General features: G+C 41.3%; 4 protein-coding genes across 7 annotated transcripts; 3 read left to right on the top strand and 1 right to left on the bottom strand.

Moving 5' to 3' along the window:
• Positions 1-18,185: 18,185 nt before the first annotated feature.
• On the top strand, positions 18,186-18,524 carry LOC308264406 (large ribosomal subunit protein P1-like; the record flags this gene model as incomplete). Its single annotated transcript, XM_080697632.1, has 1 exon — positions 18,186-18,524. The coding sequence occupies one exon, from the start codon at positions 18,186-18,188 to the stop codon at positions 18,522-18,524; it is 339 nt and encodes a 112-aa protein (XP_080553758.1).
• Positions 18,525-24,733: 6,209 nt separating this feature from the next.
• Positions 24,734-46,497, top strand: CYP2U1 (cytochrome P450 family 2 subfamily U member 1; the record flags this gene model as incomplete). Its single annotated transcript, XM_080697177.1, has 5 exons — positions 24,734-25,181; positions 40,776-41,411; positions 42,326-42,487; positions 45,417-45,584; positions 46,319-46,497. The coding sequence occupies 5 exons, from the start codon at positions 24,734-24,736 to the stop codon at positions 46,495-46,497; spliced, it is 1,593 nt and encodes a 530-aa protein (XP_080553303.1).
• Positions 46,498-78,959: 32,462 nt separating this feature from the next.
• HADH (hydroxyacyl-CoA dehydrogenase) lies at positions 78,960-133,405 on the top strand (the record flags this gene model as incomplete). The annotated part of the gene is made up of 8 exons (XM_080697176.1): positions 78,960-79,091; positions 106,863-106,991; positions 112,359-112,516; positions 116,519-116,645; positions 119,194-119,283; positions 123,241-123,313; positions 130,360-130,476; positions 133,287-133,405. 8 exons carry the CDS (start codon positions 78,960-78,962, stop codon positions 133,403-133,405), a joined length of 945 nt encoding a protein of 314 aa, XP_080553302.1.
• Positions 133,406-144,601: 11,196 nt separating this feature from the next.
• On the bottom strand, positions 144,602-274,743 carry LEF1 (lymphoid enhancer binding factor 1; the record flags this gene model as incomplete). Of its 4 annotated transcripts, none has more annotated exons than XM_080697981.1 (11): positions 144,602-144,681; positions 161,868-161,916; positions 168,391-168,498; positions 173,337-173,499; positions 174,727-174,849; positions 177,355-177,438; positions 179,605-179,695; positions 187,212-187,344; positions 270,873-271,006; positions 272,328-272,394; positions 274,540-274,743. In XM_080697981.1, 11 exons carry the CDS (start codon positions 274,741-274,743, stop codon positions 144,602-144,604), a joined length of 1,236 nt encoding a protein of 411 aa, XP_080554107.1. The 4 variants fall into 4 exon arrangements, with proteins under 4 accessions (XP_080554107.1, XP_080554109.1, XP_080554108.1 ...); XM_080697982.1 differs by lacking the exon at positions 144,602-144,681 and adding an exon at positions 161,178-161,212; XM_080697983.1 differs by lacking the exon at positions 177,355-177,438.
• Positions 274,744-287,928: the final 13,185 nt, after the last annotated feature.

Genomic DNA, 287,928 nt, shown 5'->3' with positions numbered 1-287,928 from the left:
ACTTCAGTGTTCTTTCAGGATTTTTTTTCCTCCCAAGGTCAGAAGAAATTGTTAATGTTTTGAATAAAATATCTGAATATGTACAGTCACTGTGTACATAGAATAGCCTGGGAAGTGGGCTTTAGTATCCGGCCTCATGAAGGGGTGACCCATGCTATATACGTCAAGTTGAGGTACACTTTGTTTCTGTCCTGTCATAAGGTTGGAGTCAGGTTTGGAAGTGTGCTCTGCTGCTACCACCCAATGCACTATGTATCACTTTGACTCTTTTGTTTTTTTAACTGATTATTTTGTTTTATTATTGGAAATATGAAGGTATTTGACACACCTATGGATTTTATGTGTGTGTAAATATTTTACTTTAAAATATGTATGACAGATACACAGGAAGCGTGGGGCTGTTTCTGCTTAGAGGACCGTCTCCTGTATATACTCATATACTTCTTGCCTGGCCCATCTGCTTCTGGGTCGCCAGGAATATCACCTGCGCCAGCCCAGTCTGAAAACAGGTGCAGGTGAACTGGTGCTCATACCCCACGGGAAACAAGCGTGTGTTTCCCTTGTAGCTTGGGTCCTGATGTCAGGTCTGCTTTAGGGTTCCTAGTTGGAATTCAGACATTTGGGTACATTTTATTTGAAATTATTTCTTTCTACTTTCATTGTGCTTTATGGAGAGAGCAAGATGGAGCCTAAAGGTTTAAGCTACCCTTACCTTCCTTTGAAAGACTCAGCTGCCCAGAAGCTGTTCCTAAGGACATGGGCTGCCACTGAGAAGTTTGACTTTTACCCAGTGAAAACTAGCACCTGGTGCTGCACTTTACTAGGCTGTCAGAATCTGCCATTTAGGCAGGCATAGCTACCCAGGAAAGCAGGGTAATTGTTTCCAAATTCATTTGAGGTGATGCCAAAGAGTTGGATTTTTAAAATCCAGTCATGCTGGGCATGGTGGTGTGCACCTATAATCCCAGCACTTTCAGTGTCTAGACAGAAGGATCACAGGCTCAAGGCCAGCCTCAGCAAATTAGTGAGACTCGCATCAACCTAGCAAGAATCTGTTTCAAAACAAAAATTAAAAAAAGGGCTGGGGGTGTATCTCGGAGGGAGAATGCACCTGGGTTCAATCCCTAGTACCATCAAAAATTTGATCAGCATTAATACTGTCAGACTTAGTGCTATTGATTTTTTTGGATAATTTTTGTCTTAATTTCTTACCTAAAGGTTAATTTGTAAAGTTTCTAGCAACCTTAGAAAAATTCTGCGCTTAAAATTGTCAATAGGACAAAGGGTACAAAGGCCACTGGGGGAGAGAGGAGGCAGTTAAATTTGTATTGAATGTGAAATTTCCTCTTCACTTAGTATGGGAAGTATGTGTAAATTTATCATGAGAAATTAGCCTTGATTATGCAAAATTGACCATTAAATTACTTGAGAAAAGCACAATACAGATCTGTTCAGAAATGTCATCATCCTTTGGTGCTAAAATTCTTTGTTTTCAGAGTGGCTTTTTCTCTGTATAATAGAAGACTCACTGAAGGAGAGGCAGTTGAATTCAAAAGGCAGGATAAAAAGACTTTCTAATCTGGTTATTTTAAACAAGAATTAAAACCCTGAACTTCTTTGGCAGACTTTGAAATGCAAGAATGCTCCTGGTATTTGGGGAGGGGTGGAACCCAGGGGCATTCGAACTCCGAGCTATATCCCCTACCCTATTTTTTATTCTTTATTTTGAAACAGCATCTCACTATGTTATGGAGGGCCTCACTAAGAAGCTGAGACTCAGCCTTCCAAATGCTGGGATTACAAGGGTGCGCCACCACGCCCGGCTTCCCGGTATTTTTTATAAATAAAACAATAGACATGTTTAGATATAATTGTAATTTTGCTTATGTCCATCTATTAATATTGGCACTGATTTTAAATTTCCTGGTTACGAGAAAAATTACCTGACACAGGAAGCCTTGGTTTGTTGCCTGAGCCTCTGATTCAAATAAAACAATCCAGTATACCTGAGAGCCTTATTCAGCTGTGTCCTAGATAAATACACTTTTCTTTAATTAAATAAGAAAAAGTGCTTAAGCTTTAAAAATCATTATGTATCTATTATTGGACACTTTTGAAATAGTAAGCCTTGCATTTTAGTCGTTACCCAATTGTTTTCACCTTCTAAAGGACTTTAAAAACACCTATGACCCCAAGTGTGGACACTACTACTCTCATGTCCTTTATGCATGGTAACATAGCTCTCTGATAGATGCTGAGGCAGTATGGGGCTTGGGAATACGGCAGATTGTGTGTGGTGGTGGGAGGAAGAGTCAAGATGAGAAGAGAAATGTTGAAACTCATTTCCTAAATATGTAGGAAAGCCATCTTGTCCAACATGCTACTTTGGGTTATAAAAAATTATGATGTTGCCTTTGAAAGAGAAAATTTTTGCAGTGCCTTTTTTTTTTGGCCTATTAAGATACAGATCTTACCCATTGTCTATGTGTTTTATCCATATTTAAGCCCATGCTCCAGTTTGAAGTTTTTCTTGTAATTTAGCCCTTCTGTAAAATACCTAAAGTATATAATGCCTATACATGATGCCACATTTTTTCTTGAATTCTTTCCAAAAAGAAGTGAGGTTCTCTCAGAATCTAGTTTTTGAGATCCTCTACTAGATCTGATAAAAAAACATTCTTATCCCAGTTCCAACTGAACTAATTATGAATTTGTCATTTATTTACTGCCATCTTGGAAAATAAGTTTTGTCAGGGAAGGCAGGCTATTCTGAGAGCAAGCTTGAAGTCTGGTTTGTAGAGGAAGTAGCATTAGGGTTCTTTCCTCTATTACCAGCGATCCCTTGTGGTAATATATGGTAATACATCTTGGAACTCAAACACCACTCTATAGTTTTCAAGTTTTTAAAAGGCATTCATTTTTCTGTTTTTGCCAATATCTAAAAGTATAATGGGAAAGGAATTATTTTAAAGAAATTTAAAACCTTTTCTTAAGGTTAAATGTGCTCAGTCTATAGCAAGTTTCAATTCACATATTCCATCTGTTTGATCAATAAAAATTTACAGACATTTTTTACCTCTCACTATCACAATCATTAATGTCTCCCTTTATAACTATCTACTCTTTGCTTACTTTGAAACTCCAAGTTATGTCATTCTTATTTTTTAATTTACTTGCTAGAACTCATACAGTTTCTTTTTAAATTAAGAGTTTGCATCATATTCCTTGAATATTTTAAACACTTTTTTCCTCCCTTTTTTTTATTTTTGTACTGTAAAACTGATCAAAAATTTAAGCCGGTCTTAACTAACACACTCTCTATAGTGTGAGAAAGTGTGAGAAGGAATTTCTTAATGAGTTTACATGTTTAAATCAAGCATGTTATAAGTTATATGTAATGTGCTTTTTTTACTTGTGTGTATAAAGGTTCCTGGTATTTTTGTTCTTAATGCCATTGTGTTGTAATAATATAATTTCTTTAACTCAGTTGCTAAAAATATTTCATACAAAAATCATGTCAAAGGTACCCAAAGATAAGTTTTTATACAGATAGATACCTTATAAGTTCTGTTTTATTACTCATTAACTATACTATGTTCTAAATGAATCATGAATGAGAAGAGTTCTATATTTTGGAATTATTTAAAACTATTCGTTAAAATAAAAAAAGAAATTATAAACATGAGCTAATCTAGTTGCCAAGTTGGAATTCATTATTTTACCTCCTATGCAATGATTAATGCTGCAAAATGTATGGTTTTGTTACAGTATGTTCAAAATAGAAATATTATAAGTTTTGACAGATAGCCAATTGTATGCTTTTGGAAATTTACTGTACTGTTTCAATGTGTTAAGTGCCTTGCTGTAAAGTAAAATTTCAAGTATAGAATTTGTTATTTTTTGGACATGTTTTTCATTATATTTATCATTATGCTATTATAATAGTTTATTAAATGCTTACATTTTAATCACATAGGTGAATCTCAAAAAAACTATTTTCTCTTACCCATCAGTACCTTAATCATTGGTCTGTCATATGGGATTTGAATTCAGTTTTTTTTTTTTTTTTAAGGAGAAATATTCTTTCGAAATGTTTTCCATCCTTGTGCTTTTGTGTTTGAAAAAACATTCAGGAAGAATTTAGGAGTATAACTGTAGATTATACTTCTAGGATACCATCTTATTATGTTTTAAGTGCCTAATTGTTGGTTTAAACTAATTTATGTTTCTGTTCAAAAGAGGATTACAATATGTGTATTTGGTTTTTAATCTCTGGTTTTGCTTTAAAGAGCCTATACTTTGTATTTACCCAATAAACCACAGTGACAACAACAGTCTTTTCAAAGTTAGTATTACTGTTTCTTTCAGCTTAAAAAATGTGTTCTTATATTCAATTAGTATTATAGTACTTATAAAAAAATAAGGCAGGTCAGGCATAGTGGCATATGCTTGTAATCCTAGTACATAGGAGGCTAAGACAAGAGGATTGCAGGTTTGCCACCAGCCTCAGCTATTTAGTGAGGTCCTCTGCAACTTAGTGAGACCCTGTTTCAAAATAAAGAATAAAAAATAGGGCTGGGGTTATAGCTCAGAGGTAGAATGCCCCTGGGTTCACTCCCCAGGACCAAAGGGGGGCAAAAAAAAAAAAAAAAAAAAAGCTAGGCATGGTAATCAGGCCTATAATCCTAGTACTTAGGAGGCTGAGATAGGAGGATCACAGGTTCAAGGCCAGCCTCAGCAACTTAGCAATAACCTGTCTCAAAATAAAAATTTAAAAGGTCAGGGCTGTAGCTAAGTAGTAAAATAACCCTGGGTTCACTTCCCAGTATCAAACCAAACAACAAAAAACATCAAAAGTTTATATTTTTTCAAGCACTATTTTTTTATTTATATTTTAGAAACTCAGTAATTTTATTGATTTGATGACCTTTACTGATATCATGAACTGGACAAAGTAGGATCCTATATCCAGTTCATAAGAATAACATAGTCCAATATCAATTCAACATTAGGCCTTTATAATGCCTTATCAATTCAGCTATTACAGTCACTATAATAATTCAAATCCCATAATGAGTTGACACTATCCTAATGTAATACAAATGGAGCAAGCTCTGGGTGTTGGTCTACAATGCTTAGTAACATATTGGTAAAGTTTAAATCAGTGCTTAATTATCACTTGCAACTATCTCAAACAGAGAATCTTAAAATCCTGGTGATAGAAAATACACTAAATACTGCATCAATACACTAAATATTAGGTAAGCACCAGCAAAACATAAAATCTAAAGGATAAAATTATCACAGGATGTTACAGTACAATAAATATATGTATACTGGATAAGAATACAGCCTAGGTCCACTTGCTTTTGTTTCAGGTACAGTGGACTGCATTTCCTGTTTTGCAGACATAACAGGTTATAGTGTTCCAGTGCATAACCTCACAAGTGTCATGTTTAATTTCTCTGAATGTTCAAAGGAGTCTGAACATCCATGGCAAGATGCTTTGAAAAATGTTGAATTCATATCTCTCATTTTAGTTTCCACAGTAAATTTTTTCTGGGTTCACAAGCCTTGAATGAAAAGGTGTGCCTAATTTATCATTTTCTTGTTACCTGTGCACTATTTTAAAAATAAGGTGACAACCTTCAATTAATGGAACTGTGAGTAAACTGGAGCCTCTTATTTTTTTCTGCCCTTGAATTTCACAAATTCAGGGTGAAAGATCATGTACAACAATATGATTATTCATGAAAAAATCAATTATACACCCTATGATTCTGATTATCATTGATCACAAAGGGATAAAACCCATTAATTCTACAAAGTCATCTTTTAAAAATTCATTTGAATAAAATACGGTGTCTTGGGTTTGCAAGGTTAAGAAAATGCTGAGGAGGGCTTTGAAAGCTAAGCAACTAGGAATTTGGGGCAATGGGAGCTGATTACTTTTCTCAATGTATTGTCACTTAATTTTACCACTGTCCTCTAATTTTTTAGTAGAACTGTAGTCAGACCTCAGATTTTGTTTCACTTAAATGCTGGGAGAGGTATTCCACTGTGGGCTCTGAACGTCCATACCAGCGCATTTCTTTCTTCCTTTCTTTCTTTCTTTCTTTTTTTTTTTTTTTTTTTTTGCGGGTCTGGGGGTGGAACCCAGGGGCATTCGACCTCCGAGCTACACCCCCTGCCCTATTTTTTATTCTTTATTTTGAAACCGGTCTCACTGAGTTGCAGAGGGCCTCACTAGGTAGCTGAGGCTGTCCGCGAACCGTGATCCTCCGGTCTCAGCCTCCAGAATGCTGGGATTACAAGCATGCGCCACCACGCCTGGCTTCATACCAGCACATTTCTGAGAAGCATGCCAGGAGCACCAGGCCCTGGCTACTCTCACCTGGGCCACTTCCCAAGGCTGGGTTTGCATTGATCCACCTTGGGGGTGAGGTAGCAGATTGCCCCAATAAAGAGAAGTCTCATTTCTGCTTACTTTCACTCACTAAAAACCCAAGCTTGGTGACCTTGGCTGAGATGCAAACCTGCTATGTGTGGCATCCATCTTGACCCTCCACATGCCCCCTCCATGAGTTGGGGGACGAGGGAACCCAAAGCAACCACACTCACTGCTCGCTATGAGTTCCAAATCCTCTGTGTCTGACCCAGGAATCCCATGAAAGAGAAACAGGCTAACTTTTGTTGTCTTGTAAATAAAGTCACAGAAGCTTCATACACCTACAAATCTAACATTTCTTTTTCTTTTAATAAAATATATAAGACTATCAGAAGGGTAAAACTGGATTGCTCACGAAGGTAAGTTAGAAAGATAATGGATTGTGTACTACTGCTGTATGTTTATAGTACACATTTGATTTATATGTGGCATGTTTAGTAAGGCTTAGCATTTTACAGTTTATGCTTGACATACATTCTTTAATCTTCACCAAACCCCCTGAAGCAAGCAAGGCAAGGAGGGTGACCCTATTTTATGAGATGAAACAGTTTGTAACTTGAGTTTTGTTTTTCCCCAACTGTGGTTTTTTGTTTCTCATAGTTACTGTGGTCACCTTCACACTTTGTTTCTTGAAGTTGCAAATTCTTGTATTTCAAAAGGGAGAAACTTGGCTCCTACTGCAAAATGGCCTCGAACACAAAAGAATCCCTGCGTTTCTGAGCTTGCAAACTTGTTTGAATAAAGCTAGCTCACTCTGTGTGTGTGTGTGTGTGTGTGTGTGTGTGTGTGTGTGTGTGTGTGTGTGTTGGTGGTACTGGGGTTCCTGGAAGCCCTTCTACCTCCGGGCTACACTCCCAGACCCATTTTATACATTTTTTATTTGGAAACAGGGTCTCTTAAGCCAGTGCGGCTGGCTTCAAACCTGCACAATTCCCCGTCTCCCCCTCCCAAGGAAGGGGATTAAAGCGTGCGCCACCACGCCCAGCTTCAATGAATCGTGATGTCACAACTCAAGCTTATATTTCCAGAGGCCCTACTCTGCCCACCTTTTCCATTATTTGCACGCTAATCAGATACACAAAATGAAGCTGGGTGTGGTGGTGCACACTTGTAATCCCAGTACTTGAGAGGCTGAGACAGGAGGGCCTCAGGTTTGTGGCCAGTCTCAGCTCCTTAGTGAGTCCCTGTTTCAAAATAAAGAATAAAATAATAAGGCTGGGGGTGTAGCTTGGAGGTAGAATGCCCCTGGGTTCCAACCCCAGTACTGAAAAAATAAATAAATAAAATGTTTTGCTATACCTCTCCAGAAACTTTCAGAAGAGTGAGTAATGAATTCTGGGTATGGAAATTATTTCTTCTAATAAAAAGAGAACAGTTCGTTCAATAAGATAATCTGTGGCTCACCCTAGCCCTGCTGCCCTAGACCAGGGGAGACTGGTCATTTTATCCTAGCCTCAGTTACTGTAGTTGGCCCAGGCAGGGGAGCCACACGCCTGGAGCCAGACTGTACTAGCAACAGTAACCGACCAATAAGCTGTAACTAATCAATAAGTGGACATCTGAGTGACTACTATATACCTGGGAGAATACCAGTGCTTGGGCAGTCCCCACAGCTTCTTGAGATTAAATTATTTCAAAGAGAGTAAAATGCAAAAGCAAAAATATATGTCAAAGGTTATATTGCTATGCAACAGCCATCCCAGGGGAAATGATGGGAAACCCGCAGCGGGAACTGTTTCAATCGAAGTCGTGCTGGGCATGATGGTGTTGGCTTGTAATCCCAATTCTTGGGAGGCTGAGACAGGGTCGCAGGTTTGCGGCCAACCTCAGTAACTTGTGAGGCCCTCCATAACTAAGTGAGACCCTGTTTCAAAATAAAGAACAAACTGGGCGTGGTGGCACTTGCTTGTAATCCCATGGGAGGCTGAGACAGGAGGATCTCAGTTTGTGGACAGCCTTAGCTACTTAGTGAGACCCTTTACAACTCATTGAGACTGTTTCAAAATAAAGAATAACCCTGCGCTTGGGAGGCTGAGACAGGAGGATCACACGGGTTCGAAGCCAGCCTCAGCTACTTAGTGAGGCTCTCAGCAACTTAGTGAGACCCTGTTTCCAAATAAAGTATAAAATGGGTCTGGGAGTATAGCCCGGAAGTAGAAACCCTCTGGGTTCCACCCCCAGTACCACCCAAAAAAAATAATATGTAAATATATATATGGCTGGGGGTTTAGCTTGGAGGTAGAATGCCCCTGGGTTCCATCCCCAGTACCACAAAAAAAAAAAAAAAAAAAAAAAAGGGCTGGAAGTGTTGCTTGGAGGTAGAATGCCCCCGGGTTCAATCCACAGTACCACAATAAATAAATAAAATGAAGTTGCTCAGGCCCAAGACATAGCTCAGTGGCAGAGCACTTACCTCACATGCACAAAGCCCTGGGTTCTACCCCAGCACCAACAAAAAGAAAAGACAAATTGCCTAAACTGGAGACATAAATATGGAAATTGTCCTGCACATTCTTAACCAATGGATTAAAAAATCACAAGGTAAATTTGAAAATACCTTGGGAAAGTAACAATGAAAACACAGCATACAAAAACACTGGATGCAACAAGAATAAATAACATTGAAAGTTATAGCCGTAAATACACATTAGAGGAAGGATGGAAGTCATAATGGCACATGCCTATTGTAATCCCAGTACATGGGAAGCTGAGACAGGAGGATTGCAGATTTGAGGCCAGCACACAGTAATTTAGTTAGAACTTATTCCAAAGTAAATGAGAGCTGGGTGTAGCTCAGAGGTAGAACACCTTTGGGTTCAATCTCCAGTACCCCTCAACACACACACACACACACACACACACACACACACACACACACAATGAAGCTGAAACTTTCCTATCACTGAGTGATGCAGCCCATGTAAGATCGGGGTAATGTATTAATCAGGTGTCTGGTGGTGCAGATGTAACCTACCACATGCCAGTGGGGTGTATAATCACTAGCAATACAATTATGCGCAGTACTTAATATTTGATCATTAGAATAAGTGACTGTTGTGGTTTATGTGATTACTGTATTTTTATCATCTTTAAGGTGTTCTCCTACTTATTAAGAAAACTGAAGCCCAGAGTGGTGGTGCACGCTTGTAATCCCAGCATTCGGGAGGCTGAGACCGGAGGATGGCTGTTTGCGGACAGCCTCAGCTACTTAGTGTGAGACCCTCTGCAACTCAGTGAGACCCGGTTTCAAAATAAAGAATAAAAAATAGGGTAGGGGGTGTAGCTTGGAGGTCGTAATGCCCCTGTGTTCTATCCCCAGACCCACAAAAAAAAAAAAAAAACTGATATAAAAAGTATGCTCATCCAGGCATGGTGGTCCACACCTGTAATCCCAGTACCTGGGAAGCTTGCAGGTTCACGAGCAGACTCAGCAATTTAGCAAGATTTTTAGCAACTCAGTGAGACAGACCCTCTTTCAAAACAAAAAGTAAAAAAGGGCTGGAGATGTCACTTGGGGGTGGAATGCCTCTGGATTTAGCCTCGAGTGCAAAAAAAAAAAAAAAAAAAAAAAAAAAAAAAAAAGCCCATGTACTGGAAACAGCCCTTATATATCTTATGTGCATACATTTCTTGAATGCATCCTCTTTCTAGGCTTGGTTTAATCTCATTTTATTTTGTTCATCGTGGTCCTGGGAGCAATATGCTACATTGTGCATATAAACCATATAATTTAGGTATCAGTAGGCTATGCCATAGAGGTTTCTATAAGTCCACTCCACAATATCTACACAACAGTAAAATCATCCAGCAACACTTTTCTCACAGTGTATCTCCACTGTTTAGTGACACGACTGTAGACTAATGGAATTCAAAAGCGATCCCAGAAATGATCCCTCCTGTGAGGCCAACTGAGTTTTGACAAAGGTGCCAAGGCCCTTCAGTGGCAGAAAGGACAGTGTTTCCAACCAACAGCTCTGGGAAAACTGAATATCCACATATGAAATACAAAAGCTAGACTCTTGGTGTATTTCAGATACAAAAATTCAAAAGTTGATAAAATCTATAAGACTAAAACTATGAAACTCTTAGAAGAAACATAAATGAAAACCTTGACTTTGAACTTATGAAAATAAGAACAAGCAATGAAAGAAAACACAGACAAGTTGGACTTTATCCAAATTAAAAGGTCTCCATATCAAAGAACAAATGTATTTTCCACAGAATGGAAGAAAATATGTACGGAATATTTATATGATAAATAACATTCAAGATATTGAAAATGCTTCCACTCACCCACAATAAAACAACCCAATTCAAAAATGAGCAAAGAGCTGGGCATGGTGGCACACGCTTTTAATCCAAGCTATTGGGAGGCTGAGACAGGAGAATCCCAGTTCAAGGATAGCCTCAGCTAGTGAAGCCCTTTGCAACTCAGACCCTGTTTCAAAATAAAGAATAAAAATTAGGGTTGGGGGTGTAGCTTGGAGGTTCTTGTATGAGTGCTCCTGGGTTCCAACCCCAGTACCACACACACAAAAAAAAAGTTTGAGTAGCTATTAGCTATTTCTCTAAAGATCCATAAAAATGGCTGAAAATCAAATGAAAAGTTGTTTAGCATCAATAATCATTGCAAAAATGCAAATCAAACCACAATGAAATAACTTTACAGCCTTAAATATGGCTATTATTATTATTATTTTATTTATTTATTTATTTGGTGGTCCTGGGGTTCCTGGAAGCCCATCTACCTTCGGGCTACACTCCCAGGCCTATTTTATATTTTTATTTGGAAACAGGGTCTCCTAAACCAGCGCACGCAGCTGGCTTCGAACCTGCACGATCCTCCTGTCTCCGCCTCCCAAGCGCAGGGATTACAAGCGTGCGCCACCACGCCCAGCAAATATGGCTATTATTTTTAAAAAAAGATAAATGCTGGTGAAAATAGAAATTGGAACTTTTATTGCTGGTAGAAATGTAAAATGATTCAGCTGCTATGGAAAGCACATCGTGGTTCCTCAAAAAGTTAAACATAAGCCAGGTATGGCAGTGAGTGCTTATAATCCCAGTACTTGGGAGGCTGAGACAGGAGGATCACAGGTTGGAGGACAGCCTCAGCAAGTAATGAGACTCCATCAACCTAATGAGACCCTGTTTCAAAATTAAAAAAAAAAAAAAATAGAGCTGGGGAATAGCTCAGAGGTAGAATGCCCACAGTTCAGTCTCCATTAACACACACACACACACACACACACACACACACACACACACACAGTTAAACATAGAATCATCATATGTTCCAACAGTTCTGCTTCTAGGTATATACTTAAATGGATTGAAATCAGAAACTCGGATTCTGGCACATCAGTGTTCACAGCAGCAATATTTCCCATAGCCAAAAGGTAGAAACGACCCAAGTGTGAGTAGATGAATGAAACACACACACACACACACACACACACACACACACACACACACACACACTGGATGGAACATTCTTTAGCCATAAAGAAATAAAGTTCTGATACATGTTACAACATGAATAAACCTTGGAAACATGCTGAGAGAAACAGTTCGGACACAAAGCATAAATACATGATTCTCCTTGTATGAGGTACCTGGAGCAGGCACATACATAGAAAGTGCAAGAGAGGTAATCTGGGCTGGGGGAAGTGAAGGGAGCTGCGGTACTACTTAGTGGCCACAAAGTACCTTTTGGATGATGACGATGTTTTAGAAATAGTGACAGTGGTTATATAATATTGTGAAGCTACTTAATGCTGTTGAATTGTATACTCAACTTCGGAACTCCCTACGTTCTACCTCTGAGCTACACCCCCAGGCCTATTTTCTTTTTATTTGGAAACAGGGTCTTACTGAGTTGCTAAGGCTGGTGGAGAACCTGAGATCCTCCTGGCTCAGCCTCCCAAGTACTGAGATTATGGGCATGTGCCACCACATCCACCTGAATTGTACATTTAAGATAACTAAAATGATAAGCGTGGTGGCGCACGCTTGTAATCCCAGCATTCGGGAGGCTGAGACCGGAGGATCGCAGTTTGTGGACAGCCTCAGTCACTTAGTGAGGCCCTCTGCAACTCAGTGAGACCTGGTTTCAAAATAAGGAATAAAAAATAAAATAGGGCAGGGGGTGTATCTTGGAGGTCAAATGCCCCTGGGTTCCATCCCCAAACCTGCAAAAAAGCTAAAATAAATAAATAAATAATAGGGCTGGGGTGTAGTTCAGAGGTTGAATGCCTCTGGGTTCCATCCCAGCACTGCAATAAATAAATAAATAAATAAATGTGATAATTTGTTTGCTAATCTATAGTTTCTCCTTTCTCTAGAGTTCCTCCTATAACCATTTTCTCCCTAGCTTTCGTGTATTAGGGAGAGCAACTAATCTCACTTAGCATAATGTTCTCCAGTTCCGTCCATTTCCCTGTAAATGACATAATTGTGTTTTTCTTTATGGCAAAGTAAAATTCTATTGTGTACATATCCCGTAGTTTTGCAATCCTTTCATCTGTTGATGGACATCTTGGCTGGTTTCATAATTTGGCAATTGTGAATTGTGTGGCTATTAATATAGATACACATGCATTAGTGTAGTTTGTTTTCTATTTTTTGGGGTAGATAATCAGAAGTGGTAATGCTGGATCATATGATAGGTTCATTTCTATTCTGTTTTCCATAGGTTGCACTAATTTGCAGTCCCACCAACAATGTACTAAAGTTCCCACTTCTCCACATCCTCACCAGCATCTGTTGCTGTTTGTGTTTTGAATGATTGCCCTTCTAGTTGGATTTAGGTGAAATCTCAGGGTAGTTTTGATTTGCATCTCTCTGATTGCTAATGATGTTGAACGTTTTTTCATACATTTATTGGCCACTTGAATTTCTTCTTTTGTGAAATGTCTATTTAGTTCACATGCCCATTTTTTGATTGGGTTATTTTTTAGTGGCGAGTTTCTTGAGTTTTCTGTATATTCTAGACATTAGTCCTCTATTGGAGGAACAGTTGGTAAAATTTTTCTTTCATTCTGTTGGCTCTCTGTTGAGGTTCTTGATAGTTTCCTTTGCTTTACAGAAGCTCTTCGGTTTAATGCAATCCCACATATCGATATGCCTTTTAGTTTCTTGTGCCTTTAGGGTCTTGTTGAGAAAGTTTTTTTTTCCAGAAAATTTATTTTTTTTGCACATATATGATATATAAAACACTTTTCCGAGCTTTTAAACATAGCTGAAACTAATGCATATAAGAAACTAAACTAAATGTTTTATTCGTCCTAACGCTAACTGTAATCCTAAATCTAAATGTATGTGAAACTCTTACAGTACACTGAATTTGAACATAATTGCACATATATATGATATGTAAAAAACTTTTCCAAGCTTCTGAACATAGCTGAAACTAACGCATATATGAAACTAAACTAAATGTTATATTCGTCCTAACGCTAACTGTAATCCTAATTCTAAAACCAATGTGAAACTCTTACAATACACTGAAATTGTACATGATTTTGCATATATATGATATGTAAAAAACTTTTCCGAGCTTCTAAACATAGCTGAAACTAACACATATAAGAAGCTAAACTAAATGATATATTCGTCCTAACGCTAACTGTAGTCCTAAGTCTAAACGTATGTGAAAGTCTTACAATATACTGAAATTGAACATAATTGCACATATATATGACATGTAAAACACTTTTCCGAGCTTTTAAACATAGCTGAAACTAACGCATATGAGAAATTAAACTAAATGTTATATTTGCCCTAACGCTAACTGTAATCCTAGTTCTAAATGTATGTGAAACTCTTACAATACACTGAAATTGAACATAATTGCACATATATATAATATGAAAACACTTCTGAGCTTTTAAACATAGCTGAAATTAATGCATATAATAAATTAAACTAAATGTTATATTCGTTGTAACGCTAACTGTAATCCTAATTCTAAACAAATGTGACACTCTTACAATACAGTGAAATTGAACATGATTTCACATATATATGATATGAAAACCCTTTTCTGTGTTTTTAAACATAGCTAAATCTAATGCATATAAGAAACTAAATGTTTTATTCGTCCTAACACTAACTGTAATCCTAAATCTAAATGTATGTGAAACTCTTACAATACACTGAAATTGAACATAATTGCACATATATATGATATGTAAAAAACTTTTCCAAGCTTCTGAACATAGCTGAAACTAACGCATATATGAAACTAAACTAAATGTTATATTCGTCCTAACGCTAACTGTAATCCTAATTCTAAACCAATGTGAAACTCTTACAATACACTGAAATTGTACATGATTTTGCATATATATGATATGTAAAAAACTTTTCCGAGCTTCTAAACATAGCTGAAACTAACACATATAAGAAGCTAAACTAAATGTTATATTCGTCCTAACGCTAACTGTAGTCCTAAGTCTAAACGTATGTGAAAGTCTTACAATACACTGAAATTGAACATAATTGCACATATATATGACATGTAAAACACTTTTCTGAGCTTTTAAACATAGCTGAAACTAACGCATATAAGAAACTAAACTAAATGTTATATTCGTCCTAATGCTAACTGTAATCCTAATTCTAAATGTATGTGAAAGTCTTACAATACACTGAAATTGAACATAATTGAGAAAGTTTTTAACCTGTGCTTATTGTTGCAGTCTTGGATGTATACCTTCTTCAAGGAGCTGCAAGTACTCTGGTCTGATTTTCAAGTCTTTGATCCATCTTGAATTGACTCTTGTACGGGTTGGGAAAGTGGGGTTTATTTCCATTTTTTTACATATGGTTAACCAGTTTTGCCTACACCATTTGTTGAATAGGCCATCTTCTTTCCAGTGTAAGTTTTTGTCCCCTTTGTATGTATATTTCACCACAACTAAAAGCATCCCCGTTGTTTATTCAAACAGACATAATAAAAACTGGAAACTATACTATTAATAGAGCATTTATCTAATATATTGCTTAAATTGATCCCTAAATTATTTTTGTTTCACCTTTGCCCCTTTGGCAAAAAGCCAAAGTGATTAATAGAAGCCAGGTAACAGCATTCCTTGTCAAAAACTCTTTGATAAGTCACCATCATACTCAGAGCAAAAGCCAGTCTCCACAGTGCCCTGCCAGCTGCCTCTTGGATTCCACCTCTCACCACATCACCTTGCCCCCTCCGTTCAGCCACGTGGCATCCTTATTCCTGAAAACCATGCTTCAGTCTCTGTCCCTTGGTACTCACTGCTTCCTCTGTGGAATGGTCCTTCCCTGGTAGCTGCAAGCCTTCTGTGGATGACCAGCTGTCTATTCAAGAGAGGCTTGCTCTCAGCTATAAGATAGCAGCTGCCCCCAACACAGAGATAGCTAGTCCTACCATCCTTTTTTTGTGCTCTTTTTCCTCCATAGTTTTATTAATTTATTTAATTTTTTGGTGGTACTAGGGATGGAACCCAGAGGCTTTCTACCTCCAGGCTATACTTCCAGACCCATTTTATACTTTACTTGGAAACAGGGTCTCACTAAGTTGCTGAGAGCCTCAGTAAGTAGCTGAGGCTGGCTTCGAACCTGTGCGATCCTTTTGTCTCAGCCTCCCAAGAGCGGGGATTACAAGCGTGTGCCACCACGCCCGGCTCCTCCATAGTTTTAATCACTAAGTGATACATTACACATTCATTCCTCTTTATCTTCTAAAAGGAAGTTCCTTGAAGGAGCACTATTTTTTGTTTGTTTTGTTTATAGCACTGGGGCTCGAACTGAGGGGCATTCTACCTCCAAGCTATACCCTCAAGTCTCCTCCCTTTTTCTAAATTTTTGTATTGAAACAGGGTCTCACTAGATTGCTGAGAGACTCACTAAGTTGCTGAGACTGGCCTCAAACTTGTCATCTTCCTGTCTCAGCTTCCCAAGTATGGTAGAAAAGTTAATTTCCTGCATATGTATCACCTGTCTTCAGAACAAGTATTCACAGGATTTGACTATCTGAGGGACAGTCAGTCATTTTGAGGATGTGGTGGGAACCACATCTAATCAGTTATGGGGGCTGTCTACACCTGAAATCACTTGCAGGTGTTAAGCATGCAAATACCGTAAGCTCGCCTGCCTACTTCCACCCTTTGTTCTATAAAATGAGAACTCATGTGGAGCTTGGGCCAGAGTTTTTCAGGAGCTATCCTAACTCCGTGTTCACCGGTGCAATAAAACTTCCTCTTTTCCACCCTAGTTGGCATTGAGTCAATTATTCCAGAATATCTGCAACACAAGTACTGGAATTATAGCCATGCATCTCCAAGCACAGTAAGAATTTTGTTATGTTCACATAGTATCTATCCCCAGTACCAAGAACAGTTCATTATACCTGGGGATCAGTAACTGGTATTTATAGACAAATGAGTCTGTTCATTGAAATGTCAGACAGCAATTAAAGAGGATGCGACCTGGCAAGATTCTTAAAACACATTGGCTGGGTATGGTGGCACATGCTTGAAATATCCGTGCTTGGGAGGCTGAGGCAGGAGGATCACACAGATTCAAAGCCAGCCTCGGCTACTTAGCGAGGCTCTCAGCAATTTAGTGAGACCCTGTTTCCAAATAAAAATATAAAATAGGTCTGGGAATATAGACCAGAAGTAGAAGGCCCCTGGGTTCTATCCCCAGTAACACACACATACACACACACACACACACACATTGGTAAATGAAAAGAGCAGGTCTGTGAAGCAAAAACTGAGGAATCTGAAAGGGTACATCACACTTTTAATAGGTAACCTCTCCAGCAGCAGAAAAGTGTTTATGTGTGTATGCTTTGTTTTATATAGCAAGTTTTAGAAATGTACCAGTCTTGGTATTTATACTACTGAACTAATCAAAGATTTTTATATCCCAGTATTGCTCCTAATAGCAAAACGCCGGAAAATAGTATCAACAACTGGGTATTGGTCAGATAATTTTTTTTGTGTGGTACTGGGGATGGAACCCAGGGGCATTCTACCTCTGACAGACACCTCATCCCTAATTTTGTATTCTTTATTTTTGAAATGGTCTCACTGAGTTGCAAGGGGTCTCACTAAGTAGCTGAGGCTGTCCGTGAACTGCAATCCTCCGGTCTCCACCTCCCAAATGCTGGGATTACAAGCATGTGCCACCACACCCAGCATCAGATAAATTTTGAAGATTCTAAACAATAGTCTATATTTTTTTATACCTGTTCTTAGTCATAAATAAGGCCAAGGAATGATGGACTAGGTGGTTTACAATCCAGGGGTCAGAGCTGGGCATAGTGGTGCAAATTTATAATCCCAGTACTTAGGAGCTGAGACAGGAGGATCATAGGCTCCCAGTCAGGCTCAGCTTAGTGAGGCCCTCTGCAACTTGGTGAGACCATGTTTCAAATAAAGAATAAAAAAAAAAAAAATAGGGCTGGGGGTGTAGCTCAGCGGTAGAGCCAGGTGTGGTAGTAAATGCTTGTAATCCCAGTATTTAGGAGGCTGAGATGGTAGGATTGCAGGTTCATGGACAGCCTCAGCTACTTAGTGAGGCCCTACACAACTTAGTGAGACCCTATTTCAAAATAAAGAATAAAAATTAGGAATGGAGCTTTTTCCAGCTGTCGCCAAGGTGCTCCGTTCTTCCGAGGAAGCTAAGGCCTCATTGGGGTGAGGCCCTCACTTCATACAGTGACGAGCACCACGTCTGGCAGCCCCGCACCATGGCCTCCGTCTCGGAGCTCGCCTGCATCTACTCTGCCCTCATCCTGCAGGTTGACGAGGTGACCGTCGCAGAGGATAAAATCAATGCCCTCATTAAAGGTGTAAATGTTGAACCTTTTTGGCCTGGTTTGTTCGCAAAGGCCCTGGCCAACATTAACACTGGGAGCCTCATTTGCAGTGTAGGGGCTGGTGGACCTGCTCCTGCAGCTGATGCTGCACCTGCAGGAGGTCCTGCCCCCTCTACTGCTGCTCCTCCAGCTGAGGAGGAGAGAGTGGAAGCAAAGAAAGAAGAATCTGAGGAGTCTGATGATGACATGGGCTTTGGTCTCTTTGACTAAAGCTCCTGTAACATGTTCGCTAAAAAGCTGGATTTTGCAGATAGTTTGGGAATCTGCTCTGCATAAAAAAAAAAAATTAGGACTGGAGGTAAAATGCCTCTGAGTTTCATCCCCAGTTCTAAAACAACAATAACAACAGTAACAACAAAAAAACCCCAGGGTTCAGCAAATAAGAGCCTGAGGGCTAAGCCCAGCTGCCCCTCTTGTTATAAGGTTTTATTGTAACACAGCCATGCTCATTTGTTTTCTTCTTTAGTTCTTTCCTGCTCCCACTGCAGAACTGTGTGGTTATGACTGAGCCTATGGCCCACAAAAACTAAAATATTTTCTGTTTGGCCCTTTATAAGAAAAGGTCACTGAGCCCTGTACTACAATATAGTAATTTAAAAATGATTTGAAATGACTTATAGGAGAATAATGTGAAAAACAATCATATTTTTGTATGCATATGTTAGCAAATACATGAATATACTATATAGGAATATTTATAATGACTTTATATACAGTGACACTTAGAAATGAGGCTTCAGGATTAGGCACAGGGCCCAGTACAATCGCTTCCAATCAGGAAGTAACAGCCCTTTTAGTTTACTGAGTCAACTGGCTTATATTTTACCTTGTACACATACTTCATTCTTTTGGATTTGGTTGACTAAGCATGTTATTTTAATTTTTATTAAAAAAAAACTTTGTTGATATTGAGGAATGAACCAGTATCATTCTGACTTCAAGCTACATCCCCAGACCTTTTTATTTTTTTAATTTTGAAACAGTTTTGCTATGTTGTTGAGAGTTTCACTAAATTACCGAGGCTGGCCTTGATACCTATGATCCTCATGTCTCAGCCTCCCAAATACAGGGATCACAGGCACGTTCCATCACACCCAGCCTAAGCAAGTCACACTTTCTCCCTCTCCTGTCCCTCTTTTTTGTTATAGGATACCTAGACCATTTCCACTTTGACATTAAACAAAAATTTTGACTTCCGGGAAGATGGCGACAGAGAAAAGCGGGGCTTACGAGTCCTGCTAACAACCAATCTCTATTACTACAAAATCAGCGCCTTTCATAGTCTGAAAACACCATCAGCAGAAAAACAAAAAATGTAATTACAAGGGACAGAGAAAAAGAAGGCTGGAAAAACAAGACACAGAAAGAAACCAGATCGTAGTGCTGTGGCTGGAGCCGCAGTGCGGAGCGGCATGCGCCATCTTTCCTTGCAGCACCAGGCCCCAAAGAGGAGGGGGACTCAGAACGGAGCTCAGAGCCACAGAGGAGATACACTGGCCTCACGGCCGAGGACGAGGCAGCAGCGCCTTACTGCCAGTGGCAGCGGCGAATTCACCGGATGGCTCCAGACCAACACACTCAACAGCCCACCAGGCTCCAGAGAGGAATGGCGGACAGCGAGCCGAGGTGAGCCGCTGCAGATCAGCCAGGTGGGATTTGGCATATTTTTCGGCACAGGGAGCATCTAAAGCTCCCAGGGGCTGGGCTCAGCACACCCTGCAGGGACTCAGAGCGGAGCGCAAAACCAGAGAAGAAATATGCCAGCCTCATGGCCGAGGGCGTGGCAGCGGCGCCATATTGCCACTGGCAGCAGCAGCAGCGAATACACCGAGTCCACTACAGGCCATTGGCGCACTCAACAACAGTGAGTCAAATTGCGGCCCCTAGAGAAGAAATCCCAGTACAGCATTCCCAGGGACTTGACCCAGTGGGGGAGTGGCGGTGGCAGAGATATCACACCATAGGAGAACACCCAACCTGGCACCCCCCATGGTCTAAAGCAGCCTCATTTGACTCCCTGGGTCTGAGACTCTGCCATACAAGCTAGTAAAGGAGTAGTGGGGACTGAGATACCACAGACTTGAGATCCAGAGCACCTTAAGTGAAGTCTTAGTGACCCAAGGGAAGAACCCAGAGAAGGCACAAACTTCCAAAATCATGGGAAAGAGGAATAACACTGGAGCAATGAATGCCCACAACCCCACAACATCAGAACCCGATAAAACAGAAATTCAGAGATTTCTAGAAGATCAAATCAGGAAAATAACTGTAGAAATAATAGAGATGCTTCAAAAAGAACTCAGAGAGAGCCAAAAAGAGATAAAGGATGCAATTAATGAAGTAAAGGCCTCAATTCAAAGTACAAACAACTGATTAGACCACATGGAGAATAGAATCTCGCTCCTAAAAGATGAGCAATCCAAAAATGAATGCATAGTTTCTAATTTAGAAAAAAAAATTTGACAGCAGGAATCTGATATTGAAGAAATATGGGCCCGTTTTACGAGAGCTAACCTAAGAATAATTGGAATAGAGGAAGGAAAAGAAGGTGATACCAAAGGGATCAACAATCTCTTCGAGGAAGTAATAGCAGAAAATTTTCCAAACATAGAGCAAGAGGTTGATACACAGGTCCAGGAAACTTACAGAACTCCCTTTAGACAGGATCGGAGAAGAGGATCCCCACGCCACATAATTGTCAAAATGACCAATGTGGAAGCCAAGCAGAGAATCTTAAAGGCAACAAAAACAAAGGGCCAAATGACATTCAGAGGCAAACCAATTAGAATCACTCCAGACTTCCCAAACCAAGTCATGAGAGCCAGAAGGGCTTGGAGTAACATATTCCAAACTCTGAAAAAAAAAAAAAAAACAAACTTCCAGCCAAAAATTTCCTACCCAGCAAAACTTTCTATCAAATTAGATGGAGAAATAAGAAGCTTCCATGACAAACAGAAACTGAAGGAATTTTTGTCTTCAAAACCAGCGCTAGAGAAAATACTCAAAGAGATTAACTACAAAGAAGAATTAGGTCACACACACCAGAACCAGAGAAACAAGATTTTCCATCCAACAGACAAGTAAGATTGGTTATCTGTGGAGATTCATTATTTATGTTAGTCTTTTACCTATCTCTAAATTGTATTGTTTGCTTTTATTGTTGCTAATTTTTTGGATTTCTAGTTGGAATATTAATATACCTTCAGATATAGCATTTGGAAATACTTTATCCCATTCTATCAGTAACTTTTAACTCTGTTTACATTGTCTTTGGATATACAGTATTTTTTTTTAATTTTTAGGGAGTTTGTTTACCCTTCTGTTGCCTGTGCCATTGAAATCATATCCAAGAAATCACTGCCAATTTCAATGTTGTGAGGTTTAATGACCCAGATTTTCTTCTAAAAGTTTATAGTCTTAAGATATATATTTAGGTCTTTTATCTATTTTGAGTTAATATTTGTATATGGTGTTAGGTAAGGGTCCAATTTTATTCTTTTTCATGCAATTATTATTTTTCAACAATATTTAGTTAAAAGATTATTATATCTTACTCCACCAAATGTTTGTGGAATCCTTGTCAAAAATAACTTGACAATATATGGAAGAATTTATCTCTAGGCTTTTATTTAACTCCAATGGTTTATATATATGCCTCTATAACAGTACTACACTGTTTCAATTATTGTAGCTTTATATGGTTTGAAATCAGAAAATATACATCTTCTAGCTTTGTTCTTTTTCAAGATTGTTTTGGGTATCTAGAGTCCATATTCCATATTAGGATAGATTTTTTTCTGAAAAATAAATAAATAAATGTATGATAGTTTCACCAAAAAAAAAAGAAAAAATATTCTCTGGTAAGAAAGAAAGCAAAAAGAAATATTGAAATGTTATCTTTAAGTCATCAAAAGCTTGGTATCAGACAAATGAAACTGTTATGTGAGATTATCATTTTTAATTTTGGATAAATTTCTATAATACTAGATGTCAACCACTAAGCCAAGCATGGGAAGGAGGGATGGGGAGGGAACAGGGTGGGAATTGGGTAGGGGCTAATTGGGTGATGTGTGCATGTATGTCTACAAAAGTTTTTTTTTTATCCCATTATGATGTATGAATACAGTGCACCAATAAAAAAATAAATTAAAAAATTAAAAAAAAACAAAAAAAAAAACAAAAATTTTGTCCCAATCCTGGTATCACTTTGTACAAATACAAAAAAGTTTATGAGGACCAGGCGTGGTGGCGCACGCTTGTAATCCCAGGGCTTGGGAGGCTGAGACAGGAGAATCACACAGGTTCGAAGCCAGCCTCAGCTACTTAGTGAGGCTCTCAGCAACTTAGCAAGATCCTGTTTCCAAATAAAATATAAAATAGGTCTGGCAGTATAGCTCGGAGGTAGAAAGCCCCTGGGTTCCACCCTCAGTACAACAAACAACAACAAAAGTTAATGGGAACTGGATTCTGTTACTGTTGAGATTCTGCGTCCTGGACACTTTAGGGCTTCCCTCCCATCATCATCATCTCTCCAGCATCCAGGTATACCCATGCAACTAAGGGGAGAGGGAAGGACAAAATGGGTAATATTGACAATAGGCAACTTCATTTCTTCACCATGCAAGGCATCAAGGCTGAATATACGAAATGATATCCAGGCCAGTCTCACACTCTCATCTTGAGAAGGTCTTGGAAAGCCTCAAGTGGTGGAGAAAGCAGCACTAGCGCCAGCCTGCTGAGTAGTAAGGCATCAGATTTTACAAACCATTTTCTTTTTTAAGTAGTACTGGGGATTGAACCTTGAAGCTATCTCCTCAGCCCCTTTTTATTTTTTATTTGGAAACAGTCTCACTAAGTTATTGAGCACTGGCCTGGAACCTGTGATCTCCTGTCTCAGCCTCCCAAGTACAGGAGTTACAGGTGTGTGCCACCACACTGGGCTTACAAAATCCTCTTAACCCACAAGCGCTGGGCACTTACCACGCCCCCCACCCCCAACCTGCAGTTCATGTTCACTGACTTTGCATGACTTACACCTCCCAGGGAGTTACAAACCAGCCGAACAATTGTACTTTACAAATAGAGTAACTTAATACCTCTGTTGGTAAGAATAAGCACCTAGATACTTTAGTTATACAGTTACCAATAGTTCTGACCAAAATTTAAGTAAAGGCAGAGGGATTTCAATGGGAAAGTGACTGGTTTAAAATTACCTTCGTGTGTGTGTGTGTGTGTGTGTGTGTGTGTGTGTGTGTGTGTGTTACTGGGAATTTAACCCAGGAGCATTCTACGCTGAGCAAAGGCTCTAACCCTATTTTTAAGCCTATCTCCCAAGTACTGGGTTTACAGGCATGTGCCGCCACACACAGCTAAATTATCATTAAGGCCTCAATAATGATGTTTTCCCCTTAATGTTCCAGTACCCCCCCACCCACACACACACAGTATCAAAACGGTGGTCTTGAAATTTAACATATCGTACTGAAATTACTTGTATATAGAAAAAACGAGGTGTACCATGGAATGGATAAAGGCTTGGCTATGGTCCTGCCTTTCTAAATACAAATGTGGAGTTTGAACTTTTAGTGTGTGCAAGGGGTGGGGGGCCGAAGCCATTATCCAGGTAGATCAGTGAAGGACCTTTCAGCCTGGCAGTGGTACACGCCTATAACCCAGGGAATCGACTCGTGGGTTCCAGGACAGCCTAGGAATTGTAGCTAGACTTTCAGCAACCTAGTGAGATCCTGTTTCCAAACGAAAAACAAAAACAAAAAATTAAAAAGGGCTAAGGGTTTAGCCCTTGGGTTCAACCTCGATTTCACACACACACACACACACACACACACACACACACACACACACACACACACTTGCTACTTTGTTTCTACTCTGCAATTCAATATTGCAACCTATTTCAGGTGTGGTCTGATGTCAAGAACAGTATTGTCAATAATTGTATCCCCCACCCGATGACTTTTCTTTTCATACTAGTAGCTACTTAAGCAAATTCCTGTCTCTCTATTCCTGGATTAAGTATTCTGCTTCCCTCCGCCACACGAACACGTTACAGTCTTTGCATTCAACCCACAAACCAACGTCACGAGGAAATCCGTCCGTCAGGGCGCGGGGTTGTACTGCCACACCCTAGCTCAGGGGCAGTCGCCGCCAAGCCTGGCGCGGAAAACCCGCGCAACTTCGGGGGCAAACCCACCGGCTCCCGCGCGGGTGGCGGGGCGCGGCTCCGCGGCTGGAGGGGGCGGGAGCACCGCAGGCGCAGCCAATCCCGGCGCCCGGCGCCCGGCCCCGCCCCCGCCGGCCCCGCCCCGCCCCTGCGGCCGCGCATCCTGTCTGGAGGGCGCGGGCCGCGGGCGGCGTCTGCGCGCCTCCTCTGCCGCTCGGGCTCCGTGGCGCCGCCGAGCATGTCCGGGGCCGGGCCGCCGCCGCCGCCCCCCGCCTGCGGCCCGCCGTGGCCCGCGCCGCTCCCGCTGCTGCTGTGCGGCCTGGGCGCGCTGCTGGGCTGGCGCTGGCTGCGCCGCCGCCGCGCGCGCGGCCTGCCCCCCGGGCCCGCGCCCTGGCCGCTCGTCGGCAACCTGGGCCGCGCGCTGCTGCCGCCCTGCTTGCGGCGGCCCGGCTGGGCGGGCTGCGGGGCGCGCGCCGCGGGGGCCGGGCCCGCCGCCCCCGGCCCGCAGGTGTTCCTGACCAGGCTGGCCCGCGTGTACGGCAACGTCTTCAGCTTCTTCCTCGGCCACTACCTGGTGGTGGTCCTCAGCGACTTCCACAGCGTGCGCGAGGCGCTGGTGCAGCAGGCCGAGGTCTTCAGCGACCGCCCGAGGGTGCCGCTCATCTCCATGGTCACCAAGGAGAAGGGTGAGCGGCTGCGAGCGGAGGGCGCCCGGCAGGTGGGCTCCCGGCCCCGGCCACGCGCGCCGGCCTCGGCCCCCTTCAAGAATCCCCCGGGCGTTGTCGAAGGCGACTCGTTCCGATTCCACTATCAGAAGTAGGAAACCCACCGGGAAGTTACAGGGAAAGGGGGAGGACAACACGATATGAGATCGGGTTCCACCCCATTAGAGTAAGGTGTTCAGTTAACCTTCCTCTACCCTCTACCCTTTCTTTATCAGTCTTCCCCCTTTTTTTTTTCTCATTGGCTGGTAGGTCCCACAGGTCTTTGGATCACTCCCACCCACCAGTCGGGTAATTTAAATGCTTTTCCCAAGGGAAGCCTGTTCTCACTGCCTGTCCAAGTAAGTTGGGCTCCCTCGTGAAAACTAGTTGTATTGCACACGCGCTTTTCCTTCACTCACTTATTAAAACTGAGGCTGCACAAGTTTGGAACCTTGGGCACGGACGTAGGTCTTCACCATTGGACTGACATAAAACAGTCATCAGTGCTTAGCCCATAGAGAAGCTCAACAGGCTTTTTTTTTTTTTTTAAGTAATTGAACTGGCATTACCTGCCATTCAACATAGCATGAACAGAGCCTGTCTTTTTAGAATAGATAAAGTGAGGCAGAATTTGCATCAAGGTTTTAAATAGTGGTGATGATCATGACGCCTTAATCATGCCCTTGTAAAACCGGCAGCACAGCTTACACCCCTCCCTCTACCTGCTCCCTGCTTGGAATTCTCTTCTGCTCTGCCTAGAGAAAACCTATCTGCTTTTCATTTCTCTTTAAATAATGGTGGGATAAGCCTGTAATCCCAGTACTTGGAAGGCTGAGAAAGGAGAATAGCAGGTCCGAGCCCAGTCTCAGCAATTTAGTGAGACCCTGTTTCAAAATAAAAATAAAAAGGGCTAGGGGCTCAGAGGTAGAATATCTCTGGGTTCAATCCCCAGTACCAGAGCAAAACAAATAGTCCGTGGTGGTGTTGCAGGCTTGTAATCCCAGCATTTGAGAGGCTGAGACAGGATGCGTTTTTCCTATAGCCTCAGCAATTTAATGAAGCCCTTTGCAACTTAGTGAGACCTTGTTTCAAAATAAAGAGTTAAAAATAGGGCTAGGCTTATAGCTTGGAGGTAGAATGCCCCTGTGTTCCATCCACAGTACTGCATAAAATAAAATAAAAAATAGTGGCAAAATGCACTTAAAATTCACCATCCTAACCATTGTTAAGTGCATGATTCAGTGGTATTGACTATATCCACATTACTATGCAACCTGTACCACCATCCATCCACAGGATTTTTTTCATCTTGCAGAACTGAAAATCAGTGCCCATTAAACAATAATTCTTTATTGCCCTTCACCATTCCACTTCTGCCTCCACAAATTTTACTATTCTAGGTATCACGTGCAAATGAAATCATGCCACATCTGTCTTTTTGTGGCTGACATCTCACTTAGCATAATGTTTTTAAAGCTCATCCATGTAGTAACAAGCAAATCACCCTTTGAAGGCTTTGTACTATTCCATTGAATGCTGATGCTACACTTTGTCCATTCATCCTTCAATGCTTCTTTTGGCTATTGTGAATAATGCTGCTATCAACATGGGTGTAAAAAAAAAAAATACCTGCTTGAAGCCAGGCATGGTGGCGCACGCTTGTAATCCCAGCATTTGGGAGGCTAAGACCAGAGGGTGGCGGTTCATGGACAGCCTCAGCTACTTAGTGAGGCCCTCTGCAACTCAGTGAGACCCTGTTTCAAAATAAAGAATAAAAATAGGGCAGGGGCTGTACCTCAGAGGTCGAATGCCCCTGGGTTCCATCCCCAGACCTGCAAAAATAAATAAATAATGATAATAATAACCTGCTTGAGTCCCTGCCTTCTGTTTTTCAGGTTATACATCAGCAGAATTACCTATTATATAATTCAGTGGTTTCCATTCCCACAAGCAATATCTGAATGTTCCAGTTTCTCCATATAATCACTCATATTTACTTTAAAAAAATTTTTTTTGGTGGTACTGGGGGTGGAACCCAGAGGCTTTCTACCTCCAAGCTATGTTCCCAGACGTATTTTATATTTTATTTGGAAGCAGGGTCTCACTAAGTTTCTGAGAACCTCACTAAGTAGCTGACTGAGGCTGGCTTCAAAGGTGTGCAATCCTCCTGTCTCAGCCTCCCAAGCACAGGGATTACAAGTATGCGCCACCATGCCCAGCTCATACTTACTTTTTTTCATGCCTGTTTTTAAGATTGTGATTCAGTATCACCTCATTGAGAATGTGTTCTCTGACATGTTTCTTTATCCCCCAGGAGAGGGTGAGCTTCCCTTTCCTCTGTGATACTGGTATTTCACAGATTTTAAGGCCCATTCCGTCCCCTTCCAGTCAGTCCATAAGTCTTGTCAATTTCTGCCGCAGATGTGTCCTGCATCTATCCACTTTCCTCCCTCTCTACTGCCTGCATCCAAGATAGATCATTTCTCATCTGATACCTCAGAAGCCTCCTGCCTAGCCTATTTGCTTCTACTCCAGCCTTTTTTCCATACAGAAGCCAAAATTATCTCTTTAAAAAAAATCATGATCTAGCCAGGCATGGTGGCACACTCTGGTAATCCCAGCACTTGGGAGGCTGAGACAGGAGGATTGCACAGGTTCGAAGCCAGCCTCAGCTACTTAGTGAGGCTTTTAGCAACTTAGTGAGACCCTGCTTCCAAATAAAGTATAAATTAGGTCTGGGAGTATAACCCATGGAGGAGGTAGAAAACCCCTGGGTTCCACCCCCAGTACCACCAAAAAAAAAAAAAAAAAAAAAAAAAAATCATGATCCAGCTGAGCATGATGGCTCAAACTTGTAATCCTAGTACTTGGGAAGCTGAGATAGGATTACAGCTTCCAAGACAGCTTTGACAACTTAGTGAGGCCTTCTGCAACGTAATGAGACCGTTTCCAAATAAATAAAAGTTGAACTTTTATTTTAGGGGTTTAGCTCAGAGGTAGAAGCCTCTGAGTTCAATCCCCAGTGCCACAAACACACACACACACACATGCACGCGCGCACACACACACACACACACACACACATTTTCTTTTTTTTTTTTATACTGTATTTTATTTTATTTTTTTAACAATTTTTTTATTGAACATAAATAGTATACATTTACACTATATTTGGTGCCCTCTCCCCCCCCGCCCCCATTTTCCCTTCCCCCCTCCCTCCAATGGTTGTCCAGGTTAACCATATCTTATTCATAATTTTACACATGTTCAAGTGTAGACCCTTATTAATCAAGACCGGCCTTCCTCCTCTCCTATCTTACCATCTAAACTTAGCTAGTATTTCCCCTTCAATATCTGGAGGCCCACTGGTATTCTTTGTGTTTCCTAGTTTGGGCATATTAGAGGAAACATATGTATCTTCTTCTTCTGTGCTTGGCTGATCTCACTTAACATTATGTTCTCCAGGGCTTTCCATCTTCTTTCAAATGATATAATTTTGTTCTTCTTTATGGCTGAATAGAATTCCATTGTGTGTATTTCCCACAGTTTTGCTATCCATTCATCTGTTGATGGTGATCTGGGTTGGTTCCATATTTTGGCTATTACAAATTGTGCTGCTATGAACATAGGTATGCATATGTTGCTGTAGTTCTCTGAATTCAACCCCTTTGGAAAGATACCCAGGAGTGGTATAGCTGGGTCATATGGTGGATCTATTCCCACCTTTCTTAGGAATCTCCACACAGATCTCCATAGTGGTTGAACTAGTTTGCATTCCCACTAACAGTGTAAAAGAGTTCCTCTTTCCCCACATCCTCGCCAGCATTTGTTGTTATTTGATTTTTTTATGCTTGCTACTCTGACTGGGGTTAGATGGAATCTCAGTGTAGTTTTGATTTGCATCTCCCTGATGGCCAGTGATGAAGAACATCTTTTCATGTATCTATTAGCCCTTTGTATCTCTTCTTTTGTGAAGTGTCTATTTAGTTCATTTGCCCATTTCTTGATTGGGTTGTTTGTTTTGCTAGTGTAGAGTCTTTTGAGCTCTTTGTATACTCTGGATATTAGCCCCCTATCAGAATGGTGGCTGGTAAAGATCCTTTCCCATTCTGTAGGCTTCCTCTTTAGGTTATTGATAGTTTCCTTTGATGAGAAGAAACTTTTTAGTTTGATGTTATCCCACTTGTTTATTCTTGCTTTAATTTCCTGAGCTTTGGAGGTTTTGTTGAGAAAGTTACTGCCTGTGCCAATATGTTGTAGTGTTGAACCTATGCTCTCCTCTACTAGCTTCACAGTCTCAGGTCTAATTTCTAAGTCTTTGATCCATCTTGAGTTGATTCCTGTGTTTGGTGAGATATAGGGGTTTAGATTCATCTTTTTACAAATGGTTAGCCAGTTCTCCCAACACCACTTGTTGAAAAGGCTGTCTTTTCTCCAGCGTATGTGTTTGGCCCCTTTGTCAAAGATTAATTGACTAAAGATGACACACACACATTTTCAAAGCTTGGTTTCTACTGAATTGATACTGCTTTTGTACCATCTTAAGAGAGACGTCAGGTACCACTTCTATTCATGCATTTCAGCATGGCCTCCGTCCTGTAGACACACCAAGCACATTCCTATCAAGCTGGGGCCTGCCTCAGGCTCCTCTGTTTATCATCCTTGCATGTCAAATAACTTTTCACTTGACTGACTGCTTCTCTTCCATCAGGGGCTTCCCTCAAACCTCTGAGGCTAGGTGTCACTTTTCAGTCTTACTTTAGTCACTTCCTTTATTTATTAGTACCACATTTTATTTTTTCTTGTTCATATATCACTTATTAAACACTTTGAAAGTATTTAGTCTATTATTCCCACCCACTACTGGAATATGAGTTAAGAGGTAGAGGGCAGAGATTTTGTTCATCTTGGTAACTACTGTGACCCCACTGCTAGACACAGAAAGTAATAAAAATATGAAGTATACAAACATTTCTTGATGTGCTTATCACACAACATTGTAATTTGTCTTGTGCATCTGTGTCTTTGGATTTTATTTTGTTTTATTTTTGTAGTACTGGGATTAAACCCAGGAGCGTTCTAACTCTGAGCTATACCCTATGCCCTTTAATTTTTGTTTTGAAACAAGGTCTCAGGAAGTTGCTGAGGGTCTCACTAAGTTGATAAGGCTGGTTTTGAACCTGTTATCCTCTTGTTTCAGTCTCCCAAGTAGGATTACAGATGTGTGTCACCATGCCCAGCTGTCAGGCCATTTTTAAGCATTAGTTGACTCCCTGCTTATTATAAGATCTTTGTGTAGGGAAAGGGCTGGGAGCCTGTGGTAACTTAGTGCTCCAGTACTTCAACTGTAGCATTAGTTCCTCTGAGAGATAGAAGTATTTAGGCAGTGCTTGCTGCTCTGGTGGATAAGTATTGAGTGAACGTACTGGGAAAGATTTAATGATAAAAATTTGTGTGGTTGGTAAAGGTGTTTGATAATGTAAAGCAACAACTGGCGCAAAACTAGATGTGTTGGTGCTTATCTGTAGTCCTAGTACTTGGGAGGCTGAGACAGGAGGTTCGCAGGTTCAAGAACAGCATTGGCAAGTAATGAGACTCTCATCAACCTAGTGAAACCATTTCCAAATAAGAAATAAAATCAGGCTAGGGTTGTAGCTCAAAGGTAAAATGCCTCTGTGAGCTGGGCGTGGTGGCGCATGCTTATAATCCCCGCACTTGGGAGACGGAGACAGGAGGATCGCGCAGGTTCAAAGCCAGCCACGCTGGCTTAAGAGACCCTGTTTCCAAAAATAAAAAAGTATAAAATAGGTCTGGGAGTGTAGCCCGAAGGTAGAAGGGCTTCCAGGAACCCCAGTGCCACCAATAATAATAATAATAATAATAATAATAAATAATAATAATAATAATAATATGCCTCTGTGTTCAATCACCAGTACCACAAACAAAAGAAAACAAAACAAAAATCACTATGACACAGAGAAACTACTTGGGAAACTAATATGGAAAAGAGAACATAAATAATTTAAATAAAGTGTTGATTGTTGAGGATGTTTATGCTTTTATTGATGCATTATAATTATATATTATAGTGAGATTCAAAGCCATACATTCATACATGCACACAGTACTTGGTGTATTTCCTTCTGTATCCCACTCCACTTGAAGTTTTTTTCATCAATGGAATTTTTCAAGAGTCAAGAATAAAAAGGAGTGCTTGCTTCAGCAGCACATATACTAAAATTGGAATGATACAGAGAAGATTAGCATGGCCCCTGTGCAAGGATGACATGCAAATTTGTGAAGCGTTCTATATTTTTAAAATTTTACTAAAGTAATAAATGTTATTAAATTCATAAAAAGGATAAAAAGGAGAATATTCGCTTATTTCAAGATGCCCATAAAAGTATGAGAAACAAAGGGGTTATAAAGTAACCTTCAAGGTGAAGAGTTCAGCAAGACCAGCCTGAAGAAGCAAGGCACAGGAGCTACATGAGCTGCAAAGCTGGATGAACCTCAAGGACAGCTCTGGATGCCTTTGACTACTGTCTCCAGTCTGTGTGTCTGTCTGTCTGTCTGTCTGTCTGTCTGTCTGTCTGTCTGTCTGTCTGTCTCTCTCTCTCTCTCTCTCTCTCTCTTTCTCTCTCTCTCTCTCTCTCTCTCTCTCTCTCTCTCTCTCTCTCTCTCTCACACACACACACACACACACACACACGAAAAAAAGAAAAGAAAAATTGTCCAGAAACAAGATGTGTAGACCAAAAGAGGGAAAAAAGTGATGTTATAAATTAGAAGCCAGCCGGGCGTGGTGGCGCATGCTTGTAATCCCCGTGCTTGGGAGGTGGAGACTGGAGGATCGCGCAGGTTCAAAGCCAGCTGTGCTGGCTTAAGAGACCCTGTTTTCAAATAAAAATATAAAATAGGTCTGAGAGTGTAGCCCGGAGGTAGAAAGGTTTCCAGGAACCCCAGTACCACAAAAAAAAAAAGAAAAAAAAAAAGAAATTAGAAGCCAGTATAAGATTGCTCAATATATATAATACCAAATTTGAGAGAATTTTGCTTCTAAAGTTGGTGATATGTTAGCAGAAAAGGGGATGTTTCATAAACAGTGATATGCATGGAAAGGCTGTCAATAATTGACTTAGCACATTTGTAGGAAAGTTCTGGAATGCATGGTTTGACAGACTGGTATTCTTTTTTCTTTTTTTCTTTACTTTTTTTTTTTTTTTGTGGTACTGGGGATGGAACCCAGGGGTATTGTATTTTTGAGGTACATGCCCAGCCCAATTTTTTTAGTCTTTTTATTTTTTGAAACAGGGTCTCACTGAGTTGCAAAGAGCCTCACTAAGTAGCTGAGGCTGTCCATGAACTGCAATCCTCTGGTCTTAGCCTCCCAAATGCTGGGATGACAAGCATGCGCCACCCCGCCCAGCTGGTATTCTTTTTAAGCCCATAAAAACTACAGTGATCTAGACAATCCACAAAGATATTCTATATTGCTTCTGCCCCTCATTCTTATTAATCCACCTATTATTTTCCTGAGCAGGAAAGAAAGTTGAAAAATTAGAGCCAAGGTACTAAGGGAGTATGTTATTCTAAGTGTGGTCTGTTTCTTCTGAAAGAGGTGCATACATTACATATTTATTAAAAACTTGCAATATGAAATTCAGAGAGGAACATACACTTGTTTATCCACTGCTCAGATTCTTAACATGCAACTTTAGTTGAGTTACTTTTAATAAACCAGTATACTGTGAATACTTTTATGTGTGTGTGTGTGTCACTAGGGATTGAATCCAGAGGCATATTACCTCTGAGCTACTCCTCCAGCCCCATCTTATTTTTATTTGGAAACAGGGTCTCCCTAGGTTAGTAAGAGTCTCATTACTTGCTGAGACTGTTCTCTAATCTGTGATCTTCCTATCTTGCCTCTCAAGTACTTGGGATTTTAAGTGTGAGCCATCATACCTGGCTTTACAATAAATATTTAAAGTGTCTTTCTATCTCTAGCTTTTATTATTAAAATGTTATGCTGTATCCGTATTATGAAAACATTCCAGTAAATGGGATACATAAAATTATCACTTTCACTATTGATAGAAATTAGGCAATTTTAAATTTTTTAAGTTATGCTTTCACAAATGTTCTGAGACACTGACTGAAGGTAGAAAAGGAAATGCTGATTGGATGGTTGACACCTGTTAAAGCTCAGACAATATCATTGACAAAGACAGATGAAAAACGCACTTAAAATATCAGGAAATTGCTGGAAATTTGAAACAAAAGTCCAAGCAGTGGCAAAGCCATAAAAATGGAAGGCAAAAGGAAATTTTGAATAAGTTTAAAAGTAAGGAATAGAGCCTGGCATGATGGTGCATGCTTGTAATCCTAGTACTTGGGAAGATGAGACAGGAGGATCATAGGCTCACAGCCAACCGTAGCTATTTAGTGAAGTCCTCTACAACTTAGACCCTGTTTCAAAATTAAAAATAGGGCTGGGGAGGTAGCTCAGAGGTAGAATGCCCCTGTATTAATTTCCCAGTACTGAAAAAAAAAACCCACATACATACATACATGTAAGAGATAAGCTGGGTATGGCAGCATATACCTGCAATCCCAGTACTTGGGAGGCTGAGACAGGAGGATTGCAGGTTCTCAGCTAGCCTCAGCAACCTCAGGCTCTCTGCGACTTAGACCTGTTTCAAAATAAAATAGTAAAGCCAGGTGTGGTGGCACATGCTTGTAATCCCCACACATGGGAGGTGAGAAGCTAGCCTCGCTGGCTTAAGAGACACTGTTTCCAAATAAAATATAAAATAGGTCTGGGAGTGTAGCCCAGAGGGAGAAGGGTTTCCAGGAACCCCAGTACCACCAAAATGATTAATAATGATAATGATAATAATAATAATAATAATAAATAAAATAGTAAAGAGCCAAGAATAAATAAAAATTTTTTTGAAGAACAAAATTTTGGGAATGGAGAGAAGACTTCTTTATGAGACACTAATCCAGTATGTTAGTATAAGGTAATAGTAATTAAAATAATGTACTTTAACCACAGTGATGAACAGACTAATGTAGCTGACTAGAAAGCCTATAAACTGTTATATAGGAAACACACAACAGAGGTAGTGTTCCACATGCCATGGTCAAGTGTGTGGGAAGACCAGTGACTGGTGAATTATGCTTGAACAATAGGTTATCCATGTGGGATATAAACGTTTGGGTTCCTACCTTATGACAGGTAGGAATGCCTAACACAAATATGAATTCCTGGTAGGTTACAGAGAATAGAACATGGAAAAGGCAAGGTTTTAAATTTTTCTAAGAAAATAGTGTTATTTCTGAAGTCATGGTAGGAAGAGATTTCCGAAGTAAGACATACAGTACAAATCATAAAGACTGATAAATGCAGCTATCCTTACATTTAAAACTTCTGTTTAGCTCTGGGCGTGGTGGCGCATGCTTGTGATCCCCACGCTTGGGAGGCAGAGACAGGAGGATCGCGCAGTTTCAAAGCTAACTGCGCTGGCTTAAGAGACCCTGTTTCCAAATGAAAAATATTTTTTAAAAAAATAGGTGTCTGGGAGTGTATCCCAGAGGTAGAAGAGTTTCCAGGAACCCCAGTACCATTAAAAAATAAATAAATAGAAATAATAAGACTTCCGGGAAGATGGCGACCGAGAAAAGCGGGGACCGAGAAAAGCCCCGCTAACAACCAATCTCCATTACCACAAAATCAGCACCTTTCATAGCCAGAAAACACCATCACCAGAGAAACAAAAAAATCACCAGGCTCCAGAGAGAAAGCGGACTGAGAACAGAGCTCAGAGCCACAGAGGAGATAACCACCTCACGCCCGAGGACGCGGCAGCAGTGCCATACTGCCGGTGGCAGCGGCAAATTCACCGGACGGCTACAGCAAGCCGAGGTGAGCCGCTGCGGAACAGCCAGGCAGGATTTCTCGCCGCAGGTAAAATCTAAAGCTCCCAGTGGCTGAGCTCAGCACACGCCGCAGGGATTCAGAGTGGAAATCAAAACCAAGAAGAAATATGCCAGCCTCACGGCCGAGGGCGTAGCAGCGGCACCATATTGCCACCGGCGGCAGCAGCAGAGAATTCACCCGAATCCAGTACAGCTACATCTGCGTACTCAAGAACAGTGAGTCAAATTGCGGGCCACAGAGGAGAAATCCCAGTACTGTACTCCCTGGGACTTGACCCAGTGGGGGAGGGGCGGTGGCAGAGATATCACACCATAGGAGACCGTACAACCTGGCACCCCCCACAGTCTAAAGCAGCCTCTATCGACTCTCTGGGTTGGAGACTCTGTGATACAACCCAGTAAAGGAGTAGTGGGGTCTGAGATACTACTGACTCGAGATCCAGAACACCTTAAGTGAAGTCATAGTGACCCAAGGGAAGAACCCAGAGAAGGCACAAACTTCCGAAATCATGGGAAAGAGGAATAACACTGGAGCAATGAATGCCCACAACCCCACAACATCAGAACCCGATAAAACAGAAAATCAGAGATTTCTAGAAGATCAAATCAGGAAAATAACTGTAGAAATAATAGAGGTGCTTCGAAAAGAACTCAGAGAGAGCCAAAAAGAGATAAAGGATGCAATTAATGAAGTAAAGGCCTCAATTCAAAGCACAAACAACCGATTAGACCACATGGAGAACAGAATCTCGCTTTTAGAAGATGATCATTCCAAAAATGAATGCATAGTTTCTAATCTAGAAAAAAATATCCGACAGCAGGAATCTGATATTGAAGAAATATGGGCCCATTTTAAGAGAGCTAACCTAAGAATAATTGGAATAGAGGAGGGAAAAGAAAGTGAAACCAAAGGGATCAACAATCTCTTCAAGGAAGTAATAGCAGAAAATTTTCCAAATATAGAGCAAGAGGTTGATACACAGGTCCAGGAAACTTATAGAACTCCCTTTAGACAGGATCAGAGAAGAGGATCCCCACGCCACATAATTGTCAAAATGACCAATGTGGAAGCCAAGCAGAGAATCTTAAAGGCAACAAAAGCAAAGGGCCAAATGACATTCAGAGGCAAACCAATTAGAATCACTCCAGACTTCCCAAACCAAGTCATGAGAGCCAGAAGGGCTTGGAGTAACATATTCCAAACTCTGAAAGAAAACAACTTCCAGCCAAAAATTTCCTACCCAGCAAAACTTTCTATCAAATTAGATGGAGAAATAAGAAGCTTCCATGACAAACAGAAACTGAAGGAATTTTTGTCTTCAAAACCAGCACTAGAGAAAATACTCAAAGAGATGAACTACAAAGAAGAAATAGGTAACACATACCAGAACCAGAGAAACAAGATTTTCCATCCAACAGTCAACTAAGATTGGTTATCTGTGGAGATTCATTATTTATGTTAGTCTTTTACCTATCTCTAAATTATTGTTGTTAATTTTTAGGATTTCTAGTTGGAATATTAATATACCTTCAGATATAGCATTTGGAAATATTTTACCCCATTCTATTAGTAACTGTTAACTCTGTTTACATTGTCTTTGGATATACAATATTTTTTTTTATTTTTTAGGGAGTTTGTATACTCCTCTGTTGCCTGTGCCATTGAAATCATATCCAAGAAATCACTGCCAATTTCAATGTTGTGAGGCTTTATGACCCAGATTTTCTCCTAAAAGTTTATAGTCTTAAGATTTATATTTAGGTCTTTTATCTATTTTGAGTTAATATTTGTATATGGGATTAGGTAAGGGTCCAACTTTATTCTTTTTCATGTAATTATTATGTTTCAACAATATTTAGTTAAAATATTAATATTTTTACCACCAAATGTTCGTGGAAACCTTGTCAAAAATAACTTGACAATATAGGGAAGAATTTAGCTCTAGGCTTTTATTTAACTCCAATGGTTTATATATCTGCCTTTAGAACAGTACTACACTGTTTCAATTATTGTAGCTTTATATGGTTTGAAATCAGAAAATATACATCTTCTAGCTTTGTTCTTTTTCAAGATCGTTTTGGGTATCTAGAGTCCATATTCCATATTAGGATAGAGTTTTTTTCTGAAAAATAAATATATAAATATATGATAGTTTCACCTAAAAAAATAGAAAAAAAATATTCTCTGGTAAGAAAGAAAGTAAAAAGAAATATTGAAATGTTATCTTTAAGTCATCAAAAGCTTGGTATCAGACAAATGAAACTGTTATGTGAGATTATCATTTTTAATTTTGGATAAATTGCTATAATACTAGATGTCAACCACTAAGCCAAGCATGGGAGGGAGGGATGGGGAGAGAATGGGGTGGGGATCGGGTGGGGGCTGACTGGACAATGTGTGCATGTATGTCTACAAAAGATTGTATCCCAATATGATGTATGAATACAGTGCACCAATAAAAAAAATTAAAAAAAATAAATAATAAATAAATAAAAAGACTAAAAAATAGGGCTGGGGGTGTAGTTCAGAGGTACAATGCCCCTGGGTTCCATATCTGGTACCACAAAAATTAATAAATAAAAATAAAACTTCTTTTTATCAAAAAGCACCAGTAAAAGAGGAAACAGTTGTCTGTTGTGAAGTTTCATGCCTATAATCCCAGTACTTGAGAGGTTGAAACCAGAGGATATAAGATTCAAGGCCAACATGTACTAATTTAGCAAGACAAATCCCTGTTTCAAAATAAAAAGTAAAAAAAGGGCCAAGGTGTAGCTCATAGGTAGTACACACCTGGGTTCTATCCTCAGTCCACTCAACACACACACAAGGGAAAAAAATCACATGAAGATCTTCCTTTTATCCAAGCTTTTAACAAGGAAATGCACAGTAGGCCACTGATTACAATCTGAGAAGTGCAGATAGAAATCATAAGAGATAGGTTGTAGTCCTCTGACAAACATAAAAATGTTAACATTTTTATTTGGCAATGCCTGTAACCCCAGTATTTGGGAGGCTGAAACAGGAAGTTGAGGCTTCAGAAACTTAGGTCCTCAACAACTTAGTGAGCCTCTGATTCAAATTAAAAAAAAAAAAAATAGGTCTAAGAGTTTGGCTCAGAGGGAGAATGCCCCTGGGTTCAATTCCCAGTACCACACACACAAAAAAGAAACTGTTGCCAACTAGGTCACTATTTGAAGCAAAAGAGAACATTCAGACACTTCCAGTGTACACTTCTGGTATAATTTTCACTTTGGAGAGTACTTTGGCTTTCTATGTACATATTTTATGGTTTATCAGTATAGTCTTAGCAGTGTCTTCAAAATTTAGAGGAAGAGCCAGGTGTGGTGGTACACATTTATAATCCCAGTACTTAGGAGACTGAGACAGGAGGATCACAAGTTTGTTTGCCAGCCTCAGCTACTTAGGCCCTCTGCAACGTAGTAGGACCCTGATTCAAAATAAAGAATAAAAAATAGGGTTGGGGGTGTAGCTCAGAGGTTGAATGCCCCTGGGTTCCATCCCCAGCACTGAAAAAAAAAAATCAAAGGAAGTGCAATGCTAGAAGAAATACATTTCAGATATGCAAAATCTGTAAAAATTTGCCTTCCTTGCATCTTTTCTTGGAGACTAGAGGTTATGCTTTAGCAAACATAAGAAGTAAAACAAGAGAAGATGTGCAGGCCTGGAAATAGGTTTCATCACAGAAGAGTTTAAGAAAATTCCTAAATGACAGAGGCCTAACTAGCAAAGCCAGCAGTGCCACCGTGAGTGGGATGTGAAAGACTCCCTGGAGGAAGGGGACAGATAGATAGTTGATACACTTGACCACCTGCAGATTTGTATTGAAAGTCATTTCAGAGCACTTAACCCAGAGCAGGGGCTTTATTTCATTCACAGCTGTATCCTGCATCCCTAGCACATAGTATGCATTCAGAAATAACATGGGAAGGAAGGAGGACTGGCTGAAATCATAAGCACACCATGGGAAACAGGATAAATAGGTGACAGGAACCAAGGACTACTAGTGGATAATGTGATACATCTGGGAGCAATTTTGTTGGGCTTGGTGGTGGGTGAATCAAATAAGATGGAGTTTGACCAACTGAACACATTGAGATGTTTTCAAGGGAGGGATGCTGTCAACAACTGACATTTTGGGTTACTTGCCAGTTACTAGATTTCAAACTTTCATGGCCAATGGTTCAAATCCAGTTGGGCTATTCATTTATTCAGCTAACATTTAGCAAGCCCCTTCCATATACCCAGCACTAATGCCAAAAGCTGAGGTTTTAATGGTCTCAGCCCTCATGTCAATTGATCTTCTGTTTATGTTTATTTTTTTAAATTTATTTTTATTTTATTTATTTATTTTTATTATTATTATTATTATTTTTTTTGGTGGTACTGGGGGTGGAACTCAGAGGCTTTCTACCTCCAGGCTATACTCCCAGACCTTTTTTATATTTTTTTATTTGAAAACAGGGTCTCACTAAGTTGCTGAAAGCCTCACTAAGTACCTGAGGCTGGCTTCGAACCCGTGAGATCCTCCTGTCTCAGCCTCCCAAGGTCGGGATTACAAGCGTGCGCCACCACGCCCGGCTCTTCTGTTTATGTTTAGAACATAGTTATTTTGTTGTTATTTTTGTTTGTGGCACTGAAGATGGAACCCAGGGGTTTCTTCTTCTTCTTCTTCTTCTTCTTCTTCTTCTTCTTCTTCTTCTTCTTCTTCTTCTTCTTCTTCTTCTTCTTCTTCTCCTCTTCTTCTTCTTCTCCTCTTCTTCTTCTTCTTCTTCTTCTTCTTCTTCTTCTTCTTCTTCTTCTTCTTCTTCTTCTTTTTCTTCTTCTTCTTGTTCTTCTTCCTCTTTTTCAGTACTGGGAATTGAACCCAGGGGCATTCTACCTCCGAGCTACACCTCTAGCCCTATTTTTTATTCTTTATTTTGAAACAGGATCTCACTGAATTGCAAAGGGCCTCAGTAAGTAGCTGAGGCTGTCCTTGAACCTTGATCCTCCTGTCTCAGCCTCCCAAATGCTGGGATTACAAGCCTGCACCACCACTCCCAGCTCAGCTTTCTACTTCTGAATAATACTCCAGACCTATCTTATTTTGAAACAGGGTCTTGCTAAAGACTGGTCTTGAGTTTTTATCCTCCTGTCTCAGCTTCCCAAAGTACTGAGATTATAGGCATGCACCACCACACTCAGAGTATAGGTATTTTGAATACATGTATATTTGTCCTGATATATTTTCAAAGACTATAATCACTTTTATCAAATATAAAGATATTGAAATGCATATACTAATTTTGAACATTGGAACTCATTGCTCCTCATTTCCCAGATATTATCAATATTAATATTTTTGTAGTAAATTTTTCTAATTGAATTGGATATGCTTTTTGTTATTATTGGAAATATAACCTATCTTGATAACTAAATTTTTTCCAGCCATTCTTCTTGCCTTCTGGTCTTTATCCATATATATATATATATATATATATATATATATATATATATATATTTTTTTTTTTTTTAACATAGTGACTTAAAAATATAGAATATACTTTATGGTAAGTCCTATTCAGTATCTTCAGGTATCATTCTCCTCACCTTTCTTTCTTGGTGCCCTGCAGGAGTTGTGTTTGCACATTATGGCCCAATCTGGAGACAACAGAGGAAGTTCTCTCACTCAACCCTTCGTCATTTTGGCTTGGGAAAACTTAGCTTGGAGCCCAAGATTATTGAGGAGTTTAGATATGTGAAAGAGGAAATGCAAAAGCACCGAGAAGAGCCCTTTAGCCCCTTCCCCATCGTCAGTAATGCCGTCTCCAACATCATTTGTTCCTTGTGCTTTGGCCAACGCTTTGATTACACCAACAGTGAGTTTAAGAAGATGCTTGGTTTTATGTCACGAGGGTTAGAAATCTGTATGAACAGCCAGCTTCTTTTGGTTAACATATTCCCCTGGCTTTATTACCTTCCCTTTGGACCATTTAAGGAATTGAGACAAATCGAAAAGGATATAACCAGTTTCCTTAAACAAATCATCAAAGACCATCAAGAATCTCTGGATGGCGAGAACCCTCAGGACTTTATAGACATGTACCTCATCCACATGGAGGAGGAGAGGAAAAATAACAGCAACAGTAGTTTTAATGAAGATTACTTATTTTATATCATTGGGGACCTCTTCATTGCTGGGACTGATACCACCACCAACTCTCTGCTTTGGTGCCTGTTGTATATGTCACTGAACCCGGATGTTCAAGGTAATTAATAGACATGCTCTGTATTCATTGCAAAACCAGGCTACTTAAATCAAAATTAGCAACTTTAGTGGTTTGGCAGCTTCAGGCACTAACCGATGTCTTCATGCTAGAAAACAAAATAAATTTGTCTCATAGGGAGTTGGAAAGTGTCAGTGGTGAAACTCCAAGTTTCTAGATAGTAGGACTAGTAACTTGCTCAGCCCTCCTCTAATCTGTGCAGGTTTGACTTTCTATGAAGTCTTTGATGGTATAAGCCCTTGGAGGACACTCAGAGCTGAGGGGAATTGGAACAAACACTCTTCTGAACCCATTCTTGTTTTGAAAGTGAAGGACAGAGCCCAGACAAGTTACTAAGTCATGCAGCTAGTTCCACAGTATTGAGATATCTCTTGATACATCAGTATCAAGAAAGCGAACATCAGTAACAGTATATAGAAGAAGAATAGGGGAAGATAGTGCATTTGTTTTTACTGCTTCTGTAATAAATCACTAAAAACTTAGTGGCCTGAAACAACACAGATTTGTAATCCTACAAGTCTATATAGTAGAAGTCTAACATATGTCTCACTGGTCCTTTGGAGGATGTTCTGAATGCAAGCTAGAGTAAACCTCATGAGCAGGGGTCATTGGAGGCCATCTTGAACTATCACATATTGTCACAGTCAGAGAGTCAGTCCCATGTTCCCATGACTGTGTGAATCCAGGGTGCTTTCTCCTTTGCCTGTCTATCCTGCTGTCTTCCTTTAGAGGCCCCACATGGCATGCTGGATGAGTGTTTCACTTCCCCAGGCTGAATCAGGCCCATACTGTTGACCTGCTAGTTGTGTGTAAGTGGTAAAGGGAAGTGTGCACAGAAGTAGAAGCTCAACTCTCTTCAGGCTTATCTTTTGGCTTATCCCTTCCCTTTTTTACAGAAAAGGTTCATGAAGAAATTGAGAGGGTCATTGGTCCTGACCGAGCCCCCTCCCTCACAGACAAGGCCCAGATGCCCTACACCGAGGCTACCATCATGGAGGTGCAGAGGCTGACGGCGGTAGTGCCTCTCGGCATTCCTCACATGACCACAGAGGAAACAGGCAAGTCCAGGTCTTCCTTCTTCACAGCCCTTGTGGGGAGCACAGTCCTCAAAGCCAGTGGAGCTGAGTTGAGGGTGTAGTGGGCACTGGAATTTGCCCTGTGTCAGAGATAATGAAATGTCCAGGAAATGTTCCAGCCCTCAGTTGGCCTTTATTCCAATGACATTTCAGAACCTCTAAGTTTTATTAATAGCTCTGTAGCCTTCAGAGAGCTATTATTTATCCTGGCAAAACAAATAATGTCACAACTGAAACTAGCTGTGTTGGCAGAGAAACCTGCAGAATTAACAGAAGATTCCCTAGTCCTCTTCATGGAAGTCAGAAGAGCTGGTCTAAAAGTGGAATTAAGAATTTTAGCTGATGCCGGGCATGGTGGTGCATGCTTGTAATCCCAGCACTTGAGAGGTTGAGACAGGAGGATCGCACAGATTTTAAGCCAGCTTTAGCTACATAGTGAGGCTCTCGGCAACTTAGTGAGACCCTGTTTCCAAATAAAATATAAAATAGGTCTGGGAGTATAGCTCGGAGGTAGAAAGCATCTGGGTTCCACCTCCAGTACCACAAAAAAAAATAATAATAATAATAATTATAATTATTATTATTATTATTATTATAGCTGGAAACAGGTGGTGTGATGTACTTTTTTAATTCCCATACTTGGGAGGCTGAGGTAGGAGGAATAAAAAAAAAAAAAGGCTAGGTATGTAGTTCAGTGGTACAGTATTCCTGGGTTCAATCTCTAGTACCACAAAAAGAAAATAGAAAAGGAAGAAAAAGAGGATTTTAGCCAAAAATACCCTATTTCATTTTTTTAAAAATTCTGAAACCACAGTGTAAACATTAAAGAATTAGAAGGAGCATAGCATGGTAGAGCACACTTGTAATCCCAGTATTTGGGAGGCTGAGACAGGAGGATCAAAGGTTTGCTGCCAGCCTCAGCTACTTAGTGAGGCCCTTCACGGCTTGGTGAAATCCTATTTCAAAATAAAGAATAAAAAGTAGGTCTGTGGGTATAGCTCAGAGGTAGAATGCCTCTGGGTTCCATCTCCAGTACCACAAAGAAAAAAAAAATATTAGGAGACCATCTGATTCTGGGACCTCCCATTTCAATCTCTTACCCATAGTGAAACATGTCCAGTCATATCCATACTGCCTTTAAACATCTCTATTAAAAAATTTACCTCCTAGCCGGGCGTGGTGGTGCACGCTTGTAATCCTAGCATTTGGGAGGCTGAGACCAGAGGATCACAGTTCACAGACAGCCTTAGCTACTTAGTGAGGCCCTCTGCAACTCAGTGAGACCCGGTTTCAAAATAAGGAATAAAAAAGTAGGGCAGGAGGTGTAGCTCAGAGGTTGAATCCCCCTGGGTTCTACCCCCAGACCCGCAAAAAAAAAAAAAAAAAAAAAAAAAAAAAAAAATTACCTCCTTTGGGGATAGCCTTACAGTGTAATGGGCTTGAATGTGTTATAAAATGGTCGTAGGAACAGTTGCTTATAAATGACAGTGGATCACTTGACAGTTTTTTGGTACAAGTTAGATATATTACAGTGTGCACGGCATATTTAGGCATTGTTTAAAATGCATGTTAAGCCAGGCATGGTGGTACAAACCTATAATTCTAGTACTTGGGAGGCTGAGACAAGAGAAGTACAGATTCAAGGCTAGCTTCAGCAACTTGGTGAAACTCTGTTTCAAACTAAAAAATAAAATAGGGCTGGGAGTGTAGCTCGGAGGTAAAATGCCACTGGGTTCAATACCCAGTACCACCACCAAAGGAAAAAAAAATACAGCTAACCTGTCAGCTGGTAATAGCCAGTCTGAGTTCCTTCTACAGTCTTTATTTTGATTTACCTTCCTCATCATACTCTTTTGTAGACAAATACCAGGGTCTATACCAGCAGGGCGAGAGGACACGATGAAAAAAAAAAATGCTCTTGAGACTTTATTCATGGTCTCAAAGAGGTGAGAGGCGAGAAGGCAAGAGAGTCAAACTCCTCCAGCAAAACTCAGCTCTTCCTTTTATTACAGGTTTAAAGAGTTAGGGCTGGGTCATCAAATCATTAATTGTCTCTGGCTGAGGAGTAGAGCATTGAGTGAAGGACACTTTGGAAGATAAGTTGTTAACCGGCTGTGTTCAGCAACCTCTTTGAGACAGTCTTCCACCTTTAAGCAAAGCAAGTGAAAGGTGTGATAAAAACAGGAGGAAATAGCTTAGACAGAAAAGGGACATCGAGGGCACTTCTTCAGTTCCCTCCAGAGAGGCAGTCTTCTGCCAAAGCAAGCAAAGCTATCATCCTTAAACCAGTATTCTTTAGGCTTAGAACAGTTTCCCACAGATATAGAATACTCTAATTTTTTTCTTTTCTTTTCTTTTCTTTTTTTTTTTTTTTTTGGCGGTACTGGGGATGAAATCCAGGGGCATTCTACTTCCAAATGATTCCCCCAGCCCTGTTTTTTATTCTTTATTTTGAAACAGGGTCTCACTGAGTTGCAAAGAGCCTCTCTAAGTAGCTGAGTTTGGCCACAAACCTGGATCCTCCTGTCTCAGCCTCCTGAATTCTGGGATTACAAGTGTGCGCCACCACATCTGGCAAATTTTTAACATTTTTTACAAATCTTAGGAATCTTTAATTCTTAGGGAAAGTTTGCCTGCAATGTCCAATTATTTGTTTTAGTGTTTTCTCTTAATTGTAATGTTTTGTAGCTTGATTGAATTCATTAACTTAATATCTATGAGAGCACTTCCTAGTGTAGAGAGAATACCAGTTGGTAAAATCTTATCCCTGCCCTAAAGTACCTTAAAGTTCAGTTTCAGCCATTTAAGATGATAAGTATGTAAAACCAAACTTTCTTTTTTTCAGATGGTGATATATAGAAAGAGTTATTCATAAACGTATGTTCAGTGACGCTGTAATTTCTTGTTTTAGTGCTCCAAGGGTATACCATTCCTAAAGGTACAGTGGTCTTACCCAACTTGTGGTCAGTACACAGAGACCCAGCCATTTGGGAGAAACCAGATGACTTCTATCCCAATCGATTTCTGGATGACCAAGGACAACTTTTAAAAAAAGAAACCTTTATTCCTTTTGGTATAGGTCAGTTAAACTTTTATTTTTTTAATGGTATAATTGAAAAAATAAGAATGAACTGAGAGCTGAGGGTGTTACTCAGTGGTAGAGCACTTGCCTAGCATGCTCAAGTCCTGGCATTCAGTCCCCAGCACCCCCCCACACACACACATACAAACAAGTAGAACTAAGTATGCCTACAGTTCTTTTCTGGGCTGCCTAGACTTTTGTTTAGGTCCAAGGGAACTATTGGAGTTAAAAGCAAGTTCTGACCTTTAGCTAGGCTATGTAAGAGAGCTTCTCTAATCCTATCGGGTTCCTCTTTTAGGTTCCTAGATTAGGACACATGGGATTCTTTCTATGGAAAAGGAAGCCTCAGAGATTTTAATCTGACTCTCTCACCTTAATCCTCCAGGTGACAGCAAAGGAAAGAGATAAGTAGGCATTAAAAAGACTAGTAGATGCCTCATTGGATCTGTGCAGATGAGGATAGGATTTTATGAGTAGGAGTGAAAATGTGAGCTTGGTGTGTAAAAATTCTGATTAGCATATACTGTGGGAGAATATTTGGTATATGTGGCCATTTCATTTTAAAGCGCTGTTTCTGATGTGAGACTATAATGCATTTTAATAAAAGCATATTAAAACAAAATTCCATATCTGCATTTAAAATACTCAGTTGTTGCTCATAAATTTGTACTTTTTTGAAAGAGGACAGGGATGGCTTAATAACCTCCACCTTTCCTCTAATCTCATTTCAGGGAAGCGGGTGTGTATGGGAGAGCAACTTGCAAAGATGGAATTGTTCCTGATGTTTGTGAGCCTAATGCAGAGTTTTGTGTTTGCTCTACCTGAAGATTCTAAGAAGCCCATCTTGACTGGAAGATTTGGCCTAACTTTAGCCCCACATCCGTTTAATATAATCACTTCAAAGAGATGAGTGCTTCCAAAAGGAGAAGGCAAACACGCAGCTGTACAGGTGCTCTTCTAAATCTTCCTGCTGCAATTGACAGCGCCCCCAGCAACTCAGCCAGTCCAGATCCAGGTTAGGCTTGGATCAAAGAATGTAGAGCACAGGAGTTTTGTCCTGGAGAATCTCAGGAGGATTCTTCAGCCATTCGAGCAATGCGCGTGTCTCTAGTTTACCAGAGTCCTCAGTCGGAAAGCGAAAGCTCTGGATTTGGGTTGTGTTGGCTTCCACCAGTGAGCATATCTTCTCATCCCTCGGTGCCTTCACCATCCCATGTTAAGGAGGGTAACACAGCTTGCCTTCTCTTTACTTCTCAGCACCAAGGAAAGGCAAACTCATCTCTTTTTTGATATTACCAAAATGCCATTAAGCTCTAAAGAAGAAATTCAGGAGTAGCAGATCTACATGCTGGCTTTTTAAGATCCCTGACCACATGAAAGTGGTGTCTGAATACTTTTGCAGAAAGGGATGAGGGCTTAGGTTATATGCCTCTTGTTCACTCTGCTACCAGGCCCACTGTGTCTGATCCTGAGTGTTCTCAAAGACAGGAAGATACCTATTCTTTATTAATAGTCTATATTGTTTCTTAATTAAAAGACTCCCTCCAGAAGATCAGTTCTCAGCAGGTATATAGTGACCTCTTCAGGGGCTGTTTGGAAGTGTATGAGTACATTTTCCCCCCTTTGGTTATCATAAGAAAACCTTTTGTTGCCATGAGACAAGGATGTTAGATGGCAAAGAAATTCTATGCAGTGGAGACTAGGCATGCTGGCATCTCCCCAGTGGGCGCATTTCTCATTCTGGGAAGAGTGGCTGGCCCTTCCCTGATTCTCCGGTGGGCCTCCATATGTGGCGTAATTATGACAACATGAGCAACTCGATTTAGCATTGTCGCCTCTCTCACGACGGCGTGTTCTGAGCCAGGTCCAGCCAACCTGTGAAGGACTTTTTTTTGGTACTGGGGATTTAACTCAGGGGTAGTCTATCTCCAAGCTACACCTCCAGCCCTTTTTAGTTTTTATTTTGAGACAAGGTCTCACTAAGTTGGTAAGGCTGGCCTTGAACCTATAATTCTCCTGTCTTAGCCTCCCAAGTACTGAGATTACAGATATACACCACCATTCAAAGCTGTGAATGACTTTTAAGAAGGGTGCTTAACTTGAGGGGAAATTTTCAGCCTGTTCACATGCCTGCAGGTTGTATTTTTGTTGCTTAAAAGATAATTTTTAAAATCAGTGTTGTGTTATTTGTTAATGTCAATTTAAGCACATTTTAAAAAATTACTAGACTTTTGTGCATCATTTAAAAGAAGACTTTTAAGGTGGGCATGGTTTCACACGCTTGTAATCCCAGTACCTGGGAGGCTGAGATAAGAGGATTGCAGGTTCCCGGCCAGCCTCAGCTACTTAGTGAGGCCATCTCCAACTTAGTTTCAAAATAAAGAATACAAGAGCTGGGGTATAGCTCATAGGAAGAATGCCCCTGAGTTTTATCCCCAGGACTGCAAATAATAATAATAATAATAATAATAATAATAATAACAACAACAATAATAATAATAATAATATAAAAGAAGGCTTTTAGACTTAGAATGCTGCCTTGTTATATATAGCAGAGAATGCAAGCTCCCAGCAGCTGGAGACAGCCACAGCCCCGGCCTCTTCCTCACTTTGATAGAGGAGTGAAGCAGCTACTGCTGTCCTGATAAAAAGAGTGCAAAGAAACATCCAGTTGTTAATTGTTTGAGGACTGAACAAAAAGGAAAAGACAGAGTGCTGAACTTTATTGGTAAGAAAGCCCTCTTGTGACTTACCACCCTTCCTTGCTCTGTTTTTCAGACCAGTGGAGACACCAGATCTCCCCAGCCTCTGACTTCTTCACTTGTCATCAACCACTTAAATTAGATGTCCTTAGTCCACAAATAACATTCCAGGGCAAATCTGAATATAAACCCTGACTTTCCCTTTGCTTGAGCACATTCATAGGCAGACTCTTGCATGCTCAAGGAGTGAAAATAGTTCTGCTTAATATGAACCTAAGAAAAGATGAAATCTTATATAATCAAACCTTTATTTTTGACTCTACATTCTTTTTATTATCTACCACATCACTCTTCCTTTTTATAAAGAAATTGATAAATGAAATACAGGCTAATCTTTAGTGCCTTGAGAATTTTTGTCTTTTAAAAAAAAGTTCAAGCCGGGTGTGGTGTCGCACGCTTGTAATCCCAGCATTCAGGAGGCTGAGACAGGAGGATCGCGGTTCTTGGACAGCCTCAGCTACTTAGTGAGGCCCTCTGCAACTCAGTGAGACCCTGTTTCAAAATAAAGAATAAAAAATAGGACTAGAAGTGTAGTTTGGAGGTTGAATGCCCCTAGGTTCCATCCCCAGACCCACAAAAAAAAAAAAAAAAAAAAAGAGAGAGAGAGAGAGAGAAAAGTTCAGCTGAGTGTGGTGGCGCATGCTTGAAATCTCAGCATTTGGGAGGCTGAGACAGGAGGACTGCAGTTGAAGGATAGCCTCAGCTACTTAGTGAAACCCTTTGCAACTCAATGAGACCCTGTTTCAAAATAAAGAATAAAAACTAGGGATGGGGGTGTAGCTCAGAGGTAGAATGCCCCTGAGTTCCATCCCCAGTATCGTAAAAAAAAGAAAAAGAAAAAAATAAATAAATAAATAAATAAAGAAAGAAAGAAAGAAAGAAAGAAAGAAAGAAAGAAAGAAAAAAGTAAAGTTCATAGACTAAGTGCAGGGAAACTGAGTGAATGGAGAGGTGCAGGCATTTTGGTTGAGGTGGATTACCACTCCTGTGGATTATACCTTACCTCCAGCAGGACAGAGTGCTCCTGAAATGACATTCATGCTTTTGAATCACATTAGCAAGATTGTTACTCTTTAATTTATACATGGATTTGCAGTATTTCTAACCAAAGAGTTTACAGCTTACTTAAAACAGAACTTCTGTTTTTTATGAGATTGTGCCCAAATCAGAAGTTTCTTAGACTTTTAAATACAATGCGTCAAACTGTAGCAGTTTAAAAAAGTGTCTTTATATGGTACAGCACTGAAGGACTGTTGATACTTTTCTCATACAGAATGACATTTTACATTTTGATCTTTATGGATTACCTACAATGTAAAAATAATTGTACTAGGTCTAACAACTAATTTTCAGTCCTCATCTATACTGTAATTTTTGATGCTTTTATTAAACCTTTTACTTTAATGTAGACAGTGTCATGTCTGGGGTTTTTATTGTTTGTTTATTTCTTTCTTTGTTTTAATTACTAAACAAAATTTTGTTTTTATCAAAATGCCAAGTTAGGAAATTAACAAAGAAACAGACTTCAAAGATATATCCACAGTATAGTATAGGCATGGTCTTTCCACAAGAGAATAATTCTTTTTAAATATGTCATCAGAGCCAAGTTAGAGAACTAGATCACAAGATACAGAAAGACATAATCAGACATAATAAGTGTTCTTTTTTCTCATTTCATTGCACAGCACGATTTGAGAGAGGGATGAGTCTACCTATAAGTGATCACAGTAGCAGAGTGTTATATTGAGTGCTTGTCCAGAACCCAGGGGCATTCTACCTCCAAGCAGTATCCCTGGCCTTTTTATTTTGGAACAGGGTCTCACAACTTTGCTGGTCCTTCTGTCTCAGTCTTTCAAGCACTGGAATTACAGGCATGTGTCACCACACCTGGCTAATATTATGTATGCTAATTATTTTTAAATAATGGCACTTGGAGGTCAGCAAATGCTTCACAAAGCTTGCTCTGAAGTTTTCTGATTACTTAAAAGACTAGATCCACCAAAGAAGAACACAGTTGACATCAATCAATGTATATATGTATATGTTTGTATATATGTATGTATATACACTTATTCATTTATTTATTTACTTATTGTGGGGGTTACTGGGGATTGAACCCAGGGGCATTTAACCTTTAGCTACACTCCAAACCTGATTTATTTTTTTATATTGAAACAGGGTCTTGCTAAGTTGTTGAGGCTGACCTTAAACCTAAGGTCCTCCTATGTAAGCCTCTGGATTACAGGCATGTACCACCACCTGGGATCTTCAGTAATTTTGCTGAAATGTCATTAACCAGCCAAACTTGGTAGTGCACACCTGTAATCCAGTACTTGGGAGGCTGAGATAGGAGGATTGCAGGTTTGAGGATAGCCTCAGCAAATAGATACTCTCTAACCTAGTAGGACCCTATTTCAAAATAAAAATAAAATAGGGGTGGGGGTGTAGCTCATAAGTAGACTGCCCCTGGATTCAATCCCCAGTGCCAGAAAGAAAGAAAATGAAGAACAAAGAAAGAAAGTAAGTAACTCAGGGAGATAAAGCTCTAATCATAAAAGAAGACTGAAAATCACACACCATACTCAAAGCCCAGAGGAACTTTTTCTCAGGCCACTGTTTGTTCTTGAGGCCCATTCATCTTCCCTAAAAATCATGTACTACCAGTATGACACAGTGCTACACACCTGTAATCACAGTACTTGGGAGGCTGAGACCATCCTCAGCCATTTAGCAAGACCCTTGTTTCAAAATAAAAATAATAAAAAGGGCTAGGGTATAGCTCAAAGGTAGAATGCCACTGGGTTTGATACCCAGTACCAGAAAAAAAAAATTACTACCCCCACGAGACTGCCTATAGCTCAACTTCCCTCTCCTGGATAAAGAAGGAACATAAGCTTCTGAAACTCACTGGGTTATTGAGTGTTAAATCAGGAAAAATTATACTCAGAGCCCCAAAAATACCCTTGGTGCCATGACCCTCCCCAGCATACCCTCTTATTTCCTGAAGCTCAAATTGGCAGGTTTTTGAGTAGAAATCCCAGGCAGCTTTTTGAAGTATAAAGCATTGAGAGATTTAATATATGAGAACCATATTCAAGTTAATAGCCATTAAACTTGAGTGTCTGCCAGGCACGGTGGCACATGCTTGTAATCCCCGCACTTGGGAGGTGGAGACAGGAGGATTGCACAGGTTCGAAGTCAGCCTTGCTGGGTTGACAGACCCTATTTCCAAATAAAAAATATAAAAATAGGTCTGGGAGTGTAGCCTGGAGGTAGAAGAGTTTCATCCCCAGTACCACCAAACAAACAAACAAACAAAACCAAAAAATCTTGAGTTTCTGTTTCCAAGTTTAATAGCAGTAGCAAAATGTATAAAGATGATTTGGTATTTTCTCTACACAATCATCTAACTATTTTAACTTCATTTTGAAACTGCTGATTATGAATTATGATATCAGCCGGGCAGTCTCATTGTAGAAACACAACATTGTCATCTTTAAAATAATGAGCTGGGGACATAGTTCAGTGGAGAGCACTTGCCTAGCATGTGTTATGAAGCCCTGGGTTCAATTCTCAGAACTTCAAAGGGGAAAAACAGGAAGAAAAAGAAAAGATTATTTTTAAAATAATGAGCTGTAACCAGAGATGGTAGCCCTTAATTGTAGTCCCAGAACTTGGGAGGCTGAGACAGGAGGATCAAAGGTTCATGGCTAGCCTCAGGGACTTAGTGAGGCCCTATGTAACTTAGTGAGACCCTGTTCCAAAATAAAAGAATAAAATAGGGCTGGGAGTGTAACTTGGAGGTAGAATGCCCTGGGTTCAATCTCCAGTACCACACACAAAAAAATTAAAAATATATAAATGAGCCACTAAACAGTTTTATAATAAATCCAAAATATTCAATGAAACTATTAAACACTATAGCATAAACCCCATATGCCCTGAACTGTATGAGTGGCATGATACTACAGAGGAACAGGAAAGAATATGTATGTATAGTGTGTGTGTATTTGTGGTACCAGGAATTGAACCCAGGGGCATTCTACCTCTGAACTATTCCTCCAGCCCTACTTTTTATTCTTTATTTTGAAACAATCTCACTAAGTTGCAGAGGGCCTCAATATGTAGCTGAGGCTGGCCATGAACCCACAATCCTGTCTCAGCTTCCCAAGTACTGGGATTACAAACGTGCCACCACACCTGGCTTGGGAAGAATATATTTTAAACAGGGCTGGGACGATTGTTTAATTATTGTTTAATTATTTTAAAAATTAAAATAATGTTTTTTCCTTCTTTTCTATACTACAAAATTAATTCCAAGTAAAGAGTAAAAATCTGTGTGTATAATTATGAAACATTTAAATGAGATAGTGACTTCACATAAAAAGTAATGGAATTGACAGTGATTTATATCAGCAAGATGGCAGACCAAGAGGCCTCAGCCCTAATTATCACCTACCAAAACAAAAACAAAAGCAATGGTTTAACAACTGTCCATTGATGAAACAGCTCTGCAAGAGATTTGGTGTCCATTAGCAAGCTGAAGCAAACCAGGGGAGTGGAAAAGCCTAAGTGTGGCAGCCCAACCTTTATTTTACCTGTCACACCATTCCCTATGCTCACACAGGTTAGTGTCAAAAGAAATCCCCTCTGCCAGGAGTTTTCTTCCAGAAAATAAGAACACTTAAATAACCTTTGCTGCTAAGGACCCCCACAGTCTTCCCTGAAGCCAGCCTCAGAGGCTGGAGCTACTCAAAGCCCATGCTCTACTCCACCCTGTGGCTGAAAAGTATGGGCCAGTACTGATGAACAGACAAAACCTTCAATGAAATGCTGGCAAGCCAGACTGGACAGCATGTTCCAAAGATCACACACCATGGCCAAGCCCAATAAATGCAAATATAGGATAGGATATATACATGCATAAATGTAATATGATTCAACATATGCAAATCCATGGATATGATACATAAACAGAAGGAAAGATGAGAATCATGATAATCTTGATAGTTACAGAAAAATCTTTTGACAAAATTCAATATTGTGTGTGGGGGGGGGTACTGGGGATGGAACCTAGGGGCCTTCTACCTCAGAACTATACTACTTCAGCCTTCTTTTAATTCTTTATTTGGAAACAAGGTCTCACTAAGTTGTAGAGGGCTGTACAAGTTGCTGAGGCTGGCCTAGAATCTATGATCCTCCTATCTCAGCATCCCAATTACTAGCATTATAATCATGCACCACTGCAATCGTCATAAATTCAACATTATGGGTGATAAAACTCTCAAAACAATTGGTTTAGAAGAAACTTAACCTAAACACAATAAAGACTATGTGCATAAACCCTACAGCTTGCATAATCAACAGGGATAAACTGAAAGCTTTTCCTCTAAGATCCAGTGTTCACAAGGCAAAATGCTCACCCTCATCACCTTTATTTAACATAGTACTGGAAAACCTAGCCAAGCTCATTAAACAAAAAATAAAAGACATCCAAACTGGAAAGGAAGAGTAAATGATCTGTTTGTAAGTTACATGATTGTGTATGTAGGAAACCCTAAAGACTCAACAAAAAAGCTGTTAAATGCAGTAAAGTTGCAGGATACAAAATTAACATATGAAAATCAGTGTTAAGAAATGGAAAAAAGTAGACTCCAGAATCTCAACATTATGGGGAATGGGATAGCTACATTCATTCATGCATACAATAAGTATAAGGACAGTTCTTGCTGTAGGGACAGCACTGCTTCTCAAGTTTTCTCCATTGAACATATAGTTTTTTAAAGATAAACAAGGCCAGATGTGATGGCGCATGCTTGTAATCTTAGCATTTGGGAGGCTGAAACGAGGATTGCTCAGATTCGAAGCCAGCCTCAGCTACTTAGTCAGGCTCTTTGCAACTCAGTGAGACCCTGTTTCAAAATAAAAAATAGGGCTGGGAATTGATAAGTCAGGTCCTGCACTCATGTGACCTCTGCGCAGGCAGGGGGGGCCAAAACCCCCATGAGAATTGTGCATTCCCACATGTAAACCCCTCCCCCTGATATGCATAAAAAGAAGAGCCCACCTCTTCCAGCCGGGGACGGGCGCACGGGCCCCATGGAACTGCCTGGCCCCAATTGTGCTCCGATCCCAGGAGAGCTGTGCAATTAAAGTGAATGTCACGTGTACCGGACCTCTCTCGTGTTTTTCCCACTCTGCCAAACCCACATTTTTTTTTATTTTACTTAACATTTGGTGCCGAAACCCGGGAGTTTTGACCTTCTCCTTTTCTGACCTGGGGGTTTTGGATTTTTTTCCTTTTTTTTCCCTCTTTTTTTCTCTTTTTGAGCCCTGGACTCTCCGACCTGCCAGCAGCTCGAATGCAAGGTCCCACACCAGCGCTCTGCTTGCAGGCATTGCTCTCACCACCGCTATAGCCACCACCACCGGGGCATGCAGGCTCTGCTGGTCACCAGGCTGCCAGTTCCACCCGCCCCGAGCCAGGCTCCTTGGGGGGTGCTGGCGCCTGCTCTGCCTGACAACCATCTGCGCGGGTCAGGACCTGTCTCTTGGACCTCCTATAACCGCCCTTCTGCTCTGCTCTGGTCACCACCAGGACCTCTCGCCGCTCCATTCCGCCCACCTCGAGCCAGGCTCACTGGCGGTGCTCCTCAGGGCCCAGCTTCAGCATCTGCCACGCGCCTGGAAGCCATTTTGTTTCCACACCGCAGGCCCAGCAAACCATACCGCCTGCGCGCCACCGTTTGAGTCTGCCTGCATCAGCCGCCAGTGCTGCCCACACCAGGCACCGGCGCCACGCACCCCAGCTCCACTGCGCCCCAACAGCTTCTCAGTGCTTCCAACACAGCTGGCTCTGGCAGGCAACACTTCACTCTAGTAAGCTGCCTCCTTCCCTTGGTTAGCGGACTCCGGACGTGGGTCTTCTGGTCCACTGGGACCCCAAAATCCAAGCGCTTGGTGACCCATTGTCCCCTGGTCCACTGGGATCACCCTCTGAATGACCAGGTCATCCTCCAGTTTTTTGAGAAAGGGGTGGAGACGTTCTTCCCCGATCTCTTAACCTCCATTTCTGAATGATTGATCAAGAAGTGGGGACACCTGTTTCCTGTTCTTCGTTTCCACCCGCGAACTAATTATGGGAAGTCAAACCTTTAAACTAGCAGATGCCCTGAGCGCCTGTCTGGCCTTGATACGAATTGGGTAATTGGTTGCAATGGCCCAAAAACAGTTAAAAACTTTTGTAAGCGATCTGGTAAATGGTCAGAAGTCTTTATGTCTGGGTTTTTTTTCCCCTGCATTCCATCCCTCCAAATGCTCTCCTCCATCAGCTGCCATTTATTTTCCCACCAGCCGCCATTTTGTGATGGTGCATAGTCGCTGCCTGGTGACGTCACAGTCGCCATCTTGGCCACTATCAGGAGGCTTTTCAAAAAAAAACTAAGAAAAGTTTGAGGATGGTCCTCAAACTCCTATCTGAGATTGATTAACATGGCATTTAAAGTTTTAATTCTAGAGAGGAATAGGCAGAGATGGAATGTACACTCCTATTTGCCCTGTGGCTGGCGGTGGCAGCTCAGTCCTCTGGAGCGCCACCTATAGGTGGAGGACAGCAACGACAACTACCTCCAGGAACCTGCCTCAGGTGCAGCAAGGCCATGCCCATCAATCAGACTGTGCCCAGTGTGCAGCCAGAACAGCCACTAGAACAGTTCCTTTAGAAAAGCAGTGAGCCCCAGGTGCCTCAACACAGGGGGACCACCTTTCCAGACAAGGCCCTGCTGCTGGCTCTATGCAACCCCGCCGAAGACTGACAGCTCCTGGATCCCTCAACCTCCATCCTCATTGCCAGCCCAGGGTAACTCTCCAGCTAGCGGCTAAGCCAGTCTCCTTTTTGGTTGCCTGCTCAGTGCTTCCATCCTTTCAGGTTCTAGTTTTTCCTTTTCCAATCTCGGTACAGGGGATTGATGGCAAGCTCACATGACCACGCATTACAGGCCCTCTTTTACAGGACAAAATTGCTCTGCCTGAAGCTCAGGCACAGTCTACAAAAGGCTCCGCTACAACAGCCTCAGGACAAATTGTCTTGCACAGTTTTGGGGCCCACTAAGCTTTGTTTGTTCTCGGCATAATTCTCTTTGATGTTTTTATTTTAGCAGGTCCACTTGTTTACATACTATGGTGCTCTCCCTCTTCGGATGCCAAACTGCCATAAGTATTAAACCTCTGAAATCCGTTACTGATGACCTCATATTTTGAAGGGTTCCAAGGGCCAGCAGCTTCTGGGCTCCTTCCCTTCTGGGCAAGGGCCAATAGCTCTCACGATTTGTTTTTTTCTTTAATAGCCCCTCACCTGTTCAAGTCTACTCAAATGCACATCACTAAGCTGTCCAGGGTAACCTCCAATTCTCGCTGCAACTATGCTCCCACCTGCCCACTTCTGGCGGACTCGACCTTTCCCGGCCAAGGGGCCCCTTACGACGCCCCTTGACAGCAGGAAGTCGCTCGAGGGTTGAATCTTCACCCCTTATCACCAAAAAGGCCGGGATGATAAGTCGGGTCCTGCACTCATATGACCTCTGCATCACATGACCTCTGCGCGGGTGGGGAGGCAGAAACCCCCGCGAGAATTGTGCGTTCCCACATATAAACCCCTCCCCATGAGATGCATAAAAAGAAGAGCCCGCCTCTTCTAGCCAGGGACAGGTGCACGGGCCCCATGGAACTGCCCAGCCCCGATCATGCCCCAATCCCTGGGAGAGCTGTGCAATTAAAGTGAATAACACATGTACCGGGCCTCTTGTGTTTTTCACACTCCACTGAACCCACATATTTTTTATTTTACTTAATAGGAATGTCACTCAGAGGTAGAATGCCCCTGGGTTCCATCCCCAGTACTGCAAAATAAATAAATAAACAAACAAACAAACAAATAAATAAATAAAATAAATAAAGATAAATGAGTGATGTGCCATCATCTTGTGAATTGTTGGCCTGTAAGCAACTGATATGTGAATTCTGAGCATATAGCCTATTTGGCTGATATTTTAGTATTCATCTGTAAGTGAAATCCTTGATGGTGCTTAAAAAAAAACATGTTGAGTATTGTTAAAAAACCTCCTTAATCTAAGATGATGAAAGGCTAGGACTCTTTAATTACAGAATGTTAAAGCTAAAAGAAATTTAAACATCTAGTTTAGTCTCCTAACACTTGGGGCAATAGAGAAATCAGAAGTGGAATGAGCAGCATGAAGGGTCTTGGATCCAGAACTATAACCCATATGTTCTGACCCCGGGTCTAACTGCATTATATGAGCAGAGAAATTAAGAGCAAAGGGCCAGATTTCAAAGACTTCTCTATCTGGGTGCAGTAATGCATGCCTCTAAACCTATGATCTGGAGGCTAGACCAAAGGATTGGAGGTTTGAGGACAGCCCCTATTTCAAAATAAAAAGCACTGGGGGTGTAGCTTGGAGGTAGAATGTCTCTAGGTTCAAATACAGAAAACAAAAACAAACAAAACAGCTAAGTGTAGGGGTCCACACCTATAATCTCAGTATTTGGGAGGCTGAGACTGGAAGATTGCAGGTTAGAGAGTAGCCTTAGCAACCTACCAAGGCCTTCAGCAACTTAGTGAGATCCCATTTCAAAATAAAAAGGGCTGAGGGTGTAGTGTGGAGGTAAAATGATTCTGAGTGCAACCCTCAGCACCCCTCAAAAGTCTTTTTTAAAAAGGGAGAAAAGACTTGTCTAAAGCAATCATAGGTAAGGTTCGTACTTCCTATTGTCTCAAGCACCTAAGCTAAATGGTATTGTTTTTAAATATTCATCAGTATATTGAATTGCTAATTTATGGTAAGCAAGTCTATGTTGCAGCTCTTTTTCCAATGAAGATTTTCTGGATTTTTTTTCTTTTTCTTTCGAAAAACTCAAGGAAGCTTTTTTAAAATTTATAAAGCTGGAGATGCAGTAGAGCGGTAGAATGCTTGCCTAAAATGCATAAAACCCTGGGTTTGATGCTCTGGCACCAGAAAAAAAAGGGGGGGGGGAGTAAAAAGTGCCTTGAGCATTAGATTTTATTTTTCTTCAGTACTAAGGATTGAACCCAGGGGCACTCTACCTCCAAGCTACACCCCCAGTCCTGTTTTTAGTTCTTTATTTTGAAACAGGGTCTCACTAAGTTGCAGAGGACCCCACTAAGTAGCTGAGGCTGGCTGTGAACCTGCAATCCTCCTGTCTCAGCCTCCCAAGTACTGGGATTACAAGTATGCACCAACTGGCTAGCATTAGATTTTCTCTGTAAACTGTGTGTGTGTGTGTGTGTGTGTGTGTGTGTGTGTGTGTGTGTGTGTGTGTTACTGGAGATTGAACCCAGGAGCATACTACCTCAAACTACATCCCCAACATTGTAATTTTTTATTTTGAAATAGGGTCTTACTAAGTTCCTGAAGCCTTTAAAGCCAAGCATGGCACTTGCAATTCCAGTACTTGGGAGGTTGAAACAGTAGGCTCACAGGTTCCAGACCAGCCTCTGCAATTTAGTAATGCCCTTAGCAACTTAGCAAGATCTTATTGCAAAAGGCATGGCTAGAGGTGTAGCTCAGAGGTTGAACTTCTCTGAATTCCATCCCCAGTGCCACACAGAGAAAAATAAAATAAAATTAATTAAAAGCTCTTTTCTGCCCTCTTGTGGAGAAAAAATATCTTACCAAGACTCTTAAATGCAAAAGTTAAATTGGAAGTTAAAGAATTTTCTCTGTGTGCCTGGGATTCGTTTACTACCATTTAGCTGCATAAGATGTATGTTCTTTATGCTATGTTAATAAAATATGATTGTAAGAAAAACAATAAAGTCTTTCGGGCTGTGGTGAAGACTGCAGCTCCATACCAGGGAGACAGAGTGAGATGGTGAGGACTAGATTAGGGTACACAGCTGACTCAGCTCCCATCCCTGCTAGTAACTGGCCATCTCATCTCATCTTTGGGCCTCAGTTTCTTCATGTGTCAAAGACTGACCAATCATGTCTCTGATGGATTATGTAGCTTCATAGTCCATCAGTATACCTCTCACATACCTCCCACATGAGCAACCTGGCTTATGACGAGCCCTTCACACATGCACACATGTGTCTGCAACCTCCTCTGCAGCTCCCGAATGTAGGAAGTTGAGAAGTCTTTGGACATATCTCTCCTCCTTATTTTCTGCTGGACATCTGCAGTGGTCCTGGACTGTGGGAGGAGAACTGATCTGGAAAACAGGGCATGTGTTCGGTCGCTGCATCTGCAACCACCTCTCTAATTTTTGGTAAGTATTCAAACTCTTTGAGCCTTGATTTTCCCTAAAGCCACAGGCTGGTTCAACTAGATCAATGGCTTTCAACTCTGGCAGATTTCAGAATTTCTTGGGGTGTTTGACAAAAATATTGATGCCCACTTTCCAGAGGAATTGAAATCAGAATATCATAGCAATACTGGCATATCCATATTCATAGTAGCATAATTCACAACAGCCAATTATGGAACCAGTCTGGTGTCCATGAACAGATAAATGTATCACAAAACTGTGGTATATACACACAATGGAATTTTACTCAACCATAAAGAAGAACAAATTTATGTCATTTGCAGGTAAATGGATGGAATCGGAGAATATTATGTTAAATGAGATTAGCCATCTCAAAAAAACTGATATATGTTTTTTTTATATCTGGAAGCTAGAGAGAAATTTAGAGTAGGGTTAACATTATGTAGAGGAGAAGAGACTCCAATGGATTGATTAAGGGGGTGTAGGGAAGGGAGAAGCGGGATGGAGCATAACAGTTAAAACAATGCTATATGTATGAACACAAAACTACCAATTCCAATCTCAAAGACATGTACAGGACAGGAATCTGAGGGGAGTGCTGCAAGGCTTGTGTGTATTTATGTTTCTATCCCTCTATACCCTGATATGATATATAATTACAATGTGCCACACAAAGGTATAAGAAAATCCCCCCAAATTATGGATGCCCAAGCTCCACCCCAGACTAAATAAATCAGAATCTTCCTGGGTTCAGGCCCGCGTATCAGTAGGTACAAAAAGAAGCAAAGCTAAATAAGATGTATTTGTAAAAGCAAAGGGCCCAGAAGAGCCCAAATAATTGTGATATCAGATGTCAAGAATCCTCACACAGCCGGGCCTGGTGGTGCACGCTTGTAATCCCAGCATTTGGGAGGCTGAGACCGGAGGATCGCGGTTTGCAGACAGCCTCAGCTACTTAGTGAGGCCCTTCACAACTTAGTGAGATCCTGTTTCAAAATAAAAAATAAAAACAGAGCAGGTGTGTAGCTTGTAGGTCAAATGGCTCTGGGTTTCATTCCCAGACCCACAAGAAAAAAAAAAAAAATCCTCACACAGCTACAGAGCAAAACAGTGTGTTGTTAGCATAAAAGTAGATGAATATGCCACATATAAAGGCTTTTGATTTGTGATAAAAAAAAATGGCAGGGCATTATGATCAGAGAAAAAGTGGAATTCTTTTCTTTCTTTCTTTTTATTTTTTTTTGGTGGTACTGGGGGTGGAACTTAGAGGCTTTCTACCTCCAGGCTATACTCCCAGACCTTTTTCTATTTTATTTGGAAACAGGGTCTCACTAAGTTGCTGAGAGCCTCACTAAGTAGGTGAGGCTGGCTTTGAACCTGTGCGATCCTCCTGTCTCAGCCTCCCAAGCGCAGGGATTACAAGCATGCGCCACCATGCCCGGCACTAGAATTATTTTCAATAAATGGTGCTACATTGATTGGATAGCAGTATAGGAATAAGTAAATGAACTTCAATGCTCTGTCTTACACCATATATTCAAAGACAGTGCTAGGGGGGTAAACCTAAATGTGCAAAGTAAAGCACTGTCTTCTAAAAATAACATTTAAAATATGTTTATGGGCTGGGTGTGGTGGCACATGACTGTAATGCCAGTACTCGTTAGGCTGAGACAGGAGGATGGCAGGTTTGATGACAGCCTCAGTAACATAGCAACATCCTGTTTCAAAAAAGGCCAGGACGTAGCTCAGAGATAGAATGGTGTAGCTTGAAGGTAGAATATCTCTGGGTTTAATTCCCAGTACCAAAAAAATTCTCTTTATGATCTTGGGCTACAATGGTAGCTAAGTCCAAGATTCCCACTGAGGATCCTTCGTGTAGTTCCCTCTCACACTGAAAAGATTTAACTTTTGTAACCAGCAGGCCATTGTAGAAATAATGATTTGTAGTGATGGCTTGCAGTTTTTGAAGCTAGATCACAAGGAGCACTGAAAAACATGGTGATTTCTTCTGTGCTCTCTTTTGGGCTTGTTCTGCAAGGCAAACCAGCTGGCATGTTGTGAGGACTCATAGGCCGCACTGTGGAGATGCCCGTGTGGCCAGGCACTGGGGCCTCCTGCTAACAGCCAGCAGCCACATGACTGAACATTTTGGAAATGGTATACCTTTTGAAGTTAAGTTTTTCAGTCATAGCTTTAGACAACATCTTGAATACAATTTATGAGGAACTGTTAGCCAGAACCACCCAGCTAACCCTTCTATGATTCCTTGACCCAGGGACTCAGTGAGATCATCTTTTGGTGCTAAGTTTGTAACAATTTGTCACATGGTAATAGAGAACTAATATATTCTTGAAAAAACTGCCAGAGTACTCTATTTTTTCATATATTTTTATTTTTATTTTTTATTGGTGGTATTAGGGTTCCTGGAAACCCTTCTACCTCCAGGCTACCCTCCCAGACCTATTTTTATACTTTTATTTTTATTATTTGGAAACAGGGTCTCTTAAGCCAGCATGGCTGGCTTCGAACCTGCGCAATCTTCCTGTCTCCACCTCCCAAGCGCGGGGATTACAAGCGTGCACCACCACGCCCGGCCTTAAAGGCTAATTTTAAGGAATTATCTCTCCTCAAGTGGTGCATTGTAAATTTGGGGGCAGCTATATCCTTTTATCAGTTGTAACCAACCATCCTTGATTGTCCGTAGTACACCCCTGCTGTTTAGCTTTGGCACTCTTTTCGGGGAATACATCAATGACCCTTCCCACAAGATGTAACAAAGCGTTGCTGAGCACAGGCAGGCGGCAGCCTCTCAGGTTGCCTTATCAGCCAAATTATTGCCCTGAGTGACAAGTCTGTCCCTTTTTGATGTCTTCTACAGTGCATTATGGCCACTTGTTTGGGCCGTAAGATGGTCATTAATAAATCCAAGATCTATGACTTACGTCTACTAGGCTGTCCAAATATGTGTGAGGTATCCTTGAACCCTTGAGGCAGTACTGTCCAAGTTAACTGGAGTCCCCTTCCCTTGTGGTCTTCAAAGGCAGAAAGAAGCTGTCTAACCATATAGAGAAGAATGCAGAAAAAGATATATTTTAAATCCAGCACTGAGTAATTCTTTAATTCTACTAGAAATTTGTGTAATTGAGGTGTAAGGGTTTAGGACCACTGGATGGAAGGGGACCACTGCCTCATTAATAAACCTGAGATCTTCTACCAGATGCAATTTATCTTTTCCTTTTCTCATGCCTAGGATGGGGTTGTGATAGGGGCTGACACATTCTGCCAATAAGCCTAAGCTCAGCAGGCAGCTTACCTTTCTTTTAACTCCAGATATTGCCTTTGTTGGGGAAAGGTGGAAGGGTCCTTTAGCTTAATAAGGACAGATGTGGCAGTTAGTGCCAATCCCATTGTTTTACTGTCTGTCACACTGTTGGATCAATGTCTTATTTCTACTAAAGGGGAGCATCCAGGTGCCTCTGAAAAGAGAATTAATCCTACCTTGGCTTTTGACAATATCTTGCTTCCAACAGTGGAGCTGGGGGCTCAAGAATGACTAAAAAGAAATGAGATAAGTGAAGGTCACATCAGAAGCAGGCTAGATCTTATGCAAAAAAAAATGTTTAAGAGGCTGGCCTGATATGCTTTGAACTGTTACTTTATGAGAGGATAATGGACCAGGAAAAAAAGGCAATACACCTGTGAGTCTGGCACTGTGTCCACAAGGAACTTGGCAGCTGTGACCCCACCATTAGGGTCACCTAAGGCTTTTATCATGACTCAAGTGATGGGCACCTAAAGAGATGGCCCCGGGGTCCCATCATTGGGTGTCTGAATTTGAGGATGGTGGTTCTCTCTGGATCCTGGGGCACTCAGATTTCCAGTGATCCCCACACCTAAAACAGACTTGAGCCTGGGTTCCCATGGGAGTATTGGTAGCACACATGGCAGCCAGAATTTCTCCATGTAATTTTCTTTATGTTTTCTTCTTCCAAGTCACTATTATAATAGAGTTAGCAGCCTGCACCAGTAAGTACAGAGTGAACTTTGCTGGCTCTGACATCAGTTTTTGGAGTTTCCTCTTTATATCTAGTGTGGATTGGGTTAATAATTTGTCTCTGAGAGTGGCCTCCCTTCCTATCGAGTCTAGAGTCAATTTGTGGATTTTACCATGCCTCTTTTAGTCTCTCTAGGAAGGCCACTGGGGATTCATTTGGATTCTGGTGTGTGGCTGCCAATAAACCATAATTGGCTTTAGCCTCAGTCCTTAATTAAAATATGCAAAGTGGGCCTTTTCTCAGTTTTGCCTCTCATCTTCAGAGTCCCATTTGGGATTCTGAAATAAATCACCTGGTCACCCATTGGAACCTGTTGATCTGTCCTCACTGAGGCCATAATAGTAATTATCACTCACTTCCCTGGCTTTTTCATATACTTGCTCTTTTTCTAATGAGGTCAGGATCTGATCATGGAGTAGTTTAACATCTCTCCATGTAGGTTATATAAAGAATTAAGTACCTCAAAAGCCTTCACATATTGGATCGGTAGTGTAACTGCCAAGGTCCATTTTAATTTCTTTAAGCTTGGCTAACATAAACAGCCCACGAAGAATTCGGGATCTAATTCTCTTCCTCCTGCTGCCACAAGGGGAAACATTCCACTTTGTTTCCCTGGCTATCTTTCCTTAGTTTTGGTTGTCTCCTGAATTTCCTGGTCATGAGGGACAGGACCAAGATATTGAGGAGGCCAGTTGTTATCCTTTTTCCCCGGGGTCATTGGATTGTTGTATTCTTCCTTAGCTGTTCCTACCAGGATTGTCTAAATTTGAAATATTTTAATAAGTACGCGTGGTCTCAGAGGTAAAAGAAAAGTTGGATATATGCTACTTCAGTCCATTTGCCATCCTTCCTACAAAATAGGTCTAACTGAAGGATAGTGTTATAGTTGGGGCATTCGTGGGATGGCCAGGCCTCTCCATCCCCCAATGAATGTTGTGGCCTCCACTTGAGTGTAGAAGAAAATGAGAGCGTTTTTCCGTAAGGCCTGGGAGTTGAACTTATCAAATGCTGAAAGATGCATGACAGAGGGGTTCAGGCTTCCATTTTTTATTGTTTTGATTGCTGGGATTCCATCTAAGATTAGAGGGAATTTTGCTTGAAAAGTTACCCCCCCCCCTTCTTGCACCCTATGACATGCTAGAGGTCCAGCTGCAGGCGAGTCTGACTAGGGAGTCTTTCATGGGTGGGTGAGAGTGGCCTCATGGTCCCTCCATCTGGGAGGCCTCCTACGAGTGTGAAACGTTGCCACCCTTGTTCCTGCCTTGATTTGTTCCCCCCTGCCTGTTATCTTTTTCCTCTTTTTGTCTGAGTGGGGTCCCACATAACCTTTTCTGTAACCCAGACACCACTGATATCTCCAACTTATAAAACATTGTAATTCCCAGAATAATATCATTAGCCACAGATGTATGGTGACCATTAACACGAGGATCTCAAGTGTGGGAAGACCTTGTCTTTTATTCCCTGCATGTCTCATTGAAAATGCTGTATGAGTTACATGTGGGTAAAAGCCTAAGGCTAGCAAAAGATCAGAAATAGCTTCTCATGGGTACTCTTCCTTTCTAAATTCTGCACAGAGGACCAGTGATTGTTCATGAAGACTATATTCTGTCACATGGTGAAGGAGAGGGGCCAAGGACCTGGGAGGCAGTGGTCTTAGTAATTCCCACTGCTGAGTCTGTCTACAGAAAGAAAAGAGAGTTCAGAAGGGGCATGAGAGGCACAACAAATAGCATATGAAAAGACAAATGTCTTCTCCAAGTTTATGTTCCCACAGGGTTTTTAAAAGAGCATCCCATCTTTGACTAGGACAGAATGGCAGGCACTCATTAGGCCTTGAAGACAATGATGGGTTTCCTCAGAGCCTCAATAAAAAACCCTGACACCAGCCCCCACCCCCACTTATGTAGCCATAGACTGCTAGGACCTTCCCCTTTGGCCTGGCAGCCTAAAAGCCATCCTAAGCACTAGAAAGGTCTAAAGTCCCTTTTTGCCTCCTATCCCCTTCTTCCTGTAGGGGATCAGACCATAGACTACATCAATGGTCCAGGTTTCCCCACAACTCTGAAGAGCCTGTTGGTGCCAGATACTCAATGGTCAACCCCATCACGTCATCGCTCACAGGAAGACTGCTGGCCTTCCAGGTGCAGTGGTGTTAACCCGCCTTGGGTGTTGCTACACAGGTATACTCCAAAGCTGATAATGGGACCTTCAAGCCCCACATTGGAAAGGTGCCAAACTATTATGGTTTAGTGCCGCAGGGGGTTCTCCTTTGGCTAATTTAGAAAAAGGAGCCAGGAGATTTCTAGAGGCTCTTAAACAAAGTTTTTATTATGACAGAAAGAAAGGGAGGAAAGACTGAGGGGGAAGCAACATGCTGAAGAGGAGTTCAGAATACTCCTTTCAAGAAAAACTCCTGCTATTAAATAGGATTTCTGATGCTCTCCTTATCGGGGTTGCTATATTCATAGCTGTTTTCCTCACACAAGGCAAGAATAGGGTTATTTTGTCTTCTGGATTCTTAGGGGAAGAAAAGGGAGGGGAACGACTGGCAAAGCTATGTATGTATAATCTTTCCCTGCAGCCTTGGGTTTTTGTAAAAGGCAACAAGCAGCTGGAGCAGGCTGTGTGTGACTGTACGCGATCTCCCTGCTTGCTGAGGAGCAGCAAACTGCTTGTGATTTCTACTTCAAGGACAGTGCATCCAGCACAGATGTACACAGGGCTTTTAGCCATTTAAGTACTGAACGGCAGCAGCCTAAATATAACAAAAAGAGGCTGTATATAAATTTATGCTCTTGGTTATCCATACCGGCTCAATTTTCATCGTAGGTTTGGAGCTAGAGCACAGTCGGTATAAGATGAGCCTTGTAATGACAAAAGTTAAAAAGTACTTGAGAATATGATGGGGAATGTTTCAAGGAATCATCTTGGATGGTTCCCACTCATCAAATCTAGTTCAATTTGAAAATCAAATTAATTTAACACATATTGCACAGCATGGTGACTAGAGTTAATGATGATACACTGTATTTATAAAATATTCAAAGAAAGTGAATGTATTCTCAGCATAAGAATGATCACTATGTGAGGTAATATACTGGTTAAATAGCTAGATTTAGCCATTTCACAATGAATAAATACATACAATGTTGTCTGTCAACTTAAAGATAATACATTAATGAATTATATGCCTTTCAAAAGATTAGGAATTCATGAGTCTATGCTAAAAAAAGACTACTTGTTACTGATTCTACTTATATGAAGCATTTATAAAAGGTAAATCTAAAGATACTGAAAGCAAATTAGTGGTTGCTTGGGATTGGGGTAGGAATGAGGATTAATTTTAATTGGGCATGAAAGATCTAATTGGGGGAATAAAAATGCTCCCCAAACAATTTATGGTGATGGTAACTATTTAGTAAAATTATAAAAAAAATCATTGAAATATGTGTGTGTGTGTGTTTTTTTTTTTTTTTTTTTTTCAGAACCGGGAATTGAACACAGGGGCAATTCTACCTCTGAGCTACACCTCCAGCCCTATTTTTTTTTTTTTTTGTACTACTGGGGGTGGAACCCAGGGACTTTTCTACCTCCAGGCTATACTACCAGACCTATTTTATACTTTATTTTAAAACAGGATCTCACTAAGTTGCTGAGAGCCTCACTAAGTAGCTGACACTGACTTTGAACCTGTGTGATCCTCCTGTCTTGGCCTCTCAAACGCTGGAATTACAAGCTTGCACCACCATGCTTGGCTCTCCAGCCCTATTTTTTATTCTTATTTATTTTTGCAGTACTAGGGATGGAACCCAGGGGCATTCTACTGCCGAGTTACACCCTGAACCCTATTTTTTTATTCTTTATTTTGAAACAGGGTCTTAATAAGTTGTGGGGGGGCTCACTAAGTAGATGAGGCTGGTCACAAACCTATGATCCTTCTGTCTTAGCCTCCCACGTATTAGGATTACAAGCATGTGTCACCATGCCTAGCTTGAATTATATATTTAAAATGAACAAATTTATGATATTTATTTATTTGCAGTACTGAGGATGGAACCCAGGGGCATTCTACTTTCGTGCTACACTCCCAGCCCTATTTTTTATTCTTTATTTTAAAACAGGGTCTCACTGAGTTGCAAAGGGCCTCACTAAGTAGTAGCTGAGGCTGTCTTCAAACTGTGATCCTCCTTTCTCAGCCTCCCAAATGCTGGGACTACAAGCTTGCGCAACCACGCCTGGCTTATGATATTTAAAATAGACCTCGATAAAGCTATTTTTTTTTATTGTTGCTGTTGTACTGGGGATTGAACCCTTCCACCTCTAAGCTATACATCCAGACCCCACCCATGTTTTATAAAACAGAGTCTAAAATTTTGAGGGTCTATATTTCTGAAGTTAGCCTTTAACCTTTGATCCTCCTGTCTCAGATTCTAAAGAATTACAGGCATTTGCCACCATGCCCAGCTTCAGCAGAGGCACTTTCTAGGGAGTAAAGAATTATTAAAGCATGGGAGCTTTGAGGTTAGCGTAGGTTGAAATCTGAACTTGGTTAGTTATTAGATGAGTTATAATTGATTAGTGGCTTTACTATTCAGAACCTTCATTTCTTCACCTTTAGATAAGGATAGCATAAGAGCCTTAGGACTGTTATTAAAAGGCAAATAGCATAGTGGTCAAGAAAATGAGCCTTAAAAGCAGATTATCCTGGGTTTGGATCCTGCTGGCATCATTAATTAGCTGTGTAACTCTGGCTACATTTCTGGATCTCAGTTTCCTTAGGTATAAAATATGTGTGACAGTAACTAAATTATGGAACCAACCTAGGTGTCCATCAATAGATGAATGGATTACAAAATTACGAGCTATATATACAATGGAATTCTACTCAGCACAAAAGAAGAACACAATTATGTCATTTTGCAGGAAAATGGATGGGCCTGGAGAACACTATGTTTAGCGAGACTAGCCAGTCACAGAAAGTAAAGGGTCATATATTTTCTCTCATATGTGGAAGCTAGGGAGTAAGTAATCAGGATACAAGAGGTATTTTAGAGCTGGGCTCAGTGGTGCGTGCTTGTAATCCCAGTACTTGGGAGGCTGAGACAGGAGGATCAGAGATTTCAGGCCAGCTTCAGCTACTTAGTGAGGCCTCTGAAGCTTAGTGAGACCCTGTTTCAACATAAAGAATAAAAAATAGGGCTGGGGGTATAGCTCAGAGGTAGAATGCCCATGAGTTCAATCCCTAGTAACACACACACACACACACACACACACACACACACACACACACACACGGTATTTTTAGATAATGGAGAAGAAAGCCCAGTTGAGTGATGAAGGGGGTTTAGAGGAGAGTGGGGATGGGTAAGAATAATTAATGAAGGAAACACTTCTACTGAAACACTTCTATGTGAAATTACCAATGCTAATCTCAATATCATGTATGGGGAAGGGGAGAGAGAATGTAGAGGGAGTGTGGGGAGCTCACCAAGTGCTGTGTGCATGCCTGCCACCATCACTCTGAACTACATTATCATGTAAGACTACAATGCACCAGTAAAAGTATATTTATTTATTTATTTATTTATTTATTTATTTATTTATTTATTTGTGTATGTGTGGTACTGGGGATGGAACTCAGGGGCTTTCTACCTTCAGGCTATATTCCCAGAACAATTTTATATTTTATTTGGAAACAGGGTCTCACTAAGTTGTTGAGAGCCTCACTAAGTAGCCTCACTAAGCTAGCTTCAAACTTGTGCAATCCTCCTGTCTCAGCCTCCCAAGTACTGGGATTACAAGCGTGCGCCACCATGCCTGGTTTAAAAGTATATAATTTAAAAAGTGTGAAACCAGGTGTGGTGGTGCTCACCTGTAATCCCAGTACTTGGGAGGCTGAAAAAGGACCAGCTTCAGCAACTTGTAAAGACTGCCAAAAACCCAGAGAGACCCTGTTTAAAAACAAAAAATAAAGAGAAAATGATAAAACATTGAAAAAAGAAATTGAAGAAGATCTTAGAAGATGGAAAGATCTTCCATGTTCATGAATAGGCAGAATAAATGTCATTAAAATGGCCATACTTCCAAAAGTGATCTACAGATTCAATGCAATACCCATTAAACTACCAAGATCATTCCTCACAGACATAGAAAAATCATTCCTTAAATTTATTTGGAATAACAAAAAGCCAAGAATAGCCAAAGTAGTTCTCAGCAACAAAAACAATGCAGGAGAAATCACAATACCTGACTTTAAATTATACTACAAAGCTATTGCAACAAAAACAGCATAGTACTGGCACAAAAACAGATACATAGACTCATGGAGCAGAATGAAGACCCAGAAACAAGTTCACACACTTTCAGCCAATTGATTTTTGACAAAGGGGCCGAAAACATACACTGGAAAAAAGATAGCCTGTTCAACAAATGGTGCTGGCAAAACTGGTTAACCATATACAGAAAATTGGAAATTAATCCTACTTTCTTACCCTGCACAAGAGTCAATTCAAGATGGGTCAAAGACTTGGAAATTAAACCAGAGACCTTGAAGCTCCTTGAAGAGGGCATAGGTCCAACACTGCAACACATAGGCACAGATAAACACTTTCTCAACAAGACCCCAAAGGCACAACAAATTAAAAGGCAAATCAATACATGGGATTACATGAAACGGAAGAGCTTCTGTTCAAAAAGGAAACTGCCAAGAACCTTAATCGAGAGCCAACAGAATGGGAGAAGATTTTTGCCACCTACACCTCCGATAGAGGACTAATATCTAGAATATACAGAGAACTCAAGAAACTCAACACTAAAAAAAAACAAATAATCCAATAAAAAATGGACAAGTGAACTAAATAGACACTTCACGAAAGAAGAAATTTAAATGGTCAATAAATGCATGAAAAAATGCTCAACATAATTGGCAATCAGAGAGATGCAAATCAAAACTACCCTGAGATTTCACCTAACTCCAACTAGAATGGCAATCATTCAAAACACAAACAACAACAAATGCTGGCAAGGATGTGAAGAAGTGGAAACTCTAAAACATTGTTGGTGGGATTGCAAATTGATGCAATAACTTTGGAAAACAATATGGAGAATCCTCAGAAGAATGGGAACAAATCTACCATTTGATCCAGCAATAACACTTCTGGATATCTACCCAAAAGAAAGAAAACCAAACTACCAAACTAATGCATGTGTATCCATGTTCATAGCTGCACAATTCATAATTGCCAAACTATGGAACCAGCCAAGATGCCCATCAACAGATGTATGGATTACAAAACTATGGGCTATGTACACAATGGAATTTTACTTGACCATAGAAAAAACACAATTATGTCATTTACATGGAAATGGAATTGGAGAACATGATGTTAAGCGAGATTAGTCAGTCACAAAAAATATGAAATCAGATGCTTTCCCTAATATGTGAAAGCTAGGGAGAAATGGGTCATAGGAGGAACTCTAGATGAAAAAGGAAATCCTATAGAGGAGCAAACAAGACAACCTAAATGAGGGTATGGGAGGGGGGAAGAAGGAAATTCTCTAAAGCACACAATATACTTAAACATATCGAAGTCAACCACTAAGCCAAGCAAGGGAAGGAGGGATGGGGAGGGAATAGGGTGGGAATTGGGTAGGGGCTAAATGGGTGATGTGTACATGTATGTCCACACAAGTTTTTTACCCCATTATGATATATGAATATAATGCACCAATAAAAACTTAAAAAACAAACAAAAAATAAAAAGGAATGCAGAAGGTTCAGCTGGGCTTGCTGGTGCCTGTAATCCTAGTACTTGGGAGGCTAAGAAAGTAGGAATACAGGTTTGAAGCCAGTGCAAGATTATTTAATAGACCCTGTTTCAAAAGAAAAAGGGCTAGGGGTATAATTTAGAGGTAGAATGCTCCTGGGTTCAGTCTCTAGTACAAAAAAAAAAGAAGAAGAAGAAGAAGAAGAAGAAGAAGAAGAAGAAGAAGAAGAAGAAGAAGAAGAAGAAGAAGAAGAAGAAGAAGAAGAGAAAGAAAGAAAGAAAGAAAGAAAGAAAGAAAGAAAGAAAGAAAGAAAGAAAGAAAAGTATAGTGGTCCATTCTCAATAATTTAGAAATCTTTTCCGTCCTATAAAATAGGAGAATTCTCTTTCTGTGTGTGTGTGTGTATGTTTGTGTGTGTGTGTGTGTGTGTGTGTGTGTGTGTGTGTGTGTGGTACTGGGTGTGAAACCCAGGGGCTTTTCTACCTCCAGGCTATACTCCCAGACCAATTTTATACTTTATTTGGAAACAGAGTCTCACTAAGTTGCCGAGAGCCTCACTCAGTAGCTAAGGCTGGCTTTGAACCTGTGTGATCCTCCTGTCTCAGCCTCCCAAGTGTGGGGTTTACAGGCATGTGCCACCACACCCGGCTTAGAAGGAGAATTCTTATCTACACTAATATAACCCACAGACATTAATGCTTATGGTGAAATATGCACTTGTTTCCTTCTGTGTGTAAAATTTATGCTTGGAAAACATGTAAGGATTATGACATTTCCTCATCAAGAGAGTTCAAGTAAATTCAAATTGGAGAACGCTGTATTCCTAAAACTGGGATCAAACTTGTACCAACTGTACAACAAACACCCACCCCCTGCAAAGGCAGCATTAACACTAGTTTGTCTTAAGTGTGTTTTTAACCACCTTGTACTCAGGAGTCCTATGTTTTAGACTTTTTAGATTTATTTTTAGCTTGTGGACTGGAAATGCTATTGTGCTCTGTAACTGAGAGAAAAAAGTTTTCCAAGTGGAAAATGGGGATAGAGAGTTGCTGGCATTGGACCAAATTGTTAGTATAATAAGAAAATAAAAGACACATTGTGTGTGTGTGTGTGTGTGTGTGTGTGTGTGTGTGTGTGTGTGTGTGTGTGTGACTGAGTATAAACCTAGAGGCATTATACCTCTAAAGCACACCCCTCACCCAATTTTATTTCTTATTGAAAAAAGGGTCTCTCTAGGTTACCGAGAGTCTCATTAAGTTGCCGAGGCCGGCTCTAAACCTGTGATCCTCTTGTCTCAGCTTCCCAAGTACTGAGATTACAAGCATGCACCACCATGCCTGGTTTAAGACACATATTTTAAGTCTGCAATGACAATTTTTTAAAATCTCAAGATGATAAAATCATTGATAAAATTTTATTAGTGTTACTAGAAATTTTCCCTTGTATATTTTATAAATCACTGTGAAAGCATGCCTCAATAGGACATATGAACACATGATTACACCCTTCTCTAATTATTTGCCTTATAATCATGAAAATCATACAATTACTTTCTTGAGACCTCAGGGATGAGAACCACCATCATTAATTTTGCAATACATAAGGTTTTAGTTGGAGCTTCTGGGGTTTGCTGCTGTACCACCCTCAACAGCCACAGCTTCCGGTTTTCTGTCGTATGAAATCTAAAAATTGCTCAACAAAACAGGAGGGGCAGCATCTTCATTCATTCCTCCAAAAGCCAAATATCATTAGTTTCCTACAAACAGAAGGAAAAATTCAGCTTTCTGAATGAATTCTCACTGTTGTTCATGCTCCGGGATGTTAACAATTCCTGTCCCTGGGTCTCTGTGCTTATCATCTGCCAGTGTAAAGACTGTTAGTTCAGCTTTCTTGGCCTGCCCACCACTGCTTTGCTTCAGACAAAGGAACTACTGTACTCTGCTTCTACTGCTCTCAGAGCCCACAACCATATATCTACCTCTGAGCTACACCCCTGTCATATTTTATATTTTATTTTTAATTTTTGGTATGGGAGTATGTGGTCAAATACTGCTTTTTATATCTATTTTTAAGTATTACAAGTATCTATTTATGGAATAAAAATAAAACCAGTCATTACTTACTCTTTTCTCTATGCCAGCCCTTTGCTTTGCCAACATGCTTGTCTCTACACTGGTTCAGATGACCAGGATCATGTTTCCTGGTCCTTCATTCTTTCCAAGAACAAGCTGCAAGTACAAGTCAGGAGCCACAAAAATTTTTTACCATGCTCCCCCAAACCCAAGGCCACACTGGGAAACAGACTTGTAGTCCTAGCAAAAGAATGATTCTATTGTAACTGTCATCTGACCAGAACGGGGCAGGAGGAGGGACGGAGTGGCCCTCCTGCTTCAGAAAATTGTAAATGGTATGAAAACCTCAGTATAAAATGGCAGGAGGGACTTCCGGGAAGATGGCGACCGAGAAAAGCGGGGCTTAAGAACCCCGCTAACAACCAATCTCCATTACCACAAAACCAGCGCTTTTCATAGCCAGAAAACACCAGCACCAGAAAAACAAAAAAACCACCAGGCTCCAGAGAGAAAGCGGACTGAGAACAGAGCTCAGGGCCACAGAGGAGACACACGCGCCCGAGGACGCGGCAGCAGCACCATACTGCCGGTGGCAGCAGCGAACTCAACGGACGGCTACAGCAAGCCGAGGTGAGCCGCTGAGGTACAGCCAGGCAGGATCTTTCAGCGCAGAGAGCATTTAAAGCTCCCAGTGGCCGAGCTCAGCACACGCTGCAGGGATTCAGAGTGGAAATCAAAACCAGAGAAGAAAAAATACGCCAGCCTCACGGCCGAGGGCGTGGCAGAGGCGCCATATTGCCACCGGCGGCGGCAGCAGCAGTGAATTCACCGAGTCCAGTACAGCTACATCTGCGTACTCAAGAACAGTGAGTCAAATTGCGGGCCACAGAGGAGAAATCCCAGTACTGTACCTCCTGGGACTTGACCCAGTGAGGGAGTGGTGGTGGCAGAGATATCACACCATAGGAGAACGTGCAACCTGGCACCCCCCATAGTTTAAAGCAGCCTCTATCGACTCCCTGGGTCAGAGACTCTGTGATACAACCCAGTAAAGAAGTAGTGGGGTCTGAGATAATACAGACTCGAGATCCAGAGCACCTTAAGTGAAGCCATAGTGACCCAAGGGAAGAACCCAGAGAAGGCACAAACTTCCGAAATCATGGGAAAGAGGAATAACACTGGAGTAATGAATGCGCACAACCCCACAACATCAGAACCCGATAAAACAGAAAATCAGAGATTTCTAGAAGATCAAATCAGGAAAATAACTGTAGAAATAATAGAGGTGCTTCGAAAAGAACTCAGAGAGAGCCAAAAAGAGATAAAGGATGCAATTAATGAAGTAAAGGCCTCAATTCAAAGCACAAACAACCGATTAGACCACATGGAGAACAGAATCTTGCTCTTAGAAGATGAGCAATCCAAAAATGAACGCATAGTTTCTAATCTAGAAAAAAAATATCCAACAGCAGGAATCTGACATTGAAGAAATATGGGCCCATCTTAAGAGAGCTAACCTAAGAATAATTGGAATAGAGGAGGGAAAAGAAAGTGAAACCAAAGGGATCAACAATCTCTTCAAGGAAGTAATAGCAGAAAATTTTCCAAATATAGAGCAAGAGGTTGATACACAGATCCAGGAAACTTATAGAACTCCTGTTAGAGAGGATCAGAGAAGAGGATCCCCACGCCACATAATTGTCAAAATGACCAATGTGGAAGCCAAGCAGAGAATCTTAAAGGCAACAAAAACAAAGGGCCAAGTGACATTCAGAGGCAAACCAATTAGAATCACTCCAGACTTCCCAAACCAAGTCATGAGAGCCAGAAGGGCTTGGAGTAACATATTCCAAACTCTGAAAGAAAACAACTTCCAGCCAAAAATTTCCCATCCAGCAAAACTTTCTATCAAATTAGATGGAAAAATAAGAAGCTTCCATGACAAACAGAAACTGAAGGAATTTATGTCTTCAAAACCAGTGCTAGAGAAAATACTCAAAGAGATTAACTACAAAGAAGAAATAGGTAACACTCACCAGAACCAGAGAAACAAGATTTTCCATCCAACAGACAACTAAGATTGGTTATCTGTGGAGATTCATTATTTATGTTAGTCTTTACCTATCTCTAAATTGTATTGTTTGCCTTTATTGTTGTTAATTTTTAGGATTTCTAGTTGGAATATTAATATACCTTCAGATATAGCAATTGGAAATATTTTATCCAATTCTGTTAGTAACTTTTAACTCTGTTTACATTGTCTTTGGATATACAATATTTTTTTTATTTTTTAGGGAGTTTTTATATTCTTCTGTTGCCTGTGCCATTGAAATCATAACCAAGAAATCACTGCCAATTTCAATGTTGTGAGGTTTTATGACCCAGATTTTCTTCTAAAAGTTTATAGTCTTAAGATTTATATTTAGATCTTTTATCTATTTTGAGTTAATACTTGTATGTGGGATTAGGTAAAGGTCCAATTTTATTCTTTTCCATGTAATTATTATTTTTCAACAATATTTAGTTAAAAGATTATTATTTCCACCACCAAATGTTCGTGGAAACCTTGTTAAAAATAACTTGACAATATAGGGAAGAATTTAGCTCTAGCTTGTATTTAACTCCAATGGTTTATATATCTGCCTTTAGAACAGTATTACACTGTTTCAATTTTTGTAGCTTTATATGGTTTGAAATCAGAAAATATATATCTGCTAGCTTTGTTCTTTTTCAAGATCGTTTTGGGTATCTAGAATTCATATTCCATATTAGGATAGATTTTTTTTCTGAAAAATAAATATATGAATATATGATAGTTTCACCTAAAAAAAACAGAAAAAATATGCTCTGGTAGGAAAGAAAGCAAAAAGAAATATTGAAATGTTATCTTTAAGTTATCAAAAGCTTGGTATCAGACAAATGAAACTGTTATGTGAGATTAACATTTTTAATTTTGGATAAATTGCTATAATACTAGATGTCAACCACTAAGCCAAGCATGGGAAGGAGGGATGGGGAGGGAATGGGGTGGGGATCGGGTGGGGGCTGACTGGGTGATGTGTGCATGTATGTCTACAAAAGTTTGTATCCCACTATGATGTATGAATACAGTGCACCAATAAAATAAAATTAAAAAATTAAAAAAAAGAAAAAAAAATAAAATGGCAGGAAAGTTTTTTATCCAATTATTTTCTTTGACAAAAAAAAGGACAATGGAGCCAAAAAAAGGTGTTTGTAGAAGGTCAGACATCACACTGGTGACTGCTCCAAGACTCCTGAATTCTTACTACACTCTTTCTTTACACCACACTTTTATATATTATAGATAGCCACAGGTTTGTAAATCACTAAACAATATAGCAGTGGTGATACAAACTGAATGTTATGCTTCCCTTAAACTCATAGGTTGAAACCTAGTATGAAATTTGGAAGTTGGCCTCTAAGAGATAATTAGGTCTGGAGGGCAGGCTTTCATGAATTGGACTGGTACCCTATAAAAGACCCTGAGAGCTCACTTGCCCCTTCCCTCATAGGAGTTTACAATAAAGACCTATCAATGAACCAGAAAGCAGGCCCTGACCAAACATGGAATCTTAATGGAGCTTTGATTTGGGACTTCCCAGCCTCCAGAACTGTGAGAAAGAAGTTTTTACTGTATACACACACACACACACACACACACACACTATATATATAATTTTTTTTCTGTGCCGGGGATGGAACCTAGGGGGATTCTATCTCCAAGCTATACACCCAGCCCTATTTTTTATTCTTTATTTTGAAACAAGGTCTCACTAATTTGCAAAGGGTCTCACTAAGTAGCTGAGGCTGTCCGCGAACCGGGATCTTCCTGTCTCAGTCTCCCAAATGCTGGGATTACAAGCATGTGCCACCACTCCCAGCTTAGAAATTTTTATTGTTTATAAAACAGCCAATTTATGATATTTTGTTATAGTAGCCCATGTCAACCAAGTAGAGTGGTTATTCTTTCTTTTCTGAGAAAAAGAAATCACAGATCTGAAAATGTACCACACTTAGGCATCATATTAAACATTACACATAAATTTCATTTTAAAAAACATACTGTGAAAACACTGTTCTTAGGCCAGATTTGGCTTTTCATTGCAAATGAAAATTAAAAGTTAAAATCCACTTGCTCTTTACTCATCCTCCCAATCTGCCATCTTAGCTTCACCTTCAACCACCTTTAATTTCGCATTCTCTTTTCCTGTTGTGAAATTTTCTCATGTGTCTGCCTTTGCATTTGCTACTGCTTCTGCTCAGAATGCTCTTCATAAATTTACTCATTCTTCTACTTACTAGCTTTCTCTGTGTCTGTGTACCCGCTGGCTATTCCTTCCTTCTTTCCCTGCGCCCATGGTACTGGAGATTGAACCCAATGGCGTTTCTACCTCTGAGCTACACCCAGTCATAATATATATATATATATATATATATATATATATATATATATATATATATATATATATATATATATATATATGTTTTTTGAAACAAGGTCTCCCTAGGTTGTTGAGAGTCCCGCTAAATTAAAGCTGATCTTAAACCTGCCACCTTCCATTCCCACAGGCTTTTGCATTTCCTACAGGCCAGCGCATAAGGGACTTTAATTATTTAGCTGTAACACCATCTCTGGTCAATAATGATCTCCGAAGCCTATCTAGGCGCTCAACAAAATGCTTCTTCCATATTTTTTGCAGAATTAGATGTAAAGATGAGTTCAAAGCAAAAGGGTAAGAGAACACAGGATTATACTTACTTCCAGCAGAGGGCTGAGGAATTTATGGGGCTGATGACTTTTGTTTGGTGAGTTTGTGGGGTTTTATATATTTGAAAGTAAGTAAACTTATAAAGAAAACCCTCTGTCACTAAGGTAAAGTAACTAGAAAGTATCCACAAGAAACGACTGGCCTAGTTCATATCAAGTCTTCCATTGCTGGCAAAGAAATTCCTTTCCTCTGCTAATATTATCAGTTACTCTCCAAAGGTTGCTTTTTGACCTTATATCGTGCAAATGCTTATTGCACCGATTCAAGTCTAAAGCTGAAATGGGTAACTAAAAGTCAACTCCCTGCTCCTTCCCCGGGCCTGATCTTTTCATCGGAACCCACGGGTCACTGGACCTTTGCTTGGGATCTAAGTTTACTACAGCTCTGGAAGACCCGGAGCCCGCGACTCGGGCCCTGACAGCGCGCTCTGATGATCGAACTCAGGCGCCCCGGGCTTGAGCCAATGGGCGGGACGGAGCGGGCCACGCCCTCGGTGACGTCACGCGCCGGAGCGCGCGGGCGGCGGGGCCTTGGGGTTCCGCCCCTGAGGTCGCCTGGCGGTGAGTGCGCTCCTGCGGGGTCTGGCTCACCAGCTCCTGTCGCTGCCGCCACTGCACCATGGCGTTCGTAACCCGGCAGTTCGTGCGCTCCGTGTCCTCCTCGTCCACCGCCTCGGCCGCGGCGAAGAAAATCATCGTCAAGCACGTGACGATTATCGGCGGCGGGCTGATGGGCGCCGGCATTGCCCAGGTGAGCGGCCCGGGGCGGCTACCCCGCCGGCCCATGCAGGCCGTGGCCCGTGCCGCACCCTGGCCAGGGTTCACCCGCCCCCTCACAGGTAGCCCAACTGCTTGACGCCTCGGCCCGCCAGGTGCAACAGTCCGTGTTTGGGGTTCAGTTTCTTCGTCCCTGAAATTCCACTCGCCCCCGAGGCCTGATGAAGGTTCCGGGGAGTCTGCTGGTGAACGCACTTCGGATCCGGGCGGTGCACAAAGTTATATGTGCACAAGGTTGAGGCATAACTTGTTTGCTTGCTGCCCGGCGCAATCAAGAATTTGCTTTCAGAAACTGGGACTGTGATAGTTTTAATTTTGTCAGGGTTTTGTAATTCTGCAGCCTATGTCACAAGCAGTTTTCTCTTCGAAAAGTTCCTGCTCTTGTGTTTTTTTCGCCTGCAGGGTTATAAGGAATAACCTTAACCGTCACTTTTGTAACAGTGGCAGAGTCATTTAATCCCAGCGTGCGGAGGCCTGGGAATCCACTCAGGGAAGGCGGCACTGGGCTATGTTGACCTTTGACCTAGTGTCCTCTGCAGACGTCTGCCTTGGTTCTGGCTCTGTGGAGAGTGGGAGAGGAAGATTAAGTGTGGAAGGCCCTGGTGAAGTCTCTAACCTCCTGTTTTTTTTTTTTTTTTTTCTTTCACGACAATGCTGTTTTCTAGCAGAGCTGTGGTTGAGGATCGGGTGTGGAGTTTATTGCCTGGATGCTATAATGCCTTCAGTATTTTTTTAAACATTTATTTTCCGGCTCATGTTGGTGAACTATAATTTTCCTGTCCTAGATGCTCATATTATTAGCTTTTCAATCCTTTGCAAATTGAATTGTTGGAGGCTAGGGGATCAGTCATGGCCACCTAATTATTTCTGGGGAGAGTATCTTCTATACTGAGGATTGAACCTAGGGGCATTTACCTCTGAGTTAGACCCTCAGCCTTATTTTATTTTGAAACTAGGTCCAAGTTGCTGAGCTTGACCTTGAACACCTGCAGTCCTCTTGTCTCAGCGTCCCAAGTATTGGGATTTTAGGCATGGGCCACCGCTGCCAGGCTTCATTCTCTTTTTCCAAGGTCCATACTTATCTGGTGTGTGCGTTACTGGGGATTGAACCTAAGGGCATTTTACCTCTGAGCTACTCCCCCAGCCCTATTTTATTTTATTTTGATTTTGATACAGGGTCTAAGTTGCAGGGCTTGCAAAATTGCTGAGGCTGGCCTTGAACTTGTGATCCTCCTGTCTCAGCTTCGCAAGTACTTGGATTATATAGCTTTAATTTCTATTCCTTGCAGTGTTTTGCACATACTCTTTGTAGTTTTTTCTGAAATCTGTATTTCTGTAATATTTTGTTTTTCTAACTTCTTACGTTCTCCTATTTCTTATGAGATTATGTTTTTGGATATACATTGCCCTTTTAATTGTGTGGATGTCCTAGCAGCTAGGTTAGGGTGTCTTTATAAACTATGATATACATGTTTATATGTATACATGGGATGAGAAGAGTAAGTTCCTTCAACCTGAAAGTTTTACACATTATACTCAAGAGAAAGTTTAGGTGTGGTGGTACATACCTGTAATCCCAGTATGTGTGAGCCTGAGACAGGAGGTCAGCCTCAGCAACTCAATAAGGCCCTTCACAACTTAGTGAGACCCTGTTTCAAAACAAAAAAATAGAACTGGGTGTGTAGCTTAGTGGTAAAATGTCCCTGGGTTCAAGCCACAAAAATAAACAAATAAATAAAAGATAGAGAAAGTGTAGCTTGAGTGCCCCTGAGACCCTTTGCTCTACCCAAATCTTTCAAGGCATGAAAGTGAGATTTGTTGTAGGCCGGAATAAAACAATGCATTTGTTTAAAACATTTAAGCAACATCTTTGTAACAAGATGTTAGGGCCTTTTACCTCCAGCAACAATATAAGAAAAGATCCAGAAATTATTGTGAGTGATGTCCTTGAAGAAAGCAGTGGAAGAGCTGGTCATGGTAGTGCATGCTTGTAACCCCAGTATTTGAGATTCTGAAACAGGAGGATCACAGGCTTGAGCACAGCCTCAGCAGCATAGTGGTAGCGAGTCCTTTTTTCCAAACAAAAAAATGGTTTGGAGTGTAGCTTTGAGGTAGAATGCGCCTGGGTTCAATACCCAGTACCACACACACACAAAATAATAATAATAATGATAATAATAATAATGATGATGATAGTGATGATGATGAAAGCAAGCAAGCAATGGAAAAGGACTAGAAACTCAGTAGAAAGCACAATTACAGCTTTGGTACTAATTTGGATTCCTTTGTTCTTGATGCTATCATCATGGGGGAAGAAAAAAATAACATACATTGCAGTGCAGGAAAAGATACTGAGGCAGCACCTAAAATTATGGGCCTCGTACTGGAACTATCACCTGAGAAAAGAGGAAAGAAGTGATTGACATTGATAAGAAATATATACTTGTGAACTGAATCTTTTAGTATCTAGACCAGGTAATGCCTTTTGGAACCTAAAGGGAAAAAAGAAAGCTATTTACCTTCTTAGGTTAGAAACATAATGGAACTGTCATTCCAAGGGGTAATAAAGAGAAGTCTAAATAGTGGACCATCATAAGAACAGTATTTTCATTCTTAATGTAACACAGTTTTAGAGAGTTTCAGTTACTTCCGGTGACAATTCAAGTCCTATGGAAGGAAACTGCTTTCCTGCAAAACATCTCTGTGCAATGTTTAGAGTGGCTTACCCAATCTGTTTTGCACTCTGCCCCGTAGCAAGCAGGTCTGGGCAGTGTAGGCTTGTTTTTTTTGCTCCTTGACTAGCTTCTGGCACAAGGTAAAAACTTTTTCCTACTGAGTACCACTGACTAATTGGTTGATGTGTTTTGAGTCTGTTCAGTTGGGTGGTCTGCATGCCGGCTCTCTCCCATGCTGGCTGTGGCAAAGTTTTTTTACTTTTTTGTACTTTGGCATCCTCTCTAAAGCAGGCCCAATACTTGTAGTGGCCTTTTAGGAATATGGAGAGGACTGGATGAATGAGCATACATCAGGCACTAGCAGAGTGTCTGGCAAATAATAACTCTCAGAATGTGAACAGCCTTTCTGATTATCACGTATCATTTATCCTGTCTTGTTGCCCTTTTTGCCTCATGTTCACTTTGATTCCTGATCTTTGCTGCTGAAGTAGGCCTATAATGTTTAGATGGAGTATATTGGTCATAGTTCTCTGTTTCATTGTGCTTAATATTGAATGCAGATGCCAGCTGATACTAAAGTTTGTTCAAGGACCTCTGAAAAGAGGGGAAGCACCTTTACCCTCATTTTGTTGTTCAGCCTTGGTAAAGTCATGAAAGTACAAACCCAGATACTGTAAGCACTGTTTCAAAACAAAAAATTAAAGTGAACTCAGAGGTAGAATGCCTTTTGGTTCAATCCCCACTAAACCTTCCACCCCATGCACATACAAGCAAACCCAAACTAGCATCTAGGCTATGCTTCCAATTCACATTTAGCTTCATTTTTCTGAACTCTTCCTTGTAACTTTCTTTTTTTTTGGGGGGGGGTACTAGAGTTTGAACTCAGGGGCATTCTATCCCTGAGCAATACCTCCAGCCCTGTTTTATTTTTATTTGTTTGTTTGTTTGTTTGTTTTGTGGTACTGGGGATGGAACCCAGGCATATTTTACCTCCAAGCCACACCCCCAGCCCTATTTCTTTTTAGTATGTATGTATGTATTTATTTATTTTTGTGGTACTGGGGGTAGAACCCAGGGGCATTTCTACCTTCGGGCTATACTCCCAGACCTATTTTATACTTTATTTGGAAACAGGGTGTCACTAAGTTGCTGAGAGCCTCACTAAGTAGCTGAGGCTGGCTTTGAACCTGTGCAATCCTCCTGTCTCAGCCTCCCAAGCTCTGGGATTACAAGCGTGTGCCACCACTTTGGGTGTTAGTCTTTATATTTTTTGAAACAGGGTCTCACTGAGTTGCAAAGGGCCTCGCTAAGTAGCTGAGGCTGTCCATGAACCACATCCTCCGGTCTCCGCCTCTTGAATGCTGGGATTACAAACGTGCACCACCACACCTGGCCCTTATTTTTATTTTTGAAACAGGGTCTTGCCAGGTTGATGATACTCTCACTACTTGCTGAAGCTGTCCTTGAACCTTTGATCCTTCTGTCTCAGCCTCCCAAGTACCAGGATTATAGGTGTGGGCCACCATGCCCAGCTATAACTATTTTAAACAATTGAACTCAGGATGTCATACGTGCTAGGTAAGCACTATACCACTGAGCTGCATTTCCAACTCTTCCTGAATTCTTTCTGTAGTAGTGTGTGTGTGTGTGTGTGTGTGTGTGTGTGTGTGTGTGTGTGTGTTAGTTACTGGGAATTGAACCCAGGGGCATTTTACCTCCTACATCCCCAGCCCTATTTTTATTCTTTTTTTTTTTTTCCAGTACTGAGGATGGAACCCAGGGGCATTCTACCTCTGAGCTATACTTCAAGCCTTATTTTTATTCTTTATTTTGAAACAGGGTCTCGGTAAGTAGCTGAGGCTGTTCGTAAACTTAGCCTCCCAAATGCTGGGATTACAAGCGTGCGCCACCACACCCAGCTTTATTTTTTATTTTTTTATTTTGAAACAGGATCTCACTAAGTTTTGGAGGGCCTCACTAAGGAGCATGTGATCCTCGTGTCTTAACCTCCCAAGTACTGGGATTACAAGTGTGCGCTGGACCATGCTCTGAGTAGTTTTAATTTTAATCAAGTGGAAGTTCTGTTTACAATTTTAATTTTGAAATTTATCAGTTTTAATATGTTCTAGTTTATGCTGAGCAAGGTAAAAAGCATTTTTAATGGATTTTGTAGGCACCTGATGCATTTCTCAAGCAATTAAACAATTTTAGACTTAAGGTCTGTTCTCACATTTGTCTAGAGTATAGGCCATTAGTACATGTGTATTTCCAAAGACTATCTACTGTGCCTGACATCTCTTTTGTTTGTTTAAATTTAAAAAATCCCTTAGACTGCAAGTTAATATTTAAATAAGTTAACGTGTTTTATGTGTTTGCCTATTATACACTTTTGACTTGATTTTGATTGCCAATTTATATTCAGCTAGATACTTAGGCCAGCAAAGAAGCTTGTAGCATTAAGTGAACCTTGAGTAAGGACAGATTGTTTTTTGTGTTATAAAGGAGAGGAGAAGCCAGGTGTGGTGGCACAGGCTGTAATCCCAGCATTTGGGAGGCCGAGACAGGAGGATTGCAGTTCGCAGACAGCTTCAGCTACTTAGTGAGACCCTTTGCAACTCAGTGAGACCTTGTTTCAAAGTAAAGAATAAAAAATAGGGCTGGGGTGTAGATTGGAGGTAGAATGCCCCTGGGTTCCATCCCCAGTACTACTACTACTACTACTACTACTAATAATAATAATAATAATAATAGAGAGAAGAAAGAAAGGAAGGAAACTTTTTATTATATGAGAGTCCAGAAAACTCATAGCATCCATTACTAACTGCCAAGGGGCCAATAAGCTCCCTAGGAATGCATATCAGAAACTTCTTGGTACATTCTCTTCCTCTTTTGCAGTGCTAGGACTTGAACCCAGGACCTAGGCAATAGCTTTATCACTTATCAACATCCCTAGTTTGTATTTTAAAGGAAATTAAGAATTAGTAGTTAGATCATCTTATCCCCCACACTTTGTCCTTTTTAAAAAGCCAGAGATGTGTATTTCTTTTGGGGAGGTCACCTTACGTTGTTAAAATTAAGTGGGGACAGGAGGAGCATTTTAGCTACAGGTGAACATTTCCCTGGGCTTTGTTTTTGCCGTGCTCAACAAGGACTCAGACTCCAAAGCATCTCCCCAGCTGCTGAATTTTACTCACCTAGCTCTTCTCCCTGCCCCCAGCTCTGAGTTTTCTCTTGCTGAATGCAAAGATAATCAATTTGTACTTTTTACCTCAGTTCATTTTTGTTGATACAGCAAGGCCTTGTTGAAGTTTGCTTGAAAAATATAGAAGACTGGCACTGTTACTTGGCTATAAGCTCTCCTTTAGACTGTTCATTATTGAAGAAATATTTTTTATTCCCAGGTGTTAACTTCTTTTTCTTTTTTTTTGTTGTGGTACTGGGGGTGGAACCCAGGGGCTTTTCTACCTCTGGGCTATACTCCTAGGCCTATTTTTTATATTTTATTTGGAAAACAGGGTCTCTCTCACTAAGTTGCCGAGAGCCTCACTAAGTAGCTGAGGCTGGCTTTGATCCTGTGCGATCCTCCTGTCTCAGCCTCCCGAGTGCTGGGATTACAAGCGTGCGCCACCATGCCTGGCAGGTGTTAACTTTTTGCTCAACAGTATGGTATGTGTCTATCACAGAGTTCTTTTCTCTTCTGGAGTTGTTACATAATTGTTTATTGGCCTGTTCTCTGATCTTCATGGAGGTACTGCTCTGTCAGTATTTTGGTCCTTGGACTTGGGATGGGTTTGAAGATATTGTCAATCTGAGAAGGTGGAAGAGGTAGGGCTGATAAAAAATTACTGTCACAGAATATATTTGAACATTTTGTAGAGCAGAAATGGCACTTCAGTCAGGTTTTGGTGGCTTTGCCATGTCCTAGATCCATCTTTACCTGTCACCTGCCACCTGTGTGAGTTTCTGATTTCCTTCCCTCCACCTGCTCTTCCCTCCTATCTGCCTTGGGCACACTAACCTCAATGCTGCTGCTCTATTCTGTCTACCCCCCAGCCTGCCATGTATGATAGTTTCTGGTGGGAGGTATTCTGAGCTTGAAAGTACAGGTGTGCTGGGCATGGTGGCACATGCCTGTAATCCAGTATTTGGGAAGCTAAGATAGGAGGATCACAAGTTCGAGGCCAGCCTATACAATTAAGTGAAATGCTGTTTCAAGATAAAAAGGGCTAGGGGTGTAACTTGGAAGAAAATGCACCTGGATTCAATTCCCAGTACAACATACAAAGGAAATATTGATTGTGAGATCCCTGCCAAAGTTTAGATCCCAGCCTGCCTTTTGGCTGTAGAAACTTTGGGTGAGTCACTTACCTTCTTTTCTTAACTGAGAATAAGGAGTAATGATAGTTGCCTTGTGGTTGAGAGAGTTAAGTCAGCTAAAACAGGCACAAATGATTAGAGTAGTATTAGTGTATTGAGTAGTAACTGTTCAGCACATGGTTGCCATTTTTATATAGATTTGTCAGCTCTAACCCAGTGTCTTATTTAAATTCTTTTAGTTCTTTAAGATATTTGATACAGAAGTATGGGGGATTCTAGAAATTTCTAGAACCAATTCTAGAAATTTCTAAGTTTATTTATATGAATTGTTGAGAAAGATAATCTTAGTGCCCCATTGTCTTGTTTTGGGATATTGCCATGATTCTTATTCATCAGACATTTAGGACAGAGCTTGGCACTTAAAATTTAAAAATGAACTTTATTCTCTTCATACCATTATAATGTCTGTCACTTCATGTGTTCTTTATAATAATCACCCCCTGCTTGGGTCAAGGGTCAAAGGCAAACTGGAGCCAGAAGCAGACCTGGTTTCTCCACTTCACTTCTGTTCTGCTGGCTAGAAATCCCTGTGGCTGAGAAAATCACACCTCTGCCCAGTCTCTGGCTCCTCCTGTCTTGTAAGGAGAAAGGTGACATTCATGGACAATACAGAATCCTCTGTGAGTATCTGGAATCACAGTTACCAGTTCGCAATCTCCTCAGCTCTGCACTCCAAGTTAGTAATCTGCTGGCCGTCTCCCTCAGGATACTGTGCCACCATCTTTCTGTCATAATGGACTCACTCACCACCAAAAATCATTTCAGCATGTTTTCTTTTCCTTTCCCCTCCAACTTTTCCCACAGAGCATCCTCCTTTAGTAATTGCTGTTGCTGTTCTTCCAGCCACATGGACTCTGAAGACAAGGTCATGGTCATTGTCTCCTCCATCCTGAAAAAGGCACCATAACTTTTCTGTCTCCTTTGCCATACCTGGCCAGGCATATTACTGAAATGGTTCTTTCAGCAAAAACTAAAAGACATAACTCACTCATCAGAACAGACATTACTATCTTAATCTCCTTAGAGGGCAGTTCCAATTTGTAATTCTCTTCTACCCATAATGTCCGTCAAGGAGCTCTTTCACAGATTTGTAGATGTAAACTCTACAGGACTTAGTGGTTAGGTGGACGTGTTCAGTTAGCCCTCTCCCCCCTTTTTTTGCAGTACTGGAGAACCCAAAGGCTTTCTACCTCTGAGCCACACCCCCCCGCCTTATTATTATTATTTTTTTTTAAATTTTTTTTTGTGTGATACTGGGGTTCCTGGAAACCCTTCTACCTCTGGGCTACACTCCCAGACCTATTTTTATATTTTTTAATTTGGATACAGGGTCTCTTAAGCCCGCGCGGCTGGCTTCGAACCTGCGCAATCCTCCTGTCTCCGCCTCCCAAGTGCAGGGATTACAAGCGTGGGCCACCATGCCCGGTGCTATTATTTTTTATTTGGAAACAGGGTCTCACTTGAGTTGCAAAGGGCCTCACTGCTGAGGCTGGCAGCGAACTGTGATCCTCCTGTCTCAGCCTCCCATGCACTGGGATTATAAGGATGTGCCACCATGCCTGGCTTAGCCCTCCCTTTTTCAGAATTTGTGGGAAGTAGGAGGCCTGGGAGAGAAGTTACTTTTTTCTGTATTACCAAACCTAGATGCTTATTAAAGCATTGTTAAATTAACAGACATGTAGTCTAAAGTTGGGAGCACCTTTTTTTTTAAGTTCTGAGAGTTCTTATTTATTTATTTATTTATTTATTTATTGTGTGTCTGGGGATGGAATCCAGGGGAATTCGACCTCTGAGCTACACCCCCTGTCCTACTTCCCATTCTCTATTTTGAAACAGGGTCTCACCAAGTTGCAGAGGACTTCATCGGGTAGCTGAGGCTGTCTGTGAATCGTGAGCCTCCGGTCTCAGCCTCCCAAACGCTGGGATCACAAACGTGCGCCAGCACGTGGGAGTACTTTTATTGGCTTTTAGAAACACTCTGAAATGTAAAACCTAAGTCCAGCAAGGGAGGCCAACCAGTGAACCCGACAGATGTAGCAGTGGTGGAAGGCCTCAACAGTGGACTTCTCCTGATGGTTGAAGTTAATGAGGACAACATGTGCTGATGGCAGAGTTCAGCAAATTGCACAACCAGAGATAATCATAAACTCATAATTGCTGACCCTGATTTATGACCAGGTGCAACTAATTTATGACCCTTTGTCCTTTCAGGGTCAAACCAAGAAAATTGAGAAGGGCAGGTCTCACTGTGAAGGAACAGCACCTTGGTGCACAGTCAGCCTTGGGGCAGCCACTAGGATACATTAGGAACTGGGAGCAGGTCAGAATTCAGGTGTGATGCATAGTTCTGGAGAGGATGTGATACTGATAAACCAGCCTTCTTGTCTCCGTGGAGCTATGGTGCGTGTTTGGGGGTATGTGTGGGAGGGAGACCAGTCACTGGATCATTAATTATTACCCCTCAAGTATTTGCTGCTCAAGTTATGCTTGAAAGAAACCAGTTCAAATCTTGTGATTAGTTTGCAAAAATATGTCAATCTATCATGCTTTGGCTTGGCATGCTTACTTGGTCCTGTGGCCAGAGGACAGGACTGGCAGGAGGTGAAAGGGGCATTGGCAAGTGTGCTGTCTTCTCAGCCTATTTTTACAGCTCTGAAGTACCCCTGTCTAAAAATATTTCCACTGGCTGAGCCTGTCTTACAGCAAGCCTGGAAAAGTCATGGAGCTGAGGACATGCCTTCAAATAATTTTTTTTCTTTTTCTTTTTTTTTTTTTTTTTTGCATGTCTGAAGATGAAACCCAGAGGCATTTGACCTCCAAGCTATACCCCCTGCCCTATTTTTTATTCTTTATTTTGAAACAGGGTCTCACTAAGTTGCGAAGGGCCTCACTAAGTAGTTGAGGCTGTCCGTGAACCACAATCCTCTGGTCTCAGCCTCCTGAATGCTGAGATTACAAGTGTGTGCCACCATGCCCGGCTATAATTTTTTTTTCTATTGCAGACTATTTGTCCTCAAAGTCTTATAGTGCATAGGTCACTGTATTATAAGGCAAGAGTTCTCAGTGGGTTGATTTAAATTATAGTCAATCCTCTTCATTTATTTATTTTTATTTTTTGCAGTATTGGGGATGGAACCCAGGGGCATTCTACCTCTGAGCTACACCCCCAGCTCCATTTTTTTTTTTTTTTTGGCAGGTCTGGAGATGCAACCCAGAGGTATTTGACCTTCGAGCTACATTCCTTACCCAATTTTTTATTCTTTATTTTGAAACAGGGTCTCACTGAGTTGTGGAGGGCCTCATTAAGTAGCTGAGGCTGTCTGCGAACCACGATCCTCCTGTCTCAGCCTCCCTTATGCTGCAGTTACAAGCCTGCACCACCACTGTCCAGCTAAATTTTTTTTAAAACAGTTTCTCAAGAGGCTGCTGAAATTCTTTCTAAGCTGCTAAGCCTGAATCTGAACCTGCAGTCTTCTCTCAGCCTCGAAGTACTGAGATTACAGGCTTCTACCACCACATCAGGCTTGTGTATTCTTTGCTGAATTTATTGATTAGCTCTAGAAGTCTCTGATGGAACTGTGATCCTCCAGTCTCAGCCTCCCAAATGCTGGGATTACAAGCGTGTGCCACCAGCCTGGCTCCTCTTTATTTATTTTAATAATAACAGATGTCTGTAGAAGGAAGGGAAAAAAGGCCCTTTTTTCTTTTATGGCTCATATCCTGGAGTTTGGGCTACCATTACATAACTGAGCAGCCATTGGTGGCTTGGTAGTTTGTACCAACTCAGCATTCTGTTACTTGTCCAGTCTGTGACTTCCTGAGTCTGGCTTACTTCACTGAACATGGTATTCTCCATTTCCACTCACTTTCCTGCAAATAATTCTGTTCTTTATGCCTGAATAAAACTTTATGTGTGTATGTGCTTGTGTGTAACATATATATATATATTATGTGGTACTGAGGATTGGACTCAGGGACATTCTACCTCTGAGCTAAACCCCCAACTCTATTTTTGAAACAGGATCTCACATTTGAAATTGGGCATATGATGCCTCCAGCATTTCTCTTTTTGTTCAGAATTGGTTATTCTGGGTCTTCTTCCGTATTAATTTTAGGGCCTTTTTTTTCCTAGTTCTTTGATGAATGTCATTGGTATTTTGAGGGGGATTGTATCAAGTCCATATCTTGGTAATATAGCCATTTATACAATATTAATTCTGCCTAAGAACATGGAAGGTCTTCCCATCTTCTAGTGTCTTTAGTTTCTTGTGTTCTATAATTTTCATTGTAGAAGACTTTCATCTCCTTGGTTAGATTTATTTCTATGTTTTTGTTTTGTTTTGTTTTAGGCTATTGTGAATGTATTGTTTTTCTTATTTCTTCTTCAGTGAATTCATTATTGGTATATAGAAGTTATTAATTTTTGTGGTGTGGTGTGTGTGTATGAGTGTGTGTGTGTGTTTTTCTTTAATTGGAAATAGAACCCAGAGGCATTCTACCTGTAAGCTGTACCCCCAGCTTGCTTGCTTGCGTATTTATTTATTTATTTATTTATTTATTTATTTATTTATTTATTGTGGTACTGAGGATGGAACCTAGGGACATTCTACCTCTGAGTTACACTCCCAGCCCGATTTTTTAGTCTTTTTTTTTTTTTTTTTTTTGATGTACTGGGGTTCCTGGAAGCCCTTCTACCTCCGGGCTACACTCCCAGACCTATTTTTACATTTTTATTTGGAAATAGGGTCTCCTAAGCCAGCGCGCGGCTGGCTTCGAACCTGCGCGATCCTCCTGTGCCTCCCAAACGCGGGAATTACAAGCGTGCGCCACCACGCCTGGAAGTCTTTTATTTTTTTAAGGAGTTCTTTTTTTTTTTTTTTTTTGTCTTTTTGGAACTAGGGATTGAACCCAGAGCGCCACACCTTCAAAGCAGGCCCTTTGCCATTGAGCTATATCCTGGCCCCTAGTCGTTTATTTTTTTAGTACACTTGAACTTAGTCAAAAGTCCGAGGAGCATAGTCTTCTATTTTTTGAAACAGGGTCTCACTGAGTTGTAAAGAGCCTCATTAAGTAGCTGAGGCTGTCTGCGAACCACGATCCTCCTGTCTCAGCCTCCCTTATGCTGCAGTTACAAGCCTGCACCACCACTGTCCAGCTAAATTTTTTTTAAAACAGTTTCTCAAGAGGCTGCTGAAATTCTTTCTAAGCTGCTAAGCCTGAATCTGAACCTGCAGTCTTCTCTCAGCCTCGAAGTACTGAGATTACAGGCTTCTACCACCACATCAGGCTTGTGTATTCTTTGCTGAATTTATTGATTAGCTCTAGAAGTCTCTGATGGTTTTGGGGCGGGGATCTTCTAAGTATAACATCTTATCATCTCCCAACAGTGATAATGTGACTACTTCCTTTTCCAGATGCATCTCATTTATTTCTTTTCTCTTGCCTAATTGCTCTGGATAAAATTTCAAATACTATATTGAATAGGAATGGTAGAGTAGGCATCATTGTCTTTTTCCTAATTTCAGAGTAAATTCTTTTAGTCTGTTCAGTACAATGTTGGCTTTGAGTTTGTTGTATATTACCTTTATGTTGTTGAGGTAATTTCTTTCTGTACATAGTTTGTTTAGTGATTTTATTATAAATGGATGCTGAAATAATCATGTGATTTTTGTCCTTAATTCTACTTCGTTTTTGAGTTATATTTATTGATTGCATATGTTGAACTATCTTTGTGTCTGTGGAATGAAATCAACTTGATCTTGATGTTTTCTCTTTTTTCTTTTTTGTGGTATTGGGGATGGAACCCTTCTACCTCCGGGCTACACTCCCAGACCTATTTTTTATATTTTATTTGGAAACAGGGTCTCTTAAGTCTGCGAGGCTGGCTTCGAACCTGTGTGATCCTCCTGTCTCCGCCTTCCAAACAGGAGGATTACAGCATGTGCCACCACGCCCGGCCATGTGTTTTTTTTTGTTGTTGTTGTTGTTAATGTATTTTTATTGGTGCATTGTAATCTCATTGATGGATTTATTTTATTTTATTTGTGGTACTGGGGGTAGAACCCAGAGGCTTTCTACCTCTGGGCTATACTTCCAGACCTGTTTTATATTTTATTTGGAAATGGTCTCACTAAGTTGCTGAGAGCCTCTACCACTAAGCAGCTGAAGCTGGCCTCGAACCTGTGTGATCCTCCTGTCTCAGCCTCCCAAGCGCAGGGATTACAAGTGTGCACCACCATGACTGGCTTCATTGATGGATTTTAAAATACAAATTGCTAGCCAGTTTGGCTTTAGAGCTAAGATAATTATTGTTGGTTTTAAGTATATTTGGAATTATGGGAATGATTAAGATTTCTGAAAGAAGGATATAGAACTAGAAGAAGAGAATATTGAAGTGGAACCTTGGAAGATATCTTTATTTAGCAGCTGAGGTCAGGGAAAATTAATTCATACTGCTAAAAAGAATAGAAATACAAAAAATTGTGGAGTTCCAAAATGAAAGCAGTAGTTGGCAGTGAACAGAAGTAAAAGACGGTACCAAAGAATAGATATTGAATTTAGCTATTAGAAGGTCATTGTCTTAGTTTGTTTTCTGTGGCTATAACAATACATGAGACTGGAGAATTTATGAACAAAAGAGATTTATTTAGCTCACAGTTCTAGAGGATTTAATGTCCAAGATGGACAGCCACATCTGTTAAGTGCCTCAATGCTGCTTTAGCTTATGGCAGAAAGAAGGGTGACCAGTTCATGTAGAAGAGGAGCAAGAGAACGCCAAAGACACCAAATTGCTTTAAAACAACTGTCTTTCCTATGAGATTAACCCATTCCTGTGAGAAAGATATCAATCCATTCATATCTGCTCTGCCCATAACCTAGCCCCTCCCACTAGTCCCACCTCCCAGTACCAATACCACTGCATTGGAGGCCAAGGCTCAACAAGAGCTGGCGGGGAAAAACCAGATTCAAACTATAGTACCATTGGTAGTTTGTAATTTCATATAGCAGTGGTACTGTCTCCAAAAAATCATGCTAAAACTAACTTCCAGCCGGGTGTGGTGGTGCAAGCTTGTAATCCCAGCATTCAGGAGGCTGAGACTGGAGGATCGCAGACAGCCTCAGCTACTTATTGAGGCCCTCTGCAACTCAGTGAGACCCAGTTTCAAAATAAAGAATAAAGCCGGGCATGGTGGTGCACACTTGTAATCCCAGCATTCGAGAGGCTGAGACTGGAAGATTGTAGTTTGCAGACAGCTTCAGCTACTTAGTGGGGCCCTCCGCAACTCAGTGACACACTGTCTCAAAATAAATAATAAAAAAATAGGGCAGGGGGTGTAGCTTGGAGATCGAATGCCCCTGGGTTCCATCCCTAGACCCGGGAAAAAAAAAAAAAGAATAAAAAAAAATAGGGCAGGGGGTGTAGCTCGGAGGTCAAATGCCCCTGGGTTCTACCTCTAGACCCCCCCTCCAAAAAAAAAACAACTAACTTCCAAATGCAAGAGTATTAAGTGGTGGGGCCTTAGAAGGTGGTTAGGGAAGTAGGGCTCTGCCTTTCCGAACAGATTAGTGCCTTATAAAAGGGCTTGAGGGGCAAGTTTGTCCCTTCTGTCCCTTTCACTGTATGAAGACACAGAAGACACAGTGGTGTTTCTTCCAGGGGATACATCAACATCCAGACACAGAGCAGCCCACTCCAGACAGTAAACGTGCTGGCACCTTGATCTTGGATTTCCAGCATCCAGAATTAAGAAATAATATTCTATTGTTTATAGAGAACATAGTCTATGGGGTTTTGTTACAGTGGCACAAGCAGATGGAGACAGAAGTCATATTACTAGGGCTAATAAATGTTCTAGAAGACTGTGGAAGCACCAAGTGTTGTGAGTAGATTAGTAGCTCACTAGCTTTGTGCACTTTGCATGTGCCCAGCATTTTAAACACATTAATTTCTCTTCCTCCTTCATTTCTTCCTGTTGAACCCAGAGCCATGTACATGCTGTAGCACTGAGCTCCACATCCCTAGCCTGAATGTATTGACTTCTTTAGTTTTCACAATAGTTCTTTGAGATGGGTCCTTTGTTAACCCTTATTACAGATCATAGAGATGTTGAATAATTTGCGCAGTCACGTGGTAAATGTCTAAGTCCCTGTCTTAATCTATTTTGTGCTGCTGTGACAGAATCACTGGCTGTAGTCAATTTATAAAGAATAAAAATGTATTTTCTCACAGTTCTGGAGGCTGGGAAGTTTACAGTCAAAGTGCTCATGTTCAGTGACTTACGGGGGCCTTCTTGCTGTGTCCTCCTGAAGGGAAGAATGTTGTGTTCTTACATGGCAGAAGAGTGGAAAAGCAAACTAGACTAACTCCCTGCTGTGCTCTTTTATAATATATGAGCACCTAATCTCATTCACGAGAGAGGACAGCCCATGGCCTGTTCATCTCTTCATTCAAGTCCCCACCCCTTAATTCTACCACACTGGGCAATACCTGACTTTGTAGGGGACACATTCGCATATTTGTCCCTCCATAAACCACTGTGGCGCCCAGTAATGGAAGGATTCTGTGGTGAGGCCAAAGCCAGCTCAGGTGGTAAGGAAGTCACCTACCCCTTTTTTCTTCCTTCCTTTACAAATGGAGTGAAATTCCAGCCTGTTTGTAAAAACACAGGAGGGAAAACTGAACATTAAAGCTGGAAGGGGAACAGGTCTTGAAATTAGGAGATATGAAATCAAAAGCAAAATATAATACTGTTGATTCATGAAAAAATGTGGCTTACAGTTCCTAGTGCAGTAGCCACAGGACGCTATGAAAGCATTAGGGTCATGCAGTGTGCTTTATGCAGTTATGATTTAATACTGCATCTTTGATTACATTTATATATATATATATTTATTGGTGCATTGTAGTCATACATTATAATGGAATACAAGATTTGTGAGGACATATAAGCACACATCATCCAATTAGCCTTTATCCAATCCCCATCCCATTCCCCCCCCCCTCAATCCCATGCTTGATTGGTGATTAACTTTGATACATTTATTTACGTACATCCTGACTTTTAAAGAGATTCCATCCTCCCCCATCCCATCCCCTCTGATTGGTCACCTTAATTACTCCTCTATAGGGCCCTTTCTTCAACTAGATCTCCTCCTATTACCAATTTCTTCCTAGTTTTTGCATATTAGGGAAAGCATCTGGTTTTTTATTTTCTGTGATATTTCTCTGTGTATACTGCATTGTAAGTTCCGATCCCACTCTTGACAGCCCTGGCACTGGCCTGGCCACCCAGCAGACTCTGATCCTGGCCTCGCTGGCTCCAGCACCGGCCTTGTCTCATGTCAGGCCCCAATCCTGGCCTCACTGGCCCCGGCACCGGCCTCAGCCCTTGGCAGTCTCCTATCCCGGCCTCAGAGGCCCCAGCACGGCCTTGCCTCATGGCAGGTTCCAATCCTGGCCTTGCTGGCCTCGGCACGGCCTAACCCCTCCGCAGGCTCCGATCCTGGCCTCGGAGGCCCCAGCACCGGCCTTGCCTCATGGCAGGCTCCAATCCTGGCCTCGCTGGCCCCGACACCAGCCTAATCCCTCGGTAGGTTCCAATCCCGGCCTTGCTGGCCCTGACACCAGCCTAACCCCTCGGTAGGTTCCGATTCCAGCCTCGGAGGCCCCAGCACCAGCCTTGCCTCATGGTGGGCTCTAATCCTGGCCTCGCTGGTTCTGGCACCGGCCTAACCCCTTGGCAGGCTCTTTGTTTACATTTTTCTTAATTGAAAGTTGTGCCTTGTATGGTTTGTGTTTGTAGGTGTAAAATTTAATCTCCTTTAATAAAATTGTTTATATTTATGGTAATAGATGATAAAATAGATAATTGTACACATTTTATGCATTAATAACATACCTAACTTTTTCTTAGTTTTTTTACTTATTTCTAGGCTATGAGGTTCCACTACAGCTTTTTCAAATGGTTGTAAATCTCCAAAAAGAAATAAACAGTTTGACTGCATAGTTGGAAGCCATGTTATCCAAAAGTCAACTGTAGTTTACCTTAGGGGCTCTGTCTGGGTGGAGTAATAGGCCTTAGACACTTGCAAAAGAAGGAAGGAGCAATCTGGAATACAAATATGCTATCGTGATGCACCAGGTACCATTGCAGGTGTTTAATTTGTATGAACTCACTTAATCCTCTCAATGATTCTATTGCTCCAGTTTTGCAGATGAAGAGACAGTGGTAGCAAAGGTTATGGAATATTTTCCAGCTCTCAGTTGGCACACTGCGAGCATTGACCCTTCCCAGGTCAGTGTTGTTTCAGACTGTTGCCCTCAGACCCAGCCATGCCTCGCAGGGAGGGTCAAGAACAGCACGAGTGGATTGCTCCAGCTTCACATGTTCCAGTTGCTTATAGTTACAGTGAGGATTAACATGTCTTTCCCAGTGGCCGTGAGGATCAAATAGGGTACTTGGTGAGAAGTGAAAACGTTCTGAGAGCAGATTTGTTCCATTCACCATCTTTCCCCAGGGCCTTGAGCCAGGTACCAGGCGAGTGTTGAGTCAGCAGAGCCAACAGTGAAGGAGTGAGTGGGGTACCCTGTGTGGTGCTTACCAGATGCACAGGTGTAGGAGCAGGGATTCAGAAGCACTTACCTCTGAGAAGCCAAGATTTTGACTGTGACCTTTGATCATTTGTTGGAAAATATTTCCTAATAACCTCTGTAATTTTTACCCAAATTTTCCATCTTCTTTCCCACTCTCCAGATTGTATCCTCCACTGCAGTTGCTTGGCTGCCAAGAACACATAGTACTTCTTTTTCTGTTTTTAGCTTTAAAGCAACATGTAACTAAAAGCTGTGAATGAAGTCTTAATCACATGAGGGACTTGGAATTTCATTCAAGAGAAGTAACTGGAACCCATGACCATGAACTACTACCACTATCTATCATAGGAAAGAGGTTGGTCTCAGCAGCAATTAGGGATGATTCTTACAAGAAAGGAATTGAGAGAGAAGTTACATGAGAGATTTTAGGGTCAAAAGGCAGTAGCTGAAGAACAAGACAGCCTTAGGAGTTGTAAGTTTTATACTTTGAGACCTGGGTGTGTGGTGGAAGAAGGACCATGAGCCTGTGGAGACTGTTGGAGATGCACTTTTAGACTAGATGAAACAAATCTCTGTTGAGAGTTGGGAGCAATTAGCTTGGAGGCCTCAAGCCAGGAGGGAGGCTGTTGCTGAAGAAGTATTTAGCTTGTAAAGTTCAGGGTGTTGCAGAGTATAAAAAGAGGAATATTGAACCAAATGTTTGTGCTTTGCTCACTCTGAATATTTATTTGGTTCTGTAACTCAGTAGACACACCTTCCTTCTTAATGTTTGATCTCATGGTTACCATAGAGTTTAGGTAAGGTAAAATTTTTTTCAAACTAGGGTCTTCAAACTTATTTTAGGGATCTAGAATTTTTTTTTTTAAATGGGAATCTAGAAATTCTATAGGATTTTTTTACCATACCAGGGATTGAACTCAGGAGCATGCTACCTCCATGGTACACCTCAGCCCTATTTTTTATTCTTTATTTTGAAATAGGGTCTCACTAAATTGTGGAAGGCCTCACTAAGAAGTTGAGGCTGGTCATGAACCCGAGATCCTTCTGTTTCAGCCTACCAAGTACTGGGGTTACAAGCATGCACCATCATGCCTGGCTAATTAAGAAAAATTTTAAATTTGTATATTCCTTTTATTAGTGATCCTAACATTAATATAAGCATATGATAGATAATGTTTATTTCTGTCACTGACATCTGCCCTATGTACATCACTCTATGTACATTTATACTCATAGTATTGTTTATGCCAAGTAAAGTCACTGTGCCTACTTTCAGGACATTTTGCCATAGGCATAATAGTGATGAATTTTTTAAGGAATTTTCCTAGTCCAAACATCCAGAAGTCATGTGCTCATTTCAGATTTTAATATAGTTATCTCATTTTCAAGATAACAAATTATAAAACCATAATTAAAACACTTCATTAAAATTGGCATTTGAACTTAGAGAATTAAATAAAATTAAATGGATACCTGTAGTGTAAAAATAACTATGTTGAATCCATTCTCTGGAATAATAACATAGGAGAAAAAGAAGTGTCTTCCTACTAAAATAAGAGTCTGTATTTACTTTAGCTTGCATGTATCAAGGCTTTCAACATACTCATATTTTAATCCAATACTATTTATGGAAGTTGTTCTAAGGAAATATGATATAACTAAGATTTCTTTAAAGTATCCATATACTTGGTTTTTTTTGTGTGTGGTACTGGAGATTGAACTCAGCGACATACCTCCAAGCTACATCTCCAGCCCTATTTTTTATTTTTTATTTTGAAACAGGGTCTTACTGAATTGCAGAGGGCCTCACTAAGTTACATAGGCTGCAAACGGCACTGTGATCCTCCTGTCTCAGCCACCCAAATGCTGGGATTACAAGCTTGCACCACCATGCCCAGCTACTTGTTATTTTTAACAACAAAATCACTGAAGGGGAAACAAAACTTAAAAAGAATTGGTGCATTAATCTTTAATAATTTACTTTCAAAGAATTTTATAGCTTAGAAAATGCCCAAAATATACTGATGATGTATAAATATATTGTAAAAAAAATTAAATGGGATAAGCTAGGCTTGTTATCTGACACAAGGAGGGCACTCTAAGTGGGAGCTGTTCACTAAGGTTGACAAACCTCTGTGCGCTTTGGTTTTAGTTGGCCGTCGAGTCTTTCAAGGGGTTTCTTCTTTTGGACGTTCAGATTTCTCCAGCACTGTGGCCTGTGGAGGAGGAGGAAGGTCCTTTGCTCAAGGCAGTGGAGGGGAGCCTGGAGCCAATATGCAAGGAAGGACCCATAAGGGGCATCTGAGATGCAAATGTGACCAGAAGTCAAGGCTTAAAGAAAGCCACTTGAGGAGAAGGGACTGGAACAAAACTTAAGGAAGCAACCAGTACAAGGCCTAACCTTCAGGGAAAGAATTAAGCAATTTTTTTTTTTTTTTTTTAGGGGAGGTGGAACAGGACCCTAATGTTCAGGAGTTACAGGCAGAAAGTGGCTTGGTAGGGTCTCACCTTTTTAGGAGAATAGAATAGACAGGATCTTCAGAGTGATGGATGTCAGGAACTTTTTTATGGACAGACAGCAGCAGGAAGACATTAGAACTGTGCTGGTTTAGACAGAGTTTTACTGACCTCTTGGTGGTTTAAGGAAATAGTTGGCAGCAGTGGTATGGGTAAGAGAATAGGGGTCTGAACCAACAGGATATTTTAGAGCAGTACTCAGTACAGTGACTGTAGTAGCATCATCTGGGGGTGTTTTTAAAAATGCCATTGTTGCCGGGCATGGCCCACGCTTGTAATCTGGTGCTTGGGAGGCAGAGACAGGAGGATCGCGCAGGTTCGAAGCAGCTGCGCTGGCTGGGAGTGTAGTCCGGAGGTAGAAGGGCTTCCAGGAACTCCAGTAACAACAAACAAACAAACAAACAAACAAACAAACCATTGTCTAGGTGTCACCCTAAACTAAATGAATCAAAATATCTGCAGGTTGGGCTTGGACTGTGGGCATTTTATTTCATGGTAGTGAGGATAGAATCCGGGAGTATTCTATCTCTGAGCTATACCCCAACCTTGTTTTTATTCTTTTATTTTGAAACAGAGTCTCAGGCATTTTAAATGCTTTTCATGTGATTCAACTCTGCAGCCAGATTGGAGGGTAGATTTTAGGAGCCACAGTCTTCAATCCTGAGTGAGCATCAGAATCACAAGGCCTGTTGAACCAGAGCTCACTGGGCCCCATTCCAGGGTGTGACCGGCTGGGTCTGGAGTCTGAGAGTTTACATTTCTTTCTTTTCTTCCCTTTTTTTCTTTTGGTACTGATTTGAACCTGGGAGCATTCTACCTCTGAACTATACCCTCAATCCTATTTTAATTTTTATTTTGAAACAGTCTCCCTAAATTGCTGAATGCTTTGCTAAAGTACTGAGGCTGGCCTTGAACCAGGTCTTCCTGTCTCAGTACTGAGATTACAGGCATGCACCACTACCCCTGGCTACATCCACCCTTTTATATTTTGAAACAGGATATCGATAAGGGCTGATACTAGCCCTCAACCTGCAGATCCTCCTGTCTCAGCCTCTTAGGTACTGGGATTCCAAAGCATCACAGGCCTGCATCACCGCACCCAGCTGAGAGTTTAATGAGCCCCAGGTGATGTTGCTGGTGATGTGCTGCTGCTGTTGTAGGACTTACATATGGAGAGCCCCTGTCTTACAGCCACAGGGTATTTAGGGTGTCTTGTATTGCTTCTGAGTCTCTAACACCGACACAGGAACTGTTGTTTTTCTGGTTAGGTGGTCTGTCAAGTAATTTTAGCTATTACCATTGACTATAATATGATTGAAGCCAAAAGATGCTTGTTGATGGTGTTAATGTTACTGTATTATTTATTAGCCATTGGACCATAGATCCTTAGATTTTTTTTTTTTCAGTACTGGGTATGGAACCCAGGAGCACTCTACCTCCCAGCTCCAGCTTCAGCCCCATTTTTTATTCTTTATTTTGAAACAGGGTCTCACTGAGTTGCAAAGGGCCTCACTAAGTGGCTGAGTCTGTCAAAGAACCGCAATCCTCCTGTCTCAGCTTTTCCAAAGTTGGGATTACAAGCATGTGCCAGCATGCCTGGCTCTTAGATGTGTGTTTTTTAAACCCCACTTCAGTTTCATTTATAAAGTGGAACATTAATGCTAGTTGCAGAAAGACTGTTAAGGTGTGTTCAAATATCAGTTTAGGGAAGAACTGAAATGTAATTATTTATTTACTTAGGAGAACTTTTTTGGGGGGGAGGTACTAGAATTGAACTTAGTAGCATTCTACCTCTGGGCTGCCCCCAACCCCACCAGTCATTATTTTTTATGTTGAAACAGAGTCTCACTAAGTTTCATAGAATGCTCTCAATTCTGTACTGTTGCTATCTCAGCCTCTCAAGTACTGTGATTATAGGCATGTGCCACCATGCCCAGTTCTTCGGAAAACTTTAAAATGATATTGTCACCAGGTTCATAATAGTTACCAAGTAGGGCATGGGGAGAGAACATAAAAAAAAGAGGCAGCATGAATTTTCTGTAAAACAGTATTTCATTATTATTATATCTGAATGCTAGTTGTTCTAGCAAATAGGTAATATTCCTGAAGGTTTGTTTGTTTGTTTTGGGTACGGGGGTGGAACCCAGGGGCTTTTTTACCTCTGGGCTACACTCGCAGACCTATTTTATACTTTATTTGAAAACAGGGTCTCACTAAGTTGCTGTGAGCCTCACTAAGTAGCTGAGGCTGGCTTTGAACCTGCGCGATCCTCCTGTCTTAGCCTCCCAAGCGCAGGGATTACAAGCGTGCGCCACCACTCCCGGCTTTAAGGCAGTATTCCTGTATTCCTCTAATTAGGTTTTAAGAAGTTCTGGGGCCAAGTAGTCTCAGAATTTGAATCCTGACTTTGTGGCTTAACAATTGAGTGATCTTGGGCAAATGACTCAACCTATTTCTCCTTTTGCGAAAAAGGATTCCTGCTCCAACGAGGTTGTTATATCAGTCAGAAATAGCCTTGGGAAAATGCATAGTTGAGCCTAGCACTTAGGGGATGTTCAGTACACAGCTCCTCTTATTTCTCTTGCATGTAGCTTTTTCTTTTTTCTGTTAATTGAGGGTAGATGGAGAGATTTGCTACTATTAGATCTCATAGGAGAAATAGGGTAAGTGCTTAATAATTCAGAAAGAAACAAACTGGCTTTCAGGTGGCCTGTGGCCGCCTCGCAATGCTTAAGGTTGCCTCAGTTTGTGAAGCCAATCTGGAATAAGAGTCATGCAGCTTTCTTGGGAGCAAGGGCAGATGTCAATATCCTGAGACCGTCTCTGTGGTACCTCTTTTAGACTAACTCATCAGCAAGAGAGAGATACCAAAACCTTAGGGAGTAGAGCAATAGAAGCAAAGAGCACTGGACCCGTAACCTTGTGGATATTTTATTAAGCATCTTATATGCTCCCGGTGTTGGCCTGTGTGGTGGTGGTGCATTGTGTGTTCTAAGGTTTGCAAAGATGAGTACGACATGAAGTACCCTCAAAATGTTGCTGACTTTATGTCTGCAGACCTTATCTTTTGGAAATGAGATAGGAAAACAAGCAGACCTTTTACACAGTTACTGGCAGGATCACGTGGCATATGCACTTTGCTCTCCTGAGCTCTGCTTGGAGAGCCTGACTTAATAGTCATCTCTTGACCTGTCTACACATATATGTTGTGTGTGTGCTCATGCAGATGCCAGGACCAAGAAACACAGAGGCTAAGTGTCTTCTGTGTGGGGGTGGAGGGTGGGCTTATCAGAGGGCTTGGGATAGGAGCAGAAGGTAAACATTTAAATGAAAATGCTTTCTGGCCATGTTTTTTCTGGTTGAATTTTAGTGCTTTTATAATGTGCATGTTTCTTTCATTTTGATTAAGGGTATTTTCTCTCGATTTGATTCTTTTTACTGTGTGTGTGTGTGTGTGTGTGTGTGTGTGTATGTGTGTGTGTGTGTGTGTGTGTGTGTGTGTTACTGTGAATTGAACCCAGAGGCATTCAGCCTTTGAGCTATACATACCCTAGACCAATTTCATTTCTTATTTGGAAACAGTCTCACTAGATTGCTGAGAACCTCACTAAATTTCTGAGACTGTCCTCAAACCTGTGATCCTCCTGTATCAGCTTCCCAAGTACTAGTATTACAAGCATGTGCCACCACACCTGGCTTTGGGAACATGTGTAAAAAAATAATTATGAGGTTAACATTTATGGCTTATCTACAATATAACCAAAAATGTCCAGTGATGATCAGAGTCAAGTGTGATTACAATGAGCCAGAAAGTAGTTTTCTAGAAATGCCACCCGTGATTCCACCTGCCTGGCTTGCTGTGGCTCATTTCCTTACACAGTTACTGGCACAGTTACAGCTTTAGTATGCTTCTCCCATACGGCCTGCTGAAATCTGCTGGCCAATAGGATGCCTCACCTTGGTGGCTTTTATTTTATGTGTCATTCCATCTGTGAAGCCTTGTATTATTGGGTTTGCTTGTTCTCAGTAAAATTATAAATTCCCTAAGAGTACTCTTTCCCTATTATCTTTGTCTTTTTCCTTTTTGACTTAAGCACTATCTTGTAGCTAATGTAATGGAGTCTTCCCTGCTTCCTTGACGAGCTGAAAAAGCCTGAGCTGTGCCTGTTGGAGGTAAAGTGGGAGAAAGTGGATTGCGATTTGATTTAGGAGGGTAGGAATCTAAGAAATCGTGTTTGGCCAACGCAAGGAATGACATAGGGCAGAGGTCAAGAGGAACAGTGAAATTGTATCAGGATAGTGGTATGAAGGAGGAGCTGAACCAAGGAGCCAAAACAAAGCAGAAAGCAGAAAGCCCTGCCTGGCAGATGCCTGCCCCGTCAGTGACCATCACTCCCACCTGTCCACCATAGCTTCCCATGGCCTCCTGTCTAAAGCAATTCAGTTTCTTCGCCCACTTCAGAGTTTTACTTTCTTAGTTTCTGTTTGGGGGTCCTGCATCAGGCCCTACCCACACCAGCTTTGGTGATTCACTAGAAGGGCTCTAGGGCCTAACATATAGTCATACTCATGATGGTAATTCACTCCTGCAGCAGGATACAAAACAAAGGGACAGTGGCCTGGCAGAAGTCCGGAGGGGATCAGGCGGGGGTTTCAAGGTCCTATCCCGTGCCGCCACACAGGACAGACACATCTGCCCCAGCAACAGGTTGTAACAGCCATCATAATATGTTGTCTGTCAGGGGAGCTAATTGGTGACTCAGTGCCCAGGTTTTTTATTGGGGGTGTGAACTCCACACTCAGAAGGAAAGCAGCTACAATATTTGCATTTGAGGCACAGAGAGTCATAGTTGTGAGAGTGGTGGGAACCCTCTTCAATCTAAGTTCCAGATGCCAGCCAGGCCTTGTGAACAGGCTTCCTAAGGGAATGGGACAGGCCTGCTGCACTAGACTTTTTCTATACAATTTGTAAGTTTGTTCTGGCTTTTTACTTCAGATTTAGTGACTTGAAGGTTTAGATTTGTGTTGAACAATTTGCATGTTGGCTCATTGAGCTTTGGTCTTGTTGTCACTTAGGGAGAACCCTTGGACTGGATGGATAGACTTTCTGCTTTGGGAACATGGTTTTACTTTGTGCCTCCTGCCTGCAGCGTGTTGAGCGTTTCTGCTGACAGCTGGGTTTGCTGCTTGCTTTTGTCCATCTAGCAAGATAGCTCATCCCTTTCCTTCTGCCTCATTGACCTGCTCTGATTGCCAGACTTCAGTTCTAGCAGTTTCTTTTCCAGGTTTTCCCAGGCATGCTCTCATGCATTGGGGTTGCTGATGGTGCTCATGGGCCCCATAGGCATAGACATTTAACCACTTGTGTGGGTGAAACCATGGGTACACTTCGAATTAACTTGTATTTAAAACCTGTCTTAAAAGCCAGGTATGATGGTATGTGCCTGTAATCCCAGTACTTAGGAGGCTGAGATGGGAGGATTGCAGGTTCAAGGCCAGTCTCAGCAACTATTAGCAAAATTTTCAGCAACCTGGCAAGACTCTGTTTTAAAATAAAGAATAAAATAGGGCTGGAAGTGTAGCTCGGAGAGAGAATACCCGTGGGTTCAATCCCCAGTACCACCAATAAATAAATAAATAATAAATAAATAAGTAAATACAGTCTTACTATTAAAACTGTTAAAACTGTTCCTTGGAAATCTTGCTTTGGGATTTGAACCTCTGCCTTTATGTTTTGCTTTCTTTTTATTTTTTATTTTATTTTTAAATATTTATTTATTTATTCATTTATTTGCAGGTCTGGGGATGGAACCCAGGGGCATTCAACCTCCGATACACCCCATGCCCTATGTTTTATTCTTTATTTTGAAACAGGGTCTCACTAAGTTCCGGAGAGCCTCACTAAGTAGACTGTGATCTTCTGGTCTCAGCCTCCTGAATGCTAGGATTACAAGCGTGAGCCACCATGCCCAGCTTTTTTTTTAAATTGGTACATCATAGTCATATATCTTAATGGGGTACAAGATGGTGGAGGCATACATGCACACATCATTCAATTAGCACTTACCCAGTTCCCGCCCCATTTCTTCCCCCCTCCCTCCTCATATTTGGCTTAATGATTGACATTGTTATGTTTGTACATCATGCACATTAGAGAATTTCCCTCTTCCCCCCTTTCATCCCCTCAGGTCGCCTTATTTGTTCATCTATAGTATCTCCTTCTTCGTCTAGAGTTCCTTCTGTGACTCATTTTCTCCCTAGCTTTTGCATATTAGGGAGAGCATCTGATTTCTTTTTTTTTCTTTTCAGGGAAAGTGTGCTTTAATTAAATATACATCATACCAGTGATTGATTTCTTATTTTATGCTCTCTTGTTTATGTTTTGTTTTCTCTTTGGGTTGCTGCTTTGAGTTTTAGTTGCCTGCTTAATAGCAGGGGTTAGGCCAGCTTTTAAAACCATCATCTCCTTGTTCTTTTCTAGGCATATCCACTCCATCAGACCTGGCCCCATTGGTGCCCACATGTTCCAGAGCAGTGGTTTCTAGGGGTTTTCTACTCCTGAGGGGGCATCTCATGTGTGCTGGCCCCTTGCATTGTTTGTTAGAGGTCACATGTGATCTCTTGCTTCTGGCTTGGGCAGACTCATTTACGCTTTTCTTTCCTTTCTTTTTTGCAGAACTGGGGCTTGAACCCCGGGGCATTTTACCTCTGAGCTACACTGCCAGCCCTATGTTTTATTCTTTTTTATTTTGAAACAAGGTCTCACTAAGTTGCTGAGGGCCTCACTAAGTAAATAGCGGAGGCTGGCTGCAAACATGCACTCCTTCTATCCTTGCTGAAGCTACTGGCAGACTTGGATTGACTTGTCTCCAGCTGTGGCTAAACCAAGCAGGTTGTTTGTGAACTTGGGCAGCTTCACAAATACACCTGTACTGTAGGATCCTCCTTTAGCCAAGGTGGTGTGGTAAAGGGAGGGGATTGCCTGTCCTAAACTGGTCAGTTGCCAAAAACTTGATTTTCATGGGAGTCATACTTTTTTTTTGTTTTTTACATTATTAGTTTAAAGTCTTACCTGCTTCTGATTTAAGGACTGCAGAATAGGAAGGCCAAAGATTTGTGCTGCACAGGTCGACAGCTCAGAGGAAAAAGAGCTGGTGCCTGAAAAACATTCTAAATATGGCTGGTGTGACCGAGAAACTGAAATTTTAATTTCATTAATTTTACTTCATTTAAGTGATTGCACGTGAGAGTGACTCCTGTATTGGGAAGTGCAGGATCAGATACAGGGAAGGAGGTCAGGCCTGGCCTCCAGGACTTTATACTGATCCTAGCTCATCTCTACCTGTTTGTCACCTGGGGGGTGCTCCTTCACCTTGTGAGAGTGTTTTGAGAATCTGATATATTCCACATAAAGGTTTTAGAACAGTATCTGGCAAGAAGTGTGTGTTTAGTTAATGCCAACTTATTCTTCAAGTGGAATGTGGACCATTTCTTTCTCTTTTTGTAAATTTTTGCTTTCTTTCTTATAAAAAGATTATTATTATTATTATTTATTATTATTATTATTTATTTTTTGCTCTAGGTTGCTGCAGCAACTGGCCACACAGTCGTGTTGGTGGACCAATCGGAGGACATCTTGGCAAAATCCAAAAAGGGAATTGAGGGAAACCTTAGGAGAATATCAAAGAAGAAGTTTGCAGAAAACCCCAAGGTAATTTCTTGTTATAGATGGCCTGGAGATCAGTATTCTGACCACTTCACATTTGTGAGGGGTTTTAAGCCTTAGCTTATTATTATTTTATTTTTAAGTTTGTGGGAAACTCATTTCCCCATGCTTTATGCCAATTTAATAAATAACATAGTCACTACAACATTCAGCGGTTACTGATAAGAAAACAGGAGAAGTAAATAACCATATCATTGTTGGGTAGGATTTGAGGTTGAGGAAAAAGTATCCTTCAGGCATTGAATTCATTCTAGAAGAACACTGGGAATTGGGACTGAGGAACACCAGTTTTGCCAAAAGGATAGAAGAAGAAACAGGATGGTGTTTTTTGTACTTGTAAGGTAAAAACAGAATGTTTTTTATTTATGTATTTATTTATTTTGGGGGGTACTAAAAATTGAACATAGGGGCATTCTACCTCTGAGCTACCCCCAGCCCTATTTTTATTCTTTATTTTGAAACAAGGTCTCATAAGTTACAGAGGGCCTCACTAAGTAGCTGAGGCTGTCTGTGAACTACAGTCCTTCTGTCTTAGCCTCCCAAGTACTGGGATTACAAGTGTTTGCTCAGACATTGTATTTAGAGAGAAAATGTGTGTGTGTGTGTGTGTGTGTGTGTGTGTGTGTGTGTGTGTGTGTTTGTGTGTGTGTGAGAGAGAGAGAGAGAGAGAGACAGACAGACAGACAGACAGACAGACAGACAGACAGAGACAGACAGGGGATTGAACCCAGGGATGTTCTACCTCCAAGCTACACCCCAGCCTTTTTACTTTTGTTTTGAAGCAGTCTTGCTAAGTTGCTGAGCATCTCTTGCTATGTTGCTGAGGCTATCCTTGAAGCTTTGATCCTCCTGTCTCAGCTTCTGGAGTATTGGGATTATAGTTATGCACCACCATGCCTGGCTTAGATAGAAACCTTTGACTGCTTAGCAGTCATCTGATGACCTAAAGGAAGGGAAACCTCAGACAAGTCATTCTCACTTAGTTGGAAGAAAAGAGGAATAGGGACTGGAAGGACTCTCAAGAGTTGGGGACTCTTGCTTACAAACCCTGTCTCACTGGACCTCACTACTTCCAGCGCACTTTCCCATTGGGAGTTCACATTTAATTAGAAATACTGCACGTCACCCAAGTGAATTTTTATTTCCTTTATCACCTTGTTAAACTTGCTTAAGGTTGATTTCCTTGGGGCTTGGATGGAATTTCTCTCCATATACAGAGTAGAGTACAAAGAGGGTAATTTGTTATTTGTTTCTGGAGGTATCCACAGTGGTGTGTCTAGTTGCTTTTTAAAATCTCTTTATTGTTCCAAATACAAACACACACACACACACACACACACACACACACACATACACAAACACACATACATACATATATGTATGTGTATGTCTACACACTAACACACACAAGTTGCCATTTTAATCTTTTTAAGTAAACAGCTCAGTTACATTAATTATATTCACATTGTTGTGCAACCATAACCCCACTCTCTGTTTCATGTTTCTATTTTATTTATATATGAATGTACTTATGTATGTTTAGCAGTACTGTGGACTGAACCTAGAGCCTCTCTACCAATGAGTTATATCTTATTCTTTATTGCTGAGCAGGAGTCCATCGTGTGTATATCCCATAATTTTGTAATCTATCTGTTGATGGACACCAAGGTTGGTTCAGTATTTTTGGCTATTGTGAATTGTACTGCTGTGAAGGTGGATATAAACTGGGCGTGATGGCGCCTGTTTGTAATCCCAGTACTTGGGAGGCTGAAACAGGAGGATCACAAGTTTGAAACAAACCTCAGCAATTTAGTGAGACCCTATTTCCAAATAAAAAATAAAATAGGTCTGGTGGTGAGGTCTGAAGGTAGAAGGCCCCTGAGTCCCATCCTCAGTACCACACAACAAAACAAAACAAACATGGGTATGGATAAATTACTGTAGTTCTCTGGTTAACCCTTTGGAAAAATACCCAGGAGTGGTATGGCCAGATCATATGTGGGTCCATTTTCAGTTTTCTGAGGACTCTCCACACTGATCTCCATAGCGGCTAGACTAATTTACACTCCTATCAACAGTGTAGAAGAGTTTCCCCACATCCTTACCAACATTTATTATTTTTTGACTTTTTGATGATTGCCATTCTGATCAGGGTTAGATGGAATCTCAGTATCATTGATTTGCATCTCACTGATTGCTAATGGCATTGAACATTTTTTTATGTGTTTATTGGCCATATGTATTTCTTCTTTTGTGACAATTTCTTTCTTTAATGGCCAAATAATATTCCATTGTCTGTATATACTTCATTTTCCATATCCATTTATTTGCTAATAGAATTGAGTTGTTATTCCTTGTGGCTATTGTGAATAATGCTTTAGTGAACCTGTAGCTATAATCAGAGCTGGGGTCTTTGTTTTTAATTCTTTTGGATATACGTTTGGCTTTTACATCCATGGGTCTCAAATCCTCAGATTTAACCAACTGCAGATTGAAAATACTCAAGAAAAAAATGTGACTATCATTCCCTGAATCATATAGTGTAATATCTATTTACATGACATTTAGACTATATTAGGTGCCTGGGTGTGATGGTGTGCATTTTTAACCCCATTACTTAGGAGTCTGACAGGAGAATTGCAGTTTCCAGGCCAGCTTCAGCAACTTAGCAAGACCCTGTTTCAAAAAAAAAAAAAAAAAAAAAGGACTGGGAATATAGCTCAATGTAGAGCACCCTAGGTTCAGTCCCCATCACTCTCACCCTCATAACATACATTGTATTAGGTATTATAAATAATCCAGAAATGATTTAAGATATATGGGAAGAGGCATATAGATTATATGCAAATAACTTGCCATTTTGTGTAAGGGACTTAATCATCTGAGGATTATAGTATTGGTCTTACAACCAGCTCCCCATAGATACTGGGAATGACTGTGTACCTATAAGTGGGGTTTCTGGGTTGTATGGTAAAAACCATATTAAGCTTTGTGAGGAACTATGGAACTGGGTCCCAGAGTGTATTGGTGTCCATATCCACCTGCAATGTATGAAGGTTCCACTTTCTTTGCATTCTGATCAACACACGTGTGAAGTGGTATCTCATTGTGGTTCAATTTGTAGTTTTCCTAATGTTCTGTCATCTTTTAAAACCAGGGGGCTAAAACTGGGTGTGGTGGCACACACTTGTAATCCCATTACTTGGAAAGCTAAGACAGGAAGATCACAGGTTCATGACCAGCCTCAGCTACTTAATGAGGCACTCTGCAACTTAGTGAGACCTTGTTTCAAAATAAAGGAAAAAAAATAGGGCTGGGGTATAGCTCAGAGGTAGAATGCCCCTGGGTTCAATCCCCAGTAACACAACACAAAAAAAAAAACCCCAGGGGGTTGGAGATACAGGTAATTTTACTTTCTCGTTAATGAAATCTGAAGAATAAATATCAGGGTGTTAAGATGAGGGTCCAGGCAGACAGGGTTATAAGAGCCCTGGGCATAAGGTTGGCATCAAAGACAGAGTAAGTCTAAACCCAGATAGTCTGCATTTGCCCCTTTTTTATTCTGCAAAGTTCAGCTTTGAGCTGGGGCTCTGGCCACAGCCTAAGTGTAAAAAGATGACCCCTATGCTCAAGTTGCTCAGCTCCTGACTGGTAACTCCTGAGAAATTAGGTCTCCTGATACCTTTCTTCTACCAGGGACACCAATGGATAAGGAAGGTTTCCATTTTAACTTGCTTGGTTGACATACCGTATCCAGCTCTGTGTTGACCAGTACAATGCTACTAGCCACAGGTAGCTGTTGAACATTTGAAATGTAGCTGGTTTGAATAGAGATAAAATCTAAGTTTAAACTAGATGTTCTATTTTAAAGGCTTAACAGATAAAAACGTATAAAACAGTATTTTTATATTGATAATGTTAAAGTGATAGTATCCGTTAATTTCTTTTCACTTTAATGTGGCTAATAGAAAATTTAGAATTGCCTGTCCTCTCACTTTATATTTAATCTATCAAACACCTCTGTTCTAGCTGTTTATTCCATAATGATTTTGGATGGTTTTGATGATTATGACGGTTGTAATGCCCTGTGGACAGATTATATCTTTAAATAAAATGGCTACTTACAGAGGCACTATCTGTTTCTGCTCCGAGGTCTCTTTGTGTCTTCTGGAGTCAGAGGAGAAAACAAAGAAGGGATAATATTGAAAGTACTTTGAGAGTAGAGGGTGTATCTAGTTTTTTTTTTCTTTTTCTTTTTCTTCTTTTTTTTTTTTTTTTTTTGGTAGTGGTACTGGGGATTGAACACAAAGGCATTCTACCTCTAAGCTACACCCACAGCCCTGTTTTTTAAATTTTTATTTTGAAACGGGGTCTCACTAGATTGATAAAAGTCTCACTACTTGTTGAGGCTCTTCTTGAACCTGAGCTCCTCCTTTCTCAGTCTCCCAAGTATAGGATTACAGGCATGTACTACCATGTCTGGCTCTGAATCTAGCCTATATTTTAAACACCGTTACTGGTATATGCTTGGACATTATTATTTGATGAGTGACCACTAAGTTTGGCTTTCTTCTCTGCCTTCTCTTAGAGGGGAGTAGTTAGCACGACCTCTAGACTAAAGGACAGTGCTGAGTTAAGCTCATTCCCAATTTCTTTCCTTTGTTGGAAAGACAAATTGTAGGCTCCATGGATACTCTGAGGACAGATACAGGTGCTAGGAACCAGTTACCCAGTTTAGTAACTCAAGCAAAGATGACTAAGAACTTAAAAAGTAGAGCTGGGTGTGGTGGCTCACACTTGTGATCCCAGCATTCGGGAGGCTGAGAACAAAGGATCACGGTTCACTGACAACCTCAGCTACTTAGTGAGGCCCTCCGAAACTTAGTGAGACTCTGTTTCAAAATAAAGAATAAAAAACAGGGCAGGAGGTATAGCTCAGAGGTTGAATGCCCCTGGATTCCATCCCCATACCTGCAAAAGTCACCACCGACATAGGACACTGACAACTGTGCCCAAGCATATGGCAAATGCAGGTCACTTGGGTTCAGACTTACTCTGCCCTTGATGCCAACCCCTAGCCCAGTGCTCTTAGAATCCTACCTGCCAGGGCCCTTGTAGTTGTGGCTGGGGTTGTTCACAGCTGACTCTTGCCCTGGCGTCTAGCAGTGTATGGAGATGATATTGTTGCTAAGCAGAAACATAGGAATTTTGTTTTGCAGAATTTCAGGGTGTGTTCGGATTGTGTCTAGGTGGGTTGGTGTCTCCAGCCCTCCTCATTCCTTCTGCCTTAGCAGCCAGCCTCACACTAGGCACCCAGTGACTGCTCTCTTCTCCTGCCTCCTGCTGCATTAGGCCGGTGATGAGTTTGTGGAGAAGACCCTGAGCAACATCTCAACCAGCACAGACGCAGCATCTGTGGTCCACAGCACGGACTTGGTGGTGGAGGCCATCGTAGAGAATCTGAAGGTGAAGAATGAGCTCTTCCAAAGGCTGGACAAGTTTGCAGCTGAGTAGGTGACACCTGCACGTTCTTGTCGGGTCCTGAGGACTCTCCCCCAGGCCTTGAGCTTCCCTCCTTGCTATGGTCTTTTCCCGGGAAGGATCTTCAGATACCTAGTCTACTTCTCTACTACTGTGTCGCTCTTCCAAAAAGAGCCAGTACGTTCCTTTGTCTTTGTTCTCACTCTCAGTTTGTTTCTGGAGGCCTTGCCTCCCTGATCAAATCCTTGTTGCAAATGAGGCTGGAATTGCCCATTAAGTTGAAAGGAAGGGCCCACCCAGGGATAGGCCTCCAGTGCCTGAGAGCAGAGGGCTTGGGCATGTCCTAACATGTCTGCAGGGAACCTCAGAACAGTTTCATGTTTTTTCAGATTTGGGGTGGAACAGACCAAATGGTATAATTGTATGGAAGGCCCTTTTGTCTACATGAACTTCCCTATTTTGAGCTTTTTTGGGTTGAATTGAAATACTGTTGGGAATGTTGAAAGAAACACTGAATCCTTACCAAGCCTCCTGGCAAAGGGTGACTAAGGGGAACCAACCACACATGGGCAGGCAGGAGGGCACATGGGCCTGGGACTGTCCGGGCAGGGTCAGGAAGGTTGTTCACACTTGACCCTGGCCCACCTCAGTATCCAGAGGCCTTGAGTATGTTCGACTCTAGGCTTTTGGTGACTGTGTCCCTGGACTGACTGATTCGTGCTCTCCTTAACAGCTGTCTTGGCCATACCTTCTTGGTTAGACCTGAAGGGCACAGTGAACTTATATGTCAAAAATGATTCACCAGCGAGCAGCAGCTAACTTGAGACACTTGACCATCACCCTGCTAGAATGTCAGCTCTCAGCACTGGCCTGGAGTCCTCTCAGCTTCTGTGCATCACTACACGCATCCATATACATTTAGGATCTATAGAGATATCTGACAGAAAGGACACTCTTGGTACCAGGGTTGTCTCCCAAGTCAGTGGTAATAAAACATCTCCCCTGGAAAGGAGTTCTGTCAGGCTTGGTTGGCCTTTACTGCATGCCTGGTCATTCCTAGTGGCACAGGCGGGCCTGACTGCCCTACGGTGTTGGTAGTGGGCCATAGAGAATGTGAGGAAAGTCAGGAGGCCGCCTTGTGCCAACACCCACACTACACTTAGGAAGCCCTCAGTTTTAGCATCTGCAATCTGAGTTGAGTGGTTGGGGGTGTAATTTCTAAGACCTCCTACACAGCTCTCCAAGAGCAGCCTCCCTCTGCCCAGTACAAGCAGTGGTCCAGGTTGCACAGAGTTTAGACAATTTGTGACATTTAGCTCCTGTGTGCTGAGTGCCTGCTGTGTGTCAGGCACTGTACTGGACTCTGTCACTTGTTCATGTAAAGCAGATGTGGCCCATGAAAAGGCGCAGCCTGTAGTAGGCATGCTGAAGGTGATCTTTTTCTGCAGTCTTCATTTTCATTTATTTTACCACCCTTATTGAAGACTTCCTACATTACATTTTTGTTTTAGAAGATTCATTAATATACACATTACTGCTAAATTTTAGTTACATCTTATTGTGAGAGAAGAATATAGGTCCAAGTGATAAAGTTCCCATTGGGAGCCCTGATGAAGCCCATGCTGTCTGTTTTCTTTCAGTACTTTTGAAAAATAATTTTTGTGGTACCTGAGTGTCAGAAGGAAAAAACTAAAGATGGTCTGAGAGAGTCAGGTGTGTGTGTTTTGTGGAAGATAAGATAGTCCTATATGTTTAATATGTAAATTTTAATATGTAATTTATAAGCAGATTCCATCTCACTCCAATTAGGATAGCAATCATCAAAAACACAAATAACAATAAATGCTGGTGAGGATATGCCGAAATAGGAAGCTTATTGCATTGTTGATGGGACTGCAATCTAGTATAGTGGCTTTGGAAATCAGTGTGGAGGTTTCTCAGAAGGTTGGGAATAAAACTACCCAGAGATAGCACTCCTGGGCATCTTCCCAAAGGAAATGAAATCAGAATATTATAATGATACTTACACATTATACTGGGTATAGCCAGTCCCAAAGAATGAATAGATATTTGTGCTGAGGGAAGGCAGTGTGAGGCCTGCTGAGACCCAGCTGTTCTGTTCTGCTGGTGAGACACTTGCCTCCTCCTGGTAAAATCCATGTCCCTCCAGCATTTTACTAAAATGCCAAGTGTCCCATTTGCAGGGAAGTGGCCCTTTAGATTTCCATTCGCTGGTGTGATTCTAATCTTTGGAGTGGACCTTTCTTAGGTCTGTTTCATGTGTTGACCGGCGGCTAGCACAGCCCCAGGCACGCTGCCCTGCTGCCCTCTGGTTCTGGGTGCCTAGCCACCTGGAGCGCTGTGTCAGCTACTTACTGTTGCCGCAGAGGATCTTTTTATCATTACATTCTGTCAGGGGAGGATAGTGCACATTATCCTATTTCTCTATTGTCTAAAAAGCAGGAAACCTTGAGAACAAAGTTTTAAAACGTTGTCAAGTGTGGTGACACGTGTCTGTAATCCCAGGGGAATGCTGAGACAGGAGGATTACAGCTTTGAGGCCAATCTCAACAACTTAGTGAGATCCTTAGCAACTTAATGAGACTTGTTTCAAAATAAAAAATAGTGCTGAGAATGTAGCTTGGAAGTAAACTCCCTCTGGGTTCAATCTCCAGTACCAAAAAAAGAGCCTTTTTTCCCCCAAAGAGCCTTAAAAATGTCATTTTTTAAAATAAAAAGTCCCTGTGCCTACATTGTGTAACTGGGTTATTTATGTAACTGGGATGTTTGATAAAGATAGGTGTGCTGGTGACTTGAAAGGGAGCTCTGTCTTGATCCAAGGACACAGGTGACCTCAACTCTCAGCCACCCACCTATACCGGCCTTTCGTTCCACCTCATTCTTCTCTCTAAATTACTGTTTTTTTTCTCCTTTATAAAACTTGCCACCTCTCACCACCCCCAATTTCAGGCAGATTGTAGTATTGCCTTTTAGGAAAGCAGGAATCCCAGGAATCTGGTCAATAAGAGATCCCTGTCCTTCCTGTGCTATGACCAGACCCTTAGAGTGCTACCACTCTTAATTGACATCAGGCTGCTTGTGTAGTTTTATCCACAAGGTGGCACTATAGGAAAACCTAGAAGCCTTGGAACCCCACTTTGGTTGAAGTCAGTATGGATTTTTGTTTTTGTTTTTGTTTTTTGGTGGTCCTGGGGTTCCTGGAAACCCTTCTACCTCCGGGCTACATTCCCAGACCTATTTTTTATATTTTTATTTGGAAACAGGGTCTCTTAAGCCAGCGCGCGACCTTCCTGTCTCTGCCTCCCAAGCATGGGGATTACAAGCATGTGCCACCATGCCCAGCTCAGTATGGATTTTTTAAATTACTAAGTTGTTTTCTACACAAAAGAAGATGGCACTGCCTTTTCAGGAGATTTTGCAAGTAGAATACATATCATGTATTTTTGTTTCCTCCCTTCACTATTTTGTACTGGTGTGGTCTGTAAAATTTTTCTTGGACCATGTTGGTTTTCTTCTGTTTTTATTCTAATCTAATAGGAAGTTAAAGCTTGTTTCTTGAGGGGAAAGGTCTTAGTTCATTTTTCCTAGTGGTGTTTCTCATGGAGAATTTAGGTGTTCATTTAGTTATTTTGTTGTTGACTTTTTTCATTAGTCAGATGACTCAGTTTTGTAAATGAGGTTGGTTAAATTACTACATCAGTTAGCAGTCTCTTTTTCCCCCTCACACAATCATGGAAATTAACTAATACAAGTAAGTAGGAGAAATTTTGTTCCGGAAAATTAAGAAAAGATTGGTGAAGATTACATATTCATTTACAAACAGCAGCCTGCTCAATTTAAAATTTCAAAGTTTAGATAACACTGACAGCATTGATCTCAACATATCTTTTCCCTGATGTCCTTGGCAGGTCGGGACAGCAGATCTGGCCGTGAGCAGTCACTGCACCCCACACGCTGCTGAGCATCCCAAAGATGAGACTCACTCTCTTCTCCACCCCTTCTCTCCACAGACATACACTCTTTGCCAGCAACACTTCCTCTTTGCAGATCACGAGCATAGCCAATGCCACCACCAGGCAGGACCGGTTTGCTGGCCTCCATTTCTTCAACCCGGTGCCCCTGATGAAACTCGTAGAGGTCAGTGGGTGTCTGCTCCTGAGTGTCTGCTTGCTGCCCAGCTCTCGGCCCTGCTTCTCTGAGTCATGCTGGCCCTGCCACTGGGCATGGTGTCTGATAGATTTCAGCGGGCGGGCAGAAGGCTGTCCCTGTGCCTCTTTCTTGCCAAAATCTGTCTTGAAAAAACTAAAGAAAGAAAAAGCACCTAACATCTAGGAAGGCCCTGTGCTTTGTTGCTTTGCAGTCCTCTGTTTTGACTGGTAGTCCAGAGAGCTACCAAATGTCGTTGACTTGTCTGTACCGACGCTGCTGTGTGGTGCTGAGAGGTGTTGGATCGGCTTGATGCTCGGTGGAAGGGAGATCTACGCACGTTTCTGTTGTCTTGTTGAGGTCAGCTTGCTCCCTGCTGTGGATGGAATTCTTGTTAGACCTGCTATATTCCTTTTCCACCATTCCAGGGATGAACTCTGGCCCCATGTAACAGTGCCTTAGAGGAGGCACATGTCTTGTGATGAAAGTGCCTGAGAGCAGCTGCTTCCCGTAGCTGTGAGCCTCCTGACCGCAAGGTGGAGAGGTGGGGGCAAGGGCGGGGCTGCCCCCCCACCCTTCGTGTTTCTATTTGGGCTGCTTCTGCTTGCTTGCCTGCCTGTAGGATACTTGGGTGTGGGGGAGATGGAGTCACAATTAGACAATTTATGCCTGTAATGTGGCAACTTGCCCTTTATAGGGGGCTAATTACAGGGTCTGAGGAGCAGCTGCTATTAAAGCTGCATTTGTTCTGAGGTTAAAGAGTTATTACCGTGCGAAGTGTGGGGGATGCTGCCGGTGGAGCCAGACAAGCCTCCAGAGTCTGGCCGTGGCCTCTCCCTGCGAGCCTGGGTTGGTCTCTCTGGTCACTGCTCCCTTCTCCAGCCCTTTCCCTCCTTCATCCCCCTCCCTGCCCACCTGCTCAGCGTGAGCATTTTAAATCAGTCACAATGACAGCTCCACATACTCCTTCCCTCTAGTGACAACCCCCATGCATCCTGCTCTAGTATTTTGCCTGTCTTGCTAACTTTGCTCCCTAGCTTGCTTCTTCAGTTGACTCCCATTCCTAAGGATGGTTTAAACAAGCTGAGCAGCAAGGGAGAAAGGCAAGGGAAATAGAAGAAACAGCGTTTATCCTTATACAGAAAAGAGCAAAGGAGTGGAATGGCGTTTTCAACATTTCATTCTTAGGGACTGATTAATATCTTCACGTAGTATATCATGCCTTTATGTTTTGAGGTAGAGGCATGCTAGTAGTATTGCTTTCTGTTGCATTTGTCTCCTGTGTCTGCCTGTGTCTTTAGGAATGTAGTGTGTTGCTGTTGCTGTTCAGTGCTTAGCAAATGCTGCTGTTTTCTAGGAAGCATTCTGTGGGGCGCTGTGCTCCCTCCAGAGTTTGTTGTGCAGCGTCAGCTCATGAGCCACTGTGGATCCTGGCCTTTACTTGGGACTGGACTTGGAGCTATGAACACATGTCCCTTCTGTTTATAGCAAGAACGGAACTTTATTATCAATTCCTTTAAAGAACTTATTCGTAGGATTTGCTAGTTAAGCCTTGGGTCTGATGGGACTTTCCAGACCTGTGGAGATGCACTAGCATTGCCGGTTATGAGGTGTGTGTGCAGGGTGGTTTCTGGTCACTGTCATCCCACTCCTCCTCTCCGTCTTCATGGTGCTAGTGTCAGTTCCCACTCACCCCTCACTCACTCTGCTCTGCTTTGGGACATGCCACCACACCCAGCAGCAAGCACCAGAACAGACGCGGCGATGCTCCCTCTCTCCCTGCAGCACCTTTGTCCTTGCATAGACGCCAGCTCCTTAAGCCAGATGGTGCTTAGGCAGGAGGGCCTGCCAGGTATACAGTAGGGGGCTGTGCCTTAGCCAGGACATGTGTGGTAGTGGGCAGAGTAAGAGGAGGAGTCTGAGAGACCTTTTCCTGGGGCTCTTTCTCCTATCTACAGTAGAAGGTGGGGTTCCACGCAGAGAACCTTAAGAGTAATTACCGCACTTCCCTCCACTGGTTACTCCCCTGAAGTTATTAACTGAAAACTAGATAATAAGAAAAGTCAGCATGTATTGAGCACTCCATACCTCCTCAGAGCTATGCTTATTAATACCTCACCCAAATCTGCTTTCTTTCTTACTCCAGATCCTTGAGGTTGACAGAGTGATTTCAGTGTTATTTCAGTTTCAAGAAATATGTGCAGGTCGCCCAGCCAGTAAGCAGTGCAGCTAGGATTCAAACACGGGACTCTTAACAATGCCTACAAAATTGTCCTATCCCCACTCCTGCCTGCCCACCCACACTTATATTTTAAGCTCTGATTTTGTGCTTTCTGCAATACTCCGTTGTCTTTAAATAAGCATTTTGGTAGCACTTTTTGTTTCTAGCTTGAGATTCCCACTTCTATACTGAAACTAAAGTTATTTTTGCCTCTTATGTGGACCCTTATGATCAGTGTTTTCTTGAAGCATTCTGTTGCACTTGTTTTGTTTGCTGACTTATCCAGACATAATTCTCTGCTCTGCTCTGCATTTCCAGGTCATTAAAACACCAATGACCAGCCAGAAGACATTTGAGTCTCTAATAGACTTTAGCAAAACTTTGGGAAAGCATCCTGTCTCTTGCAAGGTAGAGTATTGGTAGTGTACTTGTCTGTTTTCTGTTGCTATAAAAACATGCGTGAGGAAGGCTAATTTGATAAAGAACAGGTTTATTTAACACCCAATTCTAGAGATTGAAGGACATGATTTTAGTTTGGCCTGTGGAGTTACAATGGCCAAAGCATGTGCAGGAGGAAGGATCACCTTTTTTCTTTTCATAGTGGAGGTTATAACCAGAGACAGTCTACCTCTGAGCTATACCCCTGGCCTTGTTTTATTTTTTATGCTGGCCTTGTACCTGTGGTCATCTGTCTCAGCCTACCAAATACTGATATTATAGGCATATGCCATCATGTCCAGCAGAATCACATGTTGATACAGGAAGCCAAAGAGACTTGGTGGTCAGGCCAGGCCATTTATAACAACTCACTCTTATAAGAACTCATTCTAGGCCGGGCATGGTGGCTCGCGCTGGTTCGAAGCCAGCCTCGCTGGCTTAAGAGATCCTGTTTCCAAATAAAAAATATAAAATGGGTCTGGGAGTGTAGCCCGGAGGAAGAACGGTTTTCAGGAACCCCAGTACCACCCCCCCCCAAAAAAAAAAAAACTCATTCTAGGAGACCAGTGTTCCCTTCTGAGGGCAGTTGCCTCCATTGACCTTAGGACTTCCCATGAAGCTCCATTTCTTAAAGTTGACATACCACCTCCCAGGGGACAAGCTCTCTAGTACATTAACATTTAGGGGACAAACAACATCCAGATTATAGGTAGTTTGGAAAGGAGGTGGTTTTCCTTGAAACTTGATTTATTCTTTTTTTTTTTTTTTGCGGGTCTGGGGATGGAACCCAGGGGCATTCGACCTCCAAGCTACACCCCAACTGGGTCTCACTGAGTTGCAGAGGGCCTCACTAAGTAGCTGAGGTTGTCCACGAACCGCGATCTTCTGGTCTCAGTTTCTGAATACTGTGATTACAAGTGTGCGCCACCACTCCCAGCTGATTTATTCTTGATGAGAATACTTTTAGTAGTGTGACATGAGAGACAGACCTCTGTTTACTGAAGGCTTGCCCATATGCTAGGAGAGCAGGCTATGCCTCCATTCTGGTTTATGGGATAGGAAACCAGGCTCCTAAGCTGTGCCTGTCAGGTGGATGGATAGTCAGAGGCCCAGATGGAGCACAGGGCTTCAGCTGAGTAGAAGAGTCAGCCGGGACTTCTGTGTGGCCCCAGCATTTTTCTTCTGATGAGCAGCTGTATATTCATTGCCCTGTTATCTTTAACGGCGATTGCCCTGGGAGTTGGACCCTGTGTCAGATGCAGCCTGGTGGCTGCATGCATTCCTAACAGAAATCAAGGGCTTTACTTTTAGAAAGAATACCACAAATGATTAGGGAAACGCTAAGATAGGAGGTCGACCTGCCAAAGTAGCACTAATGAAGTGCTTCTCAGTGGATTGTGGCGTATGTTCTTGTTTTGTGTTCTTTTGTTTTTCAATGAAAAGCATGTTTGTGTGGAAAACAGTTTTGGCCTTCAGATTCCCCGCACCTTTAACATACCCAGTTATTTTATATACAGTGACCCCAGTTGCTGCAGTGGTAGTCTGTTACTATACCCTCAGTTACTCCATTGGCTTTAAGGATTGTACTCGTGCATTACTTTGCAGTCTTTCTAAAGGAGCTTTTGTATTATAAAATGCCACAACAAAGTTTATAAATAAATGTTTTTTGACAATGGCCTTTTATGTTATGGTTCTCGTGGCATCTTTTGCTTTCTAAACTAATCTTATATTTGAACGTACAGTAGTATATTAAGCCATATCATTCAAGAATCATCTGAACAAGCCGTCTGTTGATGTAGACCCTGTTCAGCCAAGGAGATCAGACTTGTATGTGCTGCACCTTCCCACCCCCACCCAAGTTCAGCAGTGAAGTGTATTATTAGAGTGTTTGGGGATTTTTTTTTTATGTGTGTGTGGTGCTGGGGGTTGAACCCAGGACCTCACATATGCTTGCCAAGTCTTCTACCACTGAGCTACGTTCCCAGTCCTCTTTATTTTTTATTTTGAGACAGGGTCTTGCTAAGTTGCTCAGGCTAGTCTTGAACCTGCAATCTGCTCAGCCTCTCAAGTAGCTGGGGTTGCAGGCATGTGCCCTTACCCCTGGCCAGGAGTCTCATTTTTAAACACTTATTTTTTGTTTGGTACTTCTGTTTTAAACTGCCTAAACTTGAAACTCATCACATATTAATTTATATTTTCTTACCCACTTGTGCTTTTCTAGTGGAAGAAAATAGTAATTGTGTTAGAAAGAACATCAGCACTTAGAAGCTAGTGGTGGAAACAGAAGTGCAGGAAAAGTCCAATGAGTGATTGTCCTCAGCATCGTACTTGTTAGTTCATGGAGAGTGGCAGCTTTTTCCCCCATCAGAGTGCCCATGGCTGGAGGGATAGGAGCTCTTTGGTCTCAAAAAATTGTGCTTGTTAGATAATTGGAGAACCCTAGCTATGTGACATCTTGAGACTTTCTGGATCTTGAGGCATGTCTAGAGCATATGGCAACACATAGAACAAGGGCCAGCAGACTTTTCTGTAACTGCAGTCATGTGCCACATACCTGAGTTTTAGTCAGTAGCAGACAGCATTTACGATGGTGGTCACATAAGATTGTACTGAAGCCGGAAGATTCCTGCCACCTCGGGATACCAGAGCCATCCTGAAGTTGTAGTGCCAGGTATTACTCACGTGCTTGTGGCGATGCTGGCATAAAACCAGTCACATAAAAGTATGGCATATGCAATTATGTACAGTACATAATACTTGATAATAAACAAGTATGTTACTGGTTTATGTACTTACTATACTATACTTTTTATACCTTCTACTTCTTATGTATAAGACAGGTAACTATCAAACAGCCTTGGGCAGCTCCTATGAGCTCTTTCTACAGAGAAAGTAACTATTCTAATTTAAGCAAATATTTTTTGCAGGTTGCTTTCTGACTTTTACCTTTGTATGTGGTGTGTTTTGTGTTCTTTTCTGAAGTTGAAAAGCATGGTTTGCCTCAGTCATAAGGTTACCATCACCGTTGTGATTAATACAGTTTTGGTTAAGTGAATAAGGCTCGTTTGTTCATCTCTGTGCTGCTGTGGTTAGAGGGATGGGGTCAGCTTCAGCTTAACTTGTACTTAAGGAGGTACAAGCCCTGCTGCTTTACTGTTCACTTCAGGCAACATGTGGCCAGGCCAGTTTGCTCTGAGTGCTGGATCCTGCTCCTCTTCAGTACAGATGTGTTGGTGGCATGCCTATTGTATGCCAAAGACAGAATACAGGGCCTAGGCCGGGGGGAGGAGAGTTCTGCTCTCAGGAACAGCAGTCTTTTAACAAAAGAGGAGGCACCCTTTACTTAGTGGAAGTTAGCCTCATATAAATACCACCAAACCATTACCAAGCTGGACTTCACAAGCCCACCAAAGAGCTCAGTAGGTAAAATAAAAATCCCACACTAGTCCTCTGGAGAAACAGTTGTTTGATTGGGAGGGAAGTCGATGAGAGGAGAATGCAGGACAGATCATCCCAGCGAGACACTCTCAGGTGGCCTGTTGTGCCATGACAGCCAATAGCCCGCTGGGACCTGCTCCTTTGCCCTGGCGCCTGTCCCCAGCTCAAGTACACTGCAGTGTGTGCTGGGAACACGAGGACACTGGGGAGCCCAGGAGCAGCCTGGGAACCTGGGAAGTAGCACTCTTTGGAGGATTGTTCAATATGGAGTGGTAGTTTGCTTTTTTCCTAGACTCCAAAAGGGAAGTGGAAGAGGAAAGGCATAAAGATGCATTGTCATTTGAGAAAGAAATAAAGAGAAAGTTTGAAAGTGTATGTAGTTTGATATATGTGGGCAACATCATTCAGGGATAGGAAGGGGCAATCTGGTGACTTCACAGAAGATCAAGTTTAACAAAAAGTCCCTATTCTTTTCCTCTCCTATAACAGGACACGCCTGGATTTATTGTGAACCGTCTCCTGGTGCCATACCTCCTGGAAGCGATCAGGCTGTATGAACGAGGTACCTTCCTCAGCCAGGCTGGGCTCTGGAGTTCTCATGCGGTGTGTAGGAAAGCGGGGTCGTGCAGAGCAGCGGGAGGAGCTGCCATTTACCAGCTGTGCCAGCTCAGCCCAGCCCCACAGTCTGTCACTGTTTCCAGGGCCCCTGCTTCCCCATGAAGCCTCTGACAGGTGGCTCTGGGGCCCTGCGCTGTGGTCCCAGACAGAGCAATTGCATGGCTGACCGGGCTCAATATCCTGGCTCTCTGCCTTTGGTTAAAAGTGTACTGCTTCACACATACAAGAAAAATGTAAAAATCACTAGGCTAGAAGACACTGAAAGTTCCTAAAGGATATAAAATTTATATGACAGGTGAGAGGAGTAAGTGCTAGGGCTGGTATGTAGGAAGGGTGGTTTCTAACAGCCCCACGTCTGTCCTTACTGAAGAATTTCATGAGGTAATGACACACCTGGGCATTCTGCCTCTGAACTATCCCGCTAATCCCTTTTTCTTGTTGCCTTTTCTGCGTATGTGTGGTACTTGGGTTGGACTTCAGGGCATTCTACTCTGAACTACACCCCCAGCCCTATTTTTTATTCTTTATCTTGAAACAGAGTCTCCCTGAGTTGCAAAGGGCCTCACTAAGTAGCTGAGGGTGTCTGTGAACCACAGTCCTCCTGTCTCGGCCTCCCAAATGCAGAGATTACAAGCGTGTGTCACTACACCCAACTTCATGTTTTGTTTTGAAAAAGGGTCTCACTAAGTTGTTGAGACCAGCCTAGAACCTGCAATCTTCTTGTTTCAGTCTCTCAAGTACTCGGATTATAGATGTGCACCACCTTGCCGAGATTCATGATGCACTTTTTTTTAAAAAAAACTTTAAGAATGCTCTAAAATTTCCCTTTATATTGGACAGGCAAGGAATGATTTTCCTGTTATAGCAGTCCTAAGACTTGGGACATGGTCCAGGGTTATAATAAGTGTTCTCCTGCATACCTTCTCTTACCTCTTTCTGAAAAGGTAACTGTCATATCTTCTTTAAAGGCAGAAATGCCTAATGGAACTGGATAAGAACACATGTAATTGTTTTCAGTGACTTCATTCACAAACACTCACTCCTGAGAAGAGTGTCAATTCTGAAACAAAACATTTATACCAGCTCTTGCAGAGAGATGAAAGCACATTTGCTTCCTCGAGATCTGCTTAAATATTAAATTTTTCTCTATGGTTTATGGAAGCAGTTGCCTTACTTTTGCTCCAAGATCAAACCAACACTTCTGTGTTTATCTATCAACAAATATGCCTAATTACTCCTCAAAGAAACTGTGGCATTATGCCATACCTTGAAAGGCACTTGTGTTTTTTTAAAGTAAAATGTAACGTTCGAGATAATGTTCGAGAATGTAGTGTGGGGATGAGCCACCTCTTCCTGGTGTTTTCTCACAGAAACACTGTCCCTTGGATACATTCTCCTTTGTGTCAGGTGTCTGATGGAAGGCAGGAGCCATTTTCTTTTCTGCTTTCCGGCCAGCAGGGGTCCTTGCCCTCACAGACCACCTGAGGCAGCTGGAAGGGCGTGCGCTTTCAGTTTGCTTGATGCTGCCTGGGCGGTCTGTCAGTGCACTGGCCCCTTTCTCCACAGCCTTCTGAGGCCTCTGAGCCCGAACCACCTAGGTGGCACCCGGCCTCTTACCGTGTCCCTTCTGCCACCTTGCCGTTCTCGCCTCATCCAGCCAACACAGGGTGCTGCCCACCACCCACTTGCAGCTCTGTAGCTGGGTCGCAGCAGTTCCACTCTGACCTTGAGGTCTCTGCTCTCTTCATGTGCCACATCTGTGTCACTTTTTTTTTTTAATACTGGGGATTGGGCCTTGGGGCATTCTGCCTCTGAGCTATACCTTCGGCCCTGTTTCATTGTTTTATTCTGAAACAAGGTCTTGCTAAGTCATTGAAGGTCTCACTAGGTTGTTGAGGCTGTACTCAAAACTACAGTCCTCCTGTCTCGGCCTCCCAAGAGCTGTGATTACAGGTGTGCGCCACCATGCCTGGCTGTTTGTCACTGTTGACTCCTCCCATCGTGCCTGCTCCCTTTTCATGCCAGCCTTCACTTCTCCAGCCAGGCCACCATGGTAAGGCTCCTTTAGGCAGCAAAGCAGTTGCTGTCACCTCTGTCTTTCACAAAGCCATCTTGTGCCCCTACCCATGCCGAGAAGGCTTCCTCCTATCGAGGAAGACACTGCTCGCCATGCCTGCCTGTATTCCACGCTGGGCATCTCAGGATGGCGCAGCAGGGCCAAGCCTCTGCAGATGCTGCAACTTCCTTCCCCACTCCTCCGGGAGAGCTTTTTTGTGCCACACTACTAATACACCAGGGGCCTGGGGGTGGCCGAGGCTGCTCTGTGTGGTAGAGGCTCGTTGAAAGGATGTCTAGTTTCTGGACAGCTTTCAGGACACCACAGGTCACCACAGGTGCCCACTATCACCTCTCAGCCACACCCCAGGGAACTGGCCCACGCTTACTCTGCTGTCAGCCTCGTGGCTCCTGCGCTGGCCTTCGCAGGGCCTTCAGCGCTGTCCTCTTCCCCCTCTTGCTCTCCTTCTTCACGCTGTGGCAGAGGCCTGGCAGTGGTGGTCAGAAACACATGCTCCTGCAGGACAGGAGGTCTGCTGCTGTCCGCCTGGTCAGCTCCGGCAGGTCGTGGGCCACACGGAAGCTCTTAGGAGGGCCATGCTGGCTTGTCCGTCGCCACCCCGCTCAGGACACGTGCGATGGTTCTCTGGTAGCTGTATACAAGCTGTGGCCAGATGCTCGTTCTGTTCTCCTCACCCTCTGCCCTGGTCTCCACATGCCAACTCCCAGCTTCCTCACAAGACCCCACCCAGTGTCCTCTGAGTGCCACGCTGGGCCTTGTCCATAGTCCCAGCTTTCTACTTCGGCTGTCCCTCCCTCAGGCTGCTTGCCACTCCTTTCTCTGTGGCATGGCACATATCTGCTTCTCTTATTGTACACTTTTCTAGGATGGTATCCGAGTCCCCAAAATGCTTGCATAGAACAGGCATTTAGGATGGAGGGGCCACCAACTCCCTGGTCCTGTTGCAGGAGCTCTGCCTGCAATGCCAAGTGTGGTTGGCAGGTGGTGCTGGTGAACTGGAGGAAGAGGCAGTGTTGAGGCAGACCCCAGTGCACATTTCTCAGCTCACTGAGAGCTTTTCTTAAGTCTTGTGGAGGCTGTTAAGGGCTCTTTACCTGGGGGGTGGGGGGACAGGTATCCCATGATCCTCCTGACATTGATGCATTGATGTGTGTGTGTGTGTGTGTGCACGTGTGTGTGCATGCAAGTGTGTTTGCTGTGGAGGGCATGTCAGAATGTCAGAGAAGTACTTTAAAGTTTAGGAATTACTGGTCTAAAATGTGGTGCCCCATTTAACTCTGACTTGTCCACAGTCTCTGTGTCTTTTATTTTTCTCTTTTTTCATTTTTTTATTTTTTTGCACACTGGGGATTGAACCCAGAGTCATTCTACCTTCAAGATACACTCCCATACTTTTTTAAAAAAATTTGTTTCTTATTTGGAAATAGGGTCTCACTAGGTTGCTGAGAGCCTTGCTAAGTTGCCAAGGCTGGCTTTGAACCTGTGATCCTCCTATCTCAACCTCTCAAGTACTGAGATTACAAGTATGCACCATCATACCCAGCTTTCTTTTTGCCTCTTTTGTTCTATATTAGAACAGAATGTTTAGAGGTCTGTTGACTTTGTAAATCTTTTTAGGTGTTTTTTTTTTCTATAATATTCTACGTATTATATTTGGAAATAAAATAGTCTTTAAAAGTGAGTTGCTGACCCTGGAATTGCAGTCTTGCCTCTAGGGCTCATTGCCCTGTCTTTGATAATTGATTTGGCTTGGTGACTTTTGGTAAGATGAAACCATTGAGGTGTTAGACCTCTGTCTGTAGGGAGCCTGCATTTTATTCTGGAAACTCTCCATATAACTGAACCAGTAGAGAAGTGTTAGGCTATGAATAGGAATTGTGGAGACAGGTCCAGGGATGGTTGAGTCGTAGCCTGGAGTTGTGGCAGCTGCTGTCCCTGGCAGAGGGCAGGGGAGGCTCTGATGAGGAGCACCTGACTGAGCCCTGCAGAGGTGTGCAGGGAGCAGCAGTGCTAAGCCCTGGGGCTGGAGCCGCAGGGCGGGCGCCCCCAGCATCTGGAGACAGCTGGACCACCATCGAGCTGCAGATCTTGGAACTCTTGAGCAGCATCTGCTTCTGAGCAGTGGAGCCACAGCCCGAGTGTGCCATGTCCCTTCCCATGTTGCCGTGTGCGTGCTGTCCCGTCTGCCTGCCACGCCTTCCTCGCCGCCTCTTCTCTTGAGTATCTCTTCGCTCTTTGGAATCCAGGCCTTGAGGATGGAGGGTTGCTTTGGTGAAGAATGTGCCTGCATTTGCTCACACAGAGCCATGTTAATCCTTGTGACTGCTGAGCGCTTGCCAGGTTGAGGTTTGGTTTGTGCATTCTGATCCTTCCATTTTGTCACAAGAACTTTGAGTGCTCATCTTGTTCTTCCTCTTCCTCTGAGTCTCTGGTGCCCATTATATCACAGATATAAACAAAAAGGTGAATGAATCCATGAGGCTACCTGGTAAAACTCATACTAGTGATCTTTTTTAATGTTTATCAATAATTTTTATTTAATATTTTATAAGTTATCTTTTGATTTTTAAATTTTTTAAAATTTTTTATTGGTGCATTATATTCATACATCATATTGGTATAAAAAACTTGTGTGTACATACATGTACACCTCCTGATTTAACCCCTACCCAATTCCCACCCCACTCCCTCCCTGTCCCTCCCTCCCTGGCTTAGTGATCATTTTTATTTTTACTTTCTTATGTCCTCAAATCATAATTTCTCAGAGGTTTCATCCTAGTATAGTACTTATAGTATCACCCATAGAAAACAATCAGGTGGTATTTTTATCACCTTAAGTTGATCTAAAATCCTTCAGCATTACTTTAGTTTAGTACTTGATATACTTTACAAAAAAAAGTTTTAAGCCAGGCATGGTGGTGCACGTTTGTAATCCCAGTACTTAGGAGGCTGAGACAGGAAGATTGCAGGCTTGCAGCCAGCCTCAGCAACTTGTGAGACCCTGTTTCAAAATAAAGAATAAGCCAGGCATGTGGCTCACACTTGTAATCCCAGCATTCGGGAGGCTGACACAGGAGGATCACGGTTCAAGGGCAGCCTCAGCTACTTAGTGAGGCCCTTTGCAACTCAGTGAGACCCTGTTTCAAAATAAAGAAGAAAAAATAGAGCTGGGGGTATGGCTCAGAGGTAGAATGCCCCGGGTTCGTTCCATGGTACTACAAAAAAATAAAAATTAAAAAAAAATAAAATAGGGCTAGGGATGTAGCTTGGAGGTAGATCCTCCTGAGTTCCATCCCCAATACTACAAAGGAAAAAAAAAGTTTTTATTGGTGTTAAAGTGTTTCTTGCTCCTTATGCCTAAATTTTTGGTGTGAAATACTATTTTAACATTTTATTTATTTATTTATTTGATAGTGGGGATTGAACCACAACCCTATTTTTCATTCTTTATTTTGAAGCAGAGTCTCACTAAGTAGCTGAGGCTGGCACCCCTTTTGCCTCAGCCTTCTAAGTACTGGGATAACAAATGTACACCACCATGTCAGCTCACTTTATTTATCTTTAGTTTGATTGACTATTTATACTGCAAAACAAAGTTCTAGAGAGTTACTTGTGATAGAACATTTCAGTTTCTATTTTGGAGAAGGGACCCACAGGTGGTTTTCTATAAAGACCTCTGTGGCCCAGGGATAGCACAGGGAAAATTCCAGAGGAAAAGCCCACTGATTCCTTGTCTTAGTCAACAACACACTTTGTTAGTGCATGACAGCTTGTTAGTCAACTTTCATTGCTGTGACTGAGATACTTGACAGGAGCAGGCTAGAGGAGGAAAGGTTTATTTCAGCTCACAGTTTCAGAGGTTTTATTTTTTTTATTTTTATTTTTTTTGGTGGTACCGGGGTTCCTGGAAGCCCTTCTTCCTCCGGGCTACACTCCCAGACCTATTTTATATTTTTGAAACAGGGTCTCTTACGCCAGCACGGCTGGCTTCGAACCTGCGCGATCCTCCTGTCTCCGCCTCCCAAGTGTGAGGATTACAAGCGTGGGCCACCACGCCCGGCTGGTTTCAGAGGTTTTAGCCCATGGCTTAAAGCCAGAGCTATGAGGCAGAACATGGTGGTGGTAGGGTGTGACAGAGAAGCTGCTCAACTCCTGGCAGCAGGGAGGTGGGTGGGGAGCTGGAGACAAGCTGTAGTCCCTGAGGGCACACCCCCAGTGACCTCCTTCCTCCAGCCATGCCTCGCCTCCTCCCATGGTCTGTTAAAATTACGAATCCACAGAATGGCTAGCCCACTGCTGAGGTCTGAGCCTGTGATCTGATCACGCCCCACCCTGAGCACTGTAAACACAGACCAAGGCTTCAGCATGTGAGCTTCTGTGGGACAGTCCGGGTCCCAACTGTAACATGATCGTAGAGGAGGTTTGAGCTTTCTTTAGATAATTTTTGTCTTAACTAAAGGGTTTGTGGGAATATGGTTCTAGGAGAATGCTTGTTACTTGTAAAAACAAGAAAAAAACAAAAATGCACATGTAACACATACAGAATAAAATCTTAGTTTATGTGTGTGTTTAAGGCCCACTTATGAGTTAGAAATCTCTAGCATTAAATGATATTATAGAAATGATCCCAGAGTTGGAAAATCCCAATCTATTAGGAAGGCCCGGGGCTTTTGCTCTCTTGGAACAAGGTCACAGAGCTCTAGAGCTCACCTCACATGGTGCCAATACCCTGAAAAGCTTGTGACTGTATGGCACATACCTAACCTCTGAGATGAACTCTTGCCCAAGCTAGAAACATGGTCTGTGGATATTTTTCAAATATGAAAGTTGATTAAAAAAAATTCCGGAAATTACTGGGTTAAGCCCATGATGGGCTTTGGGAAGGGTTGTGGTGACACGGTGCTGCTTTTTAGGTGATGCATCCAAGGAGGACATTGACACTGCAATGAAGCTGGGAGCTGGGTACCCCATGGGTCCATTTGAGCTGCTTGATTACGTTGGGCTGGATACTACAAAGTTCATCCTGGACGGTAAGACTTGGAACCCTTTGTCTTTTTTTTTTTAAATTGAGTTGAAGTAGTCTTTTTGAATTACAAATTATAAGCAAATTATAAGGCCTAAGCCAGGCATGGTAGCGCACACTTGTAATCCCCATGCTTGGGAAGCTGAGACAGGAGGATCGCACAGGTCTGAAGCCAGCCTCAGCTACTTAGTGAGGCTCTCAGCAACTTAGTGAGACTCTGTTTCCAAATAAAGTATAAAATAGGTATGGGAGTATAGCCCAGACGTAGCAAAACCCCTGGGTTCCATCCCCAGTACCACACACACAAAACAAAATTATAAGGCCTATTTAAAACAAATTAAAAAGGGTTTTAGCCGGGCGTGGTGGCCCACGCTTGTAATCCCCGCACTTGGGAGGCAGAGACAGGAGGCTCACGCAGGTTCGAAGCCAGCCATACTGGCTTAAGAGATACTGTTTCCAAAAAAAGTATAAAATAGGTTTGGGAGTGTAGCCCGGAGGTAGAAGGGCTTCCAGGAACCTCAGTACCACCAAAAAAAAAAAAAAAAAAAAAAAAGGGTTTTAAGCCGGGCGTGGTGGCGCATGCTTGTAATCCTAGCATTTGGGAGGCTGAGACCGGAGGATCGCGGTTCACGGACAGCCTCAGCTACTTAGTGAGGCTCTCTGCAACTCAATGAGACCCGGTTTCAAAATAAAGAATAAAGAAAAAATAGGGCAGGGATGTAGCTCGTGGTCATATACCCCTGGTTCCATCCCCAGACCCACCAAATAAAAGGGAGGGGTTAGTAAGAATCTTTACCTGCCTCACCAGATACCTTGCTCCATTTTGTGTTACCATAATAGAATACTTGAGGATGGGTACTTTATAAAGAAAAGAGGTAGGGCTGGGGGTGTAACTCAGTGGTAGAGTGCTTGCCTCACATGTGTAAGACCCCAGGTTCTGTCCCCAGCACCACAAAAAGGAAAAAAGAAGAGAAAATTTGACTTATGATTCTCATTGGTGGAAAGTCATTAGCAAGGAATGGGGTTTGGGCAAGAGCTCTGCTGGCTGTGTGGGTTGGGGCCTGTGGAGAAGTGGGAAGGGGAACAGGCTTGTGTAGGGGGGCCAAGCTGTGGGCTGGCCTTGACTTAAAGCAGCCCACTCAGCCGGGCATGGTGGCTCACACTTGTAATCCCAGCATTTGGGAGACTGAGACCGGAGGATCATGGTTCACGGACAGCCTCAGCTACTTAGTGAGGCCCTCCGCAATTTAGTGAGATCCTGTTTCAAAATAAAGAATAAAAAACAGGGCAGGAGGTGTAGCTTGGAGGTTAAATGCCCCTGGGTTCCATCCCCAGACCCACAAACAAACAAACAAACAAACCAGCCCTTGCTCCCAAGAGCTGATGTAGTCAGTGGAGACCTGATCATTCCTGAGAGGCAGCATTAGTCCATTCTTGAGGGTGGAGCCCCCAGGAACTACACCTCACTTCTTTTTTTTTTTTTTTTTTTTTTTTTTTTGCGGTATTGGGGATGGAACCCAGGGGCATTCTACCTCCAAGCTATACCTCCATTCCTATTTTTTTCTTAATTCTTTATTTTGAAAGGATCTCACTGAGTTGCAAAGGGCCTCACTGAGTAGCTGAGACTGTTCGCGAACCATGATCCTCCTGTCTCAGCCTCCCAAAGGCTGGGATTACAAGCGTGCGCCACCACGCGTAGCTTTGTGGGCCATTTCTTACATGGTCCAGCACTGCGGCACTGCCACTGGGGCCAAGCTCTAGCACACGAGCTTTGGAGGGCAGGTTGTATCCAAACCATAAACACCAGGCTGTCAAGTTACCAGATGGTAAGAGAAGGGAGAATGACTGCCTATCATATCTCTTACCAGGGTGACTATATTCTTAATTTTTAATATTGAAATAATGGATTCACAGGAAGTTGCAAAGATAGCACAGGCAGAGTCTGTGGTATACCCATCACCCAGTTTCCCCCATGGTTATATCCTCTGCGGCCATAGTACAGCATCAAAATCAGAAAATTGACATTGGTGTGCTGCCATTTTATCACATGAGTGTAAGTAACCTCCAATGCAATTAAGATACACAACTATGTTTTTAAAATATATTCATTCTGAAGTAGTGGTTCTGAAGACCAGATAAAAATAATTATTAAAACTTAACTACTAAACTGGGTGGTGGCACATGCCTATAATCCCAGTATGTGGGAGGCAGAGACAGAGGGATTGCAGATTTGAGGACAGCCTCAGTAACCTAGCAAGACCCTGTTCCAAAATAAAAATTAAAAAGGCCTGGCGGCATAGCTTGGAGGTAGAACCTCCCTGGTTAAATCCCTAGTACTTAAAACAAAAATTAACTACTGAAGTTGAATTATTGCTCACTCAATACTCCACGTCGCACAAAAAATAGTTAGGAACTGGGGTTCAAATCAAAATATGAAATTTTGAATATGTTATGCTGATATAAAATGTGGGTGGTAGGAATTCAGAATTTTAACACATATTCTGGAGGTTAACTGTGCCGTTTAGGAGTACAACCAACAAATTAAAGGTTTTATTACAGTGTTCTTAGACTTGGCCTTGAGGGACTTCTAGGAAGAGATTGATAGCGGAGGGCGTAACAGAGCTGGCTCCGAGGGCGCAGGGCTGCAGCAGCCACAGCTTCACAGCGAGGCCGGCCTTGTGCCTCTGCCATGGTGGCCCGACTAGGCAGCATGCCCTGGGCTCCCATGTGAATGGGGCCCCTCTTTACACCCTGATGCAGATTGCCCTGCAACTGTGGAGGTAAAAATAACCCCTGCTTTGCCTCTCTTCTTAATAGGATGGCATGAACTGGATGCAAAGAACCCACTGTTTCAGCCCAGCCAATCGCTGAATAAGCTGGTAGCAGAGAAGAAGCTGGGCAAGAAGACAGGAGAAGGATTTTACAAGTACAACTGATGTGCAGCTTCTCTGGCGTGGGGAGAAAGCTGGGTGAGCCGCCCTGGCTGCCAGGGCCGGGGCGCAGGGATGCCCTTCAGCTGGCCCCTCATGCCCGCGGCCCCTTCAGTGGGCTTTTCTAGTGTAATCTATCTGAAATAATTGATTCACTAGTTACAGTAGTGACAGATTCCTCCGTGGAGAACTAAATCCCTTTTTTAGTTTGTTTCTATGTATTTTCTAAAAAGCTTTACGCCCTTGGTGCCTTTGAACAAATGTTGTTTTCGAGCCTTGCCATCTTTGTACACATTGCCCGATCTGCTCGCTCAGGAGGAAGCCGCACCCCCCCAGTGAGCGGAGCCGGCACACACCTGGGTGCACGCGCACTGGACTGCAAGGGTGGCACGCGAGCCTGCGAGGCGCCTTTCTGAGAGCCTGGTGCTGCTGCCTGCAGCTTTGAGCCTTTCTCTGCATCCAGGCCAGCGACCTGAGATGTTAATGCTTTTATTCAACTCATCATTAAGACGCTGTGCTGAATTGGTGGGAAAGTATCTGTGTTTGCTTTGCAGGAAGAAGTCTGTTTTCATGCTCACTCAGATCTGCAAATCCTAACCATTACTGGGTTTTGTTTTTTTCATAAAAAAATCAGTGCTACAAACTGCCTATAAATGTATCCTAATAAAATACAATCTTTTAATCTGTGAAAATTTGAATAAAAAGACATATAATTTAGTTATGAATGCTTAAATGATATAAATATAGAAGGTTGGTATTTGGGTAGAAGCTGTGCCCCATCTTCTCGGGCCTGTTATTTTATAAAGTGGCAGCCGCGGGAAGGAACCACAGAAGGCGTTTGTGTAAAGCTGCCCATGGCTGTCCATTCCACATTTCCAGTAAAGTAGTAATAAGGGTGCTGAGAGTGATTTTTAAGGAACATCTGTTTCTTCTTTGCCAACAAAGTGAAATAATGTAACATAAGCTTCTTTTAATCATTGGCTTGAGAAAGTGTCTTCCAAGATAGAATTTAGGGGTTGGAAAGACATCAGAAGCCCTGAGGTCCAGTGGCCTCATTAGCTGGGAGCTTAAGTGATGTGCCCAAGTTGGCCACATATTTTGTAGCAGAGCCCAGATTAGATCTAGGTTTTGATGATAAAATTAAATATAAAAGAGAAAAGTTGAAAATCTCAAATCTAAATTTTCAGACAGGACTTTCCCCCAAATGGGTGTCCTGTTTGAAGTCTTCATAGAGTTCTAATGGTTGATTTCTTTTCTTCATTTCTTCATTGATAAAAGGGAGCTTAGTTTTTGAAAAAAGATTTGAATGTATTACAGGGTGGGAGAATTCATACATACAAACATACACAAGCACATTTCTACCACACCAGAACCCATTTTCCGAAGCTTCTGTGCTATTCTTGTGGACACCGCCTACCAAACAAAGAGACACGCCTCGGCATCAGCTAGCATGCCCCTCGCTCGAGTTGGCCCCACGGCAGCTGACCTTTACGTGAGCCCTGGCCAGGAGCGGCTTCACTCTTGACCACTGAATTCCAAGAAAAAGATAGGGCCCAAGAGTATGACTGTCAGCCCGCCAGCATGGGGGCAGGGAGGGGTGGCATCATGTTTGGGAGGGACCAGGAGAGAGTTTTGAACATCCTTCTCTACGTAAGCCTGGGACTCGGGTGGCTTCCCTGCCTGCCTCTGCCCGGGGGAGAGGGCCCAGCCAGTCAGGACTTCAGTGTCGCGTAGTCCAGCCACTGCTGTTGGCTTTGGTCTGTTTTAAAGCAAACCTGAGTGAGAGCCCGGCGCCTTGCACTGCCCTGTCGGGCTGCCCTTGCTGAGGAGGGAGGGGTCTGGGCAGAGCTGCTGGGCCCGGCCTCCACGCCTCCTAATGGCGGCCGTGAGTTGACATATGGCAACTACTGGTTTGGGTACGTAATACTTAAATACTTCATTATTTTCCCTCTCTTCTGCTTCTTAGTGATGTTTTTATTCACATGGAAATGAAACTTTGTAATTTAAAAAAATTATGAAATGACTTGTTGAAAAAGAAAAACTAAGGATCTGTGTGTAGCCATCAGCTGAAATTCATTTATCAGTACAATGGAATTCTCTGAAGGATAGTCTTAAAACTCATGAATTTGTTTTCATAAAAAAAATTATGGGCCAGGCATGGTGGCACATGCCTGTAATCCCAATATTTGGGAGGCTAAGACAGGAGGATGTCAGGTTTGAGGCCAGCCCTCAGCAACTTAGCAAGACCCTGTTTCAAAATAAAAAATAAGGGCTAGGGGTGTCGTTCAGAGGTAGAGTGCCCCTGGGTTTAATCCCCAGGGCCCCCCAAATAATAAATGAATAATAAAAATAAATGAAAATCATTAATAGTTTCTTGCCAGGCACAGTGGCATATGTCTGTAATCCCAGTACTTGGGAGGGTGAAATGGAGAATTGCAGGTTTAAGGCCAGCCTCAGCAACTTAAGTGTGGTGAGACTCTGTCAAAAAATAAAAATAAAGTAGGGCTAGGGGTGTAGCTCTGAGATAGAATGTCCTGGGTTCAATCCCCAGTATTATGAAAAGAATGAAAAAAAAGGTTTCTCAAAGGAAAATGGTTGGCTAACTTATTTTAACACCAATTGTAAGGTATACTGTGTTGAATGAAGTCTAAGGTAAGGCAGAACCAGGTGTGGAAACTGAGAAACTAAGATTTACAGATCTGGTGTTATAAAAGAATTCTCAGCTGGATTCTGCTAAGTAGAAAGTTTTTTGACTACCATGTCAGCTTCCAGAAACCCATTTGAGATTCACCCACTCATCATTGGGAGGGAAGAACCGGTATGTTAGTCACGGCTTATACAATAACATACGCCAATTATGCTTTCTCTGTGTATGTTACACTCTTCACACATTTGAAAAAAGCTTTTGTTTTGTCCCACCTTGATTTTAATCCTCTTAACATTTCAATCTAAGTAACTGATTAAGTCTATCAAAAATATAAGGTGTGGCTATAATTTTATGGGACTAATTTTATTGCAAATAGGCATTGCTGCTACATAAGTAGTAATGTGTATGTAGTTAAAAAGGCCTTGAACAGTCCAATGTGGTGGCACCTGTCTGACATCCCAGTGCTTGGGAGGCTGAGACAGTAGGACTGCAGGTTCAAGGCCAGCCTCAGCAACTTAATGAGACTCTATTTCAAATTAAAAAAGGGCTGGGTGTAGCTTGGAGGTAGAATGCTTGAATTCAACCCAGTACCCCACCCAAAGTCTTGAACAATGGAATAAAACACATATACTTTGAAATAACCCATTCGGCTACGTAAATTCCATTTTCAAAACTTGGTCCCAGTATTCTATTATCATGGTTTTTAGACCTACTTTAGCAGTTTTTCTTAGCTACCATTTTGAAATGACAGAATGAAGCTCAACTGTTGAGAAAACCTTGTCGTTGATACTAAATGTTTTATTTAAAATCACACACTGCTTTGAGATTCATTGGTCTAACACTATGTTGTGTGTGTGTGTGTGTGTGTGTGTTACTAGGGATGGAACCCAGGGGCTTTCTACCTCTGAGCTACACCTCCAGACAGACCTGTTTTATTCTTTTATTTTGAAACAATGTCGAGCCGGGCGTGGTGGCGCACGCTTGTAATCCCAGCATTTGGGAGGTTGAGACCTGGGGGATCACGGTTCATGGACAGCCTCAGCTACTCAGTGAGGCACTCTGCAACTCAGTGAGACTCGGTTTCAAAATAAAGAATAAAAAATAGGGCAGAGGGTGTAGCTCGGAGGTCAAATGCCCCTGGGTTCCATCCCCAGACCCGCAAAAAAAAAAAAAAGAAAAAAAAAAAAAGAAACAGTGTCTCACTAAGTTGCAGAGGGCCTCTCAAGTAGCTGAGGCTGGCTGTGAACTTGCAATCCTCCTGGGTACTAGTTTTGTGGCCTCCTGGGTACTAGTTTCTCTCTCAGCACCACTTTTTTGCCTGTGTAGCGAGGTTGTTTTCTGAGTCTATCTGGTCCATGGGCATAATGCTGGAACCCATCCTGGAGGGTTACTAGGACTGGATGAGATGATGGAGAACAGGTGTTGAGCTCACGGCCTGCCACAGACGGGCCACGTGTGAGAGAAGCCGCAGTAACCTACAGGGCTGCAGACGGGCAAGGCTGCCCTGAGCCACCCAGGCCACAGACTCCTGCTGGCACTCGCGCTCCATGGCCTCAGCCCCTGGGAAGGTGAACGACAATAGGTAGCCTGGGGAGTGGCGCTCTCTCATAACCCCAGTACTGAGGAGGCTGAGACAGGATTGCAGGTTCTCAGCCAGCCTCAGCAACTTTGGCCCTCACAACTTGAGATCCTGTTTCAAAAATTAAAATATAGAGCCGGGTATGGTGGCGCACGCTTGTAATCCCAGCATCCAGGAGGCCGAGACTGGAGGATTGCAGTTCGCGGACAGCCTCAGGTACTTAGTGAGGCCCTCTGCAACTCAGTGAGACCTGGTTGAAAATAAAGAATGGAAAAATAGGACAAGGGGTGTAGCTCGTAGGTAGAGTGCCCCTGGGTTCCACCCCCAGACCTGCTCCCCCCCAAAAAAAAATTAAAAAATAGGGTTGGAGGTGTAGCTCAGAGGCAGAACGCCTCTGGGTTCAATCCCTAGTACCACAAAATTAAATAAGTGACACTAGGTCAACCTGGGGAAAGAGTGGTGGAGTGAGTCCCCACTGGGTGTATTCACTAGTTCTAAGGGAGCAATAGCAGGATTGCCCCTAGCGTTGAGAAAGCTCAGGCTGCTTTTTTCTGTGTGCATGAGACACTAGGGGTTGAACCCGGAGGCATTCTACCTCTGAGCTACACCTCCAGCCCTTTTTCTTCATTCATTTTATTTTTGCTACTGGGGGTTGAACTCAGGGGCATTCTACTTCTGAACTATGTCTCTAGTCCCCTTTAAAAATTTTAAGTCTCACTGTGTTCTAAGGGTCTGGTTAAACTGCTGAGACTGGCCTTAAACCTGTGATCCTTCTGTCTCAGCTCCCAAGTACTAGGATAACAGGCTTGTGCCATAATGCCAGCCCAGACTGCTCTTATTCCCTCTTCAAGGAGAGGAGACTTCCATTATTGACTGAAACTGGTTTGCTGTAGAGGCCCGGGGCACAACAGAGTGGCCACACTGCCCTTCCAGGTGTGGAGAAGCTGGGGTGTTTGCATGTGGGTCTCGGAGCCTCAGCAACACACCTCGGCCCCTTTTCTGCACATGTTCCTACTGGAATATTCTACCAGAAAATGTGGCCTGCTCTCAGGCAAGCAGGTAGCAGAGGGGAGTGGAAACTCTGGCTCCCCATGCCTCATAAGCAGCCACGGGCGGGCGTGCCAGGTGGGAGGGCGGGGGCACAGCTCAGTGGCAGGTACGAGGCCCTGGGTTCTGTCCCCAGCACCAAAAGAGAAGGAAGGAGGGAGGAACCAAGTGCAGAAGGTAGGAAAACTGAGCCTCAGCCCAGCCCTGGGTGAAGAAGACGCTGCTGGTACTGAGCTTAGAACTTGAACTCTGAAGTGTCTCTTTCAGGAGCCATGTGGAGGTTTTGACAGCCTGAAAACGTGGAGGTTTTCACCCGCCTTTTCTTACTGAGCCTTGTATGTGCGTGCACTGGGTGTGGGGATTGCTAGAATTAGTTTATGGCATCCTTTTATTAAAAAGTTAATCCCAGATGTGTAGCAATCCGAGAAAGGACAGCGCATCTCAAGGGTGTGATTTTCTCTGTTTTTAATGGAGAAAAAATTATTTGCCTGGTAATATCATATACTATTATGAGTTACAAAATATACTTAATGAGCCAGGTATGGTGGTGCCAATCTGTAATCCCAGTACTGGGAGGCTGCTGAGACAGGAAGATTGCAAATTTGAGGTCAGCCTCAGCAATTTAGCGAGTAGGGAAATTGTTTAAAAGTAAAAAATAAGTCTTGGGATTATAGCTTGAAGGTAGAATGCCCCTGGATTCAATCCGCAGTAACTCCCCCCTCAAAAAATTTAATGAGCACACCAGTATAGATGACTCAGTAACAACATACCAATTTTGCCCCCTTGTATAAAATGCTTCTTTGATTCCAAGCCCAAAATAGAATCCCAAAATAGATTGGTTAGTCCTGGTTATCAGCTGTTTTCCTGAGTTGAAAAAATATGCTAGAGTGTGCTATGGCTATAAGCAATTAAAGGAATTATATTTTTTAATTTAACAAAAATCCCACATTTCCTAACAAACTATAATAGTTTGAGAAATACATTTACTGGCCGCTTGCTGTCTGCCACGCTTTATTCCTTTGCTGATGTGTGTGGCCACTTAGTCCAAGAGGGAGTGTACGTAGAGGGGATTAGTGTGGTACCCGACAGTGGCTGGACTGGATTTCTGTCCAGCTCCGGAACTCCAAACCTGGCCTTTCTCCACGGTGCCACTGTCTTCCTACTGTAAGAGCCCATCAAGTCCAAATTGCTCTTTAGAAAAAAACGTGCCTGTACATTACTATAAATGCAGACAGTAAAGAACTTGACGATAGGAAGCATGTTTTCTAGTATACAATTATTCGAATGTAGTCTGCTGGTGGGTGTGCACTGAATGAGTGCATGGTTATTCTTTATTGGTGTGTGTGTTACTAGAGACTGAACAAGCTACACTTCCAGCCCTAATTTCCTTGTTTGGAAACGGTAGTGCTAGGTTTCTGAGGCTGGTCTCACGCCTGGAATCATCCTGTCTCTGCCTCCCAAGTCCTGGGATTACAGGCCAGTGCGTGCTCCCAAGCCCAGCTTGGTTATTCTTTTTAATACCACTTCACTGAGGCCCACAGCACTGTCTCTGATGAACAGATTAACATTACTTCTTCAGTAAAAGGAAGTAAACAGCTAGTTTTTACTTGCATTCTCATTTAACTATATATGATTATTTTCATGTTATCTAATGCATATAAAGCTTCTGTTTAGGTTGAGTCATGTTAATGTTTATTTATTTTTATTTATTTTTTGGTGGTACTGGGGTTCCTGGAAACCCTTCTACCTCCAGGCTACACTCCCAGATCTATTTTTATACTTTTTTATTTGGAAACAGGGTCTCTTAAGCCAGCATGGCTGGCTTTGAACCTGCGTGATCCTCCTGTCTCCGCCTCCCAAGCACGGGGATTACAAGCGTGCGCCACCACGCCCGGCGCTAATGTTTATTTTAAATAGCTGCACTTGGAATTCACTCCCTTTCCCATTCCCCATAATCAGCACTGGGTGTAATCAGATAATGAAGTTTTCCCATAAGAGAGCTACAGAAGTTTAAAATGGCAGCTTCCAGATGGCAGCCAAGAAAATCAATGATCTTATTTGTTGTCACAGTTGTGTAAATGGAATTTAGAACGGCACCCTTCTGTTAGTATCAAAGCTTAGCTACAGTCAAATGTTAACAATTTTTATTCAAAAGCAGTTCATATTTATGTATGTGTGTAGGTTTCATGGGGTAGCTATTAAAACCCTAGGCTTCCTTACATGGGACGAGAACATAAGTTTTCCCTTTAGTTCTCAATGAAAGTTTTTAATTCTCATAAATTACAAACTTCCTATGTTCTAATATGTGTGAAGTTTCTATGCATCAGTGTGATTGTTAAGCAAGAGCTATGTCATGTGCAATTTCTTTTCTGTGGGAGCCATGCACAACTCCGGTGATCTTCTTTAAAAGGAACGCCACACAGACATCTTGCTATGGCTCACCAGCCTGTTTGGACGTTTCCATATTGTTGGCAGTCTTAAACCAAATTATAGGAAAAAAAATGATTATACTCAGGGCTGCTGTAGTCATGAAGCAGTTGGGAGGCCCTTTCCAGTTAAACAGGTAGTTGCCAGCAACCCTAGCAACCAAACACACTAAAGCCAGGAGGAGAGCAGCCTTCCTAAGGACCAGCATGCCAGCTGTGAGCTCAGAGAAGGCTCTGCTCCCAGAAGAAGGCAGACCCCTCCTCCGCCCCCGCACGCAGCTCGGCTTTTCCTCTGTTGCAGGGAAGGAAGCCAGGTCACATCAGATCAAACAGAAGCAGTGGCCGAGAGAGAGGCCTCTCACCAGAGACCCCCTTTTGGTCCATGTCTCTGGGGGCTCCTGACTCTGTCCCCAGGACTGCTGCCAGCAGAAGACAGAGCCTGGCACAATGGCCAGGAACAAGGCCTGAGCTGTGGCATCAAAGTCATATAGAAAAAAATATTCTGAAAGAAATACAGAAAACTAGAACGGGACCAAGTCTGTGAAGGAACAGATCGGGCCAGAGGGGCCAGTCCTTCTCATTTAATACTATATATTCTTTTTTTGTAGGACACACACACACACACACAAAAAAAAAAAAAAAAAAAAAGGAAGAGTTGAGTTTAGTGGGCTTTGGACAAGCCTTGAATCTCAAGTTTATATTACTCTTCCATATCTGTTTCTTGATAAACAGGTTTTTATTAATTGCTTTCTAAGATCCAGAACAGCTACGTCTCCCCCCACCCCAAGTAATACCCAATATCATCCCCCTGCACTGTTTTATGGATTTTCTAATTAACTCTCCCACAAGGGCATGGTGGCAGTTTTATCTAAGTTTTAACTTCTCAAGTTAATGTACATTAAGAAAACTGAGGCTGGGCACAGTGGTGCACACCTGTAATCCCAGTACTTGGGAGGCCGAGGCAGGAAGACTGCAGTTGGAAACCAGCCTCAGCAATTTAGTGTAACTCTCAGAAACTTAGTTAAGAGACCTTGTTTCCAAGTTTAAAAAAAAAGGGGTGGGGCTGGGGGTGTAACTCAGAGGTTGGATGTCCCAGGGTTCAATACCCAGCACCGAAGGGGGAAATATTCAAATGAAGTTTGGGGTAGGCCTGAATATGAAACCTTTATAAAAAGTAGGTCCCCTGAATACAGTACTCCCCCACCCCCATTCAAGTTTAGGACTAAATGAATAGGAACTGGAGAGGCTCCAGAGGAGAGTAATGAAAATGATTAAAGGGCTGATGATGAAAGGTTCAAGGGATTGGGATTACTTAGCCTGGAGAAGAGAAATTTGAGGGGAGATTTAATGGCAGTCTTCAACTACAGTATGTGGAGGGTTATTACAAGTATGGTAACCAGCTGTTCCCCAGCTGTCCACCAAAGGGTTGAAAAAGGGAAACAGCACGAATCTCAGCAAGGGATTCGAGTTAGACTGTGGTATCGTGGCCCTCCACCTAACGCACAGGATGGAAGACCACTGTGAAGGGCCATGAAATACGGCTTTTGGGGGAAGGGAGTGCTGGGGATTGAACCCAGAGGCATTCTATCTCCAAGCTATCCCCCCAGCCCCATTTTATTTGTCTTTTTTCTTTTTTTTTTTTTTTTGCGGGTCTGGGAATGGAACCCAGGGGCATTCTTCCTCTGAGCTATGCCCCCTGCCCTATTTTTTATTCTTTATTTTGAAACGGTCTCACTGAGTTGCAAAGGGCCTAAGTAGCCAAGGCTGTCTGTGAACTGTGCTCTTCCTGTCTCAGCCTCGCAAATGCTGGGATTACAAGTGTGCGTCACCATGCCCAGCTCCAATTTTATTTCTTATTTGGCAACAGAGTCTAAGTTGCAGAGGGCCTCACTAACTTGCTGGGGCTGGCTTCAAATCTGCATTCCTCCTGTCTCAGCCTCTCAATTTCTGAGATTATTAGAGTGTACCATCATACCTGGCTTGAAATATAAATGTTTTAAACTTAAGTTTTTGCTAAACCAGATACCAATTTATATACACTAGTATAACAAAAGCTCATGGTAAAATTATAGTCTTGTGACTTGGGAAAATGCTGCCTCTGGGGAGATGGGCAGGTAAAGACTTTCCTCCCAGGCCGGGGCCCAGGGTGGAAACCAGCGAGCTGTGGGGAGAAGAGCTTGTCCTCAGGGAGGGATGCACTGCCATCTGGACCAGGTGACTTCTCTCCTCTGACCTGCCAATGGAGGGGCGGCCCTAGCCCTACCAGTGCTCTTGAGGACTAGCGCCCTTGTGTGACAGGTGTCAGCAGATGCTCCTATATATGGCTCAGCTTTGGCCTGGCCTGAGGGCTTAGTTCATTACCAACTCTAGATTACCAGGAACTTTACTTTTAATAAAATGACACTTTTTAAAAAATGTTTTATTACAAAGCTTCTTTTAAAAAATGCTCAGCACATCAACTCAAACTGGAATGACAAATGTTAGATGACAATTTGGGGCAAAGGCTGTGCCCTGCTATTAAAAAAAATGGGTACATCAATGCTCATTTTAACAACTGGCATAAAATCCCACTAATTGGCTAATAAAAACAGATACAAATACAGAACGTTTAAAGTAATAACAATTCAAGTGCTGGGCTTTTTTATAACAAGGGAGAAGGAAAGAAATAAAAATTCACTGCAAACCAGTCTGCTGAAAGTATGTTAAGGTTTACCATTTAAAAAAAGAAAAGCAAATCAGAAGAAAAAGTGAAACAGGGCTGCCAACTGCTACTGAGAGAGTGGATTTGGCTATTAAGTTTATTTAACTCTATCAAACACCTTACAAGGACAGAGAGGTCACTGTTTGTCATGGGCAATTCACAGAGAAGCTGCTAACTGGACAAGCTTTCTCAGAAAAAGGCTTCTTTCCGTTTCAAACTTTTCCAGACCTTTGAATTTTTATTTAAAAGCTCATAGCTAGCAAAATATACACGAAAATTAAAACTACAAAGTGTAAATTTAAAAAAAAATTCAAGTTTAAAAAAAGAAGCAAACATGAGATTGATCCTTTTGCACTGTTAAATAAAAGCTTGGGGAGAAAGGAAGAAAAAGAAAAACGAAGACAGAAACAAAGAGGTTCGGAACTTCCACAAATTCCTCCACTGGGATGCTGACGGACGCACTGGCTGCTGGCTCCAGTTGCACGTGGCAGGCAAACGCAGCCAAGTTACTGTCCTTGCCATAAGGTTACAGGTGTGGAGGCAAGAGACGCAGGGAGAAAAGCTGCTCAGCTGATGGGCCCACGAGCATTTGCATGTGCTTTTACATTTCCTTTATAAAACAACAACAACAACAACAACAAACCTTTTTTATGCTTTCTTTTGGAAGTTGGCTATTGCAGTAGACAGAAGGTGGCTGGCAGTGTCTCTGTGGAGCAGCGTCTCTAGCGGTGACCTCAGCATAGAGTTGGTGTCAGCACTCCTGTGGGCTCGCCTGGGCAAGCTGGGGAGACAGGCTAGGTTTTCAACAAGCTTCCATCTCCAGAAGAGGTCCTGGGGTCGCTGCCTTGGCTTTGCACGTGGGGAAGGAGCTTCGTTTTCCACCTCAAGAAGAAACAAATGAAATGTTATTAGTATGAATTTGCCACACACCTTTAAAAGACTACTACAGCATAGCACAAGTCTTAGACCTATGCATTTAAGCCATTCTGTTGATTTGATGATGGCTAAATAGATTGTTCCATGGTAGCCATATACCCTTCAGAATACATCAGTCAGCCAGGTGTGGTGGTACATGCTTGCAATCCAAGTACTGGTGAAGCAGAAACAGGAAGATGGCAAGTTTGAGGCCAGCCTCCACAACTTAGTGAGACCCTCCCAGTTTCAAGATAAAAGAATAGAAGCCAGACATATTGACACACGCTTGTAATCCCAGTACCTGGGAGGCTGAGATAGGAGGATTGCAGGTTTATGGGCAGCCTTAGCAACTTGTGAGGCCCTTCACAACTTAGTGAGACCCTATTTCAAAATAATAAATAGAACGGGGTATAGCTCAGAGGTAGAATGCCCCTGGGTTGAGCCAAGGGGCTTCCAATAAATAAATAAATAAAATAAAAGAATAGGGATGGTAGTATATCTCTGAGGTAGAATGCTGCTGGATTCCATCCACAGTATCAAAAAACAAATAAATACATAAATAAATGATCGGAGTCAGTATAATATGCTCCAAAATTGTGTGTGTGTATGTTACTGAGGATTGGATCCAGAGGCAATGGATCTACTTCTGAGCCATACCTCCAGCCTGATTTTTTATCCTTTTTTTGAAATAGGGTCTCACTAAGTTGCAAAGGACCTCAGAAATTACTGAAACTGTTCTTGAACCTGCAATCTTCCTGCCTCAGCCTCAAGTACTGGGATTACAAGCGTGTGCCACCATACCTGGCTGTGCTCAAATTTTTACTTTGGCTCTACATATGTGTATGTACAGAGGAATGCGTGATATATCTCATATGTTGGGTCATGATTAAGAAACAAACAAGGCCGGGCGTGGTGGTGCACCCTTGTAATCCCAGCGCTTAGGAGGCTAAGACAGGAGGACCGCATAGGTTCGAAGACAGCCTTGGCAACTTAGTAAGACACTGTTTCTAATAAAATATAAAAATAGGTATGGGAGTGTAGCCTAGAGGTAGAAAAGCCACTGGGTTCCATCCTCAGTACTAATAAATAAATAAATAAATATAAAAAATAGGGATAGGGGTGTGGTTCGGAGGTAGAATGCCCCTGGGTACTATTGCCAAAAAAAGAAAAGAAAAAGAAAAAAAGAAAAGAAAAGAAATAAAAGAAATAAAAGAAAAAATAAAAAGAAACAAATGTGTCTGAAAAATGGCACTAGGAAATGGCAACCATCTGATCCGGGACGGGTGTGCCATTCTGAAGTGTGGGGCGGCTCCAGGCCACTGGGGAGCCCACGTATGGTTCTAGGCAGGAATAAACTCTCAAAGTCAAGGCACCGCAGCCTGGCCAGGGCGAGCCCAAGGCAGCTGGAGCACTGTGCTTTTCGGTCACGGCTGGCCTCTCCAACTCCAGATGTCAGAGTCCGAGAAGGCTGCTGTCTTCAGGACCATGAAAATCTACCGTTGGCCTGGAGTGGAGAATTTTAAAGGAACTCTTGCTAGATGGTGATGATAATGATCTTCAAAAAGGAAAAAAAAAAAACAAAAAACCCAAATCCCAAAAGCTTTAATGATTTGAGATCTTTAAAAGTGATTAAAATTTAACATTGTAACAAGAAAAGAAAAAAGGAAAGCAAAAACACTGCAAAGCACAGTTCCTTTACTCGGAAGAGCACCTATGCACCTTTGAGGGCAGAGGGGCACCAAGCCCAGTACCTTCTGTACCAGGGCCCAGTTCAACCTCAAGCATCTGTGTTCATGACTGGTCATTCTTGGAACAAGTACACTTTTTCTTTAAATTTTAAAAGCAAATTTTGTTGTTGTTTGTGGTACTTAGGGATCAAACTCGGTGCTCTGCCTCCAAGCTACACTCAGCCCTTTTTATTTTTCATTTTGAAACAGGGTCTCGCTAAATTACCATACACTGGCCTTGAATCTGTTATCTTTCTGCCTCCTAATACTCAGATCATGGGCACCTGCCATTGTGACTGGCTAAAAGGGAGCTCTGACAGTTTAAAAACAGAAACACGACTAGAAGGCAAGGCAGTCTTTCCACAGGAAGTGACCTACACAATGGGGTTGTACCTCGCCCACGGGTTATAAAGTCTGTTTGCCTCTGGTGCACAGCGAGCCTTTTAGCATGTTCACTAATGTTGTTAATGCAGTACTACCAATGTGGTCCCTAAAAATGACCAATCTGAACTGCGAAGAAACTATAGCTCCTGAAAAAACAAACAAAATGAGAAGAATTCAGCCACAGAATGTTTTCAACTGAGGAGGCCTCTGACCACAATTCCAATTACTATTCTTCAAAATTAACCTTTCCCTACTTTGCAGGAAATTGCTCTATAGGATTGTGACTTCTTAACTGAACAAGGACACCAAGCCATCCTTAGCATGGGAGGATCAAAGGACCTTTCCAGGGACTCCAGCAGAGCCCAGCTGGGTGGCTGGGCGCCCCACAGATTCCTATTTACACTGTACTTATGCACCACAGATTATCAGGGCCTGCTCCCGTTGCCCTTCCTGGGAAGGCCTTCCTCTCCCTGGGATGTGAAAATAGTCACCTTCCAAATAAGGTTGGCCTTGAAGTACTGGGCCTTTGGTCTGAGACAAGCTGCTGTGGTTCAGAACTGACAGCCACTGGCGGCCAGGAAGGCCTACCACTGAGGGAGACAACCTGCCCCTCTGTCCCAGCCCAGGCATAGACGACTTAAGTCCCCGATGCCCACGCTCTGAGGCATTGCTCGCACCCTGCTCACTGCACGGCTGGAGTTCTTTCTTTGCCTTACCTAAAAGTGCCTCTCCTCCCCATTCTTGAATTGAACACAGGTGGCAACATAATCGTAAGACAAATATGGCTGCCCTGAGATGGCTGCTTACTCTAGGACTAACTGTCACCTGCCTGGAGTCGCCACAGCTCCCAACAGAACCCTTCTCCTACAGCCTTACGCTTTGTGCCCATTATTTTATCATCCACAGTATCGCCTCTCAAATCCTGAAAAGCTGGCTTCAGAGAGCCCTGGATTGCTGCCTATCCAAAGCAACTCATTCCCTTTGGGGGTGCTTTAATGGTGAACCAATGCTTTTAAAGGTGACAAATTCAGCTTGGTGTGGTGGCGCACACTTGTAATCCCAGTACTTGGGAGGCTGAGACAGGAGTATCACAGGTTTGCAGCCAGCCTCAGCTACTTAGTGAGGCCCTCTGCAACTTAGTGAGACCTTGTTTCAAATAAAAGAATAGTTTAGGGGTAGAATGCCCCTGGGTTCTATTCCCAGTAACACACATACAACACACACACACACACACACACACACACACACACACACCAAATTCAGCCAGGCACGGTGCACCCCTATAATCCTAGTACTTGGGAAACTGAGACAGGAGAATTGCAGATTCAAGGCTAGCCTCTGCAACTTAATGAGGCCCTCTTCAACTTAGACACTGCTTCAAAATTAAAAATAAAAATGGATGGGGGTGGAGCTCAGAGGTAGAATGCCCACTGGTTCCATCCCCAGTACAAAAACTGAAAAAAAAAAAAAAAAAAAAAAGCAACAAATTCAGCTGGGTAGAGGAGCATACCCTGTAATGCCAGTACAAGGGAGGCTGAAGCAGGAAGGTCACAGGCTCAAGAACAGTACAAGGTAACTTAGGGAGACCCTGTTTTTAAAAGAAAGGGCCAGGGGTATAGTCCAGAGCCACAATGTCCCTGGGTTCAATCCCCAGGACCCCCCTTACACACACACACACAGTGACAAGTTCCCAAAGTTGCTGTTAAAACACAGAGTCAGTAGGTAGAACAGCTCTTCCTTCCAAATGGGAGAAATGGGGCATTACAGTGTTGCCTTACAGATAGAAATCGGGACAAATCAAGACTCAAGAAGCCACAGGCATGCGAGCCCAGCACTGCCCGATACGACACTCAAGTCCAAGCAATCAGCCATCATTGCTGGCGATTGCTGCCCGGCTGTGGCTGGCTTCAAAGGGAGCGTGGCAAGCACCGTCCCACACAGGTTACCACTCTCCCACCTCCCTGTGCCTAGGCTTGGCAGTCGTCGTGGCCCCTGTGCAGCGGTCAGAGACAGCTCAAGGCCTGCCTCGCCTGACTGTAACACGACGCTCTCCTGAACCAGGCTCCAACCCTGGCCAAGCACCTCTAGCCAAATGGAGCAGGTAAAGCCACATCTCAACATTCCAGAGTGACCGTCACTGGGAGGTAAACAGCGCCCACTTGGAGCCGCCAGGGCCTTCGAGCCTTGATGCAGAATAAAGGAGGAAAGAGAACAGGCACATTTCTCCCTGGAGGCAAACTATCATGAGCAGAGTGTCTGGCCGCCCTGACACTGGGGGCCTGTGGCCAGCTGCCTCCCCCGCTCTTCTGCCTGCTACTGAAGGCCCAAGCAAGGGAGGGCAGGCCTGGGGAGGGCATGTCCCCTGGGGTCACTGGGTCAGCACCAGCTGTCCAGGCCAAGGTGGGGGCAGGGCTGGGCTCCAGGGACAAAATGCTACCCCCCTTGAGATCGTGTAATATCACTACCTTGTTCAGAACTTGTGAGGAGCCCAAAAGAGCAAATTGGAATAAAAGACCCTCCATTAGCCAGGCTGATGGCACACACCTGTAATTCTAGTACTTGGGAGACTGAGGTAGGAGGATGGCAGGTTTGAGGACAGCCTTAGCAACATAGCAAGACACTGCTTCCAAACAAAGTTTGAAAAACAGCTGGGGGTGGGGGTGTAGCTCAGAGGTATAGTGCCCCTGAGTTCACTCCCTAGTACCAAAACAACAAAAAAGCTCCTCCCTCCCTCTGAGATGCTACAGTCGGGAGCAGGAAACAGGACGCTTGAGGAGAAACACTCAGAGCCTGGTTTTGAGGGTGAAGACACAGGCACCTCAGGGCACCACCATACCCCCTTGAGCCAAGTGCCTGTTCTGCAGCCTGGGGTAGGGGGCAGCTGCTGAAGGGGTAACTCCTGCTGCCCAGGCTGTCAGCCTGTGTGGAGGGAGGGAGGGACTGATGCCTGTGACAACCAGCCTGACGCCATCCCTTCAGCTGAGGAAGTGGAGGAGCCACCCACGGTGACAGCCAGCCTGGCAGTGCCGGACTGATCCCCAGCCGCCTGGCTCCACTTGCTTGGCTTCAGGGTGTCCTTGTCTTGGACACAAAGCCATGGCCGCTGAGCATGGATGTGCCAGGCAGCTGGACACAGACTGCGCAAGGGCTTAGCGTAATCGTCAGCACTGTCTGCAGGTCCCCCCCCCCCACCCGTTTACAAGTAAGGAAAAGGCAAGGGGGCGTGAGGCTGAGTAACTTGCATAAAGCTACCCATCCAGATGTGGCAGCACTCACTCTTGAACGCTAAGTGCTCCTGCCACTGCACCCTGGATCTGTACCTTATCATTTTTGTTCTCCCTCCCACCTTCCCTCCATCACTAGACACAGCAGCTCCATGTTGGCAGTGAGACCTACATCTAGAGCACTTCAGCCACCCCACAGACCACGCTCTGTTCAAAACAAGATGGTAAAGAGAACCTGACATATCTGTAAACTTTGACCCTTAAATCTCTAAGATAAAAATTACAAGCCAGGTGTGATGGTGCTTGCTTATAATCCCAGTGCTGGGAGTGAGGTTGACACAGGAAGATCACAGGTTCAAAGCCAGACTCAGCAACTTAGCAAGACCTTGCTTCAAAATACAATATGGCTTGGTTTGGAGTTAGAATGCCCTGTTCAATCCCCGGTAACAGCAACAATGAAAGATTCACAGTATAACCAACAAAAGTCAGCTTTAGCTTCTTGGCAGTAAACACAACCCAGTATTTGAGAAAAGGAAAAATAAAAATGCGTGGTTAGAAAGGATGGCACTGAGTTTGTTCTGCAGCTGAATTAGTCCTTAGGCCCACATGTAGGACTAGTGCCTAACCTCAAAGCTCTGAAGCAGATTCCCAGAAGGTGGAGGAGTCATGAGCCCTGTCCTGGGCCCCAGGTTAGGCCAAGGCAAGGTCCACAGAGACCATGCAGCTTTTCTCTGCAGTTATTCAAAGTGAATCATGACCAGGTAAATCATATACCATGTCAATATGACACACAGGGCCGTGACTATAAGGAAATGACTAGGAAATTGCTGATTTCTGTCCATGGCTGTGCTAATCCCAATTGTCCCAACTCTGTGAAGATGTGCATCCTACAGGAGGCTGGGCTCTGGGGCAGGTCAGATCTACCATGCCCTCCAACCACCAGAGACACTGGAGTCATACTTGTGAGAAAGTTCTGAATTGGAGTCTCAAAGCTCATCTTAATTCTGTAAACTGAAATGCATCAAGAGGACAGCTAACTAGTAAGCCCACCTCCAAGTTCTTTATCCAGTCAGTTCACATTTTCTTTCAATGTAACAGAAGTTGCATTAGGAAGGTCAATGCACACTCTTGTCCTGTTTTCTTTTCAAGCCAAGTATTTCCTCTCTCCTAGCTGTGTGTACATCTGGTTAAGCAATGTCCTGTAGGGAGCTGGTAATGTGTGGGCTAAGGGCATGAATCCCCAAGGGCAGTTGGTCCTCTTCAGGAATCCCAGCTCCATCACTCACTCCGTAGGTTACCTTGACCAAGCCACTCAGACACACTGACACCCAGTTTCCTCACATGAGATGGAGATAAGCCACTACCTTTTCCTCAATGTGAGAAGATGAAGGGAGATACACATAGCAGGTGCCTGATGCTCCAAAAGAGCACAGTAAGCTTAGTTACTGCCATGAGTTGAGGCTCAGGACATAAATACTAAAGATGGAGCTGTGAACCCAACTCCACTGTTCCTCTGCTGTGTGGTTCCACACAAGGTCCAGGTTTTCTTATCCTTCATGTGAGGCTGAGAGTGGGAGGAGGGGACATGGGACAAGGTATCTACAGAGAGCCAGAACATGGTATGCAGCCCATGAATTTTAGCCCCGATGCCACTGCTCCAAGCCATATGACAGGTTAGGGTCACAAGCGAGATTCACACTGTTTATATAACTTACTGCATAAAATTAAAACCAGTAGAGTATTCTGCAAAATAACAAGAATATCTCTTAGGAAATAGAATGTCTTCAGAAACACAATACTAGCTGAGAAAAAGAAATCCTGAAATGGCAGGGGGAAAAAGGAGGAGGGGAGGTACAGCCATGGAGAATGCACCTAAAACTTCAGAAAATGTCAGGCTATCTGGGAATCAAAAGTAAGTAGTCTTGTTCAACTGAACTGCTTTTAATTTTTCTCTCATTCTGTCAAAAGGCTGGAATGGCTCTCCTAAAGCTCCCATATGACCCTCAGCAGGATCACCTCCTTCACCTGGCTCGTGAGACCACAGCAACAGTTCTGGAGAACAGAGCTAAGGAAACAGAGGCAAAGAAGCCTCAAGGTGCTCCAGAGATGTCATAAGAAACAAAACAGCACCTTTCACCCTTCCTTTTTAGAATACTCCTTATACCATCAAACTTTGACCTCATACATTAAAGTCAGCTACAGTTTCTGGTGTCTAAACCTACATCAGAAGGAGCACATTCCCATAGGGGGAACAGTCCCAGATAACAAAAGAAGACAAAGATAAATTATAAAAAGCAAAGTTTTGTTTGCTTTGTTTTGTTTTTGTAGTACCGGGGAATGAACCCAGGGGCATTCCACCTCTGAGCTATACCCTCAGCCCTTTTTATTTTGAAACAGAGTCTCATTAGGTTACCACACACTGGCCCTAAACCTGGTGTCCTCTAAGTACTGGGATACAGGCATGTGCCACTGTGCTGGCTTAAAAAGCAGCTTTTCAAAATTCCACATTATGTGGGGTCACTCAGAATAGTGTAGACCGCTATGCTCCTCTTGGCATGCCCGGTATACTTATTACACACTGGAATGGTGATATGAAGTACTAGGAAAAAATTTCTGTGCATTCTGTTGAAGATATGAGTTGCAAAAGTATTTTTAGAAATTCTGTATCTTGATACTTAAAAGAGAGGTAAGCCTCCAATTTCCTGGGGAACTCTATTATTCAGGAAGGCTCATTTCCCCACAGTTCCAGACAGCTCAGTGAGAAAAAACATTCTGTTAAACGTTTTATAATGGTTAAAATTCTATATGCTACTTTAATGCAATGATCTTAATTCAGTTCTATGAGCTTTTGAACAATAGCGAGTATTATGTGTTCTCAAGGTAGTTTAAGGAGCTTCCTACACTCTTCTACTATTGTATTCTAATAGCACCTGCTCAACTGTGCGCGCTAGTTGAGGGCCTACTTCCCTATTCCTGCCTCCCAGGGTGACCTAAGCATAACTTGATCATTAGGAGAGAAAAAGAATTGACAAAAGGGAACAATGACATTTTAAAAATACTTTCATCATATGTAGGATCCTCTCTCAATTTCTTATTTATTTATTTATTTATTTATTTATTTATTTATTTATTTATTTATTTTTGGTGGTACTGGGGTTCCTGGAAACCCTTCCACCTAAGGGCTATACTCCCAGACCTATTTTATATTTTTATTTGAAAACAGGGTCTCTTAAGCCAGCGAGGCTGGCTTTGAACCTGCGTGATCCTCCTGTGTCTGCCTCCCAAGCGCGGGGATTACAAGCGTGCGCCACCATGCCCAGTGGTTCAATTTCTTCTTTAACACGTGTGTCTAGATAAAACCACCCTCTCTGCTAATATGACAGACTATATCAGTTTATCAGTGGGCCATGGTAGGCTGCTGCAGTTCCACGCTCACTGTCTCAGCTCCAGCAAACCACGCAGTACAGCGAGCTGACAGCCACCTCTGTCAATGTGACCTCTCTTCTGGCCACTGCCGACTGTGAGTGAGGGTGGAAGTCTGACTCAAGTGGGCTAGGGCTAGCCAGAGCCCCTTCTGTGGACTTGACAGAATCATACTCTTTAGGAGACTGATACTCTTTAGGACACATAGAAGTGGGAACTCTGGACATGTGGCTTAAAGAACTAAGAAGGTCATCTTCAGAGAAGGAAATGGAGGGGCAAGAAAAGCATGTGGAAAGCTTTCCCAGGCCTCTCCCAATAATACTCTGCCTCACCCACTGAACAATGGTCCTTGGGCTCCACAAGATGTTCCCATATCCTTAAAATACATTCCCCCATTCTCCTGAAGCTGGTATGGGTTGTTTCTGATAGTTTTTCCTTGGCATCTGTAGGGAGATTGGTTCCAGGGCACACATGGATACCAAACCCTCAGATGCTCAAATCCCTTATATATAAAGGCACAGTGTTTGCATATAACCTATGCACACCTCATGTGTACTTTAAATCACCTCTAGATTACATTTATGTAAATAGTTGTTATACTGTTTTGTTGAGGGAATAAAGGCAAGGACAAAGTGTGCCTATGTTTGGTTACAGATGCGCTCACCACAGGTCTGATGACACAGTACACAAATGAGATGTACAGCCACAATACTCAAAGGATAAGTTCTGGAGAGAAAATGAGAGGCTTTGAGGTGGTGAGCAGCTACTGTATCCTATTCTCAGATTTGTGATTGGCCATTTGCTCAACATGGGCAAATTCAAGTCGTACTTTTTGGAATCTTCTGGAATCTCTTCACTACAGATTTTTAATCTACCATTGGTCATACCTGCAGATGTAGCATCCACAGGCACAGAGGCCTGACTCCACTTTCCATCAGAAGGCTCCAACACTTGAGTGCTCCTAAGGCATCCTGGACAAACTGTACCAGTGTGAACACCTACAGTGGTCAGTGATTCAGTCTAGCTACAGTGTGTCACTGTGTTGCCATCTCTAGGGTAACTAGCCCAAGCCTGCCTTTACCTATCAGGTGTCTAGATTTTCTAAGTACAATAGTCAAATGTCATTGCCTTATGAATTCTCTACAAGTTTTCTAGTAATCTGTGGCAAGAAAGACATGGATGAGTGAACATTCCTGGGGGGTAGCCATGGGGAGTCTCTCTGGGTTACTGAGACCTGTCTCTTAGGCAGAGTGAGTGCACAGTCCCAAACAGGACAAATGGCATCGAGCAGGGGCGTGCAGGGGAGCTGCTGCTGTGCTAAGAGGTGGCGACAGGCTGGCCTCCACTTAAAGGACAGTGCTAAGAAGGGGGCACATGGTTCTCACGAAAGGGCAGACATGTTCAGCTCCACACTGCCCATGCCCACTCCTCCCTAACCACAGCCACCCACCCAACGTGGGCTCCCTTCCCCGAAGTTCCCAACCCCGAGATCTGCTTGCTTGGAATGATTCCTCGCAGGGTCTTCCTAAGTGTGTTACAAAGAGGTGAAGAAAGCACGGGATGCCATTTTTCACCTTAATGTCCAAACCTTGTTACAGTGAGACCTGGAGCATACCTCAGGGTTTCTCCAGCTGCCTTCCAACTTCCTTGTAATTTTATTATAAAGAAAAAAATGTTAGTAGCTTCCATTTGATAATGGTGTTTGAAAGCCTGATGAGGTGGCTTAGGCTTGATTTTTTTAAGATACAAATCCAGGCACTGCACAATTAACTACTGTATTCTATATGTGCACTTAGCAATTACCTCCCCCACATATACCTTGGCCCCATGGCGATAGAGACTAAAGTTTTTACTTGGGAAAAAAGCACATTCTAATTCATTTAGTTTAACTGGTCTACAAGATAAAGATTATGCCAAAATAAAAAGCAGTGCAAATGTACTTCTGTATTTCTCTGCATCTGTGTTTCTTTGTATCTCTGTCTGTCTGTGTTTCACCAGAGAATTGTTCTACCTTCCTAAAGTAGCACATTTCTACTTTCATACTGTATTATATAATGTGATATGATGTAATCAAAGGTAATAGTTTTAAGTGCCTAAAATGATCATCTCAATTTATATGATTTTGAGAAGTAGGTTTTCGTATTTACTTTGCTAAATTATTAATAAGCTAATAATTTAGATAGTTGTTTTTAAATTAGTAGACTCAAAATTAATCATGTTTCTCAATCTTTCAAAAAATTCTAGTTCCTTGCTTAATTCCTTATGAATCTTAGGTCAAGAAGAAAAAGAAGTTGAGTATTTGATAATATCTGATTTCTGCCAAATTCTTCTGATGTTTCATGCTTCAAATCAAACATGTACCCAAAACACTAGAAACTCACATCAACTAAAGCACTGTGCTACTAAACCTAAGAATTCCCTCACCAAACTGACAGCCTCAGTGCCACCTATTCAGGGAAGCCTTCTATGATCTTGCTCTGATTTCTATTTCTATATAATGTGCTGTATAAAAACTCATTCACAGCATAAAATATATTCTTTTATAATTGCCTATTTATATGTTTGTGTCTTCTTAAAAACTGGCAGCTCTGCCAGAAGGGGCTGGGTCTACTTTAGCAGGTACTCCTTGTCTTGACTCGTGGAGCAGTGCTCACTAGTTGTTTGCTGACTTGATGAACACATGGTTGATGTCTACTTGGTGTGCATGGCACCCACTTTCCAGAAGACACAGCAGGGTGTGTGCAGTATCCTTCCCTGCGTCCCTGAGCTCTGAGTATTCCTACAAATGACAATTTAGTCCCAAATTCTAGAAGGATAAATCTGGCTTTCTCAAAAGATCTTACAGCTCAGGAACTGCCTTCAATGTAGGGGAATGGCATTTACAGATCCCATGTCCAGTTACCTAAAAGTTGTTGAGACTGGGTTAATGGCAATCTATTTCAATCTGGCTTCACCAAAGTGAATATTCTTCTAATGCACAAAAGTAGTAACCCTGGGAGACAGGAACACAGTTGGGTTTATGAGCAACTGCTAGTAGGCCAACTTCTACACTGAATACCTAGAAGTGTGAGATCTTTACATGAAACCTAGATCCTTTCCAGGAGTCAAAACCCAAGTCTTTAGAGGTCATTCTTGCATTTAAGACACACACACACACACACACACACACACACACACACACACACACACATACACACACCCCTAAGCTCAAAGAACAGTTTCATCTAATACAAATTTTCTTTCTTTTTTAGTACTGGGAATAGAACCCAGGGGTATTCTATCTCTGAGCTACACCCCCAACCGTGTGTGTGTGTGTGTGTGTGTGTGTGTGTGTGTGTGTGTGTGGTGCTGGGGATTGAACCAGGGACATTCTACCTCTGAGCAACACCCCCAGCACTATTTTTTATTCTTTATTTTGAAACAGGGTTTCACTAAATTGCAAAGAGCCTAAGTAGCTGAAGCTAGCTGCAAAACTGGATCCTCCTGTTTCAGCCTCCCAAGTCCTGGGATTACAAGTGTGCACCACCACACCCAACTGCCCCCAGCTCTTTTTATTTTTATTTTGGAAAAGGGTCTTGTTAAATTGCAGAAGGTTCTACTAAGTTGCTGAGGCTGGCCTTGAACTTGTGATCCTCCTGCCTGGGATTAACAGGCATGCAAATAGGAATTTTCTTGAAGAACACAAAGACAGTGTCAAGTTTCTCTGTGCACTTAAGAGGAATGAACCTCCTCCTGACCTCCTCTCTGCCAGCAGTGGGTCCTGTCACTTTCCTATGAAAGTATCTTCCCTTCACAGCTAAAAAGTTCCTGTGTGGGGTCTTGCCTCATTCTCTTCATAGGGTTGGTTCTAATCAAGTATTTTACCAGTCCATGGCTTGTTTCTAAATGAAGTGAGCTTTAGAGTGACTGTAGTCTGACAAGCAAAGACCGATCACCACGTTGGTGGGAAGCCCAAGCCCCAGCTAGAGCCCCATGCTGGCAAGCAGCGGTTCAGGAAGGACAGCCACACTGTGCACAGGTTGCTGTGGACCAGAGATGCTCTCTAGTTACGCAGAACCACTCAGAATAATGAGGACACTGGAAGACCATGCAGACTGGAATTTGAACCTGAGGGAGCAACCGCTGGGGTCTCATCCCTCTCACTCACACCCAAGGAACCTCCAGTCCAGAGGCTTCACGTCACCTATCCCAACACATAGCTCACAGGGCTAATTAGAGAGCCCTGAGGCCCCTCCCCTATTCCATGTTCTTCCGCAACTTGACACTATTTTCCTGGTATTTCAATTCTTGGCCTCAGCTCTGTTCCAGAAAAACAGTGCCCTTTCACTTTTCAGCAGTTAAATATACAGCACCTCTTCATGGGAGCCTTTTCTGACCACCCAACCTAACACAGACCTCCAAGTCACTCCTGTTTTGTATTTTTATTATAGCACCTATAGTTATCTGCTTATTTATTCATCAACTACTCTTACAGCCATGTAGTAAGCACTATGACAGAGAGTGCTTCCTGTCTTATCCAATGCTGCATTTGTAAGACTTAACAACTCTACCTGGCATTTAATAGGTGCTAAGTAAATACTGAATCATTTCTAAGCAAGCCAGCGACTACACATATAGGAAAGACAGGCACGGGGATGGCAGTAATATTACCATTTCCAATCTGCTGGGATCTTTGTGAATGCAAATCTGTACTCCTTTCTGATCCATAATTCTTACCAAATGACTGCCAGCCACGCTCTACACACAGGATGGTTTGGGGATAGGAGAAGTGACTTCAAAAGCCTTGTGACTGACTTGGGAAGAGAGCGAGGGGACCTCTGGAGACTGACGAAGTGAAGCCAGTACCTGGAGCCTCACCAGCAGTGGTAGTGTGATAGGAATATTTGAGGGAGACTTGTTTCTCTTGATAGGGTAAAGAGGACACCTTAGCCTTTAGACAAAATAAATGACAAAAAGCACAAAGAAACTGTGACTTGTTATTAAAAAAGAGGTATATGGGCCAGGCATGATGGTCCATGCCTGTAATCTAGCTACCTGGGAGGCCGAAGCAATGGGATCACAAGTTCAAGGCCAGCCAGGGCAACCTCAAGAATAAAAGAAAAATGACTGGCAATGTACCTCAATGGTAGAGACCTTGCTTAGCATGTGTGAGGCCCTGGGTTCCATCTCTAGCAACACACACACACACACACACACACACACACACACACACACACACACCACTACACCAATAGAGAGAGACGGAGAAGTATGTGGGGTACATTTTATAACAAAACAAAGACTTAGCTTTTACATAAAAAAATAATGTAACTGTGAAGGATACCAATTTGAGTACCAAACTCTTAAGTACCGAAATACATTTTTGCATGATTTTTAATAGAAATAATTGTCTTTGAAGATTCTGGTGCAAACAGAACACAGAGAACACTGCTGAGTGCACCTGGCACAATGCTCTTGAGAGGGTCTTTTGTACACAGGCAGGGCATGGAAAGACTGTCTGGCTGGGCCTAAGAGGACACAATGAAAAGGCCAACAGTCTTTAAAAACAATAAGACAAGCTGGGCGTGGTGGCGCACGCTTATAATCTCCGTGCTTGGGAGGCAGAGACAGGAGGATCACGCAGGTTCGAAGCCAGCCGTGCGCGCTGGCTTAGGAGACCCTGTTTCCAAATAAAAATGTAAAAATAGGTCTGGGAGTGTAGCCTGGAGGTAGAAGGGCTTCCAGGAACCCCAGTACCACCAGAAAAAACAAAAAACAAAAAACAATAAAACATACACATGTGTACATCAGCTGCTTTTTCCTAGAAGCCTACGGAGGCTCCCGGCACAGTGGGTATGTATGTGTGTGTGTGTGTGGGGGGGTGTCACCTCTGTGCTCCTAACAACCTGAACCAGGCCATCTCAGTGGAGGACCACATTAGAGCTGCTAAGTGAAATTACATGTGAACATCATTTGTGATTATGCTACTTTTGTATATGCTGTTTGACTACTCTTATGAAGGGATGGTCCTTTCACTGGAAGAAAAGCTAGCCATGCAGTATTAGAAGAGTTTCACAGAATAAGGTTAGACCAGATCAGTTTAGAAGAATCAAGATATAATAATACTAATACGATGGGATTTTGAAAAACCTAGGGAGTTGGAATGAAGACTAAGAAAGCTATGGAGACGAGGGCCACTGACTTAGTCTCCGCAGGAGGAAAAGTGCTGTGAGTCTCATGGTGCACCAGGTCGGGTACACACTCACATCGACGAGCGAAGGGGCACCACCACTCCCACTTTACAGACAGAAGAACAAAGATGGGGAAGCTGAAGACGACGGCAGAGGGAGTTAGCGATTTGAAGTTCAGATCTCTTTAGGACCAAAATCTCTATTGGAAGATTTCACTAAGTTCTAAAAGCTTAGGCAAACCCACCTGGTTTAGTCAAGAATCAATGTTATTCGGGGTAGTCTAAGAAATGCTGCACAGATTGTCCATTCTTCAGTAGAAAAAACGGACGTTCTAAGCACAGACGGTATATGCCGCTTCCTCCATCTATCTGAGGAACTGCAAATAATTTTGTTGAGACACAGCTCAAGTCTTACACAGGCCAGCTTAGGGGTGAGGAGAGACAGAGAGCAAGAGTGACTAGAGGTTAGATCAGGAGGGATGGATGGAGGCAGATCTACTTAAGTGGCATGCACTGTATCCTTTGGGCAGTAAAAAGCACTGCTGTTCTTAAGTAGAGAATATGATCAGTGTGTGTTTTAAAAATTCCTCTGGGAGAAATATGGAGAATGAACTGGTAAAAAGAAAGTGAGGAGACAGGATCACTCTCCAAAGGTCTTAACAAGTGTCCAGATGCGAAGTGTGACGGGCTGGTGTGGGCCTGGTAGTGATGGGAGGTGAGGCACAAGACAGTCCCAGAAGGAAGCAGGACCTGGTGGCTGACTGCAGGGGCTTCCAGAGAGAGAGCAGAACCAAGGGGCCTCCTTCCAGAGCAACTGCTACCGGGATAGGACGGAGACACCCTGCGAATTCCAAGCTTCATAAAGACCAAGCCTGATTTTACAAAGGTCATCTTTTCTGGGCTAGTTGTCAAATAAATAAAAATAAAAGAACTATAGAAATAAGAAACAAAATAAATATGACTTACAAATACTGTAGTGAGATCTAATAATGGCTAATGATAAAAGAAAAACACTTAAAAGAAGAAATACAATTAATTAAACAAGTGTCCATGCCATATTATTAAATAAAAAATAAAGCTCATGAATCTATGTCTCTAGAAACAAATAAAACAATTGTCTGCATATCATTTCAATTGGTGCAGAGCCTCTGAGCCACAACTTGGAGCAGGCTGGAGTGGTGCTCCTCTGCTACTCTGGGCTGGCTAAGTAGGATGCTATTTGCTTACTGTTTTTGTGGTTTGTTCCTTTTTAAATTTTTTTTCTTTTCTTTAAATACATAGATTTGCCACTAAATGGTAAGAAATGGTTGAGAGGGAGTTAGGGAAAAAGGGATGGAGAAAGTAAACGGGGCAAAAGGGATAGAAGAGAAAAGAGAAAAGTTCACTACACTACATTGCTAATACATAGCCGGTATAAAAACCATCAGATTTTTAAAAGTAATGATTTGATTTTGGTGGAGCTTCCCTCCTTCAGGAATGTTGAATGGAATCATATGAGCCAGAAGATTAGGACCAGAGAGTCATTCTTACCATGTTTCAGATGTAGGCAGCTGTCATTCTTGGACCTGTACCTGCAGAAAATTGTGTCTTTAACAAATTTTTATGAAAGAAGTTTCTGTACATTCCAAATACCCAGTAGCTACAACAGCATGTGGACTTGTTTGCTTTACTTTTTATGGTTCTTATACCAGCCATTTTTATTTGTGCAATACAAGTAGCAGCCTTATTTTTAATGGAAGAAAAAAAGGAAATAAAATGGGACCTCATCAATATCTCAAAACAATGAACAAGAAAAGTAAACCCTATCTTCATGTTTTCTGATCTTAAATACCGAAGTCACAGCAAAGACTCTCAAGGGGATTCAAGGTAGCATACTGTATAATCATAAAAAGTTACATTTTAAAGGAGTTATGTGAATAGAGAAAAGGCTGAAATGTTAAAGTAAGGTGGACACAGACACAGAAGCAAAAATAAATGAATAAATAAATATATAAATAAATCACAGTTCCCAATCAGGACTCCAGGGTGACAGGGTTGGGAAAGAACTTTTACATGAACCTTTATATAGCCACATTTAAAAGAAAGGACTTTACAATCTCAGGAAGAAAAGCAGAGTTAAAGAATCCTATGAGATAGTCACAGAATAAAGCAGCGTGGAGAAAGATGCCAACTTCTTTACAGGGTGTCAGAGCATGACTATTGACGGGAAGTGCACATGACGCCTACCTGATGTAGATTCCTGCAGCTTCTCTCTCTTCCTCTTCTTCTTCTTACCCTGGGAGAAGAGAGGCAGCTCATCAGGTCACAAAGGCACCATGAACACAGGGATGAACACGATATGAAAGTACAAAAAGGCAGCCAAAGAGTCAAGGTGACTCTTCCTCTCTCTCCTCACATCTGTATCCAGAAGCAAAGTCAGAGCATGTGGGAGAGTGAAAGAACCAATGATCATAAAAAACTCCCGGTGACCTTTATCTCTATTGCTTCACATTTATCACTATCAGTACTGACACTGGGAGCAGTGTTTCTGTCTCTGTCTGTCTGTCTGTCTGTCTCTCTCTCTCTCTCTCTCTCACACACACACACACACACACACACACACACACACACACACACACACAAACTCTCTCTTGAGCATGTGCACACTGATACTTTTGTGTGGCCACAGAATGCCCTGCAAGAAAAGCCAGCTCCATGAGGCATTTCCTGCTCTTATTGTTACCATACTCAGAACCATTCTGGCAGAGCTTAGGATAAATCTTGCTGCAAATTCTACCATGCAGCTAAAAGACTCATGGTGTTAACTGAATACCCACAGCACTTGTGGCAAAGGTAGGACATAACCACAGAGAGACAGAAGGATAAAAGAGAACTAATTTTGAAGACATACTTCCAGCAACTAGGACCTTGCTTCCTAATATAGACACAATGGCTAAATATGCATGTAATTTTTAAAATATTTCAATATATCAATGACAAATTTAAAAATTTAGGTCTCATTTATAATGGCTTAATTTTTCTTCACAACTACTTTTCCCTTCAAAAGTAATTTTATTTTTTATTTTTAATTTTTGCGGGTCTGGGGATGGAACCCAGAGGCATTTGACCTCTGAGCTACACCCCCTGCCCTATTTTTTATTCTTTATTTTGAAATAGAGTCTCACTGAGTTGCAGAGGGCCTCACTTAGTAGCTGAGGCTGTCTGTGAATCAAGATCCTCCCATCTCAGCCTCCCAAATGCTGGGATTACAAGCGTGTGCCACCACGCCTGGCTCTCAAAAGTAATTTTAAATATAGACAATTTGCAGGTGACATGATACTATATTTAGAAAACCCAACAAATTCAACCAAAAGGCTTATAGAACTGATCAACAAATTCAGCAAAGTATCTGGATACAAAATCAATCTTAAAAAATCAGAAGCTTTCCTGTACACCAACCATAAATCCACTGAAAAAGAAATTCAGAAAACACTTCCACTCAGGATCTCCCACAAGAAAATAAAATACCTAGGAATAAACTTGACCAAGGAGGTAAAAGATCTCTACAAAGAAAATTATAAAACACTGAAAAAAGAAATCGAAGAAGATCTTAGAAGATGGAAAGACCTTCCATGTTCATGGATTGGCAGAATGAATATCATTAAAATGGCCATCCTCCCAAAAGTGATCTACAGATTTAATGCAATGCCCATTAAACGGTTTCTCTTTGCATCACATGGCCATTGAAGCCTTACAGGTTTAGAGAGTTGACTGAAGCTATCCCTCATGAGTACTAAAGCACACAGCTGGTGTTGGTGACCTTGGAAGTGACATATCCAAAGTGATGGAGCTGCCCTCAGTATTATTAAAGATGCTCTGGGAGAGGGAGCTGACAGGAGTGCTTGCTTCTCGTGGGCATTCATACCCTTCTTTCTAGTGGACTTACTTAAGTTTTCAAAAGTTTCTGTGAGGTTAATTTCACACATCTAGAAACTTTCTTGTCAGGCCACATTCTCACAGGCACTGAACTGGGATCTGCCAGGGCCCCTCACCACATGGCTGGTGGTTGGCCCGAGCATAAGCTGCAGTCTCGGTCTTAGCACCTGGTCTCAACACCCTGGCACGCAGCTAGGGTGCAGCTGGCAGCCCCTGCCTAAGGTGTTGAGCCTCTACAGCCCCAGAAACTTGGCTTATGTGGTATCTCAGGTATCAACCAGTGCTGCAAAGTATCTCCATTGATGGACAACAAAATGAACCAAGGAATCTGGACAAATTAATGTCAACTTTTACAAAAATCAAAATTGATGTGCAGTAGCTATAAGAATATTTTTCATTAGAATTACACAGACTCAACAGTACTGGGTAGAACAGAGCACTGAATTTCAAGCTCCAATAAGACCAATACCTAGGTAATTACACTGAAGAAAATGTGTGTACTGTTCATTCATGAAAACTTCAATTATTAGCCAAAGTTATTTAGCAACAAACCACAACTTTAAAATCTATAATTCCATAAAATAGGGCTTTTAAATATTAAACTATTAAGATGTACATTTAACATGGCCTTCGGGAGGATCAGAATATCATTCTGGCACTAATCTCTTGCTTTCTTTATTTTGCGGTACTGGGGGTGGAACCCAGGGGCATTCTCCTGTCTCAGCCTCCTGAATGCTGGGATTACAAGCGTGCACCATCATGTCCGGCTCAAAATCCCTTGCTTACCTAAGAGTCTATTCCTGTACTGTTATCTTAAAAATAACATCATTAACTTAAGTGCTGTGCTGCCATTTGATTGGCTTCAGATTGCCAGAGTAACTGATAGGCTTTTTCTATTATAGAAACTGTATGAACATAAACAACATTATCACATTCTTTAAGATGTGCCAGGTGCAGTAATGTAATTTAAGTAAAGCCCTTTAATAAATGGCATCCTAGATTAACACATACATTGTTATGGTAACATTTGTTTTACTTTACAAAGTTTAGGTGTGTGTGTGTGTGTGTACCTGCCTCAGTTTTTTGTTTTTGGGTTTTTTTTTTTTTTTTTGGTGGTATTGGGGTTACTGGAAACCCTTCTACTTCCAGGCTACACTCCCAGACCTATTTTATATTTTTATTTGGAAACAGGGTCTCTTAAGCAAACAAGGCTGGCTTCAAACCTGTGTGATCCTCTTGTCTCCACCTCCCAACCGCGGGGATTACAAGCGTGTGCCACCACACCCGGCTGCCTCAGTGTTTTTAATACAAGTACACATTAAATATTCCTTTTTTTATTCACTTAGATTTATTTTCGGATTATTTTTCATAAGCAATAAAGCAACTAGTAGCCATCTGGAAAAATGGTGTGAATAAAACTGGGATTTCCCTTTCCTGGAATATTAAAAAAAAAAAAAATTTCCTTTAAGAATTTATAGCCCGGCGTGGTGGCGCACACTTGTAATCCCCGAGTTTGGGAGGCGGAGACAGGAGGATCATGCTGGTTCAAAGCCAGCCGCGCTGGCTTAAGAGACCCTGTTTCAAAAAAATATAAAATAGGTCTGAGAGCATAGCCTGGAGGTAGAAGGGCTTCCAGGAACCCTAGTACCACACACACACACACACACACACACAAAAGAATTGTGTATAAACTTTTTTTTTTTTTTTGCAGGTCCAGGGATAGAACCCAGAGGCATTTGACCTCCGAGTTACACCCCCTGCCCAATTTTTCATTCTTTATTTTGTAACAGGGTGTCACTGAGTTGCAGAGGGCCTAAGTAGCTGAGGGCTGTCTGCAAACCGTGATCCTCTGGTCTCAGCCTCCAAATGCTGGGATTGCAAGCATGCACCACCACACCCGGCTTTAGAAAACAATTTTAAAGGTAAATTCATATCACATCAATTTTCTTTAAAACTATGTTCCTTTCATCACTATTCTTGGTAAAAAGGAGAGAGCACAAGATGAAAAGAGAGGGAGAGGATGTGTGTTTCTCTTGTATTTTTTAAAAGTTAAAACTCACTACTTAAGGATCACAATAGAAATGTAATGACACGCAATAAGTAGTAAGTCTATACAAATTCACCATACAGCAAAGTTCTTGCACAGGTCAAAAAGGAAGGTCAGCTTGTCCCTCCTAGGCAAACCACATCCAAGACACCCAGAACAGGATTAAGAGGAGATACTTCGCAGCCTTGTGGGTGGGGGATTGATCTTCCCACTCAAAGAGCACAAAAAAGGCTCTACATAGAGAGATGGTAATTACTGCTCAGAGAACAGAAGCCCAGTTCAGGGGCAAGAATTCTTCAACTAAGCAGTCTTCTAAAGAAGGCACTGAGAGGAGAGCTAATCTACTTTGGAGGAGGGGAACATGCAGATTTGGAGTCAGGGTGACATGGCTATAAACTACAGCTTAGCCACCTACTACAAGGCCTTTGACAATTACTTAACCTCTCCATTTCCTCACCTGAAAAAGGAAATAATATTTATGCCACTGGACTGTTGCAAGGATTAGGAAGTAACACAGAAAAAAATCCCAACAATCAGCATATAGTAGTAATAAAACAACTAAAATGACAACTCAGGGGAATTGACTATACTGCTGCCCATGATAATGAACAGTAAGATTCTTCTTTCCTGTGTCAAAGTTGTATGTAATGATCAAGCTCCAAATCCTGACCGGAAAAGTGATTTTTTTTTTCTGCAGAGAACATTACAAGAAACAAATTGTGCAACCCTTTCCCAGAAATAAGTTTACATGTGTGTTCAAAAAGTTTTGGTGTCTTATGTGAGATGCATGACCTTAGCCATGTGTCTTTGCCATCATTCCTGTGGGGACTTAGGCCTCACAGGAGCATCTAAGCAATGGCCATAAGTTAAACTATATATAGACTAAGCCACGTACTGTGGTACAGGCCTGCGATCCCAGTATTTCAGAAGCTGAGATAGGAGGATCCCAGGTTAAAGGCCAGTGAATGGTAACTTAGTGAGATCCTGTTACAAAATAAAAAAATAGTTTTGGGAGTGTAGCTCGGTGGCAGAATGTCCCTAGATTTGAGCCTAATATCACACCTACACACACACACACACACACACACACACACACACACACACACCCCTGCAATATGCAATATAAATGAGGTAGTTGTGTTATTATTAACAAAACAATACAACTTAAACTCTGAATCAGTCTGAATAAAATACATAGTATATGTCACAGTACATTAGTATAGAATAAAAAATTTATATAGTTCTAGTTTGTCTATGGCAAAATACCTTAATACATTGTTTAAAAGAATTGTGAAGTAATATAATCATCTAGAAAGAAATGTAATTACATATATCAAATAACTTTAAAATATTTATATCCTTTGCTGAGCCTGGTGGCACACACCTTCAGTCCCAGTTCTTGGGAAACCTGAGGCATGAATATTGCAAGTTCAAAGCCCATCTCAAGTTCGTTCCTTCATTCCTTTGTTCGTTCCTTCCTTCCTCTTTCTTTTTTTTGCAATACTGGGGATTGAACCCAGGGGCATTCTACCTCTGAGCTATATCCCCAGAGCCCTATTGTTTATTCTTTATTTTGAAACAGGGTCTCATTAAGTTGTGGAGGGCCTCACTAAGTAGCTGAGGCTGTCCACAAACTGCAATCTTCCTGTCTCAGCCTCCCAAGTACTGGGATTACAAGTGTGTGCTACCATGCCTGGCTAAGGCTAAGCCCTATCTTAAACAAACAAACAAACAAAAAATTAAGGGCCAGGAGTGTGCTCAGAATAGTGGTAGAATGCCATTGGAGAGGACCTGAGTTCAATCTCCAGTACCAGTAAAAATAATTTATTTCCTTTAAGTAAAAAATTACACTACTATGACTATCCTATAGAAAAAGAGTCCTATATACAAATAATAATGATTACAATAATAAAAAATGCTGCTGTGCACAGACATGTTCCCTGCAGATTATTTGCATTTATAAAGATAAAAAAATAGCAATTTTTTGAAATTGTTGAAAATAGGAAGAAATTATTAACTGTTACATTTACTCTATGGAATATAGATACCATAAGCACTATGCCATAAAACTAAGATTTTTTTTATATATAAGAACAAGAAGTGTGATCCAAAATATACATGCATAGATACACATACAGACACACACCATTATATATGAGTTAAAAAATTAAAAATACACATAGAAAAATATTGAAAGGGAATATAAATAGTTGCCACTAACCTTGACTTTTCTATGATCATGGGCTTTTCTTTTGTTCTTTAATTTAATTTAATTTTATTTATTTTTTTTTTTTTTGTGGTACTGGAGATGGAACCCATGGGCCTTCTACCTCCAGGCTACACTCCTGACCTTTTTTTTTTTTTTTTTTTTTAAATTTGGAAACAGGGTCTCACTAAGTTGCTGAGAGCATCACTAAGTAGCTGAAGCTGGTTTTGAACCTGTGCAATCCTCCTGTCTCAGCCTCCCAAGCGCTGGGATTACTGGGATTACAAGAGTGCGACACCACGCCAGGCTTCTTTAATTTTTTTTAACCAACACTTTAAAGATACAATTTTACTTAAAAAGAATATTTGTTCCCATGGCAAAAAAAAAAAAAAAAATCATGATGAGAGCTTAAAGCACTCATAATGCAATATATCCATAAAATCTTTATTATAAAAATCATTAAGTTCCAAAAATAAGAACTAGAACCAGCATTATCTACACCCTAAAACACATTCCTTCTGGAAAATGAAAGAAATACAAAACAAGTGCAAGCAGGGTGTCTGGAACAGAGAAGGGCTTACGTAATTGTCTCTTGCAGACCAGCCTGGGTAAAGCTGCATATGTAGCTGTCTCTCTTTCCGTGCTAATTCATAATATTTAGCCTGCTCTTCCCGGGAGAGGGCATGCCACTAAAACAAAAAGAGGAGGGCGGAGAATGAAAGTCAGCAAAATAGCAACGGTAAAATTCATGTTTCAAGCTTTAAAAAATGTAAACATTAAGCATTTGAACTTGTACTTATTTTCAAATGGCAAAAGACTAAATGCAGCAAAGTCCCCTCAGAGTCTGGTGGCTAGAATGAAACTGAAGCTTCTCTAGTCTCTTCCCCAGTATCACATGAAACACATCAAAGTATTCCAAGTAGAGTGATCTTTGGCACCCACCCTTTCTCTTTACCAATATAGATTAAAAGGAACTTCCGCTGGTGAACCTCAACAGCCAGCCACCCCTTTTCATCATTTTGTAGCATATTCTGATGTCCAAGCCCAAATACCATTTATTTTTGCAAACAATGATAATTTCTAGCCCTCTTTTGGAACAGACACATCCCCTACTCACACATACTCTCCTACTGTGGCCTATGAGCAGTCTGGAACCTGAATCACATCATCCTCTGTATCAGGCAAGACATGAGCAGTAAGCCTCTGTCTCATCTCCTCACACACATGTGGCCTGTGCCAGTGCCAGTGTCCCTGTCTTCAGGAAGAATACTGATAACACCTCGCTGGTACACACAGCATGCTTCTGGCTATGGGTCTTTAGCTTCCGTTTGATGGAAAGCAAGCAGTGTGCATCATCTGTTTACTTTGCCATCTAGAATTTTAGACTGCAAGTTCCAATACAGAGAATGTACCTGCTGATAATCCTTCAAACTTCCCACATTCCTCTTACATAACAGGTACACTTATGTATCAAAAGTAATAAAATAATTATTGTGGGCAGGACAACTCTTTGGGATTTTCAGGAGCTTGAATCTGCATACTGCTTTGCATACATTTGCACATGGTGTGCTCCAGGTTCCTAGGAAACACCTTTAAAGTATTTTCCCTTTTAGCAGTTGTCTAAGTCCTCAACAACTTGGAATCAGCTCTTAAAAGTATGACTAAGATGCTATCTTGGAGAAAACAAACACCTGCCACCTTACCACAGAGCCAGAAGCTGAACTCAGGAGACAGGGCACCTTGCTCAAACCTTCACCCAGCCCTCGGTGCAGGCACAGTGAAGCCTCCAGACCAGCAACAAACTCTACCTCCTCTGAAAGCCCCTTAAAGTCCAGGCCACTGTGTTGGATAGGGTTGATGATTTATCGTTTAATTGCTTTAGGAGTAGAGTGTGAAGTTCAAAAGCATGTCACACAGTGTGGCCTGGTGTGAGCCTAAAGGCAAATCAGGTGATATGCTTCTTATAAAAATATGAACTGGGGGAGATGGCCGAAAAGAAAATCGATCTTGAAAAAGAAAGTTACGTGAATCACAGATCTTTGTGCTAGTAGAAAAACAGAATTTGTTAGGGGCAGCAGTGAAAATTATACAGGGAAATGCCACACTGCCTCTAGTAGCTCACAGAATCCCACCCTGAAGCATAGGAGACCCTTGGGGAGCAATTGCCCAAATGACAATGTAGAAAAGACCAGCCTGAATTTTTTTTTAATTATTCAGCAAAGTTTTATTACATTTGTGAGATTATAAAGTCATCCGAACATTTGCCAAAGTGTTACAGTATATCACTCATAAATCTAAAGGTTGTATTGTATTTACAGCCTGAATTTTTTGATAAAATACTGATAATTGATATTTAAGCTATTAACTTTGGTTTAAATAAATGTAATTTATAAAAGGTAAAGTATTACCAAGCAGGGAGGAACAAGAAAGAAGTGTTCTATTTTAAATTTGTTCATTCATTCATCTGATAAATACTATTCCCCTACAAACAATACTGTTTATTACCATAACATATGAGTATAATTCATACAAACTTATGACAGATTTAACTGAGAAAACCTCAAATTACAAATAAAAATCAACTCCCCATCAAGGTTAGGTCTTCTACTAAAAAAAAAAAAAAAAAAAAAAACAGGTATTTTTCAGTTAAAGCAGAAAAGTTAGGTTGACAAAAAGACCCCAGCTGACAAAACTGAATAAAATAGTTAGGTTGACAAAAAGACCCCAGCTGACAAAACTGAATAAAATTCAAGGGAAAAAAAAAGCAGGCATCAACTGAACTATTTACCTTTTTGGTTTTTGCAGTTCTGGGTTGAACCCAGGGGCATACTACTTCTGAGTTACACCAACAGCCCTATATTTTGTTCTTTATTTTTGAAACAGGGTCTTAGAAAAATTGTGGAGGGCCTCACTGAATAGCTGAGGCTGGCCGTGAACCTGTGATCCTCCTATCTCAGCCTCCCAAGTACTGGGATTACAAGTGTATTTTCAAGTGCTTCAAGTACCCTCAAATTTCTAACACACAAAACCTACTCACAAATATAAGGTCATTTACCAGCCTACAACAGCAGGTGACAGAGTTTGGGCTGAAAACAAAAACAAGGTCCAGTGCAGACTAGGAAGATGGCCTTTTCTTACAGGATTTCTGAAAAACAAATGACTAAAAGTGATGTTCTATCTCTGCTTACTGAAAAATACGGAGTTATATTTTTTTAAATCAATTTAATTGTTAAACTTTAACCATGATGTGGGAGTGGGGTGGGGGAATGCCTACTTAATTTTAAGATACTTGTATAGTTCCAAGGTAAGACATTCTGCCAGTAAATGTGTGGTAAATGAATCTCCTTTAATAGGCAGTAAGATCTGAAAAGTAAAAGCTTATTTTAAAATAATATTGTGCCATTTTTATTTACAATGTGAATTAAGAAAACAGAATAATTCATGAGTGAACATTTTTATTTTATTTAGAGCATTTTATTTTATTTTTATTTTACATTATATAGTAAAGATGAATAAAAAAATCTAAAGATAAGTTTTGTTGGGATAAATTTAAGATATACATTTAAGAACTCTAATCATCTGAGTATAAAACTTCATGATTTTAAAGCCAGGACTTTAAAGAACCAGCAAGCACGGCCCAGCCAGAGGGGAGTTCTGAAAGGACAGAAAACCTGATATCAATCAAAGATTTCAGAGGCCTATAAATAGAAACAGGTGTCTAAATCAAAGACAGAGAGGGACCCTAAATGAGAACCATCCTTTGAGACACAAGGCTTGGATCTGGGGATCTCTAGGGAGCTTAGAAAGTAGCAATTGTTGGAAATGTGCATTAAAAATAGGAAGCATACCTCCAAACTGTACCTCGCTTATGCTCTTGAGCAGGAAAATAATTCCTGCCGGAGGGCCAGGGAGCCTTTAACTCAAAGAAGAAAAGAGAAAAATCTGAGATTGTTATATGAGCTGAAATAAAAACATCAAATCTTCTTTTCCTCTGGTTTCCTCTTTAAAAGAGTCATGGAAAATGATCAGCAGTCATTAGACTTTTAGGAGGTGTTCTTCAAAGAATGATAGGAATTGTTCACCTACTATAAGCTGACTTGAGAAATTGTTGTAATTATCATTATTAAGTGTTTAAGAATCCACAGGGAGAAAGGGTATTGTACCCAGGACACCAAAGAAACTATAATCTACCACTGCACCCTACCCCTGACACCCTGGTGTCTGGCAGATTAGAAATAGCTACATTTTGAGGCTATCCAATGGGAATCAACAGCGCAAGGAGACCTGCTGCCCTCCTGTTCTCACAGCCTGCCAGTCTCCCGAACATTTTCTGTTATGAGAGCTCAAATGTATTAGTTCTGGAACAAACATGGTAAAAATTATCATCAACAAAAGCTAATACATGATCCTCATGCTTTACAAGGGCGGCTAGACTAGCTTTGCTCTATCTTCAATTACAGATCATGAATTTCTTGAAAGGTTACATAAACAAACATGGAAGGATCCTGAATTTAAAAACTCCCACACATATATGAAGAACATTAATGAATTAATATTAAGCATTTCTAAAATTACAATGCAGTTATAGTGAAAACACAATATGAATTGGACAAATTCATATTTTTTTCCATTGCTCTTCATGCAAAAAATACTTGCAACAAGTGCCTTGTCTACTGAGAACCTAAGTGTCTAGCTTAGTAATAGACCAGTGGCTCATTTGTAACAAGGGCTCAGAAAAATGACACACCAGGGGTGGAAGAAGGGATGAAAAGGAAAGGCGCAATCCAGAGACCTGGCATATGTCCACTCCAAGAAACAGATGGCAAGTCCTCTAGAAGCAGGACTTTTCTGGATCACATAAATTCTTTAAATCCTCACAGTGGAGCATATTTGCTCTGTCTCTGGAGAAGTGACCACCTCTGTTGGGCAGGCTGGTCCCCCAAAGACCCTGCTACAGCTCCCTGGAAGGGCTGTGGGCAGCCCCCTCCCAACCTGCGCATACACACACTTACCTCTAGAGGCACCCACCTCTCCCCCTAATCTACTCATCTCTCAGGTCTCACACCAATGTGCTCTGCTCATGTTGTTTTCTCACAGAATCTCATCCACAGGATTTATCACAATTTTAATTATATATTTATTAAGTATTTGTCTAATGTCTTTATCTTGTCACAAACTTTATGCTCTAGAAAGCCAAGGAACACAACTATTTTATTCACCATTGTTACCTAATACAAGCATCATGCCTGGCATGTAAAGAGACTCAATAAATACTTGATTAAGAAATGACAGTAAAAAGTTACTGGTTCCAGAAAGTTTCCTACATGCCAAGTACAATCTAAATTGTTTACACCCATTATTATCACTAAATCTTCCCCAAAGTTATTACCATATCCTGTGCCCTTTCTTCCCAAAATGCTTGATCACTGTGCAAACATGTCAATGACTACTTATATGAAACTAGCTTTGAGCAGATGAAGCTGTTCCATGGTCACCAGATGTGTTTATGCACCATTTCACGACTTACCCTTCTGCCTAGGATCTGGTTGATAGCCGCACTTTCCTTCAGAGTACACTCGGCTACGACATTTGCTCTCATTTCTTTCATGTATAACATAAAAGCATTCAGAGGCTTCTTAATGTGAGGTCTTTTTGGCTCCTGCTCCTTTCTCTGTTCATGCTGAGGCTTCCTGAAAGGTGGATGTGGTGGTGGTTGGGAGGAGGGGAAAAGAGATGAGGAAGAGAACATTGTTCATATCACTGGATGCTGGCTGGGACCCTTCCAGCTCTGCCCATGCTCCCAGGACACCATCGACTTAGAAGAACTCATGACCCATCTGGTGAAGCACTGAGCTGCAAGCCACAGAGCTTCTTATCTACCAGTGACTCTATGAACAAGGATCCTCTGCTTTGAGAAATTTATCTATAGCTATACATGTATTTAACAGCAGAAATGGAGAGGGGATGGGAATTGTGAAGATGCTCCATCCACAGCCCTGAGGCTAAGTCCCTTGTGACCTAGGAGCTGGGCACACAGTACAGACAATCTTAACTTTGAGGGCAGGGTTAAGGGTCACTGGGAGAAGCTGATGAAGCTTTCCAATCTTTTCCCCAAATAAATACATCTTGACTTTGAATAGATTTGCTTTATGGGCTATTCTGTACCGCTGGCCATGCCTACAATCCCTAGATTAGTAAGCATGATTCCCAGGTTCTTTATGGTAGTGCAATTAGCCCTACTCTATCCATCGGAGATAATCCTGACCCAATGGGGCATCCTGGACTTTGCCCTTGCCGTTGAATTCTGTGCTATTGACTCCTCCAAACAGAGTAACTGCATTTCCAGAAGTAAGCACATCACACCCTCCCTCCAAGTATACTTAGGGACTAACAAGCTCTCCCCAACACTTTCTTTGGTAAAACCCAGTGGCTAAACAACTCAAGATTCTTCACATTTATGTTCTGAAGATCCTTCCATGCTGTTGCAGCTTCCACAATATTTATTTATGTATGTATGTGTTTATTGTAGTACTAGAGATTGAACCCAGGAGCCTTTTGCTTCTGAGTTATACCCCAGCCCTTTTTATGTTATTTTGAGGCAGGTTCTCACAAAGCTGCTGAGGGCCTAAATTGCTGAGGCTGTTCTCAAACCTTCAATCTTCCTGTCTCAGCCTCCCAAGTACTGAGATTACAAGTGTGTGCTATATGTCTGGCTTTCCAGATCTTTTAACACCTGTACTCCTTTCCAATCTCAGATTCAAATCAGAGCGATGAGAATCAAGCTGCTTCCTGTTCTCAGTGACAGAGCGTTCTGGGCAGAGCTACACTGAACTTGAGAGTGAGAAGGGAAGCCTCACCACCAGGAAAGCAGCAACAGTGCTCAGATGCTTGTCTGCAGATCAGACGGGATTACTTACACGTGCATTAGCTCACTGTCTGTGTGGGGATGCTCCTGTTTGACCTGAGGCGTTACAATAGCTGGATGAGGGATGCCAGTTGTATGGGGACCAGGAGGACCAGGAATCATATGATGGGAAAACCTATAAGGGAAAAAAAGCAGTCTGTATTGTTGTTGTGTGGCCAAACCAAATGGAGTTTCAAAACAATTTACTGTGTGCAATTGGCTAAGGGGGAAAATATGTCTTTATGCACTGAACTATTAGCTTTAAATGAAAAGTGAGCTGATAAATTTTTTCTTTCAGTATTCATATGGAAAATCTAATTATTCTCTGTAGTTTTCTTGAAGTCATGGTAGAATCTGACATTTTTTCCTAGGAGAGTAATAAGCCAAAGGATAAGGAGAAGAGTGAATAATTTTTCTTGCAAAGCAATTTTCAATTAAGAATTTCAATATGAGAAATTACTGAAAACATAACACTATTAAGATTTATCTTTTTACATGTTTTAAAATAAAGCTAAAGATTTAAAAATCTCTGCCTATATGTATGTATGTATGTATGTATGTGTGTGTATGTGTGTGTGTATATATATATATATATTGGGGGGCAGTACTGGGATGGAATCCAAGAACATTCTACCTCGGAGCTAAACCGTAGCCCTATTTTTTATTCTTTATTTTGAAACAGGGTCTCACTGAGTTGCAAAGGACCTCACTAAGTAGCTAATGCTGTCCTTGAACCAGGATCCTCCTGTCTCAGCCTCCCAAATGCTGGGTTACAAGCATGCACCACCACGCCTGGCTTTTCTGCTTACATTTAAAAAAAAAAAATCATCAAATGAAGAAGAGTTTCTTCATATTGTTGGTACTAGGAGAAGAAAACTGAGAAAAAGGACAGGAAGGTTTTTTTCCAGCCTCTCATTTAAATAAGGTTTTCACTGTCCTCATTCAAAAAATCTTTTATCCAGAAATAACATTTGAGAGATCTAATCTTATGGTAAACAGATAACAGAATTAAGAAGAAGGATTTGCAGGGCATGGTGGCGTAGCTTGTAATCCCAGCATTCGGGAGGCTGAGACCGGAGGATCATGGTTTGCGGACAGCCACAGCTACTTAGTGAGGCCCTCTGCAACTTAGTGAGGCCCTGTTTCAAAATAAAGAATTAAAAATAGGGTAGAGAGTGTAGCTCCGAAGTCAAATGCCCCTGGGTTCCATACCCAGACCTGCAAAAAAAAAAAAAAAAAAAAAAGAAGGATTTAATTAAAAGGAAGAATATGGTTCCATATCTAGGTGGGACAACATCACCTAACTGCTTTTTTCCTGCATAGTTTGTAGAGCACTTTAAAACATCTTAAAACATTCACCACCAGTCAACACAAAGGAAAAAAACTGCCATGCAAGAAAAATAAAAAATAAAGACAATACTCTCAACAAGCACTTTGGATAAATTTATATAAGTTTTTAGAAAATTTTGCTTTTAAAACTGTTTTAAAGTAAACATCAAATGCCACAAAAAAATCCCAATATTCTCAGGTATTTCACTGCAGCCAGAAATTTTAATTCCTTCATCTGGAAGGAACTCTGGATATACAATATTTTAGAAAAAAATGTAAAAGCTAAGAAGATATGGAAAAAATACAAATATTTGCCTAAATAATGATGCTTTGCTAATTGTGCTATTTGCAAAAATGCATAATACTGTTTGTTTGCCTGTGAGAAAATACCCATCAGATAATTCTTAACATGTTAAAAAGTGTAAACATGTATGTTGAAGGAAGAATATTATTTTCATTCCCCTACCCCAGCCAGCTAGATTTATAATTCACCAAGCAAATGATATCTATATCTACATACACATAGATATAGATATTCAAAGATGAAACTCACCACAGAAACTGTGAATTTCATACCCACATTGAAAAAGATTCCCAGCCAGTCACTAACCCACCGCTCTGGCCTCCAGCACAGTGGAGCTAGCTCCCTGGACAAGCCACAAGGAACACACAGATGACACCCCACACATGTGCACATCCAGCCCAGGGCACAGAAGCCGTCCTCTCCAGAAGCGGAAGCGTCACACAGAGCAGCCCAAGGGTGACATGGCAGGTCCTGCTGAGCTTCCCAGGCACTGACACGCCCACACAGGGCCTGATTCGCACACTAGGGCGCGCACATCCTGTGTGGGCTGACAGCCCGTGGGCATGTCCTGTCTCTCCCAACAGCCTTGGCCAGGGAAGACTCTGGACTAACTGGGCATTTTCAAATACTATACCACTGTCCTCAGAGGAAACAAATTATAGAACTCAAACCAAACTAGTTTTTATCCTCCTCCCATAGCCCACTTCTGGCATATTTTGAATCAAACCAGCTCTTCCTAGAATGCCTGCTTTGGAGACATTTCTTACCCCACAGTTGAGTGACAACAAACTCTTAGCTATCCCAGCGGGTGTGGCTGGTCCTGGGGCGCGGTGTGCGGCTCCTGCCCGGGAATGGCCGTGTCGCCTAGTGTGGGAGCCAGGCACACTGCACAGACACACACGGGCTGAGATGCACCCTCCTATTACTGAACCAGAGGCAAGCAGGGCGCACAGACACAAGCACGGAAGCGCAGCGTGGCCCGGGCGCCCGGGCTCTACCTGCACCTACCTGGACATGGAAGTGTCGACTGACAGTGAGGATGGGTAGGGTTGCCTGAATCCACCCGTGATGGGATATACAGGCTGACCTTGCCTGAGGTCACAGAAGAAAGGCACCCATCAATGACAAAACACAAGTTACCCGCCAGCAAGAGCAGTTGGTGAGGGAAGAAGTGGGGATGGACCTTGCCAGGGTATTACAAACCCCAGTATTTCTACGAAGAAGTGACTGTTTCTCTTCTTAACCCTCCACCCAAAGCACCACTTGCCTTGAAGAAAAACCTCCCTTCTCCACTCTGGAATCAAACTAGTCCATCAATTATGTGTCTTTTATCCCTTACCCTTTCTCAACCTTGTTAGTGCTTTGAAAACAGAAGCACTTAATAAAAACTTATTGAATATAACATGCCCCTGCACGTGGTGAAATATTCCCTCCAGAGAAACAGTTTAATGAATTCTTTATCAGAATCTTTGCGAATTTCCAAGAAGGGAAGGACATAAAATTTATTATTTATATAAAAATTAATAAATTAATATGCATTTTGGAAACATTGCACTCCCCCCCCCGTGTGTGTGTGTGTGTGTGTGTGTGTGTGTGTGTGTGTGTGTGTTAGAGTCAAGAAATAAAAGACCAATTCATAAGAGTGATTTTGGGCCAGGCATGGTGGAGCAATGCTTGTTAATCCCAGTACTTGGGAGGTTGAGACATGAAGATCATAGTTTCAAAGCTAGCCATGGCAACTTCACAAGACTCTCAGAAACCTGGTGAGACCCTGTTTCCAAATAAGAAATAAAATAGGGTTGGGGGTGTAGCTTGGAGGTAGACTGCCTCTGGGTTCAATCTCTAGTACCAAGAAAAAAAAAAGTGATTTTGTTCTACCCCGAGAAGTCCATCTTTCCCTCTGTTCTCCCATCTCTTATATTTCTGATTTTTATAGTCTTTATTTCTAGAGGCCAGCAAGGCAACTTGGCACAGAATTACTGTCCCTAAGGAGCTAAGTTCAGACATAATAATTGATCTAGATTTGAAAATGTACACACAATCAATTAAAATAAACTAGAGTTATTATTGATTGAAAAATTTAATGCTAAAGAGGAGAGGGTGAGGGAGCAAGAGAGTGAGCAAGGTGACATTTCCACACAGGATGATCCTCCTCACTGAAGAAGAGATGAAGTCAGAGTGTCCAGAGGGAGGGAGACCGAGGCCACCATACGGGTCTCGGTGATAGCAAACCAACTGGAGAGAAAAGGAAGGCTTGCTAAAGTCACAGCACTGTGTCCAGGGAGGGAGAATGAAAAAAAGGAGAGGCCTGAGGGTCCCAGATGGAAGAGCTGTGTGCTAATGATAAGATGATAAAAAGGGCGACATCACATAAAATTATTCTTTCTTCCCACAGAATATTTATTTTTACCTTTAAACTTAACACATAAAGAGAACAATCAGAATGTTTTTTTAGAAATAACTACCACATAGCCGGGCGTGGTGGCGCACGCTTGTAATCCCCGCGCTTGGGAGGCAGAGACAGGAGGATCGCGCTGGTTCAAAGCCAGCCGTGCTGGCTTAAGAGACCCTGTTTCAAAAATATAAAATAGGTCTGGGAGTGTAGCCCGGAGGTAGAAGGGCTTCCAGGAACCCCAGTATCACCAAAAAAAAAAAAAAAAAAAAAAAAAAAAAAAAGAGAAAAGAAAAGAAAAGAAAAAGAAATAACTACCACAAAATAAAAGGCATTAGTTTTTGGATTCTGAGCAAAACAAAGCCCCAAATTGGTTCTCTGATGCTCTGAAGTGATGCTGGATGCTTACTTTATTACCATTCCAAAGGTGCCTTTAATTTTGTTGAGCTGCTCTCTAGTTATGCAGCATTTGCCCACTTAGAAGCAAAGATAGATATTTAATGTGTCTAAGTTCATGTTTCAAAAATAAAAATTGTTCATAAAAGAAACTAAAAAGCCACACTGCGCAATAACTCTATAGAGGCATAGCAAATGCCCAAAGCCACAAATTGAATCCATAAAACTATAAGCTTCAAAGCAATTGCTACATAGTCATTTTCTACACATATTAGTGAACAGATTCAATTCATTTTAAGGTCTGTATGTTTTTTAATCTTTTAAATTGAAATAAAATAAAGTTTGCACCTTGCTTGTTGACATAAAATTCCTGACACTCCATGAGTGGTATACCACTCACAAAGCAAATCTCTGTCAATGTAAAAAGGTGTGTTTAAAAGGCTGGCTGAAGGTTGCAGGGAAGATCTTACCAGCCAAGAGGTGGAGTAATCTGTCCAACACCACCTGGAGATAGCGGGTAAAAGGTAGGAATATCAGGAGCTGGAGGATGTCTGGACATGCCTAGTAAAGAACAGAGAGGTATTGGTTTCAGATTCATAGGCCATTTGACTAGAAGAGCAATAGAAAAGCTTTAAGCCATTAATATTTATGGTATAGAAACAATATTAATCAGATCCAATAAACCAAAGTCAGTTGCTAAGCTTTTCTCCAGATTTCAACATCTAAGAAAACATGGTCTTCAGATAGTGTGTCTTAAAACAGCCATCCACATAGACTTGTAAATGATTTATTGTGCCCTCATTATTTCTTTGGTTAAGAAAATGGTAGACAATTGTTTTGTACAGAATGGAAAATGAGCCCCTCCCCCCACCCCAGCAGATGGCCTGCCGTGGAGCTCAAGGATTAGTAAATTGCTGCTTTCATATTTCCACTGGTTCCCTCATGGACACGTAGATTTGGGGAATGTGACACCTCAGAGGATCAAAGATTAATTAGGAATCATCTTCAGCCCCATCATGGCCACACTTGATATGATTCATTTGGTCTCTGTCAGCCACTTAGGCTTCCTCTAAGCTCTCATCAAGTTGAGTCCTCTGGGCCCCAAGGTCAGGCTGTTCTGGATTAGTTGTATTCCACAAAGAAGGCTCATGTCACCAAATTGTTTCTCTAGCCCACACTCCCTGGGGCATGTGGCCCTGTAACCATGAAAACCACCTAAGGATTACACCTAATCCTAGTCCCAAATGACATCCCTTTTATATAAACCTTACCTAGGTACAGAAAAATATTAAAGGACAAGATAAATGCATAAAATATAAAAACTTAGATTTAATGTATCTGGAGGACAGTGAGTCTGAAAAGCGCCATTTCAGTCACTTCACATAGCTGACCATGCTTTGAAAGGCCGTTTCCATGGGATAAATACTCACTCCAAGCATTAACACCTGGTGACTGTAAATGTATTAACCAATATGTGCAATTAGGTAAGCACATGGAAAATGTTCTTCAAATATCTTCAAATATTCTTTTTTACTATAAAATATCCATGGATTTTGTTTGGATCTTAAAAGATACCAAGGGCCTTGAATATAGGGATGACTTAAGAAGTGCTATCTTCAAAGTTAATGTTAATTTTTAATTTGACTTTGAAGTTAGAACAAACTATTTCTCAATTCCCATAGAAAGTAGGTAGGAAGAAAAAAGGTATTAATCTCCCTCAACAAGAATGCTTATATGAGATCAGCTCACATTTTGCTGTTTTTATAACTATTGTCTCAAATCTCACTTTATTTTAAAAAATCTTTTTTTTTTTTTTTGCTAGAAATACTAGTTCTTTTGATCTCAGTGCACCCCATGTTTTATACCCTGATATTTCTTTTCCCAGGTTCAGGCAGAGAAGGATGTTCCTGAGGTAGCCTGCCCTGGTGATTCCTGGCATCTCAGGATCATTCCTGAGGTTTCTAAACTTGCTCCCACCCTTACCCCAGCAGGGATTGCTCAGGTTTACAAGAAAGAAAAGGAATACTGCCAGATCAACTTGTTAAGACATTAGAAACCTAGTGGAAATTAGAATGTCTTATTATATAAACTTGAAAATCAGCTAGACGTATAATCCCAGTATTTGAAAGGCTCAGATAGGATTGCAGGTTCGTGGACAGCCTCAGTTACTTAATGAGGCCTTCTGCAACTTAGTGAAATCCTGTTTCAAAATAAAAAGTAAAAAGTAGTACTGGGGGTGTAGCTCTGGGATAGATGGTCCCAAGGTTCAATCCCCAGTACTGCAAACAAACAAACCAACCAACCCCACAAAAAACCCAAAAACCCCAACAACCTTGAAACTCATAGACCTTAAAACCTTAAAAGTCATAGCCCCACCACCGGGCATGGTGGCGCATGTTTGTAATCCCTGCACTTGGGAGACGGAGACAGGAGGATGGCACAGGTTTGAAGCCAGCCTTGCTGGCTTAAGAGACCTTGTTTCCAAATAAAAATATAAAATGGGTCTAGGAGTGTAGCCCGTAGGTAGAAGGGTTTCCAGGAACTCCAGTACCACCAAAAAAAAAAAAAAAAAAAGTCATAGACCTAAATTCTCTATTTTAAACCTTTATTTTGCAATGGAAAGTAAGGTCTAGAGGGAAGAAGTGGCTGCTGAGGCATTTGCTTAGGAACATATAAGCTATGCTTTTTCCTGGGCTTTTGTCACTGAAACAAAGACAGGTAAGTTTGCCATCACAGGTCTTTCAGCAGACAAGCTTGAAACTTGGCTATGCTGGTCCAAGTTCTAATTACACTTTTCTGTGCAGGACTGATTCGGCAGAACACAAATACAAGCTACTTGAGTCTAGGTTTTTTGTTTTTTGGTTTTTTTTTTCCCCTAGGAGAAGGAAGGAAGTAACTACTATTTACACACACCTGCTGCAGGCAAGGTCCTATGTGGGAAGTCCTATTCATTTTATAAATGCTACTTTCCCAGGAAATTTTCTCTTTCCTTTGAATCTACTCCTATTCATTTATACTTTTAATGTGGTACACACAATATTTCTTATTTTGCTTTACAGTTTGTACAAATGTTTTCCTGCATGAATGTATATATTGTATTGAAAAAATGACACATTTTACTGACCTATATATCACAGTTGTCTGACAAGGAGGCTTTCAGTAACATTTCTAATGTTTCAATTAATAAAAGAATGAAATGCCGGGAGTGGTGGCGCATGCTTGTAATCCCCACGCTTGGGAGGCAGAGACAAGAGGATTGCGCAGGTTCGGAGTCAGCCACGCGCGCTGGCTTAGGAGACCCTGTTTCCAAATAAAAATGTAAAAATAGGTCTGGGAGTGTAGCCTGGAGGTAGAAGGGCTTCCAGGAACCCCAGTACCACCAATAAACAAATAAAAGAATAGAATACAGGTGTTAAAATGGACCACTTATTACACTAAGTCAGTATTATCAACCATTTTGCGTGTGCATGCAAATACTTGATGTGGCTTAGGTTATTAGATGAGCAGAAAATGGATCTCTATCTTGTAAGTAGCTCTTGTACCGATTAAGATCTTATTCTCAAAGACTCCCTGGACTGTTGTGCTTACTACTAATGACTCCTTTCACGTCATCTGTTCACCTGTATTTACTAAACACTTTTATGTGTATGGCAGATGCACTTAGCATAGCCTGAAGGATTTTTAAGCTTTTATATATAACTTATATAAATATGGTAATTCTATACTCAGGCTATATAAATACGATACTCACTAGCTATATTTCTTTTAGAAAGCGATTTGGTTATTCAATTGTTTTATAATACCTAAAAAAATAGAGGCTTTTGTGAAGGATAAATGCATTATATGTGTTATATATAATGCAGAAAAGTAACCCAAAGTATAAATGTTATATAAGTGTTTATTGTTATTTCTAAGGGCAAAATGGATAATACAAAGATGTAAGTAGTATTTCATTATCTTTTTGGTACTAGGGGTTGAACCATGGATACTACTCCCAAGTTACACTCCCAGCCCATTAATTTTTTTTTTTGAAAGAGGCTCTTGCCAAGTTTCCAAGGCTGGCCTCAAACCTGAGATCCTCCTCCTATCTCATCCTCCCAAGTACTGGGGTTACAGACATATGCCACCATGCCCAGCCCAGCAGTACTTTATAAAAGCTCTTTTAATATTCTTACCATACTGACAATGAATATGGAAAATCAATGGGCATTAATTTCCTTTAGAAATTAATTAAGGTAGAAATTAATGTGGTCTCTAAGAGAAAATTAACCTGAAGTCATTTTACTTTTCTATGAAAGTGAATGGGTTTCAAAGACAAACCGTTTAATATTTATTCAAGAGTTCTCCTCAGGTTAGAGTATGGACATCAACTTCTTCTTCTTCTTTTTTTTTTTTTTCCTGGATAAAGCTCATTAGAGCCTACCAAAAGTACTGAAATAAGAAGCTCTGGGCTTAGTAGCATCATGATCTAACTAGCTGAGCTTTGTGATATGCTCAAAAGGCAGGCAGAAGGAAAGAAATAGAGACCTAGCGAATTAGCTGTCTGGCAATGCAAGTACCCAAAAGGAATGGGATAAACTCAATATCATGTGAATGAGTGCCTTTCAAACCAGAGTTTACATATCACCAGAGGTACATGATGATGAGGTATATGAAATCCAGGACCAACATGTAATTAAAAACAGAATCTTTATTTAAAATAAGAACAACTAGTGTATGAAACAGAAGATAAAAATCATAAAATTTTAAAATCAAAACAAAGACTAAAGAAACTGCAGCAGAGAACTTCTAGTCATAACATTAGACCCTCTGCTTAACTTCTGCAGAGTCTGCTAAAAAATAAGTTTGAGAAGCAATAATATAAATCACAATTAGGGAAAACAGGCAGGAGGGCAAGAGATATGGAAAAAGAAGCAAAAACATTAAGTGTAATTGATGGCCAGTTATAAATTTGTCTCTTTTTAAAAGTGAACTGTTCTAGAATTCTCAAGAAAAAAACAACTGAGCCATCACATGCTATTCTTTCAAATAAGTTAATGTTTCAAAGTGTTTTGAAGAAGACCTAGGACACAGTAAGCACTATCTAATTGTTAAACTAATGACTAATGCTTACAGTAAAATAAAACACCCTGCTAGATTTTTTGGGCTTGTTGTTTGAGGCTTTTCCGTTTGTCATCCACATTTATGGTTCACGCATACACACACATTCCAGGCTCAGTACCTAGTCTAAGACTGACCCACACATTTAAATTGCCTATATCATATTTCCTTGATATATCTTGAAAGCACTCAAACTCGCCATGGCCATGACCAAGATCATATTTTTTTATCTTCTCTCTCTAACTCAGCCTTCTAAGATCCCTACTTTTTTTTTTTTTTTCCGGCGGCACTAAGGATAGAACCCAGGGTCTTTCTACCTCCGAGCTACATCCCCAGCCCTACTTTTATTATTTTGAAACAGGGTCTCACTGAGTTGCTAAGGGCCTCACTAAATAGCTGAGGCTGGCCTGGAACCACGATCCTCCTGCCTCAGCCTCCCAAATGCTGGGATTACAAGCATGTGCCACCTTGCCTGGCTCCTTTTTTTTTTTTTTTAATAGTATTGAGGATTAAACCCAGGGGCATCCTACCATCAAGCTATACCCCCATTCCATTTAATTTTGAAACAGGGTCTCACTAAGTTGCTAAAAGTCTTGTTATATTGCTGAGGCTGTCCTTGAACCTGTGGTCCTTCTATCTTAGTCTCCCAAGTACTGAAATTACAGGTATGCACTACCACTCCTGGCTCTAAGGCCCCTATTTTAATTCCCTTTCTCATCTGTTGCATGCACGTGTGCGTGTGTGCGTGTGTGTGTGTGTGTGTGTGTGTGTGTGTGTGTGTGGTACTAGGGATTGAACCCAGGGGCATTCTACCTCTGAGCTACACCCCTCAGCCCTTTTTTTTTTAATTTTTGTTTCAAAATAAACTCTGTTTCAGGGTTGCTAAGGCTGTCCTTGAAACTGTGGTCCTCCTGTCTCAGCCTCTCAAACACTGATATGACTAGACCTGTCTTTTTGATGTCTTATTCTTTGAAGTTCTTGATAAAAGCAAACAGGGTGGAGGAAGGGCTAGAAAAGAGAATACTGGCAAGCCTGGAAACTTCTGCATAGGCAACTCCTTCTTTATGTAAAAGTACTTGAGATCTCTGCTAAAGTCCAAGAACAACAGCAACTATGCTTTCACGTAAGTATTCTATTTTAACAGTGGGGAAAAGGCAATAGGGCTTAACTCAAAAGTGGTAATAATAAGTAGAAAGCACAAGTGGACTCTGGGTGCCCCTCTTTTTCACAGTTGTTAAATGTTGTTGTCCACAACAGCTCCAAGATAAGGCTGGACAAAAGAGTGAAACTCATGTAGTACAAATCATATCCTTTTACATTTCATGTTTTCACATGGGTTTATAAGGTCATTTATTTGTGCATGGAAAGTGCAATGGGCCAGCCTGAAGGCAAAGCCACCCTTGAGGTGGCCTTGAGAAGATGGAACCAGAGGTTGGGAAAAGCAGAGCTCTCTGTCCTATTATCAACTCGTACCTACACAATTAGGCAAAACCTGGACATCCTAATTTTTCAGACCTTTTATAATATGTGTTTTTCTACAAATGAAGTAGAAGAGTTGCAGCCAAATAGGATGCATGTTGCTTTGACTTTAAGTATAGATGGCTTTGTATTTTAATAATTTATAATATCTAAGCTGGTGCTAATAAATAAAACAAAAATAAAAAACAGGAATATAGCTATATAATGAAAATACATTATAAGAGGTTTAGAAGGATAACACTGAAAGTAAAAATATCCTATATTTCCTCCTCTTCTATAGCAGCTTGTACAGTAGTCTTCCCTTAGCCATTTTTTTTGCTATACTTTCAGTTATCCATGGAAAGCCAACATCTAAAATTATTACATGGAAAATTGTAGAAATAAATGGTCTTACAGGTTTAAAATTGAGCACTGTTTTGTCCTATGTAACATGATAAAATTTTGTATAGTTAGACTCTGACCCTGTTTTTGTCCTCAAATCCATGCTGTATACACTAGCAACTGGCCACTTAGCAGATGTTAACACTGATTGATCTACTATTGTAGTAGTGCTGTGTTTGTTCTCAAAGAACCTCTATTTTACTTAACATGGCACTGAAGACAAGAGCAGTAACAATGGCAAGACAGACAAGCCAAAGCAAAGCCATGAAATGCTTCCTTTAAGTGAAAAGGTGAAGGTTCTGGACTTACAAAAGATAAAAAATCATATGCTGACATAATAGGAAAGAAACCTACTTTCCTATCATGAAATTCAAAAGGATAAAGAAATTTATGCTAGTTTTGCTATCCCCCTTCAAACTTCAAAAGATATGGCCACATTTTGTATTAAGTACTTAGTTTTGATGGAAAAGACATTGAGTTTGTGATGTGGTACTAGCCCCCTTTTTAGTTACCCAAGGCAGGGCTTGGAACATACCCCTGGCGATAAGGTATTTGGTGGGATAGGGCATGCTGAAGAAAGTGAACTGCAGCAGGTGGAATGTTTAGTCTTTTTTGTACAACATACAGGTTCATATTTTAAATCATAGGTTTTCAGAGTTGCCATTTAGAAGACAACCCTATTTTACTTTTCTTCTGTTTTTGAATCCTGAAAAATTTCAGAAACAACAAATTCTTGAGAGATTCTAAAAAAAGTGCTAGCTGAACTAGGCATGATAGTGCACGCTTGTAATCCCAGCATTCGGGAGGCTGAGACAGGAGGATCGCGGTTTGCAGACAGCCTCCGCTACTTTGTGAGGCCCTCTGCAACTTAGTGAGACCCTGTTTCAAAATAAAGAATAAAAATAGGGCAGGGGGTGTAGCTTGGAGGTTGAATGCCCCTGGGTCCCATCCCCAGACCCGCAAAAAAAAAAAAAAAAAGTGCTAGCCAATCAATTACTTTCATCTTCTATAAATGCATTTTCATTACCCGTGGACCAGAACAAAGGCATCTGAGGGTTAGTCAGAATGAGATTTGGCTCCTCAGTTAGCAAAAGAGGCAGGCAGCCCAGGTGCTCACCTTGTTTGGAGTTGACATCTGAAGGGATGTGTGATGGGTGTGATCCTGGAGAAAAGTGCTCATCGCTGTAGGTGATGAGGGGCGTGAGTGGGTGGACCGCATGGGACGGCTGCACCACGGGCACTTTGTTGGACTGCAAGGCAACCACAAAGTCAACTGTTATTACAGATATCCGACTCTTCTCTCCTCTCCCACAGAAAAAGTCACAAGACTAATCAGTCATCAGTATAACCCCAAATCATCCCCAGACCTTGTGAAATGAAGTCATCTTATTTAGATCCTCAGTATTTCTCTAAAGTAAACACTCCTCAAGTACATAAATATCTCATTAAGAGACTATCAGTTATTTCTACTGTAGCCCTAGCTTCTATAACATAAATCTCTGTATACACATATTTACACTCCATTTTGGATAATATATCCTCTGGTTAACATCAATAAAGAGTTATTGGAACAAAAGTTATAAGTGTTTTGTAAGTTCCTATTCATTACATATATCTGGCAGGTAAAAAAAAAAGGTGTGTGATAAATTTTCCCATTAACAAATGAATGAATAAATATTGCCAGTTTGAAGAATTTTTTTTTTCCAGTACTGGGGATTGAATCCAGGGGCATTCTATCTCTGAGCTATACCTCCAGCCCTATTATTTAATCTTTATTTTGAAACAGGATTATTTTATCTTTAAGTTGAGCATGGCCTAAGTAGCTGAGGCTGGCCACGAACCTGTGATCCTTCTGTCTCAGCCTCCCAAGTACTGGGACAACAAACCTGTGCCATCACACTTGGTTTGAAGGGAAGTTTTTAAACAACTCAGTAAGTATAGATATCATCAATAAGCTCATAATTTTATAGTTGAACATCTTGAACCAGGGACCATCACTTTTTACCTCCTGTAGCTTTGTTCAACATGACCATTGTGCTTTAGCCTTAATCTTTGTTTGTCTGGCTTCCACAAGTATTCACAGATAAAGGGAAATTTCTAATTTGAGTTTAACTGGATAATATATAGTTTAAAAGAATATTTTGAAATAACATTTTATATTCTAATATACTTTTGGATATCTTATGATTGTTTAAAAAATTTTAAGTCCAAATTTACATAACAGTAACACTTGTTAAAGGTCATATCTTTAGGGATTAACAATCTGAATTTTGATTGCAGACAAAGTTGTTAAAGCCACCCCAACCCCTGCACTCCCCTCCCTCCACCAGAAAGCACTAAGTAAATTAGTAATGTAAATAAGACTTAAACAGATTTAACCCAATTAGGGAGATCATTTTAAAGAAACTCTAGCTAATGACAATACATTGTATTCTTAAAAAAATGCTGAGAGTGGATGTTGTGTTCTTACCACAAAAGTAACTTATACATTAATCAGCTAGATTAAACCATTCTGCAGTATATATGTACTTTAAAATTTCATGTTATACACAATAAATACACACAATTTTATCTCTCAACTTAAAAAATAAAGAAGAAACTCCACCTTTCCCCAAAGAAAAGAAACTTAACACAATTATATGCATGTAAAGATGGTTCTGATTTTAAACCCTTCTACTAATTAAAACAGTCTCAGGAAGATCTTCCATGTAGAAACACTATAGTAATGAGTAACATGGATTTAAGAGGAACAGAATTTAATGATTTCACTAGTTCAGGCATGCCCATAATTGGTTTGAATTAGAGGCATTGTTACTTTCCTATGGACTAAGATACATGTAAAATAAAGTTTCTCCAGAAGCAAACATTCATATTTTAAAAGCCAGAAAATGCTTGACAACCACACAATGTGAACTGCTTAAAATGTGCACGTGTGTATCCAGATGAAAAGGCCTTACAACACATCTGTGTGCGGTAGCTGCATCTATGGTGGATACTAATTCTTAATACGATGTTTTCTTATTTTTGCTTTTTGGGGGGATTTTTTATTTGTTTCAGGGGTTTTTTGTATTATCGGTTGAACCATTCTACCACTTAGCTATACCTTCTTGTCCCATTTTATTTTTTGTTTTTAAAGTGTCTTACTGCACTGCTGAGAAACTTCACTAAGTTGCTGAGGCTAGCCTCAAACCTGTGATTGTCTTGTTTCAGCCTTCCATGTACTGGAATTACAGTCATGCACTACCACATTTGGCTGAATTTGATGATTTTTATAAATTAAGTATAAAAATTAGGTGACTCCAATGGGAAGGACTGTCTACAGTCAGGAAAATTAGGACAATCATCCTAGGAATACTTAATATTTCAGCCTATCTTTATACTCTCAGTCCAAATGAAAGTTGTGAGAGAGGGAAAATAAGGTAAAGGAGGGAAAACCCACACATTTTGGGACAATGATATAATTTCCATTCTAGATTTCCTCTATAATTATCAACTCCTCTCTAATGGCAACACTTGGCTCATATAGCCCTTGGCATTTATTAAAGAAAGTATCATTATCAAAGCCACATAAGTTTTCCCTAAACACCTCAGTACTGCAAACATCTATGCATATAAATGTGCAAAAGGTTAAAAAAAAAACCTTTTAATGCTTTTCAAGTGTTAATGATGCAGTTTGCCAAACACACAGAATGTCTCTTTAAATACAAGGAATTTAGAAATGCTAGAGGAGGTGAAGGATAGGTGGGAGTGGGGATGAGGATATTAATATAAACCCTTTTTAAAATGAAAAAAAGTCAATACTCAAGTGCTACAATAAATATATTTCAACCATATTTTAGAATAACTAGTTTTGACTTTCATTTTGAAACTCTCAGAGGAAATGTAACTATAAATCTATAGAGATATCTTCTTAGGGTTGTCGTAGTAAATGTGTAGAGATATTCTGAAAAATTATACATATATTTTGCATGCCTTTCCAGTTTCCACAACACTACCTTAAGGAGCCTGCGTTAGCAGGCAGCATCTTCTTAATGTCTGACCTGTCCCTCCAGTCATATAGCTCAGAATCTGGTACCATGAATTCTTGCTAAATTATGCTATTCTTGCTTTCCTCTTAATTTTACGGTTTTCAACACAGATTTGCTTTCCTGTGGGAAGGAGATAAGAAGCTGAGGATTTTAATTTAAGCTCTGGCCTTGTCTTATATTTTGCAAGATGGATAGCTAAAGCAATACTAGTAGGTGTGTTAAAGCCACAAGGATTACGTCCATTTTTGTGGTCAAATAATACAAGTAAAATGAAATCACAGTAATATGTGTGAGCAGAATTCTAAGGGTTATATTTTGCCTCCTGCCAACCTTCTCTACCATGTATGTAAAGGGAACAAAGTAGGTTCCCACCTACACTGTAGATGCTTGGCAGGGTGCCCTTGGTCAAGTGTCCTCAGCCCTGTGTTTGTGGACTTCCTCTGACTCCAGTAGCTGTTACTGTTCTTTAACACTATTTGCACACATCATGTATGAACTTTTTGTCTCAGCTACTTTGGCTAAGTTTTTTAATAGATATTATAACCATTAATTATTCTATTTTCAAACCTCCAAATAATGCAGTACATTTTCAGGTGGGAAAGGAGAGGGAAAAAATAAACAGCCCACTATGAAGTCTCTGTGCAAATCTTATGTACATTATAATGTAGTTATATGTGCACATGAATATTTTTATTAAGTACCTAAAATTATTTTCAATCACTATTTTAGCACCAATAACAAATACAGATAAGGTACCTATTCTCCTGTAGCTCACTTTCACTTGTGTGTGTGTGTTTACTGGGGATTGAGCTCTGGGGTGTTCTACCTCCAAACTATACCCAGCCTTTTTTTATTTTAACAATTTTTTATTGAACATAAATAGTATACATTTAAACTATATTTGGTGCCCTCTCCCCCCCTGCCCCCATTTTCCCTTCTCCCCTCCCACCAATGGTTGTCCAGGTTAACCATGTCTTATTCATAATTTTACACATGTTCAGATGTAGACCCTCATTAATTAAGATCAGCCTTACTCCTCTCCTATCTTTCCATTCAAACTTTGTACCCAGCCCTTTTTTTTTTTGGTGGTGGTGGTACTGGGGTTCCTGGAAGCCCTTCTACCTCGGGGCTACACTCCCAGACCTATTTTTACATTTTTATTTGGAAACAGGGTCTCCTAAGCCAGCGCGCGGGGCTGGCTTCGAATGTGCGCGATCCTCCTGTCTCTGCCTCCCAAGTGCGGGGATTACAAGCGTGCGCCACCACGCCCGGCCCCAGCCCTTTTTTTAATCTTTTATTTTGAAATATGGTCTCCCTAAATTGCTGAGAGTCTGATACATTGCTGAGGCTGTCCCTGAAGCTGTGATCTTCCTGCTCGGCCTATCAAGTGCTAAGATTAACAGCGTATGCCACTATGCCTATCCCTTCCATGGTTTACTTTCTAAGGCCCCAGAAGGGAGAGCAGACAGTGTGTGTGGGGGGGAGGTGGGGTGGAATGAAGACAAAGAATATGTTTAAAACAATAAAAATAATGAAAACTGAAATGAAAGCAAGTTCCGTGAAGACCATAAAGCAGGTGACGGGAAGGTGGATGGGTTTGATTTGATGCCTGCATGTCCTTGGGAAGCTGTCTGAAGCTCCTTATTCTATAAAATGGGAAGCTAAGAAACAGCGGCCACCAGGAAATGGTGGCCAGGCGAAGACTGCAGCGGCACTAGAACAGTACACTCACCACAGGACACCAGGGAGTCAGGGGTGCTGCCCTTCTGTGGGGACAGAGCCCCTGGGTTGTCCAGGCTACTGGAACCAAGCAGTGGAGAATTCCACCCTTTTGGCTCTTATCCAAAAGTGCCAGTAAATTACATTGGTTGCCTAAATGCTCACGAAATTCACTCATTTATTTTCCTTCCCTGGAGAGAGTTAAAGAAAAGTGAGAGTGTGCTGGGTACTGTATGCACAGCACCTCACTTAACACACCCACGCCTCCTGATCCCTACTCAGGTGCTTTCTGCTAGGATGTAAGGGGGAGAAGAAAAGGGAAATCCTTTGATTCTTTTTCATTCAGAGGTACAGTCAGGTAAGTCTTGCTTTCCAGTGCAGAATCACAAGGTCCTTTGCTTCATTATTCCAGGGGAACAGGATGCATAATCTACCTTTATGGGATACCCAGCAGTCTTGCATCATCCCTATTCTCCACTTCTGCTCACAGAGGTCCAGTAAGTTGTTTAAGCTCCCATGGCAGCAAGTGGCTGAGCTACGACAAAAGCTGGTTTTTTTTGTTTTGTTTTGTTTTTTTCCTGACTCCAGGTGCAATTCTTTTGTGTTGTTATACTGGGGAAATGAACATCCCAGTGTTCTAACTCTGAGTTACACTCTTAACTCTTTTCATTTAATTTTTCTTTTAAAACAGGGTCTTGCTAAGTAGATGAGGCTGGCCTCGAATTTTTTTTCCTCCTGCTTCAGCCTCCCAAGTACTGGAGTACTCCCAAGTACTGTGCCTGGATTCTAACTACACATTCTTCACTCTTGAGCAGGTGCCTGGTAGGTGAGCAAAGGAAAAGTAAAGATGGACAAAGCAGGCACTGGAAAAAGAAGAGAACACAGCAAGAGTGGGCTGGAGAAGACTGCTCTCCTGTCTACTTGTGTGCTAATACATGGCTATTAGCCGGGCGTGGTGGCGCACCCTTGTAATCCCCATACTTGGGAGGCTGAGACAGGAGGATTGCACAGGTTTGAAGCCAGCCTCAGCTGGCTTAAGAGACCCTGTTTCCAAATAAAATATAAAATAGGTCTGGGAGTATAGCCAGGAGGTAGAAGGCTTCTGGGTTCCATCCCTAGTACCACAACAACAAAAACCAAAACAAAACAAAACAAAAACATGGCTATTTAGTAGGACGTCTGAAATCCTTTCCCAAATTCAACAGAGTTGCCATTGGGCAATCCTACCCATGTACCACATAATAATTAAAACAGCTAGCACTGTCCAAGTGCTCACTGTATGCTAAGCACCTAACCCTCACAACATCTTTGAGGCAGGTACCATTATTATCCTCTTTTTTACAGATGAGGCAACAGACAGGGAGAAGCTACGTAGGTTTCCCAAGGGCATGCAGCTAATGACTGGCAAAGCCAGGATTCCAGTACAGAAAGTCTGGCTCCAGCAGCCCAGTTCATTACCAACACACCATGCCACCTCCAAAAAAATCTTGGAGACTGAATTGACCATCTGGGACATAGTGACAGTGTGTGACATCCATGAAATAACTGTGTGGTCTCTGTCCTGGGCACAGGAATCACATCAGACAAAGAGGCACCTCAGTAGAAGTGGTCAGAGCTGCAGAAGCTCAGCTGCCGTCTCTCTCTGGGACTGGAAAACATTCCATGGAAGTTTGTTTGGCTGCCGCCCAGGCTGGTCCCTGCAGGTAAAAACCTCGTTGGCATCACAGCCAATAAAACCCACACCTCCTGCGGACATGAAGTGGGTGCCACTTAAAGATCCTGAGAGCCACCCCCAAAGCAGCATTCCCAGAAATGGCCCACTCATCATTGGCAGGATCTCAAGATTCCCTGTGAAAGCTGTCAGCCCCTGAGGATGTGGTACTGGGAAGGACTGAAAAGTGGTTCAGCTCCCTCCCAGCTAAGGTATAGGCTTGCTGGTAAGGGGCTGCGGGAGAAACCTGCAGGCCTGGTAGCCAGTCCTCACTCTGCACAACTTCAGAACTTGAGAGCGCCCTGGGTTATACTGGAGAAGCAGCTCCCAGATACAAGGAAGCCCTGGGCTCTGAAGATTCCAGCACTTCCAGAAACAAGCCTAGAGTAAAGGGATGGTTTGGAGCCCTTTGCTATCGTCTGAAAGCTGGAAAACCTTCCTAAGAGGGGGCAGACAGTGTGACTGGATGCTAGTAAGGGCAGTCACTACAGCAATGCTTTTATAAATGCTCTGGCACACCTCTAGCAAGTGGGTATCGTTACCCTGTGTTTATAGATGAGGAAGCTGCGTCCTTTAGAACATAGAACAAAGTAATAATTAGCGGACAGATGAGTTGTGCTGGTATTGGTTTGATACCCAAATCCCTGTTCTTTCTGCACACATTGTGGCACTCAGTTCTTCCGTCCACCTCTCTTCCAATCCATCCTGCCAGGTAAGTGTGGTCTTCCATAGGCTCAAATGTAGAAAACATACAGACAGAAAAACTGACCACTTGGAGAAGACTGATGTCTCTAGCAGGACTCCAGACAGACTGCTGGAAAAGAAGCTTTAAAACAAACATGCATGGAACACTCATTATGCTCCACGTTTTCCATAAAGTGATTATTCAACACATTACACACCATTTAATCCTGTTATGATTTCTGTTTTATGGAGAACAGAAATCATAAGAGAGGTTAAATAGTATATGAAGGATTAATAGGATGTTAAGTCAGAGACAGCATTTGAGCCCAAGTTTGGAACCAAACACACACAGCCCTGGCATCCTCTAGTTGTTACATGGAAGACACCAATAACAGCATGGTTCAATGTTCAAACACATGTATACTGAGGCAGAGCATTTAAATCTCAGAAACTTGAATGCCACTTAGTTGCTGTGGTAGGTAATCCACTTTTCAGACTCTTAGTTTCCTCATTTGTAAAATGGGAGGAACACTAACTCACTGGGTTTGAAGAGGATTAATGATCGCTACAATTAAAATATCTAATATGGGTCCTGCCATATAATAATATGCTGGATGGAACCCAGGGGCATTCTACCTCCGAGCCATACCTACATCCCTATTTTTTATTCCTTATTTTGAAACAGGGTCTCACTTAGCAGAGGGCCTCGCTAAGTATCTGAGGCTAGCGTTATACTTGCAATCCTTCTGTCTCAGCCTCCCAAGTACTGAGACTACAAGCATGTTCCACCATGATGGACAAAAAATTGGAGTTTTAGAAAACTTGTATGCATTACTGTGAGCTTGATAGCTTCCCAAATCCTGAAAGCTTTTCTGATGAGAGAAGTCATAATACTAATGAAGCCGACATTTATGTTTTATAATGACATACATCAACTCGGTTATTTGGTTGTTTTCCAAATAACCAGGGCATGCTGTTACAAAGCATGCATGGGTAAATTCGAAGTGCATGACAGACCAAAGATTTTAATGGAAGAGTAGGAAAGCTATATTTTATGGTTTTTTTATTTACATGGAAACTAGCATTTAAGAAACTTTCTACCACTTGTCAAGCTGTGGTGTTGTTTCAGAAAGAGGATCCATGGCTCTCTGAAAAAACTGCTAAAAGAATCCTCTCTTGTCCAAAGCATATTCATGTAAAATTGTATTCATTTTTATATAGTTCAACTAAATAACATGTTATGATGCAGATTCGAATGCAGAAGCAGAAAATGAAAATCCAGTTGTCTTCTGTTAAAGCAGGCACTAAAGAGATATTTTTAAAAAATATATAAAATAGTACCATTCTTCTTGTTAAATGTTTTTATTTAGAAAATTATCTTTAGCCAGGCATGGTGGCACACACTTGTAATCCCTGCGCTTGGGAGGCGGAGACAGGAGGATCACGCAGGTTCGAAGCCAGTCATGCTGGCTTAAGAGACCCTGTTTCCAAATAAAAATATAAAATAGGTCTAGAAGTGTAGCCCGGAAGTAGAAGGGCTTCCAGGAACCCCAGTACCACCAAAAAAAAAAAAAAAAAAAAAAAAAAAAAAAAAAAAGAAAGAAAGAAAGAAAATTATTATCTTTCATAAAAATGGGTTTTATGTTTACATGTAATGGATTTGTCCTTTTTAAATGAATTAAGTATTTTAGATAGAAGTTTTAATGTGATAAACATTTATATATAAGTCCACATAAATTAAGGCTTTTACTAAAGTTGGACATAGTGATGCACACTTATAAACCTAGCACTGGGGAGGCTGAGACAGAAAGATTCCAAGTTTGAGAACAGTCTCAACAAGTACTGAGACTCATCAACCTATCAAGACCCTGTTTCAAAATAAAAATAAAATAAGGCTGGGGGTACAACTAAGAGTTAAAATGCCCCTGAATTCAGTCCCCAGTACCACAATAAACAAACAAACAAACAAACAAACAAACAAATAAGCTTATTAGAATCTTGAGTGATTTTTAAGAATATAAGTGCCTTAAGAGCAAGGACATTTGAGAACTGTTATAAGAGATTCTCCAAAATGAGTAAGCAGAGTACTCTCCATTAACTGTGATCTAGTAGGGGAATAAAGGGAGCACACCAAGGAGTTGTGTGCACCTGCGTGCCATAGTGAGAGCTAAACTGGAAGGTTGTTTAAGATTTCCAGGATGGGCTGCCATTCACCCTGAAGGATAGGAGAGATTTCACCAAGCAGTGATAAAAAGAAGGATCATGGATCTCAGGCACAAGCTGGAAGTATGTTAGAGTAGAAAAGGGATAGTTGGATGGGGAATTCAATGGAAGAAAGCTAGGTCATAGTGCTAAGAGTGAGTATGTCTTAGAGATGAGTGATTTAAGCTTTCAGAATATAGTAATCCATCCACTGGCCCTCTTACCCCCTTTCTTCTTTCTTGCTAAAAAAAAAATCTATATTTTGCTTGAAAGTTCAATTTTTGTCTTTGGCAATAAATATTATCAATTGTTTTTAATGTAGTGCCTCACTTTTGTTCATTTGTAAGAAAATGCCTGCCAAACACCAAAGCTGGAGGAAGTATAGTTTGTCAGTTGTTTACTCAAGGGTCAAGATTTAATAAAATTACAAATTTTAACTGCTTTAGCAAGGATACTAAGTGACAATGAAACCTCTTTCTTCTGGAATGGGTACTATACTGCAAAACTGAATGACTACCAGGATAATTTACTAGCAATTTTACCCACTCTTGGGTTTGCCCCATCATTGCAAATGCCCACACAGTGAAAAGACAAATAATATGTTAAGTGCTCTCATGAGAATTATTCAGACTGTGTAAATCTTCTACCTTAAGGAGCCTCTAGAACTTAGGGGTCTAGACCATACTTTAGGAACTATTGCCCTAAGGTGAAGTAATAATGTATAAACAGTGTTTGATTATGGATTCAAGCAACAATAAAAGTAAAGTTTCAGTTGACTTTAGAGAGAAAATGACTTATGGGTTACAAATACAGAATTGTCTGCAATATAGTTGGCTATCATTTCTTTCCCACTTATTTTTCTGGTATTTTAAATGTACAAATCAAGAGAATCTAAAAAACAAACAAAAATATATGTGCCACATCTATTTAAATGATTTTTTAAATTATAAGCTTTGGCTTTTTTAACTCAGTATAGAATATAAGACTTATGTTCTCTTGTTCAATTTTGAGTTTTTTTCAAAGGTATTCTTGGCATACAATAGTTGAGAATGTATATTTCTGAGCTTCAAATCTCTTTGGCACTAAGAAGCCTTCAATTCCTTTATGTAAAGTCAGCCATAATCTGCTCTATCCTCACAGGTCCCAGGTCTGTTCTCTTTATACATTTACTGAGTTGTATTGTTTCAATTAGTGCATCTGTTTTCTCTTACCGGATAGAGGTTGTAAGTTAATGACTTAACCCTGGCATCTAGTGCAGGCCCTGGCAAAGCAGACATTCAACATCTACTTCTTATGACTTATTGTCTGAATAAGGCTTTCAACACTAAATCAACCCCTTTCAAGAAAATTCATATTCTTATATTAAAAAATAGAGATTAATGTCTATATTCACTTTCTATTGCTACACTAAAAAGCACCACAAATTTAACAGTGTAGTTCATCACAGTCCATTGTCTGATAGTTTCCATGGGCAAGTTCTGGCACAGTGTGACTGGCCTCTGCTCGGGGTATCACAAGGCCATAATCATGGTCCTGGCTGGGCTGAGTTTATCTGGAGGCTCACATTTGTTATTAGTATAATTCAGTACCTGTGGTTGTTCTCACTTCCACAGTGTTGTTAGGTCGGGGTGGAGGACCCACATTCCTTGACAAACAGGCCTTTCCATCTTTAAAGCTAGCAAATGCCTGTTGAATCTTCAGAATTTCTAATGTCTGACTTCCACTCTGCTTTTAAAGGGCTCATGGGACCACAGCAGGCCCACCCCAATAATCTGCTTCCTGTGTCAACAATGAGAGTAGAGGAGGCCAAGACAGAGGACAGCTGTGTAAGCTGGATGCTGCAAGTCCTAATTGCACATGTTAAGACTAAGGTAACTTCATTTTTCCCACTCCTTTACTAAAAGCTCTCTACCACCAACTGATCATTTCCAAATGAGAATGAAATACCATTACATTACTGTTTGATATTATAATTATTCTGGTTACACTATAAAGTTCTGAGGTCTAACTTGTTTCATGTCTGTCCTTCCCCCCACCCTGCCAGAGGCTATATCTTCAAACCCCATTAGGGATGCAGTTCAGAGGGAAGGACAAGAGTTAGGGTTAGCATATCTTGCACATTTTCTCCTCCCACATCAGGGAAACCAAGGAACTACATTTCAGCAGGTCATATAATTCCATTTTCCAACCAACTACAGGGTCAGGGTTTAAGGAATTTAAGAGAGCAATCACTAAGTGGGGTTGAGAGGCAAAGCGAATTTATTTTGAAGATAATTTTAAGAGTTTTGATTTGATCTCCAGCATTAATAGTCAGCATTCAGATATTAGATCATCACTTGCATTTTAAGAAAAGTTTTACAATAATCATTATATTTAAATGCAACTGCTCAATTAGAATGCTAAGTAGAACCTTACACATTATTTTAACTTAAATATCTGATCCTTTAGGGTGACTTAGTAGTCATATAATTGCCTTACCACTTATTACACACAAATAGTGCCCCAAATGTTCTATGAAATAAAGATGTTATGAAATAAACCAAGTAAAGATAGAGAGATAGGAAGTATAGCTGATAAGAGTTAAACTTGGGTGGGTGAGTGGGAAAGACAAGGGGGGGGGCGTTTACTGAATGTTTACAATATTCTAGAAACTATGAATGATGCTTTATTAATTGTGGTCAAATTTATTTCCCCATTTTCAAGTAAGGAAACCAAGGCTCAGAAAAGTTGGGTTTTGCCATCAGTACATAGACTAGACTATAAATGGTAAAACATGGATTAGACAGAGATCTATATAATTCCAAAAATGGAATTACATGACCTGTTGAAATTATAACAAAGGGGAGTAATTTACTCTGGGAGCCAAAGGGGAACCCAGAGTTTTTGGTGACTGGAGTATACACAGAGACACCTGGCTGGAGGCTGAGGAAAGAACAAGGTAAGAGTGAAAATGGCATCCAGTGGTGGAAAGTCAAAATATCCTATAGTCTGACTAATTTCACAAAACCTTCATCACACCCCTGATCCTCCACAAGCTCCATTAATTTTTCAACGTTAAAGATTGTCCCACCGGGCATGGTGGCAAACGCTTGTAATCCCCGCGCTTGGGAGGCGAAGATAGGAAGATCGCTCAGGTTCGAAGCCAGCCGCTCTGGCTTAAGAGCCCCTGTTTCCAAATAAAAAAGTATAAAATAGGTTGTCTTACAAGGAGGCTTTCAGTAAACATTTCTAATGTTTCAATTAATAAAAGAATGGAATGCCGGGCATGGTGGTGCATGCTTGTAATCCCTGTGCTTGGGAGGCAGAGACAGGAGGATCACACAGGTTCGAAGCCAGCCGAGCGCGCTGGCTTAGAACACCCTGTTTCCAAATAAAAATGTTAAAATAGGTCTGGGAGTATAGCCCGGAGGTAGAAGAGTTTCCAGGAACCCCAGTACCACCAAAAAAAAAAAAAAAAAAAGTTTGTCTTTTGAAAATTAAGAGAAAGAACTGGGGTTTGTTAAAACAAATAAGCCAAAAACCAAACTAAAACAGATTTGAGATTTGCTGTGCTAGGAGTAAAATATTATAAGTAAGGCGATAGAGTGCCTAATGCCAGAGGTTAAATAAAGGCTGGTGCATGGGTGAAAGAAAGTCCCCAAAGACTGTGCGAAGTCACGAGGAGCAGCCTGCCGGACAAGCAGCTGAGGGAACAGGGTATCTAATGCTTTATACTGGGAGCTCCAGGGGCAGAGCAAGATTCCAAAGGTTCACCCACTTTCTGGATTAGGGACACTGAAAATCTGGTGTGAGCGGCAGACAAATGTGTTTCTACACAAATACAATCACACATCAATGGACTGGGTGAGGGGCAGCAGGGTGCATGAGGAGGACAGAGAACTAAGTGGCCCACAATCAAAAGCTGCTGCTCCATTCCAAAAGAGAAGTGTTTGCTATCACTGCACAACAGCCTACTAGTGCTAATGAGCTTAGTATTATTAGTATTATGAGCTCGAGTTTGGCCAGTGTGGAAAGAGCAGTGTTTGTGTAGGTCAGTGGGAAGTAATGGCAGGTGAAGGATCAATGAAGGAGGGTGAAACTGAGACTGAGACGGCAAGAGCTAGAGCCCTGCTGGTTTCCCACGCAGGGCGCTCTCTGAGCATAGGCAGTAGACTGTACTTCCTTCCCCCTGTAACCCAGCGACAAGGCTTTAAGTAGTAGATAGCAGGAAAGGACAGAATTCCAATTGCAGGGGCTCTAGATCCAAAGAAGAAGGCCATTGCTGAGAGCTGGGGGTGGTGCAACTGGAGTAGATTCCAGAAAGTTCTCCTCTGAAGCTCATCAGTCTTCAGTCCTAAAGAGGCTCTGCCAGGCTTCCTGGTATTGGTGTGGGCACATGTTGGTGGAGTGAGTCCCCCTGCAGCTACCCATCCACTCTTTTCTGTGACCCAGTTTCAGAGGGTGGAGCTCTTGTGGCACTCAGAATGTCCAGCAGGAAAGGAGAAATGTGTGGAGCCTGAGAGATAAACCCTAGATTCCCTGGTGTTGGACAGCTAAAGCCTGCACAGGGTCAAGGTCAGGGAAGTCTCACAGCTACCAGATGGGAAGCACAAATGTATGTTTATATGCTCAGACTGAAAACTGATGGTGCAATATTCCATAGGGGCTAAGCCAACAGACACACACCTCATTATTTCATATTGAAATGGGGCCATTCCCACTTGACTTGAAGTAACTAACTATAAAAAGCATTTTCTGTTTTGCTTTTAGTAAAATTGATTTTGTTTTAGGTGCAAATGTGACACATTTACTAACAGTAATAGTAATGCTTATATGCCGATTTGTTCCGCCAAGTCTTAATTTGAATAAATGCTATTATGTGTAAAGTATCCCCTGCTTAAAACTAGGTGCTCAGTAAGTCTGTGAATATCTTCAAATGAGTATATTCTCCTAAAGTTACTAAAGAGCCTTTAAGAAATAAGAAAAGGAAAATACAATTAACAAATTGATTTGTTTTCAACAGCTATTGGTAAGATAGTGGCTAAAAGCATATAATTGTGAGTTAAAGTTTATTGGGAAGCACAAATCACTTTCTATGAGTGCATAAATATGACATCTGCCTTATGAGACAAGCAATGAAGCAATTCGATACACCTGTACTGTCCATTGTGGTAGCCAGTAGTCACTAGCTTAGGACCTTGAAAGGTAGCCAATCCAGAATGAGATTTCTTTTAAGTTTAAAATACACACTAGATTGCCAACACTTGGTGTGAAAAGAAGAATCGAAAATATCTCACTATTTCATACTGATTCCATGTTAAAGTTACATTTTATACACCGATTAAAATATTACTGAAATTAATTTTATCTGTTTGTCTTTACTTATGGTAGTTATGAGAAAATTTTAAATTACAAATATGATGTGTATGTATGACTTGAATTTTATTTCTATCATATGGCTCTGCTTAAAATTTAAAAATTTATAGGTAGGATTGCCTACTTTCCTTCCTATACTTCAATTTGACTTAAACATCTAACAATAACAACAAAAATCACAACCTTGCTAACAAAAGTCAACAAATTCCTTGTATGAAAAAGGAAAATTATGAATAAAGAAACTGAAAATCAAGTCAGGCACAGTGGCCCAAGTCTGTAATCCCAGTACTTGGAAGGTTAAGACGGGAGGAATACCGGTTCAAGGCCAGCCTGGACAACTTACTGATTTTGTTTCAAAATAAAAATGAAAAGGGCTGAAGGGTATAGCTCAGTGGTAGATTATCCATGGGTTCAATCCCTAGTACTACGTACACACACAAAAACGAACCCTGAAAATTTTTAAAAAGGTGGAAGGGCCGGACGTGGTGGCGCACGCTTGTAATCCCAGCATTTGGGAGGCTGAGACCGGAGGATCACGGTTCACGGACAGCCTCAGCTACTTAGTGAGGCCCTCTGCAACTCAGTGAGACCTGGTTTCAAAATAAAGAATAAAAAATAGGGAAGGGGGTGTAGCTCGGAGGTTGAATGCCCCTGGGTTCCATCCCCAGACCCGAAAAAAAAAAAAAAAAAAAAAGGTGGAAGGACCAGCAATCCAAAATTGAATACCAATATCCCATTCTAAGGCTAGTCAATACATTTAAAGTCAAATGTTTATTTAACAAATAACACAATTTTTTTTCAATACTGGGGATTGAACACAGGGGCATTCTACCTCAGAGCTACACTCCCAGCCCTATTTTTTATTCTTTATCTTGAAACAGGGTTTCACTAAGTTGCAGAGGGTCTCACTAAGTAGTAGCCAAGGCTGGCTGCAAATCTGTGTTCCTCTCATGCTCCCAAGTACTGAGATTACAAGCATGGGCCATCACACCAGCAACACAAAATGTATCAATTCATTGTGTGTTATACTAAGTTACTAAATTGTACCATTCTTTTTATAGGTTAGAATGATCCTTATGAATAAATGGTGAGTTATAGGACAATTATATGCAATTATTCAGATTACTTTGAAAAATATCTAATACACATTTTCAGATTCAATACAAGTTAGTGAATAACTCATTCCCTGATAAGTAACTATCTTTTCAAATTCACATCATAGCACACTGTCTGGTAAGAAAAAGCCAAGCTTATTTCAAGTGAAAATGATGCTGCAAGATATCCTATCTATAGGATACACTTTATGAGTCAAGGAAAAATAAACTTTTGTTTTGGATTTAAAAAACAAAATCCTGCCAGGCGTGGTGGCGCACGCTTGTAATCCCCACGCTTGGGAGGCAGAGACAGGAGGATCGCGCAGGTTCGAAGCCAGCCGCGCGCGCTGGCTTAGGAGACCCTGTTTCCAAATGAAAATGTAAAAAAAATAGGTCTGGGAGTGTAGCCCGGAGGTAGAAGGGCTTCCAGGAACCCCAGTACCACCAAAAAAAAAAAAAGGTACCCAAATAAGTCAACCTAGAAAACTTCCCTTGAAAATATTTGTTTCAATGGTATGAAAAGAGGGGAAAAATGTAATGACATTTAAAGAAAACTTTCAATTCTATATATTATAAAAGAAATATATATTATAATATATTATAAAAGAAACTCTACATAGCTTGTGGAAAACTACAATAGCAAAGATGACAGTAACTACCATCTGCTAGTGAAAAAGGATTCTTCAAAAACAAACTCCATTCTAAAACATTTATTGTAATGAGATATTTCCTTTCTGACTTTTACTCTGCATTTCCATCATTTAGGAGGACATTCTGATGGGCAGATTCAGAAGGCGTCACCATGTATCTTCCCAAGAGCAATCTACATTATCTTGACTTTCCGGAAAAATGCTGGAACCGCTTGTTCTAATTTGAGAGAGTTGATGCTAATTTTTCAGGAATCGAGAGCCAGCTATTATCATGTTGGTAGCTTAAATTGGTAATGGTGTGATTATATTTATTTATTTATTTATTTATTTATTTATTTATTTTGGTGGCACTGGGGGTGGAACCCAGGGACTCTCTACCTCTGGGCTATACTCGCAGACCTATTTTAAATTTTATTTGGAAACCAGGTCTCACTAAGTTGCTGAGAGCATCACTAAGTAGCTGAGGCTGGCTTCGAACCTGTGCAATCCTCTTGTCTCAGCCTCCCAAGCACAAAAATTACAAGCGTGCATCACCACGCCCGGCTTGGTGGGATTATTTATACTACAGGAACTGGCAAATGTGAGAAGTCCCCTCTCTCTCAAGCAGGCTTGTTATTACATATGTAAAGCACACTACTGACAAACTTTGATCCCTTCCTAAATTATTAGAGGGAAACACGCTCTCCTTTCCCTTTATATCTCTTTGACAAGCAACAGGGACACAATTTTGATCTTTGTCTGAAACCATTCCAGAATGAGAAATTTCAAGGATGGTCATTTGTCATGAATCTAGAATGTCCTGAGTCATGACCCACTTCCTCCTGATATCAGGGGATGTGCAGCTCTCGGTCACTAATTACTCTGCCTGGTTCTTGGCTGCTGGGCCTAAACAGTATTCAGTTTCAGTCACTGAGCAGCAAAGAGAAGAAACCTGCAGATTTTCCTTTCTAAAGGAAATAGTTAATGTAACCCTCCCCCAAAAAGTATAAAATACTTCATGTAAGTAAGAAATTAATTTCACACAGAGGAGCAAATAATTAAGACTATTTCACATGCATTAAAGAATTGCTGTGGTTTTCAACAAGGAGGCAGTAATTACAGAGCAGTTGTCCAAGGTAAAGACATAGGTGCTAGCACTGGGTTAAATATTTAAAAAGAGAAAGACAAGAGGTTTTACAGCACACTCAAGAAACATCTTAATTCTTTCTATGGGATAGAAGAATCTACTTAGGGATTTAACTTCAAAATTGAAACCAATTTTTTATCTTGGGGAGAAGGAGAAAAGAACAAAATTATTTAAGGGATAACAGAACAATGTTCTCAAGACACTGCTGTTTGTTTAAAAACACTTTCCCTAGGTTCTATAGCAAGGCCAAGAGAGGGACCTGGTTCTTAGTCATATAATACCCTACTGGATTTGAAGTAGAACAACCTGGATACCATTTATGGACAAACTTGCTGTTGTGTGAACTAGTAAATTCCCTCCACACTGTATTTTAGACTCTCCACTAAGAGAGGTGAATATTTTCCCTGGCTTAAGATCAAACGAGGTCATGCATAGAAATATACTGCAGCCGGGTGTGGTGGCGCACACTTGTAATCCCCGCGCTTGGGAGGCGGAGACAGGAGGATCACACAGGGTTAAGCCAGCCTCTGCTACTTAGTGAGGCTTTCAGCAACTTAGTGAGACCCTGTTTCCAAATAAAATATAAAATAGGTCTGGGAGTACAGCCTGAAGGTAGAAAGCCTATGGGTTCCACCCGCAGTACCACAACCCCCCCCCCCAAAAAAAAAACAACAACCAAAAGAAACCACACTGCGAATGGCAAAGCACCATATAAATACAATGTTCATTTCACTTTGGAACAAAAGAAGCCATTAAGCTCTCTTCCTATACTGAAAACATTTTTCCTATAGTCAGTATACACGACTTTGGTGAATACCAAGTATATCTGACTTTGAAATTTATTTATTTATTGTGTGTGTGTGTGTGTGTGTGTGTGTGTGTGTGTGTGTGTGTGTGTTTGGGGATAGAACCCAGGGGGATTCAACCTCCAAGTTACATCCCCTGCATTATTATTTTAAAACAGGGCCTAAGTAGCTGAGGCTGTCCACAAACTGCAACCCTCCGGTCTCAGCCTCCTGAATGCTGGGATTATAAGCATGCACCACCACACCCAGCTTTGAAATTTCTTAAAACAGTTATAATTGCCCCTAAAGAATTCTCCCAATCATTGTGCTTCAGTACTGACATGCAGCCTAGAAAATCTGCTTTCTTTCTTCTTTACAAAGATTTTTTTGGGTACTGGGGATTGAACTCAGGTGGATTCTACCACTGAGCCTCAGCCCTAGACCTTTTTGTTTTTTAATTTTAAATATGGTCTGATTAAATTACAACATATTGGCCTTGAGTCTACTATTCTCCTGTCTCAGCTTTCTACATAATAGGTTTACATCTTCCATTATTGTGCCCAGCTGAAATCTCTGCCTTCTTCTTAAGATACTTCATGTGGGGATGTTTTTCTATGCTACAATATGGTCTATCTAAACACTTGAAAGGCATTTCAATTCACCTATGTGTCAGCTTGAAGTACTGAATTATAATATCTTAGTGGTGTTTGAGTGAAGAAGGTGGATGAGTAGATGACTGGTTAGATAGGCCCATGCAGAAAGTGTGAAAAAATACAAATACTGGAGGACCAAGAAACACTAAGATGACCCATAAACAGCAGGGACAAAAAAGGTAAATTCACATGAGAAGAATGCATAGGCAAGACCTTGTTTCCAACAACTTGAAGCATGTGATCCATGAATGTTGCAATACTGGCTTCTTCATCAAATAAAAAAGCATGTACCTATGTATCTCCAAGGCCCTTTCCAGCTTTGGCCAACTCATAATCCCAAGAGTTATAAAACTCTGAACTCGAAAACTCTGCCATATTTTTTCCTTCCTTCCTTCCTTCCTTCCTTCCTTCCTTCCTTCCTTCAGCCTGCCTGCCTGCCTGCCTTCCTTCCTTCCTTCCTTCCTTCCTTACTTCCTTCCTTTTTTCTTTGTGTTGCTGGGGACTGAACTCAGGGGCATTCTACCTACAAGCTATACCCTCAGCCCTATTCTTTATTTTGTAACAGGGTCTAACTTGCGGAGGGCCTCACTAAGTAGCCGAGGCTGGCCTCAAACCCAGATCCTCTATCTCAGTCTCCAAAGTACTGGGATTACAAGAGTGTGCCATCATGCACGGCTACTCTGCTATATTTCTGACACTACAGCTAGAAGTGATTGTGGAGGGAGGAAGTTAGGAAAGCAAAAGAAAACACTACATATGTTCAGACATGAATTATTTACTGAAGACTTATAAATGAGTTTTCAGATGGAACAATACCATATTACTGCTGATGATAGTATGTGATGGTAGACCATTAATAAAGCTTACAGATGTAAGACAGCAGGTGCATTTTAATTGTTACTGAAATTAATATTCACCATATTTCTTCCAGAGCAAGGATTTGTAAGGCTGTGCTTATCATCACAATTTGGAAAAGAATCTATCACTGAGATTCAGTCATCCTGCCAAAATTCCACCAAGGGCTGCTCCTTTTTGCAGCAAAGATGGAACCATGAAGTACTCCTATGCCCCAAATCTATCCTGGATCTCCACCACTAAATTAACCTTCATGACAAACTCAGTTGGATAAGTCTGTGACCAGGGAAGAGGTATTTCCGAGTCTCAGAAGAAGATCACAAAGATAGCAGCTACCAGAACTGGTTGCATAGCCATAAAAAGGCCAGCCTGATGTCTCCTGCAGGTGGAATGAGCTGATATAAGCTGATGGGCTCCAGGACCTGCATGTGTACAGAGCTACGGTCCTAAACACAGGAACTGTGGGGGAAGAGTTCTGTTTTATTCCAAGGATCAGGATTCTAGGTCTTCTCTAAGTACCTTATTTCAAAGAGGAAACATTGCTGGAACCTGCATGAGCTATGAAAAAGCCATGTTAAGGAAATTCTGCGGAAGAAAATCAGAAATTAACTAGAAGAAAAGTCACTAATATCATGTTTCTTATCTCATCTGGATTTCACCATTCCTCTGTAAAGAAGATACTAATATGTTTCAAAGAAGAACAAAAAGCCCAAAACATACCAAACCATACAATATGTAAAAAAAAAAAAAAAAAAAAGCTAGATTCAATCTTGGTTTTTTTTCTTTTTCACCCAAAAGTGATGCAGTCCAACTGTGGCAGGGGTCTGCAGCCCCTCTCATTATGTCAGACTTTGAGCTGGAATGGAGTTCAGGGCCTCAGAGGCAGTCATGAGAGGTGTCAGGTGAGCTTGAGAATACATATATTTGTGGCATATACCTACCATGGAATGTACAAACAGAAGCACCTTCCCTTCCTCTTAAAATGATGTCATCATCTGTGTTTATGTCTTAGAAGTGGTTATAATACAATTTAGACATGCCAATGAATAATATAATCAATAAATCATTTATTCACAAGCCTCATGATTCCCAAACAAAGCTAATGAACAGAATGTCAAGAAAGACCATAAGGTATTCTTACATGTTTAAAGAATTCCATCCACAAAACAAAGAGTTTATCATTTTAAAGGATAAATCCATATGCTTATGTTTTCTACCATATCCTTAATTTTCCAATTTATGCCAATAATGGTATTCCTTTAGGCTTTCAATTTTTCTACTAATAACAATGTTCCAGATATCTTGTCAGCCTTGATTTTAATTGTTAATTCTTAAAAATAATTTAACATCATTTCACTGAATTTAAATACATCTATAAAAACAATCTTTGAGAATTCATTTTCTCCACCCACCCTACTTACTCCAGATGTGACCTGTAAATGCAGTAAATCAATGTAAATAATGAGGGTTTTTTTGTTTAACATAACTTGTCTTCTTTCTTCTCTGCTCATTACTAATTTAGTTGTTTTCTCCAACCAAAAATGTTAATTTGCTTAATTAATCTCTCTCCATTTTTTTAAAAAAGTCTAGTTGTTGTTCAGGGCTTTGGAACTATTCAGAAGAAACAGACAGGAATACAGTTTTGCAGTTCCTCAAAATTTTAAACACAGAATTATCATATGACCCAACAATTCTACTCTTGAGATCTAAGAGAAATGAAAATAAACATTTACACAAAAATTTGTACACAAATGTTCAGAGCAGCATTATTCATAAGAGTCAAAAAGTGGAAAGAGGTTCATCAACTAGTGAAGAATTCAACAAACTGGAAAACACATGCAATAGAATACTATTCAGCCATAAAAAAATTTAGTACTAACATGTAACAGATGAACCAAAAACCATTATACTAAGTAAAATAAATCAGATACATAAGACCACATATTATGTGATTCCATGCAGATGAAATACCCAAAACAGGTAAATTCAGAGTGGTTCTAGAGCTGAGAGGAGGGAAAAATTGGGACCTAGTACTAATAGATACGAAATTTCTTTCTGGGGTGATGTAAATGTTCTGCAATTAAGATAGTGGTGAGCCCCTATGGTGGCGTACGCCTGTAATCTGCACGCTTGTAATCCCCGTGCTTGGGAGGTGGAAACAGGAGGCTCGCGCTGGCTTAAGAGACCCTGTTTCCAAATAAAAAAGTATAAAAATGGGTCTGGGAGTGTAACCTGGAGGTAGAAGGGTTTCCAGGAACCCCAGTATCACACACACACAAAAGATAGTGGTGACAGCTACATAATACAGTAAGTATACTAAAAATCACTGAACTGCATACTTTAAATGGTGAATTTTAAATCATATTAATTATATCTGAATAAAAAAGGCACAAAAACCCAGGCATGGTGGCACATGCTTGTAATCTCTGTGCTTGGGAGGTGAAGACAGGAGGATCGCACAGGTTTGAAGCCAGCCTCAGCTACTTAGTGAGGCTCTCAGCAACTTAGGGAGACCCGGTTTCTAAATAAAATATAAAATAGGTCTGAGAGTGTAGCGCGGAGGTAGAAAGCCTCTGGATTCCACACATGTTCACACCAATTTTGGGCACGGTTTAGGTCCACTGGAGGATTATCACCTCTGACTAGCACAGGGTAGAAGAGCCCGACTTCCTCCCTCTCCCTCCCACCTTCCTGCTCACACTGCAACCATCCCTGTTACTGGGAAGGAAAAGAACATGGCATAGAAAACTGAGTTCGGGCACATTACAGTGGGGTTTTTTAGTGTGGGAGCCAGGTGTTTCCACCAAGAAAGCACGACTCTGACAACTGAGTCAGCCATCCACAGTGCTAAAGGGGGCTAGACAGAAGCACGTCTCCTGGGAAGGGGTAGAGAAAGGCAAAGGAAACCATGAGGTGAGACTCAGAGTCAATTTAATTCAAGAGAGAATGGAGAGTTCAACCTTGAGACCCAAACTGAATTGATCTGGAAAGAATCCAGTGGCAAAGCTGCAGCCCAGGTCCATGGCTGTCTGTGGCTTCCCCTCTAAGGCGTCCTCTCCACATCACTCAGATTTTCCATCTCAACCAGTAGGTGCTTTGCAAGAGATGACAGCTGGCAACAAGCCACAGCATGGCTATGATGTTGAACAGGTCTTTTATTATCACTTCATCTGTGATCAGTTTGTCAGAGTGCCTCTTCTTACTTTCAGCTTCTAGATTTGACTCACTTATGGTAAGCCTGACCTGGTTAAGGGTAGAGCATCAATGCTATTTTTATGGACTCATTTTTTTCTATCCAAACTAAGGTATGACATGGATAAAGACTGCCATTTTTCTTCTGTAAGTGTATAGTAAATTATATTAAAGTGCATGAGATGTCCAATGGCCTTGGAACTGGGGACACTTGCATCAAAATAAAAGAAGTCATGCTGTCAACAGAAGTTCCCAAGCCACTGAAAAAATATCTTACCAGATATTTCCAAAGCCGTAAACAGGATCACCTGTGAGACCAACGCAAATCATTAGCTTTTCAATTCCCCTACTTAAAAGTTACACTCGATCTAGGTTAGGATTAACAGTTAAATAAGAGGTTTGAAAACAATCAGAAACAAGCCCTTCCTGCTGCACTGCAAGTTTCTCCCTCCTCCCTGGCACTCTGACCCTATTAACCTTCTTAATTACACTAAAGAGAATCTGGAGTAGAGATCTTAGAAATGATTAGCATTGACTTAGGTGTGTTTTTCATTTTCTGTCTGCAACTGTGAATACAGCGTTGGATCCAGAACAAGTATCAAATTCAATAGGTGTTTCCAGTGTCCCCAAGTTTAACATGAAAACGAATGTGTACACACTTAACACTTCTGAGGATGTAGTTTTGTTAGCAAAGGAGCTTAGTAGGCAAAGGGACTTTGTCACATCTGCTAGAAACTACTTAACTGCTGTGGGCATGTGGCATTTAGGCACATTTGAATTAGCACCTGCATGGAAGAACTAATTAAGTGGGAGGTAAGAAGACAGCACCCTCCTTGCAAGGCCACCACACAAGGCCTCGATGTTCCAGCCTGCATGCTTCCTTGCTTCCTGGGTACGTTGCACTTCCATTACCAAGAGACTGAGAACCAAACGCTCCTGACTTTCTGGCGGCTGCAAGTGTCTAGAAAGCTTCTAAAACTGAAGAGGGGCACGCCGTCTTCCCAGAGTGTCCTTGTGAACCTGGCGCAGGCTCCTGGCTTTGGATGTCACTTCTGCCACTTACCAGCTAAGTGACCTTTGGCAAGGTGTTCCTCTGCCGTGTGCCCAGTGTTCTCACTGGGAAGATGGGAAGAACTGAAGCACCCTTGAAGGACTATGTGAGGAGTATGTATGTTAATATTTGAAAACTACTTAGAACAGTGCCTGCTCATGGTACTATGCAAATGTTAAAAGTGAAGATATGCGAGCCAAGTGCAGCAGTGCATGACTGTAATCTCAGTCTTTGGGAGGCTGAGATAGGAGGATCACAGGTTTGAGGACAGCCTCAGCAACTTAGTAAGACATTCAGTAACTTAGCAAGAACTTCTCTTTCAAAATAAAGAAAAAAAAAAGGCTGCAGGTGTAGCTCAGAAATAGAATGCCATTGGATTCAATCCCCAGTACAAAAAAAATTTTTTTAAATAAAGGTATATAAAGTGCTATAAGTATGGGAGCCAATAAACATTAATAAATTACTACTTTTGACTATTGTAAATTTTAAGCTGAAAAACAAAGCCCAAACATTCAGGGTTCTAAATACTAAGACAGTGTCTGAGGTTCCAGCAATAGGCTTCTATCCTACACACACAGTTTTAAAAGCCCAGAGAAGCTATTTTCTATCATCAAGGCCCAGGATCTTGGAGGGCAGGGCTGGGCAGAAATATACCTCTGCCCAGCCCCACAATTAAGAAGTCACCACAGATTTGTTTGAAGTTCATCAGAGCTTTACCAATACAAATTACTTTTTCCCAATATTTCAAGCAATTATCACTTTTAAAGTCCAGTGGGGGAGGGGTGTGAAAGGGAAAGTAATGAGGATTTACACAGAACTGCTTGTCTTCAGCAACCGCTGCCAAAAGGAGGGGAGACAGAGGAAAGGCAGGTGGCATTGTTGGCCAAACAGTTTTCCAGGTAGAAAATTAGCATCCTTCAAGCAATACCTGATTGTTAAGTTTTCCTGTCTCTGCTGTTTTGAGTACAGCAACAGGGGTCATCTTAATGACAAGTTTTCACTTTCAGAAATTAACATATTTTATGACTTTGTTCTCATTTCTCTGAAGTCAGAATTTCTCTTAAACATCATATATTGTAGGCATTTACTATCTCTACAACTTAATAGCTTCACTCCGTCCCTAGTGATACTACTGTCTTTCTGCTGCCTAACAGATTATTAATAGGATGATTATAATTGTCTTTGAGACTAAACTTGTGCTACTGTCATAAAAAAAATCACTACAAAGTTTTTTCTCAATCAAGAGATATCACAGACATAACAACATTTATTATTTCTTCAGCTTCCTCAAATGCTCCTGTCAGCACTTTTCTAAGGAAGCCATCCCAGCTACTCTGCCCTCCCCCAGCCAGCTGGGCAGGCCTCCTGAGTGTGGGGGGAGATGGCTTCTTTTGCAGCCTTTATCAGGTTGCAATAGTCACCCATGGTGTGTTAAGGACTGTAGAAGCCATAGCCCTTGGCAAGGGCTCAGTAAGTACATGGCAAATCCATATTACTACAAACTTTGGATGAGTCTTATAGTCATAGTATCTCTGAAATCCAGACAGATTGTCAGTTATGATTCATTTGTGGCATTTCAATAAAATCAAGCACTAATTAAGCTGTTTGAAAAAAGATAGTTCACCTTTCTATTTGCTGACTTATCTAACATTTGAGTAAAATTGGGCAAATTCCTCAAAGGGCTAATCAACAACTATCTCCCCCTACCCTTCCATATTTCCACAGGATATAAGAACTAAAATGAATTTAAAAAGATCAGTCATGACAGTGACCTGAAAAAGCAAATGAAGAGCTTCTACTGTAAGGTATGTTCAAGGGACCCGGGAACCCCTCCCTTCCTTCCATCCCCACTGATGTTTTTCCCTGTAATGACTGAAGCTGTGATGCCTTCACAAGAACTCTATTTTTACCTCGATCCACAGCACTTGGCCTGTGGCTAAGTTTTGAAAGCCATACCTGCTGCACATAGCTGGGGACCCAGCCATTAAAATGTCCTCATGGCTAAGTCACCTTCCAGCAACCAGGCCGCCCTGCAGCCACCATGATGCCTGAGGTGAAAAAAGGAAAGGAGATCAAAAGATAGATGCCAAAGGTGATCCTTTCCCTTCTGCAGCTGCCATATAAATTCCAGCTCAACTAAATCTTGGTAAGAGGAGGGAGAGTGAAGACAGGATGATGTGAAGGGATAATGGTATTGGCACACAACAGAGAAAAGTGACACATGGGTTCAGTCCTATTCCTTGCCAGGGTTTCAGTATGGACATCAGAGACTGATTGATGCAGTGAAGACAGAAATCATATATATGGAATGGTCCAGAGGGCTCAGGCTGCCATGAGCGGTGCTGAGGAAACACTTGGGTTCCAGTGGGGGAACTCGGCTCAGCCAGCTGTGCTCAGGGGAGAAAGGAATGACTACCAAAGGACTGTCCTCTGACCAGTCCCCAGGTGAACCCACACACAAAGAAAATGAACTGCTGTGGATGTGGGAGGAAACTGGGGACCAAAGTCAGAGGTACACACCCTGCCACAAGCCCACTGCCTGTACAGTGAGGCTTACCTAAAACATCCTGTTTTTGCCACAGATCACAAGAACCCTAAACCCAAGTCTGCATCTAGTATTGTCAAATACCTAAACATAAAACATCTACAAGTCTTCTCTTCGAAGAACTCAGTGGGATTTCCCTGGCACTCTTTCAAAGGGGAGGGTGGACAAATACAAAGCAGCAGTTACCATGTGGGAAGGTCGGGATGGTGGGTACACTTTGGGCAGAAAGCCAGTCACTGTTGCCGCTCTCACACAGTCAGATCCAAGTGGAAAGTTGGTATGTTCTGCTTTCAGCTGATTTAGCTCTGGACCCTAAACTCTTAAGAGAAAAACCCCACTATGTGAAAACAAAGAATAAAAGGAAGGGCAGCAAGTAAGTTAAAAGCAATATGGATTTCTTCCCTTTTTTAATGTCAGCATATTGGAAAAACTTCAGAAAGTTTCAATTACTCAAAATCTTCAGCCCATTTTATTAAAAGTTATCAAAGCCCATCTTTTTCCACTGTGGACATTCAGCCTATTTAAGTCAGTAGTTACTAGCATTCAACTCTGTGATTCTATAATGGCCCAAAGTGATTCAGCATTCAAAAAAATTAACATTAAGAACAAACCCCTCTTCAGAGACTTTTCTCTTCCTTTTATATTTTATCTATTTTGTAAACAAAGTGGCCTCAACAGTATTAGCAGTCAAGGACCCTAACCACAAGCCAGGAAAAAGGCTAATCATGCCTAATGAAAAAGGGGCACAGCATGTTACATGCAGAAAGCCACATAAACAGTATCAACATCATAGGTGTCAATACAGTAAGGTATAAAATATCATCAGGGCCCTTCCAGCAAGTGCGAAAGAAGATTCTCACCACTATCCATCCCCATCTTGAGTTAGAGGAAAAGTAAAAACAAGGAAACCATGAAAGGCACAGTGTGAAATGGTAAAGATGTTTGGGAAAACAACCTGGACTAATGTGAAAATGAGCGTGTTATCTACATGTGGACATAATTTTGGGGCCTATGAACAGGCAAATTCATGAGCCAAAGATGCAGGACTTAAGAGTCTGGGGAGACAACACTAAGAATGAGCAGCAACCAAAGAGGAAAACACCCTGCCAATGACAAAGGTTTAAAGCAGGAAGTCAGGACTGCTCTTGGGACTATCAGATCATATCAAATCTAAGCAGATCTGCATTGTCTGAGAGCTAAACAGAAGAACTGGAGTCAACAGAAATTCCAGAGACCCTGGTCCCTCACATGCCTGGGACTGAATCATTGCAGGCAGCAGTTCTGCAGCTTGACAAGGGCAGGGAGCTGCCTGCCTAGGAATAAAGGGACTAGAAAAGAATGGCATTTGAACTGTATTTTGTTGTGGACAAGCTAAGGCCAAGAGGCTGAATTTAAAAGCAATGCACTATCTATTTTAGGTCCCTTTCCATATCCTGTCATACATACATATTTTCCTTGTTCGCGGCGGAAAAAGTATCTATTGACCATGAAAACACTCAAATTTATATGTTGGAAACGAGCTCTCCACAGATGAGACCAATATGGATAGCCTTCCCAGTGCATCAAACTGTGAATAAGAAGGGCAGAAAGTAGAACCAGTACTATCAACAAACAAAAGTTATTTATAATCCAGATTACTGTCAGAATACCACCCCTTCTCTCAGTGGCTATGCTGACCCCATGCCATTCCTTTGCAAATAACCTGAAGAAAATTTCTATTTAAATGATTTTTCAGTGTACCTGACTTTGAGAAATTAGTCGTTCTAGATTCAATTTTGGTAACGGCACAAGAATTGTAACTCTGAGCCTCCACCCAAAGTAAATTAGTAATTCATGCCCAGTACAGACAGCAGCTACCAAAACAATAGGACAGAGACAAGTCTCTAGCCAGACTGGCTTAGGTGGCACAGAAGGGAAAAGTTTTGTGGTTGCTACTGTAGAAATAAGACTCTAACCTCTTTATTCTTTTGGCATGTATAGAAAAAAGAATATGTAATAGAATGTTTGAAAGATGTACTAAGTCTTTTCAAAGAATCAATGGAATGAGAGACCTCGAGGTTCACATTGTACATACCTGTGGTTTCTTTTCTCTTTTGAGGAGCCATTATGGAAAACTATTGTGTGTGTGGCGTGGGGGCGGGGGGGGGTGCTAGAGATTGAACCCAGGGGCATTCTACCTCTGAGCTACACGTTAACCCTGTTTTATTCTTTTATTTTGAAACAGGAATCTCATTAAATTGCTAAAGGCCTTGCTTAGTTGCTGAGGGAGGCTGCAAATCTGTGATCCTCCTGTCTTAGCCTCCCAAATACTGGGATTATAGGTGTACATTACCATGTCTGGCTGGAAAACTATTTTTATACAGGGAACTCAAGTCCTTGACTATAAGAAGGAAAGTAAACCATGGTTTCAATTCTAAGTGAAGCTCTAGGTTCACTGCTGTACTCAAAGCCAGGAAAATATTTGACTCTCTGGTAAAATCAGAAGTAGGACTAGGTACAGGCAGTTGTGTGGGAGTGGGATTGGGACTGGGACCCAAACAGAGAAGAGGCCAGGGGACACCGGACAGATTCATCTGAGAAGACCAGAATGAGTTTAAAAGAAAAAAAAAGAGCTATCTTTGGTCCAAAGAGGTCTCTCTGTCTTAACTGGGAGAGAATCATATTTGAGCACAGTACTCAAGTTATCTTTACCATGGACACACATATAAAACCCAGCTTGCCTAGGGATCTCAGCTCAGGGGAGGTAGGGTGTGAACAGGCTGAATCTTGGCCTTGCTGCTCACTGGCTCTGTGTCCTGTGCTGCACTCTCTCCCCATGTTTCCTATAAAGTAAGGACACCAGGACCTGTGGAGAGATATAGAAAGCTGAGAATGGCAGCACGGGGCATCCCACAGGGGCTGAGGGGCCCTGCGCTCAGCTCATACTCACACATCTTTTTCTCCAAAAAAAGAGGTTAGCCTTTTCATCTGAAAGGCAATTTGGCTTCCTTCATAAAAAGATGAAGAAAAAAAGTCAGCTGTTTCTTGTCATTAGATTTTTTTTTTGGGGGGGGGGCGGTATTGGGGATGGAACCCAGAGACATTCTACCTCTGAGATATACCCCGAGCCCGACTTTTTATTCTTTATTTTGAAACAGGGTCTTACTGAGTTCCAGAGGACCTCACTAGGTAGCTGAGGCTGGCCTTGAATCTGATCCTCCTATCTCAGCCTCCCAAACGCTGGAATTACAAGCATGTGCCACCACGCCGAGCTAAAAATCTAAATTTTTTAAACCAACATGTTGTGAATATTTTTCCATGATCATGGATTGTTATGACTCCCTTTTTATGCTCTAATTTATCACTTGTTACTATCTTTCTGGGAAAATTTGACCTCTACCTTCCTGTTCCCACCTTTTGCACATCTCCCCCACAAAAAAATAAAGCACAGCCAAGCTTTCCATGGTGTCCCCAAACGGGTGTCTTAAGTTCTTCCCCAGCTCAGCTGAGCCCCATGTTCAGAACATGGCTCCTAGAAATGTTTTGTTTGAGCTGCTGCAGCACCAGAGACAGGAAGAACAGTTCTTGCACCCAGGCCAGGGTTACTCTCCAGGAATGGTGACTTTTCCCAGGGCTCTCACCAAGCAATCTCCTGCAGAGCAATAGCTGGCCAGGGAAGTGGTGCAGACAAGGGGTGGGGCCGGCCCTCCTCTGGGCATCTTGCCAAGATCCCTAGGGCTAGAAGACTCTTAGAGCTCACCTACCAACTCCCGGTTTTAGAGATAAAAAAAAAAACAGAGGCTCAGTTGGCAAGACTTAATTAGCACTTGTGAAAGACAACTTCATAGTAGCAAGATAAGAGCCACAATTACCATTACCACCATTTTGGGCACTCTATAAGCCAAGTACTGTGGTAAATAAATGTTTAATCTCAATGACAATCCTGGGGATGACTATCATGACTGCCATTTTGGGGAGGGATGGTGAGGCTTGGAAGGACCCGGTGAGTTATCTGAGGCCCCACAGTTGGTAAGTAATAGAAGGAGGAGTCCACTTGAAGTCTGTCTTCCACCCAAGTCCATGCTGCGGTCCGTATTTTACAAGAGTGAGTGATTATTTTTATTTCCATTGTATTATTTTTAAAAGATAGGGTTGGTAGTACTTACATGATAATTGGAAAGAATTTATACTTTCATCTATAGCCCTCATTTTACAAATCTACATTTCTGCATTTGCTAAAGTGTTTAAAAATACTCAACAGATCAATCTACTGATAGTCAACCCCCAGGCATTTCCTAGGGAAACATTCTGGAAACAGCCTGGGTGTGAAGCTTTGGCTGAATATGCTTGGCAAGCACAGTATCACAGGAAGGTGATAGACCTGAGGAGACACTAGCACATCCAGTGGGTGAGTGTTCCACATGGCCACTTCAGGTTTGGAGAGGCCCTGGGCCAGGGACTCTCCCCAGGAGATAATTACAATGCTTCTCCAAGATGATTATCAGGTAGAAGACAAAGATTTCAAACAGTTTGTTTATGTATATTCTTAAAGGCTGCTTCTCAGAATGACTCATGTGAATGATTTAAACAAACAGCTGTGGCAGGCAAGAGAAGGCCACCATCTCCTGCTTTAGCGGGCAGAATGTGCTGAATCTGTGCAAGTTAATTAAATCAATCTTAACTCATTTTCTTTAATAAGACAGTGCAACACACGGCATTCACCAGACCTGTTTTCTGGGTTTTGTTTTAGATACATTTGTTGTTATGGCCTAGTATTTCTTTGTCCTTTGAACAGGTCAGCTATACATAGGTGAGAGTTTTTTTTTTTCTTTTCTTAAATGTGGGGTTATATTATTAATGGGTTCTTTTTTCTTTTTTACTTTCTATGGTATATGGGTATGTGGTAAGATGATTTCCCTTTTTCTCTCTCAAATCTTTCACAACTGTGTTTTGTGGACTTTTGAGGTCTACAGGCCAAGAGAAAAGGTTATGACCACAGCCCTGTCTATAGAAATGAAGGCAACTTCAAATGCAAGATGGAAGCCCAACACCACGTCAGACCATGTCCAGCAGAAAAAAACAAGTCTTTGTGTTCTCAGTTGTTTATATCTATGTTTTGTTAAAATGGGGAAATTTCTCTCTCCCTCCCCCTTCCAATTAGAATAGATCATTTCTATTCCTGATCTCGGCTGATTGCCCATTTTAAAAACTGTCTTATTTGAATAAAAGCTAAGGAAATGACTGGTTATCATCATAAATTTTCACTTAGGAAACTGTTTAATCTATATAAAATAAATCTATAATATGGAGGCTGGGGGGGTATAGCTCAGTGCTTAGCATGTGTGAGGCCCTGGTTTGAATTTTCAGCATTAAACAATAACAACAACAAAAATAAAGTATACAATAGGGTTCAGATCTATGGTGCTTAAAATGTCACTTAAAAATGACAGAATCTCCATCTTGCACATCCAGTGGGTAAGTGTTCCACATGGCCACTTCAGGTTTGGTGAGGCCCTGGGCCTGAGACAGGAGGACTGCACAGATTCGAAGCCAGACTCAAATACTTAGTGAGGGTCTCAGCAACTTAGTGAGACCCTGCTTCCAAATAAAATATAAAAAATAGGTCTGGGAGTATAGCCCGGTGGTAGAAAAGCCCCTGGGTTCCACCTGTAGTACCACAAAAAAATAAAAAAATAAATTAAAGACAACTCACTGTCATGTAAGAGAAAGAGGAAGAGAGGAAGGGAGGAAGGGAGGAGAGGAGAGGGCAGGGCAGGGCACGGCAGAAAAGAAAAGAAAGAACACAAAAGATAAAACAGACTGACAGGCAGGCTGGCTGGCTCACCAAGTGCTGTATGTCCCTATCACTCTCTGAACTACATGTGAAACTATAACATACCAGTAAAAGTATAAAAATAGAAAGGAAGGAAGGAAGGAAGGAAGGAAGGAAGGAAGGAAGGAAGGAATTGAGAGTACAATAAACTTAATAAAAGTCTGGTCCAAATCCAGGATTTGGGATTATACTGAATGATATGGTTCATCACTATTACCATTCACGACAAAAAGAAACATACGTTAGCTATGCATTTGGCAGCCTCAAGACTTTTCTATGAAAGAGTTTTTTCCAAAAGTCTAAATTACTGAACTAAACTTTGTAATTTCAGGATCTCTTTATACTCTTAAAAATTATAAAGACCCCCCCCAGAGTACTTTTTTATTATTCATTTTACCTATCACCGTTCATATAATTTTATCTATTATTATTATTTACCATATTAGAAGTTAAAACCGAGCCAGGCATGGTGGCACATACCTATAATCCCAGTACTTGGGAGGCTAAGACAGGAGGACTGCACGTTCAAGACTAGCCTCAGCCATTTAGCAAGGCGCAACTTAGTGAGATCCTGTTTCAAAATAAAAATTAAAAAGGGCTAGAGGTATAGTTCAGAAGCAAAATGGTGCTGGGTTCAATCTCCAGTATACAGGGAAAAAAAGAAAATTTAAAAAATATTAATCTGTTTAAAAGAAGTAATACTGAATTTTAAACAGTGAACTTATATTACATGTCTTTATGGAAAGTATGTGACTCCATTTTATATTTTCTTTTTTTTTTTAATTTTATTTTATTGGTGCACTGTATTCATACATCATAGTGGGATACAAACTTTTGTAGACATACATGCACACATTGCCCAGTCAGTCCCCACCCGATCCCCACCCCATTCTCTCCCCATCCCTCCCTCCAATGCTTGGCTTAGTGGTTGACATCTAGTATTATAGCAATATCCAAAATTAAAAATGATAATCTCACATAACAGTTTCATTTGTCTGATGCCAAGCTTTTGATGATTTAAAGATAACATTTCAATATTTCTTTTTGCTTTCTTTCTTACCAGAGCATATTTTTTCCTGTTTTTTTGGTGAAACTATCATATATTTATATATTTATTTTTCAGAAAAAAATCTATCCTAATATGGAATATGAATTCTAGATACCCAAAACGATCTTGAAGAAGAACAAAGCTAGCAGATATATATTTTCTGATTTCAAACCATATAAAGCTACAATAATTGAAACAGTGTAGTACTGTTCTAAAGGCAGATATATAAACCATTGGAGTTAAATACAAGCCTAGAGCTAAATTCTTCCCTATATTGTCAAGTTATTTTTGACAAGGTTTCCACGAACATTTGGTGGTGGAAATAATATTCTTTTAACTAAATATTGTTGAAAAATAATAATTACATGGAAAAGAATAAAATTGGACCCTTACCTAATCCCACATACAAGTATTAACTCAAAATAGATAAAAGACCTAAATATAAATCTTAAGACTATAAACTTTTAGGAGAAAATCTGGGTCATAAAACCTCACAACATTGAAATTGGCAGTGATTTCTTGGATATGATTTCATTGGCACAGGCAACAGAATATACAAACTCCCTAAAAAATAAAAAAAAATATTGTATATCCAAAGACAATGTAAACAGAGTTAAAAGTTACTAATAGAATTGGATAAAATATTTCCAAATGCTATTTCTGAAGGTATATTAATATCCCAACTAGAAATCCTAAAAATTAACAACAATAAAGGCAAACAATACAATTTAGAGATAGGTAAAAGACTAACATAAATAATGAATCTCCACAGATAACCAATCTTAGTTGTCTGTTGGATGGAAAATCTTGTTTCTCTGGTTCTGGTGAGTGTTACCTATTTCTTCTTTGTAGTTAATCTCTTTGAGTATTTTCTCTAGCGCTGGTTTTGAAGACATAAATTCCTTCAGTTTCTGTTTGTCATGGAAGCTTCTTATTTCTCCATCTAATTTGATAGAAAGTTTTGCTGGATAGGAAATTTTTGGCTGGAAGTTGTTTTCTTTCAGAGTTTGGAATATGTTACTCCAAGCCCTTCTGGCTCTCATGACTTGGTTTGGGAAGTCTGGAGTGATTCTAATTGGTTTGCCTCTGAATGTCACTTGGCCCTTTGCTTTTGTTGCCTTTAAGATTCTCTGCTTGGCTTCCACATTGGTCATTTTGACAATTATATGGTGTGGGGATCCTCTTCTCCGATCCTGTCTAAAGGGAGTTCTATAAGTTTCCTGGACCTGTGTATCAACCTCTTGCTCTATGTTTGGAAAATTTTCTGCTATTACTTCCTTGAAGAGATTGTTGATCCCTTTGGTTTCACTTTCTTTTCCCTCCTCTATTCCAATTATTCTTAGGTTAGCTCTCTTAAGATGGGCCCATATTTCTTCAATGTCAGATTCCTGCTGTCGGATATTTTTTTCTAGATTAGAAACTGTGCGTTCATTTTTGGATTGCTCATCTTCTAAGAGCGAGATTCTGTTCTCCATGTGTTCTAATCGGTTGTTTGTGCTTTGAATTGAGGCCTTTACTTCATTAATTGCATCTTTTATCTCTTTTTGGCTCTCTCTGAGTTCTTTTCGAAGCACCTCTATTATTTCTACAGTTATTTTCCTAATTTGATCTTCTAGAAATCTCTGATTTTCTGTTTTATCGGGTTCTGATGTTGTGGGGTTGTGGGCGGTATTCATTGCTCCAGTATTATTCCTCTTTCCCATGATTTCGGATGCTTGTGCCTTCTCTGGGTTCTTCCGTTGGGTCACTATGACTTCACTTAAGGTGTTCTGGATCTCGAGTCAGTAGTATCTCAGACCCCACTACTCCTTTACTGGGTTTTATCACAGAGTCTCCGACCCAGGGAGTCGATAGAGGCTGCTTTAAACTATGGGGGGTGCCAGGTTGCACGTTCTCCTATGGTGTGATATCTCTGCCATCACCACTCCCTCACTGGGTACAGTGAGGTACAGTACTGGGATTTCTCCTCTGTGGCCCGCAATTTGACTCACTGTTCTTGAGTACGCAGATGTAGCTATACTGGATTCGGCGAATTCACTGCTGCTGCCGCCGCCAGTGGCAATATGGCGCCGCAGCCACGCCCTCGGCCATGAGGCTGGCGTATTTTTTCTTCTCTGGTTTTGATTTCCACTCTGAATCCCTGCAGCGTGTGCTGAGCTCAGCCACTGGGAGCTTTAAATCCTCTCTGCGCCGAAAGATCCTGCCTGGCTGTTCCGCAGCGGCTCACCTTGGCTTGCTGTAGCCGTCCGATGAGTTCGCCGCTGCCGCCGGCAGTATGGCGCTGCTGCCGTGTCCTCGGGCGCGTATGTCTCCTCTGTGGCCCTGAGCTCTGTTCTCAGTCCGCTTTCTCTCTGGAGCCTGGTGGTTTTTTTGTTTTTCTGGTGATGGTGTTTTCTGGCTATGAAAGGCGCTGGTTTTGTGGTAATGGAGATTGGTTGTTAGCAGGGCTCTTAAGCCCCGCTTTTCTCGGTCGCCATCTTCCCGGAAGTCCCATTTTATATTTTCAAAAACCTCTCTCACACTTGGCTTAATAGAAGATAAGTGGGTCCTCATAATTTGTTCGTGTATAAAATCTGTAGAAATCTGGCCTTACACAGAAAGGTCATTGGAAAGACTATAATTAATAGTCTTCTAAAGATAATTATGAATATTCTTTGATACCACACTAGACAAAGCTAGAGTTTTTAAAGGCTACCAGCAAAATGAAATCTGAGACCATATCAGTGAATGTTTTCCAAAACACAGATTTCCAAAATTCTAATGTGTGCTTGAACGCCCGAGATTTATTCTTGGTAACTGTTTTTCTTAAAGTGACAGGGTCATTTAAGTTTTGAGAAAAATGTCTACTAATGAATTGAATAGCCATAGTTGACTTGTCAATCATTCTGCAAAGTAAAAACTCAGTTCCACAGGTATTTTCCTTGGGACAACCAAAGTGCTTCTATACACTGCAAAATGTGTTTTACAAGTCCTGTCAATTTCATTTTCAGAATATAAGTAATTATGTATTCAAGAGCCTAAGTTTAATGAAATGAATAACTTTTACTGCCTTTTAACTGACACTAACACTATTTTTCAACCAAGAGTGCATGATGATGAAGAATGTATTAACTATTACTAGCACAGTTGGTGCCACTGCCATGATCTGTGCTAAGTCACCAGCAGTTTTATCTACCACTGGTTTCTTATGACCAGTACAAAATGTCAACCAATGAAAATGACAGAAAATTACTATTATTATGAAAACAGCTTTGATATCATGGATGCCCTGAAAATGTTCCAGAGATCATAGTTAGATAATGTACTATATAAAACCTGCAATGCTGATTCATTTAAGTGGTAGAGCATGTGTGAAGCCATGTGTTTGATACTCATACACACACAGGAGCTGAGTGGTTTTGTTGTTGTTTATTTATTTTTAATCTTGATAAAGACTAAGGATACTAAAGCATAAACCAACCATGTCATAGTATTTTGGACTTAACAGAGCTGCTTCTGCCTTTTTCTTACCTCTGAACCAGCTGTACCAATAACCTGAATAACATTTTTTGGTCAAGATCCTGAAAGACTAATAAAATTATGAATGCTCCTCAAAAACATAGAGGCCAATGATTGTAAGTAACAAAGAAAGGCTGCAGTGTGCTACAATAATTACTCAAGTCCTAAATATTCTTTTTAATGTACCACATTTTACTGTACCATCTAGTTTCTGTTTGCTATTATAAACATTTAAGGCTATACATTTTCCTGTAATTGTCTGTATACCACTTGTACTGATATGTAAACTGTTTATTACCATCCAGTCCTGAATATTTTCTTTGACCTTTAAAACCTTTAGAAAAGTTTTCTTTATTGATAAGGCTTTTCTGATTTTCTTCTAAATTAATGGCTTTGTAATTAGAGAATATGGCGTGTGATAATTAATTCTTTTAAGTTTAACACTTGACCCATAATTTCATATTTGGGAGTGGCTGGTTACAGCAAACCATACAATTCATTTGATGAAGCAAGTTAGTTGTTGTTCAAATGTTTTATAGGCTAATAACTTTTTACTTTGTGGGGGAGGGCTTCATGATTTACCAATTACTGATAGACATAACCTAAAATTCCTTACCATAAAGTGGATTTGTCTCTATTTTCTTGTGGCTCTATTTCTCTGGAAGCTATATTATTATATGGGTGACAGCAGAATCCTATCTTCCTTTGTCTGATATTATTGTAGTTCATCATCTTATTCTGGGTTGATTTAGGCATATGATATTTTTCTATACCTTAACTTTTATAATTTTCCATTTTGTCTCTCTATACTGCAGTCTTTGAATTTTTCTTCCATTTCCTTAATTCAGCTAAATGTAATATGCTATTAAACTGATCCATTTTAGTTTTTCTTAGAATATTTTTTCCTCTCTGGAATGTGTTCAATTTGTAGTCTCTTCTGGACATTCCCTCATATTACTTTCTCTATTTTTTTTTTTTTTTTTTTTGGTGGTACTGGAGTTCCTGGAAGCCCTTCTACCTCCGGGCTACACTCCCAGACCTATTTTTACATTTTTATTTGGAAACAGGGTCTCCTAAGTCAGCGCGCGCAGCTGGCTTTGAACCTGCGCGATCCTCCTGTCTCTGCCTCCCAAGCGTGGGGATTACAAGCGTGTGCCACCACGCCCGGCTACTTTCTCTATTTCTTAAATTATAAACCTGAGTGTGTAATATAATTTTACTTTCTAAAGCTACACTCATTAATAGTAATCATTGTCTTTGAGACTATTTAAATTAAAATAAAATTTAAAATTCAGCTTTTCAGGTGCACTAATTAAATGATGAATAGCTACCTGCATGCAGCAACTACCATGTATACTGATAACATATATGACAAGGCTGATTGAAGACTCTGGTGTCTGACTCAATTGCATATGTTCATTATGGCTCATGGGGCCATGTTCCATGTGTGTTGAAATTTTTTCTTTTTCTTTTTTATTTTGTGGTACTGGGGATGAAACTCAGGGGCATATTATACCTCTGAGCTATAACCCTAGTCCTATTTTATTCTTTTATTTGGAAATAGGGTCTCACTAAATAGCTGAGGCTGGCCATGAACCTGCCATCCTCCTGCCTCAGCCTCTCAATTCTGGGATTACAGATGTATACCACCATGACCAGCTTTTTCTTTTTTCTTTTTTTAATCCTTTTTCTTTTTATGAGTTTCTACTTCTTTTAAGTCAATCTACAGAAATTTATTTAAGGTAGTACATCAAAAGTAAGTACTTCTAGAGGGGATCTATCTTTCTCTTCCATGTGCTGGGGAATGTTACCAAACTAGGCATTCACAATGGGAAATTCTCAGCTTGAGGGCTTTCATTCTACCTTGGTAATTCAAAATTTGCCTGGAAATCTGAGTGAAAGCAGTTTTGCTTACAATCTGGACAGTGATTTTCTTCTTCTAATTAGTAGCAATATTTGAGAGGGTTCTGTTGCAGTTCTCTGAGATGTTTATTTCTAGTTCAATTTTACACTAACGGTGTAACATTTAGGACCCCATATTTCTTATGAGGTTGTGTTGCTTTTATCTATTAGACTCTGTCCATCATACCCTGCAAAATACAAACTGAAGCTTGGTTCAACAAATTCAACAAAAACTAGCTTCACTGGTCCGTTTATATCCCTGGGCTCTCACTTGCACTCAATATATGCTCAGTTTCTTAGCTCATGGATGCAGCCAAATGTCTATTTTAGGAAAAATCTTACAGATTGGATATGTGTGTTCATGTATGTGAATATATACATATTCTATATAGGCATATATTTATGCATGTATGAGTGTATGTGAGTGTGTGTATATGTAGCTAAAATATATATCCAAGACAGGCATGGTGGCTCACGCTTGTAACCCCAGAATTTAGGAGGCTGACACAGGAGGATCTAGGTTCGCAACCAGCCTCAGCTACTTATTGAGGCCCTCTGCAACATAATGAGACCCTGTTTCAAAATAAATAATAAAAAATAGGGCTGGGAGTATCACTTGGAGGTAGAATGCCCCTGAGTTCCATCCCCAGTACTGCAGAGAGAGACAGACAGACAGACAGACAGACAGACAGACAGAGGCAAGACTCAGGGCCAGAACTGTTTGACACCAAAAACTTCCCTGTTAAGCAAAACTGTATGGTGCCTTAGACAACTGAAGTTCTGGTCCATTTGTGTTATATAAAACTCTCAGGAACAGATGTTTTCCATTGTTAAAATATTCCTATATATGAAAAATAACACAGGATGTATACTGCATTTCATGGAATACCCTCAGCAGAGTCTAGGAAGTCTGCATCCCTTAGTTAGATGCTTGAACATTTCCTTAGGGAAGCTCAGAAACAAGGACACTAAGTGGAATAGGTAAAGGCTATAAAAAAAGCCTCATGCTGATTTTGGTCACCAAATAAGTTGTGAAAATACTTTTAAACTTCAGAGTCTTTGTAGATTTCCACATTCTTTTATCTGAAGGCCATCTGCCCGCAGTCCAAAGTAGATCTCCGACTAAAGCATTTTTTTCAAACACTCCTTTCTAGATAAACAGCAAATTTATCTCACATTGATGACACTAAAGCTATGGGAGACATTCTTGACTTGTTAAATCTGAAATGAATTCTTATTGAAACACAAATCATATAAAATTGAGCTCCTCAGCCGTTCATAGTAGTACATGCTTGTAATCCTAGTACTGTGGAGACTGAGGCAAAAGGATCGCTTCAGGAATTTATTAAAGGCCTTCAGCAACTTAGGGAAACCCTGTATCAAATAAAATAGGGCTGGAGGTATAACTCAGAGGTAGAATGCCTGGGAGTTCAACCCCCAATGCCATCAAAAAACAAAAACCAAAAAACTCAACTTTCTATTTCCTTCTAACTTAGAATTCTAACATATTTTCCCATGGTGGACTAGTAATTACTTTTCTCTGAACTAATGTACTAAACTTACTAGTATTCATTGCACGTATCAACTCAACATAATTCAGCTATCAACATTACATTGCATGACACTCCATTAATATGTGTAACTTTTTGTTTCTATGTATCAGATAAAAAGTTAAAGATAAACTGAGACTAAAACAAAAATAACTTTAATATTGTTGGCAGTGGTAGGAAACCAATTCTCTTAATATATTTCTGTGTGTGCTATCCTTTTTCAATTTCCTCCATTATAGGTGGGAGGTTTAAGTGTTTTAGAAATTACTGGATGAACTAGTGAAAGTTCAGCTGATATGTACAAAGTATTGACAGTTTGTATATTAGTAAAGTTTTACAACTCTGAGGACTTCCAGAAGAATCATTTTTTGTTGCATAAACAACATCTTAGGGGTTTTGTTTTGTTTTTTTTGTTTGTTTGTTTTCTTTTTTTTTTTTTACTTGTTTTAGAGCACATTGTGTTTGGAAAATATTTAGTAGTTCAACTTTGAAAACAAATGCCTCAAATAGATTATTTATGACAGCTTCCATGTGACTGTGCAGCCTCACTGCCAGAGGAAAAAAGCCATGTTCAACCTGGGACTTCAATTTAATTCCATCCATAAAAGCTGATTTAATTCACTATAATTCATGTCTGCGGTAATCCTAAATATTGTACTTATAGCTCCTAAATTTAAAAAAGTCACTAATCTCATATCAGTAATTTCACAAATCTTAACATTCAGATACTTTTTATCATCAAAACTGAGAAACCAACCATAACCTACCAACCAGTTAAAATGTTTCAGCTCTCAGATGTTCGAAACAACTGTATTGGAAGGGGGTATTTTTTTTTCCCAGAAAAATGGTATTATTTTAATTCTAGTGGTGTTAATTATATTCTAAAACTCCCATTTCTGCCTAAGAACTTAATTTGACAATTATAAATTTCTTAAGTTGCAAAAGGCATATATATACATATAAGATGCCAACTCTAGTTTCATGACAATAATGAATAGAGATATTATATTTTTAGTATCAGAAGTTATTTTAGCTAATCAAAAGTTTTCATCTAGGTCACTAACCAGGATTTAAACTGACCAGTCAGAATGTGACCTTTCTGTGCCTACTGATATATACATTAAGGTATGATAGGGATAAAGCAAAGTGGATAAAAGAATCAAAGTTAGGCCAAGCATGGTGGCATATGCCTATAATTCCAATTTCTCTGGAGGATGAGGAAAGAGGACGCTGAGTTAGAGGTCAACCTGGGCAATCCAGTGAGACTATCTTAAAATAAAAAATAAAAAGCCTGGGGACAGCCGGGCGTGGTGGCCTATGCTTATAATCCCCACGCTTGGGAGGCTGAGACAGGAGGATCGCGCAGGTTCGAAGCCAGCCTCGCTGGCTTAAGAGACCCTGTTTCCAAATAAAAAAGTATAAAATAGGTCTGGGAGTGTAGCCCGGAGGTAGAAGGGTTCCATTCCATCCCTAGTACAAAAAAAAAAAAAAAAAAAAAAAAAAAAACCTGGGGATGTAACTCAGTGGGAAAGCATTTGTCTAGAATGTACAAGGCCCATGGATCCCAAGCACCCTCCACCCTGTCCCTAGCAAAAAATAAAATAAAATAAAAAAAGAATCTACATACAGTGTAATGAGGAGCATGAAATGTAACAAGCAACTTTCAATACAATGTGGAAAATGCCTTTGTGAGTCATGAATGAAATGCTATAGGAATAATTAAAGCCAACTCAGGGGCTCTCTGGAACAGGTGGCACATGAGCTCAGTCATAGGGGTTTTTAGTAGTTTTCTATGTATGTATGTGTGTGTGGCAGGGTGCGTTTGGGCTGAAAGAAGAATATAGGCCCAAAGGCTGAGAACAGGATGCTAACACCAGGGAGTGCCTCAGAGTTTTGACTAAGGATATCGCATTTGAAAAGTAATTCTCTGGGCTACTTCTCAGGAAGGCTCCTTGTTCCTTGTGTTACTGTTAAGTCAGAGCCCCCTGAGTTTGTGGGACTACACTAGTAAAGGAATGAACATATCTATTAATTACTTATGTCATTTATATAGTTACATACCTAAGGAAATGTCTACCCCTTTAAGACTGCCACATGAGGTTTCTTTGCACATATGAACCTCCAGGGATAGGATAAAGAGGGCTGGAGGGAGAAGTGGCAAAAAAAAGAAGCAAACCCTGGGATTGGTTAATGACAAATTCTCAAGGTTTCTATTGTGTTATAAATTTTATGTTTTCTCTCCTTCTCTCTGTGTACTTGAAAATCACCTATCAAACCATCCCAATAAGACTATAGGTAGAGTCTCCTGAGTAGGTTTTATAGAGCATCTCACTTAAATAGAGCATCTGTTCTTACTTGTTTAAGTGGAAAATGTATTAGTTGTCAATTAAATACACAACACACACACATATATACATATGTACACACACACACACACACACACACACATTTTTACAGGGCATAGGAGCACATACCTGTAGTCCAAGCACTCAGGAGGCTGAGGTAGGAGGATCACTTGAGCTCGGGAATTCAAAACCAGCTTGGACAGCACATAGAGGCCCCATGTCCAATATATATTATATATACACATATATATATGTTATATATATTATATAATATACATACATTAAATCTTAGAAAGATATTGATAACTCACTTAAAAGATTAAAATTCTCACAAAAACTGAGGATGCGGCTTTTGTGTGTGTGTGTGTGTGTGTGTGTGTGTGTGTGTGTGTAGAGTACTGGGGTTCCAGGAAGCCCTTCTACCTCCGGGCTACACTCCCAGACCTATTTTATATTTTATTTGAAAACAGGGTCTTTTAAGCCAGCGAGGTTGGCTCCGAACCAGTGCGATCCTCCTGTCTCAGCCTCCCAAATGCGGGGATTACAAGCGTGCACCACCACGCCCGGCATTTGTTTTTTTAAAGGATAAACCGTAGACTGAAATTTGAGAGTTACACTTTCTTTTATCCTTTGGAAAGACATTACTTATTTTAAGGATGACTCTGAAAAGAGTTTTTTCTAAACTGTGAAATATAGGGGAAAAAAAACATTTTAACTAGAAAATATATACAACTAAGATATAGAAACCATACTTACCAGATGGATAATCAATATGATCCTATTGATAATTGTTAAACTAATCTGATAAGATAAAAAGTAACAAAAGTACATATGCATATGGACAAGGAGTAGGAAAAAATTAGAAATAATCAAAAGTTATTAGTTCATTAGGATGGTAAGGCTGTGTGTGAGTAAGCTCATTTACTTTGTTGTTGCTTTAACACAAATTAAAAGATAAAAATAGAAAAAGAAACCCATAAAAATGCCTATTGGAAGTGGTTGTTTATAGCAAATCAAATAAATCTTATGATGGATAAAATAAAAAAGCTTTTCCCACTCTTCCCAAATCATTAGCCACCCCTTTCACTTTGAAAAATAAGGCCAGATAAAACCCAGGAGTGACTTTTGGACACTATCTTTATGATCCTTTCCTCACCCCAAGCTGAACTGGACATTTTAGTGATTCCATTCTTTCTCCAGTTCCTCATGCTACCAAACCTGCTGCTTCTAAAGGATGGAGAAATGAATATAGAGAACTCAGTTTCCTTGAACACCTCTGCAGGATTCCGCCCACTTCAGTCTTTCTGACTATACGTAGCTCTGGTCAATTCCAAATTGTTTCTACTATTTAAAAAAAAAAAAAAAAAAACTAGTCTAGTAGCTGGTCTAGATAAAATCATTATGTTAACCAACTAACTAGAGAGAAGTAGAAAATACAAACCCTTTCCATTCCCAAGCACAGTGGTCAATTAGTATGTTCTCTTAACTTCCAGCATTCCAAGAATACTGAAATTTCAAAGAAAATTATAATTTTAGAAAGGAAAAATATCATTGAATCATAGTTTCTCTAAGCCTCAGAGTCATAATGTTTCCTCTAAGGAGTAGTTAGAAGCTCAAACCATGTATGGATTATATAAATTTTGAACTTTTTGTTCTAAAAGCACAAAAACCAAAGTCCTTCATGAATAGTAGAAAGGCAGAGAGAGAACAATCCAAGTAAAACAACACATTTTTGGGGATTCTGAGAAAATTCTGGACAGAGACTAAAAAGCCCACCAGGGTGTTCCATCTAATAAACAAAACCATCTCCAGTTGGTTGTTCCCTTCATTCTCTGTAAGTTTCCAATAATGAAATATTCTCAGGAGCAAGGTCATACCTTGATATTCTAATTGTTAAATTAAGTTAGAACACATTTATGTTATCCTTTTAGAAAAAGATGCCTGTAACTCCCAGACATGGTATAAATATTGAGTGTTTACTAAGGTATAATCACATTGTAAATACACTTAGGGATCACATTGTATATTCTTTGGGAAATTTTTAAAAATATGTCTGAACTTCCTGTAAGAAATGTATCTCCTTAGGAGAGAAATTTCATCCTCTTAAGCTGTATTATGGGTTGTGATGCTATTTACAGAATGAATAGTAACCAAGGCATTCAATAGAATTCCTATTTTTTATTTTTACATCTATAACATCTTTAGTTAAAATAATGACTTATAGAAAAATATTATTTCAGATACTACCTTTTGAGTTTCAGCATGAGTTAAAATAGCCTTTCAAATCTCTTTCTTCATGCAAAGATTTTTCAAGCAGCAATTGGAATTTAGGTTATAAAAAGGAGAAAGCCAGGCATGGTGGCGCACGCTTGTAATCCCAGCGCTTTGGAGGCTGAGACAGGAGGATCACACAGGTTGGAAGTCAGCCTCAGCTATTGAGTGAGGCTTTCAGCAACTTAGTGAGACTCTGTTTCCAAATAAAATATAAAATAGGTCTGGGAGTATAGCTTGGAGGTAGAAATCCTCTGGGTTCCACCCCCAGTACCACCAAAAAGAAAAAAGAAAAAAAGAAAAAGAAAAAGGAGAAAGGCAGATGGCAACACTGATGGCCAGGACCAACTAGTAGGCTTGTATATTTAATGCTTGTATGGTTCTCCCCAAATGGAACCATTAAGAGTGTGGCAGGCCGTGACCTGCCTGGATAACTTTGGGGAATTATGAAATTCAAGAGAAACTCTCTTACACTGCTTTTCAGTCTTGTGAGAGTCATCAGACCCCGATCAACCTCCTGTAGCTCTTGCAAGCTTTCCAGTTAGTTTGCTAAGTGAAAATAACATGTTCCCAAGTTTCTTCTTGGAATTTATGACTCTTCCCTAAATTAGGGAAGAAAGAAAACTTATAAAGCACACACATCTGATGTCTTAAACAATATTAAGGTATTCCATGGTGGTGGTGGTGAGGTGCTCTAAAGAAATATTTTATTTATTTTTTATTTTTATTTTATTTTTTATTTTTGTGGGTCTAGTGATGGAACCCAGGGGCATTTGAGCTCTGAGCTACACCCCCTGCCCTTTTTTTATTCTTTATTTCGAAACAGGGTCTCACTAAGTTGCGGAGGGCCTCACTAAGTAGCTGAAGCTGTCCTCAAACCACAATCCTCTGGTCTCGGCCTCCTGAATGCTGGGAATACGAGCGTGTGCCACCACACAAAGCTAGAAATATTTTAATTGAAGCCACTCAAAAATACCTATACAATGCCCATGCAAGAACACAAGAGGCTACCACAAAAACACACTTCTATGTTTCACTAGGCAATTCTGACTGAAAAACAGGCATTTGGAAACACAGTGAACTCTTCACGCCACAGCATCAATCTCCATGAAATGACCTATGTGATTGATTACCACCCATTCACCTTTGTTTTGGGTGGTAATCTGAGACAATCTGATATATGCTACTAGTCTCAATTATGGCTTCTCTGAGGCATGGAATTCTGGGGAACACAAACTTTAAAATTTTTTGAAGCCGGGCATGGTGGCCACGTTTGTAGTCCTAGTACTTGGGAGTCTGAAATGGGAGGATCACGGTTTACGGCCAGCCTCAGCTACTTAGTGAGGCCACTGTAACTTAGTGAGACCCTGTTTCAAATTAGAGAATAAAAAATAGGGCTAAGGTTTAGCTCCGAGGTAGAATGTCCTTGGATTCCATCCCAGTACTGCAAAAAAAAAATAAAAAAATTTTTTTGATGGGCTAAACATTCTAGACAGAATCTTGTCTTTGTGCAGTTTATCATATAGTATAAAACGTATCTTTTTTTTTTTTTTGGCAGTACTGGGGATGGAACCCAGGGACATTTATTCCAAGCTACACCCCAGCCCTATTTTTTATTCTTTATTTTGAAACAGGGTCTCATTGAGTTGCAAAGGGCCTCAATAAGTAGCAGATGCTGTCCTTGAACCAGGATCCTCCTCTCTCAGCCTCCCAAATGCTGGGATTACAAGCATGCGCCACCACCCCCAGCTTAAAATGTAGCTTCTAATAAACAGCTTAAATGTAAAAAGTTTCCAGTAAAAAAGTTAGAGGTGGCTTACACAAAACCAGGTTTTAAGAACCACACAAGGGCCGGGCGTGGTGGCGCATGCTTGTAATCCCCATGCTTGGGAGGCAGAGACAGGAGGATAGCGCTGGTTCAAAGCCAGCCTCACTGGCTTAAGAGACCCTGTTTCCAAATAAAATATAAAATAGGCGTGGTGGCACACGCTTATAATCCCAGTGCTTGGGAGGCTGAGAAGGAGGATCACACGGATTTGAAGCCAGCGTGGCTGGTTTAAGAAATTGTTTCCAAATAAAATATAAAATAGGTCTGGGAGTGTAGCCCAGAGGTAGAAGGCACCTGGGTTCCATCCCCAGTACCATCAAAATAAATTAATTAATTAATTAATTAAATAGGTCTGGGAGTGTAGCCCAGAGGTAGAAGGGTTCCATCCCCAGTACCACAAAAAAAAAAAAAAGAAGAAAAAAGAAAAAAAACTCCCACACAAGGAACCAGTATTATTTTTTTCTAATTTGGCAAATGCAATGAAACAGCATTAGGACTGAAGTCAACATGGAAGATACTTTCAAATCAAGTTCAAGGCTTTTACGGGTGACTTGAATAATCTATTTAAGTCTATTCAGGCAACAGAGCTGACAGATTCAGGAATCAAAAAACAGATCTAGACTGATGTCCCTACTCTTAACTAGGATAGATAAGGTGAGGCACTTGGGACCCAAAAGAATTGATCTCATATTCATATAATGTGAAAAACTACGAGAAGTCTGAATGATGGGATTGGTTACCTCACCCCTATTAGTACTGTATCCTTCTGACATTCTAGCTACATTGAGAAGATAGAACCATTTTTCCTACTTGGCAAGAATGCTAGTCCATCTTGTACAGCTCAAAATCTTACCCAAGTTTTAAAACACACACACTTCCAAAAAAGCCTCTTCTCATTGCCCCAGCTACACCCTTTGGCCTTCTCCTTCAGCATTCTGAGTCTCAATTATAGCCCTTTTGGGACAGCACTTCAGCATAGAGTGACCTGGGCCTGTCTCCCAAACATGTTTTGAGACCCATGCTTTCCTCCAGGTGCTTCTTCATGAGGAGTAATCAATAATGTTTACTGATCACTTGAATGGAATAACGAAACATGGATTTCCAAATCTCGCCTACAAAACTCTCAATAGGTACAAGGTGGAAACTTTCTAAGAAGTTCTCAGATGATGACGACACTCATCTTGGGACCACACTTTGAGAACCACCAGCTAAGCCAACCTCTGAAATGGAAGTTTATCATACAACTATTATTTAAACTTTGCAGTAACTATATAATCATGGGACAATGAAAGCTCCTCTTTTATAAGGCACCTGTAATCTTCAAACAGGGTCCCCCCTGTTTAGTTTAGATCCTAATTCTCAGAATGGGCTAGGGCTATGGGCTCATTTTCCCAAAGAAAGATCTGATGGAGCTATACAAACCAACAGCTAAACAATTTTTTTTTTGGGGGGCGGGTCTGGGGATGAAACCCAGAGGCATTTGACCTTCGAGCTATACCCCCTGCCCAATTTTGTGTTCTTTATTTTGAAACAGGGTTTCATTGAGTTGCGAAGGGCCTCACTAAGTAGCTGAGGCTGTCCGCAAACAGCGATCCGCTGGTCTCAGCCTCCCAAATGCTGGGATTACAAGCGTGCGCCACCATGCCCAGCTTAAACTCTCTTTTAAGGCAATAAATGCAGGATTCAAAGGTACCTTAGAAGTTTAGTTTCTTCGTCAATAAACTCTTCTGACAACATCTTAAAAAAATAGCTTTATATCACCCAAACCTCCTACTATGGATCATCTGTGTCTAAGATGTCATCACATCAAAAATCATCTTATTTTATTGTCAAGTATATGAAGAAATCTTTCTTATCCTAGGCTGGTATTTGCCTTGTTAAGGCATCTATCTAACCACCAGTACACGTGCGCACGCGTGCACACACACGTACATTATCTGAAAAACATGGGGCCATACTTCATGTAACTTAAATTTTCAGATTTTTTTTTTTTTTTTTTTGCGGGATTGGGGATGGAACCCAAGGACATTCGACCTCCAAGTGACACCCCCGGTTCTATTTTTATTCTTCGTTTTGAAACAGGGTCTCATGGGTTGCAAAGGGTGTAAGTAGCTGAGGCTGTCCGCGAACCGTGATCCTCCTGTCTCAGCCTCCCTAATGCTGGAATTACAAGCATGCACCACCACGCCTGGCTTAAATTTTCAGGTTTTAGAGAAGTAACATAACACACATACTTTATGCTATTTATTGTCTCCAGTAGAGCCCAGGGCAGCACTCCATTATCAAGCACATCTACATTTTTGGAGTAAAACACTGAGTACTTGCATCAGTAGAATAAAAAACTTCACATTAGCTGGGCATGGTGGCGCATGCCTTTAATCCCAGTTCTTGAGAGGCTGAGACAATGGTAGATTCGAGGACAGCTTCAGCAATGTAGAAAGACTCTCAACATCCTAGCAAGACTGTTTAAAAATAAAAAATAAAATAAAGCTGGGGGGTATGACTCAGGAGTAGTTCAATACCTAGTACCACAAAAAAGTTCACATTATTTAGAGTTCAATTTTGAAAAAATACACCAAAAATTTTAAATTGAAAGTTTACAAATAAAGAATTGTGAACCTGTTATTTTTTCTTTAGTGAACCCACCAACAACTGTCTCCTCTTCCATACAAGCAGAGCTCCAACTATCTCAAGGTAGCTATAACACTTCTCCCCTTTTTTGCCATTCCTTTAAATTATCAACTGATAAATTAATCCAAGATAATGAAAGTGGGCCAGGGCAAAGCTCAACTACTCATCCAAAGCAATTTTCTTTCTTTCTTTAAAGTTCAAATGTGCAGGATTGTAGGAACAATCAAAAGAACTGAGAGTCCATATTAGAAAAGAGAAGACTTGTGAAGGTGATGTGCTATATAGTTATTTTAATACTTCAAGATATGGATGAAGGATTAAACCTTGATTCCAAAGCAGGAAGAGGGTGGTAAGGGACAGTAATACTTGACCACTGTGATGTACTAGGCAAGTACTCCCAGTACTTGGGAAGCTGAGACAGGGTGGGGAGGAAGGCAAATGAAAGGTACAGGAAGAAGGTGGTCTCGGTTACATGTGAAGAGTGATTCCATTTATTTGGGGTCCTAAAATGCAGACACCCCACCCACCTGGGGTTCAGGATGGCAGGAGTGAAGGGTGGGGAGTTACTCTTAGAAAGAGCTGGCCAGGCGTGGTGACGCACGCTTGTAATCCCCGCGCTTGGGAGGCAGAGACAGGAGGATCGTGCAGGTTCAAAGCCAGCCTCGCTGGCTTAAGAGACCCTGTTTCCAAATAAAAAAATAAAATAGGTCTGGGAGTGTAGCCTGGAGGTAGAAGGGTTCCATCCCCAGTACGAAAGAAAGAAGGAAAGAAAGAAAGGAAGGAAGGAAGGAAGGAAGGAAGAGAAGAAAGGGCTGGCCTTATTCAGGAGAGAGACATGGTGCCAACTAGCCAGAAGTCAGGCCAGATGGCCTTTCAGATGTCTATCCCATAGGCTTGGCCTGGGGCCTGTGGTCAACAACACTCTGCTTTGTCTATGGAGACCCCTCTACCAGTATGAACTGGGGTCAAGTGAGCTGGCTGAGTGACACTTCAATAGACTGCCAGTGGGGAGAGATTTTTAGTCAAGAGGAGACTTGTAGCTCTGCCTCAGCCATGTAGTGCAGGGTAGCTATCCACTCTGAGTCCTGGGGACTTTTCTTTTTTCTTGGTTTCATTCCCCTCCCTCAACTCTGCCCATGTGACTTGTACATCAACAGTATATGTGACCAAAATTCCTCCTAGAGTTGACTTCCTCCTCACCCATCCTAAAGGAAATTAGTCACAAAATGATCAAACAGGCCAAATAAACCAAAGCTGGCCTCCTTTTACCTGGTGGCAACACAATTGCTCTGTCACCAGGAAGGCAAACATGTGACATGGAGAATTGAATCCTTCAAGGGCTGATGTTCAGGTGGAAAAACAAAACAAGACATGGTAGACAAAGAAAAGGAAAACTCTTGAGTGCAAAATAATTTTTAGGTTATGATATTAAAATTCTTTAAAATTATAAAGCAGAACTCATCTTTTCTGAGACACATTAAATAAACACTATAAGTTCCACGAAAAACTGTCACCTATAAATTTTCTATGTGGCACTGGCTTAGCATCTTATAAAAAATTCATACTTTTCCGACAATTTTTGCTTTGTCCTCCTACATATTCTCCACAAATCTTCAAAATTAAGTTCCACTGTCTATTGAACCAAATAAACTAAAATCAAAGGATCAAGATATGTGCTTTTTAAAAAACACATATATTCTATAGGGCACACTGCCAGCATTCTTCTATTTTTAAAGCACTTTGCTGTATAACAATAGTTCCAGATTTGGATACCTCACCAACTCTGGAAAATTCAGCAAGACATAAACTCAAATGCTTAGTTTGCCTTTCATGGTCTTATTATTGAGGAATTAGAGTTACAGTATAAATGGTGTATACAGTATGCTATTTAATTCTTAGGATGTAAGAATAACCAAAGTAAAAAAATTTAGGACCATATGCTCTCCAATAAAGTTTGCTTGGGAGGCGGAGACGGAGACAGGAGGATTGCACAGGTTCAAAGCCAGCCGCTGGCTTAAGAGACCCTGTTTCCACATAAAAAAGTATGAAAATAGGTACTGGGAGTGTAGCCTGGAGGTAGAAGGGTTCCCAGGAACCCCAGTACCACCAAAAAAAATAAATAAATAAAATAAAATAAGACTCAAGGAACTCAATCAAAACACTACTGGAACTCATGAACCAATTCAGCAAAGTTGCTAATACAAAATCAATCTAAAGAAATCAGTTGCTTTTCTTTATGCCAACAATAAATCCACAATTAAAGAAATAAAAAATACAATTCCATTCACTATAACCTCAAAACCAATAAAATGCCTAGGAATAAACTTAACCAAAGACGTAAAAGACCTCCACAATGAAAAGTATAAAACATTAAAGAGAGCCAGGTGTGGTGGTGCACACTTGTAATCCCCATGCTTGGTAGACAGAGACAGGAGGATCGCACAGGTTCAAAGCCAGCCTCACTGGCTTAAGAAACCCTGTTTCCAAAATAAAAATAATAATAAAAAAAAAAGGTCTGGGAGTGAAGCCCGGAGGTAGAAGGGTTTCCAAGAACCCCAGTACCACCAAAATAAAATAAAATAAAATAAAAAATAAAAAAATAAAGAAATTGAAGATGACCTTGGAAGATGACCTTGGAAGATGGAAAGATCTCCCTTGCTCATGGATAGGCAGAATAAATATCCTCAAAGTGGCCATTCTGCCAAAAGTGATCTACAGATTCAATGCAATTCCTATCAAAATACCAACGACATTCTTCAGAGACCTAGAAAAATCAGTCATTAATTTTTTTTTTTTTTTTTTTTTTTTTTTTTTTTGTGGTGGTACTGGGGTTCCTGGAAGCCCTTCTACCTCCGGGCTACACTTCCAGACCTATTTTTACATTTTTATTTGGAAACAGGGTCTTCTAAGCCAGTGCGCTCAGCTGGCTTAGAACCTGTGCGATCCTCCTGACTCTGCCTCCCAAGCGCAGGGATTACAAGCATGCACCACCTCGCCCAGCCAGTCATTAATTTTATATGGAGAAAGAAAAGACCCAGAATAGCCAAAGCAATCCTCAGCAATAAGAACCAGGCAGGAGGCATCACAATCCTTGACTTCAAATTATACTATAGAGCAATAATAGTAAAAACATCATGGTATTGGCACAACAACAGACACACAGACCAGTGGAACAGAATTGAAAATACAGAAACAAAACCACACACCTATAATCAATTGATCTTTGACAAAGGGGCCAAACTCATACTTGGAGAAAAGACAACCTTTTCAACAAATCATGCTGGGAGAACTGGCTATCCATTTGTAGAAAGACGGGACTAACTCCTTACCTCTCACCATGCACAGGAATCAACTCGAGATGGCAAAGGTTCACAACTCCAACATATAGGCACAGGTAGTAACTTTCTCAACAAGACCTCCAAAGCGCAGGAAATTAAAGCAAGAATTAACAAGTGGGATGGCATCAAACTAAAAAGTTTCTTCTTATTGAAGGAAACCATCAAGAACCTAAAGAGAAAGCCTACAGAATGGGAGAAGATCTTTACTAGCCAGCACTCTGACAGAGGCCTAATATCCAGAATATACAAAGAGCTCAGAAGACTCTACAACAGCAAAACAAATAACCCAATCAAGAAATGAGCAACTGAACTGAATAGACACTTCACAAAGGAGATACAAATGGCCAATAGATACAAGTAAAGATGTTCAACATCATTAGCCATCAGGGAGATGCAAATCAAAACTACCCTGAGATTCCATCTGACCCCAATCAGAGTGGCAAGCATAAGGAAATCAAATAATAACAAATGCTGGCGAAGATGTAGGTAAAGAGGAACTCGTTTACGCTGTTGGTGGGAAACTAGTTCATCTGCTATGGAGATCAGTGTGGAGATTCCTTAGAAAACTGGGAATGGATCCACCATATGATCCAGCTATACCACTCCTGAGTATCTTTCCAAAGGGGTTGAAATCAGAGAACTACAGTAGCATATGCATACCCATGTTTATAGCAGCACAAGTCGTAATAGCCAAAATATGGAACCAACCTAGGTCTCCATCAACAAATAAATGGATTGCAAAATTATGGGAAATACACACAATGGAATTCTACTCAGCTATGAAGAATAAAATCATGTCCTTTGCAAGAAGATGGAAAGACCTGGAGAATGTTATGTTAAGTGAGATCAGCCAAGCAGAGAAAGAGAAGGGACATATGTTTTCTCTAATATGCCCAAACTAGGGAGTATTAGGAATACCAGAGGGACTCCAGATAATGGAGGGGAAACCTCAGCAAAGCTGAAATGGAAGGCTGAGGATGATTAATGGAGGAGTTACATTCGGATTTGTGTAAAAGTAAGAATGTAGCATGGTTAACCTGGATACTCATTGTTGGGAGAGGAGAAAGGGAAGCAGCACCTGGGCGAGGGGACCAAGAACAGTCTGAATATATGCCATTTTCAATATGATCCACATAAAAATAAAATAAAATTTTAAGTATTGTGATTACTTAGCCTACTATGTTTGTAAGATTTTGAAAATAATGCTCTAACTCCCAAATATCCAAGGGCAAAAGATAACTGTTTCAACAATTTTTATTAGGCTACTATATATAAATGTGTAGTCACTAAAAATTAAGTCACTACCAATAAGTCTTCCTTTAAAATTCTGATAGGCTGTCTGGTCCAATTTCTGCTAAAGATAAAGCTATCTAATTCAAACCAAGTTTCTTGTGGCTTGATAAAAAGCTAGCCTTTTTCTTTAGTTTAAATTCTTTTAAATTTAACATTAACTATATATTTTGGTGTCCTTCCTCTAAATACAGTTATTCTCCAGACAGCACAGAATTTGGAGTTCAAACGAGTAAGTTTTTAAACTTCTATTTTCAATACTTCCTACAAAACAAGTTACCAAATGTACTGACTTCCTATTAAAACAGGAGGTACAAGTAATATTTTAAATACCATGAAGCTATCTTCAGGCTGCAACTTCAGATTTTCAATCTTTTAGTCTGTATGTAGTAAAACTGCCTCCAAGCTAAGAGGCAGGAGTGCTGACCCTGGCCAGCAGAGGCCCAGGCTGTCTGCGATGGGGGGGAGGCGGGCCTGAAGGCAGGAAGGAGGTGTTAGTCATGCTGCTGCTGCCCACAGTCCAGCTTTATCCCAGAGGACCTCAATAATCTATTAACCCGACCCCTGCTTGTCACTACCCACCATACAATTTAGAATTTTATTTGTGATTCAAAACCTTTGACTATGGATTCCCTTTTAACCCCTCCAAATGCCAGTTAATTACATATGCATATAGATTCTATAATGAAAACCTAACATTGTCTAGAATCTTTCCAACCACATATAATATGCCAAAATATAACATTCATGCAATTTTAAAACTCTCTTCCATCAAAAGAGATTGCTAATTTCCCTTAGTACATGAAAAAAGCTAGGGGAAAATAATGTATGGCTATGCTTTCCTAAATTCTAAATTAGTGAAACCTAATAGTTTAATAAATTATTAACCATGTATTTTCTTATCATGCAGCCCTTAGGACCACCCCCAAAAAATTCTGTTTTTTACTTTTTCAACAGAAATACAGGCTTAGGTGAGACATGCTGAACTAACACTTCCCCCCTCACCCTATGAGACCCCTACTCTGGGGTCAAACATGGAAATTCAATACCCAGCATGCATAAATAAATGAGATGCTACATCTCAACAAAGATCAGTAACTAAATACAAAAAATAAGAAAGGTTTTAATTTATGTGTTGAACCAATCTGTGTTTATCAACAAGAAGAATATGTATTAATACCACGTTTATTAACATTAACATCAGGCAGGCTTTGCACAAGCTCATGGGCACCTACTGCTTTTACTCCCATTATACAGATAAGGAAACTGAGGATTAGAAAGCATAAATAGCTCTGTAATGTCTCATAGCCATTAAGTGATGGAGCTGGGGTTTGAGTATAGGTAGTTTGACTCGGAGATGCTGCCTTAGGTGTAGAAAGTGCAGTGTGCCTGGCTATGTACCAAGCATGCACATTTCTACATAAAAGGGGCTTAAGAACAGCAATTTGATTAGAACAAGGGATTAGATGTTGTGTCTTAAAGGATGTTTTCACTTAGCAGAATACTTTATTGAGGGCTGCTGAGGTTCTTACACACACACCCCCAACCTCTTGGAGCTGCCACTGCCTGTTTGAGAGTAAGCCAACACCTGAATGAGAGTAAAAAGGTTCAGAATGTAGGTCTGAGAATGTCGGGAATTCAAAGGTGCTCCACTAAGGCCAGAGGGAGCTTGCTGTGGCACGGCACCTATGTGCTGCATACACTACCCTGCCCCACTTCCTTCCTTGCATGTCAACATGAAGCCACTTATAACAACATTCTCTAAGTAGCCTGGAAGGGTAACAAGAAGGGATTAAGGATAGGAAATGGTAGAGAGAGCCGGGAGTGGAAATGCTAGCTGAACCCAGCCTGAAGGAGAGTCAGAGGACAAAGACTAAAAATACAGGCTGAGATTCACTATCTCTGCTTAACTGTAAGAAACTCAAAAGAATCTTCATTCCACTTCTCTCAGGGCCAACAGGGCATACTGCTAAGCTTCAATGTTTACAGTAAAGCACATTCACTAATAGTTATGGAAAAAAGCCTTAGATGTATGGAACTTGGCTCTGCCATTTTTCTGCTCATTAACTCTACACTAGGAAATAAAGTTGCATCCAGCAGTGCGTGGTTGTTTTCTATTTGAGTTTATTTAATTTTCAAAACAGTGAGTCATCTGACTATGCAAATGAAGGTTATTATGGTTTTACTCAAATGATTAACTGCAATCTATATATAGCACATGTTTCTTTAAATAGAAGGGCATCCACTTCGACAATGCTAACTGACTTCCTCTTCTTCCTCAAAACCTGGACACTGAATCCCAGAAGGGCCATGAAGTGCGACCATGTCCAGCACCCCACACAGCCAAACACAGATGAGCTGTTCAGTGGTTAGAGAGGATGCAGAACCAGGGCATCCACCTGGGTACTGCTGAAAAAAGCTCAGGGACAATGTTCTACCTGTGTGCTGCCTACAGCACATAGGTAGTGAGGAAAGTCAGGAAGAACCAAAGGAAAGGGCAAGGACAAAACCTCATCTGCCTGCTGGTCAAAGACCCCAGGGGATGGCTAGTGAAGCAACTGTATCTTGGCTATCTCAGAAAGGTTTACAGCTAAAAAAAAAAAAACTTAGCAAAACACCTATAGGAACATCTAAAAACATAAACCCCTCTTTTACCGTAACTCATAAAATGACATACTGGCTCCTGTATCAAAATGCTGGCCAAAGTGGTTCAGATCACTAATCTCCAGAAATATGACATTACCCACAAGAAGCAGAGGAAAGGTACAGATTTCTTACCTCAAAACAAATGCATGGGAGCTTTCCAGCTCTCAGAAATTTGGCTTGAAGAAAGAACACACACTATAGAAATTTGCCTTACTTTTCATGTAAATCTCAGCTTTCAACAAACATAAAAAACACATACACACACTCCCTACAATTGATATTCAAAATATCAAGGGACTACCCAAACCTCTAATTTGCTGTTGAAATGTGTGGCAAGTGTTATACCTTGAATGAAATGCAATCCAATTCTTATGTGGTTATATTTAAGAAGGAGGGGGGAAAGGCAACTTTATTAAAGCCAATGCTCCAGGCAGCCCTGGAGCACACTGCATCCAGTTTAAAAAGAACTGGCAAACCTAAAACTTTTTGATAAGATAAAAATTCATTGATGTTGGCTCGCATGAGGCCCACTTCAACTCTGCACTTGTCCTCCGAGTTTCCTTGGCATATCTGCTCCTTTCCTCTATCTGCTTTAGCATAACTTTATTTTTCTCTTTTATCTTTTGATAACTGCACCCAGGGACCGGAGGGGATTGATTTTTTGTTTTGACTTATTGTTTGAAGATCTGTAACTCAAAGCAGCTCTCACGCCTCTGATGTCTAAGCTGGAGCAGTATAAAAGGTAAACCCGGGGCCTGGGTATCAAACTGAGCAGCAGCAACACCATTTTATAATCAGCTATCTAGGTTTTCATCTTATGTTGCCTCCCCCCATCAACACTCAAGCAAGCCAGCAAAGTGTGAGGTTACTCCTATGTCTTTGTTAGGTGACAAGAGCAAGTTAAAATAAAAATAAATGTCTCAACAGCTTTGCATGCCAGGGCTCTGAGATTAAATACACTTCTACTTAAAGCAAAAAGTTATTTCCTACCCAGAAAAAAAAGCCTTGTTTTTATTCACAATGAAAGGAAACTTCAACGCATTTCAGAAAGTTGCTTTAGAAAAATAACCCTTGAAAACAAGGGAAGATGGCACAACTGACAAAATCATTTCCCCAAAGGGCTTAAATCAAGATGAAAAAACATAATGCTTTTGTGAGACAGACTAACAGAGTCAAAACAAAAATGGTATTCTTGAACCAAAACATGTTTAACTGTGGACCCACATATAATAGGTTGAAAACTTGGTTGTGTTTTCAGAGTTCGGTATTGACAGTATATACTCCAAATTAGCAAATGTAATCACCCAAAGTTAAAGTCACTTTCTTTTTATCTTCCAGTATGATCCTAAAATTATTAGGATTATCTTTGTCTGTAATTCAGCTAATAGCAAAGTTGCATGCTATTGTACATATATACAAATATCTGGAAGAGGTTTTTGAGGGTCTGTTCCCCGAAGTTGTTCGGCTTGCTGAAATATGGTTACATATGCAAACATTATCTCCCAATTGTAACCTCATTTTCTGCTCTGCTGGACAGCGTGACCAGCATTTGTCATCATGCCTCCCCCGCCTGCCACATCATTCATATGTCTATAATTGTCATCAAGATGTGGCATGTCAGCGGGACTCCAGTGTTCTCTGCTCCCCGTCTCCACACAGTCACTCAGGTAACAAACCCGTAATCTCGTCCTGTTTTCATGATGGTTGAATTACACATAATTGTTTCTGCACAGTGATTGATTTCTGCCTGAATAGAGACCTCTGCCTTTTTTCAATGCAAGCGAGTGGCAGCCAAGTCTCTCCATCTAGGAGGAGGCAGCAGCCTTTGAAGAGATCAAAGCCAAGGCCGCAAGCAGTTGTGCGCCCTGGGAATATGGAAAGCCTTTATGCTCTCAACCCCATTTCCAGCATCATGTTGGATTGCAGCTGCATTACATTCTGCCAGCATTCTTAATGCTTTTAGTATTGACTCTGACATCACCGATAGCTGTTTTAAAGTAACAAAAGCCGAAAGATGACTTATTTTCACAACTCCGTAATTGGAACATGCAAAGATGGGGGTGGGGAAGCAAGAATTAAGGGGAGGGAAATACATTTGCTTTTAATTTAAAGCAGCACAAAAGAAACCCAGGAAAAAATTATATAAGTTTCCACAAATGAAAAACATGTTTTCATATGGAAAAACCAGCAGGGGCATTTTATAACTCAGACCACACAAAATGAACTGATGGCTAAATGCACACTTTTTCAAACTGAAAAGGTAAAATGAAAACTATGGGGTAAGTGATTTGATTGGGCTAGGGAGGCTAACATGCATTTGGGCTGAAGACTTTGCAGACACCTGATGCAAAGTGAACCCTGCAGAGGCTCAAGACCCGCCCCTCCCCCACCTGCTCCCATTTCACTCAACTAAGTTGAGCTGACATTTGCATTTTTAATAAATCACAGGTTTATCTGGAAAATTGTAAGTGCGTGGCTCTGTATTAACAAGAGAGAAAGAGTGGAAAAGCCAAAGGAGGTTTTCTATTCTGGCTCCAAATGCAGAGAGGATCACACCTTGACATTTGAATCAAAAGCTGAAGCCAAGAAACAAGGCAGAATAATTCTTATGGACATAGTAACCAAAATACATCAACACCAATGTTCTATATTTTCTTAAAATAGAGAATAAAAGTGAAGCTATTTCTTATTTTATTTTTTTAGAAATAAAGCATTTGGGCATCTATTATTAAGTATACTATGTGAACAAGGTCACTATATTTAAAATAATCATATAAAAGCAGGTCAATCATAAATACTACATTTTCTACACTTAATCTCTTATGTTACATATAGTGTTATTTGTATGCAGTAATCTCCATGCTCTACTAAGTATTCAATAATACTTACTTCCTGGTAATAATCCAATTACAATATTTTAATTGACACTTTTGAAAATACCCACTCAATTAATAGTTCAATACAGATACTCCATATGTAATGACATAATAAGACTTTAGGAGGAAAGCTTGGGAAAGAAGACACTTAAGAGAATTTATAAAACTAAAAGATTTAATATTGTTTATATAAATAGTAGTCAATAAACCATCAGTATTTTATTTTTCCAAGTCTAAAAAGTTCTAAAACTTACTGACACTGAAGAAATGACCGGAATAACTGCCTCCTTTCATTTCAGACTCTTAGTTCTGAAACATCAAGTAATTGGTGAACAAAAGCTGTCTTTGTTTGATAGGATTTTACTCAACGGACCTGGTTGTAAGGTACCCAACTGTAAATTTTCTTTGAAAATTTTGTCTGCAACTGTGCTAAACTCAAAGAGCCTGCCTATCTCAGTTTACTGAGTATACTTTTGATGGTGTTTGTTTTACTGGGCATTTTTATTTGCTTTGTTAGAGGAAAAGTACAAACTGCATGAATTCTTAATTGCAGAAGCAAAATTCAGCAAGAAAATATAAATTAAACATTTCAAAGTCAAGGTCTTTTCTTTTGGAAAAATACTCTCTCCTTAATTTTACCATCTTTAGAATATGTGGAAAATAAGTCCTCGTGTTAAGTATTTTTTTTCTCCAAGTTGCATTCCTAATAAGCTTATTACATTTGCCATATCCCCAGGCCCCAATCTAATTTCAGATTATCAGGCAAAGCCATTTCTCTTATGATTCTATCATGAACCTTCTCCAGCAAAAGAACAAGCAAAGCAGCCACTGGAAGCATCGGGGCTTCTCATTCACACCTAAGGAAAAGTCAGTACAGGGCTAAGCCTAAGCCTTGCTCACAAACATGCATTCAGCTTTTCATAAACTTTCCAGGGAGTCCAGCATTCTTCAGGCCTCTCCTCAGAGAAGCCTGAATTTAGAATTTTAGTCGCCTGAAGAGCATGCAAGAGAAGGCATGGCCATGTGCTCAGGAACCAACTTTGAGAAAGACACTGCCAGTAGCCAAGCAGAGGTAAACTTGGAGCACAGAGATGTAAGTCATTCCATACACTCCTAATGCTGCCCCTCAGCAAAAAAACTGCCATCATTGAGAACTGAGATGACAACACCGTAATAATACACAGGAGGCTCGTTATATAGCATCATCTATATGCTGGCCTATTTATTTTTCCCTTCAGGAAGGAATATAATCTGTTGAAGGACCTGGAGGGTTCCTATGCTGCCCTGGAGGCAAGGAGCGGGGAGGCAGGCTGGGGGAGGCAGGCTGGGGAATGAAGGCACACGGCCCAAGATCTGGATCCCTGCAGGTGAGACATTTCGATCATTTCATACAAATATTTATTCTTCAAACCTTTAAGTAATCAGATCCCATGCTTTCCTTTGATAAACCATCCCAATGTTTATTAATCTCTCCCTCTGAAGTAATTCTTCCAAACTAAATTCTTACAATTTAAGCCCATTTCCTATGGTTATTTCTCCAGTAAAGAACAAAACTGGTTACAATCTTCTGTTAAAGAACAGTCCTTATATTTAGAGGTGATTTTCAACTGTTCTCCTGTCTTCTCCAAGGCAGTTGACCAGCTTCGTATGAGGCAGACCCATCTGGGGCCTAGCAAATAGTTCTGCCATCAAGACCCAGAATATGTCAAGAAACTTTTCAACATGCTCATGAAAGACAGAACACTATCGCAATTCAGAGCTTTTTTTTTTAAAGTGGTTTCATCCCTTGCCCACACAGTATACATACATACATACATACATACATACATACATACATACATACATACACATATACATATATATATATATATATATATATATATATATATATATATATAATTAGTTTAAAATAGCAAATACCCTGGTGCAGGCATCTAATGTGAGGGAAGGCAGGCAGGCAGGCAGCAGACTTCCCACACAGCTGCCAGAGGGCAGGGACATAAGAGGGGTGAGCAGGAGACACCAGGAGGTCAGTGTGAAGCACAGCCTCCAATGATTCAACACAGCTCATGAAACAGGGCCTCTGCCCACAGTTGCCAGAACAGCACAGCCAGGTGACTCTACTCAGTCTGCAGGTAACCTCCAGCAAAGACTGCCCAACCAAATAGTCAAAGGGGGAGCAGTCTTGGGAATGCTGTATAATTTGCTGGTTGCATTGAAACCTTCAAATGAAACACAAAATAGCCAAGCAGTCAGAAGCATCTTATTTGAACAAACAGGAAATTGTCTTCAGCCATCAGTGTTATGATGCACTGCATAAAGATTCTACAGCATTATCCACCTAATGCAGGAAAAAATTGTTACAATTTCAATATATTTTGCATAGGAAGAATTTTAGGCCTTACAAAAATATGTAATTTTCAGGCTGTCCCTGGGGCTCACATTTGTCTGTGTTGGACGTCAAGAGAACTGCATGGGTTGAAGATGATGTTAACAAGGCAAGTACAGCTAACATGAAGAAAATGGCAAAACTAGTTCTTCTTATAATATCAACTTTTTTGTCTGTGGTACTGGGGATGGAACCCTGGGACATTCTACCTCCAAGGTATACCCCCAGTCCTGTTTTTATTCTTTATTTTGAAACTGGTCTCACTGAGTTGTGGAGATAACTGAAGCTGGCCGTGAACCTGTAAGCCTCTGGTCTCAGCCTCCCAAATACTGGGATTACAAGCATGTGCCACCATATCCGGCTTATTATCAGTTTTTAAAGAGCTGCTTCAGAGACAAAATAATGAGACTTGACACAAGATGACCAAAATAGAAATTATCAATTTTATGAAGTAAAATTTTCAACTTTCATCAATGACTATAAACAATGACATCAGTTTATACTGTAACCTGAGTTATTATATAATTATTGAGCTCACATATATACTTCATTATTAATTCTAAAATGGTCAAATTTTTAACTGGTAAGGATATGCAACCCCCCCAAAATTCTCACTGCTGACTGAGGTATCTGAATTATCAGTTGACCTTGGCTCTTCTTCCTCCCAGCACACTAACCCAGCCCCCTTCTTCACCACACCAATGCTCTGTGTCAGAGAGATCTCACTTTCAGGGAGCAAAGGGAAGTCACAGGAGCCAGAGTGGAGAAGATATGAAGCTCTGATTCACATGACAGCACTGATGAGCTCTGACTGTAGCATAAGTGAAAAAGGCCAGTCACCAAGAATCAGACACTGTACCTGTATATAATTCAACTTGCATGAAATGTTCCCAATGGAGAAATCTATTGAGACAGAAAACAGATTAGTGGTTATGTGGCTCTGGTGGGCACTGAAGAAGTGGGCAACAAGGGGATCAAATTTAAAAGGCAAGGGTGATGTTTAAGAAGGTGAAAGTGTTCTGAAATTGACTGTGGTGATGGTAACAAAGCCTTGCCCCCCCCCCCCCAGTCTGGGGATGGAATCCAGGGGCATTCTACCTCCAAGCTATACTCCCTGCCCTGATTTTATTCTTTATTTTGAAACAGGGTCTCACTGAGTTGCAAAGGGCCTAAGTAGCTGAGGCTGTCCACGAACCGCGATCCTCCGGTCTCAGCTTCCCAAATGCTGGCTGGGATTACAAGCATGCGCCACCATGCCCGGCTAGTAAAGCTTTGTGAATATACCAAGAACCTAACAAATTTTATGCTTTAAGTAAGTGAGCTGTATTGCATTTGAATTATATCAACAGTAAAACTAATTTAACACTAAAAAAAAATTTACTGACTGAATACAAGTGAATAAATTCCTTCTCCTCTAATTTAAAAAAAAAAAAAATGCCAAAGGAGAAAACTCTCCTAAGCATATTCTCCGATTAAAACTACTGTGTAGCTTCTTGTCCCTGGAGCTGCCTTGTGACACCAGAATGTTTACTCATGAAAATGAAGCATCTGGACAGCTCCTGGGGCAAAGAATTCCAGGACTGGGCTGGGGTGTGAGAAGAGGCCTGCAGGCTGGAAGGAGGTGTGGTTATTCCTCAAGGCAGACCCTTGCTAGCATGCGGTTTGACCCAAGCAGATGGATGCTAGTTGGAAATGCAGAACTTGTCAGGTATGTTGTCTGCACTTCTGGGGCCCCCAGAAAGTTACTAGTTCAGAAGATGCCCTCCCAGAGCCACGTGAACGGGGCTCTGGGTCGGTCTTTCACCTTCCTATGCCAGCAGACCTCACTGTACCTCTAAGAGCAGAGGACCTCAAATTCCAGTGCTTTCAGATCTGATGAAACAACTTGAGAGAAATGCAGATGTGTTTCCTTCTCCCAGCCAGCTACAAGATCTGACAACAAGAATCCCAGGGTCTCTCTCTCCTTTCCTTTCCTTTTTCCCTTCCTCCCTCCCTTCCTTCCTTCTTTTTTTTTTTTATCTTTTAAAAAATTTTTTATTGGTGCATTATATTCATACATCATATTGGAGTAAAAAACTTGTGTGGACATATATGTATACCTCATCCTTTTATTACTGGGGACTGAGCACAGGAGCATTCAACCTCAAAACAATACTTGCAAGCCCTATTTTTTAGTTTTATTTTGAAATGATCTCCCTAGGTTGATGAGAGTTTCACTATTTGCTGAGCCTGTCCTCAAACCCATAGTACTCCTGGTTCAGCCTCCCAGGTACTGGAATTACAGGCATGGGCCATCACACCTGGCAATCCAAGGTATTTTAAACATGGAAGTATGGCTGCCTATAGTCCACAGGACAGCCCTCTGTTATGACCCCTTTCCAGAAAAGAAACTGAGGCTGGAAGAATTTAGAGACTTGTTCAAGAAAACATGGTGAGTTACTATCTTGCCTAACTCTATGTCAGTATTTTTTTTTTTTTTTTTTTTTTTGGTGGTACTGGGGTTCCTGGAAGCCCTTCTACCTCCGGGCTACACTCCCAGACCTATTTTTTACATTTTTATCTGGAAACAGGGTCTCCTAAGCCAGCACGTGCGGCTGGCTTCGAACCTGCGCGATCCTCCTGTCTCTGCCTCCCAAGCGCGGGGATTAAAAGCGTGCGCCACTACGCCCGGCATATGTCAGTATTTTTTTCTCCCACCATGAGACTGGCAACAGAAGTTTAAATTTTTGAAAAACCCTTTAAAAATGTTTTACTGAGGTAGCCAAATTTTTAAATTTCCTATTACACAGATATTACTGAGTTCATTTAAGAATTACTAAGACAACAACAACAACAAAAATAAGCATCACAGATGTGCCTGAATGATGAACTGTCATCTCATTGCTAAGCTGAATATCACATTTCTTCCACCACACAGGCCTCAGTTCTTTACTAGCTGATGCCCAGCCACCTCAGGAGAGAAGATTCTTTTTTAAAAATCCAACTCCTGACTAATTACTCTAATTAAATATATAAGAATCCATCACAAAATCTAGTTAATATTATCTTGCATTAACTTTGGTATCAACTTCATATTATTTAGGTAGTATCTAAGATTTAATATCACATACTCTCACTCCTGTAATTCACAGACCTATGCTAACATCTTATCCTACAGTGTCAGCCTGACACGGACCTTAACAATATGTTTCCCATCTGTAATAACTAAGTGCCATCATTTTTTTCAAGTCATTTCTTACTATGTCTATCTTTACTATCTTTACAATATCAAACTTTTTTTTTCAAAGTAGCTGTGAGTAAAGAAATGAAAATAAAATGGTTAATTTCCCACTATTCAATAACTGGAAAGCTGGACCTGGATTTGTACTCAGATGCTGACCACACAGGACAGTTGTTCTAAGGCACTCAAAATATAAGTCCCTGGAATCCCGCTACCTTCACCTAACACTGTTTGGCCAATTCTAAGGGTAGTCCAACTAGACAACATCAATTTAAAATATGGTTAAAGAGCCAGGTGCAGTAGTGAGGCATGCTTATAATCCCAGTACTTGGGAGGCTGAGACAGAGGACTGCAAGTTCGAGGACAGCCTCTGCAATTTAGTAAAGCCCTCTGCAACTTGGCGAGACCCTGTCTCCAAATAAACAATAAAACAGGTCTGGATATATAGTTCAGAGGTAGAATGCCCCCGAGTACCATCCACAGTACCACCAAAATGAATTAATTAATAATAAAAATAGGGCTGAGGTATAGCTCAGAGGTAGAATGTCTGTGGGTCCAATCCCCAGTACCAATAAATAAGTATATAAAAACAAACTAATGTGGTTAAAAGCCAGGTGTGGAGGCACATGCCTGTAATCCCAGTATTTGGATCATTAAGAGGATCATAAGTTCAAGGCCAGCCTTTACAAATATGCAAGACCCTGTTTTAAAACAAAATATAATAAAAAGAGCTAGAGTACAGTAAAGAGGTAGGATGCCCCTGTGTTCAGTCCTAAGTACCACACACACACAAAGAATGATAATAATAAAAACAGGAAAATAAAATGTGGTTAAAAAGTACACAAAGCAAATGTCTTTTAAGTAAAGGTTTCTGGTGACCGTGCTAATGTAATAGTGCCACCATATGAACCATGTAAAGCAGAGGACCTGACATCCAGCCTTCACTTCTATTGACCATCTGCTGTTGCACCAGTGTTTATAAACTTCTTCATTAAAAAGTTTCTATAAATGTTTATGAGCTCTTAAGAGCCTTAAGTTACTTACTATGCATGCCCTTTTAATTTAAAGAAGTATTTATTAAGCAACTTTCTTGGCTCAGCCCAAGCAGAGCTGTCTACCATTTTGCAGAAAGTAAACCAAATAGGCACTGCCACGTTTCCAACAGGCCATGCTGAACTGATAGTACGTAAAGAAATAACAGCTATGTAAAAGCTAGTCCTCTGGAATGGCAGTACTAGGCTTCAACACTCCAGAGTGAACTGGCGAATCTCTGTTCTCTCCCACATCCCTGAGCTTGTGTCATGCCAGAGTTCTACCTCTCTCTGCGTTCTGCACTGGGCTTTGTTTGTGCTAGTGTCCTCCCTTACTAAACTGTGAGCCCCTTGGGGATTGTGAATGCCTTTACCATCGTGTATCTACAACAGGGCTCAGCTGAATACTGAAGGGTGAATGATCAATTGTTTTTGAAGTAAACATTCTTTGGTGTTTGTCTTTATTCTGCAAGGAAATCTGCTTAGTCCTCACTGGCAGGGCTAGCTCAGAGGCTGCTCTGGGATATGATGTGCTTTCTGGTTACTGTACCATCCTACAAGGGTCAAAAGAGCTTTATTTGCATTTTCTTTCCTGAAATACAATTTAAATAATGAGCCAAACTAATGATGAAAAGTATTTTCTTTTAATTGTGCAGTAGTAAAGAAACAGAGAGCTATCATAATTTTGTGTAAAATAGTTTTGACCAAAATAGTTTATGTAAATCTTGACAAGCATGGTGGTACATGCCAGTTAATCCTAGTATTTGGAAGGCTGAGACAGGAGGATCACCGGCTCGAGGCCAACTATATCAATTTAGCAAGACCTTCAGCAACTCAGTAAGACTCTGTTTTAAAATTTAAAAAAAAACAAAACAGCATTTGGGAGGCTGAGACAGGATTGAGGTTGACAGCCTCAGCTACTTAGTAAGACCCTATGTCAAAATAAAGAATAAAAAATAGGGCTGGAGATATAGCTTAGAGGTAGAATGCCCCTGGGTTCCATCCTCAGTGTTATAAAAAATAAACTAAAATAAAAAAATAAGAGGTGGGCATGGCATGGTGGTCCATGCCTGTAATCCTAGTATTGGGAGGCTGAGACAGGAGGAGTACAGATTTGAGGCTAACCTCAGCAACTCAGCAAAATCCTCAGCAACTTAATGAGAAACCTCTTTCAAAATAACAAATAAGAATGAAGTCTGGGAGTGTAGCACAGAGGCAGAACACCCCTGGGTTCAATTCTTAGTACTGCAAAAAGAAAAAGAGAACGTTAATACATCTTTATGTATAATAAATTCTCAAAAATCAAGAAAGACAAGAAATAGCAATTGAAAGGAATATATTGTGGGGGGTGCTAGATATTGAACCTGGGGCATTCTACCTCTGAACTACACCTCCAGTGCTATTTTATTTTTTGAAGCAGGGTCTTAAGTTGCTTAGAGCCTTGGTAAACTACTATAGCTGTCCTCAAAACTTCGATCCTCCTGTCTCAGCCTCCCAAGTACTGGGATTACAGGCCAGTGACACCATACCCAGTTTAGAAAAATATATTTTTTTTGTTTCATTATAGCATGAGTTAAACAAATGATTAAAAAACCTTAACACCCATAACAGAAGATTCTGCTAATATAGACCTATACTTATTTATATAGAAAAGTGAACGCATAAAATATATATTTTAATAAAAACAAAATTATTACCATCAAATAATAACCATGCAGGTCTATATAATACAAGCAGTTATGCTTGTATTATACGTACAGATACAGAAAGAACATCTGAAAGTATTCATATATGTATATCAAAATAAAATCATTATGCCTAGCCAGGCGTGGTGGCATATGCTTGTAATCCCAGCATTGGAAAGGCTGAGACAGGAGGACTGTGATACACGGACAGCCTCAGCTACTTAGTGAGGCTCTTTACAACTCAGTGAGACCCTGTTTCCAAATAAAAAAGAAAAATCGGGCTGGAGGTATAGCTCAGAAGTAGAATGCCCCTGGGTTCCATCCCCAGTATTGAAAAAAAAATCATTATGCACAAATGAAGAAATACAGGTACTTTTTATTTTTTCTGTTCTTTCATTGATTTTTTTCCCCTGAGTTTTAAAATATGTTACTTTAAACAACAGCAACAAAAAAATTTCCTTTTGAGAGAAAGAAGAAAAGATTGTTCCTAATAAATGTCTCCTTAATAAAAGTTTCCTAACTTTTTAAAGGAAAGGAAACTCACTGTTGCAACTTCTCAGGAATGATCATGATTCCAGTTAGTACTAAACTAATTTCTCTTACTTACTCTAACATCATGATACCGCAAAAATCACCACTAACAGCTTCTAAAAGCGAAGCACATCCCACATTTTAATTACTTGTTGTGCAAACAACACTCTGGTAGATTTCTGTTTGTAAATGCTCAGTTCTTTTGGAATAAGAAAGGCAGTATCATTTACCAAAAAGAGTCTAACAGTCATGGAACCTTTGAATGCACAGCTATTTATCTCTTTGATAAGGATTTGGACCTGGAAGCAAGTAATAGGGATTGTCATAAAATAAGATATTCATCAATAATATGTCTGATACAGTCGAGGAACAAATATTTCCTGGGAATATTCAAGAACATATTGAGCAATTACATGGTTATGTGTTGAATGAACCAGAAGACAATTTTCAAGTATTCTTTAGAGTCTGTTATTTAACCATCACTAAAGCCTAACTATTGGATTATTTAATAAAACATAATAGTTACTTATAATCCTTATAGTAGTTTATTGACTAAGGATTATTCTCAGCACTCTTTTGAGGGAAGTACTAGTTATGAATTGGGTTTCAGTTCCTGAGTCAGGAATACCTGGCTTTGAATGTAAGTTTTACCACTTACTAAACTTTAGGACTACAGATAACCAAGTAGCCTCTATGTGCCTCAGATTCTTCACTGGAAACATGGGAATATTGATAGCATTCACTTAACTGTGGTTTTTTTTTATTTTTTAGATTTAACTTAGTGTTTTTATATTGTATATATTTATTGATGTGTTATAGTTTCACATTATACTGTAGTTCACAGTTGTATTTAATAAAAAACATTTTTTGGGTGGTACTGAGAATAGAAATCAAGGTTTCACACATGCTAGGCAATGATTCCTCATCCACTGAGCTATATATACAGTACTTCTTACTTTTAAGACAGGATCTCATTAAGTTTGCTAGCCTGCCTTCAAATTTATAATCCTCCTGTTTCACTCTCTGGAATAGCTGGGATTACAAGCATGTACAGCCTTGTCCAGCTTCATTACATATTAGATGCTGGTATTTTATTAATCCTATGACTTTCTTCATCCACAAGCAAGATGCCTATTTCTCATAATTACACAGATGCTTCTGGTCAAGTTCCAAGGAGCCTCATCAGTAAGTGAGGTGATTTTGTTAGGTATCACTGATTTATATCATAAAGTATGGACCAAAAAGATATCCATAATGCAAAATGGTTTGATTCCAGGTCTTGGTTAATTTTTTTTTCTTTACATAGGAATGACCACATAGTCAATTCCTAAACTAAACACATATATGTCTGTTCTCAAATCTCCTCTTTCTAAATTCACTATTTCATAGCAGGGCATGGTGGCACAATTTATAATCTCAGCATTTGGGAGGCTGAGACCAGAGGATCGCAGTTCACCGGACTCCTCAGCTACTTAGTGAGGCACTCCTGTAACTCAGTGAGACCCTGTCACAAAATAAAGAATAAAAAATAGGGCAGGGGGTGTAGCTTGGAGGTAAAATGCCCCTGGGTTCCATCCCCAGACCCGCAAAAAAAATTTTTAATAATTCACTGTTTCATTAATACAGTCCTCTCATCATCAGGCTACAATACCATCTTTTTTCCATCACCATCTTTTATCCATCTCCCTCCCTCTGCATCTAACTGGTCTCCTTTGAACCACCAGCATTATAACGACTATTACTATCAGCCATTATAATGTAGAAGACATCTACAATTTCATACAGCATCTCATTTTATCCTCACAAAAGCTAAGAATCCTTTCCATCTTACTGATAAGAAATCCACTGATTTGGCAGGCATCTAGCATGTTTTAAGTACCAACGGTAGTAATGGTAATGAGAAACTGAAGTTGCAGAAAACACCCAGCAGTGGGAGTCATGACCTGGGCCCCATCCCAAGGTGCTGCTACTTACCGGCTGCAAGATCAGAGAACATGGCCTACTTGATCTGACCTTCCATTCCTTAACATGTTTTACAATGACCCTCTCTGTGCCTCACGAGGACTTTTGACAACCCTCTCTATCCCTCAGTTCCCTTGTCTGTAACATAGGGATATTACTGAGTTATCATGAGGATTAAATGAACTAACATACATAAAATGCTTAGAATAGTTCTGGCATGTAATATGTTCTCAGAATTAATAGCTGATGTCAAGTGCAAGGACTATTTAATGCTCAGACTATTTCTAGCTCCATTTCAGTTTTGTGATTCAGTATGAACTTACATATTTTTAAGAGTTCCTATTTAAATGTAGATGGGCATTTAGCAATATTACCTTACATTCTTAGAAGTTTTAAAATTCCTACTCTGTTTATTCCAGAAATATCTGGTAAGGAACCTGCTCCATAGCAGGTAGTATGACAAGTTCTGGGCAACAAAGTAAGACATACTCACTATCCTAAAGAAACTAACAGTACTTGGGAGGCTAAGACAAGATGATTACAGATTTAAGGCCAGCCTCAGCAACTTAATGAGACCATTTCATAATAGAGCTTCAGGTGTAGCTCAGAGGTAGAATGCCTCTGGGTTCAACCTACAGTACCAAACAAACAAATAAAATACAATACTATTACTATTACTATTATTTGAGAACAGACATATACATACGTGTTTAGTTTAGGAATTGAGCATGTGGTTATTTCTATGTGAAGAAAAACAAAAATTAACTAAGACCTGGAATCAAAACATTTTGGTTTATGGTTATCTTCCCTTTTCATTAGAAAAAATGGAAAACTTGGATGAACAATAGGAGCAACAAATATTAAATTTCCAAGATCCTGTTCTCAGATACTCTGTTACAACTTACTACATAGCCTTTTAGACTTCTATTTATGTAAATAATTGTACGTAAGCACTGTTACATATTTATGGCAAAGAGAACATAATATACCATTTTGTAAATTGCCTTTATGTTCATTAATATGTAATGAGTATTTTTTCTGTAACATAATACTCGGTAGATTGACCAATTTATTGACCAATTTATTTAACTACTATTTTGTTGGTACATTCAGAAGCTGTCACTCATTTTCTCCTTTTTATGCAGTATTGTGATGAAATATTTTCTAACAAAATTTTTGCACACATTTAAATTGTTACTTTGAAATAAATTACTAGAATTGCAGAGTCAAAGGAAATGCACCTTTTAAAAAATTGGTACATTATAACTACATACTAGTGAGATTCATTGTTCATTGTACATACAGTACTAGGGATTGAACCCCCAGATGCACTAAACCACTGAACTAAATACCCATTCCTTTTTTTTTTTTTTTAAACAAGGTCTAAGTTGCTGAAGCTAACCTTGAACTAGCGATTCTCCTGTGCCACTCTCACAAGTATGAGATTACAGGTAAGAGCCACCTCGTCTGATTTGTTTGTCCAGGGCAGATGGTACCTCCTCTATGAAGTTCCTTTCAATTTCACGACCAGTTAAGAGGAGTTGTGCTTTCCTGTGAGTCCCCACAGGTCCTTCTTCATGGTTGTGTACCCATGTTTTATACTAGTGGGTTCCATGTCTTTCTCACTTTTAGTTTCTTTAGGATAGTATGTCTTATTTTGTTGTTTTTAGAATGAAAATATTTCTCCTGTTTTCACAAAAATTTAAGCATTTTTTAAACATCTAACAAAATCATCATCTTAATAGCTTTCTTGCTTTATATTTTCATCAATATATGATTAGTGCTTTGTGCTCTTTAAGACAAATGTGACTCGTTTTAATAAAATAAAATTAAAGATAACTTTAGACATTAAGAAAAGGTCCTGACTTTACTACATATTAACCTGGGGCAGGTGACTTCTGTCACTGAAGGTGGGCTTCTGCCTTGAACACTGAGCTTAACACTTCATAGTTTTTTGTCTCAGGTAAGCATTACATTAAATAAGATAACCATGTAAATTGCCACTCATTGTATCTAGCAAAAGATGGTTTATTTTTTTTTTTTAAAGGGGAGTAAATGGTTTATTGGAAGCAGCAGGGAATAGGGAAAAGTGGCCGAACACTCTAAAGGGGCTGTCAGAACTCTGGGGTCCAGTAGCTGCCTTTAGGTCACTATCCGAGTGTCATCCCAGCCAAGTGCCGTCAATTGCAAACTACTTTCTTCCAGGGTCCATGCGATCTGCCAGAAAAGTGCAGGTCACCCCTAAGGGCCCTGGTCGGCCTTGATGTCCAGCAGAGGCCTTCAGGTCACTACCCGAGAGCAGCCCAGGCCGAATGCCTTCAATTGCACTCTGCCTTCTCTCAAGGCTAATGCGACCTGCGAGAGAGAGAAAAGCTTCCCAAAAGGGGAGGGGGTCCCGAGAGGGAAAAACCCCGCAAAAGATGGTTTAAAGAAAATCAATTGCTTTCCCTTTTCCCTTTCAAGCAAAATAAATAAATAAATAAATAAATAAATAAATAAATAAATAATTGAATATTTAATGCTGTTTTGCATAAAAATGATCAATGTTTGGAAGACTTGATTGTTCCCACTTTTTGATACTAGAGATTGAACCCCTGGGTCCCAAACATTGCTCAAAAAAACACTTTTTTTTGCTCTTTCTAATTCTTGAATATTTATACTGTGGTTGTAGAACTTAAAAAATTGAAGTAGATAGGTATTTCCAGCTGGAATTCTTTTTTTCTTCCTTTTACTTTGTTTTGAGACAGGATCTGGCTAAATTGCCAAAGGTGAAATGGAATTCAGAATCCTTCTGCCTCAGCCTCCAGACTTGCTGGAATTGAAAAGACTGGAATTATTTTCTTCCACTCTGCCAGCAGGTTGATTGGTTAGCATGATTGTGGTAAATGTTCAATGCTTTTCACTTTGATACTTTTGGTTTGGTCCCAGACTTTAAAAAATATGAGACAAAGTCTAATATATTTGATGTAAGATTAAATTGCTCTACCACTGAGCCACACCTCCAATCTATACAATGTATTTTTTCCTTGACCCAAGTCATTTGAACTAGTATACTGAAATAATGTGATCCAAATTATTAGGACTAACATTATATAGTGCTCAAAACTGAGGAATCCTTAGCCAGGCATGGTAGCACACTCTTGTAATACCAGTACTTAGAAGGCTGAGACATGAGGATTGCAGGTTCATGCCCAGCCTCAGCTACTTAGTGAGGCCCTCCACAACTTTTCAAGACCCTGTTTCAAAAATAAAAAATAAAAAATAAAAAATAGGGCTAGGGGTATAGCTCAAAGATAGAATGCTCCGAGTTTAAACAAAAAAATTATAATAAAATAGCTAAAAAATGAAAAATACAATTGAAGCATCCTATACATAAAAAGCTGACTCCACATTGGTATGTATTTAACATTCACCAGATATTATTTTTTAAAAAGTCCTGAAAGGGTAGAAGATAGAATTGTCCACAAGGCTAGAAAGACACTGATTTCTGCTTGCCGCCTAACATATCCCTTGGACCTCATATTTTTAGGTGCCAAGAAAACCAGAAAGATTTAAGCCAGAAGATTTTTTTTTTTTTTTTTTTTTTTTGCGGGTCTGGGGATGGAACCCAGGGGGCATTTGACCTCTGAGCTACACCCCCTGCCCTATTTTCTATTCTTTATTTTGAAACCAGGTCTCACTGAGTTGCAGAGGGCCTCACTAAGTAGCTGAGGCTGTTTGCGAACCGTGATCCTCCAGGTCTCAGCCTTCCAAATGCTGGGATTACAAGCGTGCGCCACCACGCCTGACTCAGAAGAAAATTTGAAGGAGAAAAATATAACTCACCTCCTATCCTCAATATACACAAGGCTTTAAGTTCCTCTCTATATAATTTCTGCAGTAAGGAGAAGACACCCAGCTCCTAAAGAATTAAGGGGAAACTTTTTCCTAACCAAAATATGCCCAATCCAATCAGTTAAGTGTCATCTGGCAGTTTCTTTTCAAGTATTGGAAGGATGTGATATTTTAATCTAACAAATCTGAAATTAGAAACCTGTTTCCTACACACACCATTCCTTTAGTACGGAACCTGTGCTCTACCACTAGAGATTGAACCACTGAGCTACATCCTCAGGCCTCCATTCACAGGAGGACCTATGGTACTAAAAAGAAAACTCAGATGATCTTCCAACACTTGGGAGAGAAAAGAAGCATGAGAGGAAAAGAAAGCACCCCTGTAAAGGATGGAATGACTACCTCTGAAACGATTATTCACCACAAACACTTCCAAAAGGTGGTGAATGGAAGGCCTTCATCTAGTGTCCAAATTCCTCTGGGGCTTCCTGGGTCCAGCCATGTGCCTCTTGGGGCTGCAGGAATCCCTCCAGGTGGGAATGAGGGCACTGGCTCCTACCATTTCAGATTCCTTCCCTCCTAAACACAGCTGGAAAACTGAGCACTTTCACAGGCTTTGTGCTGTCAGAGCTTCACAATAACCAGGCAAAGCAGGCAAGCTGATAGAACATGTCATCTTGTGAGGAAACATGGGCTGACAGAGGCTAGACACCTTTAGAGGAGGGAGATGGACACTATGGAACTAGACCTCAGGTCTTTTAACATCTAGCCTGGTACTTCCCTTCCCTTCAGAGACCTGCCTCCCTTCCCCTAATAAACTAAAAAACATCGTTCTCTACATTGCCAAAAGGTATACTCAATTTACAACATGCACTGGCCTAGAAAAGTCAGCAATGTTGCTGCTTCCACATGAAACTGAAAAGAATGTACAAACCAGGAGAGGCGGCGCATGCTTGTAACCCCAGCATTTGGGAGGCTGAGACGATCGCACTTCGCAGATAGCCTCAGCTACTTAGTGAGAACCTTTGCAACTCAGTGAGACCCTGCTTCAAAATAAAGAGTTTAAAAAAATAGGGCTGTGGGTGTAGCCCGGAGGTAGAATCTCCCTGGGTTCTATCCCCAGTACCAAAGGAAAAAATAAATAAATAAAAGAATGTACAGAATTTCTAATAGTGAAAATGCCTCAAGTGCTACTGGAGAAAATGTCCTTTCTAGCTTGGGAGAGAATAAAAATGAATAGCAAAGCATTATCTACATGACACTAAAATATACTTGAAAGTGATTTTCTTTTTATTAATATTATATTCCCATCTCAAGCACCTTTCTGGAAAAAGTATTTCTATTATCTCCATTTCTTCAATTAGGTGTCTAAGACCCAAGTAAGAGATAAGTACTTCTATGATCAATTCTCATGTGAGGGTCCAGCCCTATTCTTTATTAGTCTAGCAATGAGTTTCTCCAGCTAACTCTTTTGAGCTATTACCTGAAAACCTAACATTCTAAAAGAAATGACTCTGACTTCTTCAATTAAAACAACAATCTACTACACCTTTATACCCATGGATGCAGCATATCAGAGAAAAGGTATAATAAAATATTAATAGCAGACACTTTCAGGTCCTGCTTTTCACATAGCATTTGGTTTGATAAAAATAGTGACCATCTGGGAATATCCAAAAAATCTATGAAAAGTTTTGAGCACACTATATTTTAATTCAGCATATTTGCCAGGTGTCTTTTCTGTGCTAGGCTGATTATGACACTCTGGAAAGTCATCAGTGGTCCTTGATAGACTGGTCACTAGATGATCAGCTGTCACCAATAGTAGATAGCTTTTTTTTTTTTTGGTACTGGAGATTGGACCCAGAGGCATTGTACCTCTGAGCTATAACCCCAACTCTATTTTACTTTATTTATTTATTTATTTATTTATTTATTTAGTGTGTGTGTGCGCGCGTGCACTACTAGAGATGAGACCCAGGAGCCTTCTACCTCCAGGCTACACTCCAAGACCTATTTTATATTTTATTTGGAAACAGAGTCTCACTAAGTTGCTGAAAGCCTAAGTAGCTGAGGCTGGCTTTGAACCTAAGCTATCCTCCTGTCTCAGCCTCCGAAGTACTGGAATTACAAGTATGCACCACCGCGCCCAGCTTCTCATTTCATTATTTTACTTTGAAACAGGTTCTCACTAAGTTGCCAAGAGCCTTATGAGGTTGCTTAGGCTGGACACAAACCTGTGATCTTATCTCTGCTGCCCAAGTATTAGGATTACAGGTGTATGCCACCACACTCGGCTAGTAGATAGCTTTACTACAAAGATTTTCAGGATTGGAAAATAGCACAATTATTTTTTTTTTAAAAATTTAGGAGCTAGGTGTGGTGGTGCATGCTTATAATCCCAGCATTTGGGAGGCAGAGACCCGGAAGACCATGGTTCCCAGTCAGCCTCAGCTACTCAGCAAAGCTCTTTGCAACTCAGCAAGAGCCTGTTTCAAAATAAATAAAAGACCAAAAAAAAAAAAAAAAAATCTTAGTAAGTAGGATTTAAAATTCTTTTTTTTTTTTGATGACTACTTCATTCAGAAGATGACAATAGCCTGATGTGGTGGCACATGCTTGCAATCCCAGTACTTGGAAGGCTGAGACAGTAGGATTGCAGGTTCATGGCCAGCCTCAGATACTTAGTGAGGCCCTTCACAAATTAGTGAGATTCTGTTGAAAAATAAAGGATAAAAAAAAAATAGGGTTGGGGATGTAGCTCAAAGGTAAAATGCCCCTGGGTTCAATCCCCAGTACCATAAAAAAATAAAAAAATAAAACATTAAGACTAGAATAATAATAAAAAACTGAAGTTATCTCAAACCCACTCCTTTTTTTTATATTATAAAGCCTCTCCTACATCTACTTCTTTATTTCATCTTTCTCTATATTGAGTAGAGCAGCAATAGGCATCTTTTTTTTTTTTTTCTTTTTTTGCAGGTCTGGAGATGAAACCCAGGGGCATTCAACCTCTGAGCTACACCCGCTGCCCTATTTTAAACTGGGTCTCACTGAGTTGCAGAGGGCCTCACTAAGTAGTTGAGGCTGTCCGCAAACTGCAATCCTCAGGTCTCAGCCTCCCGAATGCTGGGATTACAAGCATGTGCCACCACGTCCAGCTAGCAATAGGCATCTTAATTAAAGTAAATATAACATCATCACAAGAATAAATTACTATGCTGATCAAAACTTAAGTCTGCACAACTTTCATCAAGTTCTACAAAGGAGTATTTGTGAGAATAGGGAGACATAATGACCCATAATCTAGTTTTTTGAAGATTCTATTGCCCATGGTTAGCTGCAAAAATAAACACATTTCTAGACCTTCTGTGATATAACATCTCCGCTACTCCTATTTCTCCCATGAACAGAGAAATGGGAAAGGCGACCAAAACCCCTTGCACTTTCCCCACACCAACTGAAGGCAATGTGAGTTCCATCCTCCCTGGAACTCTGCCAGTGACTGAGCTGTTATGAGTGAATAACTCCATAGCAGGTTTAGAGGTTTAATCAGAGTAGGTATTATGTATAAACATACTGTTGTGCAGATACTTTAAAATCCTCATACAATGCCTCTGATAATCATCTGTAAATGGTCCTAAGTAGAGTAACAGAATTTTTGAGTTAGCCACTGCTACTCTCTGGACCGACAAACCTCTGCTCAATTCCTCAGTCTTTACTCCCCAACTTCTCTCACTCTCTTTGTTGTTAGTCTCTAAGTAATTTTAGGCTTTGAGCCTCCAAATTTTAGAGGTTCAATCATTTATATATAATGATTTAAGAGCTTATAGCAGAGTCTACAGTTCCTAGACTGTGGCTTCATAAAATCACAATTTAATATTAAAAAGTGATCGTGAACCTAAAAAATAGAAATGCTATGTTAACTAGGCTAGCCTTGAAGTTCTGGGTTCAAGTGATCTTCCTGCAACAGATACTCAAGTAGCTGGGATTACAGTGGCAAGTGCCACTATGCCTGGCTCCTAAAATTTATTTTTTGAATTATTTTAGTCCTCTACTGGAAGTAAGGACTGTCAGGAAAGCAAAAAGCAGCACTAAGTCTATTGATCACAATATTAGTCTTCTGTACACTGGCTCAGCTTGGTCAGTCACTAAAGCAATGGCTCTAAAAAAGATAAGTTTTAAGCAAGCATCTACCTCTTAAAAACAACCTTGAGTCCCATAACAGCAGCACCTACAGTATGCTCTGCTCTACTTTTACCTGGAAATAAACATAGGTGCTTTACTGCTGGTCATAGAAAACAATGGAACATTCTATCTTTTTTTTGTTGTTTTTCTTTTCTTGAGGCACTAGGAATTGAACTCATGGAAATTCTACCAATGAGATATATCCCAAGACCTATTATTTATTTAAGTATTTTTGAAACAGGGTCTTACTAAGTTGCTGCGGCTGGCCTCAAACCTGCAAATCCTTCTGCCTCACATTTTATCTTTAAACTCCAGATTTTTCTCCAAAATCAAAGGGAAACCAGTTTTAGAAAACTCCAATCATATCTATAATACATAAATGAAGAACAAAAGGAGTCAGAAAAGAATGGAGTGATCTGATTGCTCAAAAATATTTCAATTACATAAATCCAAAATGGTTCCGCCTAAAGCACTAACAAAATTAAGTCTTTTAAAGAAACTCAACAGCTGCGAAATGTTCCACTTGACCCTGGGAAAAGTACTTGTGAGGCTACAAGTTTGACCCCTAATGGACCCATTTGTGAGGCCCTATGTCTGTTCTATTAAATCACGTAAGTTTTTGACCACAGGAAAGGGGATCACAGCCAAGGGGCTGATGAGGGCAAATCTAAGACTATATGGAAGTTTTCTTTGCAGGTTGGCCTGATGGTCTTGCTTTAGTGAAGTTACTGAATATCTTTTGGGTTGTTCTTATGTCTTTGTGAATAAACAAGAAACTACTTGGGTCATTTAAAAACACACACACACACACACACACACACACATATGTAAGGATAAGACATATAAATGCAATAGTAGCTCCTGATGGGTCACATGAATATGGCTTCCTGAGATATTTGAATAAAGAAGTCACTGGTATAAGATGGCTAAGAGATCTGAAGAAGGAATGGTACTACTAGCTTGATTCTTCTATGATCCTTTCCCAATTTCACAGGGGTGAAATTAAGGGATTGAACAGAAGAGTTGAGAACTAAGGCATTTTCCTGCAGTCTCAACATTCACAGACAAATGTGACATAGAATGCACTTTCTAAAACTTATGCTATACTTGAGGTAAGCTCAATATATTTGATTTCAAAAATTAAACAACTAAAATTAGAAAATTAGCTGGGTGTGGTGGCGCACGCTTGTAATCCCAGCATTTGGGAGGCTGAGACCAGAGGATTGCAGTTCGTGGACAGCCTCAGCTACTTAGTGAGGCCCTCTGCAACTCAGTGAGACCAGGTTTCAAAATAAAGAATAAAAAATAGGGCAGGAGGTGTAGCTCGGAGGTCAAATGTCCCTGGGTTCCATCCCCAGACCCACAAAAAAATAAAAAATAAAAAATTAGAAAATTAAAAATAATTTGGCAGGAAGTCAATTAAGTAGTTTCTTGTAATAAAATGAAAAGGAGTCTGCCTTAAAAATCTTGCAGATATAAACTATTCTCCCTAGTCTTAAGATTCTATTTCTGAATTAATTCCAAAGAGCTTACTGAAGTCCACTTAAGTTCCTTAATTCCAGATACAAACAATAATAAAATCAGATTTTAGCTGCTTATAATAAGCAAATAAAATTTGGTGGTGGGGGTTAAGGCAAAGTTATAATAGGTATAGTTCTGTTAATTAGAAATCAAAATGCTAATTCCCTTAACGTAAGAATTGTTATAATTAAAAACAAGCTCCTACCTATCCAAAACAACTCCTACTTAAAAATAAAAAAATTAAGAGTTGGCTGGAATGAGAACACAAATATCTTCCTTTCTCACCTAAAAATTCAGTCTAAGATCACAATAAGAACCAGAAGCAATGAAAGTGTGCAGCAGGACACTGGTCTGGTGCTGTGCAGTGCCGTGCTGTGCCTGACAGCAAAGTTTACTGAGAAGAAACTTTACTTGAGGCTTCTAGTCTAAGGTGTGCAACATCTGGGCTGCAAGCTGGACAAATGGAAGCTTGACATCTAAGATGAATACCCACAGGTCATTCGACCAATGGGAACTTTCACTGTGTTAAAGCCAGCTAGGCTCACCAGTCACCTGGCATTCAAGCAAATGACAGGACTGAGCTTGGGATATAAAGAACTACTTTTTTTCTTTTAATACTTTACCACTGGCCCACAGGGATTTTCATAACTAAGGTTCAGAGGAAGAAAGGTTTGGGAATATGCTTTTAATAAATTCTCCAGGGTCCTGGCTCTGAAATATTTAGCAGATTCTCTATACCTCTTCTCCCTGTCTGTGCCGAAGACTAACTCAAGCTGAGGTTGACTGTGCCTTAAAAGTGCACACTGACTCCAAATGTGTTGTCATAGGTGCTTTCTTCTTAGACTCAATTTATCTAGAGAATTCCTATTTAAAATTTGATTAGAGACCTATTCACAAGATTTTGGGTATAGACATTCACATTTCTAAGAATTCCAGTTCTACAAAAAGTTAATTTGCCAATTAAGGTTTCCCTGAAGAAGGATAAAACCTGGCTGGATGGAAGTGGTTCTCCTGAGTTAATAAAGTGGCACTTAGGCCACAGGTAAAATCTACGAGAGCACATGTATGCCAGTGTTTGAAGCAGAGTAAAGGCATGTACATTTGTTATAATGAGATTCTAGCAGAAGTGTTTTTGTGTGTGCCAGTTTGCCATAACTGGGATTCTCAGGACTACTTGGTTACATACAAACAGAAGACTATGAAGAGAAAGGGTGGAAAGGTCTCTCCCCACCCCCAGAAGTTTGCCCATTCCTAACACTTCAGGGAGCAGATACAGTAAATAAGAAATTGTTTGTAATGCAAATTCAAGTCACAGGATGTGATGTTCCCACCCTAAGCCCAAACACAAATGGTCACCTTGTTCCTGTCTATCATTGTGGATGTCAGACACACTGAGTTCTGCTAAGAACAGTATTAAAGAGCAATAACACAGAAGTGTGGTTATGGGTGAAGAAGAGAGGCTGCCTTCCGGTTAAAGTGTTTCTGATCTCAGACACATTAAAAACAGCTGTTAAGTATTAAAAACCAAAGACTGTAACTTACTTTGGTTGGACCCTAAAAAAACAATTGACATAGCCTTGTGGTTAAGAATGAAGGGCTTCTGGAACTGTGCAAACTGCAAAATATCTCAAGAAAATCTGCCTGAAATAAACGAATTCTAATATGTAACAGAATAAAGCTAAGCATTAGATAGCAGGGTAAGATAACCATTTCCGGATCGCATCCGACGCCTGTACTCTCCACCTACTGACATTTATTCTGGCCACAAATCTTTCCTTAGCAATGAATGACTGATTCACATACCTCAAAATTTTAATATCTACACTAACAACAAATACCTTTCTATTCTATAAAATTTCAAAATAATGAGGATACTGGGCAATCAGGAGAAAAGGTTGCCTAAACAGGAGGCATAATGCCGGCTTAAAGAGGAAGAGAAGCTTAATGTCCAATATTCTTGGGTGTTGTTTACAAATGCCAATAAATTTTTATTATACTTTTTCAAAAATTGTTGGAAAGGTAAAGTTAACTGATTTAAGGAATGTATTTCAAAGTATGCATTGGATGTACAGCTACCTATTATTATCCAAACTACAATTTGATTTGGAAAGATTATTTGTTGTTCTAAAAAAAAATTCAACAGAAATTTTCCATTATTCCATACTCCCTTTACCCCCCAAAAAAACAAAAAGCCTATGGAACTATAAAAAATAACTGATATATTTGCATTTCTAGTTCAACAAATGTACTCTAGAAGTTTTAAAACTCAGAATTTATTTGTGGTGATCTCTAAATATTACATTACATTTGTTTTTTATTAACTCATTTATTTTTAGGCAGAAGATTCCTATGTACCACATAAACATTAAGCTTCATTAAATATTGAAAACTCTTAAAATAAAGTATACAATAGTTTTTTCTTATGGCAACCATCATCAGATCTTAAATCTCTAAGATCTCCATTTTAGCTGCTATTTAAAAATTAGAAAAATCTTATTTTATACTTGAGGTCAAATATCATTTTGAAATTTATGAAAAATAATTATAATAATTTCTAAATTACAGTGCCCACACAAAGTGATTACATTTCTTAATCTCATAATTTCAACACATGAGAGCTACGGATAATCAAGACAACTACAAACATTGCTGTTGATAACAAACGATCACCAGCCATTCCCTTCTACTGCATGTGTGAATCTTCTCACTCCCAGGACATTGAGGCATTAACTACACGGCTCGCTCCACGTATTTATGATCGATATTTTCAGTTTGTAGAAGCAATGGGCAAAAAATACAGGTTCTCTTTTTTATTAGAGATTTGGCTCCCAGGAGAGCCAGTGAGACTTGAAAATTCTAAACCTTAACACTCACAACATAAGTGTTTTTCCTTGGAGACTGGGTGGTGGAAGGAGAATGGTGCTGGATAGAAGGTAAATATATGGACAGATCAGCGAAAATCCATCGCCACTGTCTAAGAGATGATTTTCATGGAGAACTCCATCACCAACACAATCCTGTCCAGGTACTACACGAATTACCATTTAAATGTTTTCTCACTACATAAATGAGGTTTCCACTTCCCAAGGATAAGTTAATATCATCAAGTAACAAATGTGAAACTTTATATGTTATGCATTTGCGTAGTACAGTTTTAATGCCACTACATTTTTAGAACTTCAAAAGTTAACTGCAAGATAATAAAAGGAACAACTTTCTTTAGGTTATCTCCAGGTGATGCTTTCTCAACAATTGACAATAAAGTTAAAAATAACTCATCTACCACTCACAAAGAATCTTAAAATTGCTAATTTAACCCAACAAGACACTTTAAAAAGCCAAAGTAACAAATCTAAATGCTCAGCTCCAAATGAACCTCAAAAATTCTGCTTCCTGCATAGCTTATGGGTACTGAAAGCTATCAGGTTCTTAGCTAAAAGATTAAATACATTTTTTCCTGTCATCAACACTGAAAGCACAATACTCATAAAAAAAAATCATTAATTTGTTGATTTAGCTTCATTTTATTTCATAACACTTAATTTGCAATTAATCTTAAACCAATAAGCCAAAAGCTAAAATTCCAAATGCAAGACATCAAAGCTAGCACTATTTTAAGCCAGTCATATACAATGAAAGCATTTTTGGCGTTTGAAAAAAATAACCATTCTGCCAAAATACAAATTAATTTACATCTCTGAAAATAATTTGCAACACCAGCATGTTACTCACTGTTCTTGGGATGGGTGGAGAAAGGGATCCATTTGACATGTATGGGTCATTGTTCATATTTGGCATCATTATGTAGCCGGAATAACTCGAGTAGGAGGGTCCCTTGTTATACAGGCCTCCATCTGGATGCTTTCCTGAGAGAATCCGAAGAACAATCATTGATACATTGGCTTCCCTTTATATCACTGCATTTTTCTTCAGAAAAATCTAACAGTTCTAAGACAAATAAGACTTTACATAAAAAAACTTGTTTATAAAGTACTATAACTGGATTATTATGCTCTATTTTAGATTGACAGTATTTATTCTCTTAAAAGGCTTAGCAGCAAACCAGATGTTTAAAAACATGTGGTTCAATTTACTTCCACTACTGACTGATGTTTTTACAATAATAAGTGTTATCCATCTAACTTAATTTGGTCTAATACTAACAAACTGGACTAAGAAATACAGAAACATGAAGGAACACCCACAAACCTAAACCATAATATAAATATATTAAGCCATCTATCTATACACAACACATATATTTATACACTTGAAATTATGCTTTTCCTTTTAGGAAAACTCAAAATTGCTATGTCTATATTTCTATAACATTTCTAGATTTTACTGAGGGAGACAGTCATATCTAATACATGGGCAAGTACTCAAATTTAAAAAGAATTACCCCTGGAAGGCTTGATTTTACGCGCCACATTTACACTGTTATGTCAAAGAAATTTGCATGTATTCAGCTTATACAATTCTTCCCTTTAATCTATGCAACTACTTTGTCTCCAAGGAAGAAGCCTTTTTCTCCTGGTTAATATAAGTCCAAATACTCCATTCTGGTCAGGCAAATTGTTAAGTAATTAAAGGAGACCAGAAAAAAATGCAGACTGGTTGACAAGTAATTCCTGCTAGTTATTTGATTCTTTCAAAGTCACAAGGAGCTGTCCTTAAATCTAAAAATATATACATAATTCTTAAAGCTTTTAATAAGAATCAGGAATAGAAAGTCTATCCTGCTTCATATGCATAGTTCCTACTTAGAAGTTTTATATTTTTACAAGCTAGACTGCTTGCTGAGCCATGTTCAGTCTGTTCATTCACTGCTTTGCCTGTCTTCTCACTGTAACAAGCTTCAAACAGCAATTTTTGCAAGTGAACATCCATTCAAAACTATTCTTATTAGGAAAAAAAACTCATTATAAATATTCCTTCTTTCCCAAGAATTTGAAAGTTAACTGAAATCCAAAGGCCTCTAACTCATTTAAAGACAGTTGCTAAACCATAGAATATACATTTGAGATAAGCAAAAAGTTTCCTGGGTTTTCTTTCCCATTTTGCTATAATAGTGGGCATAGTCCTATCACTGTTCTAGGCTGAACTCAAACACAGCAAAACAAACTCATATACACAAATAACATGTGTTCTGTGGTAAAGTTGGGAGAAATATAGTAGGCATCTTACCATCTTCGGGGTGTTCTCTGGCCTTGTCGTGGTAGGACTCCTGAGAGGTTTGTGCTTGTCTGGCCACCTAAGAGCATGAATACCCAACCCCAAAAGAAAGAAAATCACCTTAGAATTTGTGACAATAATGATGCAAAGGAAGAGCCTAAGGTGTACCCCAATCTATCTGTTTTCTTAATCTAAGAACTGGCTAGTGCTGAGTACTGGGGGAATCTTTTTTCTTTTCAACAGGTATTTTTTTTAGTGATTATTATCAGGACCAAAAAGTAGAAATAACAAAAACACAGTAGATTTGGAGATGACCTATGTGCTGTTCTGTTTACCCAAACCTTCAATGCTACACAGATGCCTGAAGTGTTGAGAGTTGGAGTTAATAGGGTTGATAGTTGTGATAGCCTCTCAAATCTCTTCTTCAATTAGGTCTGACTAAAAGTGGACTGTAATAACATTTTGCAACCAAAAATGACATTTTAAAAATATACAAGCAAAGCCGGGCATGGTGGTGCAGACTTGTAATCCCAGTACTTGGGAGGCTAGACAGGAGGATCACAGGTTTGCAGCCAGCCTCTGCTACTTAGGCCCACTGAAATTTAGTGAGACCCTGTTTCAAAATAAAAAATAGGGCTGGGGTTGCAGCTCTAAGATAGAATGCCCCAGTACCCAAACACACACACACACACACACACACACGCACGCACGCACGCCAACCACCCAACCACTCCAATGGGCCTTAAGGAAATTGTCCTAGGTAGTCCCTGCTAGAACTCCACTCCAGTTCACAACCCATTATGGTTGCCTGAGTTCAGGTTTACAAGAGAAAACATAGAACTGATCTGTGGTTAAAGAAAGGAAAAATTGAGAGTCGGGTTACAAGAGAAAACATACAACTGATCTGTGGTTAAAGAAAGGAAAATTTGAGAGTCGGGTTATAGACATCTAAAAGATAGCCCAATAATCGGTTTGGGTAACCACCATCCACTTCGACTCAACCACGTGCAAATAAGTGGTATAGCCTGTCACCATCTTCTTTGGGTCTCTGTGTGCCCACTTACACCACCACCAGGTTAACAGAGTCCTGACAACTGGGGTTGCCGGTTCCCAACGCGGTGCCTTTTTGGCCAGACCAGAAAAGTATAAAAATCTGTTGTGAACTGGGTGGCAGATTTGTTTATGAGCTACAGAAAAATAAGCTAAATGGGAAGAAAGAGAGTGCTTTATAAAGGTGAGTTTGGCAAAAATTGAGTATTTTGGACTTTATTTGGTTCCTTGGGCCGGTGCTCCACCTCCCCTTCCATTCCAGTGACCTATTTCCCCCCAAGTCCCAAATCTTTTAGGTGAGGTTGAGTACACCCTAGCTCTCCATCTCCTTCCAACTAAATTCAACGGATGAAAAAACACCCTATGCTCTCCTCAGACCCAGGCCCCAGCCTTCCAAAACGCATACTCACCCCTGCCATTGGGATGCAGAAGGTAATTCTGAGGTATTCTAAAAGTGTTTTTTAAAGCCCCAAATGTCCCCGCCCCCAAAACCACGCGCTTGCTTTTAGGGGGTAGAAGTATGCCATTTAAGGAAAAAGGGTAATACCCTCCAAATTTCTCTAAAGGGAAAAGCGTTGGTGAACTCTTTCTTTCGGGTGTCGGCCTCTTCGTCCGGATTTCCTCCCCCAGAGGGTTTCCCAGCGGCGGCCCTGGGTGGCCAGGAGTCGGGCCCCGGGTCCCTCCGCAGCTGAGGTTCTGCGCGGGCCCGGCCCCCGCGCCGGCGCCACGTGCCTCTATTTACCTGCTCGGTGGCCCGCGCGCGCCCGCGGCGCCCCGACACTCACGGGCGCCTCCCTCCCGGCCCCAGGCCCCGGCCCTCCCGCCGACCGGCGGCTCGGGCTCGCCTTCCTTCTGGGCCGATGGAGGGGCTGATTCGGACCCAACTAACCCCAGCAGAGCCCTCCGTTGGGAGCGAGTGGGGCCGCGGGCGGTGGTGGCGCGGGCCGGCCGCTCCGGGCGCGGGGACCGGCGCGCGCCCGCCCGGGCGGCCGTGGCTCGCGACCCCGCGACCTCCGACCCCCGACCCCGCGACCCGGGCCGCCGAGCCGGGGTGGGACGCGCTCCCGCAGACGCCGCCGGGGACGCGGCGCGGGCGGACGTCCCGCGGCTTTGTGTGGACCGCCCGGCCGCGCCGAAGCCCGGCGGGAGCCCGCCGCCGCCGGCCCGCGCCCACCTCGTGTCCGTTGCTGGCCGGGATGATCTCGGACTCGTTGACCAAGGAGGACTTGATGTCGGCCAAGTCTCCTTCCTCTTCGGGGTGGCTGATCTCCGCGAAGATCTTCTCCTTCTGGGGATCGCCCTCGTCCTTGAAGGGGATCATCTCGTCGGTGGCGCAGAGCTCCGGGTCGCCGCCGCCTCCCGCCGAGAGCTGGGGCATCCCGCCGGCTCGGGGCCCCCGCCCGCTGCGGGCGCCGCCGGGGCCGAGGGCGCGGGCCGCTCCGCGCGGGTCCCGCGGCCCGTCAGGAGTTGTCTTCCGAGCGCGGCGGCGGGGAGCCGGGCCGGGGACGCGGCGGGCCCGCGGCGGAGGTGCGCGGACGGTCAGCGGCTCGAGAGGCGTCCGCTTCCCGGAGGGGCGAGCGGGAGCCGCCGCCGCGACGCCGCTCAGAGCCGCGCGCGCCCTGCCCCGCCGCTCCGGCCGCCCGGCCCGAGCCGCATTTAATCTGCTGGAGGAGGGGGAGGAGGCGGCGGAGGTGGAGGAGGGGGAGAGAAAGAGAAGAAGTTTGCCAAGAATGAAGTTGGTGCCGGCGAGCGCGGGGACGGGCGCGGAGGGCGCCGCGGGGTCTCGGGGCGGCTCGGCGGGAGCCCCGGGCCGGGGAGCCGCGGCGGGGAGCGGGGCCCGGCGCGCTCGCGGCCCGACCCCTCTTTGTTCGCAGCTCGGGTTTCGCAGCCCGGCTCGCCGTCTCCCCCTCGCCGCTCTCCGGGCCTCGGCTCGGTCGGAGCGCGCGCGGGGCTGCAGAGGGCGCGGCGCGGCGCGGCGACGAGGGTGCCCGGGCGCGGGGCCGCTCGGCGCCTGCCCGCAGGTGAGCGCCGCCGCCTCTGCCCCGCGCCTCGCCGCGCCCGGGAGCCGCCCGCCCGCGCCGCCTCCTCCCCGCCCCGCCCCCGCCCCCTGCCGCCTCGGCGCCCGCGGGGGGCGGCGCGAAGGGGGTGGCGGTGGAGGACTTTTTTTTTCCTTTTTCTTTTCCCAGAGCCGGAGGACGGGTCCTGGCTGAGGGAGTGTGCGTGTCCGCGCGCCTGGAGGGAAGGATCGGGCGACTCCAGGGGAGGAAGGACCCCGCGCGAAGTTGACAGGACAGTCTGGGCGGAAAGGCTTAACTTCATCATCTGAGTCTCTCCCCCAGTCCACCCACTCCCGGTCCTCGGCCCGTCTCTCCTCCGCCTCCTTTCCGCCTCCCACTCGCCCTCCTGAGCTCTGGCTGGGGGAGGAAGATGAAAGAGAAACCGCCGCCGCTGTGATGGACGCCGCGGTGATGGATGCTCTGACAGAGGGGGCCCGGCGGGAGTGGGGGGCTGAGCGGAGAAGGAAGGGGGAAACAGCGCTCACCTAATAAAGGAGAACAGGGGCAAGAAAGTCAGGGAAAGAGTTGTGGCTTTACTAAACAGGATTCCCCACTCGTGCTCGCTGGGAAGAGAGGAGTGAGCGCATGCTAGCGAAGATAAAATCTCCAGACTTAACGAGAAAAATAGGACCAGGGAGAAGGATCTGGAGACTGGATCTTAATGATCGCTTTTTAAACATCTTTCACTGTGTCCTCACAACCTATGGGATGTACAGAGAGTGTTACTTTAGATTCTCCTAGGTTTTCCGAGATATACACCGGCAGTAGTGTGCAGGAACCTCGTAGAGATGGAAAAGACAACCCGAGAGGAGAGAAGAGGGGTAAACAAACAGAAAAAAAGAGCCCCCCCCCCAAGTGAAGCCAGAGAGTGAAGGAGGACAGGGCACTCCCTGGTGCCCTGGGATGTGCACTGAAAGGGACCCTTGGTGTAAATCCGAATCCAACCTCAAAAATTCCCCAAGTCTTCATCTCTTTGATGCATTTTGTACAAGGACAGGACTTATAAGGAGATTCTTTGTGAAAGTTACAGTATAAGCAAAACTGGGGTTTGAAAACCCGCTATATTTTGTCCCTTGGCTCTCAGACCTCCTCAATTAAAAATCCAGGCAAAATTATTAGACCCAATGAAGTAGCCATCTGTAAAACCTCAGAACAGCAAACGGGGGCAGGAAGAAATGGATCTCCATCTCCCTGGAATTGAAAATAAGGAAAACACTACAGAACCTGACTTTAGTTCTATCGTATAGGAATGGTCAAGCAAAGATCCCTCTTCTTTCCCCAAGGGTGAAAATGCAGGCTACTGGACATTGTATCAGTAAAGACTTTTATGATACAATGCTCAAATACTGATACAAAGCTCAAATCGAGGGTTTAAAACTTTGTGTACTGATTACTACTTTGGGGGACAGAAATGCACTAGGAAGTAGCTTTAATTTTTATTTTTATTACTTTGGTACTAAAGGTTAAACGCAGAGGCATTCTTCTAGCTACACCCCGGCTCTATCTTGAAACAAAGTCCCACTAAAGTGCTGAGGCTGGCTTCAAATCTAAGATCCTCCTGTCTCAGCCTCCCAAATATTGGGATTACAGGCTTGTGCCACCGTGCCCACATAGGAAGTAGTTTTTAAAACTGTATCATTTAAGAGATTCAGTTGGTTCTACAGAACATGACCAGAACGTGGTATGTTTGGGTAGAATTAAGATTCCGATAAAGAGAAAAAAATGAAACATTTTTACTGACAGTGTTGTGCCTTAGAGAAGAAAATAGTATTCTGCTAACTGCCTACGAAGCAATAATAGTGTTGGGGGATGCAATTTTTGGCTTTGGATTGTGGTGGTATGCAACTTCCATCAAATTTAGACATCAGAGACAATGTCCAAGTGACAAGAGCTGTAGCTGTGACATGTATAGTCTCTGTTGTAAAAGAAATATGGTAAAACAACGTCAAAATTCTTCCTATAGCTGCGCCAATTTGACGGATAGGAAAAGCACTGGGAAATGCCATTTCATCAAAACAGCCAGAGTAGACGGTTCCTTTTCATCAAACTCGGGAGGGAGAGGGGCACAAAGAATGGCCAGAGGGTATTTTCTGGAAGCCAAGAAGAGATTAAATGACGACTCCTACATCCCCCCTGTTTAAGTGTTGCAACTAATTCGAATTCCCATTTTCTCCTTCATGTTAATTATCTGGACTCCCTGAGTCATTCGGAGCTCAGCTCCAGGTGTCCAGGAGATTAGCAGCACGAGAAGATGGGGATTTGGGGAACAATAACTAGTGAGAAATGTTTACGAGAAGGGCCGGGGGTAGGTGGCCGCGTTCGGGGTTTTTCTGTAAGGCTCCTCGTTGGAGACCTTGTTCCTAACGAAATCCCCTAGCGCCTGGCCCGGGTCGGCGCGGCTCCCGGCCGTCCCGGCGGGGTGCGCGGCGCTGGCTGTCTTCAGCGATGTTGCAAGTCTTCTGATGGGAGCCCTCGAAAAGGGCTTTACTTTAAAACCGTGCGCCCCAAGGTGTTTTAAGCCTTGGTGGGGAAGGAGGTTAACACTTGAGGGGGGAAAGAAGACGAGGCAGGAGGACACAGGGGCACGTTTCCCCGGGAAGAGGTCCACCCGGAGGTCCGCGCCGTCCCCGCGAGCGAGCGTCCGTCCACCGCAGCCCTCGGTCCGCGCGCGGCGCCCTCCCGTCCCGTCCGGTCCGGGGCGGAGGCGGAGGCGGAGGCGGAGGCCGCCCGTGAGAGCTGAGCGCGCGGCTGCCGGCGGCTCCTTCAGGATGTGGGTTTCAGGGGGCGTTTTGATGTGATTTCATTCCGACCGTGAAACAATTGCCAGGGGCCGGCCGGTCGCTGCCGGTCCCCCTCCCGGTGGCTTTGGCCGGTTTGGGCTTAGTTTGGGGGCGAACTTGTTTGACATCAGCGCTGCCTCGCGCGCCGGCGTCGGGGCGGACGAGGCCGGGCCGCGGCTGCTGCCACGAGGCCGTCACGGCGCCCCGAGGGCGAGGGCGGCGGCGCACGCGGGACGGAGGCCGGGCGGCCGCCGGTGTCCCGGGCTTCCGTCCCCCGAGACAAGCGGGCTCCAGGCCGGCCCTCGGGAAGCAGACCCCGCGGGGCGGCGACAGGCGTCCTTCCCGGGTCCCGGCGCCCGGCCCGACGGCGTCTGCGGGGCCGGGACGGAGGCGGGAGCGCGGGGCCGGGCGGCGGCGCGTGGACGGCCCGCGTCGGGGGCCCGGGACGGCCCGGAGCCGCTCCCACCGCCGACTCCCGCGGCCTCCGCCCGCGCCGGCCCTCGTCCGCCCCCGGCCGGCGCGGCCTTATATCCGCGGAGGGCGGCGCCTGCGCGGGGCCCGGCGCGGCGGCGCGGCCTTTGAAGTCCCGGCGGCTGCCGCTTTCATCCTTTCTTTTTTCCCTCGCAGGCCCCTTTGTGTGACTAAATTTGGCAAGAATATGGATCCCAGCCAGTCTTTCCACGTGTGCTCCCAGCTCCCAGCTGAGAAGGCCAAGGGTTCTCTTCCGGGTAAGGAGACAGGGAGAAAGATCAAAGAGTTTGGGGAGCTGGATCTGAAATGTGAATTGAAAATAAAAATCAAGCCTGGACACATTCCAGTTTCTAAAGCAAAACCAACCCTCAGCCGAGGCCGGCTCGCCATGGCGCTCTTTCTCCCTGCGCCCTTTGGCTGTCTCCTCTCTCCCTCGCTTTCCCGTAACCGCTCTGGAGCACATGGACTAAAATCAAGAGAACATAGGGAAACACTTAGTTTTCCAGATTTTGTTTTGTAGTAATTTTATTAGGGAAAATATCTTGTTCATAATTACCGTTACGTGAAGCCGAATTTCTTCGGCCATAAATATTGTCTCATTTCAATATGCTTCGCACTTTCTTCTTCGGCCACATTTGGGGAGAGTGCGCCGACACAGCACGCGTGCACGTGTTCAGTGTGCACACCAGCGCCTCTCCCCGCTCTCTCCCCCTCCGACCCTGACAGTACAGTTTACCATAGAGTTTTCTTCTACAGAAATTATTTTTTGAAAAACCGGTGTTAATATCATTTTCAGTCACAGCGTTCCCTATCAGAGTTGCTCTCAATTTGAAATCATTTGTTGCTAGACTGTCCCTTGGACATCTTTTCCTGAATGGAACTAGCTAGAAACGTTTCTGTCTTTATGGTGGGGAAAAAAAAAATAAACCTGAAAAGTTCCTTTTTGAATATACTTCTTGGGCGATGTTTTGTTGTTTAGGAAGTAATATAAAGAGAACACAGTCAGAAATCCTGGGTGGGAGGTGGGCCCTCCCACTCTGTCTCATGCCATGGGTGGCCTCAGGTAAGCCATTTAACCTCACAGACTCTAGCTTTCCTCTCTGGAGGAAAACAAAAACCCCGGTATAATAATAACCTCCTGTTCAGTAAGATTGCATGTGAATGAATCTACAAATGTAAAGTATTAGCAAGGGCGATCCTTTAAACGGGACCTGTTAATTGCAAAACCAAAAACTTCTGAAGCTCTGGGAACCCTTACCACAGGAACAAATGGGGATGGTGTCACGCTCACAGCCACTGCAAGCCCATCTCCACATGCCAGCGGTTGTGTTACAAAGGCCAAGAAAATCACCTTAGCATTTGTTAAACATAGAGTGTGATAATGTACCAAGGAGAAAAAGAATGAGCCTTAGTTCTTGTTTATCATGGGCTATTAATTAATTAACAGACTAAGAAGAATGGCACTGAAAAAAGAATATATTTTTGTGAGGCATTTGAAAGAGTTCACAGTAATTCTGAGAACAGTATTAGTAATGTGTTGGCCTAGGAAAGGGATAATGTCTATAGATAAAATACTCCGAAAACGGCAATAAGAACTTGGGGCTGGGAATGTGAACAGGTAACTGAAAATTGAGCTGTTTTGGGGACTGTGTAAATCCCACCAGAATTTATGTTTTAGAATAGAACGGGATTATATATCTCAGGCAGGGGCATCACAGGTTAACAAGGCAGTACAGATCATGGGTAGGCTGGGGTGTGAAGTCACAGGAGGACCCCAGGTATAAACATTCAGATAGCTGAATGTTCTTCATGGGATTCTAACCCGAGGTCACCCCACCAATGAAGTCATTTCCTGAGCTCAGCCTCCCAGTGTAAATCTTTTCAGTTTGACCTGCATACAAACTGATAAAACAATGTATGTGTGGGTGGGGGGGGTAGTGGGGTCCCATGTTTCTGTCTCCTCTTGCCAGGATCCAAGGCTTTGGGGGTTGCAGAATCCTTGAAGACCGCCCCCCCCCAACTCCACCTCCTTCTTGCAACAACACTCAGCCTTTGCAAATAATGTTGAAGAGACTCTATACTAAGTTTTTCTCAACATGTCTTCCCCAAATTTTTATTTTAGAAATGGATGCTGATCAAGTTCACAGATCAACATCAACCTTTCCCTTCTCTTTTCTTTACAGATGCAGCCTTCTTGAAATTTATTCTTGGCCAAAAGAAGAACATGACTAAGACACTGAGAGTTTGCTTATTTGGGGGGGGGTGCAATGAGGAGACCCTGGAAATAATCAAGGAAAACCTGGGCCCTCCTCTGAAGAAAATAAGCCCTCAGAAGAGTGAGGAATGGCTATAGGATTTACCTGTCTTTATAAATCTGTTTCCTCAGTGCATATGGTAATGGAGGTGTTTCTTGAATCATGGTAAACACACCTCATAAAATGGAAGGCCCTGATTGTATTCTCAGGCTTCCTGTGCAATCCCTCTGCATTAAGCAAGCACCTAATCCCTGGTTTGAGGCTAGAAGCCAAAGCCACAACCTTCTTGCCTAAAGGCAACAGCAGTACCAACTGAGCCATATGGAGATTAATGCAGAACAAGGTCATTAGTCTCATTGTTTATCCAGTTACTCGCAGCACAGATTTGTGTAAATTTCAGCTACATTGGTTGTAGCCTGCCTTTGATGTGTGTAATCTGTACATTTTAGTGCTCCAGGAAAGTGCCTGACTGGCAGGCTGTATATCCAATGCCCAGAAAATACATCCACACAGGCACGGCCAAGCGTGGAGTTGAACAATTTTCCAGTGAGTGCCATCAAAGTAAATAAAGCAACCTGGAGGGACAGGATCGAGCTGCCTTCCTCTCCTTACATGACTTTTGGCGGGTCCTTGTGATTGCTTCGTGGTGTTTTAATTTAAAACTTGCTAACTGCTTTATATCATTTGCCTGTCAGAGGAGGGACTTGTCCTACAGAACATTTGACCTTGAGGATCCTTTCTTTCATAAAGCACTTTAGTCCATAAAAACAGACTCATGAGTAGTTATCCTCTGTGCGTGTGTGTGCATGTATATGTGTATGTGTATCTATAGTACTGGGGGTTGAACCTAGGGTATTCTACCTCTAAGCTCTACCCTCAGCCTCTTTGGGTTTTTACTTGGAAACAGGGTCTTGCAAAATTGCTAAGCCTGGCCTCGAGCCTGCTCCTGTCTCAGCTTTCACGTACTGGGATTACAGGTGTGCACCACTGCACCAGGTTGGATGCAATGATCTATTCTAAGATATGCATTAATCCAAAACATGGCCAGTTTCTATTTTTTTTTTCTTAACTCTTTCTTCCTTGTGTAGCTATGCTTAAAGTCAGAATGAACAATTAGGGGAGTGAGTTCAGAAGGTTCAGACAGCCAATGCAAATAATTTAGGTTACAAAATTGTCGTTTGGCTCAACTGAACACTTTTCTTTGGCAAAAATAAAGCTAATTTGCCTTATCTGAATTTGACTTGAAGGTCCTGCAGTCCCACTTTGCCAATTACAGATCTCAAGCCCACTTGCCTTAGGTTAAACTGGCAGAGAGCAAGGGACATATTCATTACTATTCTGTGAAGTTAGACAGTAATATATGACTGTTAGTTCAGATAATGCTCCAGACACCTAAATGTATTTTGAGGCTTGAATTATACAGCTATTTGATCTTTATTCTTCAGATTTTCTGGATAATTTTTAGATTGTTTTACTCTGCACTACAGAACAGAAAAGCTCACGATGGCCAAGTCAGACAGACTTGTTGAAGCCTCAGCTCTTTCACCATCAGCTCTTCTTTAAAAGCCCGCAGTAGCCTCCTACCCAGTCTCTGACTTTTACTCTTGTTGGCTTCCATGCATGCCCTCTAACAGTCCGTGCTTCATAAGGCAGCCTTCGGTATCTTCTTTTAAGGTTCCTGGTTGTGGCTTCCACTTCCCTATGTAGAGTGGTTCCTGGCTTCCTCTTACTGTGGAAGAACAATGTTTCCACAGCTCAGCACTCCAGCTGTTCTTCCATGTACAAGTCCCTTAGTCCTTTTCCTATTGCCCCTGCCTAGGGTCCTGTCTAGGTAGCTTTTTATGGGGTCACTCCCTGGCTTCATTCAGATTTCTGCTCAGATAACACTTGGACCTTATTATCTCAAAAGTAGCCCTCACCATTCCCTGCCTTCACCCCAAACCCAATTCTGGTCGCTTCCCATTCTTTTATGGACTTCATCTGGGACTGCTTGGCATTTTGTACTTAATCTGTTTTTTGGCTTTTTCTCCCAATGGAACATAAGTTCCAGGTGGGTAGGCACTTTGTTTTGTTTTTATCTCCTCTGCCTTCAACAGCTTTTGGTGTGTAGAAAACAAACTTGAAAGGTATGTGGAATAGCGAATTAATACAGCCTTTGAACTCTCAGTCTCCTCATCTGTAGTATTTCCCTCATGGGAAATTACAAATAATTGTTATAAAATTATCTGGCACACAGCAATTACAAGCAGTAGGTAGTAACCATGATTGTATAGATCAGCACTGCCAATAGAAATAAAATGCAAGCCACACCTGTAATTTTAGATTAAAAAGCCAGAAAGCAACAGATTAAATCAATTTTAGTAATAATAGTTTATATATAATCCAAAAACCAAAAAAAATACTAGTCATCCTTTCATATCCATGGGGTATTGGGTCAAAGATCTCTCATAATACTAATATCTAAGGATGCTCAAGTCTTTTATATAAAAGGATGCACTAGTGGTCATGGTGGCACATGCTTGTAATCCCAGAATTTGGGAGGCTGAGACAGGAGGATCACCGTTTGTGGATGGCCTCGGCCTTTGCAACTCAGTGAGATCCTGTTTCAAAATAAAGAATAAAAAAAGGGCTGGGAATGTAGCTCAGAGGTAGAGTGCCCCTGGATTCTAGCCCCAGTACCAAAAAAAAGTATATATATATAGGATGCACTATTTGCATATAACCTAGATTCATCCTCCCATCTCCCATATAGTTCTTGCTTACTTATTTATTTATTTATTTATTTATTTATTGGTACTGGTGATTGAGCCCAGGGGTATTCTACCTCCCCCTTTGTTTTGTTTGTTTTGAAACAGGGTCTTGCTAGGTTTCTGAGAGCCTCACTGAGTTACTGAAGCTGGTCTCAAACTTGCAAACCTCTTGTCTCAGCCTCTCAAGTACTGGGATTTACAGGCATGCACTACCATGGCTGTTCCATTTACTATAAATCATCTTTAGATTATAAAATGCAATGTGATGCTATATAAAGAGCTGTTATATTGTTTGGGGTATAAACAAAGGTATGCATGTCAGTTCAGGCACAATTTGTAAAAATATTTTGATACACAGTTGGTTGAGTCCTTGCATATGGAACCCTTGGATATACAGGGTCAACTATATTACCATTTAACATGTAATCATTTTTAAAACTTTTTTCAGTACCGGGGATCAGATTCAGAGCCTTGAACATGCTAGGCAAGTGTTCTATCACTGGGCCACATCCCCAGTTCTTTAAAGGTGTTTTTGAGACAGAGTCTTGCTAAGCTGACTCAGCTGGCCTCAAACTTGATCCTCCTGTCTCAGCCTCCCAAGTACTGAGATTACAGATGTTTGCTACCGCACCTGGCAATTATAAAAAATTTATAGATGTAATATTTTATATTTTTCTGTATTAAGTCTTTGTAATATGGTGCATAGTTTACTTACATCTTAGTTTGGACAGATCCTATTTTGAGGGCTCAGTAACTCATACAGCTAGAGGCTACTGTATTAGTGCAAATGCAACCCATCAACTCTTCAATGACAAATTTTTGTCAGGTTCTTTTTTCTTTTTGTGATACTGGGAATGAATCCAGGGCATTCTACCTTTGAGATATACCCTCAGCCCTTCTTTTTTTGTTCTGAAACAGAGTCCCACTAGCTTGCTGAGATTCTCAATAAATTGCTTAAACTGGTCACGAACCTGTGGTCCTCTGCCTCAGCCAACAAAGTACTGGGATTACAGGTATGCACCACCATGTCCAGCTTGTCTAATTCATCCTTATAACCCCCATAACTTCTGTAATAATTTCCTCAAAACAATCGATGGTCAAAGATGTATCAAGGAATCTTTTAATAACATGCAGCTAGAGTTGTAGCTCAGTGGTAGTAAGCTTGCATAGCATGTTCAGGCCTTCGATTTGATTTCCCCTACCACAAGAAAAAAGGGGGGAAAAAAAGGAAAAAAGACCCACTATGTTGTTATATACTGTTTTTCATGACTTTCAACTTCATTGGAGGGTGAAATAAGCCTTTTCAAACCAGCTTTAGATTGTAATAATCTAAATGTAATCTATTGTAATAATCTAATTTTAAATGTTATTAAAACAGTACCTTATCCATGATAGTTGTTCAGTGGATAGTTGTGGCTCAGTGTTTTGCAGAGCTGTTCTATTATTTTTTCACATTGTAAATAACAGAGTTACTATTAAACTTTAGGAAAGATATAACTTGAAGACTTTCTGTATTATATACTCTAGGATAATTTTCTTCTTCCTTATAAAACTGCCAAACCAACCTCTCTGGGTCATCTAGGATTGGAATTTCTCAGAAAATCTATGACACAGGGAACACTGGTTCTCTCCATAGACTTTATTTTTAGCTATACTTCCTCAGCTGCATCCCGATGCGTCTATTCTGGCCTGTGCATGCATTTTTTTAACCAAAATTCCTTAATAAAGGCATTAGGCTTAGGCAAATGCTTTATATTTGTGAAGATCATTCTCCCCATTTCAGAATTTTAAACCCCCAGGGAATAAAAGGGGGGACATGAACAAAAGAAAGCAGGATTGTTTCCTGGAAGAAATGGGTAGAGAATCTTCTGGTGTAAGATCTGCTTCTCTGGATGTGATGATGGAGAAGCATATGGGGGACTGAGTACATGAACATGTCATCCTTTATTGTGACTTAATAAATGACTCAGATTTCTTAATAAGAGTACAGGGATTTAAGAATTAAGTGTATGCTGCCACTAACATGAAGGATATTCAAGTATGTTAAACAATTGCTGAAATTATTTTGCCAGCAAGAGCATTCAAAATATATTCAGAAGACTCCCAATGTGATTTTAACTTTGAAAGGTCTGTGGGTACATACCTGTAATCCCAGTACTTGCAATGCTGAGACAGGAGAAATGCAGATTCTAGGCCAGGCCTGACAATTTAGTGAGATACTCAGCCACTTCTTGAGGTACTGTTTTAAAACAAAAAAAGGACCGGGAGTGTAGCTTGGAGGTAGAATAACTTGGAGATAGAATGATCCTGGGCCCTGGGTTCAATCCTCAGTAACACATACACCCTCAGTGTGAAAACAAACTGGGCATAGTAATGTACTCCTGTAATCCCAGTACTTGGGAGGTTGAGACAGGAGGGTCACAAGTTTAAGACCAGCCTCAGTAACTTAGCAAGACCCTGTTTCGAAATTTAAAAAAAAATTTAAAGGGCTAGGAATGTAGTTTGGGGTAGAATGCCCCTGGGTTCCATCCCCAGTACAAAATAAATAAAAAACAAACATACAAGAGAGGTCTTGCTGTCTGAACTACAGATTCATTAAATAAATTCTAATATTTCCATTCAGTGTAACACTATAGCTATGAAAATAATATTATATGATTATTTATTTGAGAAAGTAGTAATAATACACAGTTAAGTGAGAAAAGAGAAAAGGCAGGTTATAAGAGACCAAGTACAATCATGCTTAATTAATTAATTTATTTTTTGTGGGGTACTGGGGATGGAACCCAGGGGCATTCTACCTTTGAGCTACACCCCCAGCCCTATTTTTTATTCTTTATTTTGAAACAAGGTTTCACTGAATTGCAAAGAGCCTCACTAAGTAGTAGCTGAGGCCATCCACGAACTGCGATCCTCCTGTCTCAGCCTCCTAAATGCTGGGATTACAAGCGTGCGCCACCACACCCGGATAATAATGCTTAATTAAAAAAAACAATCTTTACCTAATGTGAACTCCATGAAACCAGGCCATTATTATCTTAATATAGCTGATGCCAATTTCTGGCACAAAGTGAGAATTCAGTCAGTATATGGAAGGATAGACAATTATTAATACTAACAATACTTTTAATAGTGGTGGGATGAGTGATTTTTATTTTCTTTGTGCTTTCAAAAAAGTATCTGCAGCCGGGCGTGGTGGCGCACGCTTGTAATCCCCACACTTGGGAGGCTGAGACAGGAGGATCGCACAGGTTCGAAGCCAGCCTCAGCTACTCAGTGAGGCTTCCAGCAACTTAGTGAGACCCTGTTTCCAAATAAAATATAAAAAAAGGTCTGGGAGTATAGCCCGGAGGTAGAAAGCCTCTGGGTTCCACCCCCAGTACCACCAAAAAAAAAAAAAAAAAAAGTATCTGCAGCCTGGCGTGGTGGTGCATGCTTGTAATCCCAGCATTCAGGAGGCTGAGACCAGCAGATCGCGGTTCACAGACAGCCTCAGCTACTTAGTGAGGCCCTCTGAAACTTAGTGAGACCCTGTTTCAAAATAAAGAATAAAAAAATATGGCAGAGGATGTAGCTCAGAGGTCAGATGCCCCTGGGTTCCATCCCCAGACCCGCAAAATAAATAATTAATTTAACAAGTATCTGCAAGCCAGGCATGATGGCACACTCCTGTAATCTCAGTACTTGGGAGGCTGAGGCAGGGGGATTGCAGGTTCTAGACCAGCCTTAGCAACTTTAGCATTACTCTCAGCAACCTAGTGAGACCCTGTTTTAAGACAAAAAAATAAAAATAGGGAAAATGTGGTATTTACACACAATGGGGTTTCATTTGGCCATAAAGAACAAAATTATGTCATTGGCAGGAAGAAGAGATGGGATTTTTCATTTTTAAGTAAAACTTAACATCCAAAATGCATCGATATTCAGCATATAATTTAATGAGGTTTTGTTTTTTTTTCTGTACTGGGGATAGAACCCAGGGGTATTCTACACCCTCAGCCCCATTTTTTATTCTTTATTTTGAAACAGGATCTCACTAAGTAGCTGAGGCTGGCTGCAGTCCTCCTGTCTCAGCCTCCCAAGTACTGGGATTACAAGCGTGCACCACTTCCCAGCTAATTTAATGAGTTTTGATAATTATATATACTTGTAGAACCATTGCTCCAAGACATAGGATATTTAATTTACCTCCAAAATTTCCCTATGGAATGAACTTATTTTGAAGCCACTTTAATCTACATTTTTTGGTA

The sequence above is a fragment of the Muscardinus avellanarius genome (genome assembly GCF_963383645.1).
Source record: "Muscardinus avellanarius genome assembly, chromosome: 6".
NCBI lineage: Eukaryota > Metazoa > Chordata > Mammalia > Rodentia > Gliridae > Muscardinus > Muscardinus avellanarius.
Note: the sequence above shows the minus strand (reverse complement) of the source record. Positions and strands in the feature narration are given on the sequence as shown.